At 38.4% G+C, this 286,385-nt stretch overlaps 1 protein-coding gene and 2 pseudogenes across 2 annotated transcripts; 1 reads left to right on the top strand and 2 right to left on the bottom strand.

Annotated features, from left to right (window-relative positions):
- Positions 1-82,109: 82,109 nt before the first annotated feature.
- Positions 82,110-82,977, bottom strand: LOC136311877 (ferritin light chain pseudogene; annotated as a pseudogene).
- Positions 82,978-111,916: 28,939 nt separating this feature from the next.
- On the top strand, positions 111,917-281,657 carry COL8A1 (collagen type VIII alpha 1 chain). Of its 2 annotated transcripts, none has more exons than XM_066241308.1 (4): positions 111,917-112,054; positions 219,767-219,883; positions 276,470-276,797; positions 279,726-281,657. In XM_066241308.1, exons 3-4 carry the CDS (start codon positions 276,473-276,475, stop codon positions 281,630-281,632), a joined length of 2,232 nt encoding a protein of 743 aa, XP_066097405.1. In that variant the 5' UTR covers positions 111,917-112,054; positions 219,767-219,883; positions 276,470-276,472; the 3' UTR covers positions 281,633-281,657. The 2 variants fall into 2 exon arrangements, with proteins under 2 accessions (XP_066097405.1, XP_066097404.1); XM_066241307.1 differs by having other exon boundaries at positions 279,723-281,657.
- On the bottom strand, positions 261,476-263,212 carry LOC136311651 (60 kDa heat shock protein, mitochondrial pseudogene; annotated as a pseudogene).
- Positions 281,658-286,385: the final 4,728 nt, after the last annotated feature.

The following is a 286,385-nucleotide window of genomic DNA, read 5'->3' as shown; positions in this document are numbered from 1 at the left end:
AAGATATTTCCAGCCTGACCTGTGGTGGCGCAGTGGATAAAGCGTCAACCTGGAACGCTGAGATCGCCTGTTCGATACCCTGGGCTTGCCTGGTCAAGGCACATATGGGAGTTGATGCTTCCTGCTCCTCCCCTTTCTCTCTCTCTCTCTCAAAATTGAATAAATAAAATAAAAAAAACGATATTTCCATATTGCTTCTTGATTGGCATCCTCACTTGCAATTTTCTTCACTTTTATCTGAGCATCATCAGCTGTGTGATTTATCCTTAGCCATCTTTTCACTGTAGAAGTAGGATACCATTCCTTTACCTACGGACAGAATGAACATTACTACCTGAACTTAGAATACACTATCGTGCACATGAATGTTAAAAAAGGGTAAGGAATGTAAATTTGTGATTTCCACATTGGGCAGCTGCCAAGGTGCCCACCTTAGAGAGAACCCTGACTAAAAGTGCCATTTTAAGGACTGATTCGCCAAACTCAACAAAAAATTAGGTATCAGTTCTTCTGAACTGGTGTGAACTGGCTGAATCCCACCACTGCCCTACTGATATCTTTTCTCTTACTATACACCTCCTGGTTTTTGATCATATCATTTTCAACACTCTCTTCATCCAATCTGCCTGTTCAGATTTCACCTATTCTCCTTCTCCCAGATCAAGAGTCACTGAGCAGGTATTAGAAGTAAGATATGTGTTTGATAGCATATGGGGGTGATAATGCAAGAGAAATGGATCAAACCTATATGGAACCCCTAGAACATACCAATCCCTGGGAAGAGTTTCAGATAATTAATTTCATACAATCCTTTGTCAAAAACTATCAGTGCTCTAGAGTCTAGACCCAAATGCCTGCTCTTATTCATTGGGTTTAGTCTCATTCAACACTGTCCTCTTTCTTCTTTACCTATTATGCTTTCACTAGATTTATTAATATTCAATGTTTCCTTGTTTGCCTTATATTTTTTTCTTCAAACACTCCTTATTTCTTATTGAATCCAAACTTTCTCCTGATAATTTCAAAGCCCTAAAAATACACTTACAATTAAAGATTTTCTAAACAAAATTATTGTCACATTAAAGGCTCTACAGACTTAGTTTTCTCACCAAACAGAAGGAGACATTTTCAGGATCATTTCTTTAGTCTTTCTTAAGTATTTAGTAATTAATTATGGGTTTTTTTGCAAGACAAAGAAATAAAAGGCATACAAATCAGAAAGCAAGAAGGAAAACTGTCACTATTTATAAGCAATATAATTTTATACATAGAAAATCTCAAAGAATCAACCAAAAAGCTGTTGGAATCAATTAGTGATTTCATTAAAGTTGCAACATATAAAATCAACATTTATAAATCAAAGACATCTCTATACACTAATAATGAAACATCTAAAAAAGAAATAAAGAAAACTAGCCCGTTCATAATATCATTAAAAAAAAAACAACAATAAAATACCTGGGAATAAATTTAACCAAGGAGGTAAAAGATTTGTACTAAGAAAACAACAAGAATTTGATGAAAGAAATTGAAGATACAAATGGAAAAGCCTGTGTTCATGATTTTAAAGAACTAATATTGTTAAAATGTCTATACTACTTAATGTAATGTACAGATTCCATGAAATCCCATCAAATTGCCAATGTCATTTTTCAAGAAATAGAAAACATTAATAGTAAAGTTTTTATGGAATCACCAAAGATCCAAAATAGCCAAAGCAATCCTGAGGAAAAAAGAACAAAGCCAGAAGTATTGTGCTTTCTGATTTCGAACTACACTACAAAGCTATAGTAATAAAAAGTATAAACTGGAATAAAAATAGACACATCCATTCAATAACAAAAAGGTCTGATTAAAAAAAATGGACAGAAAAAATAAAGACATTTTTCCAAAAACAGATATTCAACAGATACATGAAAAGATGTTCAACATTGGTAATCATCAGGGAAAGGCAAATCAAAACTATAATGAGCTATCAACTCATACCTGTTAGAATGGCTATTATCCAAAGATGAGAAATCACAAGTGTTGTCGAGGATGTGGAGAAAAGAAAGCACTTACGCGCTCTGTGGGAATATAAATTGACTCAAGCACTATGGAAAACAATATAGATGTTCCTCCAAACATTAAAAATAGATCTACCTTATCCTCCAGCAATTCTATTTCTGGCTATACACCCAAAGGAAATAAAAATAGAATATAGAAGAGATATAAATGCACTCCCATATTCACTGCAGCATTGTTCGCAATAGCCAAAATATGGAAACAACTTTTAAGCACCCATCAATGAATGAATGGATAAAGAAGATGTGGTATGTATATGATGGAATATTACTCAGCCATTAGTAAGGAGGACATCTTGCCGTTTGGGGAAATATGGATAGACCTTGAGCACATTATGCTAAGTGACATAATCAGACAGAGGAAGACAAATACTGTATAATATCACTTACAAGTGGAATCTAAATAAGCCAAACTCATAAAAAACAGAGATAAAAATGGTAGTTACCAGTGTAAGAGGATAAGATAGATGTTGTTTAAGGTACAAATTTACAATATGCAGTAAATAAGCCCTAGAATTCTAATGCAGAGAACAGTGAATATAGACAATATATATTACAATCATCAAACTTGCTAAGAGACTAAAATTTAATCACTCCAACAACTAAAAATAAAGAGTAATTATATAACATGATAGAGGCGATAATTATCACTAACATGGCAATCATATTACTATATATAAATGTATCAAATTAACATGTTTGATACCTTAAAATTTACATAATGTTATACATCAAATACATTTCAATTTTGAAAAATTCTCTTACAGTTTAGTGTAATTAATATGTTATGTCCTTGATTTCTTAGTTGATGACTCAGTAACCTTAATGAATTCAGGAAGAGAATATTAAGTTTCTAAGAGGTGAGGACACTCAAATCATGATATTATACTCCCCAGGCCATGATAATCATTATCAAGTCATTCAGAATCTAGACTTTTCCCTACTGGATAAATTGACAAACCACAAGGGACCCACCCATTCAAATGATGAATGAGACCCAAAAAATATTAAAATTAACACCAAAGATCATCTGGTGAGGGTCAAAGCTTATTGAATACAAATGTCTGCATTTTGGCTAAAGAAACTGGACTATTCAGAACTTTAAAAATGTGGTGAGTTAGGTCTTTAGAACATCGGTGTCTGTCAGAATTAGCTTCAAGGACTTGATTACAAAGTACTGCTAGAAATCAGAAACTGGTCTCTGGAGAATTATTAAATTCTGTTTATTCTAGAGTCACATGAAAGCACATTTCAATGGAAATAGAAATTAATGTTAGTAAAATCAGAGGCAAAGTTTGCTTTGAAGACCCTGGTGTGAACCGTGTGGGTCTGTGGGATTTCTGCAGGACATCAGCTTGTTGAGTTATATTGCCTCATTTTGGGCATTCTCATTATGTCCCCTTTACTTTTCTATCCTGGTAAAAGATAGTGATGAGACATTTTCCTTGTGAAAACTCCAAACTGATGAAATACAGAATTTTGCTGTGATTTTATGTCAATTCTCAGGTTGTTGCGCCATATGGAAGGTAAAGCTGATAAAAGTAAGCATTGGACTGGAAGCAAAAGTGAAAAGCAAAGTCATTTCCACACCCTCCACAGTCACAAGAAATGAAAGCAGCTGAAATGAGAAAAATTCTCCTTGCTTACCCTTCAGAGACAAAGTGGCAGGAAATTGTGAGATTCCTCTCAGAGCCCCACTTGTGAGGAAGCCCATTTAGCGAATGGTATGAGTTGTGGGAGCTGTTGTTATTGGTTTTCTTCCCTGGGAACACTGCACACTGGGGACTCAGCAGTACCACAAAACAGTTTTCTAAACCCTCAGACTTGTCAAGTGCAGACTGAGAACTACCCCTTATGGGTTTGCAAAAAGCTGTAACTATGCTTCTTGGCTCACTCGTTCTTGGCAATCTTGAAATGCTAGGAGAAAGCTTTTGAACCCACCAGTCAAGGCGCTCAGTGTTATGAACCACCATTAGCTCAGCCTCATAACATCTGTTCTGTGTTTTTGTTACATAGGGAACCTAAAACGCTCAGAACAAACGTGACAGGCCAGGAACTAAGCTATGGAGAGTCTTAAGGAGATAAGAACCCAAAATACAGCTTCTACCTTGCTATATACCAAAATTAGATCACATTTTTCATCCTTGACACCTTCTAAACACCAAAAGGAAAAAAAAAATAGATTCCAAAGAAATTGACTGTAACTGAAATACAAAGAAAATGATTTCCAAAAACATACTTCTTAGGGAGTTGGTGTTTATTATGGATAACATTTTAACACTACTCATAGATATGAGTCACCATGTCTATTTTAGAGGTAGGAAAAGTGAGGTATGTCACGTGTATAAGGACTCAGAACTGAAAAGTAGAAAAGCGGTGCCTTGAACCCATGGGAGTTGATTCTAGCACTTAGATTCTTAGCCACGAAAGCATGTTGCCTTTGTGCTTACTGAAGCATAGAGAGTCAAACAAGAAAATGAAAATCAGTTCAGACGTTCAAAAACCTCTTAATTTTTACATACTGGTAATTCTTCCTACAGGAATCTGTTAATACACAATTCCTCTTCTGCTCTCCATGAATGGGTTCCCAGAACCACTAAATGGGGTTGGAGGCATCTGTAAGTTCCTTCTCTGTTACAAACTTAGCATTGCTATACCACGGCGGGCAGCAGCGATGCTCACTGCACTTCCTGGCCCTGGGTGAGACTGAGAAGTAAGGAGTTACTAGGCAGCTAGTGCAATCATTCTCCCATTGATAAGAAGCTATGTGCATTAGAATGGTCTCTCTTAGGTTCACTGCTGTATCAATCAGGGTTTTCCAGAAAAACAGAACATATATATATATATATATATATATATATATATATATATATATATATATATATATATGAGAAATTGGCTCACAGAATTATGGGGGCTGAGAAGTCCCACAACTGGCCTTCTGTAACCTGGGCATACCGGGGAGTCAGGTGGTAAATTCCAGCATTATTATACCGTAGCTAAAACAAGCAGGCAGGAAGAAAAAGCTATGAATTTCTTCTTCCCCTGCCTTCTTGTTTTATTCAGGTTTTCAACAGATTGGAGGATGTCCACCCACATTGGGGAGGGCAAGCTACTTTACTGATTCCACTAATTCAAATGTTAATCTCATCCAGACACACCCAGAAATAATTTTTAATCTGGGCAATATGTGGTACAGACAAGGCGACACTTAAAAGTGCTGTGTCTGATATAGTGCTTGCCATATACCAGACATTTAGCCACTATTTGGTAAATGAATGAATTCAGTCATGTGTGTATGTGTCACCTAGATGCCATATATGATAACCTGTGACTATATTGTGCACAGATACTTTTGTTTTATTGTGGGAGGGTTTAAAATAATTGAGAGTTCACAGGAAACATGAACAATACACTTCGTAAAATGCTTTAGACAGGACTCTGAATACTATATTTTTATTGACTTACTTTTATTGCTTGATTTTAGAGACAGAGAAGAGGGGGAGAGAAAGAAGAGAGAAGCATTTATTTGTTGTTCCCCTTAGTTGTGCATTTGTCGATTGCTTGTAGTATGTGCCCTTGCTGGGGATCAAACCTACAACCTTAGCACTTCAGGATGATGCTATAACTGACCAGGTTAACTGGCCAGGGCCTGAACACTACATTTTTAAAGGAAGAAGGGATGTCAGTTTAACACTAACTGAAATAAGCCTGAGATAGTTGTAGATTTAATGAAAAATGGTAATATATAGTATAGATGGATATCTATTTCAAGCACTTTTAATAAATTAAGGGTTAAGAAATTAGAGGCTCTCTTTATAATTTATATCTCACAACTATTTACTAGAAATATTTTTTTAGATATCATTTTTATGATGCCATCTTCACTTCCAATAGCGTTTTTGAAAAATATTGTTGATTAAATAGGATAATGATCCCTATTGAAAACTACACCAAAATAGTTTAAAATATATCAGTTGTATTTTATCCAGAATAAAAAGAAATAAATTTACCTCATCCCTGGATGTGGTATTTGGCCCAAATTGCATTTTTGCAGCAGGGTGGAGTTTGAGATCAAAAAACCAGAAATATTATGCATTTAATGAAATCCAATCTTCTGGCAACTAGGCAAAGCCCTGCTTTGTCTTATTTCTGTGGAATTTTGGTCATATCCCAGATATCAAAGAATATTCTTTATTCCTACAGATCGATAGCCTCAGAAAAGATGTACACTGTGTCTACAATGCTTAACTTAAATGTCAATAGTGTTCTTTCATTTACTGAAATAAGAGTACATATGAATGAACCAACAGAACATTATACATTTAAATCTTTCTCTTTAAAAACGACCATAGATGTCTTTCCTGAAAAGAGAGAGAAAGTACTGTATTGTTTATCAAAACTAGAAAATCATTAACATCTTAAGAGCTAAAAGGAAACCTCAAAAATGATCTAGGCCTACCTTCTAGTGTCACATGCAAAGACACTGAGATACTAAAAGGTGTAATGATTTACCCATAATTTCCCAGCTACTGAAGGACAAAGTTGAGACTAAGACCCAGGTCTTATATTTATAGTCCAGACATTTACCACTGCCCCATGTCTAGTAGCAATGCTTCATTGTCCCACCTTCAGGAGATCTTGTTCAGTGGCTTAGTATACCTAGCTTCTAATGAGAGTTCTGGGATTGGCTTTCACTTAAAGGTAAAGTGCAGTGCCCTGGAAACCTGGCCCCAAGTGCCTGGGGTCTTTTTATGGCTATTGCCAGCACTAGAACCTAGACCTTGATGAGTGTTTTCTTACAATTTTAATATTCCCTTGTGATACCCTGGGTCAGACAAACATTATGACCATGTTTGTTTTGTGCTGTTATATAATAGAAAGAGTTTTCTGAGATACTTATCTAAAAGTACCTCTCAATTAAAATTATTAAAATTTTTGTGTTATTTTTTTTTTGAGTAGACAAATTCTCTCCACATTCCCCTTCATATATGTTTTTCACCTCTTTTTTTAAAAAAATAATATCCCAACTAATTTTAATGGAGCTTGTCAAATCTATGGTAGATCAGCACATAGGAGTGTCAAAAAGACAAAACAATGTTGTAACAAAGGCTTGAGTTGACTTCCATGGCCCACCTCATCCTGTGAACCGAATTGAACTACCAATCCCCAAGCCAAGAGGGTTGATCCTCCTGGTGTCAGGCCACCAGATAAGCTTTGTCTCCACTGATATCCCTGTCCATCTAGATTGTAGATGCCTGGTTTTCCTCAGTGATGGCCTGATACTGAGCATGTTCAAGTCCACGTACATCACCCCATGAGAATTCCCATATATAAAGTAAATTTCTTCTGGAATAAAGAATTGTGTCCATTTCCTTGATCTCCTAATTCTATAATATTCTGAAGAATAATTGATACTGAACAATTCATAACATATATGTGATAATAATGAAGAAAGGCCCCTAAGGGTTAGAAGCAAATCCTAACACTTTTTTATAATTGTTCATTTCCCAGAGCTCCCGGATGCACCATTTAGAGATGCAAGAAATTGAGCAGCAACTTTGGTTTTGTTTGAGCTCCAGGGGGTCCAATTTTGGGAACTGAGGACTAAGATTATCATACCAGCTTGGTTTCTTGCATGCTTTCATGCAACAAACTCTTTCACAGTCGAATGCATTTGATATCCACCAAGAGGACAAAACATCTGCTTTCTCTCAAAATCCCATGTAAATTTTGGATGTCAAGGGAAAAAATTCTTTGAAGCATGGAGCTATCAAGACCATTATTATAAATTCCTAGTTATACCTATTACATTTTAATAGAAATTCCAGTTTCATAAAATAAAAAATTATTGGTAAGAGAGACTGGAGTGACATTTATAACTCCTTAATGAAATGTTATATAGTTTTACACATTATAATTCAATAATAAGAGGAAAAGAAGCATTGCTTATTTTCTCAGAATTATTCAAAGTAGCATATTTTCTTAATAGAATTCTTAGAAGAAGCTACTAATTTCTACTTTTATGAAATGACCTTAGATGTAAACTATTTTATAAAGAAATTATTTAATTATAAGATTATTCCCATATTATTATAATTATTAAATATTAACATTAATGACACATAATTCTCCAGAACATTCTAGAAAAAAATTGAAAATTCATTCTTCATTTCCTATAGTCAGATCTTCATTCACTTTAGTTATTGTTCTCATAATTTTTAACGTACGATAATTATTGTGATTCTGGTTAATTTTGTACTTTGCTTCAAGCAAAATTTCACACAGTAACAATTCCCAAATCTTTTATAAACTAGTCATACATTTTAAAACTTCTGAACTCAGGCCAACTCAAAATAAAAGCCCAGATTATCTATGTCTGATGTGACTTTGAAGTTGAAAAGGAGGAATCATATTAATTGGGGTGGAAGAGTAGAGTTGGTCTTTATAAGTAATAGTCTAGAATTCTTCTTATTAAATACAATTATTACCATTTGTATAATGTGCCAAATCTTTTTTTTAATTTTCAAATTTTATTTAGAAAATTAAATTTAAGAAGGTGACATTGATCAATAAGAGTAGATAGGTTTTAAGTAAACATTTCCATAACATTTGAACTGTTTATTATGTTGTGTACCCATCGCTCAAAGTCAAATCATAGTCCATCACCATATATTTGTCCCTTTACTCCCTTCCCCTCCCCCTCTTCCACATATTCTTCCCCTTGGTAACCACTTCACTTTTATCTATGTTCATGAATCTCAGTTTTATATATCATCTATGTGTGAAATCATGCAGTTCTTAGATTTTTCTGATTTACTTATTTCACTCAGTATTATGTTTTCAAGATTCATCCATGTTGTAAATGGAACTATGTCATCTATTCTTATGGCTGAGTAGTATTTCATTGTATACAAGTACCACATCCTCTTTATCCAATCCTCTACTGAGAAACACTTTGGTTGTTTTCATGTCTTGGCCACTGCGAATAATACTGCAATGAACATGAGGGTGCATATGTCTTTATATACAAATGTTTTCAAGTTTTGGGGATAAATACCCAGTAGAGGGATTGCTGGGTCATATGGCAGTTTCTATTCTTAATATTTTGAGGAACCACCATATTTTCTTCCATACTGGCTGTACCAGTTTACAGTCCCACCAGCAGTGAATGACAGTTTCTTTTTCTCTACAGCTTCTCCAACACTTACCCATATTTCCCCATGTGTTGGGAAAGTGACCAAATGGAGGACACTCAGATAACTTTATAAGAGGAAAAGAGAATTTATTAAAATCTGGCGGAGCACGCGGGATAGTAGCTTCAAAGACACGTGCTCACCAAAATTAGATTTCTTACATCTTATATACCCTTTACAGAACACATGTTCACATACATGGGTCTCGTGATTTCTTTGTCTAGAAATACACACATCAATCACAATTTCAGGATGGGAAGAGGTTTAGGTGATGTCAGAGGATGTGTTTATAAATTGCCCATTAAGGTCATAAAAAGGGGGAGAGGTAGGGGCTATTCAGCTATCCCCCCCATTCTTTATTGCTTATCTTCCTCCTCAGTGAATGGGACAAGGAGTGGGGGTCTGATGTCTCCTTCCTCCTTCCTTTCAAACTTTCTAGTATGAAAACCTCTCCATTAGCAATATAATAGCCCTTCCTAAGCAAGACTACGATCTGTAACTTTACCAGCCATCTTTAGTTGGTGTTGCCTAGCCCACACTGTAAATTATACACAAGTATAAAAAATGTATTTAAGAAATTATTGGGCTCTGGCTGGATGGCTCTGTGGTAGAGCATCGGCCTGGCATGTGGGAGTCCCGGGTTCGATTCCCGCCAGGGCACACAGGAGAGGTGCCCATCTGCTTCTCCACCCTTCCCCTTCTCCTTCCTCTCTGTCTCTCTCTTCGCCTCCCGCAGCCGAGGCTCCACTGGAGCAAAAGATGACCTGGGCACTGGGGATGGCTCCTTGGCCTCTGCCCCAGGCGCTGGAGTGGCTCTGGTCGCAACAGAGCGACGCCCTGGATGGGCAGAGCATCGCCCCCTGGTGGGCATGCTGGGTGGATCCCAGTCGGGCGCATGTGGGAGTCTGTCTGACTGCCTCCCCATTTCCAACTTCAGAAAAAAACAAAAACAAAAACAAAAAAAGAAATTATTGGCTAACATCTTACTCCTTTTGCTTGCTTTGCCATCTACACCACAGGCATTCCAAAGCAGGGAATGAAGTACATTACAATAACAGTACAAGTCATAAAATTACAAAGGTGTCCTTTACAAAATCTCTCAACACTTGGCCTAAAACATAAAATGTCCTTGAAGACTCTTAGTTCAAGGGGGGGCAGCTTCTTATCTCAGTATAAGACATACCATTTTTCAAAAAATTTGGGGTCTAAAAACTGGTTGCGTCTTATACAACGGTTGTAATATTTTTACTTGTGTTTCCCGCTTTTTTGCACTTGTTTTTTCACTCATTGAAGTCAGTGATTCATCATCAGATACAGATGAGGACAAGCTAATGGAGTTTTGACAGTGATGTGGAGTTGCATGAATTTTATGATGAATAAAACTTGAGTTCAATTACTTCATGTAATACGTTTCTTTTTTCAAATTTTGGGCCCCAAAATTAAGATGCGTCTTATACATGGGATCATATTATACATGGGGAAATACATTATTACCTGTCTTGTTGATAGCCAATCTAACAGGCATGAGGTGATATCTCAGTGTAGTTTTGATTTGCATTTCTTGAATAACTAGTGAAAATGAGCATCTTTTCGTATATCTGTTGGCCATTTGTATGTCTTCTTGGGAGCATTGTCTGTTCAGGTCCTTTCCCCATTTTTTAATTGGATTGTTTGCTTGTTTGTTTTGAGTTTTGTAAGTTCTTTATATATTTTGGATATTCACCCCTTATCAGAGCTGTTGTTTGGAAATATCTACCATTTAGTTGGCTGCTTATTTGTTGTGTTGTCAGTTTCTTTTGCTGTGCAGAAGGCTTTTTGGTTTGATATACAGTGGTACCTTGAGGTATGAACAGACCAACATACAAATTTTAAGATATGACCTGTGACTCAGTCCGTATTTTTGTTCAAGATCTGAGTGAAATTCCGAGATGCGAGTCGTGATTCAGGAAGCTGCCGCTAGTTGACGCGTTGGTGCACAGGTCCAGTATCGGCAGTTTGATATATGAGTTGACTGACTTACGAGCTCAGTTACAGAATGAATTAAATTCGTATCTCAAGATACCACTGCAATCCTATTCACTTATTTTTGCATTACTCCCTTTGCCTTTGAATGTCAAATTCATAAATTGTTCTCTATGGCCAGGGTCAATAAGTTTAGTACCTATGTTTTCTTCTATGTAATTTATTGTTTCAGGGAGGCATATTCCATTGTTTGATAAAACTTAATTACAGGAGGTGGCTACTACATGAGATAATGGAAAACTAAATGGTCAATTTCATATAAAGAATTTCAAAAGAAGTACAAATGCCCCTGGACAAGAGAAAACATTTTGAATCTCTACTAATCAAGAAAATGTAGATCAAAACAACAGTGTATTATCTGTTTTTTCATTCATTATTTTTGGATGCAAGAATAATTAACATTACATTACATTAACAATATCTAGTTTAGGTGAAGATGCTGATAAATGGACTTCTCCCAGTGCTAGCGATTGTGGCTGACACTGGGTAAGACATTTTTAGGGAAAACTCAACATTTTTTATTTAGATAAATATTTGAGTTTTTTTATGAAAAGAAAAAATTTTAAATGAGAATATTTTTATAAATGTTTACTGCTCACAAAAACTAGGGGATATTTTGAAATGAATATAAAACAATTATAAAAAAGCATTTGATTTTTTTAAAAATCAAGAACATCAGAAAAGCAAATGACAAGTCAAAGAGAGTTGTTTGATTATGCAAATGAGGTGCAAAACTTAACTTTTATTTCATTGGTGAAAATGCACTATCCACAAGGCTGAAAATACTAGGGTATCTGCACATTCCCTGATCCCCTCATTTTTGTGGGCGGTATATTTTTCCTGTATTTCTCCATTCAAGGCCCAGAACCATGCATATGCTCCAGGGAGAGAGCCCCGTGCCCGTATCAGTATGCACCTGCATGCTGTGACTGCCTCTAAGGTTGTTTCTTTTCCACCTGCCATGCCTGAGTATTTCAAGGCCCATTCCTTGTTACTTAATCTCATTTCTTGTGACTTAACCTCTTTTCTGTCAAGCACCTGCTTGCTCCTCCTTTCCTTTGGCACTCGATAATCTCGTTTACAATGTCTACGAGATCCTTCTTCACCCACAAGCTTTCCTGGCCACCCCTGCTTTTAGATTCTGCAAACACTGGCGATCCAGACTTTGGGAGTTCCATGACCAGTAAACTAAAACAAATACAAAAAACAATGTGCAGAATTGGCAGAAGACTGCTGCCAAGTGTCGATTTTGCCAAGTAGGAAGTTAAACACAAGAAATGCCATCTATTATCACCATAATTTTATGAGAAAAAAAGCATTTTAACACTACAAAATAGGAAAAGGTCATAATCTCAGAAAAAGAAATATGATTCTCAAAGAACATCAACTACACAACTTTTGGGGAGAGATATGATGGGGGCAAGGGACTCATGATTAGCAGGAGCAGGCATATTAGGAAACAGCCCAGCCTATTTAGCATGGAAATGCTCTTGGAAGCCAAAGCAAAGCCACTTTTTATAGCCTACTCTGACACCTCCTCTCATATTTCAAGTTCATTTGATTGAGTTTTTCATGCTGCTTAAACTAAGAAGTCACATTAGCTGCTCTTCTAAGAAAATATCACACATCAACAGCTGCCCACAGGCCGCCCTGGAAATGTCCAGGAAAGTGAAGCTAACCCACACTGCAGTTTGCTGCCCTCATCTGAAGGCACTACTCCACAAACTCTGCTTTATATTCCACAGCCTGGGATACTTTAAGCTGCCCTCGAAGAGTCTTATAGAGTCCTTGTCATGCAGAGAATGTGCAGTTGTGGAGAAAGCAACCTAGCAGAAGGGCATGGTTGAAACTAGGTAGTGGCATCCCTACAGTGCTTATCTGTCCCTGGAAAGGTTTTCAGGGCAAGCACTGATACGGGCTCCAGTGTGCCACTGTAAAATCTGAAATGGATGTAGGACAGTTTTTAGCTCAATGTTATTTTTGAAATACAGTTCTTTTTTTAGATTTAATAAAATTTGTTTTAATATTCACTTTGATGACTCATCACAAATGTGTTTTAAAATCAAATGCTAAGTGGCTAAATAGCCGTTAAAAAAAAAAATTAAGTGCCTATGTTCCAACCATTTTGTTCTAGATGGCCAGCAGTAGAAACATCTTAACCTTCTCAGGCCTTGGAGCACCATCACATAGTTTTGATCTGGAAGCAGAAAAAAGAAAGAGAAAGAATTGGTCAGTTTCAGTCCACCCCGGGGGCATCCAGGATAGACAGATTGCATAGATGCCACACTTCCCCCTGTGCCAAGGAAATGTCAATGGTTGGTTTTTACAGTGCTATGGATTATGTGTTCTACTAACATTTGGTAGCAGAGGCACTGTTTTACACCCAAGTTTACTGCTAAATAACACAGGAGTTAGGAGGAAATGTAACGAGAAAGTTGAGAATGTTAAACGTGTAGTGCGGTCGGGACACAGACACCCACCTGCCCACATAACACATGACTTTGAAGTTTGTTTGTTTTTTTTAATTTATTTTTATATTAATTAAGAGGAGGGGGAGCAGAGAGACAAACTCCAGCATGTGCCCCCACCGGGATCCATCTAGCAAGCCCCCTACAGGGCCATACTTTGCCCATCTGGGGCATTGCTCCATTCCTGGACAACTGAGCTATTTTTAGCACTTGAGGTGAGGCCACAGAGCCATCCTCAGTGCTGGGGGCCAACTCACTGGAACCAATCAAGCCATGGCTGTGGGAGGAGAAAAGAGAGAGAGAGAGAGACAGAGACAGAGAGAGACTGAGAGAGAAGGGGGAGAGGTGGAGAAGCAGATGGTCACTTCTTCCATGTGCCCCAACCCAGAAATTGAACCAGCACATCCACATGCCTGATGCCACTCTACCACTGAACCCACTGGCCAGGGCCACTTTCAAGTTTCTTCTATCACTGTAAATGCAGTTGCCATTTCTATCACCATCATTAGTTAGAATAAAAATTCTTAAAATTTGCTGTACCATTATTCCAGGCTTAGGCTCAAATTTCCAAAATCCTAGTTGATTAAAAAGCATTACCATTTAAATTTTACCAACACTGATTTTACTGATTGCTGGTAAATGTTTATATGATAACCAAGACCTGATAACAGAGAGGCAGAAAAGCATAGTGAGCATAGCACTTGCATATGAGGGGTACTTGTCAGTAACTGAAGTATCTGTTTCCTCCTCAGTAAAGGAAAAAAGGTTAATTCATGGACTTCCAAATCTAACATTTTATGACTCTGGTTAGCAAACAACATTCTAGAAGGCATCTACTAAATAACATGTGGTTCAAACTCCTTCAAAGGATGATTTTTTAAAATATTTTTCTGAAGTGAAAGTGGGGAGACAGAGAATTAGACTCCCTCATGTGCCCAACTGAGATCCACCTGGCATGCCCAGGAGGAGGCAATGCTCTGCTCATCCCGGCCATTGCTCTATTGCAACTGGAGCCATTCTAGCGCCTGAGGCAGAGGCTATGGAACCATCCTCAGTGCATGGGCCAACGTTGCTCCAGTGGAGCCTTGGTTGTGGGAGGAGAAGAGAGAGATAGAGAGGAAGGAGAGGGAAAAAGGTGGAGAAGCAGATGGGCGCTTCTCCTGTGTGCCCTGGCTGGGAATCGAACCCCGGGACTTCAATGTGCAGGATCAACACTCTACTACTGAACCAACCATCCAAGGTCTCAAAGGATGATTATTAATTCTCAGTACAACAGGTGTAAGAATAATATTATTTTGTTATAACATTAATGAAATAGCATAAGAACTTAACTCTTGTTCATAGCAATTACCCTGTGATAAAACTGATTTCCTCATAGGTTGTTTCACTTAAAGTCACAGAACCCATTGACAGCATTAAGTGAGGACTTACTATAATCCATATTCTGTTTTTACCTTTTTGCTTTCTGTCTTTTATCATGTACTCATTTCTCATTGATACTGCTAATCAAAGAGGAAAGAAAGAACAGTTCTGTTAAGTCAAATTTGGTAAAATAAAATATTAAATTTCTGAGATTATTCAAAATATCTTTCGGCCCTGGCTGGTTGGCTCAGCGGTAGAGCATCGGCCTGGCGTGCGGGGGACCCGGGTTCGATTCCTGGCCAGGGCACATAGGAGAAGCGCCCATTTGCTTCTCCACCCCCACCCCCTCCTTCCTCTCTGTCTCGCTCTTCTCCTCCCACAGCCAAGGCTCCACTAGAGCAACGTTGGCCCATGCACTGAGGATGGTTCCATGGCCTCTGCCTCAGGCGCTAGAATGGCTCTGGTCCTGGCAGAGTGAGGCCCCGGAGGGGCAGAGCATCGCCCTGGTGGGCAGAGCGTCGCCCCTGGTGGGCATGCCGGGTGGATCCCGGTCGGGCGCATGCAGGAGTCTGTCTGACTGTCTCTCCCTGTTTCCAGCTTCAGAAAAATACAAAAAAAAAAAAAGAAAGAATGAAAAAGAAAAAACAAAATATCTTTCACGTACTTAAATTCTCAGAAATATTTTTCTTCAATGGCATTCAAAAGAAAGAGTTAGCTCTGCTTAACGTTAGCAAACCTAAGGATTCATTACAAAAACACCTCTGCAAGAAAATGTAGTGAACTTCTCTTGCTAGGGACCCCAACACAGCTGGCAATCTGGAAACTCGTGCTGTCTGTGATAAGAATGAAAGTAACCAATAGTCTTTCCTTAAAAAACAAACAAACAAACAAAAACACAGAAGCAATAACTTGCCAGTTTATAGCAAGCTCATCTCCTTTAGTTCAGAAGTATTTGTTTGCCAACTAAGTGTTACTTTTCACAAATGTAAAGTTAAATCAATAACTTTCTTGGCATTTAAGACACTATATGTAAAAAAGCCTGTGAAATGTGGAATTAACTTTTTATGTTTTGGAACTGGTACACCAACTTTAGAAAAATTAACCATTTGATGTGTGTTTTTGGCTGGCTCATTTAAATTCAGTTCCCAACCAAAACTCTTGATTTTACAATAAGGAACAGAAAGAAAAAGAGAGGATAATATATTCAGAACAGAACTGAATGATATTGGAATAGGGATTATATATATACACATTTATTTTTTTGTTATCTATTACTACATCATTACTATTATTGATATGTTACATTAGAGTTAGTTTATAAAGTGTTTTCACATTTTTTTCCCATTTTTACATGATTGCTTCAATCCTCATACAGATAAAACAGCAAGTATTCAGATATGTTAAGTAATTCACATCCATCATCACCATCACTACCACTACCAACATCAACACTTACTGTTTGTCAAACCCTACACTAAATGTTTTATGTGGATCATCTCATTTAATCCTCACAATGACCTTATACAATTAGTAGTAGTATCATCTCTGTTTTACAAATGAAAAAACATGGTTGATTAGGGCCTGGAATCTATGGCTTATGAGTAGGAGTTCAGTATTCCTTCCACATTGTTTCAATAATAGAATGAAAAAAAGAACAAAGAGAATGTTAAAGTTTCCAGTTCGTTTCATATCAGTTTCCTTCAGACAGAAATAAGACAAGAAAGGAACCATGAAAAGAAAGTTAAATTTGCAGCCTCTTCCCAAAATAAATACTTACAAAAATGCAGCAGGCAAAAAAAAACACAAAAAAAACATTTGCCGAATCTTCTAGAGCTTTTGTAAGTTGCAGCAAGGTTCGGCTATACTTGTAGCTAAATGCAAAATTCTACCTTTAAACCTGCTTCTGAACAAAAAACAAGCAAGAACACTTTAAGAAACCTGACAGTGTGAGGTGGCCTACTATGACTAATAAAACCTTTGGGTTTCTAAACCACCTTGGTTACAGATGGATTGGTCTTTTGCCATATCAGGGTCAATTACCACTGCGAGTACTTAATGACTGCCTGCTGCATTTTTTGGTGTTAGGGAAATAGAGGTGAACAGGAGACTTATTGTTCTTGTCCTTCCAGAACTTATTATGAACTGGAAGCAAAGGCAGATAAAGGAGGCTAATTATAATATGGTAAGTTCCGCAACAGAGAATTTATCCTGGTCTTAAGAATCAGAGGAAGCTTCTGGGAAAAAGTGACATTTAGATGAAAACTGAAGGAATGCCAGAAGTTAGTCTGATAAAGAGGTGGCATAAGGACTCAGGGAGGATAGAGTCTGAAGGGCAGAAATGGAGTCACTCGCAGACTTGGAAGGATGAGGATTCTATTATCCACTGCAAGGTGGAGGTTCAGAGAAGAGCAGGGGATATAGGAAGTACATCTTTAAAACAATTTCCTTAGAATACCCACACCCTGAAGAAACTAACCTGTAACTCTCTTACTCTGGAAGGAGGGTGAAGAAAACACAGACAGTTTCTCAGGTAATTATGATAGTGGTTTCATCCATGTCAGAAAAATAATCGGATATTCACTTAAAAGGACATGAGAGGTTCTGGCCAGTTGGCTCAGTGGATAGAGTGTCAGCCTGGCATATGGACATTCCCGGTTAATTCCCAGTCAGGGCGCACAAGAAAAACAACCATCTGCTTCTCTCTCCCATCTTTCCTTCTTCTCCTCCAACAGTCTGCAGTTCGACTGGTTAGCATATGGGCCCCAGGCACTGAAGATAGCTCAGTTGGTCCCAGGGTCAGCCTCAGGTGCTAAAAATAGCTTGATTGAGTCAAACATAGGCCCAAGACAGGAGTTGCAGGGTGAATCCTGGTCAGGGTGCATGTGGGAGTCTGTTTATCTCTCCTCTCTCTTAAAAAAATAGAAACAAAGAAAAGGAAGAAAGATCTTAACGAAATAAAACTATAGTTACAAAAATAGAAAATTTTAATATAATAAATACCTCCATTACCTGCATTAAGCTTGAAGAATTCACAACACATTAGTCCAGATTCATTCCTATTGCACTTGAGATTACAAGAGAAGACTAGACAGTGCAGTACATTTACTTCCCTATGTTCAGCTTAGGTCTGTTAAGCCTGTGGACAAGAATCAAAGGCATGAGAACCCTTGACTCATTTCCCTTACTTTGTACATCAGTTCCTTCATTCATTTGAATAATCACATAGGCACTACTATTGGATTTCTATAGATAACAACTGACAGTATAAAAAGGCAGTCCAAACAGTGGTAGGAAAATGATAGTTTTCCAGTCTTCAGGTGTTGAATATTCACTATTTGTTTTTTCCAGATACACACATCAATCTTTTCTACCCTTCTCTGTGGGCCAGAGGTTGACCTTCAGCAAGTAAGTCCCAAGGGCTTTGAACTGGATGTGATCAAAATGGGAAGCACCAACAGGAGTTCAGAAGATGGGAGACCAGTGAGTCAAGGTGTTTCACAATTCTTGGTTCATCTTTGTTAAACTTGCCTACAACCTTGAAAATAGCCCCTTCATTAATTGCTTTATTTTCCTTTATTATTAATTTTAATGGGGTGACATTGGTCAATCAGGGTACATAGGTTCAGAGAAAACATCTCCAGGTTATTTTGACATTTGATTATGTTGCATACCCATCACCCAAAGTCAAATTGTCTTCCATCACCTTCTAACTGGTTTACTTTGTGCCCCTCCCTATCCACACCCCCTCCCTCTCCTTCCTCACCACCCCACCCTCCCCTGTAACCACCACACTCTTGTCCCTGTCCCTGAATCTCATTAATTGCTCTTTAATGGTCATGTCTTGAATTGCCTAAATGGAATGTGCTATCTTTCTCCTCATTTCTCCCTAAATGGAAAAAGACAGGCTAGTCACACAGAAATACCACACAAGCTTAGGGCAAGCACGATTAACAAAGAAGAGATCTATATGTTAGGTAATGCATTAGAACAAGAAACCCATTTGAAAACATTTTGGGAAACATTCAACTATTTTCTTCTCATATCAAGAAGAATGGCCAGTTGGCTCAGCGATAGAGCGTCGGCCTGGCGTGTGGAAGTCCCGGGTTTGATTCCCAATCAGAGCACATAGGAGAAGGACCCATCTGCTTCTCCACCCTTCCTCCTCTCCTTTCTCTCTGTCTCTCTCCTCCACTCCCACAGCCAAGGCTCCACTGGAGCAAAGTTAGCTCAGGTGTTGAAGACGGCTCTATGGCCTCTACCTCAGGCTCTGGAATGGCTCCAGTTGAAACAGAGCAATAGCTCAGATGGGCAGAGAATCACTCCCTAGTGGGCATGCTGGGTTGATCCCGGTCAGGTGCATGCAGGCGTCAGTCTGACTTCTTCCCGGCTTCTAACTTTGGAAAAATAAAAAAATAAAAAATAAAAAAAGAGAGAGAGAGAGAAACAACACTGCACTGGAGGGGATGAGAAAAGAGACAGCCAGAACCATTTTAGACAGTGATTCAGGAAACCACCGAGGGATGGAACATCTGGAGGAACTATTTGGGAGGAGCTGATGATAAGTACACTGCACTTATCTGTAGCCTCCAAAAATAACAAAGCCTTTCAAGTACTTACCTACGCAAATATCCAGTGGCCATTTCTGTCTTCATCCAGACTAAGGTGAAGTGAGCCAGGATGACCTCAGAGGACTCACCCTAACCCTTCTTTCTAAAAATGAGTATAATAATACCTACAATTTGGCAGCAGTGTCATTATGTTACAGACCTCAGGATACTAATAAAAAAAGTAGAACTTCTTATCTCTACTACCATAGTGGTAAAGTTCTACTGGCTTCCTCTATGCATTAAAGAAATACAAAATTTAACTAAATGTCAAGTACTAACCAATAAGTGAATCTCTCTTTCATATGTTTATTAACTATCTCTGCTTCTCAGATGAAAATATATATAATATATACTGCTCACAGAATTTAGGGGATATTTCAAAATGAATATGAAGCGATAAAATATCCCCTAATTTTTGTAAGCAGTATATTATACTAGTCAAGGTAGAGTTGATCATTTTCATTTCTGTCATCTGCCTGTGTCACTCCTTAAATAACAATGACAGCTAAATTATTTTTTCTCAGCCCAAGAGTAATGTGTTAAGCTTCCTTTTTAATGACAACAATCTTTTTGTTGCCAAATGCTTCATGTCTTAAATAATGGCTTGAATCTTGGCTGCAATTATAAGATAAGCTTTTTCTCATAACCTTTTCACAATGGATTTTCATCGGCTTCTTTATAAAGGAAATTAAAATTTGCATTTAACTTCAAGCTCATGTATCTGAAATTGGACACACCATTGGCATGTTCAGTCATGGTATTTATAAAGGAATAAAATTTGGTTTATTAAGTAAAATAGGGTTTTGTTTAATATTTTATTTTTAAGGGAAAAGAGAAGTAAAATCTAATTGAAGTTAATAAAGAATCAAGAGAGGTTGAATGGCAGAGTGACTCAAAAGTGAAGACAAAATACTTCTGTAAATATAGTATTCTAACTTCTAAATATGTCCTAAAGAAAATCTGTTTACATTACAAAATTTCTCAGTAATATCTGAGGTGCAGACAATATGGCTATAAACAGGTTTGATGTATAAGAGAATATAAATTGCCAGACAATAAAGGCCACAATAGGTATGGATTTTAGAGAGTGAGTGGCCTCTCACTGTTTAAAATAGACAACACAACAATAGCTATGGTCTAATAAAAGCAAGATGTCCCCAGGAATTAACAAGAAACTCCTTTCACTCAAAGTTGTCAACTCATTTTTTCCAGAACCCAAGCTGGGACTTTGTATAACCTGAAAGTAAACATCCCTGACGCCAAGACTTGAGAAACACCAAACTCCAAACTTGTGGAGAGGTGTCCATTCCTGATCCTGGTTTCCAGCTCCCTGCTAGCCCAAATGTCTCCTTCTTTTAATGTTGAGTGAGTACTGCCAGCTTTGATGGTAGGTGGGATCTGCCCATATTACAGTCTCAAATAGGAGAAAACATTCAAAACTAAATGAGACAATGGCTAATTCAAAGGCAACATCTGTGGGAAATATGATTGCAAACTAGGAAAGCAAGTTGTCTATCAGGAGACAAGTGATTCATAAATGTTTCTGGCAGGGGCTCACACAGATGGAGTCGTGTACACATGCTATTTTCTCCCGCTAGGATTTGTGCCTAACAGAGTAAGTGATTGCAGACCTGAGCAAGTATGCATTGTGATCGAAAGCAAATGCAATAAAGTTTCTGATCAAAGCACCATTGAATCTCTTTCCTTATGATATCCACCACTTTGGCTCCTTCCCTTTAGCAGGCAACTTGGGGAGGTTCTTGACTGAAATGTTTGTTCATTTCAGTCCTGGATGGAGTTTCAACCCTGACAGGATACAGAGAAAAGAAAAATCTCATGTCTACTTCCCGGCAGCTCTAGAAAAAATGTCATTAGTCCTATTTCGGCCAAATGAAGCATTGGAGTTGGTCTCTAGTGTGAAGACGCCACACGCTCAGAATTTGAGAATGTTAAAATTGGGATTTAAAGCCTCACAGTCCAAACTTTTCTTTGTACAGACACTGAAACTCAAGGGAGTCAAAGTGACTTACCAAGTGTCTCATAACCAGACAATGACAAAACCAGAATTATAGAATTATATCCTAGATGCCAAGTTTAGTAAGCCTTTTTTCCCATAATGATGTATAATTTTTCATTTATTAAGTCATCTATTCATCATTTCTTCAATGCCCATCATATGGCAAGCAATGTTCTGAGTGCCGGGAAAAGAATGAGAAATAAGAAAGAGAAAATATTTTGCCTTAATCAGCGAGAAGTAGCAAAATTCAGATAAATAAAAGACAAATAAATAAATATATAGTACTATGTCATGTGGTAAATGCTTCAAAGAAAATAAAGGTCAAGGGACAGAGAGTGATGAGGGGCCGCTATTTAAGAAAAGGTAATCAGGGAAACTCTCTCTGAGGTGGTATTTAATCAAAGTCTAAAATAAATGAGGGTGCAAGCCATGCACATAGCTGAGGGAAGAACTTTTAGGTAGAGAGAACAGTGTGCAAGGCTGCTGGAATGAACTCAGTGAGTAGGGGACTGCATGGACTAAGTGAAGGGAGATGGTGGAGGTGAGGTTGGAGAGGCCACTAAAGGGCTTTCAGCGAGGGAATAACTTGATCTTCCTTAGATTTTTTTAACAGATTATTCTGGTATGTGAAAAATAGATCGAAGAGAGAGGAGAGAAAAAGAGAAGATAAAGCAGACAATAAGGGAATAACTCCCTAAAGCAGAATTTAAGTTTCTTGAGTGCAAAGATTTTTGTTTAGCTTGTTCCTTGGTGCAAAATCAGCAACAAGAATAGTGTTTAGCACACTGTTAAGGTCTTACTTAGAATATTTGATGAATGAATAAATGCTTGAGAGTTGAGACCAAGGGGAAACTTGAAAGTGGCTTGGGCTGGAGTAATAGTAGAGACAGTGAGAAATGGGTAGGTTTCAGTAATGTTTTTAACGTAGAAGTAACAAAAAACAGATTCAAGATTGGATATGTAAACTTAGTAAGAAAGAGTTCAAGAATGATTCCTAGAGTTTTTGGCATAAGCCCTTCGGATGAAAAGTGGTGATTTCTTAGGGCAAAATAGATTCAATGGAGAAAATCAAGAATTTTGTCAACCATGTTACACTTGAACTGTATATCAGTCTTTCAAATTGAAATATTAAATAAGCACTTAATAGAAGTGTCTGGAGTTCAGGGTAGAGTTCAAGGTTGAAGATATAAATGGATAGTGTTTAAAACCATTGAACACCAAAAAGTGCCCCAAAGAATAAGTGTAGATGAAAAATTATTGGGTCCAAGAAGCACTGAGGCATTCCAGTGTTTCCAGGTAGGTAGTAGAAAGAAAACCAGCAAAGAATTATTGCATAACATGAACTAATACAAGCTAAGAAGTTTGAGAAGAGAAAAACCAGAAGTTGAGATGTCCCAGAAGTGATGAAAGTGTGCTTCAAAAAGAAGGAGTGATGAACTATTTCAGTAAAGTCAAGGTAAGAACTGAGAATCAACCATTATACTGTATTTGGCTGCACTGGGATTTTTGGTGACACTGATAAGTGCAGTTTCAGTGGTGTAATGGGAACAAAACCCTCATTTGAGTGAGTTCAAAAGGAATAAGAATAGATTGTCATTCCAGAAAATTTACTATAAAATGGGTAAAGAAATAAGGAAGGATTTGGAAGAAGATGAAGGAATCAAAGGATGATTTGGGTTTATTCTACTTTGTTACAGGTTAGAGTCATTACAGCAAGCTTGTATGCTCGTGAGAAGATTCAGGAGAAATGGAGGAATTCATGAAGGACAGAAATGTGATGCCTACAAGAGAAAAGTGTGAGTTAGACAAAAGAAAATGGAACCAATGCACAAGTACAGGGCTTACCTATAGAACAGAGCATGCACAGTTGATCTGAAAGAGAGGAAAGAAAGAATACCCTGGTACAGTTATGATTTGCTGTAAGAAAAGAGGGGAAGTCTTGTTCTGATTACTTCTTTTTTGCCAGTGAAGTAACAAGGTCATCAGCTGAGAACATAGAAAAGGGAAGAGTGTCTGAAATTTTAAAAAAGAGGAAAAAGTGAAGAAACAGCTGTAGGAGACTGACTCCCAGAAGGACGCTCTAGTACAGGGGTCCTCAAACTACGGCCTCGGGCGGCATGCGGCCCCCTGAGGCCATTTATCCAGCCCCGCCGCACTTCCGGAAGGGGCACCTCTTTCATTGGCGGTCAGTGAGAGGAGCACAGGATGCGGATGCATCTGCATCCTGTGCTCCTGCAGTACTGTATGTGGCGGTGCCACAAAGCCCGGCATCGCTCACGTGCAGTACTACTTCCGGTGATGCAGGACACACGCGTCAGGGCTCTGGAAGCACGTCCTGTGAAGCACATCACCAGAAGCAGTGTGAAATAACAGCAGAAGTAGGAAGAAAGGCAAAGCACTATAACCATTGCTACACAGTTCAATGGCCCCATATTCCCCAAATGTACAACAACATAATGGCCCCTATAACCTCCCTTTGCCCAAAAGTCTCCCCCCACATTACTACACACCAGGTTTCCCCTATTATAAGACCCTGTCTTATATTAATTTTACCCCCAAAATATGGGGGCTGTCTTATTTTTAGTTCCCATTGAAATACTGGTCAGTTTGTTGATTTAAATTTACTTGTTCTTTATTTTAAATATTGTATTTGTTCCCGTTTTGTTTTTTTTTACTTTAAAATAAGGTATGTGCAGTGTGCATAGGGATTTGTTCATAGTTTCTTTTTATAGTCTGGCCCTCCAACGGTCTGAGGGACAGTGAACTGGCCCCCTGTGTAAAAAGTTTGGGGACCCCTGCTCTAGCAGCACCAGCATCAGGGAAAATCAGTTACCAAGTTGCCAAAAAATGAAGGTCTGTTGACAGCCAGGTGTGGATGACGAAAGAGGAAAGGGTGGCTCCAAGTAAGAAAGAGGCAGAGGAACAAGTGGCCGAGGGTGTTTTAGACAATGTTTACCTACCTCAAAAACTTGAAAGAGAACATCAAGATAGACGGTAGAATAGCTCCATGTTGCTCTTCAGTAAGATGCAAATATTAAAAACAGTAATAATTATTTCTCTGAAATCAGGAGAAAACCATTTGTCACCGACAAGCATTTGGTCTTTCATTTGATTAATTCATGATAACATAATATAGAGCCATGTTTTTAACCAGCAACCATGGGCAAGTATTATCAGATTTAATTGTATAGTAATACATCCTGTACAGAACATAAGATAAATAACTTGTTAAGTTGAAGCAATTCCTTAAGAATAATAATAGTAACAATAACAGAATTATATGTTCCTTCAAAGTGCTTAAGAGTGTAGAAACCGGAAAGAATTACTCATTTAATCTGAATTGTTCTATTATTTATTCTCCAATGACAGCTTTTATTTTTAGCTGCCTGCTTCTTTTTTTATGGAAGGTTTTAATTAATTCCTTTTACTGTTTTGTAAATCACTCTTCTAAGTACAGCTTTAGATAACACTGAGATTCAAATCTTTGAGTAGCTTGAAGGTTTCCTTTTTTCTTCAACACTTTTAAAGCACATAAATTCTAATGTGAGAGAGCCAAAAAAAGCAATATAAATAACTAAGCAATTGTGGACTTTCTTTCGGTTAAAAGGAACCACAACATTGTCATTTTTAAACTGGCTTCTCATACCACTTTTGAAGGGAAGAGATTAGAAAACAAACCACACACACACACACACGCACACACACTGTCTTAGTCCATTTGGGCTGCTATAACAAACATATCATAAACTGGGTAACTTATGCCCACTCTTATGATGCTCATTCAACATAGTTCTGGAAGTTTTAGCCAGAGCAATCAAGCAAGAGAAAGAAAGAAAAGGCAACCATATCAGGAAAGAAGAAGTAAAGGTATCACTTTTTGCAGATCCTGTATATAGAAAATCCCAAAGACTCCACCAAAAAAACTATTAAAAACAATAAAACAATACAGGTAAGTCTCAGGATACAAAATCAATATACACAAGTCTATTGCTTTTCTATATGCCAATGATGAAACTTTAGAAAATAAACCAAAAAAACAAAAACAAACAAACAAACAATTCCTTTACAATTGCAACAACAACAAAAAAAAACTAGAAATAAACTTAACACAGGATGTAAAGGATCTATATACTGCAAACTACAAAACATTATTGAAAGAAATTGAAAGACATAGGAAATGTAAAAATATTCTATGTTCATAGATTGGAAGAATCAACATCGTTAAAATGGCCATATTACCCAAAGCAATATGCAAATTTAATGCAATCCCCATCAAAATCCCAATGGCATTTTTTAAAGAAATAGAACAAAAAGTTACAAGGTTTGTATGGAACCATAAAAAAAAAAAAAAAAAAAAAAAAACAAATAGCCAAAGCAATTCTGAGGGGAAAAAATGAAGCCACAAGTGTCACACTACTTAACTTTAAGTAATACTATAGAGCCACAATAATCAAAACAGCATGGTATTGACGGAAAAGCAGACATACAGACTAATGGATTAGAATTGAAAGCCCAGAAATAAAACCACTTATATATAAACAAATCATCTTCAACAAGGAGCCAAAAACACACAATGGAGAAAAGAAAGCTTCTTCTGTAAATGGTGCTGGGACAATTGGAAAACCATATGCAAAACAATGAAACTTGATTACAGTTTTTCCCCCTGCACTAAAAGTAATTCAGACTGGATCAAAGACCTAAATATAAGATCTGAAACAATAAATCCCATATAAGAAAACATAGGTGCTAAACTCATGAACCTTGGCCATAAAGAATAATTTATAAATTTGACCCCAAAGGCAAGGAAAATAAAGACAAAAATAAATAAATGAGATGATATCAAACTAAAAAGCTTCTGCACAGCAAAAGAAACTGACAACAAAACAAATAGACAGCCAACTAAATGGGAGATGATATTTGCAAACAACAACTCCAGTAAGGGGTTAATATGCAAAATATATAAAGAACTCAGAACGCTAAGCAACAAACAAGCAAACAATCCAACTAAAAAATGGAGAAAGGATCTGCACAGACAATTCTCCCAAGAGGACATACAAATATACAACAAATATATGAAAAGATGCTCATCTTCACTAGTTATTCAAGAAATGCAAATCAAAACTACTATGAGATACCACCTCACATGTGTTAGATTTTCTATTATCAACAAGACAGGTAATAAAAAGTGTTGGAAAGGCTATGGAGAAAAAGGAACCCTCATCCACTCCTGGTGGGAATGTAAACTATTACAACCATTATGGAAGAAAGTATAGTGGTTCCTCAAGAAACTAAGACTAGAACTACCATATGACCCAGTAATCTCTCTACTGGGTATCCTACCTCAAAAACTTGAAAATATTGATATGTAAGGACACATGCATCCCCATGTTCATCGCAGCATTATTCACAGTGACCAAGACATGGAAAAAACCAGTGTCCCTTGATAGAGGATTGGATAAAGAAGACATGATACACATATACAATGGAATACTACTCAGCCATAAGAATTGTTGACATATTGCCATTTACAACGACATGGATGGACCTTGAGAACATTATACTGAATGAAATAAGTAAATTAGAAAAAGCTAAGAATTGTATGATTTCACACATAGGTGATTCATAAAACTGAGACTCATGGACATAGATAAAAGTGAAGTGGTTACCAGGGAGAGAGGAACGTGAGAGAGGGGGTTGTGAGGGAGGGGGAAGGGGAGATGGTGTAAAGAGGGACAAATATAATGTGATGAAAAATTATCTGACTTTGGGTGATGGGTATACAACATAATCAACAGTCCAAATGCTAAAGAGATATTTACCTAAAACTGATATATTCTTATTTATCAATGTCACCCTGTTAAATTTAATTTTCTAAATAAAACTTTTTAAAAATAATAAACAAATGAAATAATGGACTAAGTAGCTTAAACAACAAATATTTACAGTGGTCCCTCATCTAGTGTGGAGGTTAGGTTCCAGAACCCCCCGCAATAGGCAAAAATCCACAAAGCAGTGACTTTATAGTTATTTTATTATATTATATATAATATATATAATATATATATTTAAGGCTTTATTTAGAGTTAATATGCTTTTAATATGTTTTAATTAATATTTTTATTGTTTGCAATTTTTAGGCTAGAAAATAATTATTTTACTACAAAAATAATTAGAATATAATAAATATATAAAAATACCTATATACCACAAAATCTCACAATATAGCAAAAAATCCATGATACAAAATTAGATATATACAATTTAAAAATCCGTGATACAGTGAGACCGCAAAAAGTGAACCATGATATGGTGACAGACGACTATTTCTCACAGTCCTGGAGGCTGGGAAGTCCTACCTAGCTCAGGGTGCCAGCAAAGTCAAGTTCTGGTGTAAAATATTAACTTCTAGCTGAGTCCTCACAAGATTTAAGAAATGAGCAAGCTCTTGTGGCCTCGTTTATAAGGGCACTGATCCCACTCATGAAGGTCTTCACCCTCATGACTTATCACTAATCCTAATTACTTCCCAAAGGCTCCACTATCCAATATTATAACATTGGGGGTAGAGTATTAGAGCCTATCAATTTGAGGATACACAAACATTCAGTCCATGGCACACATTCATTTTGCAGCCTTATTTGAAACTCACATAAATTTAGGACAAGTCCTTGACTATAGTTTATATTTTGTTGCAAGGAAGTGTTCTCATAATTATTTTTATTCTGAATTAAAATGAGCTTTCAATTAGAGACATCTTGCACTGTCTTAGACCTTAGAATGTTTTTAAAGTGGTTCAATATATTCTAATCTAAAACTCTTTTCAGACTTTCAAAGAAACATCTCTCCTTTAAATTTCTTTTAGTTTTTTTGTTGATTCACATTTATATTGGGTTTCTGTAAGAACATCAATATACACACAAGATGGCATCTTCATGCACCCATTTGAATTTCTTTTGATGAAGTAGAAGCCCTTTTGTCCCACACAATCAAGACCACAGCTAGGTGACTAGTTTTTTGAATGAGCCAAATTCAAAAGGAAAAAAAAACATAAAAGGATGATTGTTCTGCAGTGTTCACTCCTGCTGTGATCAATGCCCTCTATGGGGCAGTAACCAAGTAAATTGCACAATTTGGGGGCTAACCAGGAATCTGAGAGAACTAAGGCTAGATAGGATAAATGCTTGGGCAGCCAACTGAGTTGCAGAAATGAGTTTGAACTGGGACAATTGTTCAATCTATGGTCATATACTATAATGTTAAAATCTCAGTCTCTAGAGTCAGGCCCATGCTCAAGTCCTACCCACACAATTTAGTGACTATTTAATCTTTAAAATGTTACTCAATTTTTCTGACCTTAACAATAAAATGGGGATAATAATGTGTAATAATGATGCTACCTCAGAGAATGTGAAGATCAAAAAAGATGATACATTTAAAGCAGTTAGCATATAAGGCATGTGTTATGCTTTTGTTGGTCCAATTTGTAAAGGAGAGAATGGACCTCAGTTAATACTCAAGACAGTTCTATGAGGTAGGCTGTATTATTACCATCTATGTTTTATAGACAAATAAATGGAAGTACAAAGAGTTTGAGTAACTTGCGTAAGGACAAACAGCTAATCAAAAGCAGAGACAAAAATCTAAACCCAGACAGTCCTTCTAACCACTACACAATACTGTTTCTTACAATTCTTTGTTCTGAAAGGTCTTTTGAAATGAAAGTTAAAGCTGTGATTAGAATCAGTCAATGGGTAGAAAAGAGGAGGACATAGCAACAATAATGCCAGGAAGCGAAGTCCACATTGGGTCCCAAACAAGCAGTACTTGCTGATGTGGGTGATGTGCTCATACAAAAATGGACATTAGATAGTAGGCCAACATCCGGGAAAGACTGGAAGAATCCTTAGGAGGACCAACCTGTATCTGCTGTCCAGTGATCTTAAAATGAAGCTTCAAAGCCGGGTAGAGACATGCAGGTAATGCTTCAACTACAGAATATAAGAGGAAAAACCTCCTTTTTACTGCCCCAAATCCTAAGTCTGAATAGTGGGGAAAGTGACTTGGTGCACATAAGACAGCTACAGGCCTTGAATAAAAGAGAAATCAAAGCAAGGACTGTCACCATTCATTTCAGGGTACCACCCAAAAGATGACAAGATTTGTTGAGACCTTCTCATCTTCAATAGGAGGTTTTATACTTTCTTTCCAATAATCAGCATGTGATGATGGTTACAGATGTAAGATAGTAGTGTGGGTATGCTTGGCTGAGTTTGCTTAACAGAAACATGACTCAGGGTTTCAAATGAGACGCAAAAGATCATGCTTTCCTGGAGATTCTTTTTCCTAACCCCCTGGTTACCTGCACCCTTTCACAACCTCCACCATCACCACCACCACCTTCTTAAATAGACACTAGTTTGAGATTGTGAAATTGTAACAAAACTTACTTTCACCATGGTTTGGACCTCTCAAAGAGTTATAACTAAACTTGCTTTTACCATAGTTTCTTCAGTGGGCTATTGGATATACGATAAAATAATCCCAGGATCAGGTTGTGCTGCGACCAGAGCGGGGAAGTGAAGACCTGAGTGGGGATGATGGAGGATGAAGGAAAACACAGAGACATAGACAGAGTTTGGGCCAGGTGGGACATTGTGCTCTGATGGAGACACGATGACCCCGAGCCTGGAAAACCCGTTTATTTTATATGCGTAAATAAAAGTGTATTGTGCTGGGGAGTGAAGGCAATGACCTCAAATCTAAAACTACTTGACACTCTGTCCTACAAATATATCAGGACATCCTGAGCCTGCGGTGGCACTGTGTGCTTGCTGCCTTGCTTTTGGCGTCAATGCCACAAACAGACTTCAAGTTGTTTCAAGGATGAGCAGGGCCCTTCCTCTGCTCTCAGCTGCACATAGGCCAGATGCATTCAGACGCAGTGGCTCTCTATAGGTTATATCTGGTTTCTCTCACTAGTATTGAGATGCTCCCTTGATTAACCGTAAAAGGATTAGAAAAACAGCAGCCAGTCAAACTTAACATCTTTACCCAGTTCAGATTTATACCTATGCTGTTCCTCTCTACTTCTAAATATTCTCCCTTCCTCTCTCCTCCAGTGTCTCTAGTTGGAACTCACCAAGACCACTAAGCCAAATACACACTTCTTTCTGTTCCCTGTAGGGCAACAGGTTTTGGGTAGTCAGCACCAAAACTAGGGACAGCTCCTTTCCTTGGGGCTTCCTAGCCCAGGTTCCCAGTTGTAGTTTCACTGCAGGTCTGTAATGGGTAGCTAGGAGGTTCTTAGATCTTCTACCCTCACTTGGGTCTTTAATATCAGAGTCTGGCTAAATCATTAAGTTTATCTGCCATAATATTTTCAAAGCTCTCAAGGGCTAGGGGTAGATAAATTGAGTCATTGGAGACTCACAGGAAACATATTTGATCCAGTCTTTAGTCAGAATTCATAAATCAAAGAGTTTTTTCACTGGCATTTGTTAATCTAATAAATCTCAGATAGATGCTTGGGTACACTCGGCATCACGGAGGGGTTGGGAGAAGAACAATGACCTCTGCATCAGTATTGGGTTGGGAGAAGAACAATGACCTCTGCGTCAGTATTTCAGAGTCCATGCTGGTCTGAGTTGACCTTGCTAGACTGGACTCCTAGAATACCTCATTGATTATAGGCCTCAACAAGTTCTGTGGATGCTTCCATACCCTTTGAAGAGGATAGGCTGGCTGCTCTAGCACTGTCTGGATAGAACTTAGAAGCCGGAGCTGCCAATTCTAAAGTTATCTGAGCACATGTCAGGACTTATCTCATGTTCTCTGGGATATTTTAGACAGTGTCTCGGATTCTCATCTCAGACTCTCATGTCCTCTGTGAGCAACCATTTGGATAGAGTTAGAATGTTACATTTGGAGGAATTAGTGTAGCCTGGAGAAAATTAGGGAGCCAATTAAGACTCTTCAGCTTCTAAAAGGTTCTCTGGTTGGGAATACTGGTTTCTCTAAGTATAATGCAAAGTACTGATTTGTTGCAAAAGAGTCACTAGATTCTCCTACCTACCTGTTCTAGCTCACAAAGAAATTAGATGTATCTTAATGGAATTCCAACCATATATTTCACCTTGGTTACCAGTGTAATAAAACACTTGAAGATTCCTTTCAAATTCTCATGTAATTATTCCACAAGTATCCAAGAGGTACCATTGTGACTCCAGGACATATTCAATTCTACCACCAAACTCTCCCACCTGTGTTTGACAGGAGAGCAGAGGAGAAACATATTCTAGAAAATGCCAGGATCAGCTTGTCAGTTACAGACATCCTAGTAGATGAAGAAAAGCTTCTTTTCTTCCAGGCACTTTTACTGAAGCATCATATCTATGGCTGGACAAGACACGACACATTCATATGTGAGTTCCCTTTGTGAAAGTCATGATTTTATTACAAAATAAGGACTATATAGCACACTGATTGTGATTCTAGATTTTTATCAAAAACCTTTTAGATGATTCCAGAAAGAATACTTAAGAAAAGAATTTTCTTCTGCAAGAAGTGTACTAATAATTTTAACATTTTTCATTTATCCAGAGACAACTCCCATATATGTCAAAATTACTTGAGGAAATTGTGTCTTTGAATGTTTATAACTCAGCTGGGTGCCAACATGAAACCTCCTGTAACCTCAGGCATAGTAAGGGAGAGAAAGGTCTAGTAGAGGTATGATCCACGTAAACTGACTGACTACAAAGTATTGGCTAGAACAGCTGACATATATATTTTGTAGTTAAAAGTGTGCAGATCTCAAGTGATATTCTGCCACACTTGACCTCTATTTGGAGTTACTATGAGCACTAAAAAGAAGAGATAAATGAATTCACAACTCAAGGAGAAAGGCAGAACTCCAATTTAATTTCTTATTTCATCCACAATCCAAAAATAAGCTTCCCAAATCTGACAGGGCTAAGAAATTTCCTGAAAATCACAAATGAATTTAGAGGCTCTGTTAGTTGGCTATTATTATAACAATGCTACATAACAATCATCCCAAAATCTCAGTTGCATAAAACAATAAGCACTTATTTAGTTCATATAATGGAGGCTGAAAAGAGGTTAGCTAATCCAGACTGTATTTAGCTGGACAGTTTTATTCCACGTGTCTCTCAAACTTTTCCTAAAACCAGCAGTAGTCTGGGAATATTCTTCTCACGAATGCAGCAGAAGCACAGAAAAGTAGGAAGATACGCACAGATTCATAAGGCCTAAACTTGAAACTGGCACACTGGACTAACACCTGAGGCTATCAGCCAATCTCAAGGTCAAGAGGCAGGGAGATTGACTGTCGGTTTTAATGGGAGAAACTGAACAGTCATATGGCAAAGAAGAGGAATACAGGGAAAATAATGTGATCTGCCACAAATGTGATCAACAAGCATACCAAACGACAAGTAGACCATGATGAGGCTGGTGCACAGATGTGAAGATGACCAGCAGGTCTGGGCTGCTTCTGCAAAATGCATTTTATTCATTTGATACCTGGCCTTTGTTACTATTCACTCCATGGCAAGAAGAATGAATATTGAATCAAATCTCCTCTAGTCAATACATATCTTCTGAAATAGCTCTAAAGAATGAAACCAGTGCTCATCTTTCTCCTTAAACATTATTCTTTAAATTCTAAGCATTTCTATAATATCTGTGAATAAGTAGAAACAGCCCAAATACCTTAGAAATCTCTTATTATCTGGACACGGAGTGGTGCTCACTAGTTATTGTACAATAATTACATGGCGAAGGAGTAAACAACCTCTCTGTCCTTGCCAAACTTTAACGATCTGACCATCTGGGTGTGGATAGAATGAACTTAAAAATGTCTCTTCAGAGATTTCCAAATGCATTAAATTCTCCAAAGGCTTGGCAGTAAGTTTAGAAAAAATTATGTCATGACAATCAAATGAGAAAGTTAGGTCTATCAGTTGGCTACTTAGAAATTATTATAAAATTAAAAGCAATTCAAGAGGGTCTTAGAATTTTGAATAGCACTCAAATCCATTTAAATTGCTTTTCTCAAGTATGATTCTATAGAATTATGAGGAATTAAGACAACTTGCCATTTATATGACTTTTGGATCATACCTTAAAGATTGTTCTATGTCTTCACAAACTTTCTTGTTTTTCTCTTTCATGTGTCTTGCCAGAGTATTTTATCTCAGAATATTTAACCAAGTGCGACTCAGCAACTGTTCTCAGTTATTATCTTCAGCAAGTGCATGCACATCTTTGAGACTTGTATTTTCCCTCCAGTGTTCTCCAAATCAAGTTATCCTAAAGAGATCAAAGAGGTCATTGCATTTGGAAGAGTAGGCATATATTTCAGATATAAGGAAAAATACAATGCATTATTATTTGGTTGCCTGGATTATCAAAGACTATTACTAGAAAAATGGATCTGCCTGTGTAACAGTCTCACAAAGACATGTAAATAAATACATCCAGACATTATTAAATTATTTTTTCACTGTATAATCTTCTTTATTTTTCTAAATAAGTCGTGCCATGTAACTTACAAGGAATGACTATTTCAAAATATTTTTTCTCTAATGAGGTGCTAACAAATGTACACTGGCTGGCCCTGAACAGTGGTCCCTCGTCTATCATGGGGGTTAGGTACCAAGACACCCCACGATAGGTGAAAATCTGGGAAGTAATGACCTTATATTTATTTTATTATTTATATATATTTTAAATCTTTATAAAAGCTTACTAATCTTTCCCACTTATTTTGCTTATTTTACTGCACAAATTAAAATAATAAATATATAAAAATACCTATATATACAAAATCCCATGATATAGCAAAAAATCTGCAATTCAAAATTAGATATATATCATTTTTTAAATTTTTTTTAAATTTTATTTAGACAACTAATTTTAATGAGGTGACATTGATTAATTAGGGTACATAGATTCAGAGGAAACATCCCCAGGTAATTTTGACATTTGATTATGTTGTATACCCATCATCCAAACTCAAATTGTCCTTTGTCATCTTTTATTTGTTTTTTTTTATGCTTCTCCACTCCCCCCACTCCCTCCATCTTTTCCCTTCACCTCCCCCGGGTAACCCCTGCACTCTTACCCATGTCCATGAGTCTCAATTCTGTGCCCCACCTATGTATGAAATCATACATTTCTTAGTTATTTCTGATATACTTATTTCACTCAGTACAATGTTATCAAGGTCGATCCATGATCGACCTTGCATAATGATACTATGTCATCATTTCTTATGGCTGAGTAGTATTCCATAGTATATATCAGGAGTCGGGAACCTATGGCTCGCGAGCCAGATGTGGCTCTTTTGATGGCTGCATCTGGCTCGCAGACAAATCTTTAATAAAAAATATAATAACATTAAAAATATAAAACATTCTCATGTATTATAATCCATTCATTTCCTATCGCTCATGTTCATGGTTGCGGGTGGCTAGAGCCAATCACAGCTGTCCTCTGGGACAACACCAAATTTTTATTGGATAATGCATAACGTTCACGGGTTGTTGTATGGCTCTCATGGAATTACATTTTAAAATATGTGGTGTTCATGGCTCTCTCAGCGAAAAAGGTTCCTGACCCCTGGTATATATGTACCACATCTTCTTTATCCAATCTTCTAATGAAGGGCTCTTTGGTTGTTTCCATGTCTTGGCCACTGTGAACAATGCTGCAAGGAACATGGGGCTGCATGTGTCTTTACGTACAAATGTTTTTGAGTTTTGGGGGTATATACCCAGTAGAGGGGTTGATAGGTCATATGGTAGTTCTACTCTTAATTTTTTGAGGAACCACCATACTTTCTTCCATAGTGGTTGTACTACTTTACATTCCCACCAACAGTGAATGAGGGTTTCTTTTCTCCACAGCCTCTCCAACACTTGTTCTTACCTGTCTTGTTGGTAATAGCTAATCTAACAGGTGTGACGTGGTATCTCATTGTAGTTTTGATTTTCATTTCTCTAGTAACTAATGAAGATGAGCATCTTTTCATATATCTATTGGCCATTTGTATTTCTTCCTTGGAGAAGTGTCTGCTCATGTCCTCTTCCCATTTTTTTATTGGATTGTTTGCTTGTTTGTTGTTGAGTTTTGTGAGTTCTTTGTATATTTTGGATATTAGGCCCTTATCTGTGCTGCTGTTTAAAAATATCATCTCCCATTAAGTTGGCTGTCTGTTTTGTTGTCAGTTTCTTTGCTGTGCAAAAGCTTCTTAGTCTGTTGTGGTCCCATTCATTTATCTTTGCCTTCACTTCCCTTGCCTTTGGAGTCAAATTCATAAAATGTTCTTTATGGCCAAGGTCCATGAGTTTAGTACCTATGTTTTCTTCTATGTAATTTATTGTTTCAGGTCTTTTATTTATATCTTCAATTGATTTTGAATTAATTTTGGTACAAGGAGACAAACTGTAGTCAAGTTTCATTATTTTGCATGGGTTTCCAGGTTTTCTCAGCACCATTTGTTGAAGAGGCTTTCTTTTCTCCATTGTGTGTTTTTGGCTCCTTTATCAAAGATGATTTTACCATATATATGTGCTTTTATTTCTGAGCTCTCTATTTTGTTCCACTGGTTTGAGTGTCTATTTTTCTGCCAATACCATGCTGTTTTGATTATCATGGCTCTATAATATAATTTGAAGTCAGGTATTGTAATGCCCCCAGCTTCATTCTTTTCCCTAAGGATTACTTTGGCTATTCGGGGTTTTTTATAGTTCCATATAAACCTGATGATTTTTTGTTCCATTTCTTTAAAAAATGACATTGGAATTTTTATGAGAATTCCTATAATTTGTATATTACTTTGGGCAAAAAGGTCGTTTTAACTATATTTATTCTTCCTATCCAGGAACAAGGAGTATTTTTCCATTTCATTGTTTCTTTTTTGATTTCCCTTAACAATGCTTTGTAGTTTTTATTATATAGTTCTTTTACATTCTTTGTTATGCTTATTCCTAGGTAGTTTTTGTTGTTGCAACCATAAAAGAGATTATTTTTTTTAGTTCATTTTCTGAAGTTCCATTGTTGGCATATAAGAAAGCAATAGACTTCTGCAAAAAGTGAAACCTTTACTTTTTTCCCCCAATATGAATGCCTTTTATTTCTTTCTCTTGTCTGATTGCTCTGGCTAGAACTTCCAGCACTACATTGAATAAGAATTGAGAGAGTGGGCAGCCTTCTCTTATTCTTGATTTTAGAGGAAAAGTTTTCAGGTTTTTTTGCCATTTAATACCATGTTAGCTGATGGTTTGTCATAAATGGCCTTTATTAGGTTGAGATATTTTCCTTCTATACCCATATTATTGAGTGTTTTAAACATATAATGATGTTGTATTTTATCAAATGCCTTTTCTGCATCTATTGATAGGGTCATATGGTTTTTGTTCTTCTTTTGATATATACTATATCAACAAACAAAACAGTTGATATAGTATATTATGTTAACTGTTTTACTTATATTGAACCATTCTTGTGATTCTGGAATGAATCCAACTTGATCATGAAGAATTTTTTTTAATGTGTTGTTGTATTTGATTTTCTAGAATTTTGTTTAGGATTTTAGCATCTGTATTCATTAGAAATATTGGTCTGTAGTTTTCCTTTTTTGTATTGTCCTTGCCAGGTTTTGGTATGAGGTTATGTTGACCTCATAAAATGTGTTTGGAAATATTGCTTCTTCTTTAATTTTTTGGAAGACTTTGAGTAGAATAGAAACTAAGTCTTCTTTGAATGTTTGGTAGAATTCACTAGTATAGCCATCTGGCCCTGAACTTTTATTTTTTGGGAGGTTTTTGGTAGTTTTTATATTTCCTCTCTGCTTATAGGTCTGTTCAGACTATCTACTTCTTTGTGACTCAGTCTAGGAAGATTGTATTGTTCTAAGAATTTATCCATTTCTTCTAGATTGTTAAATTTAGTGGCATATATTTTTTCATAGTATTCTATGATAATTCTTTGTTTATCTATGATATCTGTGGTGATTTCTCCTCTTTCATTTTGGATTTTGTTTATATAAGTCTTTTCTCTTTTTTCCTTAGTGAATCTTGCCAAGGATTTGTCAATTTTGTTAATCTTCTCAAAGAACCAGCTCCTTGTTTTATTGATTTTTCTATAGTTTTTTTGTTCTCTGTTTCATTTATTTCTGCTCTAATTTTTATTATTTTCTTTCTTCTCCTGGTTTTGGGTTGCTTTTGTTCTTCTTTTTCTAGTTCCTTAAGATGTGATGTTAAGTTGTTTACTTGGGCTCTCTCTTGTTTGCTCATATAAGCCTATAGTGATATGAACTTCCCTCTTATTACTGTTTTTGTTGCATCTCAGAGATTCTGATATGTCACATTGTCATTTTTGTTTGTCTGTATATATCTTTTGATCTCTGCTTTTCTTTCTTTTTTGACCCACTCATTTTTTAGAAGTATGTTGTTTAATTTCCACATTTTTGTGGGGTTTTTTTTACTTTTTTGCAGTTGAATCCTAGTTTCAAAGCTTTATGGTCAGAGAATATGCTTGGTATAATTTCAATCTTTCTGAATTTGCTGATGTTAGTTTTGTGGTCCAACATATGGTCCATTCTTGAGAATGTTACATGTACACTGAAGAAAAATGTATACTCTGACATTTTGGGGTGAAATGTCTTGTAGATGTTTATCATATCCAATTGTTCTAGTGTTTCATTTAAGGCCAACATTTCTTTATTGATTTTCTGTTTGAATGAACAATCTACAGCCATCAGAAGTGTGTTGAGGTCACCAAGTATAATTGTATTTTTGTCAGTTTTTATTTTTAGATCAGTTAGTAGATGTCTTATATACTTTGGTGCTCCTTGGTTTGGTGTATATATATTAAAAAATGTTATGTCTTCTTAATTCAATGATGTCTTTATCATTATAAAATGACCATCTTTGTCTCTGATTACCTTTGCTGTCTTATTGTCAGATATGAGTATGGCTACACCTGCTTTTCTTTGGGTATTATTTGCTTGGAGAATCATTTTCTAACCTTTTACTTTGAATTTGTTTTTATCCTTATAGCTTCGATGTGTTTCTTGAAGGCAGCATACAGTTGAATTTTCTTTTTTGATCCATTCTGCTACTGTGTGTCTTTTTATTGGCAAGTTCAATCCATTTACATTTAATATAATTATTGACGCTTGAGGGTTTCTGATTACCATTTTATATATTGCTTTCTGATAGCTTTGTATCTTGTTTGGTTCTTCTCTTTTGTCTTTCTGTCATGGATTTTTCAGGAGTGGTTATCATTAGGTAATAAAAAGGATGTATATCATATTCATTGTAATACATTATCTCATGAGTGGTTCTGCACTCCATCCTCCTTTGCTACTGTTAATCTTTGTCCTCTTTCCTTTTTTGTTTTTGTTTTTACAGATTAATCTTGTTTTTATTGTGATCTTGTTGGAGATTTTACTTGTGATTTTGTTTTGTTTTGTTCTTTGTATCTGGTCAGATAACCCTCTTTAGTATTTCCTGAAGTGGGAGTTTTCTGGTGATAAATTTCCTCATCTTTTCTATATTTGTGAATGTTCATATTTGAAGGATAGCTTTGATGGGTATAGTATTCTTGGATGGAAGTTCCTCTCTTTTAGTACTTTAAATATTGGGGTCCACTCTCTTCTAGATTGTTGAGTTTCTGCTGAGAAATCTGATGATAGCCTAGTGGGCCTTCCTTTATATGTTGTACGCTTCTCTTCCCTGGCTGCCTTGAGAATTTTTTCTTTGTCATTGGTTTGTGATAACTTCATTAAAATGTGCCTTGGAGTAGGTCTGTTTGGGTTAAGGTATCTCAGAGTTCTGTTTGCTTCTTGGATTCAAGGCTCTGATTCTTTACACAGGTTTGGGAGGTTCTCATTGATTATTTGTTTGAATATGTTCTCCATGCCATTTTCTGTCTCTTCTCCTTCTAATATACCCATTATTCTTCTGTTACTCTTTCTGATGGAATCAGACAATTCTGGAAGGGTTTTCTCTTTTTTTTTTAATTTGTGAGTTTCTATCCTCTTTTCTTTGTAGTATCTCTAGTTGCCCGTCATCTATGTCACTAATTCTCTCCTCTCCCTGGCCTGTTCTATTAGCTAAGCTTGTTACCTTGCTTTTCAGTTCAGTATTGAGTTTTTCATCTCTGTTTGGTTTTGTTTTATACTTTCAATTTCCTTGGTAAAGTATTCTTTTTGTTCATTAATTTGATTTTTGAGCTCTCTAAATTGCCTTTCTGTGCTTTCTTGTATTTCCCTGAGTATTTTTAGTACTTCAACATTTACTTTCCTGTCATTTACTCCAAGGTTTTCAAGCAACTAAATTTTTTTCTAGAGATTTTTCATCATCTATCTGAGCTATATATCTGTCTTTTGTATCCATAATATTTGATTTATTTTTCCTTAATGTCATTTGAGAGTGGTATTGCTAATAACACTAATAAGAGATAATTTAAAAAATAAAATAAAAATGAAAAGATACAGTGAAAAAAATGAAAATTTTATAATGATAAGTGGAACAAAAACTAAATAGAACAGGGAATAGGAACTGAGGGGAAATGACAAGAGAGATAAAAAATGAAGTAAAAAACAAGCAAAATGCCACGAAAATATGAATTCAAAATATAATAATTTGTTGATAAATGATGATTGAATAAGAGAAAAAGAGAAAGAAAAAATAAAAATAAAAAAATAAATAAAAAGTAAAGTTTTTTGAAATAAAACCCTCATAAAAAGCAAGAATAGAAAATGTAACAACTATAGATAATGAAGTTCTAAAGGAAAAGGAATGAATAAAAAGGATAGAAGATAAAATGACCAAAATGGAAAAAAAAGAAAAAAGTTATAATCATGTAATTTTTTCTGGTTTTGAGCAGTAGCTTCTTCATGTTCTCGGCAGGTGGCACTGTACTACAGGGTTTGCCCCTGTAGGGCTCTTGGGCAGAGGTTTGCTGTTCTTTTGCTGTGGCAATGACATAGACTAGGCCTCAATCCCATTGATAGGTGGGGCTTGTTAGGGCTTGGAGGCTCTGACAATGGTAGTCTCAGTTTTCTAGGTGCCTCTCCCCACATCTCTTCCACCTGAGCTAGCAGCCTGAGGACTTAGCTGTGAGGTTCTCCCCAGCCACTGCTTGCAGAGGCCTGTACCCACCCACTTAGGAGCACAGAGCCTATGATCTCAGTCAGTGCTAGGAATGCAGGAATGCACTTTAAAGCTTGTATCTGCCAGGAGGTGCCCTGCCCTGTCAGTCCTAGGCCCAGGGACTCTGGCCTTTGTGCTCATGCCCATCGCATGCTGGTGGGCTGGTGGTTGTGGAGCTGGGAATGCATAAAAACACTGGCAACAGCCCATGCAGTGCAGATTATCACTGATAATCTCGGGCTAAGTCCTCCAGCCCGTGCTCACACACTTGTGGCCACGCCAGTGGTGCCAGGTGGAGCCACTCGCACACAGCCCGTGATCGTGAATCTGGGAGTGCACAAAGCTGCTGGAGCCGGTGCCGCTACAGGGGCAACCAGCAATGGTAACTTTTGTCAGAGTTCTGCCACCCATGCTTGTCCCAGGTCTGTGATCTTAGGCAGAGCTAGCGTGAGTTTCCTTCTGCTTGATCATCCCCCTAACCCAGTTCCTTCCCTCTGCCTCTGACCCTCTGCTTCGCTTGGCTTCAGACAAAGCACCCCTTCCTTAGATCAGTGAAAAAAGTGAAATACCCCATTCCCTGTCTTACTTCCTTCAGGGTAGATTATATATTCAGCCACCTTTTTGCCCAATCATACCTTTGTGTGGTGTGTATATATTTGGAGTGCTCCTGAGATTTTTATTCTGTTTTTAGTTGTTGAATTTGTTGAAATTTCAAGGGGAGATATTGGGAGCACTCCTCATGGCGCCATTTCTCTGACATCACCTCATACGATTTAAAAATCCGCGATATAGTGAGACTGTGAAAAGTGAACCACGATATGGCAAGGGACGACTGTATAGGTAAATCGTGAGAGCCTTCAGATATTTTAATACTTGCTAAATTAAAGTGTTAGATCACCAGAAATTTCCACAGATAGGGCATTTGTGATTATGCTACCAGAAGTCAAAGTTATAGCATGAACTCATCACTTCATTTACACACTGCATAGATCAGAACTTTCAAACTTTATTGACCGTGACACACAGTAAAGCATAATTTAACATCACAACTCAGTACACACAGCCATCCTCAAGTATACACATATAACTGAAATAACAGTTTCAAGAAATAGTAAAGTGATACTTAGCTTCATTATATATGATGCATTCTGATATTTTGTTTCTCTTGTGGGGTTTTTTTTAAGTGAGAGGGGGGTAGATAGAGAAACAAAGTCCCGCATGCAATCTGACTGAGATCCACCCAGCAACCCCCATCTGGAGTTGATGCTCAAATCAACCAAGCTATTTTAACATTTGAGGCTGACCACTTCAAACACCCAAGCTATCCTCAGCGCTGGGGACCAACACTCAAACCAATCAAGCCACTGACTGCAGGAAGAGAAGAGGGAGAGAAGGAGAAGAGATAGGGGAAAGGAACATATAGTCCCTTCTCTTGTGTTCCCTGATGTGGAATCAAATGTGGGACACCCATATGCCTGGCTGATACTTTATCCACTGAACAAACCAAGTAGGGCCTATTATGTTTTCAAATGTTGATAACAAGGCACCAAATGTGATTTAACAACCTATTAATAGGTTGTAACACCTGTTTGAATTGTGGAGAAGTTGAGCCTTCATGGGCATCAGTTCGAGTTCAGATACCCTGGAAATCAGACGGCAAGCTAAAGCCTTAGTCCTTTGGGAGTTTTATCTCAGGAAAACAAGAGTGAGAATAAAAGGAAGTGAGTCAGGGGAAAAGGAAGAACACATATAAAGTGATGCATTATTGAGCTGACAACAGCTTCAAAGGAAAACATAGCTGGTTGCTTATCCACAAAGGAGGAACATCTCTAAAGTGTCCGTGCATGTCTGCATGGAACTATTACTTCTTAAAAGAACCCTTTTTTGAAGGTGGTAGAGAAAAGCAAGCTATTGCCTGTTAGCTCCTTCCCATGTGTAGTTTCTCAGTGATCAAAATTCGTTCCATTTCAACTTCCCCACATTTCTCTATTATGTCACCCAGTTTTCTGGGCAGAATCTCTTCCAATAGAACAAGGTCAGCCCATGTGCTAAGGTTGCTAAGGTATCTGCTCATGGAAGAGATGCCAACACCCGGACCTCATCATCCCTAAGGAAGCTCAAGACAACCTGAGATGAATAGATGGTCATAGCAGCCTGTGTTTAAGATCCTGGAGATAGCACAAGTTGTTGCTCATCTCTAGCTAGAATGAAACAAGCAACAAAGGCCCAGGAGCCATTTAGAGCTCAGAAATCTGGAGAAGTCACTAAAAGCAAGGTCACTCTATTGGGGGTAAAACAAATCTTGAGGTTGGACAGACCTAGGTTCATATCTTTCCATCTCCAGTTCTAAGTATGTGATATCTGTGTAAGTTGCTTTACCTCTTTAATAGATGGTATTAATACCCTTTCAAAGTGGGTATAAAAACTAGAGATAATTGTGATTTCCTCCAAAAAAAAAAAAAACTTTGACATCTTTTTTTATTAGATTTATTCCTAGATAGTTTCTATTTCTGGTGCTACTATAAATGTTATCTTTTTAATTTTTTCTTTTTGTTAATTAATGCAATTAAATTTATATATAGCAAAAATGTTAACTTGTAATTTTAATATTTTATTTACAGTTTTGTTCTCTATGGAAAAAATCATATCTCCTAATTATATTTTCTTTATTACTTTTCAATTCTAATGCCTTTTTTTTCCCAACTTTACTTCCTGTGCTAGCTAAAGCCTTCAGTACATACAACTTTGAATAGAATTGTAAAAATAGGCACACTTGTCTTAGTCTTAATAATGAAAAGAAAGCTTTCAGTGTTTCACCATTGAGTCTGGTATTCTTCTGTGGGCTTTTTTTAGTTACTCATTATCAGATTAACAAGCTCCCTTTTATTTCTAGTTTGCTGAGAGTTTTTTTTCATAAATGGATGTTGAGTTCTACCAAACTGTTTTCAGCATCTGTTGACACAGAATTTTTCCTTTGATCTGTTAGTGTAAATAATAACATTGATTTTTCTAGTGTTTTTTTTTAGCATTGCCTTTCTAAGATAGAAATTAAGTATGTTGAATTATATTTTAGACTTGTTAGATTGGCTTTGCTAATATTTATTTCTTATTCTATATTGCAGTGTAATTTATTTCTCTTTAAGATTTTATTTTATTGATTTGAGAGAGAAAGAAGAAGAAGAGAGAGAGAGAGGTGATGGGGAAGGGGCAGGAATCATCAATTTGTAATAAGTAGTTGCTTGTCACATGTGCCATGACCCATGACCAGACAAGCCTGGGGTCTCAAACCTGCCACTTCAGAAGTTGGAGGTCAATGCTTTATTCCAGGGGTCGGGAACCTATGGCTCGTGAGCCAGATGTGGCTCTTTTGATGGCTACATCTGGTTTGCAGACAAATCTTTAATAAAAAATAATAATAACATTAAAAATATAAAACATTCTCATGTATTACAATTCATTCACTTCCTACTGCTCATGTTCATGGTTGTGGGTGGCTGGAGCCAATCACAGCTGTTCTCTGGGACAACACCAAATTTTTATTGGATAATGCATAATGTACATGGGTTGTTGTGAGGTCAAGAAGTAAACTTCCCTCCTTTTAATCAAGTAGTCAGATAGCTAATTGCAGAAACCCTTTTGATGAAGAAGATGGCTAACAGGAGAAAAAATGAGGAGTATCGTACTTTTCAGCAGGAATAAACAGAGGAATTTGCCTTTGTGGAGAGAGCAGGTTCTGCAGTGTGTCTAATATGCAATGATAAAATTGCATCGATAAAACGGTCAAATATAAAGCAGCACTTCAACACACGCCATACTATATTTGCATCGAAATATCCAGTGGGAGACAGCAGGAAGAAAGCATGTCAAGAGCTACTGTGCAGAGTGCAAGCTAGTCAGCAGCAACTCTGTGTTTGGACCCAACAAGGTGACTGGAATTCAGCTAGCTTTGTTAGTGCTTTAGCAATTGTGAGAAACGGAAAGCCATTCACAGATGAAGAGTATGCCAAAACATCCATGCTTGATGTTGCCAATGAAATTTTTGACAACTTTTCAGATAAAGACAAGATAATCAAATGAATAAAAGACATGCTTCTGTTGGCAAGAACTGTTCATGATCGTACCATCATGATGGCAAATCAAATTGAGGCAACACAAGTGAAGGACATAAATGCAGCACCATTCTTTTCTCTCGCTTTGGATGAGTCAACAGATGTAAGCCATTTATCTCAGTTCAGTGTGATTTCAAGATATGCTGTCGCTGACACACTACATGAGGAAAGTCTTGCTGTTTTGCCTATGAAAGAGACAACAAGAGGGGAGGATTTATTCAAGTCGTTCACTGAGTTCGCTAAAAAAAAAAATCTACCAATGGATAAACTTATTTCAGTGTGTGCTGATGGTGCTCCGTGCATGGTGGGGAAAAACAGAAGATTCGTAGCGCTTCTTCACGAACATGAAAAGAGACCCATCCTAAGTTTTCACTGCATCCTACATCAGGAGGTGCTTTGTGCTCAGATGTGTGGCGAGCCGCTTGGTGAGGTTATGTCGCTGGTCATTCAGGTGACCAATTTTATTGTTGCCCGAGCTTTAAATGATCGCCAGTTTAAAACACTGCTGGATGAACTTGGGAATAATTATCCTGGTCTGCTTCTGAACAGCAATGTGCGTTGGTTGACAAGAGGGAAGGTGCTAGCCATTTCGTGGCTTGTGTGATTGAAACCCGGACTTTTCTTGAAATGAAAAACGTCAAGCATCCTGAGTTAGCTAACACTGAGTGGCTCCTGCAGTTCTACTATCTCATGGACAAGACTGAACATCTGAACCAGCTCAATGTGAAAATGCAAGGCACTGGAAATACAGTCTTATTCCTTCAACAAGCAGTGTTTGCATTTGAAAACAAGCTGGAACTCTTCATCTCCGACATTGAAACAGGTCATTTACTACACTTTGAAAAACTGGGAGAGTTTAAAGATGCATGCATAGCAAGTGACCCTGCTCAACATCTTGATCTCTAGCAGCTAGTAGTGGGCTTCACATCTAATCTCCTGCAGTCATTCAAAGCATGCTTTGGAGAATTTCATGAACACACTCATCTTTTTAAGTTCATTACTCATTTACACAAGTGTGCAGTGGACAGCAACAACCTGAGTTACATCCCTGGTGTCTCCATCAGAGATTTTGAGCTACAAGCTGCTGACCTGAAGGCCTCAGACATGTGGTGAATAAGTTCAAGTCACTGAATAAAGATTTGGAAAGACTTGCATGACAGCAAGCAGAGTTGGCGAGCAAACACAAGTGGGGAGAAATGAAAAAACTTCAACCCGCAGACCAGCTGATTGTCAAAACTTGAAACGCACTTCCCGTCACATACCACACACTGCAGCATGTGAGTATTGCTGTACTGACAATGTTGGCTCTATGTATGCATGTGAGCAGTCTTTCTCACATCTAAAGAACATTAAGACCAACTTACGATCACGTTTAACAGATGGAAGTCTCAATGCCTGCATGAAGCTTAACCTCACCATGTATCTATCAACCAGACCACAAAGCCATCAGCAAAACCATGGAGCACCAGAAGTTGCATTAATGGTAAGAGGTACTTTATTCATCATTGGTTAGCAACAGCATAACAACGTTATTAAAAAGAATTCAGAGACTTATTGTACTTTAAAAGTGTTGATCTTACATAAAATGCACACATTTACTTGTATTTAGTGTTAAACATATTGTATGGCTCTCACGGAATTACAGCCAAGAAGGTTCCCGACCCCTGCTTTATCCACTGTGCCACCACAGGTCAGACTGCAGTGTAGGTTATATCAGTGGTTTTCAACCTTTTTACACTTGGGGAACCAGTGAAATTGGAGAATTATTTCAGGGACTGCTAAGGCAGAAATCACCCTGTGCATAAGCAAATTTGACCAAGATCACTGAGTCTATAATCTTCATACATCAGGGTCATTAACTCTTTTGCAGACTGGTACAAAATTTTCAGTGAACTGGTTACAGACCTGCATTTGAAAAACACTGGTTTATATTATTCTTCACAGGTAAAAATAAACTCTCAATAACGAACTATTCAAAACAACATATAAATAAGGACAGCATTGAACTGGGGTTCAGTCTGTTTGTTTTAAACTTTCATAGGCCAAGTATCCAAGCCAGTGTTTCTGAATATTTTGGTTCACTGGAACCTTATCAGATTCTTTTTTTTTTTTCTATTACAGTTGACATTCAGTATTATACAGTTTCTGGTGTACAGCATAGTGGTTACTTATATAACTTACAAAGAGATCTCTCTCCCTGATAAATCTAGTATCCGCCTTGGCACCATACATAGTTATTACAATATTATTAACTATGTTCCCTATGCTGTGCATTACATCCCCTTGACTATTTTGTAACTGCCAAACTATGCTTCTTAATCCCTTCACCTTTTTCACACAGACACTCAACCCACCCCTTTTCTGACAAACATCAGTTGCTTGGTTAATAATTTATGATTGTTGTATCTATGCTCCTAAAGGAGATTCATTTGCAATGTTCCTTTCTTGCACCGTTCACAACAGGTTTTTAGTATCAAGGTTATATCAGCCTCATAAAAGTAGTTGGGAAGTATTTCCTCTTTTACTCTACAATGGAATAATTTTTGTAAAATTGAAAGTATCCATTCCTTCCATGTTTGGTTGAACTCCATGATAAAACCAACTAAGGTCTGGAGTTCTCTCTGAAAAAATCTTTCTTTAACTACCTGTCAATTTTGCTAAAGGTTGAATTATTTATGTGTTGTATTTCTTCTTAAATCAGTTTTGGTAAGTTACATTTTTCTAGGAATTTTCCCATTTTATGTAAATTTTCAAATTAATTAGCATGAAGTTGTCCCTATAATTATTTTATTATCAGCTTAATTTCTGGCAGTTATATTTCATTTATTACTCAATCTTTATATTTTTTAGTTGTGTCAGCTTTTTTCCTCTTGATCAATCTTGCCAAAGATTTGGTGATTTTGTTAGTCTTGCCAAACAACTGGATTTTATTTTTTTTTCTTCCTTTTTATTCAATACTTATTTCTTCTTATATTAATTTTGGTCCAGGTCTTCACTGTTTCCTTTCTTCTAGATTCTTTGGATTTATTTTGGTGTTATTTCTTATCTTCTTAAAATGAATGTATCACTCACTGATATTTATATTGTTTTTGTTTTGATATAATTATTGAAAGTTAAATTTTATTTTTATTATTTATCTTTATTTTATTTTTATTGAATTTATCAGCATGGCACTGGTTAACACAATGAGACAGGTTTCAGGTATAGAAGTCTACAACACATCATCTGTATACTGTATTGTATTTATATATTTCCACTCAAATCAAGCCTCTGTCTATCACCATTCATCCTCTCTATACCCTCCACTACCTCCTCCCCCACCACCCTGCAATCACCACACTGTTGTCCATGTCCATGAGGTTCTTCTCTTTTTTTTTCTTTTTTGCTCAATCCCTCCACTCACCCCTCCATCAAGCTCCCCACCACCAACAGCTGTCAGCCTGCTATCTATGAGTTAGTCTCTATTTTTCTTGTCCGTTCATTAGATTCCACATAAGAGTAAAAGCATATGGTATTTGTCTTTCTCTTGACTGTCTTATTTCTCTTGACCCTCTTATTTCTCTTGACTGTCTTATGCTCTCCAGGTCCATCCATTCTGTTGCAAAGGGTAAGATTTCCATCTTTTTTTACAGCCCAATAGTGTTCCATTGTGTAAATATACCACAGGTTTTTATCCACTCATCTACAGTGATGGACACTGGGCTGTTTCCAAATCTAGGTTATTCTAAATAACACTACAATGAACATAGGAGTGCACATATTCTTTCAAATTAGGTTTCTTTAAATGAATTTCCAGAAGTAGAATTGCTAGGTCATAAGGCAGTTCCATACTGTTATTCACAGTTGCTGTACCAATTTGCATTTCTGCTAATAGTGCACGAGTCCATTTTTCTCCACATCTTCACCAGCATTTATTTGCTAGGTTCTTGATGATAACCATTCTGACAGGTGTGAAGTGACACCTCATTGTGGTTTTAATTTGCATCTTTCTGATGATTAGTGATGTTGCACAACTTTTTATATGTCTATTGAGCCTCTGTATGTCTTCTTTGGAGAAGTGTTCAAGTCCTTTATAATTTTTTAATTGGATTGTTTGGTTTTTAGGTGTTAAGTTTTAAAATTCTTTATAAATTTTGGTTATTAATCTCTTATCAAATGTATCAGTGAATATGGTCTACCATTCAGTAGGTTGCCTTTTCATTTTGTTGATGGCTTCCTTTATTGTCCAAAAACTTTTTAGTTTGATATAGTCCCGCTTGTTTAGTTATTCTTTTGTTTCCTTTGCCCAAGGAGATATGTCAGAAAAAATATTGCTACAAAAAATGTCTGTGATATTACTGCCTATATCTTCTAGGATGGTTTCAAGTCTAACATTTACATTTTTAATTCATTTTCAGTTTATTCTTGTGTATGGTGTTAGAAGGTGATCTAGTTTCCTTTTCTTGCATGTACCTATCTAATATTCCCAACACCATTGGGAATAAACAAACTGTCATTACCCCTTTGTATATTTTTGCCTCCTTTCTTAAATATTAATAACTATAAAGGTGTGAATTTATTTCTGGGCTCTCTATTCTGTTCCATTGATGTACATGTTTGTTTTTTATGCCAGTACCATGCTGTTTTGATTACTATGGCCTTGTATTAGAGCAGGGGTCCCCAAACTTTTTTCACAGGGGGCCAGTTCACTGTGCCTCAGACCGTTGGAGGGCCGGACTATAAAAAAAACTATGAACAAATCCCTATGCACACTGCACATATCTTATTTTAAAATAAAAAGACAAAACTGAAATAAATACAATATTTAAAATAAAGAACAAGTAAATTTAAATCAACAAACTGACCAGTATTTCAATGGGAACTATGCTCCTCTTACTGACCACCAATGAAAGAGGTGCCCCTTCCAGAAGTGCGGTGGGGGCCGGATAAATGACCTCAGGGGGCCACATGCGGCCCGCGGGCCGTAGTTTGGGGACCCCTGTATTAGAGTTTGATTTCAGGTAGCATAAATCCTCCAGCTTTCTTGTTCTTTCTCAAGATCGCTGTTGCAATTCAAGGTCTCTGTGGTTCCATATAAATGCTTAAAATATTTGGACTAATTTTTTTAAATATGCCATTGATATCTTGATAGAAATTGTGTTGAACCTATAGATTCCTTTGAATAGTATGAACAGTTTAATGATATTAATATTTCTCATCCATGAATGTGGTATATCTTATTCATTTATTTATATCTTCTTCAATTTTTTTCTTCAGTGTCTTATAATTTTCCCAGTAAAGGACTTTTACATCCTTGGTTAAATTTAATTCAGTTATTTCTTTTTTGAAGCAATTCTGAATGGGATTGGTTTCTTAGTTTTCTTTTCTGATAGTTCATTATTGGTGTACAAAAATGCAACCAATGTCTGGACACTTAGTATGTATCCAGCTACTTTATGAAATTTATTTATTAATTCAAGTAGTTTTTTTGGTGGAATCTTTAAGCTTCTTTATATATAGTATCATGTCATCTTCAAATAATGGCAGTTTTACTTCTTCCATTACAATTTAGATGACTTTTACTTCTTCTTGTCTGATTGCTGTGGGTAGGACTTTCAGTACTATGTTAAATAAGAGTGATGAAAACAGACTTTCCTGTCTTCTCAATCTTAAGGAAAATGCTTGTAGTTTCTTTCCATTAAGTGTGATTTTGGCTGGGGATTTGTCATATATGTACTTTATTACATTAAGTTATATTTCCTCTAATCCCACTTTGCTAAGAGTTTTTATCATAAATGGATACTAGATTTTATCAAATATTTTTCTGCATCTATTGATATGATCATGTGACTTTTATCTTTCATTTTGTGTATGTGATGAATCACATTTATTGATTTGTGGAAATTGTACCATTTTTCTTCAACTAAATTCTTGATTCTTGCTCTCTCTCTTCTCTCTCTCATATCTCTATGATGCAGATGTTGTTACACTTTATGTTGCCCCCAAAATTCCTTAAACTTCATTCTTTTTAATTTTTTCTTTTTGCTGTTCTGATTGGGTATTTTTTTTCTACCTTGACTTCCAAATTGATGATTCGCTCCTCTGCTTCATCCAACCTTCTGTTTATTCCTTCCAGTTTATTTTTCATTTCAGATATTGTATTATTAATTTCTGCTGGCTTTTCTCTTTTGGTTTCTGAGTCCTTTTTCATGATGTTGAGCATCCTTATAACCATTACTTTGATGTCTATATCTGATAAATTGCTTGGCTCTATTCATTTAGTTCTTTTTCTGGAGATTTTTTCTGTTCTTTTATTTGAGGTCTGTTTCTTTTCCTCCCCATTTTGGCTATCTCTTTGCATTTATTTCTATGTATTATATAGATCTGCTCTGATTTCCAATCTTGGTGGGGTGGCCTTATGTAGTAGATGTCCTGTCAGGTCTAGTGGTACAATGTCTTTGGTCAGTTGAGCTGGGTGCTGCAGAAGCATCCCTTATGTGGGTTATGTGGGCCCTCCCATTGTAATTGAGGCATTTATTTTTTTAAGTGAGAAGAGGAAAGAGAGTAAGATGGACTCTCGCATGCACTCCCAACTGGGATCCACCCAGCAACCCTTGTCTGGGGCAGAGGTTTAAATCAACTGAGCTATTTTTAACACCTTAAATTAATACTCGGACAAACCAAGATACCCTCATTGCCTGGGGTCGATGCTTGAACCAACTGAGCCACTGGCTGTGAGAGGAGAAGGAGAGAAAGGGGAGAGAGGGAGGGAAACATATGGTAGCTTCTTTTGTGTGCCCTGACCAGAAATCGAACCCAGGACATCCATACACTGGGCTGATGATCTATCCACTGATCCAACTGGTCAGGGCATAATTGAGTCTTGCTTGTTATTACCTGAGATCTATTCTCAGGCTGGCTAACCGTGAGGTTCAACCTTAACCACAGCATGTGAGCTGTTGTGCAGGTGCCCACCAAATAAAGCAATATCTATCTCAGCAGGGGTTAATGCCTGCCAAGACCTCCCTTTGGATATGCTGCTTGTGAAGCTTATTGGATCTTGCTCTGATGATGTCTGAAGCTGGCCACGGGGTGTGTTGGTTCTGAGCCTCTTGAGAGGGGCTCTGGTCCAGGCCAGTATAAGATGTTTCCTGAGACTGGCCCATTGGCTATCTGTTTAGAGCTACAAGTGATCCACAGTTTGTGGCTGCCTCTGCTGGGCCTGGGTGCATGTGGGAAAGACCAATCTGCACATCAAGTCTGGCTTTTACTAATATAGGGCCCAGAAACAGGTCAGCAAAAGTCTGAAGTCACCTCTAGATCTGCTTCTGCCTGCCTATGCCTGCAGGCTGCCTGTTAGGCTCAGTCACTGAAAGAGCCTCTGGCTGTACTCCTCAGCAGAGCATACTCTCCACTGGCTGGGCAAGAGAGTCCAGAGGTTGGGACTATTGCTTTCCCACAGGCTGATGCCACAAAGTAGGAAGTTTTTCTCCCAAGAACTGTGGTGTCTGCAGTATGGGAGAATGACTCAGCATAAGTATCCTGGCAGCTGTACCTTCAACTATCTCCCCAGAACCACAAAACCCAGACTCTTCTCATGCAATTATAGTCTGCTCTGCTTTCCTTCTACCAGAGTCCAGGGCAAGTGGAGGTTGCCAACAAAATTTTGTGCATCACCTTTTAAAAGGGTGCTTCCATCTCTGTGGACTCCCATCTCTTTCTGCCAGACAGAAACCCCACTGCTTTTCACAAAAAAGATGTTAAGTGGGTACCTCTTCTAGGCTTTGGTGCTCTGAGCTGGGGAACCCAGCTTAGAGTTTAGACCCCACCTTTCTGTAGGGGAGCCCCTTCCCCCACAACTGAAAGCAGAGCCAAACTTTTTCATACCTTTGCCCTTCCTACCAGTCTTAATGTGGCTTCTTCTGTAAGTCCTTAGTGATAAGACTTTTCTTCAACTAGCCTTCAGTTGGTTATTCAGGATGATTGTTCTATAATTTAGTTGTAATTTCAATTTATTCCTGGGAGGAGGTGTGTGTACCTGCCACCTACTCTGCCACCATCTTTGATTGCCCAAAGCTAAAATATTTAATTATAGCTTTATCTGAAAACATTTCATAAGTTATGGTAATATTTTCACTACCATTCCAGTCTAAATATTTTTTTATTTATCATAATTTTTTGACTCATGATTTACTTAAAAATATATTTCTTAATTTCTGAATATATGGAGTTTCAATATATCTTTTGGTTACTGATATTTAAATTAACTGCACTGTGTTCAAAGAATGGTATAGGACTTTGAAAATTATTGAGACTTGCTATATGGTCAATGTTTTTTTGTTTGTTTGTTTGTTTTTCATTTTTCATTTTTCTGAAGCTGGAAACAGGGCGAGACAGTCAGACAGACTCCCGCATGTGCCCGACCGGGATCCACCCGGCATGCCCACCATGGGGCGACGCTCTGCCCACCAGGGGGCGATGCTCTGCCCATCCTGGGCGTCGCCATGTTGAGACCAGAGCCACTCTAGCGCCTGAGGCAGAGGCCACAGAGCCATCCCCAGCGCCTGGGCCATCTTTGCTCCAATGGAGCCTTGGCCGCGGGAGGGGAAGAGAGAGACAGAGAGGAAAGCGCTGCGGAGGGGTGGAGAAGCAAATGGGCGCTTCTCCTGTGTGCCCTGGCCGGGAATCGAACCCGGGTCCTCCGCACGCTAGGCCGACGCTCTACCGCTATATGGTCAATGTTTACAAATGTCCTTGGTGTTCTTGTACATAATCAGAGGTGGATTAAGGTCAGTTGAAGCCTCGGGAGCAGAAGAAAATATTGGGCCCCTTTAAAAAAGAGAGAGAGACAAGAAAAATAAAAATACATGTTAATCATATTTTTAAATAATAAAAAATATTATGTACTATTAATGTTAAATTTGCACATATGAAACCAAACTTGGTGTCATTAGAAAAGTGTGTAAAGTTGGGGTTTTGCAAGACCCTTCAGAAGTTGGGGCCCAGGGCGCATGCCTGGTGTGCCTGCCATTAAATCTACCCGTGTACATAATGCATATTCTTTTGTGGTGACATGATTTGGTACATGTTCACTAAGACATATATGCTAATTGTACTGTTTAATCTTCCTTTTTCTTTTTGAGATATGTAATTAAGTACCACAAATCTTAAATCATTATATTTTCCTGGTGAATTAAATATTCTATCACTAACAAATGGTTATCTAATTAGACTTTTTGAAAGGATATTTTTTCTGATATTAAAATAACTATAGCATCTATCTTTTGACAAGACTTGCCTGATACATTTTTTAGTCCTCCTTTCATTTTGTCAATAATTATATTCTAACTGAAGCATTTATTTCATTTACATTTTTTGAAATTATTGACATTTTTACTTGTATCTACTATAGCAGTTTTCAGTTAAAGAATTTGTTTGAATACTTGTTCTACCACATTGTCAGGAAAAGGTTATATTATTCATGTAAATTATTAGGCACAGACTATGGATTCAATAAACAATAGTTATTATTGCTGTTATAATTTTTTCTCCTAGTCAAAGCAGCATGTTTGCTCCCTTATTCCTTCATGCAATCATCATTCATATAAAAAGAAAATTTAAAAAAAAACAAAGACAAAGAGAGATATATATATTTAAATTAGTAAGGAACCAATTTTTCATTGGTTTTTCTATTAATAGAATGCGAAGGCTAAGTTCTGAATTCTAGTAATTTGAACCAGAAAAAACAAAAAGCCAAGGTCATCCATGTGTTCCAAGCCTTTCTAGCAATAAGACAGGAAAAGAGAACCAGCTCCCATTATTTTAGGTTCAAAAACAATACCCTTGATCATGCAAAACACAGTGTAGAGTTGGTAAAAACAAACAAACAAACAAACAAAAAAACAAGACAGATCAACTTATACAGCAAACTTTGCCAAAGAAGAAAATAAAAAGCTTGTTTTTCCACATAAGTCATAAATATCAATTGGTTAATATAAAATAAAATGGTGGGGGGAGGGTTGGGAGGTTTGTTTTGTTTTGTTTTGTTTTGTTTTGTTTATGGCTGCATCTGAGCAAAACCCCAGTGCACAGTGAGTGTTGCTGCCTCTGTCTGCAGGAATGGGAAAGGTTTGACACTATGATTTCAGAACTCTGAATCAGACAGGGTCATTGTAAGGATACATGAAAGTCGTCATAATCCTAGATCACAAAAGTAAATATGAACATGCTTAAATGCCAGTATCTCCTCACTATTATCTCTTGCCAAGTTTGTACTGACAAAACTAATAAAAGGAAAAGTGACATTTTTTCCACATTTATCTCATTGGTAAAATGTCAGCCACATGACTAGCTTTTGAACTGTCAAGATAATGGCAACATTTAACGCTTTTCAAGGGAAGATGTCATAGAAAGACCCAAACTGTTACTTAATATTGTTACCCCTTTTCAGATGTGAAGCTATGATTCCAAGGACAGCAGTATTTCAAGAATGGCACATCTGTTAAAACAAAATCGATCATGATAGAATTGTTCTTTTATTTGTTTGTTTGGCTTTTTCCAGATATGTGATATGGATCAAAGTTACTCTCACAGCTCTGAAATGCAAAACAGTCATTAGCCATCCTATGGAAGGATATCAAAATTTCAGAGTACTTGGATATTGCCTCACAAGTACAGGACTCATAAGGAAAGTCGAGCTTAGGGTCATTTAAGGTGCATCTCTCCGTTCCCAACTAAGAGAGAGGCAGTAAAAGCAGGGGAAGTAAGCCAGTCAGGAGATAGTTTGGAATTAATGCAAAGACTACAAAAAACAGGGTTTTTTGCAAGTCCCCAGAACAAGTCCTGGGAGAGGAATTGGTAACTAGGACTGGTAGAGATCAAAGGAATGAAGACACCTGCCTGGTTTATAGGGAAACATTATCCTAGAGTATCAAAATGCACAGGCAAGGCCAGGACACTCTGCATAATCAAAAACAGTCACAGATGTCAAAGAGCTGCAGCAAATTGGACACTAAATACGAGTTATCAAAGGAAACACGTAGTTAAACATAATCACATTAAAAATTTTGAGAAATGGATAAAAGGTAATTGCTGAGTTTGATTTCTAAATCTGCTCCAGGCCTATGCTGATGATTGTGGCATTTGAATCATGAATTATTAAGTATCTTAGTTTCAGACCAAAATAAGAATCCTTGTAGAGACTAAGCAGCTCTGTGTTTTAAGAGGGAGATACCTTAAACATTTAAAGCAGTGGTAGTCAACCTGGTCCCTACCGCCCACTAGTGGGCGTTCCAGATTTCATGGTGGGCAGTAGCGGAGCAACCAAAGTATAAATAAAAAGATAGATTTAACTATAGTAAGTTGTTTTATAAAGATTTATTCTGCCAAACAGTGAAAATCCGACAAAAAGTACTTGGTAAGTAATTATTATTATATGCTTAACTTGCTGTAACTCTGCTTTATAAATTTTATAAAGTAAAGTTACTTTCCTACTTTATAAATCACATTACTGTGGAACCGGTGGGCATTTAGAAAATTTTACTACTAACAGAGATACAAAAATGAGCGGTAGGTATAAAAAGGTTGACTACACCTGATTTAAAGGATATTTTCATCTTCACCTATAATATAAATATATATATATATATCATATAAAGCCTTCTAGGAGATCCTTATACAATCACTTATTTTTAGTATTTATGCAGTGTTTGTGTCCATGTAGCTCTAGACATTTGGACACAAGGCAAGATGCTCCAAAAATATTACTGAATGAAAAGGTATCTAGCTCATGTATTAGTTTTCTATTGCTGCCATAACAAACAACCACAAACATAGTGTCTTAAAACAATTGCCACTTAATGAATCACAGTTTGTTTTTTTTTGTTTGTTTGTTTTGTTTTGTTTTGTTTTGTTTTTCATTTTTCTGAAGCTGGAAACAGGGAGAGACAGTCAGACAGACTCCCGCATGCGCCCGACCGGGATCCACCCGGCACGCCCACCAGGGGCGATGCTCTGCCCACCAGGGGGCGATGCTCTGCCCCTCCGGGGCATCGCCATGTTGCGACCAGAGCCACTCTAGCGCCTGGGGCAGAGGCCACAGAGCCATCCCCAGCGCCCGGGCCATCTTTGCTCCAATGGAGCCTTGGCTGCGGGAGGGGAAGAGAGAGACAGAGAGGAAAGCGCGGCAGAGGGGTGGAGAAGCAAATGGGCGCCTCTCCTGTGTGCCCTGGCCGGAAATCGAACCCGGGTCCTCCGCACGCTAGGCCGACGCTCTACTGCTGAGCCAACCGGCCAGGGCTGAATCACAGTTTTGTGGGTCAGAAATTCAGGCACAACTTTTCTCCAGGTAACTCCGCTCAGGGATCACAAGGCAAAAAACTAAGCTGTTAGCCCTGCTGGGATCTTACCTGGAAGCTCTGGGGAAGATTCCACGATGAGGTAGAATGCAGTTCTCTTGTGGGACTGAGAGCCCCATTCCCTTGACACAGGGCCCCTTCATCTTTAAGCCAACAATAAGACCTCAAATCTCTGACTTCCCTTTCTGCTACCAGCCAGAGAAAAATCTCTGTTTTCTAGTATTTGTGTGATAATATTAGGTCTCCCTAATCTCCCTATTATGAGGTCAGCTGGTTAGTAACCTTAACTACAATCTTCAAAGTCCCTTGTGCCACGTAACTTAATACATTCACCGGAGTAACATAAGGACGTCAAAATCCACCTACCCCAGATCATTTAATTGCAAGTGATACAAATCTGCCTAAAATAGTGTAAATTATGAAGTACGTTATTGGCCAACTGGGAAAGCAAGGAGTGATGCTGCCTCTATCATTCCGTGCCTAAAGATATCAGATCTGAGACCCCGTTGCCTATCTCTGTCCCCACTGGATACATCCTCATTCTCTCCTATTGCAAACTGATTTTCTTCCATTCTAATTTCGTGTGTTCCCAAATTAGTGGCCTACAGAAAAGGGGAACTTTTTTGTTCCGTCTAATCAGAATCTTTCTCTCTGGATTTTAGATTTAAGGAAAGTGTTTTTCTCCAGGGCACTCTATTCTCACTATTTTTTCTCCAAGGCACTCTGGGTCTTGACCTTTTCTGAGTCTTACCTTCTTGCCTTCCTTTAGTAGATCCTATGGGATCCTACTCATATCCTCTTTATCGGCCATTGTGTGTACTGTTCCTAGCAGCTTATATGTACTTGCAACTTATGTCAGAGCAATGCCCTTGGTGGACAAGGACAACTCACCACAGATGCCTATGAGGTTTCATTACCCCCTCCCATCCCAAAGTAGCTAATGACTATCTGATAGGAAGGTACAGAGGTCCAGCATCCTTCCTTTAAGATACAGACTTCCAAACTAAAAGTGAATTTTACCTAAAATCACATCTTTGCTTAACACCTCAACTTTACCTATACTGCTTCTTTCACTGCCTTACAAGTTTTTCCAAAGAGCAAACCAAAACCCCAATAAACCACGGGCATGTCAATTTCTATCTCAGGCTCTGCTTTTATAAAGCTTACCTCAGGCACTTTCTTTTAACTCTGCTATTGCCTCATGTCCCAGCCAAAGTCCCATTTTTGTTCAACTCAGCCAAAGTTCATTTCTGTAGAACTCTAACTATACTCAGAGAACAGAGGGAAGAAGAGTGTGCTCCATGATGTCGATTCTGCTAGGGTCACATAGAGTGAAGAAATAGGTTGTGGTGGGGCAAATAATTATTTTTTGAGTGTCTTCAATCCCTGACTAGTTTGTATGATCCAAGAGAGAAAGAACCATGTGCTGGTCACCTTTATATCTTCCATAGCATGTAGCTCAACACCTTGTACAAAGCAGATGCTTAATAAATATGAATGGATCAATTCCACAGAGGTAAATTCCCAAAAGCAATTACAATCTAACAAAAGACAAGATGGAAACAGACAAATTGAAAATTAATTTACCTGGTAAATTACATTTATTTTATTCAGTGATCACTCAAGGAATGAACTATAGCCCCGTTTTACAGGTGAGCCTTAGACCACTAGAGAATAGCCCAGAACAGCCTAGCTAGTAAGCATTGAACAAGAACATCTGACCCAAATTCTATATTTTTTGTTTTACTAAAACACAACCTCACTGGCTAAGGGGAGGGTTAGTCTCCTTCCCCACTTGGTCTTATGCTGGGTTTTCTTGGCCTCTGAGATTAAAAAGAGTGACTGAACTGTGATGGTAAGAAAGTGTGTGTTCTGCTGGCTCTCCATCTCTTTCAAAATGGTTAGTAAGTAATCTCTGTGTGAAATAATGCCACAGAGAGCACATGAAGATGTGTGAAAAACAGTGGGGGACGGAGCATGTCAGGGGGCTCTCAGTGTCAGGTTTTATTGTTACTCTCCTCGAATTCCTGGCATCTATTGTTTCAGCTGCTGAGGATTTTGAGTTTCTTCCTCAAGAAAAAAGCAATACAATCCAATTTCTCTTCAATTATATAGTTTCACTCATAGCCTTTAAAATATAATTAATTGGTGTGGTGTGTGGCCACTTCCAAACCAGGAGCCAAAACTTTTACTTTACCCATTAGGAAAATATCTCCCACCCAGAGAGAGAGAGCTCTCCTCGTTTGCTCTCAATGCCAAAACACAGAGCATGAACAGGTCATCTATCTCAAATATATAGGTATTACATGGGCCTTATGTCTGATCTTTGAGGTCCAAGAAAACACAGAATCTCATCTGAGTAACTCTTGAAAAATCCTCTGCAAATCTGTTTAAAATTGTCTGCTGGCTGGAAGTTTCTTCACATTCACACTGATGGTGTCTGATTTTCCATTCCTTTCTTCAAGATGATTTTTATACCTGGGGCCATTGATTTCAAGTTATTTTATTCTAGGGATGTTAGGCTTCATACCAGCTGGAAAAACAGGAAAACCTTTCCTGGGCTCTAGGCTTCCTCTGCCCACTCATCACCGCTTAGGGCTCAACAGGAGTCGCTCTGATCTTGCCCGGCGATGTTCTCATGTTAGCCAGAAGAGTCTTCCAGGTGGAATCCAAACATACACCAATGACACAATCATCTGCCCTGTTACACTTGCCCTTCGACTAAGAACTTAAAAGCACCTTTCCAAGAACCAAGAAATGAAATCTCCCTCCATAGACAGTATTTTGTGGCCAGTACTGTTATAAGCAAAATGATTCAAGTAACACATCTACCTACATTGTGATTTAAGGATCAGAGAGGTTAAAGAAGACATCCTTAATTATCCAAGGGTTTAGCAGTCAAGGATGGAGTTTCTTGTCCATACTTCTTTCCTTGGGTCTTAGCATGGCTGTTAACAAACACCATTTCCTTTGAAGGAGCTTGTGCTTCTTAAATCAAACCAATTATTTTTGGTGTCAGATTCCAAATCCAGGAGCACTTTACCACCCCTTTTGTCTTTCATCTTTCCTATTTAAAAGATTACTATTTAATATTTTTAACTAAAATAGCATCACATGCTCATATATTTCTTGGAGAAAAGGTGTAGGGATTGAGGAAAGGAGAACTACAATCCATTAGTGGTCTCAACAGGAAAGATAATTCAGAGGAAAGGTATGTTCCAGGGTCATGATTCACAAATGTACGGATTTAGGGGAGCACAATAACCTGAAGATGGTGACAGCTAAGGTCTTGCCACGAGAAAGCCTAAAGAGAAAGGGGAAGAAGAAGTACTTATCAGAATCTAAAGGAAAGAGAGTTGAGAGTTGGATGGAGTCTGCAGTCTTATGAAGCGACCTTTGGTAGAGAGACACAGCCAGGTCTCACAGGGAGGGGGCCAAAGAAATACATCTCTGAACTCACCATTGTCCCCCTCCCACGGCTTCCTGCAAAGGCTTCCTTTTAGACAAACTTAAAAGAAAGCCTGCGGACCTCGAGAGCGAGCCCTGATGATGTAATCCATACAGGTCAGCTTCTCAGGACCAATCATTTTGCTGGGTTCTTGTGATGTTTAGAAGTAATAATAAGAACCACATATTGTATTACTGATATGTGCCAGGCACCAGTATTTTATTTCTTCTAATCTCTTTACCACCCTCTATTGCGGGTATTTTATCTCTATCTTACAAACATAGAAACTGAGGTTCAGAGGTTTTCAATAACTTGCCCAGTGTGATCACACAACTCTTAAGTGCCCCATCCTGGTTTTGAACTCCATTCTGTCTATCACCAGAGTTCTTTTTAGTATGTCCCACTGCATATAAAGTGTTCATTATTGTGAGGATCAGTAAAAGATAGCTTGGCACGTAATATAATTAATGATGATAAAAATAAAAAAACTGCCTTTTCTTATTCAATTACTGTGTGCTCTGTATTGTGTCCTTCACTTACATTGTATCAGTTAATCTTCACAACCACCAATAGATCTCATCCAAGAAGATCTACTGTCTGGAGAGATGAACAAGTTTTGGCCAAGGACTATGAGGTGGCCATGAGAACATGCCTCTTGGATCTCCCTTTGCAGGGAATGTGACTAAGAGCCCCAGGGTTTCACTCTGAAATCTCATCACTGCCCTGCTGCTCCCAACCAATGGCTGAATTCAACAGGGACACACTGAGGAAGGCTCTTTCCTAGGAGATGTGGAATTTCTTTGACAAGCAATTTTAGCTTGAACACTCCTAGTGGCTTTACCAAACTTTTCTTAGGGCTGCACTTTAGTCTAAGATGTTTCCAAGCAAGCTCCTTCCTTCCCTACCCCCATCTACTCCCACCTTTCTTTCCTCCCTTCCTCCCTCCCTCCCTCCCTCCCTCCCTCCCTCCCTCCCTTCCTCCCTTCATCCCTCCCTCCATCCCTCCCTCCCTCCCTCCTCCCTCCCTCTCTCCTTCCTTCCTTCCCTCCTTTCCTTCCTTCCTTCCTTCCTTCCTTCCTTCCTTCCTTCCTTCCTTCCTTCCTTCCTTCCTTCCTTCTTTCCCTCCCCCTATATCCCCATTTGGGGTACATTCTGCATTGTAGTCTAAGGTCTCTCCTAGTCTTTCTCAGCTTTCTCCCTATTTTTGCTCAGAGACATTTCCCTAAATTTTTTTGTTTTGCAAGTTTAATTCTGTCTTAGTGTCTACTTTTTGGCAGTCTGCTTCTTAGCAGACTTTAACACAGACCATAGCAGTCTCACTGAAATTGTAGTTTTAAATATAGCATTTTACAGATGATTACTGGGTATCTGTTGAATATCTGTTATGTACAGAGTTGTATAAAAGATAAAAAGAAAAATAAATCAAGTACTTATCCACAAGTAGTTTACAATCTAGCAACACATTTGGTATGTACAAAGATATGCTTTAGCTGGTTACCTGATATGCCAGAAGAGAGACCATACTGGGCGGTCAGATTCCATTCTTTTGTGTTTTATGTTAATATCAGTGGGAATTCCATGCATGTTCCCTGGCAATGTGTTTCTTTGAAAATTTGGTTCTAAATCCAATATCAAACTGTGTTTTTTTTGAATCATAAGTGGAAATGGCTTGGCAGGAAAAAAAATTGAACCAGCTGTCTTTGTCCAACTGTTTAAAATATGTATTTTCCAAGTATCCCATTCTTTCCACTGTGTGTGTTTTTTTAAATAAAGACCCCACAAAATATGTTTGCACTCATGAAGTCCTCCTCTCTTCTAGGGCAAATTAAAGTGGCAAAAAATCACTTGTATAAAGCATTCTTTTTACTTATATAACAGACTACGATGTATATCAAATCCTACCACCTCCCAAAAAAAGAAGAAAATTTTGCTGAAATTTTTTTGCATAGATATTTTTGTTTCCTTATAATGTATTTTGGGATGTATGTGATGTACACAAAAAGACAAAGAGAGAGAAAGGTAATTCTAGTTGCCTTTGTTGTTGGCTTTGAAACATATTTTGTAGGAGTCAAAGAAGTACGAAACAAAAGAATTAAATTTTCTATCATTTTCTTGCTTGAGAGAAGTCATAGGCTTTTTTTTAAAACCTACTGAATCTAATGCAAAATAATAATGAATGTCAACTGCAATTGAAAAATAAAAGATAAAAGAAAAGTAAAAACTCTAACACTTAAAAAAAGAAAAAACACCTAATGTCTTAAAAAATATAAAAGCCGGCCCTGGCCGGTTGGCTCAGCGGTAGAGCGTCGGCCTAGCGTGCGGAGGACCCGGGTTCGATTCCCGGCCAGGGCACATAGGAGAAGCGCCCATTTGCTTCTCCACCCCTCCGCCGCGCCTTCCTCTCTGTCTCTCTCTTCCCCTCCCGCAGCCAAGGCTCCATTGGAGCAAAGATGGCCCGGGCGCTGGGGATGGCTCTGTGGCCTCTGCCCCAGGCGCTAGAGTGGCTCTGGTCGCAACATGGCGACACCCAGGAGGGTCGCAACATGGCGACGCCCAGGATGGGCAGAGCATCGCCCCCTGGTGGGCAGAGCGTCGCCCCCTGGTGGGCGTGCCGGGTGGATCCCGGTCGGGCGCATGCGGGAGTCTGTCTGACTGTCTCTCCGTTTCCAGCTTCAGAAAAATGCAAAAAATAAAATAAAAAAAATAAAAAATAAAAGCCATCATTTTAACATTCATGGAGTTCTGTAACAACTAATTAATCATGCTGGAAGCAGAATGAAGTGTCAAGACATCCATCATTTTTATAACTTGTAGTTATGTTGTTAGTTATTTAGCAATTTAAGTGATTTCACTCCTTTGATAGTTACTGAAAAAGAAAAAAAAAAAACAACTTAAACTATTGCCTGAAGGGAATAGAGAGCCTCTAAAGATTTAAGATGTCTTCTCATCTGCCAGCAAAAAAACAGCCTATAAAATGTAAGTGAAAGGTCAACTTTTTTTTTTTTTTTGAGAGAGAGAGAGAGAGAGAAGAAGAGTGACAGATTCCCACATCCATCCCAGTCTGGATCTTCAGCACCCGAGGCTAGCTCTGACCAATCATGCCACTGGCTGCTGAAGGGGAAGAGAGAGATCAGGGGGAGGGGAAAAGGCACAGATGGTCGCCTCTGTGGCTTCTCACGTGTGCCCTGAGAGGGTATCGAGCCCAGAATGTCTGGATGCCAGCCATGCTCTATCCTGCCAATGAGCCAGGGCCTCCATTAACTTCTCTAGTCTCTAAATCAGGGGTCCCCAAACTACAGCTGCCTGAGGCCATTTATCCGGCCCCCCGCCACACTTCCGGAAGGGGCAGCTCTTTCATTGGTGGTCAGTGAGAGGCAAAGCGCAGCGTTGCTCAGGTACAGTACTACTTCCGGTGACGCAGGACACACGCTTCACGGCTCCGGAAGTGCCTCATATCACTTGTACGGCTAGCAGTGACAAATATGGAACTGAACATTGACCATCTCATTAGCCAAAAGCAGGCCCATAGTTCCCATTGAAATACTGGTCAGTTTGTTGATTTAAATTTACTTGTTCTTTATTTTAAATATTGTATTTGTTCCCGTTTTGTTTTTTTTACTTTAAAATAAGATATGTACAGTGCGCATAGGGATTTGTTCATAGTTTTTTTTGATAGTCTGGCCCTCCAACAGTCTGAGGGACAATGAACTGGCCCCCTGTGTAAAAAGTTTGAGGACCCCTGCTCTAAATTATGTGATCAGATGTCTTCAACTATTCTACTAGCCAATTCTGAGAAGCACAAAATGAGTTCTGACTAGCACCCAATGAAACATGGATCCCAAGCTGTTTTCTCCTCAGCAGTGACCCCAAGTGAGGTCTCCTCCAGCTCAACCCCTCAGAGGCCTCAGTCAGCTGCCTGGCATTCAGGACACCTGTTCAGTTGAGTGGCAGCATCCTCTTTACCTTACATTTTAGACACCCCAAATAATTACTCTTGTCTGAAAATCATCTTGACAGAAGAATAATAAGCAAGTGTCCAAAACTCAGTGAAATGAGTCAAATCTCTTGTCAAACTCATCAACTTTATAAAGAGGCTCAAGAAAAGCCTCTTTATAGAACCTTGCTTTCCTTTTGTGTGGTCTGTAAAATTTCGGTCTTGCTATGTAATTTAGCCACAATTTGTTTTAGATGTGTTATGCTAATCTTCCTTTAATGTAGCTCCTTTAGGATAAGAATAAGTATGTACCCTCTCTCTCCCTAACCACCCCACCCACCAAAGTTCACAAAGTAGACCAAGAAATAGGTAATGAAAATTGAATGTCCTGGAAAAAATAAATCAATTACTTTTGCTTTTACGTGTATTTTAACTATCTGGACTACTGATGGGTGATCAAATTATTAAAAAAGAAGAATTTCAAATATTCATAAAGATCTTTTCTGTAAAATAATAACATATACAGACATTTGTAAATAGAACAATAATTTGTCTTGAATTTCTGTGACCAAAACTACTTATGTGACCACAGAATTGATAACTGGTTACTTTTGTAATCTGAAATCCTCTTTAATTTTATTCTTTTTCCTGGTCCCCTTGCTTTCATTACGTCTCTCTGGGAAATTTCCCTTTCAGATTGGGTCAAAGGGCTGTAGATTTCCTTTTTACTGTGAGTCAGCCTATTGGAGGAAAATGCTAACTGACTAGTAAGGATGGAGATAAAACTCCTCTGGGAAATAATTAAGCTTCAAGAGTTATTCTCCAAGGTTATAGGGAATGGTTTTCGAATTGTGGTCAATGTAAGGAATCAGGATTATAAGAAAGTTAAAACATTCCAAAGCTGAGGCAGCATTGATCAAAAGATGTAAGGAGCCTTCTGGGAATCAATTCTGACTCCACAAGCAGCATTTGCCAATCTATCCATTTTGTTTCATGCTCAGGATTTTTGGGGAGGAGTTGATAAGTGAAGAGCAGGGCAGGAAGAGAGAAAGTGCTTAAGAAAATGTGTCATGCCAAAGGTTTTTCTCTTCCATATCTGTTCCCTTAATTGAGCAACAAACCATAATCTTTAATAAAGACAAATACAATAGGGCCATTTTTACCTGAAAAGAATTGTACTCTGTAACTGAAAGCTACCATATGCTTTTCCAAATACATCTGGATTATTGGAAGATTTTTCAAATTCTTAAGACAAAAGCAGAAGTGGCCACATCATTAGGCAGCACTAAGGAGAATTTTGAGCATCTGGATATGTCAGTAATTAAGATGGCCCATGGTGCTTCAGGATGTTATTAAGCACAGACCAAAAAAAGAAGTGAATTCTATGCAGATATATCCCCTGACTTATTTCACTTGTATCTTTCGGAGGCTGAGCACTAAACTTAGAGTCCCCAAAACTGTAATTGTTACTATCTTGTAACTTTGGACAAGTGATTTAGTCTCTCTGAACCTCAATTATTCTACCTATAAAATTGGAATAATTAAACAAAAGAGGTTCTGTAAGGCTCAAAAGGGGAAATAAATGTGAAAGCATTTTGTAAATTACAAATCGCTGTGCAACAGATTGTGTTAAATGGATTAGTTATTGGTGGGGGTCCTAGGATGATCTTTGCTTGAGTTCCACTACCATACAATATTCAAGTGATCCTAAGCTGACCACCATCCAGTCCTCGAGCAGACCTCTCCTCACCTGAATCCAGGAATGAATTGAAGCCAAATCAAATCTATGTTCCCTTGTTCCTGACAGATCTCCTGGTAATTAGCATTCCAGAGTTGTTTTCAATGATAAAAACTAAAAAAAAGAAATCAGAATTGTTTTAGGTCTTTAAAAGCTGTAAAGAATTGTTGTTTCATGTAATATCTTATTAAATTACTTTTGGAGAGCCCAAATGAAATTATATACATTTATATATTCTACAGAATGTATATTAATACAAGGTAGGAAAAATATAGGTTGACAGCTGTCTGTATGGAAAATAATATATACAATAATGAACAAATAATTCTAGATGAATACACTCTTGTGTTTTGCGAATTCACAACTGTAAACCTACTTTTGCCCCACCTTGTACTTATTTTTTTGCTCAAGTTCTAGCAAACTGTTGTGAGAAGTATTTCTCTGCTCCTTGGATTTCAGTAAAGATGTTTTATTCTTCCTATTAAATAATTTCGGATGATGGTCCATGCCAGTAGTGTGTATTATACATCCTGCCAGTCGATAGCTGCAATGGAATTCATCCAGACTCTCATTTTTACATAAATGGATTTAAAACACGCTTTCTACATTACCTCCTAATCTCATGCTGCCCAGCAAAATACACACGATTCAATATAATGCGAATAATATTATGATGCGAAAAAGTTACCAAGGAGTCAAAATGGTGTTTAAAGACTTACTATAAAATCCATATGCTCACTCTGAAAATGTTCCAAATAAGCACTAGAAACTGACAGTTTAATGTGGTACTGAAAAGGTCAGATCAAGAAGCAGGGAGGCTCGTGAAACAGAAGCACATGCAAAAGATACAGCCAAAGGAGTATCACGACCCCTGTAAAGAATGCAATATAACACGAGGCCCACATTTCTAGCCCCGCACTTAATATACTTCAGTTCACAGAACAGACAAAAGATCCTTTTTAGAAACATTGGAAAAGCAGAGCGCTGTTAAGTATTGTGTGTTTGTGCTAATCCAGATCAACGGAATACTTAGCCACAAAATACCTTCCTTAGAATTAATTAATAAATGCGAACACCTAGATTTTCCATCTGTCCGTATACACTAAGATTTTCCACAAACATCTGCCGTTTAATTCAGTTGTCTGATGAGAATTCTCCATGTGCATGATAGTTGATGTTTGTATATGGTTTGTTGCTGGCTGTCTTCAAATAATGTTTCAGACATGATTATTGGTTTACACATTCCCATAGTGCTTTTTCAGGGTGAATCGCTTAAATAATTTTTACTTACTTAAGTGTGGCTTCAAATGTCCATCTTTTTAGTGGAATCTTGAAGGATTTGACAGGGCCTTATTTAAATGTATGGCCTATTACAGCGGTTCTCAACCCGCGGGTCGCGACCCCGGCGGGGGGTCGAATGACCAAAACACAGGGGTCGCCTAAAGCCATTGGAAAATACATATTTTATTTAAAAATGTATTGTATAATAAATATGTATTTTCCGATGGCTTTAGACGACCCCTGTGTTTTGGTCGTTCAACCCCCGCCGGGGTCGCGACCCACAGGTTGAGAACCGCTGGCCTATTATAATATCATTCTTATAGTTTACCACATTCCTATATTCCAGATGGAGAAATTGAGGCACAGAGCAGAGACTCTGATTCAGATAATTCAGTGACAGAGTACAGCAAAAGAATTTATGCTTTCAAATTCTTTTCATTATAATAGTTTTCTGGAGCTGCTTTAGAAAACTCTCCTCCGGGCATGCTCAGAACTCTGACAAACTGCCTTTAAAAACAAGACATTGACTTCTGGAACTCCTTCTAATTGACATGAGTGAAATCAAAAGCCACTAGGACCAAATAACTTTGGCTCAGGCTGCATGACAATTCTGGACAGTAAAATTCTGAAATCCAAACATGCGTTTGTTTAGCAGAAAATAATAAAAAGCTTCAACATGTCTCTCGATCCAACATAAATCAAAACAAACAATAATAGTCATATGAGGTGCTTCCAAACTGACCTGGACAAAGCACATCCCTAAGCTGAACTGCAACATCATTGAGGAGAAACCTTCTTCTTGGAATTGGACTGTGAACCCCAGGGTAACATGTGTTTCCCTCTTCTAGTTTCCCCACCAGGGTAGGTAGCCCCCTGACATCTGCACCAGGTCTAATGCGAAGTTGCAGCCAACACCCGATCAGCATTTAAATGAGGGTAAGAGTCACCAAGGTATTTAATCAGATATTTTCTGTAATACAGAAAAGTGTAAGAAAAACAAAAAGAGAACATAGAAATCGTAGGCAGAAGGCTACATCAGGATTCCCCTACCCTAGAATGAGAGAAGTTGGAACAGTGACAGGAAAAGATTAAATTTTGAGGATTCTTTGGTTTATGGCTACTGTTCAGCATCCCTATATTTTGATTCAAAATTATTTATAATTCTTACAGCAACATTTGGTAGCAATGTGCACTCAGGAATAGGTATTTTTTTTTATTCCAAAATTTAGAGATTATTTCTGCCTCAAAGAGTATTCTGTAAAATGAGAATTAGTGAAAAACAGAAGTAACGCTGCCACAGCAATCACTTGCAGGTAAGCAAAAATAAGAGCAGCAAAATAATAATAAGTAAAATAAGAGCAAAGCTGTTTGTTACAGGTGAAGTTTTCTGTTTACTTTGTAATGTATTTCATGACAGATTCTTCAGTTGAGGAGTCATCTTGAAAATGTTTTTAATAGAAAAATGTGTTTTGAATCATTCAAGAATTATAGCAAATTAAATTATGCTAAATCAAATTTTTATAATTTTATATAGCTCCTAGACCTATTTGTGAATTGAGAGCCATTCAAAGAAATTGTCTGTTCACATATATATTAGTATTCCATCTGTTACAAATTCATGACTTTTTGAAGGAAACTGTCCACAACAATCATAAAGTTATAAACCGGATAAGTTAAAGGGCTTGGGAGACTAACTACCTATTGGAATCCTTTCAACAGAACACGAGGCTGGGTTAATAAGCTTAATCCTAACCTTCAACAAGACACTTTTAAATAGAAAATAGATGTATTTGTGAGTTGTTCTTTCATTAAAGGCCTATTTTAATCCTTTCTCACTAACTCCAAAAGAGAAAAAATAAGATCAAATTTGACATCTTGTTACTTCCCAAATATAAGAAGCTATGAAAAGATGTTCAACATCACTAATTGTCAGAGAAATGCAAATTAAAACCACAATAATATATCACCTCACACCTGTCAGAATGACTATCATCAATAAATCAAGGAACAACAAGTGTTGACAAAGATGTGGCAGAATGAGAACCCTTGTGTACTGTTGGTAGGTGTGCAGATTGGTGCAACCACTATGGAAAGAAGTATGGCATATCCTCAAAAAACTAAAAATAGACCTGCCGTATGACCTAGTAATACCACTTCTGGGTCTTTATCCATAGAAACCTGGAACACTGATTCAAGAGAATATATGCATCCCTATGTTCATTTCAGTGTTATTTACAATAACCAAGGTTTAGAAGCAGCCCAAGTGCCCATCAGTAGTTGAATGAATAAAAAGCTGTGGAATATTTACACAGTGGAATACTAGTTGACTGTAAAGAGGAAGGAAATCTTACCATTTGCAACAGCATAGATGGTCTCAGTTATATTCCTAAAGCACAATCTTTTCTCATTTGGGGAAGCCTATCAGCCTATGTGAAGTCATAATCTAATTTGGATTATAGTGGATTATTTATGGATCTTGCAACAAATTAGGAAGCCCTGATTATCTAGGATTATGTTTGTTAGTTTTTAAAAGCTCCCATTGCATTTATTTGTTTTTGTATCCTCCACTTAGAAAAATTAGGTACTAAAATAACATCGTGCCTGGCATATAGTAGGTGCTCAAAAAATATATCTACACAATACCATGGAAATTTAAGGGGCTATTGTAAAGCTAACCCATCTTTTTAAAAGGCTGTGCTGTATTCCACAGCATGAGAAACCCACTTTTTCCAATCATATCTCTGAATATTATATAATTTGTTTTCAGTTTTTTGGTCACTATAAACAAAGCTGCAATAAACAGTTTTCTACACTAAATTCTGCTACAACTTGAAAATTACCTGGCTATGTAAAATTGTGCAATAAAAAGTACAGGGCTTCGGGAAGTATGTGGTAAGAGGCATAACATACAAAAACCTCTTAAAAAAGGGTAACATATTGAAAAAATATATAGGAACCTTAAAAATGGTAGTACAATATTACAACATGATAAATGGTTGAGAAATACAAAAATTTCTATAATAACCATGGCACTCGACCTTGAAAAAGACCTGAAATTTGCTTGAGGAAGTTGGTATCAGAAAAGCTGTTGCTTGTGAGTTATTGTGGAGCGGTGAAAGAAGGGTTATCTGAAATCAAATGGAAAGTTATATAACACCAGATGTGGCTGGGTGTGGCTCCTAACACACACAGTGAACTGAGGTAGCTGGAGATGTATGAGGTGTCTGTGTTCCGTGTTTTCCCAGGCAGCTTGGTTCAGCTGGGTGCAGTTTCCTGCCATCCCTTAGTATTTTTTGCAAAGGAAATTACACATAAGCCAAAGTGAAATTCATGTTATTCTCAAAGCGTTCCCCTAATATATCAGTTGCATTGGAACAAATTCACATTTTCAAAGTAAAGCATTAAAGCAGAAGCGACGGCATCTGTATCTTAAGGTGCCAGGGCTTTCATTCCTATGGGTTAGATTTCCAGGCTAGAGAATGATGGGTTAAAGAAGTTGTGATTGTGATGTGTGTGTGTGTGTGTGTGTGTTTAGATATTGCCAAATTGCATCCCAGCCAGTTTTAATAATTTTAATGTGTTTTCTAATTTCACATCCACAGAGAAAACAATTCAGTCTCACAACCTACATACACCACATCTCCCCGCCCCGTTTGAGCTAACAAATGTGACACTGGGTAAGATTCCCCAGAAGGGATCCTGGACCCTGCTTTTTATCAGCCAAAGCACCCAAATGGTTAACTTAAAGGAACAGGCTCTTCCTGGGACAATTAGGAAAGAGAGTGACTCCTATATAACTGCCTTTCACCTCTGTCTACACAGCTCAAGACCAGAAATAGAAGATTCCTCAGACCCCAAGTTACTTAAAAATATTTTTGATCATATTACACACACAAAAAAATTCTTTTTGGTCAGGGTTTAAATGTTTAAAGAAGAGAAGAAAAATATTTACTTATGACTCCACCCGGTGGAGATAACCATTTTAATATATTCGTAAATTCTATGTCTACGTGTTTTGACAGCATATATTAATTTTATCTTTACCATTTTCATGTCATAATTATTATTAAGGTGCTTCATATTAACACTATTTACCTGCATAATACTCTATTTACAATATACCATAATTTACCTACACATTTTATTGTTAGAAACTTGATGGTTTTCAAATGTATTATAAGTATCTCTTCGATTACTATTTTTGTGCATAAATAATATACATTCATATATTATACATATATCATATACATACACGCACATTAAATATATAATTATTTCTTTAGAATAGTCTCAAAGAAAGAAAATTTCTGGATCAACATAAAAATATGTTTAAGACTACTGACCTCTTCTGTAAAATTCCTTTTCAAAAAAGTTACACAAATTTACAGCTCTACATATCGAGCCATAACCAGATTTTAATATTATCTTTTGTAAACCTATATAATTTAATGTTTAAAATACATTTCCTTTTAATTTTCATTTCTATTACTTGTAAAATGAATATTTTATGACTTTGAATGGCCACCATTTTTCTTCAACTGAAAACTTTCCGGTTCTATCTCATGCCTTCTAATTTGTTGAGATACAGTCTTAACATATTCATTGTATTAATCCTTTGTGTGCTTACTGGAAACATTTTAACTGTTTATTTTTCATTTTTATATCTTTGTGAAGCTTTTGTATATTATAGAACTTTTACTAAATTTTAAAAGCTTTATCTGGATTTAAAGTTTAAATCTTTAAACTTAGACATCTCAACTTGTTTGCAATTTGAGAATTTCTCGTTAATTTTTCAATTTATTTACAGTAAATTCACTCTTGATGATTTACATTTCTATGGTATTGAAAAAATGAAGTTCTATAATACCACTACAGTCATGAGAGAAAACAGTTCAATCACAGCAAAAAATCCCTCATTCTTCCTCCGAATAGTCAACCTCTATCCCTGAGCCCTAATTTCTGGCAACTACTAACCTGTTTTTCATGCATATAGTGACGCTTTTCCCAAAATGTATGATGGAATCATACAACATGTAACCTTTGGGGACTGGCTGCTTTCTCTTAGTAAGTTAGAGATTTAGTCTTGTTGTTGTGTGACTTCATTTTATTCTGGCTGAGTCTATCGAGTTTGTTTATCCATGAACTAGAAGAAGGATAGCTCAGTCGTTTCCAGTTTGGGCAAATATGAATGAAGCTACTATAAACAATTCTGTCCAGATTTTTGTGTGAATAAAAGTTTCATTTCTCTTGGATAAATACCTAGAAGGATTTTTGGATCAAATGGTAAGTTTGTTTTAACTTTATAAAAAAAAAAAACAACTGTAAGACTGGTTTGTTTGTTTTTCAAGTAACTATAGATTTTTGTATATCTACCAGCAGTTCTCCAAAAGTTACAGTTGCTCTTATCCTGGTCAGCATCTAGTATTGTCAGTTACTGTTTTTAGCCACTTCAATAGATATGAAATAGACTTGCATTTTCGTTTTAATTTGCATCTCCCTGATGACTAATGAAGTCCAGCATCTTCTCATGTGCCTATTTACGTACGATCCGTGTATCTTCTTTAGAGAAGGGTGTGCTCAGAGGTTGTTGTTGCTATGGTTACTTTCAGTACCCCTCAGCCTTCAAATACTCTAGCAATACCTAGAGTTCAGTGGGTGAACAGGTTTCATGGAGGGGTACTAATCCACCCTCAACATCTAATCCACCCCGAGCTTTAGGTCTTCCCTTTGCACTAAACTAACCTCACAGAAGGTATGGTTCCAGATTCTTGCAACTCTCCCAAGGATTTTCTGCTGGTATTGGATGCTCCTATCCACTGTGCCACCGCCTGCTCAGTTTGTGCTTCATTCTTTTATATATATAATTTTATTTTTTTAATGGGGTGACATCAATAAATCAGTATACATATATTCAAAGATAACAAGTCCAGGTTATCTTGTCGTTCAATTATGTTGCATAACCATCACCCAAAGTCAGATTGTCCTCTGTCACCTTCTATCTAGTTTTCTTTGTGCCCCTCCCCCTCCCCCTTTCCCTCTCCTTTTCCCCCCTCCCCCCCCATAACCACCACACTCTTATCAATGTCTCTTAGTTTCACTTTTATGTCCCACCTACGGATGGAATAATGCAGTTCCTGGTTTTTTCTGATTTACTTATTTCGCTTCGTATCATGTTATCAAGATCCCACCATTTTGCTGTAAATGATCCGATGTCATCATTTCTTATGGCTGAGTAGTATTCCATAGTGTATATGTGCCACATCTTCTTTATCCAGTCATCTATTGACGGGCTTTTTGGTTGTTTCCATGTCCTGGCCACTATGAACAATGCTGCAATAAACATGGGGCTGCATGTGTCTTTACGTATCAATGTTTCTGAGTTTTTGGGGTATATACCCAGTAGAGGGATTGCTGGGTCATAAGGTAGTTCTATTTTCAGTTTTTTAAGGAACCACCATACTTTCTTCCATAATGGTTGTACTACTTTACATTCCCACCAACAGTGTATGAGGGTTCCTTTTTCTCCACAGACTTCTCCAACATTTGCTATTACCTGTCTTGCTAATAATAGCTATTTGAACAGGTGTGAGGTGGTATCTCATTGCAGTTTTGATTTGCATTTCTCTAATAGCTAAAGAAGATGAGCATCTTTTCATATATCTGTTGGCCATTTGTATTTCTTCCTGGGAGAAATGTCTGTTCATATCCTCTTCCCATTTTTTTATTGGATTGTTTGTTTGTTTGTTGTTGAGTTTTATGAGTTCTTTGTATATTTTGGATATTAGGCCCTTATCTGAGCTGTTGTTTGAAAATATCATTTCCCATTTAGTTGGCTTTCTGTTTATTTTGTTATCAGTTTCTCTTGCTGAGCAAATACTTCTTAGTCTGATGTAGTCCCATTCATTAATTTTTGCCTTCACTTCTCTTGCCTGTGGAGTCAAATTCATAAAATGTTCTTTAAAACCCAGGTCCATGAGTTGAGTACCTATGTCTTCTTCTATGTACTTAATTGTTTCAGGTCTTATGTTTAGATCTTTGATCCATTTTGAGTTAATTTTAGTACAGGGGGACAAACTGTAGTCCAGTTTCATTCTTTTGCATGTGGCTTTCCAGTTTTCCCATGTGCTTCATTCTTAATGGTAGAAGTTTCCTTCACATTGGAGGGGAGTCCTGTTCCCCTCATTAAATTGTTAGACCACTGAATCTCCAGAATCTATTTCTTATCATGTATCTTACCAAGTTCTCTAATAAACAATACTTACTTATTTGTCGGGTCCAATTAACATGGTATCATCTATAGATCAGTGCGATGTTTTATGGCACATCCAGGTGATATGGGTGCTAATGGACCATATTATAATAGAAGGCTATCTGTGGCCCTGGGGTAAGGACACAACTGTGTGTTGTTGTTTATCTTATGTGAATGAGACATGCTTCATGATCCTTCTTAACAGGTATGGAAAATAATGCATTTTTCAGATCAGTGATTGCATGCTTTGTGCCTCCACTGTCCCCAGGAGAGTCTTGACAATTACATTTTTGCTTTATTTAATGTGGTTCATCATTTCTCCCAAGCTTCCAAAGGCCATCATAAAAGTCAACATAAGGTAGAAGAAGAAGTTATGTTATAATATGAATGGACAAAAATTATATCTCTTAGCCACTAATAAATAAAAACAGGGAGGGATCAAACAAACTATCATTAAGAAAGAAACCTTCTCATAGTACAAGATGTGTTCCCTCAGGGGCACAACCTCCCCACCTCTGAATCTGTCTCTACATTTAAGTTGGTGCGCTGGTCTCTACAGAGTTTTATCAGCCCACTTTCCACACTACCGTTCACTGTGTTCAGCCTCAAGGGCAGGGACAGCTCTCAGTTTCCAAAATTGATATTGTTTTGTGCAATTTGCACACCAACTACGATTCAGCCAGTTCTCTGCTTTACCTGGGAAAAACTAATAAAGAGAAAAGATTTAGGGAGGGGTCTGGTTTCAGGTTCCACATGTAAGAAGCTCAGAAGTTGGGACTCTATCTTAGAAGTAAAAAAGCTGAACAGGCTGAAAAATCAACAACTCGTCTTGTGTCTATAATAAGCAAGGATGCCAGACAAACCACTGCCTCCAAGATCAGAGAGACAGACAGGTGAATACAAGGAGTCATGGCTTCCTGGAGGACAGCCTCACCTTGGGAACCAAGGGCCAGGCAAGGACACCTAGAATTGTAAGTGACAAATTACTGAAAGCCCAGCCTGGACACATTTGAAAGTTGAAAACTCTAAGGCAATCCAATCACAGGAATACGCCACAGTACTGTGAGGTGTGTCTCCAGGATCTCGACCAAATTCCCTCAGAAAGAGCAGAGAAAAGCCCCCTCCTCTTCTGGCAAAAGGAGGGGAAAATGAACTATTAATATTTTGAAATATACAGGAATACTCAGTTCTTCTTAAAAAGGTCTGGCTTCAGGGGAAGCTAATTAAGTTGAGCCCAAACTGCTAGATATTGTTAAAGCCTAACTGACCCGCAGGAAGGGAAAAACTTAACTCCGGCCAGCTCTAACCTTCCACATGGAAGAGGCTACATAGCCAGCTCCAGCCAGCTCTAGCCATACAGTTCCACCTAAAAGGGGAGAAAAAACCCAGAGACAGACTTGTGAAGTCCAAAGGCACAGCCTCACTAAAAGACAGACCTAGTCAGAGGACTAGAGGATGCTTATTCGCCCTCCATGCCACACCATCGCATTACTAAAGGCCTGTCTCCAACAGCTCCTTTTACATGGAACATCATATCCAACTATCAAAAAACAATTACAAGGCATACCAAAAGGCAAAAAAAAAAAAAAACCCACAAAAAAGCAATCTGAAAAGACAGACAAAGCATCAGAATTAGACATAGCAGCTATATGGGAATTATCAGACTTGGAATTTCAAACTATTATTTAAATGCTATGGACTTTAATGGATCAAGTAGACAGCATGCAAGGACAGACAGGTAATGTAAGCAGGGAGTAGAAACCCAAAGGAAATACTAGAAATACAAAACACTCAGCAGAGAAGAAGAATGCCTTTGATAGATTAGTAGACTGGACACAGCTGAGGAAAGAATCACTGGGCTTGAGGATATGTCAATAGAAACCTCCAAAAATGAAAAGCAAAGAGAACAAAAACTTTAAAGAAACAGAACATCCAATGACAATAGGGTGATTACAAAAGGTGTAACATACTATATGTGTAAGAGGGAGACCAGAAGGAAAAGAGAGGAAGGAAGAGAAGAAATATTTTAAAGAACCATGACTGAGGCCCTGGCCAGTTGGCTCAGCGGTAGAGCGTCGGCCTGGTGTGCGGGGGACCCGGGTTTGATTCCCGGCCAGGGCACACAGGAGAGGCGCCCATTTGCTTCTCCACCCCCTCCCCCTCCTTCCTCTCTGTCTCTCTCTTCCCCTCCCGCAGCTGAGGCTCCATTGGAGCAAAGATGGCCTGGGCGCTGGGGATGGCTCCTTGGCCTCTGCCCCAGGTGCTAGAGTGGCTCTGGTCGCGGCAGAGCGACGCCCTGGAGGGACAGAGCATCGCCCCCTGGTGGGCAGAGCATCGCCCCTGGTGGGCGTGCTGGGTGGATCCCGGTCGGGCGCATGCGGGAGTCTGTCTGACTGTCTCTCCCCGTTTCCAGCTTCAGAAAAAAAAAAAAATACAAAAAAAAAAGAACCATGACTGAGAGTTCCTCAAAATTAATGTCAGACACCAACCCACAGATCCAGAAAGCTCAGAGAATGCCAGGAAGGATTAATACCAAAGAGAAGAGATTGACATTATTTGAGTTCTCCCTCCAATCTGATGGAGAGATAATCAGCATAGGATATCATAGGCAAGAACATTTCAAAAATTAAATTCAGTTTCTTATGTGCTTCTCACCAGTCTTCTAGGTCAGTCTTCTCATTTAATCTAGTGAATAAACTGTTCTAGTCACAGACTCTGAGCCCCACTAATCCTGCTCCATCTGTTCGCCATGCCAAAAAAAAAAAAAATTCTTAACCCCATTAAGGTTAGAAATGGCATCATTTTAAATGAAGTCAAATGGTGGTTTCTGAACTTCATTAAAGTCATAGGGAAATTATGTTGCTATATAAAAAATATATAGAAGCTATTATACTATAAATATAAATATTTTACTAACCCACCCAAGGCCAACTTTCGACCCAGATGAGAACTGGCAATATGGCTTAGCATAGTCTTTAGATTTAAATAAACCTAAGTTCAAGTACTGGCTCTGCTACCTATTTGTTTTCATGGGCAAATTATTTAATTTGCCTAAGCTTCAATTGCCTCTTACACGAAATAGATATATTAATGATTCCTATTTCATTGAGTTGAAATAATGGTATTTCTCAATAGCGTAAGCAAATCACTTTGGAACTGGCACTGAAAAAGTCCTTAGTTAATAATACTCACTAATACATATTTTATTAATGTCCCAATTATTATTATTTGCATTAATTTTAGTTACTGTGTAAGCAGTCTCCTTTCTCGGTGATCTCAGGTTGTGTCAGACACAACCTAACAGAAGCGAAAGTCCATTTTTTAGTGTTTTAAATTGTGGCCCTCCAGAGGACCAGGAACCCAACTGTGCTTGTTTAATGTGGTTTGTTCTGCACCATATGCGTGTGGGCTTTTAATAAATGCTATTTGATGATGATGATGAGTTCCTGGAGACAGAGCTGTGTTCAGCAGAGTCACTACATTATGCTTGGCCTCACTTTCTGCTACTCAACTCCAGGAATGCTCTTGTGAGCAGTACAGAAACTTCTGAAATTTCCATTTGAGGTGAAGTACCACTGCCAGCAAGCCTCATGAAGGGAGTCATTAACCCTCTTTTTTTTTCTCGTGGCTTCTTCCAAACTGACCCTCAGAAGGGTTCTCTCAGCAGGCTTCCCTGGGGTTCTCTGCAGTCCCGTGCATTCCACAGCAGCTCTATCTGCCCTGCTTCCCAAAATTAAGGGGCTAACTAACAGCTGCTGAGTTCAGTGGGCCTACACCCAAGGTCCAAGCTATGGAGAACAGTTTATTACAACTCCACCAAAAGGAAAAACAAACCCAACCAAGGCCTCGGTCTTCGGTCCCTAATAGATACAAAATGAGCTTACAGCTCCAGGGACTCAAACAGGGTTTAAGCTTTTTGAAATGTTTGCATTAAAAACAGTGATATGTTAAAACACCAAGCCTGCAAACTAAGATCAAAAGCAAAGACTTTTCTTCCCATAGCTTCCTTTAAAGTGACTGGGAGCCTGACCTGTGGTGGTGCAGTGGATAAAGCATCGACCTGGAATGCTGAGGTCACCAGTTCAAAACCCTGCCCTTGCCTGGTCAAGGCACATATGGGAGTTGATGCTTCCTGCTCCTCCCCTTCTCTCTCTTTCTCTCTCTCTCTCTCTCTCTCTCTCTCTCTCAACTCTCTCCTCTCTAAAATGAATAAATAAATACAAAAAAAAATTTTTTAAAAAATAAAAAATAAAGTGACTGGGAAGTGTGAGGGGGCATGTCAGCCACTGGGATCAGGCCACTTCAAAGAACACAAGCTCTCTTTCACGGGTCATTCGCTTTCCAATCCACGTGGGCCTTTGGACTGAGTTTTGTATTAGTAAGTTGTCCTCACTACTACCAAACTGTATTTACCAATTGTATTTGAACTAAAAATGTCTTTCATTTCAGATGTGCCCCCTTATTTTTAGAAAATAAAGAATTTCTTCTCAGGTGAAATGTCATCTTTCTTCCCTATGAAACGTCTACTTTTCTGCCTAAGAGTTGCAGTTACAAAGGGTCTAGTGACCCCTGGCATAAACTTTACAAGGAAGATGCTTGGACAGAGTGCTGTAAATGAACAATGCTTCCTTTCAACGACCTGGGTTCTCCAAACACAGAGATAGCTGTGATGCTTTGCCAGATCAAGAGAGAGCCTGTGCTTAACAGCAGTGACCTGGGCTTGCAGTACATTGTGAGCTTTGCAGACAGTCGGTCTGCCTAGGCAGGCATAGACTTGGTTTCCAAGGTTCATTGAGACTATTGCCTGGAACAGCAGGGAAGAGTGCAAAGAGTTTCGAGAGAGCAGAAGGACATCAAATCACATCTGGGGGCAGAGACATTGTGTGTCTCCTTGGAAAACAACAACATGACTATGAGTTCAATATTGCAAAAGTCACAGACATAAGAAATTTTGCCTTACTGCACCTACGTTTAAATGTTTGCCATTTTACTCCAAGCCACTCTTTGATCCTTAATCAAATTTTACAGCCACTTGATCAATCATTTCATCAAGTTTTAAATTCATCCACAGAGATTTTGCAACAATATTCCAAAGATTTTTTTTTTTTTTTTGCATTGTGGACAAGTCTGTTGTTACTGGCAATGTGTGTAGGAACCAGTCCTCGTGACCTCTCTTTGAACCCACCAAAAAGTCAAAATTTGCAATTTCTTGTTCAGTGTAAAGCTAAGCTTTGACCTTGAGGACTTTGTTGTGGTGGCTTTCCCCAGGAAATCAAAGAGACTGGTCATTTCCCAAGTCCCGAACAGCAGTTCTGTTACGAAAATCTCTCAGGGGCCTCTGAGTAAGCATCTTTCAACTTAATGGTTCAAGTACAAGTTTTCATTAGTGTACAGAAGCTATAATCTAAATCTCAAGTCTTTCAAGAGGTGACAGAAAGACAAAAGGAAGAAAAAAAATAAAGCCATTTCTCAGCAAAGAAGAAGTGAGATCATATAAAATCTAATAGGAGGGGGTCTGTTTGTGCTGCGACCATATCAATTTTTCCATCTTTTTTGGAATGTCTCATTTCTTTTGTCTGGTCCCTTCCATTGTTCTTGCTGGCTCTTCTCAAGTAGAGAACAAATACTTTCCTTGCCAATTACAATTGAATCTCTTACACCTCTGCTGGGAACTTTCTGTAGATTGGACTTTATTCCAATTTACTTGGATGCCCTTCCTGTTGGCTTTATTTTCCTTATGTCTCACTTATCAGCCCTCCCTAAGAAGTTAGGGGCAGCTAATCTATAACTCACTCAGATGTTGATGTAACTTCTGTCACCAGCAGTTCTACTTGTCAAAAGCAGTTGTGTGTGCTATCAGATATCTAGAGCCCAGCGGATTATCTTTATGATAAACTTTAGGGAGATGCTCAATTTGTAGATTTATCACCCAAATCCTTCTCATCTTGTTTATCCAACCCAAGGGACCATTTTCTTCTCTTAGAACCACACAGCTTTGTGAGGGCCAGGGTTATTCTGTATTTATTGAATGAACACCCACTATTTGCCAAAACTTTATGTGAGAAACAAAATAGAAATCATTAACAGAGCCGAAAAGAATCCCGCAGCTTTAGTCTAAAAGTGTCATGTCTCAGTCAAAGAAATTGAGATCCACAGATGTAATTTCTTCCAGTCATCTTACAATAGACTTGTGTGACTAGAACAAGAAAACAGTTATTTTCACAACTGCTGGGCTTTTATACATTCCTGGCGCTTCTAATTCATTTGCAATTACAACTCAAATTCCATAACATCATGACACAAAAACATTTCCATACAAATTTACACAATCCCCTCTAGTTAAAAAATATTATGCTGTGTAGAAAATTCTCTTTGATGCTTTATCTTCTTAAGGCTTTCCACAAAAGCAAATTTTTAATAGAAAGCTAATAAATTATTTTAGTTTTTTTCATTGTTCAAATTCTCAACGACCTCACAGGTCCTGAGAAAATCTTCCCTAGCAACAGTCCTACAAGATTCATAAAGCAACACGCAGTCTGCAGTGATCTCAGTGAATTCAGAGCAGCATGTGGCCGGAGGCCTGTGAGCAGGAAGCCTCAGATCGTATGTAAGAGTTGAAAGATGGTAACTCTTATTTTGAGCAGTGACAATCATGGTAAATTAAGCTGAGTAAATCATGCAGCTTCTCCAAATCTTTCATGCATGCTAATCCATTCACTATTAAACACATGTGTCTCAAATCTGGTCCAGAATCCCTCCAAAGTACATGTGTGTTTATACATACAACTTTCACTCAGTGAGACTTTATGGGATAACTATAGTGTACAGAAGAGAGGGAGTTAGAGAAAAAAATAAATGGCATAGTTCCTTGTAGTAGATTCTCAGCCCTTAAATGCACCTGCCTTCATCTAGGTGTATCATCTCTTGACATGGACTAGATACATCCCAAGGGTGCTGGGAAGGTAGATATGAAGAGCATCACCTACTTCAAATTTTTCTCTCTATACTTATTCTATACTCGAGTTCATTTTTGCTGCTGGTGTGAAACTTCACTTCTTCAGATCTTTTTTTTTTTTTTTTTTGCTGCAAAAAGCTTTATTTCAATTTGGTCCAATGCATGGGAGAGGGCTGCAGGGAGGTTAAAAGGATGCGGAATGGTTACAGGGAGAGGCTCAAACCAATGCCAGACACATTGCAGAGGGGAATGCAGAGGGGCCCCTGAAAGGCTTCTGGGCTCTAAGGCTCCTAGTCGTGCTTGAGGGTGAGCCTTTCAAAGAAATACTCGCCCTCCCCAGCCTGGGGTTCAGCCAGTCTGCGGAGGTTGGTCAGGTGGTCGCCCATCTTCTTGATGATTTTCACCTCCTCATCCAGGAAGTGGTCCTCCAGGAAGTCACAGAGATGAGGGTCTGTACGGGTAGAACCCAGGGCATGCAGGTCCAGAAGGGCCTGATTCAGGCTCTTCTCCAAGGCCATGGCAGCTTCCATGGCATCCTGAGTTCTACCCCAATCATCTCGGGAAGGCTTCTGCACATCTTGGAAGAGAATGCGGCCACCGCGCTGGTTTTGCAGTTTTAAGAGACGCTCAGCGCCCTCCCGCTTCTCCTTTGCCAACTTGCGGAAGAAGTGGCTCACACCCTCCAGAGCCACATCCTCACTACCGAAATAGAAGCCCAGAGAGAGGCAGTTGTAGGAGGCCCACAGATGCAGGTTGATCAGGCGGTTGACGGCAGCCTCCACGTCCGGGGAATAATTCTGACGAACTTGGGAGCTCATGGTTACCACGCAGTAAGGAGTTAAGGTCAAAAACGGTGTGGGCTGGTCTCTGGAGGCTGAGGTGGTTCAGAAGGTAGTGACTGGAAAAGAGATTGGAAGGTGGTCAAAGGCTGGAAGAAAGGATGTCCAAGGGTCTGCTCCGTCCAAACACTGTTGAAGCAAGAGACAGATCCGCGGACTGTGGTGGGTACTGTCACTTCTTCAGATATTTTGAATCAGATCCTTTACCTCTTCATCATACCCTTCGTTTGGATTACCAATGCTATATTGTCTAATCCTGCCTGGACCCTTCAGGGTCTTTCAGTTTCCTTGTCTGGGTTCCTTGTCCTTGCAGCCTCAATTCTTACTGACTTTAACCCAAGACACCTCTTTGATCCCTCCTTGCTCTCTCTCTGGATTTGACCTATGATGCTTTTGTTATGGTCATTGCTAGCACCATTCTGACTCTCCAGTATCTTCTATTCCTGGTGTTTGAGAAAGAAATCTGTTGACAAACAGAGGAAGGACATATGAGTCATGTTTTAAAGACCATCCGGCTGGGGATAAAACGTTCTGAGGCACCAGCATGATCTAAATCATTCATTAGGATTTAGGGTAGCTATGAATTGAGCAGAACCTGCTTAACTCAGACTTTCAAATAATTTAAATTTTTTTTAACATGCTCAACCTTTTATCAGGAAAATTAAAAGGCATTAAAACAAACTAACATAGGGAAATTGATCTAATTTTTTTTCCTAAATGTCTGTCCTGGGGTCAGTATACATTCAAAATGATCTCTTACGCTCTATATAGTAAATTCCAAAAGCTGACACAATGAACCTGGAGCAATAATAGTCTTTTATTCATGGTTTAAGATTAAAATTGCCTATGATTTTGTACAGACTAAAATAGAAGCAGACAGTGATATCTGTTGAAATAATTTTCGATAAAAGAAGTTTGATTCTTTAATTTTTCAGCAAAGCCTAATTAATTATATATTAACTTCTAATATTTAAGTTTTAAAAATAGAAATCCATTATATCCCGACTTGTTAGATGATTTTTGTATGCCTGAGAACAGAGTGTCAGTTCCCTAAAAATATGCCTGCAATGAGATAGCAGAACTAATCCTGCATCTGCCAGTAAATATACTTAATCAAGTAATTTAAAGTCTTTAAGCTTTAGGTCTCTTATGTATAAAATAAGGTGTAAGATGTTCAACTAAATTACTTTTAAAGTCCCTTCCAACTCTGAAGTAATTTGATTATGTGGGATTCTATAGCACTATTTGTCTATGATCCCAATATTAATCCTGTCCTCTGGTAATAACAGGAAAAAAAAAAAAGCACAAAATAAAAGCCTCGTACGATGTCTCCAGTGTGCTCAAAGCCTGTAATTCTCATTGACTCTAAAAGGAGTTTTGCAGATGTGGAAGGAAGAACATAAATAGTGTGCTTCTGTGAAGTGAAGCTCAATGGACCAGCCAGCCGCACCAAGAGTGACTTCACTTGAACTGTGCTTTGGTACCTAGTACTCAAAACAGCTGTGCCACAATCCCTGATGCAGTTTTATTTGCAACAAGAAAGCATGAGGAGACACAAGGAAAACTACCTTCAGGAGGTTAGAGATTGAAACATAACACAGCTAACCTGCAAGTCATTGATAACTAGAGGAAATTTCTCAAACAAATATTTTCTAGGCTTTTCTGGTGTTTTTTTTTTTTTACTGTACTTTGAACCAATATCTACTTGAGCATCTACTATGTAGCAGATTCTAGAGGGATAGAAGGCATAGCTCTTAACAACAACTCTGTAGGGGATATAAGACATACACAGATAGAAACAGCATATTACTGTTTGCTTTGTCCCACAAGTTATTGATAGAACATTCTCTAAGCACTCCAAATAGGTTTTTGGCTAATTGACATCGAGTCTTTGTGACATACATCACATAGACATAACTGATACACACACACACACACACACACACACATTTGTTGTAAGCCAAGAAGTATGACCATGGTAAATAAATATTTTAGGAAAACATTAGTGAACTGGATAAACTTGGTGAAAATTCAGTGAGTCATGTCATGATAACCCTAAAGACCTTATTTTATCTCATAAATAAAAGTGTTGGCATTGGTTGTTCTAGCAGAGGTTAGTAAACCTGTTCAAAGGAAGCAGATATTTCATACGTGTAGCCTTTATTAAATGATTTTGGGAACACTGGAATCAAAATGGATGACTTGACCCCAACACACTGCTCCTCGGAATTCCTGGCCAACTTGTTTAAAACTTCAAATATTACAATTCCTAATTTTCACTGTATTTTTGTCTAACTAGTTTTTAATGGAATATTCATTATCCTTGGTGGAAATGGTATATTTAAAAGAAAATACAGAATAACCTGAATTTCTCTACACAGACAGTTTAAACTTCCTTATAAGATTGGCCACAAGCATATAACTCAATTCTCAAAAAAAATGTGTTACAATGTCGGGAAAGGAATAAAAAGGTGTCGATTTTAGAAGGACAACAGTAACAGGAAAGAAAACAACAGTATAAGAGATTTCAACAACTTTTTGAAATGCTAATGGAGCAACAGTAACCAGCTTAACTGGTGGAGGAGTAGCAACTAAACTAACGACAAATGCCTGACCTGTGGTGGCGCAGTGGATAAAGCGTCGATCTGGAAATGCTGAGGTCGCCGGTTCGAAACCCTGGGCTTGCCTGGTCAAGGCACATATGGGAGTCGATGCTTCCAGCTCCTCCCCACCTTCTCTCTGTGTCTCTCTCCCTCTCTGTCTCTCTTTCTCCTTTCTCTCTCTCCTCTCTAAAATGAATAAATAAATAAAAAAAATAAACTAACGACAAGTATGCTTTGGAGAGATCACAAGTTCACGTCTAGATCACTACAATAAAATGAGTATGGCCATAAAGTGAGTCATAACCTTTTTTGCTGTTGGAGGGTCTTACCTTCAATTTGTAAAAAGTAAAACATTTGCAGAGCACAATAAAACAAGCTGCGCCTGTGTAATCTGAAGTGCCTGAAAAAGAGGGTCTTAAGTCAGGCTCTTTAGAAGCAGAGGCTGAAGTAAGGATTCTGGCGTGAATGACTTATTAATGACATGCTCTCAGGAGAAACTAGAAAGGATACCAGGAAATCAGGCCAGAGCAGAAAGAAAGGCTAAGCAAACGTGATTTTGGAGGAAGTCTAGCTTCAGTCTGATCCCACAGAGGGTTCTGGAGGATAAAAGGTACCCCATTGGGCCAGAAGGAGGCTGGACTGCTATGCACCTGTATCAGTTACTCCACGACCACGTGGCAGCCAGGCAGAAGGATAAAAGTTTAATTCCCCACGTATCTTTGGCCAAAGAGACTTCCCTCAGCCAAGGACCATCTTTGAAAAAGTGTGGGTTGGTGTATGTCATTAGCAGACAACATTTACAACAGCTGGGGGCTGATGTACATCACTATTGAAGGGAATTGGGGCAAAATACCATCAGCATCTTTTATCCCTTGTCCAGTTCAGCCCACTTGCTTCTCACATTAAGTTTACTCCAGCTAGTCCCTGCTTCTCCAGTATTTTAGTTGGTTTCAATTTTCAGTAAAACTTAGAGGAAGAGAGGTAATGAGATGAGCTATTGTCTCTGCTGAAGTTGGTTCCAAGACCATAACTGATATACCTCTCCCTTCTCTTCTGTCTTTTCTAGATTTCCCTCCTATTCCACTAACAATTTTGATGATCTATGTGACACTTCTCCAATGGGATGACTCAGACCCTTATCCTTGAGTAATCTAAGCCCCTGATTATCAAGGCTTTATTCCCTCACTTGCCAATTGATGGTTAAAATTGAGCATGGGAATACCAAGAGATGCCCCAGTGGATCATCTGAGTGCCAGACATATTCCACCCTGCCCAATTATATAGTAGCAACTTTACCATCTCAATGATGATTACAATTACCCCTGCTAACATGGTATTCCTTCTTTTGTCTATTGGTCTCTTCAAATGGGGAAATACCAAAATGCCAGGTGGCCACTGCAATTTTAATTTACATTAGACTCTTACATTCTTAGATAGGAGATTTCCCCTTCTAGGAACCAGGATCTCTAGACCATAGAATAGAGAGTTGCGTAGTGATGGTGAGTTGGGTCATCCTTACTTACATCCTTTAGTTCTCAGATGCATGTAGTCTACATGCTAACAGCAATGCAACATACCCAAATCATTGATCTAGAGCAGTGGTTCTCAACCTTTCTAATGCCGTGACCCCGCAATACAGTTCCTCATGTTGCAGTGACCCCAAACCAAAAAATAATTTTGGTGGCTACTTCATAACTGTAATTTTGCTACAGTTATGATTCGGAATGTAAATACCTGATATGCATTATGTATTTTCCGATGGCTTTAGGTGACCCCACCGGGGTCTCCACCCAAAGGTTGAGAACCACTGATCTAGAGGAAATACTAGATCCTGAAAGGTAGTACCTATGTGTCAACAGGTCCCTCAATTGCACCATCAAGGTCATTTCAATGTTCTATCAAGCCAATAGCTTCCAGACAGCATTGCAGATTTAAGCAATTAACAAGCTAACACCTTCTGAAGCTGGGGAATACCAACACCAACCTGTTAAAGGGAATCTGGGTGACATCTACAGTACTTGCTACAGAAAAATCAACAAGAATTGAAAACTGAACTGATGTTCCTTATGTTTTCTTTATATCAAATTATTGAATAAAAATAAAAAATGATGTTATCAATACCTTTTACATAAAGCCCTCTTCCATCAATAGCTGTTTCTCTGTTATTCTCACTTTGTTAACCATTGCTCGTTAGGTGGCAATAGTATCTTCCCTTTTCAATGCTAGTGTATGAACATTCCAAAACCATCATGACGATTGACCATCACTAAAAATACAATCAGCTCTCAATTTTGATAGTGGATTTTCCAGAAACTTGGTTTTGGTTTTTGCACTCTCCTGATACTTACATTTGGGACATTTCATTTCTTGTTAGAATCTTCATCAAGGGTGTTCAGTAGAATATTCTTGGGCAAATCACAAAATCTCAATATTGGAAGTAATCTCCAAAGTTATCTATATCAACTCCCACCCAGTGCTGGAATCTCTTATAGCTTATCCTTGGCAAACAGTCACCCAAGCCGGACTCTGCTTGAACATTTTGAATAAAACAGAGCCAATGCTCAGTTACTCCAATAATAAAATTTAAGTTCCCTTGGATGAGCTCTTTTCCACATTAACAGTTCAAATAGAAATTCTGAAAGATAACTGAAAACAATATTTAAACTTTGATTAAGGAGTGTTAGTATGTATTTCAGTTATTACACACAGAATATTCTTCAGACAAAAAATAAATTCTTTAAAAACATTATGTTATAAATACCTAAACCCCAGAATTGCCCTTGAGTCATAAAGAGTAGGAAGAAAAGAGGGAACTAAAAAATAAATCCATTTATACTATAAACTAAATTGTATTTCCTCATCCCAAGTTCATATATTGAAACCTTAACTCTCAACATGACTGTATTCAAAGACAAAATTTTTAGGAGGTAATTAAGATTAAATGAGGTCAGGGGGAGGGTTTCTAAAATTAGTGCCTTACCACTCTGCCAAGACTGGGAGGTCTAGCAGATTTACTTAATACATAGAAATAGAGAAGCAGCTAAAATGAGGAGACAAGGAAACATTTCTCAAATTAAAGAACAGGAAAAAACTCCAGGGGGAAAAAAAACTAAACTAAATGGAGGCAAGCAATCTACCAGACACAGAGTTCAAAACACTGGTTACAAGGATGCTCAACCAACTTATGGGAAGAATAAATCAACTCAGTGTGAACTTCAACAAAAAGACAGTCATCATAAAAATGAACATAGAAACCATGAAAAAGAACCATTCAGAAATGAAGACTATAATAACTGCAATGAAGGATACACTAGAAGAAATTAATAGCAGATTAAGTAAAAGAGAGGACTGAATTGGTTATTTGGAAAACAAGGTACCAGAAAATACCTATCAGAACAGCAAAAAGAGAATTTTTTTTTAAATGAGGATAGTTTAAGGGACCTATAAGGCAACATTTGCGTCATAGGGGTGCCAGGAGGAGAAGGGAGAGAGCAAGAAATTGAAAAATTATTTGAAGAAATAACTGAAAACTTCCCTAACTTGGAAAAAAAATAGACACACAGTCCAAGAAGTACAGGGAGTACCAAACCAGATGAACCCAAAGAGGCCCATACTGAGCACATCATAATTAAAATGGCAAAGTTTAAAGACAAAGAGAGAATCCTAAAAGTAGCAAAAGAAAAGCAGTTAGTTCTCTACAAGGGAGCTCTTGTAAAACTGTCAACTAATTTCTCAACAGAAACATTGCAGGCCAGATAGGACTGGCACAAAAAAAATTCAAAGTGTTGAACAGTAAGGAGTTACACTCAAGACTACTCTATCCAGCAAGGCTATCATTTAGATAAGGGGTAGTCAACTTTTTTATACCTACCGCCCACTTTTGTATCTCTGTTAGTAGTAAAATTTTCTAACCGCTCACCAGTTCCACAGTAATGGTGATTTATAAAGTAGGGAACTAACTTTACTTTATAAAATTTATAAAGCAGAGTTACAGCAAGTTAAAGCATATAATAATAATTACTTACCAAGTACTTTATGTTGGATTTTCACTGTTTTGCAGAATAAATCTTTATAAAACAACTTACTATAGTTAAATCTATCTTTTTATTTATACTTTGGTTGCTCCGCTACCGCCCACCATGAAAGCTGGAACGCCCACTAGTGGGCGGTAGGGACCAGGTTGACTACCACTGATGTAGATACAAAAGGGAGATACAACAAGAGCTTCTCAGACAAGAAAAGCTAAAAGAGTTAAACACCTCCAAACCAGTATTACAAGAATGTTAAAGGAATTTAAGAAGAAGGAAAAAAAATAAACATGAATAATAAAACTACAATAACTACATACCTATCAAAATCACTTTAAATGTAAACGAATTAAGCCTGACCTGTGATGGCACAGTGGATTAAGTGTCGACCTGGAATGCTGAGGTTGCCAGTTCAAAAGCCTGGGCTTGCCTGGTCAAGGCACATATGGGAGTTGATGCTTCCTGCTCCTCCCCCTCTTCTTTCTCTCTCTCTCTCCTCTCTCTCTAAAAATGAATAAATAAAATCTAAAAAACAAATTATAAATGTAAATGGATTAAATGTTCCAATCATAAGTCAGAGGGCAACTGCATAGATAAGAAAATGAAACCCAAGTAACCATTGATAAAAGATTGGATAAGGAAGATGTGGTACATAAACACAATAGACTATTACTCAGCCATAAAAAGAATGAAATCTTAACATTTATGACAACATTGATGAACCTAGAGAGTATTATGCTAAGTGAAATAAGTCAGACAAAGAAAGACACATACTATATGATTTTACTTTATATTGAATCTAAAAAACAAAATAAATCGACAAACAAAACAGAAGCAAACACATAAATACACAGAACAAACTAATGGTTGTCAGAGAAGAGAGGGGTTGAGTGAAAAAGGTGAAGGGATTAAGAAGTACAAACTGGGCCCTGGCTGGGTGGCTCAGCAACTAGAATGTTGTTCCGATACACCAAGGTAGCAGGTTCAATCCTTAGGGAACATATGAGAAGCAAACAACAAGTGCACAATTAAATAGAACAACTAAGTGGAATGAGTTGACCCTTCTTTCTCTCTCTTTCTCTCTCTCTCTCTCTCTCTCTCTCTTTCTCTCTCTCTCTCTTCCTTTTTCTCTCTCAAATCAATGAGACAAATAATTTTTTTAAAAAGTATAAATTGGCAGTTAGAAAACAGTTAGGGGTATATGAAGTACAGCATAGGGAATATGGTCAATTTTATTGTAATAATTATATATGGTGTCAAGAGATTATTAGACTTGTTGGGATGATCTCTTCATAAGTTATAGAAATGTGTAACCACTATGCTGTACACTGACACTAATATAATATTGAATATCAGCTGTAATCGCAAAATAAAAACATTTTTAAATAAATAAATAAATATGGAAAGAAGGCATAGGGAAGTTGAATTAATAAGAAATGAAGAGCAATACATATGCTGTCTAAAAGAGACCCATTGAAGGTCAAAAGACACATACAGACTGAAAGTAAAAAAAATAGAAAATGATATTTCATTCAGATGGAAACAAATAAAAAAGCTGGGGTAACAATACTCATATAAGACAAAATAGAGTTTAAAACAAAGTGTATAACAAAAGACAAAAGACACTACATAGTAATAAAGGGAGCAATCCAACACGAGGTTATAATGTTAAAAACATTTACATACCCAACACAGGAGCACCTAAATTTATAAAGCAAATATTGATGGACATAAAAGGAAAGACCAACAGTAAAAATGTAATTGTAAGGAACTTTAACACTCCATTGACATCTATGAATAGATTATCCAGACAGAAAATCAACAAGGAAACAGCGCCTTAAATGACACATTAGACCAGATGGATTTAGTTGATATTTTGGACATTTCATCCAAAAGCACAGAATTTACATTCGTTTCAGATTCAAAAGCACACATGGAACATTTTCCAGGATAGACCACATGTTAGGACACAAAACAAGTTTCAATAAATTTAATAAGATTGAAATCATATCAAGCATCTTCCCCAATTACAATGGTATGAAACTAGGAATCAATTACCAGAAAAAGAAACTGAAAAACACACAAACACATAAAAGCTAAAAAAACATGCAACTAAACAATGAATGGGTTAAACAATGAGATCAAGGAAGAAATAAAAAGATACCTTGAGACAAATGAAAAAAACAAACAAACAAACACAATGACCCAAAACCTATGGGACCCAGAAAAAGCAGTTCCAAAAGATTAATGCAGTAATACAGACTTACAAGAAACAAGAGAAATCTCAAATAAACAATCAAAGTTACACCTAAAGGAACTAAAGTAAGAACAACAAACAAAACCCAAGGAAGAAAATAATAAAGATCAGAGCAGAAAATAGAAACAGAATTTAAGAAAACAATAAAAAAGATCAATGAAAGAGCTGATTCTTTGAAAAGATAAAAAATATATGTACTGATCTAATTCATCAAGAAATAAAGAAAGAGTACCCAAATGAATAAAGTCAGAAATAAAAGAGGGAAAATGACAAAATGACACCACAGAAACACAAATGATTGTAAGAAAATACTATGAACAATTATATATGCCATCAAAGTAGAGACTCTGGAAGAAGTGGATAATTCCTAGAAACATATAATCTTCCAAGACTAAATCAGGGAAAAACAGAAAATCTTAATAGACTTATTATAACCAATGAAATCAAAGCAGTAATAAAAAAAAACTCACAACAAACAAAGTTCAAGAGCAGACAAGACTCTAAGTTAGTTTTTCTTTTTCTTTTTCCAAGTGAGAGAAGGGGAGATAAAAACTCTTGCATGCTCCTCAACTGGGATCCTCCTGGTGACACCCATCTGGGGCTGATGCCCTGCTCATCTGGGGCTGTGCTCACAACCGAGTTATTTTTAGTGTCTGAGACTGAAGCTCCACCAAGCCCTCCTCAGTGCCCAGGGCTTATAGTGCTTGAATCAATTGAGCCATGGCTGCAAGAGGGGAAGAGAGAGAAAGAAGGGGGAGAGATGGATAAACAGATGGCTGCTTCTCCTGTGTGCCTTGACCAGGAATCAAACCAAGACCTCCATATGCCTGGCTGATGCTCTACCATTGAGCTAACCGACCAGGGCCTCCAAGTTCATTCTTCAAGGCTAGTATTACCCTCATTCCAAAACCTGGCAAAGACATTACAAAAAAAAAAAAAAAAAAAAAAAGACAGAAAATTACAAGCCAATATTCCTGATGAATATAAATACAAAATCCTCAACAAAACACTATCAAGCTGAACTTAGCAATACATTAAGAAGATCATACACAATGATCAAGTGGAGTTTATTTATGGGATGCAATGTTGGTTCAATAGCCAAAAATAAATTAATATGATACATCATGTAAACCAAATGAAGGATAAAAATCATATGATCATATCAATAGATGCAGAAAAAACATTTAATAATATCCAGCACTGCATTATAATAAAAAATATCAGCAAAGTGGGAAAAGATAGAATACCCCTTAACATAATAAAAACCATATATGATAAACCCATAGCCAACATCATACTCAATGGTGAAAAGCTAAAAGCACTTTCCTTTAGATCAGGAACAAGACAAGGATGTCCACTTTTATTAACTTTATTCAACATAATATTGGAAGTCTTATCCACAGAATTAAACTTAAAAAAAAATAAAAGGCATTCAAATTGGAAAGGAAGAAGTAAAACTCATTATTCGCAGATAATATGATACTGTATATAGAGAACTCTAAAAATTCCCCCAATATCTATTAAAATTGATAAATTAATTCAGAAAAGTAGAAAGATACAAAATTAATATTCAGAATTAGTTGTATTTTCATATGCCAATAACAAACTATCAGAAAGAAAAATTAAGAAAACAATCCCATTTAAAATTGCTTAAAAAAAAAAGCACCCTGGTAATATTTTTAACCAAGATGAAAGACCTGTACTCAAAAAGTTATAACACACTGAGGAAAGAAAATGAAGAAGATACAAAAAAATAGAAGCATGTCCTATGCATATACTGTGGATAGAAAAAATAAACATCATTAAATGTCCATACTACCTTAAGCAATCTATAGATGCAATGCAATCCTACCAAAACACCAATGGCATTTTTCAAAGGACTGGGCAAATAATCTAAAAATGTATAATGAAACCATAAAAACCCTAAGAACAACAGAAATCTTGAGAAAGAAGTACAGAGTTGGAGGTATCATGCTACCTAATATCAAACTATATTACAAAGCTATAATAGTCAAAATAACATGCTATTGTCATAAAAACAAATAACTGGAACAGAGTATAGATCCCAGAAATAAACCCATCCTATATGATCAACTAATCTATGACAAAGGAGGTGCAAGGGTACACAAGGGAAAAGACAGTCTATTCAATGAAATGTGTTGGGAAAACTGGACACATACATGTAAAAAATGAAACTAAACCACCTTCTTATGCCATATACAAGAATAAAACCAACGCTAATTAAAAACTTAGATGTAATATTCAAAACCATAAAACTCCTAGAAGAAAACAGATGCAGCAAACTCTCTGACACTGCTTTTAGTAATTTTTTTCTTATATAAGTCCTTGGATGAGAGAACCAAAAGAAAAATATATACAAATGGGACTACATCAAACTAAAAAATTTTTACACAGCTGGGGAAACCATCACAAAACAAAAAGTCAAACTATTAATTGGGGGAAGATATTTGCCAATGGTATATCCAATAAGGGGTTAATATCCAAAATTTATAAAGAACTCATACAACTTAACACCAAAAATAAATAAAGAATTCAGTTAAAATACAGCAGAGGATCTGAATAGATATTTCTCCAGAGAAGACATACAGGTGACCATCAGACATATGAAAATATCTCAACAGAGAAATGCCAATTTAAACCACAATGATATATCACCTCACACCTGTCAGAATGACTATCATCAATAAATTAAGACACAAGTTTTGGTGAGAATGCGGAGAAAAGAGAACCATCATGTGTTGTTGGTAGGAACACAAATTGGTGCAGCCAATTTAGAAAATGGTATACCGGTAGATGTCCCTCCAAAACATTGCAACTAGAACTATCTTATAGCTAAGCAATTGCACTTCTGGTAATTTATGTAAAGAAATCCAAACACTGGGTTTGAAAAGATATATGCATCTGTCTTCACTGCAGCATTATTTACAGTAGGTAAGATATGTATCCACAGACAAATTGATAAAGAAGTTTAGTACATATCTACCATGGAATATTACTCGGCCATAAAAAAATAAAATCTTACCATTTGCGATAGCACGGATGGACCTAGAGGATAGTGTGCTAAGTGAAATAAGTCAAACAGAGAAAAACAAGTATTATATGATTTCAGTGATCCGTAGAATCTAAAGAACAAACAAACAAAAGAGAAACACACTCCTAGATACAGAGAACAAAGTGATGGTTGCCGAATGGGAGTGGGGTTGGGGGACTGGATGAAAAGGGAAAGGGATTAAGAAGTACAAATGGCCAGTCATAAAATAGTCCTAGGGATGTAAAATACAACATAGGGAACATAGTCAATAATATTATAACTGTATATGGTCCCAGGTGGGTAATATACTTATCAGGAACATTACTTTATAAATTATAGAAATGTCTAACCACTATGCTGTACACCTGAAACTAACATAACATAATGTTGGATGTCAACTGTAATTGGGGGGAAAAAAAAGAGTAGTGTCATTATAAGAAGAGTCTGTCTCTCTCTCTCTTTCTCCCACTTCTATTGCTGCCCCTTCCCCCATGAGGAGACAGCAAGAAGGTGGCCATCTGCAAGCCAGAAAGAGGGTCCTGACCAGAACCTGACAATGCTAACACCTTGATGTCTGACTTCCAGCCTCCAGAAATGTGTGGAAATAAACGTCTGTTCTTAAAACCACCATGTCTATGATATCTGGTTACGGTAGCCCTGCTTGACTAATACAATTAGTCTTAGGAAGACTTTTTTGAGTCTATCAAGGAATTTGGGGGCTCAATATACTTTCTTACATACCGGAAGTCAACTTAAAAGATGCTACAGACTCATTTTTATAGAGACCACTCAGTCTTAATTTGTTGGTTTTCATTTTAAAGAGAGCAAAGAGGATGTGGAAGAGAATGGAAATTCATTAAGGGGGAGACTGAATGCCTAGATCCTGGGCTTGGACTGGCAAGATCATTTCACATGACTGATGCTCAATTGCTCATCCATAAAATGAAGGCTTAATATTTTAAAAGATCCCAAAGCCACCCTCCATCAACAGACTCTCTACATCTTTAAATCTAAAAAGTCTTTTAAAACATTAGAGAAAAAAAACAGATTTGTCATCAATTGGGTTGAATGTGTAATAATTTTACAGGTAAGAAGTGATAACTGCTTGCTTACAAAGAGCATTATAGACTCTCCATAAAGAAGTTGAATTTTTCCTATTAAGGATTGAAGTATCCTAACAGTGAAGACTATATTTTTATTATTTGAGACTCAAGTTTGAAAGAAAAATTTATAGCTGAGGACTTCAAAATGTAATGTGAAATTTTCCTTTCCATCTCAGATGATTCATTCATTCCACGTCACCACAAACTCAGATACAAAGACAAGTAACCCTGGGCTCCACCCCTGGATGTGAGGAATTGTGGGGCTGCACTGCTTGATCTGCAATATCACATCTCCATTTAATACAACAAAATGGACACACTGAAAGTGAACGATGGCCTAAATTCAGGAATTTTTAATGTGGGAAGCCACATCAGATGGTCTCAGGGACAGCAAGCCACTTCCCGTGTGGGAGCATCCATAGTATTTGACTCTCTTCCCTCTGACTATATCCTGTTATATTGTAATATCCACTTAAACTCTCTAGAGATCAAGGTGCATTATGCAGAGAAATCAAGCCCTGCTTATTTATGTTTCTCTGGAGCTGGTGCTCAATAACACAGCTCAGGAAATGAGAAAAATTAACCTATTTAAATAGATTGAGGAGGCTACTTGTCCAATGTCTCACAGACAGGTGTGGCAAAGCCAAAGCAGGCCCCAGATCTCAGACTCATGCAGTTCAGTGGTTCAGTGTTCTCATCTTCAGTAACTTGCAGGTAAGGAGCTAAGGAGCTAGTCCTTCACTTAAACCCCACTTCTGTGTCCACTGAAAGCCTAGCAGTATAAAAAAAAAAGCAAAATTTAAAACTAGAAGAGATGGTGTAAAAGGAAAGACTAATTTAAATACACACTTTTCCAAAAAAGAATACAAAAAGCTAATAAGCATATGAAAATATGTTTAACATCATTAGTCATCATGGAAGTGCAAATCAAAACCACGTTGAGATATCAGTTTACATCTAATAAGACTGCTATAATCAAAAAGACTGAAAATAAGGTAATAATTAAAGAATTAAAAAGTAACAAGTATTGACAAGGACTTCTAGAAACTGAAATACTTGAACATTGCTGTGGAAATGTAAAATACTGCCACTTTGGAAAACAGTGCAGCAGTTTCTTAAACACTGAACACAGAGTTCCAATATGAACCCGAAATTTCACTCCTAAGTATACCCAAAAGAAATAAAAACAGCCTGACCAGGCAGTGGCACAGTGGGTAAAGCATTGGACAGGGATGCAAAAGACCCAGGTTTGAAACCCCGAGGTTGCCAACTTGACTGCAGGCTCATCTGGTTTGAGCAAGGCTCACAAGCTTGAGGCCAAGGTCGCTGGCTTGAACCCAAGGTTGCTTGAACCCAAGGTCACTGACTTGAGCAAGGGGTCACTCACTCTGCTGTAGCCCCTGGTCAAGGAACATATGAGAAAGCAATCAATGAACAACTAAGGTGCTGCAACAAAGAATTGATGCTTCTCATGTCTCTCCCTTCCTGTCTATCTGTCCCTCTCTCTGTCTCTCTCTCTGTCTCTGTCACACACACATAAAAGAAATAAATAAAAACATGACTGCACAATATTTATACATCAATGTTTATAGAGGCATTATTCACAATATACAGATAATGGAAACAATACAAATGTCCATTAACTGACAAATGGGTAACAAAAATGTGGTATATCCATGCAAGGGAATATTATTTGGCAACAAAAAGATAGTAAGAAGTACAGATACATACTTCAACATGGATGAACCTTGAAAACATTAAGTGAAATGATCTGGACAAAAAAGGCCACATTTTGTATGATTTGATTTATATGAAATGGATTATTATAATAAAAGTAGATTAGTGGTTACCAGGGTCTAACAGAAGGACAGTTTGGGAAGTAACTGCTAATAGATATGGGGGTTTTTTCTGGAGGTAATGAAATGTTATGGAATTAAATAGTGGTGTAGCTTGCAAAACTTTGTGAATATAATAACAATCATTGAACTGTACACTTTAAGAGAATGAATTTTATAGTGTGTGAATTATACCACAATAAAAATACCAAAAAAGTCACCCTGAATGGATGGCTTGGTTGGTGGGAGCATTGTCATGAAGCATCGATCCTAGGTCAGGTCACATACGGGAACAGATTGGTGTTTCTGTCTCTCTCTTTCTCTCTTGCTGAAATAAATACATTTTTAAAAATTTAGGAAAACACCCCAAAAAAAGAAAGAGAGAGAGAAAAAAGAAAGGAAAATAAATAAACTGGCCAAACTTAGGCAAAGCAAATGTCTTCATAAACTTTTTATAATGGTGCAATGTAGAACATGGCACAAAACAAAATAACTATTAACACCTGTTGTGTCTCATGAGGGAGACTAAAGAAAACCAGGGTTTATTTAGAGCCTGGTTGTACCAAGTCTTCAGAATAAGTACATTTCCTGTTTTCTCATTAATCTATTGAGGAATTTCTTAATCACTTTGTAAATGAGGAAACCAAGTTTCAGAGAGGTTGAGTCATTTTCCAAGATTACACAGTAATGTTACCAGACCTAGAATTCTTGTTCAGATGTGCCTAATTCCAAAGCATGTACTTTCCACTCTAGCACAGCATCACCTCTGATAGATTTCAAATTGCATAAAATTCAGTTTCTTGCAAGTTCCTCCAGAAGTTGTGAAGTAAACTAGAGCAAACTTATCTTCAAAAGCCTATACAAATGTCAGACAAAACTGATAAGCCCAACGCACTCCCTTATTTGTCCCAACACCTGCTTCACAACTGCCAAAGTTGAAGAGAAGAACTTACCCCAGAGCCCCGCCTATGCCTACTGAACACGGTATTGTTGCAGGATGTCTAGTTTATCATCATAGTTTCCAAGCACTTAACTATACTTTGAAGTCAGTAGAAGTTCAGTACACGATTATGGTAATTGAGTGAACAAACATTTTTTTCCCTTAAAGTTTTTATAAGCCATTGAAGATATAAGCTGAAGACACTGTGAAATAACCACTTGACTATTTTATGACCAGATGCACCACAAGAAACCTCGTTTTCAAAAGAGTGTCGCTGTGGACAGACTTGGTAGATCTGAGGCTATTCCCCAATCCTGCTGTAGAGGGTTGTAGACTGACGCCAGTGGCCATCTTCCACATAAATAATAGGCATATACTCCATAGTCCTCTTGATAGGACCATGTGGCTTGTTCTAGATAATGGATTGAAAGTCAAAGGGACAGATATTATCCTTGAACATAACTGTTGATCTCATGGACAGATCTTTTCCACTGGATGGTGGCCAGCAACATCTGAGATGGTAGCAGCCACTCCATCAGACACATGAGAAATACGGTGCAGAACTTTCAGCTGACCCATGTGGATATTTCCTAAGTCAACTAAAATTTTGAGGTTTTTTGTTGTTCGTGGTGTTATTGTTTTGTTGTGTGTATGAGTGTGTGAGTGTGTGTGTGTGTATGTGTGGTTTTTACAGCATGACCTGATTCTTCTCTAAAGTCAAGATTATGTGTGAAAATAGTGAGAACTGCAATTTAACCAGAGCTGCTTTTTGACTATGAAAAACTGGAGGAGATAGGATCAGCTAGTTTGGGGTTAAATAACAAAGCCTTGAAATTTAATCCAGTGGGGAAGGCATATAAATAGAGGAAAGTACTAGAGGAGGGGGAAATAATAGTGTTAATCCCAGAGAAACTATTGGCAGAAAAGAAACTTAAAAGTAGAGGAGTACACAGTTAGTCCAGATATCAATGGCTGGATGATATCTTCAATTTGAGATCCAAGAAGGGTTGAGGTTAGATAACTGAGGTCAATATAGAGAGGCCACTAGACAGGAGATGCCAAAAGTCAATCTGAGAAGTACAAAAGCCCGCTGCTGGGAAGGGGGCTGTATTAGTTTTCTATTGCTGCCATGTCAAGTTACCACAAATTCAGTGGTTTAAAACAACACACATTTATTATCTTATAGTTCTGTAAATCAAAAGTCTAATCTGGATCTCACTGTCTGAAATCATGGTATCACCAGGTCTGAATTCCTCTGTAGAGGCTCTAGGGGAGATTTATTTCCTTGCTTTTCACAGCTTCTAGAGTTTGCCTCTATTTTTTGGCACTTGGCCTCTCCCTGACCCTTTTTCTTTTATTAGATCTCTTTCTCTGAACAGAGCTAGAAAGGCTCTGTACTTAAGGATTTATGATTAGGTTGGGCCCATCCAGACAATCCAAGATAAACCCAATCTCAATATATTTAACATAATCACATCTGCAAAATCCCTGGTATCACATAAGGTGACACACTCTCAGGATCTGGGAATTAGAACATGGCCATCTTTGGGTGGCCATTATTCTGCCTATCCTAGTAGCCAAGTAGTAAGAATGAGGAATAGTCAAGGTATCAAGAAACAGTGTGGTATTAGGTAGAAGAATGGCTTCATTTTAAGGTTCTCTGTGCACAGTGGGTCTTGTTCTAAGGCCCCTAAAGAGCAAATTCAGTGAACTAACTGAGAAGTAATAGGGCTGTACTTTGCTAATGATAGGAATGATGTATTGCAGACAGTCCATGATGCCCTGAGATTAGCCCTTTGCATGTACAAAGTGGAGAGTTATTGAACTTTTGCATGTACAAAGTTCAATAAATACAAGCTGAATGAATAAAATGGTGAATAAAATGTTGAACAAATAAATAAAACTTGACAACAGTCTGGATACATAAGTCAGAAGAGAGAAAAGGATGAAAGAAATGGACACTCAATAAAGCAGCTAGGAGAGGTGTGAGGTCAGACACTGAAAAAAACATGAAAAGAGGTTACCTAAAATTTCTTCCTATAACTGTGATCTGAAAATTTCATTGTTTTTCAGAATTTAATTTATTTTACACAACTGAAGGAGTAAATATACTGGTAAATAGATGTACACTAAAGAAAAGTAGGAAAAGATATTAATCATATGTTTAGAAAAGGATTATTGGGAAAATGTTTTTCAGGAAACCAAAAACTAGACATTATCGGAGAACTACTAATTAGGAAAGTAGGATCATTTTTAAAGGAGTTTTTATCTTTAAAACAATCTAAAGAGATGGGACCATATATTAATTATGAAATAATATTTGTGACTGTGCCTTAGATCTCTGTAGTGGAGGTATGCGGCATCTCGATCCATTGACTCAGTAAGATGTAGTGAAAACTGAAAACTATAATAAATCATAACCCCTGTGGGCAACACCCGATTAAATTTCTTTCTGGCTTTTGCGCAATGGTGGCAATGGCTGTAATCCAGAACATAAACAAAAGCTCATATGGAAGCAACAAACACATTTTTTTAAAAAAACATATTACTCCCCAGTCCAAAGAACTTTTTCTCTAAGACTCTGTCTGTGACTTATTTATATTACCAAGTAACTCTACCCAGTGAATATAAAGCTCAGATAACTACAAAAAGACAGCATTTACATAGTCTAATGATTCCCATATATGGATGACAGATGTGCAGGCCAAGAAGTTTAGCAATTCTTTTTTGGAAATTGACTTAATAAGATGGTGACAAGTGAAGTGTATACACGGTCAGTCCCAAGAGAACCTAGACATTTCTATTCTCATCTCTGGAAAATCAAGCCATTCAATCTCCATTAACAATGTGCTTTAAAGTAACATGTAAATTATGGGCAAACTGGCGTAAGTTGAATTTGCTAAAAAAAGGTTCCCATGGTATAAACAGAAACCAAAACTATCACCACTACTAATGCAATATAATAGCTCATGAGAATGACATAAGTCATAAAACCCTTATTTCTTGAACCTTACCCAAGGACTTGACAAACTAATAAACTTGGACCAGGAAGAAACAATGCAGCCTGCCACTTGAATTATGAGTTAATTATTCTACTAATGTAGATATTTTCAAGTTAAACTTTAAATTTATGCCGGGCTTCCCTGCCACCCAGTCCATTCTTGTTGACATGCATCTCTGTAGGGGAGTGCTGCTTACCACGGAGCACTGCTTACACAGGAGATAAAACAAGATTTGAAATTGCCATTGAATCTTTCTGCTTTTTGTCAGTATCTAAAGGGGTTTGCATAATTGGCAGTTTTATTAAGGTAGTGAAGAAGAACTGATCCCGTACTATGGAAAAGTTAACAAGTGTATGCCAGTATACAATACGTATAAGATGCAAACATGAGTGTATATCTGAAGTTTACCATCAATATGTCTAGCCTTTAATAAGGACAACTAGAGTCAGTCATAACTCTCTACACACTCTTGTTTTTCTTCTGTTTGTATTTCCAAAACCGTCAGTTTTTATACAGACACAACTTGGGTATAAGGCATTGTATCTGATCCTGAACAGTGTTCTTCCCATGCCACGTGGCTAGATGCAATCCCAGTACCCACCCGCCTGAAACTCTATGATAATGAATTCATCACTGAAAATATAATAAAAACAAAAGCTCCAGAAAGGATGCAAAATACATACTGGATAAAATTAATATGAAAACTAAGAGGATGAAGAAATTAGAAAATGAAAGAAATAAGGATAGGAAAAATAAGATGAAACCAAGATAGAGTGACATGGACTCATTCTCTAAAATCCAATGGGACTCAAACTGTAAGTAACAACCTGTAATAATTTCATAGGATCTGGCCACTTTTTCAATTTAAGTCTCACTTTTTAATAGGACATCACCCCAAACCCATTCCTTTACATAGTGAGCTAAAGCCTCGTTTAACCATATGTCAATAGCTGCGGTGGTTTTAAGATTATTTTGAAAATGACTTGCCTATTTCCTTTTGCAGAGAGTGAAACTCCAAGAGTGTAACTTTCCTCCTAGGAAAACAGGTAGGCTGCTAGAGGTGAAGATATCTGGTATTGACACACTGTGTGTGCTCACAAGACAGTGGTGGGTCTAAGTAGAAATGACAAGGAACCACCACCCTATGTCCACATTTAAGAAATAAATTCATAAAAAAATATGAAATCCAAGGTATGCAGAACTCCAAATTTTCCTCTTGTTGTCATGGAGGCTAAGAATATCTCGTAGAATATTTTTCCTTTCAAGGAATTATATGGAAAATAAATACCATAAGATAGTATCCAGCTATCACAGAGGGCCGAAAAATAAGTAGCTCCAGTTCCAGAGTGCTTTCAGCATTAGGTATAGTCTATCATTCATTTATTTCCTCAGTCAAAAGTCTTAGTGTGTGATGGCATCTACCATAAGAATGTATTTGGGCCCTTTTTATTCCAAGGCAATATTAAAACACATCTGCTCAAATAACCCTTACACCTTAACTGATTCACTAGATAGGAAAGCTCAGCTTACAGGCCAACATGCAGACTGACCCTCCTGATCTACAACCATAAAACATAACTCCTATCATTGTGTTTTCCTCCTTACAGGCACAGGGAAGGACCAGGCTTTGTGTGAGCATGTTTCTTGATGTCATCCTAACTTACACCTCACATCCTGTGTAACCACTTCAAGACTCCCCATGATGATGAGCAAGGACCTTTTCTCCATTTCTACAGGTCTCAGTACTTGCTTCAACCATAGAATTTACCATGTTGAATGAAAAGTATCTATGTATCATTCTTTGTCCCCTAAAAGACTGTTTAAATTCCTCAAAAATGGGAACCAAACTATAATAGTCTTTGAACCCAGTTTCTGTGAGCCTGCCAGAAACATATTAGCAACTCTAAATGGTTTTTTGAGCTGAACAAGGCAAAAAGGACTAGGAATAAAAAAAAGTATTATAGGATTTAATGATTTCATTTCAAAAAATGTTTACATCCACAAATATATATTGACTACCTACTTAATCTATGGTAGGTCTAGTGTCAGCAAAAGGGGTCAGGCCTTCAAGGAAAGAGCAGTGAAGATGAGGAGAAAAGAGGTGAGTATGTTTATAAAACAACAGAGAGTGAAATAATGTCATAGGAGAAGTACCGATTTCCCTAGGAGATTCAAAAAGATCGGAAAACATTTCCAGAAGAAGGTGGTATTGAAGAAATAAAGGATTTGAGCACATGTCCACAGGTGGAACGGGTGTGGGAAGTCCATCCACCACCACATAGTAGATGAAAAGTTGAGCGCACAGACATTATGAAAAACAAATTGTTTTCCCTGACTAAAGCATTGGGTATGTAAATGACATTAGAAATAAAAACCAGGCTGCAATTTTGGGAAGGAGTCTTGAATGTCAGAATATCAACTCAGATTTTTCTACAAATAGTGTGATGTCACCAAAGATGTTTAAACAAAGGGTTTAGGGTGGTTGCTGTGAGGGCAACATGCAAAGTGATTTGGGGACAGGACAAATATGCTTAAAAATAGATGCCAGTCTAAGGCCAGAACACTTGTTAGATCTCTCATCTCAGATAAACAATTTTGTCTGTAAAGATGAAGTTCTTCATGAAAATCTTAAGTTGTATAAGCTATATTTCTGAGCAGAAAATATGAGATTTAAAATTGAACATGAGGTTAATATTAATAAGAATATAAGAAAGTAAGCCACAATTAGAAAGAATGAAAATTAAAGCAGAATTAAGAATTATTCAGCTTATCCAAATTATATAAAGAACTCACAAAGCTCAGCAAGAAACTTTTAAACAATCGAATTAAAAAATGAGAGGCCCTGCACAGACACTTCTCCCATGAAGATGGACAAACAACAAATAGATATATGAAAAGATGCTCATCTTTGCTAGCTATTCAAGAAATTCAAATCAAAACTACAATGAGATACTACTTCATACCTGCTATCAACAAGACAGTTAATAAATGTAGGAGAGGCTGTGGAGAAAAAGGAACTCTCACTCACTGCTGTTAGGAACGTAAACTGGTACAGTCATTATGGAGGACAGTATGGTGGTTCCTCAAAAATTTAAGAATAGAGGCCCTGGCCAGTTGGCTCAGCCGTAGAGCTTCGGCCTGGCATGCGGGGGACCCGGGTTCGATTCCCGGCCAGGGCACATAGGAGAAGCGCCCATTTGCTTCTCCACCCCTCCCCTTCTTTCCTCTCTGTCTCTCTCTTCCCCTCCCGCAGCCAAGGCTCCATTGGAGCAAAGATGGCCCGGACGCTGGGGATGGCTCCTTGGCCTCTGCCCCAGGCGCTAGAGTGGCTCTGGTTGCGGCAGAGTGACGCCCCGGAGGGGCAGAGCATCGCCCCCTGGTGGGCAGAGCGTAGCCCCTGGTGGGCGTGCCGGGTGGATCCTGGTCGGGCGCATGCGGGAGTCTGTCTGACTGTCTCTCCCCGTTTCCAGCTTCAGAAAAATACAAAAAAAAATAAATTTAAGAATAGAATTACCATATGATCTAGCAATCCCTTTATTGGGTATTCACCCAAAAAAACCCTGAAAACATTGATATTCAAAGACCCGTGCACCCCCATGTTCACTGCAGCATTATTTACAGTGGCCAAGACACAGAAACAACTGAAGTGTCCCTTGATAGAGGGTCAGATAAGAAGATGTGGTACATATCTATATATACAATGGAATACTACTCAACCGTAAGAAATAATGATATATTGCCATTTATAACAACACGGATGGAACTTGAGACTGTTATACTAAATGAAATCAGTTCATCAGAAAAAGCTAAGAACTGTATGATTTCATACATAGGTGGAATATAGAACTGAGACTCATGGACATAGATAAAAGTAAAGTGGTTTCCAGGGGAATGGAAGGGGAGAAGGGAGTAAAAAGGGACAAATATACAGTGATGGAAAATGATTTGACTTTGGGTGATGAGAATACAACACAATCAACAGTTCAAATGCTACAGAGCTGTTTACCTGAAACTTATGTACTCTTATTGATCAATGCCACCTCATTAAATTTAATTTCTAAATAAAAAAAGAACTATTCAGAAAGCAAAACTAAAATCAAGAGAATTTCCATATTGATAGAGTCTAAGATAGCATAAAGTAAAGGTGAATTGTATTTCTCTAGAACTCTGAAAGGCCTTCACTTTGCCACTCCTGAATAAGAAAAAAAAAAATCCTTCATCTATATTTCTCCCTCTCCATTGCACTACCTACATGAAAGAATTCCTACAATGAAATTTTTTAAGGTATATAGACGAAGAATGAAATGACCTTAGGTGTCATTGGTATGGGGAGGCTGAGAACTGGTAAAAGGTTCAAAGACCCTAATAAAAGTTTAATAGTTTGGGGAGCTACAATAATTTAATCTAAAAAGTGCAGTGGTTACCAGGGGGAAGGGAAAGGTGGACAGGGAGGAGGGTTAGGGGAAAGGGAGAGCCTTAAAGAGAAACAAATTAAAGGGTGACAGAGATTATTTGACTTTGGGTGATGGGTATACAGCATAATCAACTATCCAAATGATGTGGAGATGTTTTCTCTAAATCTCTGTTGACCAATATCACCCTGGTAAATTTAACTGTCTAATAAAAAAATAATAATATAAGAATTTAGTCTATATCAAAAGGGGCAACCAAATTTTCCTAATTAAAATATAAAGAGGTGAGGCACTAGAGGGATGAAAAAATTTACAGTGGAAGTAAAGTAGAAAACTTCTGAGGACATCAAATCAACTAATTTGGACATTAAGAAAATCTGGCAAAAATAGAATTTTCAGAAACCAGGGATTTGGGTGGTGTGGTTCCATTTCTATCAATTGAAAGGAAAATTACTACTTGATTCAGAAGAAGAAAGCATAAAGGCTTCAAGGTTTAGAGGCTGATGGCTATATCTGGAAGACTTCTGTCAAGTTCTGAGATGTAGAGAGACAACAGTGACAGTTAAGTGACAATGGTACATTCCACCTTTTGAAATTCTGTATGCAGAATTACAGGTAAGGTTTAATGTTGGGTTGGAATCCCCTTGTAGCAAACACTGGACTAATGCAGCGATTCTCAACTGGTGTGCTGCAAGAATTTTTAAAACGTGATACGTGACTATTTAGTCAGGGTATTCCTTTAGATAGTCAAATAAAAAAAATGACAAGAGCCAATAAAACAATAGCTATCTGATGTGAATGAATTAAAATTATATATTTTTTGTCAGATTGGCAAAAATATATATATTTTGGTGTGTTAGGGAATTTTGGTAATTAGTTCATGTGAGCCATGAGTTGAAAATAACTGGACTAATACGATGCCTAAAACTGAGCGCAAGTATCATTGAATGTTGAGTTGACTTCACGGGGATGTTGATGAAAGGAAAGGCCCACTGTTGAATAGAGCAGGCATCTGAATGAAAGGTGTTAAAAAAAAAAAACTTTAGTAGAAAGTGTCTGGTTAAACCTTCTTGTTTTACATATAAATACTGAATCCAAAAAGTATAAAACTTCTGCCCCAAGTTTTCATGGGTAGTTACTGGTCCAGCTGGGACTAAACCCCAAACCCCAGATTTCCTGACTCTCCATCCAGTGCTCTTTATAAAGCCAGCAGTAGCTACGAGGCAGTCGTCTGCAGGATCACCTGAGTCAGTCAGCTCTCTACCATCTGGACTAACAGGAAAACAGTGACTCACAGAAGCCAATGTTCCTTTGGAATGCAGGAGAGGTGTGCCTTTCTTCTGTACTGTGAACCTTTTCAACTTCTGTAAATAAAACCCTGTTTTAAATGTCCAAGAAGAGTTGGCAATTGTTAGTGCCTGCAGGCCAACGTCATATTTGATGATACTTAGCACAAGCTTAAGTTGAATGACTGATGGGTCAGTCATTTGATAGATGTAGAGAGAATTTCTGTACTTCGAAGTTCAAATAGTCAGTGCTTTTTTTTTTCTTAGACCAAAAACCATGTTCATTTGCATTCTGAAGCGCTTAGGAGTGGCAGGAAGAATAGGAGACTGAAATTTGCCAAGAGTAACACATATAAAGTAATTTGAAAGTTGGCTGTTTGAAAATGTGAAGGTAAGGCTTTCAAAGCCAGATTCCATTGTTTTCTAATCCAGGAACCTTTGAAAACTCAAGAATCTCATACATTAGACCTATTATATGAAAATAGATACATTTTGATCACTTGAAAGCTCTAACAGGTGAAGAAGAGACTGGTTTCTCTGACACACAGAGCAGACACAACTCTTCACATTAATTCCATCTGTCATCCTGGCCATACTCTGGGAGAGTCCTGCCTTCCCCTCCTTACAACCACACAGGGCATTATAGAAACACTGTGCTACAGACATCTTTATTTCTGCCACCTCACCCAAGCCTCTAAGTCTGCAGGGCTTAGTTTTCTCTGTTTCTAAGTATGCTAATGGTCTTAAACATACTCTCAAGCATTTACCTACAAGACTGCTATAAAGACTCTATTCAAAGAAAAGTGAAATCTTAATAATATGTCATTTCCATCATGCCATTCTACTGCCCTGAAAGTCTTCAATGACTTTTCACTGCCAGTTTAGACTACTGAGGTGATATTTAAGTCCTTCCACAGGCTAACCCCACCCCTCCTTTCCTGTTTCTTAGCCTCATTGTTCTGCTACTTAGGCCCTTTCCTCGGTCATGCTGGCTAATTCACCACTCTGCAAATATTTATGTGTCTTTCCCAGTTGAACACATTCCCTCCCTTGCCCTACTGTTCATCAACTATCTATGCAAATGCTACTTTCCATGGCTCAACTCCAATGACACCTCCTCTCTGAAGTCTCTTTGCTACCCAACTTCTAGGATTTCATGTTTTTTCCCTCCATGAGTACAAATCTACATTCTTGTTTTCCTCTGCTTTAAATGTCCCACACTGCCTAGAGTCCATTCTTAATAACTTTTTAATTCATTAACTTTAATTAAGCCAAAAAATGTTTCTATTTTCAAAGGTCTTTAAAATAAGGTAATCCTCTGTAGCTGTTATTATATCCACATAACGGAAACTGCAGAGTATCTAGTATGTTGTCATTGGATTCCTTTCTTTCCACAGAAGACCAAACTAGGTCATTTCAAACCTCAGTCACCTTCAGAGTGATTCTAGAAGGGCACACTAAGAGTCAGCAAACAGATCACATTCCTAGATTCCTGACTTGTTGTCCAGATCTGCTACTGATTTAGATTCAAGCAAGTGTGAACTGGAGAAATGAACTAATCATTAGTACCATCCAAACAAAAATGAAAAGGGCTCTTTCGTTAAACTGGCTGGATATTAGGGTTTGAAAAGAGGAAGTGAAGGAGGAAAAAGGAGAAGAAAAATACAGCTGTTAATTGCCTTTTTTTCTAATGTGTTTTCTTGCCTTTTCTGCTTCTATTTTTGACAACTATGTGATGGAACTAGAATGTTTGGGGGCATTAAATCAGGATTGAAAAAAATGATTTGCTGTAATCTGATGAGAATATTTACTAACATGTTTATTAGTCAGATGCTCCTCTAACTGGTTTTCCCAAAACACATTTCCTTGTTAAGTTTAAAAAGTCGTACCCTGCCTATAAAATTACATTGGATTTCAGGGGTCAATCCCAGAATAGTCAACGCAGTCCTATTTCTAGGTCCAGTAACATGGGTTATTCATTTCATAAATTTCATTTATGGAGTTGGCCACATCCTCAAAAGACAAACATACTATTTGGAAATAGTAAAACTGAGTTATGGAGGGTAAGAAGAGAGTAAGATCAAATAGCAAATAGGCAAGAAAACGAATATGAAAGATCTAGCTTTTGAAGCATTCATTAATTCTTTGATTCATACATTAAACTAATAAATACTGACCATCTCTATGAGTCTGTGCTCAGTAGAGTCATTTATTCAATCAGAACATACATATTGTGTACATTTCTGCTAGCTAGTTAATCATTAGATACAACTTCATATCCCAAAAAGTTACTGAATATAAGGTGACTATGAGGCACAGAAATAGATAAATGTAAAGAGAAATAATCAATGTCAAAAACTCATAGCATTAAATAATTGTTCTACTGTCAAATTTGTTTATGATAAAGATCTTAAAGTTTTCTTCTCATATATTATTACTCTTCCTTCATATTCCAGGTACATGGGATCTTACTTGTTGATTCCCAGATTGAGAATAAGCTTAGTTATAAAGGAAGCAATTGAAGCTTCGGTCTTTACAGGTAGACAGATCGGAATATGAATATATAAGAAACTAAGTCCAGTGTAAACTTAGCACATATGGCAGTTAGTATTATCCAAATGCCATTATTGAGTAGTTTTATAATAGATTTCTTTAAAACCCTTTTTTATAGCTCTGAACTTCTATATAACAATGGTTCTTATAAGGAAGAGGGAATTTTGACCTCCAGAAAAGTTTGGCTAAGTGTAAGAACATTTTTGATCTCCACAACTTGGGTGAGAAATAGGGGGTTGAGGAGTGCTACTGGCATCTGGTGGGTAGAAGTCAGAGGTGCTGCTCAACATTCTACAAGGCACAGGCAAGATCCCCACAACAAAGAAGTATCTGGCCCAGGATATCACTACTACCCACTAAAAGAAAACCTTGTTCTTGGCCATCATTTTTTCATCCTCTTGGAGCCTAGTAACCTTAAAAGACATCAGGAAAGCCCGACCTGTGGTGGTGCAGTGGATAGCGAGTCAACCTGGAATGTTGAGGTCACCAGTTCAAATCCCTGGACTTGCCTGGTCAAGGCACATACAACAAGCAACCAATGAACAACTAGAGTGAAACAACTACATCTTGTTTCCTGCCCCCTCCTTTCTCTGTAAAATCAGAAAATCTTAAAAAGAAAAAATAAAGATATCAGGATCTAACTTGAACCACACTAAGTGTTCTATATGGCCACCAGGTGCACAGAAGTCACAAGCGTTGCACACTCACTAGCTGTGGCTTCCCTTCTTGTTAGTTTTAGCTAATTGCTTAACCCACTGAGATTACCTTATTTTAAAAAAATCTACACAATGACGGATCATACTTACCTCATAAGGTTGTGGTGAACACTGAATCGAGTTATGAATAGTTATATATAAATATATTCAGTAAAAGTTCCCTTATTTTTCCCAGCCCGTCCACCCATTCCCCTGCCCTTCCCTTACCCGTCCCAGTACCCCCATCCCAAAGGCTCAGGTTTTCTCTTTTAAAAATACTTTAATTCCTTTGGTGGCAAAAATCAAGCTTGGGCTGGGAAGTGAGTCACCTCTCAGAAGCTAAAGGAGCTTGTTTTTCTTTCTCTGAATGCATTTGTTAAGAATTTCTGCCTGATCCTTCAGCCGCTTGTTGGTTCAATCCTCTCTTAATGTTTAAGCCACAGAGAGAGCCAGCTATGGCACCAAGAAGTTTTCCAATTGTTAGGAATGAGAGTTTTTTAAATACCGAAAATAACCAGAGGGCAGAGAGCCCTGAAATCCTGTTACATAAGCAGATGTTGGAGGACTGGTTCTGACGTTCTGACGTGCCTTTCTCCACAAGCCAATCTCATCTGATCCTCCCCAACCTCTGCTGGATTTACCTTAATGCTGCAGAAGTCTCCAGAGGGGCCTCTGGATGCTGCACTACCTGCAGCAGGAGAGCTTTCTTGTAAAATAAACACGCCAGGAGTGACGGGAGAGGGGGCTGGGTTTTGCCAGCGGGCGTTAGGTGACTGGGGCTGGGGGCGCAGGCGGCGGCCGCGCGCGAGGCAGGTCCGCCCACGCTCCTGCCCGCTCTGCGCTCGCCCCGCGCTCGGGCTTTGCTCCTCCGACGCCCAGCTCCCCCCCCCCCCTTCATTGCCTGGCTTAAGAACCCTTCAGTTTTCCTGAACCGTTATGTCTCTTTTCAAATTCACAGAAAACACCTTTAGTGATAACATCACCCACAACACGCCCCTCCCGCCGCCCCACCAAAAATGCCATACAAATTGGAAAAATAATTCAATTCCCATTTCCTTCCAGATCTTGCGTGTTTGGATGTCTCTGTCTCCTATTCATTTTCTCTACAACCTTTTTCCCCCATGTGGTCCACATCCCTTTCTCTATTTCTCTTCGTTCTTTCTTTTTCCTTCTCCTTCTTCCCTCCTCTCCCAACTCCACTCTTCTCTCCGCTCCTACCCCCACTCCCCCACCCGCGTCTCTCCTCCCTCTCTCGGGCCGCTTGCTCTGCCCTCTCCGCCCCTCCCCAGAGAAGCGTGTCCAGCTCCTCTCGGGGCTGCCCGCCCGCCACTCCTTCCCTGCCCACCTACTATGAGGAGCGACTCCTCCCACCTGCCAATAAAAGCCAAGTGCATGTTACCAGCACCGGATCAGAGCACTTTCCCGGTCCTCTCCTGTGGGAGCCCCCGAGCCTCTCTCCTGGATCTTACGTGCTCAAGGTAAGATAGCACTTCTGCAGGCATCTGACCTACTAGGGGTTGCTGCTGGGAATGTCTCCTCTGGTCCGCATGCTTACTATTTTGTGAGAGCTGATGCTATGGATGCCAGATCAGCTGCTCCTTTAAGTAGCAACTGGTTTGAAAACAAACTTCTGTTTGACCGGTAAAATAAAAGTTCATTTTGAGCAGAAGCAAAGCATAAATATTGCATAATCTTTTTTTTTCTCTTTTTAAATCACTTTTTCGCTGGTGCTGTCTATTGCTGAGGTTAAAATGTATCTATTTTGGGTGTTTTACTGACTTTTTTTTTCAAGTGTAAATATCTCACATAACAGTGGGGGCAAGGAAAACTTTGTCCCATTGTCAGAAATGTACTTTAGAAGAACACAATTAGTTTCCTAAAAATAGCACAGTCAAAAGGTCTGCTAACAATTTTCTGATGTTTTCCAAACCCCCAAGACAGCTTCTGTGAGTCCTTTAAAAATATCTTTCCAGGTTTGAATACTTGGAAAAAATGATGATGTGAACGAATGCCCTTTCCACAGGGACGGTAATCAGGTGGCTGGTAGATAGGAAAGAACAAATTCAAGTTTACAAGCCGTGGCAGAATGTGTGCTCACAAAGCTATCTTTCTAAGACATCCTCAAGTAAGAATTGGATTGGAAGTAAGAAAGTGTGTAAAAGGACTTCATGAATTTCTATACACACACCTAAACACAAAGTGTTTCAATATGTTTCACAGTAGAGAAAAATGCAGGCCAGATTATACAGCACTTCTGTGTATACCAGAGACTTGCAAAGAAAAATCAGCTGGAAGGCTTTGGAGGTTTGAACCCTGCTTGCCACCCTCTTTTCCCTCATCTGGTAATTTAGAATCAACCTGATTGGCAACCGGATTCTCACAGAGATATCCGATGGTTAAGCTACCCTCATTTTTTAAAGATTGATATCTTCTTATTTCTGAGGTCTGAGAATGAGCACCGTGCACCTGTGGAAGGGAAAACATACTCCACAGCTACTTCTGTAAAACCAGACACAACACTAGGTCCATGAAGTTAGCCATCAAACTCTGTGGGCCATGTGGGATGGAACTCTCTCATGTGGGAGAAAAACCCTCTTCCAAAGTTTCCTCTGGGGAATTGCACAAGACCACTTAAAGAAGGCGACTCAAAGCTGGCAGTCAGGAAACCAAACCACTATTTCAGTTCTTAAGGTTCTTAAAGAAAGAGGAAAAGTTTCACTGCTGGGTTTTTGTTTGTTTGTTTATATTGTTTAACTTGAAAAGGAAAAACTCATAAAAGTTGTAAAAAAAAAACCGCTCCACTATTAAAGAAAATAGAATCATTTAAAGTGTAACTGAGGGTCTTCCAAACTTATTCTCCTTCTGGTTTGCATATCAAAAGAAATAATAAAGATATTTTTAAATTATGTTTGGCATGGAGAGGATTCAATGCTATTATTCAAATGAAAGAGTTATATGTAAAGCTTTCTGTCATGTGAAATTTTGTTTCATTGGAAAAAATTATTGCAAGGAGTGTGGTTTTCCTTTAAGAAAATGATATAAAATTACTATTGGCCAAGATAATATATGTGACCTGGGCATATTAAAATAGCTTTTATCTTGAGCCACGGTGCAGACAGCTTGCTTCATAGCCGATGTAAGTGGGTGATCAACCGTGACAAGAGCACAGGTATGGGACAAGGCCAAACCAAGTGTGTGGTATGTCCAAGTTCATTCTTCTTTTTATGGTAGTGCCGGACTCACGCCCATCATCACAAGGGTGAAAATACACTGCTTCATTCAGCAGGGCCCCCAGAGGGAGGTTATCTTTTCTGGAAGGAAAAAAAAAAAGTGTTCCCAGTGTAAAAGAGCTCCCTGTTGTTCCTACATTTGGAGATGCGGAGTGTTCTCCCGGGGTTCTGGGGTTCGCTTCTGCTTTCCCTGGCAGCTGGTCCGCTCCACCAGCTAGGAACCATTTAACAGTAACTGCCATCAAGTTCAACACCCTGAATAACAGGGTGAGATCATCCTAGGTTGCTCATGATCTAACTTACCAGACACTTAAAGTGATTTTTTTTTCATGGGGTATGCATCAGGCAAGATGATAGTTCCCTCAAACTTTTAGAAAAATCAGTGACAAGATTTCATATAGTTACCCCAGTGTCTCTCCCTTTGGAAAGGATCTGGATACATAACATGATTCTCCTTTTTATTCCATTGTGTGGCTGCTCCTAGATTGGGTTCGTTGTCATAACTGTACATTATTCCAGCAGCCTTGGAAATACTCCTCTAATGTTTCTCAAAAAAGAAAAGGTGAGTGGTCACTGGATTCACTGGAGACAGAAGGAGGGTACCCTACTAACCTTAAGGATCTGCTACAGCTAGGGAAAGACACGTTTTAGACTTTCTGCTATTCCCAAAGGCACAGAACAATATTCTTTTCATCGTCAGAGAATATTTCCCACTGTATTTCCATCTGTGAGTCAAAATCAATGAGAGAATGGGAGTAAGTAGAAAACTGAAATGGAAGCTGGGAGGAATCGCTCCTAGGAAGTGCCCTATGAGAATAAAAAGATCAGAATGTCTGTAGAATATGAGGAGATGAGGAAGACTGAAAATTCATAAATGCTTTTCTTTTTCTTAAATCAGTGAGAATATTTTTATACTGTGCCCATCTCTAACAGGAGAGAACAGCTCAGTTCTAAAGACCGAAACGATGGCAGGTCTGCCCAACATTGTTTTAATGTTACAATTTTAAAAGTCATATAATGGGCCTGACCTGTGGTGGCACAGTGCATAGAGTGTCGACCTGGAATGCTGACGTGGTCTTTTCAAAATCCCTGGCAACAAGACACATATGAGAAGCAATCAGTGAACAACTAAAGTGAAGCAACTATGATCTCGCTCACTCCCTCTCTCTCTCCTTCCCTCTCTCTCTAAAATCAATAAATAAAATTTTTAAAAGCTATAGCATGGGTATAAAAACCTTTAGAACATATATTTAACTGATGGGTGATTTATGTCAATAAAATCAAACGTAACTCTCCCAAAGGAGAGTAGTACTGGGTAATTCTTTGAAAGTTAGAAATAGCAATTTCCTTTTTCTTATCCCTGATCATTCACTTTGGTATGGCACTTTGCAGAATGATTAAGACGCAGCCATATTTTTCAAACTTTGGTCCTCCAGTCACTCTGAGAAGTAGGTCCTTATCCATGCCTAAGCTTTTTGTTCCAACATATTCATATGCATAATTTAAAGGTACAGATCTTGAGACTAGAGTGCAATCTTCTCTTTGGAGAGGTACACTGAGTGTACCAACATTGAATGTTCCAACTATTGAGTGTAAAGAAAAACAAAAGGAGAAGAGAGAAGGAGTTGAAGGGGAACATGAATGCCCTTTGGAATTTAGAGACTCTTTCTCTGTAGCTTTGTGTGAAAAGGACCCCTTACTAACTCGAGAGCATCCAGAAATTTTTTTTAAAGGACCAGCTCAGAAATTGTTATAAAATGGTGAGGATAAGAAGGAAAAGGTCATCCAATTACCTGAAAGTCATTAACAGCAGTTTACACACCACAGTATGAAATTAAAGCTTTTACTAAACTTCCTTTCTCTGGAGAGACCAGTAGTAAAGAGTGGGAGAATTAAGCACATTTCAGCACCAACAGAGCCAGTACACTAATCTGATGTTCCACTGTCGCTTTGGTAACTATATTTGCTGCATGAAGAAGGAGGTTCTTTACAGTCTTTCTTCAAGCAAACAGGTTTGCTGGGAGAGGGTTAAGGGAGTCACACAAGGTGGGAATGTCTATAATCTGGGGGCCCTGTGTATGCAAATCCAGAAATTGAAATTGCATGGGATCAAACTGAAGTGACTAAAACAAAAGTGTTCCCCAAAACTGATCATAGACTAATCAGTTAAATAATTGTGAACTCTAACTATCCCTTTTTTCTTTCACTGATAGGAATCTCTTCTCAATTCTTATAGAACAAATTTCTGGAGTACCACTCATACTTGTGGCTTTTCCAATTACTAGAAGTCTCATACTTTTTGTAAACAGGATGTAAATTTTTACTCCAACATATAAAAAGGCTTTACAGTTACTAAATCTTAATTCATATACCCAGAAGAAAAATAATTTAAAATGCCTCTTGCCTCAAACAGACTCTTTGAAATAAAGTTTCTAAGCAATTTTATTTACCTAGTCCCTATTCTAACTTCTCGGGGATTAAAAAACTTATTTAGAAAATTGAAGACTATAAATGTTGGAAGAATCCTTGGAGCTCATTTTAACTGAAGTTAATTTTACAGATGAGAAAAGGTCAGAGAAGTTAATGTCTTACCCAACCAAGTAGCAGGACCATGGCTGGAGCTCATGTAGTGCTCTTGTCTTGAATGACGGATCTTCCCCACACAGTGTGTGTCAAAGATGTCTCTGACTATCCTGAGAATTCTATTGGAACTTTACAGGCTTCTTAGAAGCCATAACCTGGTAGAGGTGTTTGGGCTGCAGCTGTACCTCTGCTATAGAATGTCTAGAAACATTGATCAAATCCTTATGAAGAGTGAAATCACTAATTGTTATCTTCGCAGGGACTTTCTGTTGTTCTCCATTCCAGAACCTGATATTTAGTAGTTTCTTGGTAGATCTGTGTTGAGTGGGTGAAGGAATGGAAAATATACATATATGTAATATCTATTTTTCTTAACTTGGTCCAGAAAAAAAATCCTTATAAAGAGTCTATAGGGACTTGACTGACATTTAAATCTCAAGTATATCAAATTTAAGATTCCTCTATGCTTTAGGAAAATAGAAGCGTTCTTTAGCTTTATTAATGGATTAATGGCTAGGCCATTTTCCTGCCTGCAAAGTATTTTCATTAGTCCTCCCACATTTACCTGAATACTAGAAATTATGTTATTTGTTACAGAAGGCTTAAATCTAGTTCCAATATTTATGTAACAGAATGAATGTATTATTTTGTGATGAAAGTATAATCTCCTTCTCCCACCCAATAAATATCTGTATCATCCCAAATCTTAATAAGAAAAAGGGAAAAATATGTATAATGGACAGTCAGGGGGTGCTGTAACAAAGAGGAGGGGCCATGATGGCACTAAGAGTGTAAAGACAGGATGGTGCAGATGAGAAGATTTATTCCCCGGAAACAGAAGAGCAGAAAACTCCAGAGAGTTTTGAGAGGCTGGAGCAGAGAGGTTTAATATGACTGTCTGTCTGAACCAAGACCCTATCAAATGTTTGATTGTTGAGATCCTCCTATTTGGGTCAGGCTTCTTTTGGTACAAGACCATTTGAGGACTGGCTCATACGGCTGAAAGTTTTATAAGGATTATATTTATCAAAACTCTTCTTAACCCTCAACTGGACTTCAGTTAGGAAAAGAAACCTCGTTTGACCTCATTTCGATTTGACTCTAACCCAGCATGCTAACTCTATGTCATCAAAATGTTCTCTGCTAAGATCACAATACAATTTTTGGTAGTATATAAGGTTTCTCCAACCCAGAAAATGATGAAGGTGGAAAGAGTATTTGTGTAGCATCTCTAGAAACAATTTATCCTAAATAAGTGGACAGATGTTATCCCCAAACGCATCTTCACTTTCCCTTAAAGCATGCTTGACAATTGTTTCCATATCTTTGAAATAATAATTGGGTTTCTGAAACTGATTTATTGTATGTTAAAACTTGCATAGTCTATGACTAAGCATTATGTTTAAACATCCTTTTAAATAAGTTTTTCTTGAAGACTGCCTCTCTTAAGCTCTGTTTATATCACAAGATATTTAGGCATTGGCATCATTTGATGTGCTGAGATTAAAGAGAATTAATCACTTTGTGTGCTACTTTTCCAACTCTAACTGAACAGGCCTGGGTGTGGGTGTCAGCTGTTGGCTTCTCCAGGAAATAAAATGGGTCCAGACTCTTGGGGAGCTTCTCCCCTCTGTTAGCTAGACAAAACAGCTGTTTTTCTGAAAGTCTGAGCTAGTGGCCTCCATAATTAAGCTTCATGTATTAGGGCAACTATGCCTCGTATATGCAGAAATTTTGCTACCCAGAAGCAGAGTGGCTGAGCCCTAATTGCCTTCAGTGCAACAGGAGGACAACAAATCTAAAGAGCTTGTTGAAGAGCGTTGTCCTGGAGTAGCTGGAAGGCATTTGGGTTACTATCATCCCATTCAGTATGTTGCTCTAACTATCACCATGTGCACTCTAAACATAAACCTACACTTGCCTCATAAATTCAAAGTGATGACTCTATTATTAGATTTCTTTAAAGAGCTTTACATAGCAACTGTCCATTCTTAATTATCAGGTCTCATGGTGTTCATCAGTGCTATAAATTCAGACAATCAACCTCAGGTTAAAAGGCAGACATAAGATAAGGCCAAGAAGTACATGAAGGGGGGAGATGCTAGGTGGAGCTAAAGATTTATTGCTTAGATGTCCAAGATTGTTGAGGTTGGAAGAATGAGGGGAGAAAAGGAATCTGCAGCAAAAAAATATGCTATTTGATCCATAATTCCTAATTAAACAACATGTCTAGGACCTCTTCCAGCTCCCAATATATTCCAACTTCCTGCTGTTCCAATGAGTGAGGAGAAGGAAGGAAGTTTTTGATCAGTAGTGGAATCAAGGAACTGAACGTCTCAGTAAAAAACTGACTTATTCCCAGAGGGGCCCTTTAGATTTGAATTTTTCTAATAAAGGCAGAGTAATTTGTCATTTTGCCACCAGTGGCTAAAATGCATCATAGGACTATATCACGTTGTTGGTTTCCTATAAAAAAACAACAACAACAAACTAACAAAAAATAATTCCAATTTAAGCCTCTCAGAATAAATCACCTACATTTTAGTAATGCCAGAAAGTTCCAGTCTTCTAGAAGTTTATTAGAAAGAAAATCAAAGGAATCTTAAAAAATGTTATTTCCAAGGCTCCCACCAGCCTACAGTAAATGCTCAAAACTAAATGCTCAATTCAGCAGCAGGGCCTGGAAGCTAAGGGGTCAACCAGAGAAAAACACAGAGATTTCAGGGCTCTCATGAGTTTAAAAAAGTTCTGGGGCGCTGTTATGACTAGAGCCTTCTGTCAACAGGAGTAGGGGAAGGGAGCTGGAAGAAAGGAGGAAGCAGAAATGGGCCAAGAAGGTTTTTCCAACCAAGATGGCCCAGAACCTGCACTGCTAGTTCTGGGTCTCTCCAGGGAGTAGCCAGAGCCCTGCCTAGACCAAAGTGAATACCTTTCCATTGACCATGTCCATTGCATAGCTGTGTGGGAATGGCTTGTTAAGACTGGAGATACTTGCCTAATTCAAAATCCTTTGGGGGAATAGAAATCAATTAAGACCATTAAGAAAAAAAAATCCCTCACACATCACAGAAAGGCTGCTTGCTTTATAAAAATTGTGACATTCACAGGAAAACAAAGCAATCTTCTTTCTCTCTACGGCTATTTCTGATGTCAGGAGAGATGACGCTATGAAGTTGGTATGCATGTGGCCTGAAAATCCTTGTTCCAGAAAATCTGCAGTGTTTTAATTTCAAAAACACCTTGACTATTTTGGGGGGCTTTGGGCAAATCATTGATCATCTCTGTGCCTTAATTTATTTATCTTACATAGCAGAATAATTCTTAAATAACCACTCTCTTTACCATTTAGAGACACTTGAGGTCTTGCCAAGTACTTTACAGAATGATGCTACTTATACATATGTTATTACTGTTACTTAGTATAGCAAGTGGAGTATACTCGTAACACCTACGAATGGCTCAAGGGAATAAAATTTCAAATAAGCACATGACCTTCCAAGACATAGCAAAAACATTTTTGTGTTTTAGAATACAGAGGACAATTCCATTTCTCTCAAAGGGTCAGACAAGGTCAAAAGTAACTAGAAAAGGGGAAAGAAAGAAAAATTATGACTTGAGAGTCTCGAAAGGCCTATATGTTCACCAGTCCATTTCCAACACCAGTCAAGATAAATTCCTCACACACACAAAAATGTTTTGCAATTTAAAAAATTTTATTTTAACTGGAGAAAGATTAAAATTTTAATAATGATTGTTATATTGTGCAAAATCTCTAGGTGCCGGTGTTCAACATTTTCCAAAGTGTGTTTCAAAACAGGAACACTTAGGACATTGATATATGCTGGAAAAGGATGTGTGATTAAATAAACTTTAGAAATGCTCAATGAAGCAATATGATCAATTTTATTCACTGCAAGACTTCACAAAGGCCATAATATACTATGTATATTTTCATTCTTCAAAAAAGTTACAATTAATAGTGGGCCCTTCATTTATTCAATGACACATCTTTTCAGCCTGAGAGTATCTTTTTGGTGACTGGTAGTCTATGGAACAGTTTGGGATGAGTTTAGGAATCACTATCCTGCTTTTTTCCTTCAAGATCTACTAAAACATGGTACTTTCAGTGTTGCTAAGTCTTATGTAATCCACATGGACTGTCAGTGTAGATCGTGTGTGTGTAAAACAATAAAATAAGAAACCCAGTCTGATTTCCAAATCCAGATAAAAAGGAAAGAAGCAGATGAATATATCTTGGGCCAGAAACTCAGTTTTTTGTAGTAGTAATAATAATAATAGCAGAAATGCCAGAATAATGTAAGTATTTTACAATTCTGGATGGATGGATGGATGGATGGATGGATGGATGGATGGCAGATAGAAAGAAAAGAGGCAGGGACAGAAGGAGGGGTTGAGGGAGAGAAGGGGAGAGGAATGGAGACAGGGCGGGAGGGAGATCAGAAAGTCAAACAAATTAAAATGATCCCTTATTTCCCTCTTTTTTTCCACTGTCTGGATATTGTGTTATAAACAGAGAAATGGCCAACACTGAGCAGTAAGTCCTGTAAACAAGGAACCTAGATAATTCCATGACTTAGCTCAACATTCTTTGATCTGATAATCCTGTTTCACCTTATAACCACCATTAATAGAGATCATTAGCCAAACATCTTCTTTAAGCATTTACTTCCTCACCCTCGATAGGCAGCTACTTTCTATAATAGAAAAACAAAGTGATATTTTAGTATATCTTGCTACATTTAGGGATTATTTAGTTAATCTAGAACACTCAGACCTCCCACCCCTATCAAGTTTCTTATTTCTGTTGGGGCCCTGCTCTTGGAATTCTCTTTCCCCCTCACAAAGATAAGACTTGGAGGCTAATATCCCAAAAGCAGCAGAGTAAAACACCCTCTCCTTTAAGAAAATAAGTAGCTCATAGTCATCCAAAAAAAACTCGAAGTCATCATTACTAGTTATAATAATAGATATTATTTATTGAGTGTCTAACAAGACCAGACTTTGTGCTGGTCTCATTATCTCTATTCCTTATATTAACAAAACAGGAGATGGTATTATCATTCCTATTGTAAAGGTGAGGAAAACCGAACCTGTACTTAGTCAAGCCACTTGCCCAGGGTCACACAGCTAGGAAGAGACAGAGCCAGTATTCCCATTAAAGTCACACTCCAAACTCTGTAGTCTCCTGGCTCCTCCATGCTGCCTGTCATGATGTCTTGTCCTATCATAAATGGGAGAAAAAACATCAACTCTCTGTGACAATACCTCTGACTCATAAAATGAGAGAATTCCAGTGGCTCTGTTCCTAGACACTGCCGACTGGCTCTGTTTCTTGTTTAATGCTGTGTTTTTAATTTCTTTTTCTTTCTTGTATTTTTTTCCTAAAAGCATGCTGTCATTTCAGAGCCAAAAAAGTAAGGCTATGCAACTAGGAAAAAAAAAAAAAAAGACTATCATTTCTCCCTAGGGTAATTTGTAAGGGCTAAGGTTTCTCTATAAATTCCCCCCTAGTTGTTTGGCATCAATCTGATCAAGAGAGTGACAACCTAGCCTGCCTCTCCTAGGGCAGTAGAAATCCCCATGATTATATGAGAAACCAGCTAGAACAAAGGTACTGTGGCACATTAAAAACACTTGAATCTGGCTCATCAGAGCATTCTTTTTGGTCTTACGCTTACTACAATCCATTGCCAGATGGTGAGTGTCAAGACAACTTAAATGATTCCCCTAGGCCATGTGAGTCACCTAGACAAATGTTTACATTGTCTACACCTACTGCTTAACCTGCCGTGAGGGTTCACATAGAAATAAGTATACCTTGAGTCCTTCTTTCATGCTATGCCAAAGACAAAAGAGGGAACAAAGTCTAGCTCTTTCTATAGGGTCACATTCTGCTCAACATTTTTACTTTTGTGCTTGATCTTCCTTCTCTGCAGGTAACATTTCCTACTTAATCTACTAAATTAATGTGTAATCCTCAGAAATTTAGAACGAGTGTCCTCACTCGAGAAGACCTGACGACAACTGCATTGTATACCTTCTCCCCACTCTCCTAGCCCAGCCTCTGTCACAGCGACAGTCGCCCTGTAATGGCCTTGGCTTGTTTTATGTACAAGGCTGTGAGCTCCTTGCACAAGGATTTAGGTTTTATCTCTGGATCCTCAGACTTAGCAAATAACGGGAGCTTAATAAATATGAAAATGAGGAAAGAACTAAGAGGGATGGGAGACTAAAATGCAGTGATGGTGAAGAGGAAGGCTATAAATATGCTTTTCTCTATCTTCTTATGTTGTTCCAAGACACAGCTTGACCTAAGTTCGTTCATGTGAATGCACACACACACGTACAGTGTTAGTAGGATCAACTCTGAAGCTAACGATGGGGTACAGCATTGCTCCCATTGGTAAACTAATATTAAATATTGGCCTTCTATATACCAAATGACAGAAAGAAAAATTATTTGCTGGGTGGTGCCACAGTCCCAGTACTATGAGTACTCTGCTCAAAAATACCTGGTGGAATCCTGAACTGTAGAACTAACAGCTTAGCTCGATAGTCATGTTCCTCACCCTGCACCCCAATCCACCTTTTCATCTTTATCCCTTTCTAGTCTGTAACAGGAATTTGCCCTAAGCCACACAGGCTATTATCCCCCCCCCCAAACACTGCTTTTTCTTTTCTCCACTGAATAGCCTCCCTTGTCCTTCCCACCTGTCAAAATAGCCATAAATTCAAGGTCCTATTAAAGTCTTCTAAAATATTGCATCCTGCATTGATCTTCTCCTTTTCCTATTCTCAATTGACAAGCAGTTACTGTGAATTTCAGTTATGCATTGCCTGTACACTATATTGAAGAAATCAGGACTATGTCCTAGAACTTTCTGCAGTGGTGGAAATGTTCCAAATCTGAGCTGTCTGGTATGACAGCCACCAGCCACATATGGCTCCTGAGCACTTGAAATGTGGCTAATAGGACTGACATACTGAATATTTAAATTTTATTTTACTATTATCTCTTCACTTTTGAAACTAAGTAGCCACAGGATTGGACAGCAAAAATATTTAAATTTTTGTGTGCTGTGCCTTGTATCCCTTGATGAAAATATATACTATTGGAAAAAGTTGAATAACATGCTTTTTTTTGTATCCACAGTAAATGCCAAGACCACAGTAGTGTTCAATGCATTGCTTGACTACTGGATCTGCCTCTAATTGTTATATTATCTTTAAAAAGTCTCTCCTTCATAAATAATAAAATAAAACTGCACAGGTGGTATCAACTTTTTATTTCAATGAAACTCACTCAGAATGGCACGATATCACTACTTAGATCCTTTATCACTATACAAACAAAATGAAATGAAAAATGATTTGAACTGAGCCTCTGAAAGTTCCATTATTATCACCTCTTCTTTTTCCTTTTGGAGGATAAACATGTTTTAAATACGTGCTGAGATATAGAATTACTTCAGTTTTCAATATGACCTTCTCTACCAAGAAAGATTGAACCCAGGTATCTGAAATAAGTTCTCTCTTGCTGAAACCCCATCACTTTCTAAAGGAAGTTAGCTCTTTATCAGAGATTTTCCTAGAGCATTTTTGCTCCTCTTTCTGGTGAACAACCTGAGGCATTTTGAAGAAGGCTAAATCCCCTACCAGCAGGTCAGGGGAGGTAACATGACTTTGGAATGAATTTGACCATCACGATGTGCCCCTGGCGCTTGCTGGCTTACCAACGGTCCTTCAAGAATCATCATGCCAGCAGTCTAACCATGCATTAAAATCCTGTGCCTGGCAAAGCCAAAGCAAAGTGATCAAACTGTCTGGCTGCAGATTGGATTCTGACTTATTAATAAGCCTTCAGAAAATAAACCAGAGTAAGTCTCTAACAGCAACAGTTTACAGGAGATGTTTAATGATTTCAGAGTTGACCACACCACATGCCTTCCCCCTGACTCAGTGAAGAGCGAAGGATAGAGACTCTCAAGAAGCCAGGGCAATCAGCTGTATCTTTTCCATTCACAGCTAAGTTTATTTGGAGTGACTGGAAAAACCTTCAATGAAAACTTTTTAAAAATAATAAAAGAATTTACTCTGTTATCATGAGCCAGACAACATCAAGAAATAATTATGGGTCTGAATTTTACCCTGCCTTGTAAAATATTTACAAATTGCAGCACAAACCAAGGTCTAGAGTAAATGGTAAAGATAGCAATAACATGTCACTTGTAAATTTTTTATATTTAGCCATAAAAGAATCACCATGTGTTTAAATCACATTTGAATACATATGAATAAAATTCTCATCTGTAGACATGAGCCAGTGACTAAAGAAAGAATTTGTGACTTATTTTGTTTTTATGAACCTTATTTTTATGAAATAAAATTTTCTATCACCACATCAGCAAAAGAGTATTTGTAAGTATCTTAATTTGGAAACTTTTAAACATGAAGACAGAGATGATGACAATAAGTAACTTTGTAGAGAAATTTACAGTTTCTGGCATATTTCATATACATTCCTTCATTTGAATTAGATAAAGAGGAGTTTATATACATTTTATACCTGAGGCAATAGAGGCTTATAAAGATTAAGTAAATTTCACAGCATCATTTAGTGAGTGTTGGAGATAGAATATGAGCCTGGATCACCCCATTCCTGAAGTCCTCTTCTTTCTATGAATTCAAGCTGAGCCTAAATAGTATCACTTCCATGAAGGTCCAGAACATCCTAGCAGCATAAATGAGAAACTACAGCAAAGGAAAATAGAATAAGCCATAAGGGTTACTTAGCAAACCAGATTCAAAGGTTACTTAGCAAACGTGATTAAAAATGTTCTTTTCAAGAGAATAGAACCCAAATTCTCACCAATAATAGCAGGTTTACTCTGTGCCAAGCAGGATGCCAAAAGCTCTTTTGTCAATTACTGCATTTTATCCTGATCACTTCCTAAGAAACACAAAACTGTATGAGAGGTTAAGTAACTTTCTAAAAGTCAGAAGCTATAAGCCAGGGGTCGGGAACTTTTTTGGCTGAGAGAGCCATGAATGCCACATATTTTAAAATGTAATTCCATGAGAGCCATACAACAATCTGTGTACGTTACACATTATCCAATAAAAATTTGGTGTTGTCCCGGAGGACAGCTGTGATTGGCTCCAGCCACCCGCAACCTTGAACATGAGCGGTAGGAAATGAATGGATTGTAATACATGAAAATGTTTTATATTCTTAACGTTATTATTTTTTTTTATTCAAGATTTGTCTGCTAGCCAGATGCAGTCATCAAAAGAGCCACATCTGGCTCGCGAGCCATAGGTTCCCGACCCTTGATATAAGCAATGGCATCAGAACATAAAAATCAATTGATCAAATTCCTGTGCTCTCCTCTTTAACTGCTTCATCATTGACCTTTTATCCCAAAAAGTCATTCACAACATCCTACTAATAATCTGTAGACAAACCGATTTGCAGTGGTGGAAGGACCAGCAACAAAAGAAACGCCACTGCTAAGCAGCAAGAGTCGTTTTGTAGATTGTCTTCTGTATAGTGTATGATTTTAAAGAACCCCAAATCCATTTTAAACCAGCCTGCATTTGTAAAGGATATTTTTAAATCTCCCTTTTAGCTAATGCCAAAATACATTTATAGGGAAAATAACAAAAAAACATCTGAGAAGCCAGGGTAGTGTCATGAGTAAAGGCGTTGAATTTAACATAAATCATGGAACCTGCTCCTGCCTCTGCCACCTGGCAGTGCAGCTACACCAGTCAAGGCAGTGGTCTCACTGAATCTTGGTTTCCTCAGCTCTAAAATAATTCTACCACTCAGGAGTGTCATGAATGTCCATTAAGATAATATGGAGAAAATACCTGGAATGCTGAAGGTGCTCAGTAAAAGTTATTTGATAATAGTAACCACTGATCTTTGAACATATGTTTAAGTGCCATTTTAGCGGGCATATGGGTGAGTAGAAGCTTCAAGTGAGGCTTTCTACATACCTCAAATAAGGGCACTAAGGATCTCTTTGCCTTGTGGTTTATTTTATGAGCTCAACTCCTGCTCCAGGGTGCTGCTTGCTATTAGCTTGTCATGGTAGCAATGTGGGCTATTTATGCATTAATTTAGATTTCTGGTCTTTTAAAGTTTGGGTCTTTGTTTATTTGTTTGAGAGGGAAAGAAGGTTTATTTTCTTGGTTTTGGTTTCATTGTTGTTATTTGTTTGCTTGAACTAAATGGCACCACTTCAATCTCCCTGGCGGTTCCTAAAAGGAAGAAGTGTTCACGTTTTGCACACCCCTTCCCAGTCCCAGGCCACCTCCCTCCCTTCACCATGGCAGCACACATCATGGAAAGCAGCTCTGTCATCATCAGGAAAAAGATGGCTGTCTTGGGTGTTCCAACTAAGCTCTTAGTTCCTCCATGAGCTTTTGGACTTTTATGCTGCTGCGCCCTAGATCACTCCCACTGAGACTGCTGGCATCCTAGATGCATCCTGGCCCTTGCATTTTGATGCAGTAATAGACCTTAAGCCATGTACATACACCCACAACATTGTGTCGGCACACCAGAGGCCTACTTTGCATACATTTTATTTTCCAGTTCAGAAATCCCTAACATTTTTTTATCCTATACCTTACTTATCAAGAAATATTTCAACTCAGGCTTCCTCAAAAAGAAAGATGGTTCTAAGAAGCCCAATGTTAGAATAAAAAAAAATTGCAAGCTACAATAAAGGCATTTTAGTTCACACCGACAAAGGAAGAAAGTGCATAAGCAGTTTAAGAGATTTTCTTCCTCAAGTTCAATTACTCTAGTTTTTGTTTTTGTTTTTGTTTTTGTTTAGGACTCTGATCTTAGCTTCACTTGTTCATTCATTCATTCAACAAATACGTAGCTATTTGGCTATACCATGCTAGATACCATCAAGGACTGTTTCACCTGCTCTCATGATTTGATACCAGGAAAGAAACCACTCGGTGCATAAATACACAGGGAATGTGAGAACTCCTTTTCTTCTTTTTATTCAAAGGGGAGACCATTTTTAGTGCACTTCTCATGCTAATAAAGATATGGTGAGCCTTCCCTGGGGTCAGTGTCCTCTCACAACATGTCCATCTCCCCCAGCAGAAGACTCTCTCACTCACTGACAGTCAAGGATAATGAATTCAAGCTCTGTTCCACTCCCAGGGTGCCAAAAAATTAGGCATATTTTCAGACATTCAACACATACATATAAAAATATACAAAACAGTAAACTATCTTTTATCTGATATTCTTCAACTAAAATTGTTATGAAATCTTCCTAATTTTGTTGTCAACAAGGTACAATGACTGCCGATGGTGCCAAGGAGAGCCCTGAGCCTCTGAGAGATCCTGAGGTTCCGTCTGGAGCAGTCAAGGCTCTTTTATACTTTCAATAATTGCTCGTTGGGTGAATGCTATCATACTCATTGGGGGGGGAAAAATTAAATTATTCCAAATGGTGTGTTAGAATTGAAACATATTTAAGATAACTTTTCATTTATCTGCAATTCCAATTTCTGAAAACTTCTACCCTGTCAAACACAAATGAGGACAGAAGTAAGTCGGAGGGATTCAGGGAATAAGAGAGTGGTTCTTAAGGTTCAGATTCACAAGCAATCACATGAAGTCCTCACCTCAAGCCTGTTTACGCCTGCTTTACCAATAATTTGAACACACATGGTTCTCTGAGTCCCCTGCTTGACCAATAATTTGAACACACATGGTTCTCTGAGTCCCGAGAACATTATAGGTTTGAGTCCCTAGTTAGAGAAGGAAAAGGAGCTGTAACCAGTAGCTGCACTGAGAGCAGGGAGGCGTAGACGTGTGGACGCCTCACCACACAGGGGCAGGACAAACGCTATGAAAAGGTAAGGATTTCAAAAGCATAAAGACTTTTATTGAGGAGACGAATAATCATCTAGCCTTAGGAAGTTCCCGAGGGAGTCACAGAATTACAGCTGAATATCAATATTAACGTATTTAGTAACATCTTTGGAGAATTAAGAAAATTGTAGAACTTAAATATCATATCAAAGCAAGCATATTTTGATCCTTTATGCACGTACAGTACCAGATGCTGGGAAATTTTTAACTATCCAAAATGTCTCATTCTGTAAAAGGTTAGGGAAAGTTGAGAATAATCATTCTAATAAGTATGAGTGTGTATGTTCACACACACACCACACACACACACACACACACATGCACAAATATACACAGCTTACCCTTGAACAATGCAGAGGTTAGGGGTGCCAACCCCCTGCACAATATAAAACTTTTGACTCTCTAAAGTTGTCCCTCGGTACCCATGGAGTATTGACCCCACAACCCCCCCCTCCCCCAGTTATCAAACTCTACAGATGCCCAAGTCCCTGATGGTGTAGAACAGTTCAGAGTTGGCCCTTTGCATCACCGACTCCCAATCACTGATGGAAAAAGTACAGAGGGTGGGGGGTTATGTATAAGTGGACCCACACAGTTCAAAGCTATGTTGTTCAAGAGTCAACTGTATATATAAATTACATGATGTAGAATTTCTGTTACGCTAGAAAACCTCATCTCCCTAACATACAGTATAATGGATTATTACCATTTGAGTTGTCAGCTTCCAATAAAAGCATGATCAAAGGGATACCTGGAGTCGAAAACCTTGAGTTTATGCTTTCTTTTTAAATAAAAAGAAATTAAATAATGCATGTGAGAGCAGGGATATTAGCTCACTGCTCAGTGACTCAATTTATCTATTTGTACAATAAAAAAAAAAATGAAAGCTTACCTCACAAGGGCATGGGGGACTTTGTTCCTGTTTCAAAACTTGTATATACTTCATATAAATCTCAATAATAGCCTGGTTTGGGGTTATTACTTTTTAAGCAAACATCCCTCAAGGAAAAGATGCAAAGGCAACTAGTCTTTCTTTCCCTGCTTTTTGTACTACAGTCTTTTCTTTCCAAAGAACACCACAAAGAAAGAGCCAAACACACTGACTCACGTCTTTTTCTAATAGTGTTGTGGTCAATTTGCTCCCACAGAAAAAAGTAGTAGTGAAGCTTTGAACTCTGAGTTTTGGAAGGCCAAGAGTGGAAAAACGTTTTTGAAAAAAAAAAAAAAAAAGAAAAAAGAAAGAATGGCACATTCCAAATCTGTCCAAATCTGCCCGGCGTTCTGCATTTGTGAGAAATGTCTGCTTCAGCCGGCGGTGCTCCCTGAAGCCCTTTCCTGTTAGAACCTCCAGACAAAGAAGGGGCTGAACTTTGACTCTCAATGAGTTTGTGAGTTAGTTTTTGTTTGTTTGTTTCTTTTTGTTTGTTTTTTAGGCCTTAAGATGGTTTCTTGGTTTTACTTGCTCTTAGGACAAATAGCAAAATGGTGTAGTTTTGTGTCTAGAAAAGCTGGCTCCATCCTTCTTTGGGAGGAAAAGGTCTAACGCGGTTCATAAAGTTGATCAAATGTCATGCTTTTTGTTGTCTTAGATGTTGCTTCTTTACAGTCTGTCATAGTCTAATATAGTTATACAACTTTATAGTGTACAAAAGACCTCCATGCACGTTTGTTTGTAAGACCGAGTTTCCCTGACTTCTTAGTGTTCAGTAGTTGTTTCTTGTTTTAAATGTTAAAGACAGTCCTGAAAAAAATAGGTTTGGTACATTTCTCAATAGCTAGTGTCATTCTTTGATAAGATTGAGTCCCTGGCTTATCCTACATATCACCCAGTTGAAGAACTTCTCAGTGCGAAACTCTCATCACCTAAAGTGCTCTAGGGACATCTTGAGTGTCACTCTTTTCTCTCTGGCAGGAAATTTCTATAAAACCATCCTCAACTTACTGTTCATCTTACCTGCAGTCTATTCATTCTATCCTATGCTCCTTTCCTCCTGTTACAGGAGAAGAGATATTTCTCTTCCTAACATATTTTCCCTCACATATGTTCTGGGTGCTTTTCATCCCACCCTTCCCACCTTCTAGAACCTTCTAGAACTTAACTGAATTATTTGCACCATCGGCCAATTACAGCTCCAGCCTTCTCTCTCAACACAGACTGGATTGTGGCTTGACCATGTTTAAAATTTTTCAGAGATATTTTCTAGCACTCAAATTAAAGCTCATACTCCATCATAGGATTTACAGGGCCTGGTCTGGGACTGCCCATCTCTTTCCAGATCCATTCTTTGCCATGCCACCTCCTGTCACCAACCCCACTCTCCACTACAGTCACAGTTTTCTCTCCGAAAGTACTCTACCTTTTATCATTAAGGGCTTTCATTTACACACCTCTCTCCTTCTGCCTGGAACATTCTGCCTTCTCATGATCTCCCAACTCCTTAAACATACCCAGAATCCTCCCTTGACCTTCTGGATTGAATCACATTGCCCCATATCCCTCTATGGCATCTAATACTCTCCCTGTAGCTGTTTTAATTAACTGACTCTCTCTTCTGCTGGTCTGGAGGTCCCACGATGACCCAAACTGAGTCTGTCTTACAAAGCAATGTGTCCCCACCACAGAGCCTGAAACCAAGTGCAGGTACTCAATTCTGGTTGAATGAAAGAATAAATAAAGGGTGCATAAATAATAATCAGAAAAACACAGAGAGAACAAGGCAACAGATTCAAGGATTGACCAGGGTTCTAGAAAAAGTCCAAAATCAAAAGTCTTTGGCAACCAACAGCGTAAGACAGGCTCTTAATCACAGCAAGCAAAAACTGGTCCTTCCCACACCCAGCCAGTCCCCCTCATCCTCATCCTGGGCCAAGCTTCCCAGAGTGTGCCACTGTGGTCCAAAGACTATCTGCATTGTGATTCCCCAATCTCAGCTAGCCCTAATAAATTAGAATACCACGGTTAAAATCTGGCCAGAAATCTGCTCTTTTAACCAGCATCCCAGGTGATATTTATGCATGTTAAGGTCCTAGGCTGAAATTGAGGACAATTACAATATCTGGTTAAATAAAGAGAACAACAGTAGGAAGCAAATATGCTCCCCTGGTGGTGGCTGCCTTAGCACAGTGAGCCCCCAGTTACTCTACATATGATATATGACTCATGGATAATGGGCATAGCTGACTCATGGTTGGCCTTTAGAAGTTCCAACCAAGGTCAGGTGTATAGGAGTACAGAGTACTTTCATGGCACTTTAGTAAAAACTCTCACTTAACTTTTCACTGTGGCTTACCTTCTCCCCTTTGGGGCATGGCCAGTAAAATCCATCTATGCATTCTGTCTGGACAGATGAACATCTAACCAGCATTTAATAAAACAATATTTTCTTGTCCAGGACCTGGACAGAAAGGCTAATAGTAACTATGAAAAATTTATTGTAAGCTATTACTTCTCTGAAGAAAACAAACAAAAAAAATGTCCTCTTTAGCCCCCCGAGCCTGTGGTTTTAAAGCCCTTTCCAATTTTGCATTATTGTAAACAATAATAATAATAATAATTAAGTATAGCTGTCCTAAAAAATATCTAGAAAGTTATATCTGAGGAAAAGAGGTTCACCTCGAACCAACATTTCCTATTTTGATCTTATGTTCCAAGAAGTCTCATTTTTTCCTTTGGGTTTTACATATAGTTTTGTCATTTATGCTCATGCCTGTAATCTTTCATGCTCATAACAAGTCACTGGCTTTTGTTACTCCTCTCATATTTATAGCTTAAATTACACTGTACCTTCCTCCCAAGACTCTGTTCTATCATTGGCCATTGGATGTCAGTGCACACTGCATCTTAAGTCCCCAATAAACCAGAATGTATGTGATGTGGGCAGAAAAAAAAACAATACATCTGACTTTCCCAAAGTCATTTGAATCAAATGTTTTAAGTGTAATTGAAAACATATTTTTATAAGCAAATAGAGCCAATAAACTAAAAAAGCTATATGGAAGCACCAAGCCCTACTTCTATGGTTTTTAATAAACTGAAATAGAGGACGTTAGGAAATGGGAAACATTTGTATTCCAACCCAGAATTATATAGGACAATAAGTGTTCATCCCTAAGCATAGTTTGTCCTTCACAAGTTCTTTGTGCAGAAAGTCCTAGTAGGGAAAGAAGAGGGAATATATAAGGACACTGTGGCTTTACATAACCTCCCTAACCTTAGTTTGGGGACCTCATGAACCTTCACACAGGTGAAACCACATTGTCTTTGTCCCCTTCTGGTCCCAAGAGTTAAAGACATGATTATCCTCCTATAATTATTTTTTAAAATATAACTACAATATATCCTTGTGGGCCAGGTCCTCTTCTCAGTTGCCATGGAAGAACTCCCACAAAATCTGTGAGACACTGTTGCCCATCATCCCAATGCTAGACATTTCAGTTGCCTTGGCTTTTCTAGCCCCTGAAACTGGAGGTTGATGGTGGCGCAGAGGGGCTGGAAATGAGGAGAATTGTGGGCTGACAGATTGAATCTTTGGCATAAACTGAATCATTCTGGCATACTGGCTTCTCCTATAATTTCTCTAGCTATGAATTGGAGTGGATTTATTTATTCAATTTATAAAATGGCACCATTCATTAAAATAAATCACTTGAGGTAAAGGAACTAATTATAGAGCTTTTAGTAAAAATGTAAAAGCTTTTTACCCAGAGGCTGGGGCAGAACCAATATCTGAGTTACAGGTTTTACTGTATGTATGTGTTAAAGGTCCAGGGAACATGATTTGACCAACATTCATTTAATAGCTAACTATGATGTAACAGGCTTTTACTGTTTAAAGAACAGAGTGGCTGTGTATAAAAAATATCCTTTTCAACATCTATGTCAATATTCATAATATATCTCTTATGCAACACTGACAAGAGAATGGGATGGGAGAATGGTCATATACTATTGGTAAGAATCTAAATTGGTATAACTTTTGGAAGTTTAACCAGGAATTCCACCCCAAGATTCTATCCTACAAAAATATAAATATTAAAATTTTTGTGTTAGGATATAAGAATAATGATGTTCATAAAATAACACAATCAATACAGTAAAAAAGGCAACCTATGGAATTGGAGAAAATATTTGCAAATCAAATATCTGATAAGAGGTTAATATTCAGAGAAGTTCTACAGCTCAACAAAAAAGTAAACAACCTAATTTTTAAAATGGGCAAAGGTCTTGAATAGACATTTCTCCAAAGAAGATATGAAAATGGCCAACAAGTACATGAAAAGATGGTTAATATAACTAACTATTAAGGAAATGCAAGTCAAAACCACAGAATAACAAATGTAGGCAAAAAAAGAAAATGGTGCAATTGGAACCCTGTGCACTGTTGACAGGAATGTAGAATGGTATGCCCACTAAGGAAAACAGTATGGCATTTCCTCAAAAAACTTAAAATAGAATTACTGTGTGACCCAGAAATTGTACTACTGTGTATATATCCAAGAAAATTGAAAGCATAATCTCAAAAATATATTTATACACCTCTGGTCATAGCAGCACTATTCACAATAACCAAAAAGTAGAAGCAACCCAACTGCCATTGATACATGAATGAATGGATAAATAAAATCTGGTCTAACATATAATGGGTTATTACTCAACATTTAAACCAAATATAATTCTGACACATGTTAAAACATGCATGAAAACTTGAGGGCATAAAATTAAATGAAGCAAGCCAGTCACAAAAGGACAAATATTATATGATTTCACTGACATGAAGTACTAAGAATAGCCAAATTCACAGAGTCAAAAAGTAGAATGGTGGTTGACCAAAGCTGAGGGGAGGAGGAAATGGAAAGTTGTTTAATAGGTAGAGAATGACAATTTTGCAAGATGAAAATAAAATTCTGGGTATTTCACAACAATATGAATGTAGTTAACACACCTGAACTGTACACTTAAAAATGCTTAAGAAGGTAAATTTTATATTATGTGTTTTACCACATTAAAAAAAAACACAAATAATAGTGCTAATTGCAATAATAGTGAAAACATGCAAATTCCTTAAATGGGAAATGGCCATTGAATAGAATTCCATGCAACCATTGAAAAAAAAAAAGTTTACAGTATATGCATGTATTAAATTAAAAGGATGTAGAGGATTATTAGTCTGAATTTTAAAGGCAATTTTCAGAACATCATGCTTAAAACGATTGTATTATTAGTTCTCTAGGGCTACCATATAACAAAATACCACAAGTTAGGGAACTTAGAACAATGGAAATTTATTGTTTCACAATTCTGGCAGCCAGAAGACCACAGGCCAAGATGTCAGAAGAGTTAGTTCTTTTGGAGGACGGAGAGGAAGAATATGTTTCCTACTTCTCTCCCAACTTCTGATGGTTTACTGGCAATTTTTATTATTCCTTGGCTTGTAGTTGAGGCATCACCCCAGTCTCTCCCTTTATCTTCACGTAGTGTTCTCCTTATGTGCATGTTTATCTCTGTGTCTAAATTTCCTCTTTTTATAAGGATACCAGTCATAGTGGATTAGATTCCCACCCTTCTTCAGTATGACTTCATCTTAATGGATTACATCTGCAGCAACCTTATCCAAATAAGGTCACATCCTCAGGTATGGGGAGTTGGAAATTTAACATCATAATTTTGAGGGGAAAGAACTCAACCTATAATAATGATCTCATTTTTTTCTAATTAAAAAAGCTATATACATGTATATATAGTGGGTATGTGCACTTATGACTATATAAAAAAACTGAATGGTACACATCAAACTGTTCATTGGAATTATTAGCCCCTGGGCAATGATGCAGAGTGAGGAGGGTAGGTGGTTAGTACTTACGCTTTTCATCTCCACACTTTCACTGAAAAATGTTCAACAAACATGTATAGCTACTGCAGATTTTAAAAAGCAACTGAAAAGCTTTTACGGTGTTTTACAGGTATCTATCAAGGTATTATAGATAGTAGGCTGCATTGGAGAGAAATGGGAACAAAAATAATTAAGTCAGGGGTACCCAAACTTTTTACACAGGGGGCCAGTTCACTGTCCCTCAGACTGTTGGAGGGCCAGACTATAAAAAAAAAACTATGAACAAATCCCTTTGCACACTGCACATATCTTATTTTAAAGTAAAAAAAATAAAAATGGGAACAAATACAATATTTAAAATAAAGAACAAGTAAATTTAAATCAACAAACTGACCAGTATTTCAATGGGAACTATGGGCCTGCTTTTGGCTAATGAGCTGGTCAATGTCCGGTTCCGTATTTGTCACTGCTAGCCGTAACAAGTGATATGACGCGCTTCCAGAGCCGTGAAGCGTGCGTCCCGCGTCACCAGAAGTAGTCCTGTACGTGAGGGACGCCGCGCTTTGCGGTGGTCTCACTGACCACCAATGAAAGAGGTGCCCCTTCTGGAATGCGGCGGGGGCTGGATAAATGGCCTCAGGGGGCCACATGTGGCCCGCAGGCCATAGTTTGGGGACCCCTGAATTAAGTGATCCAAATTGTTGCACTACTTTTCAGATCTCAATGTACAAAATAGTAATATTTTATATGCCCCCCTTCCAGAAAAGGCCCTGTGAGTTGGTGTAGAGTGGAAGTAGCACTGCAGTTGGGAGACCAAAGATCCAGATGGCGCTCCATTTCTAGCACCAGCTGGCCATGTCGTCAGGTTTTTAACCTCACTGGCATTTGCGTTATTACCTATAAATAGTTCTATAAGTTTCAGATATGCAGTGCCTTGGTGTGTGTTTGTTCATATCTGGCTCATACATGTGTGTCCTACCTCACAAGACAATTTGAACCTAAAAGTAGCCCACCATCACTTCTCTTAGCCAAAAATCTGAACACAGAGGTCACTGACCTGACTTGTATGCTTGAAGGACAGCAAATAGGTGTTATATGATCAGACAACCCAATTCTGCCATTGCAAAGTGTCTCTGCCACCCTTCACTATTGCGTTGGGAAGGATAGTTTCTACTGAAGAACCATACAACAAAAATGGCTGAACCCCACAAACCTGTGTCACTCCTCCAGAGCTTCTGTGTCCATCCAATCAAAAAATAATTAAGTACCCACTATGAGTCAGGACTGCACCAAGCCCTCAGGGTTCATTGATCAGCAAAATAAACGAGGTCTCTATTCATTTGAAGGAGGTCAGGAAAACTTGTAACTACATGACAAAGTGAAATATCACATGAAGGAATTAGGGTGTTTGGGGAAACCCAGCTCTCTGAGTTAGGGCTCCCTCGCTCAGACTTAAATGTTTCCCAAAGGCTTCCCTTCACAGCATTGCGTCAACTCAGCTTTGAACTCATAAATTATGTCATTTTTCCTACTACCCATTGGCTTTCCAAGAAGTCTTTCAGTTGCAGCTGTGCCTGCTGGAGAGGGACAAGACTTGGCCAAGAAGTAACCAAGCCCTTACGGTTCAGCTAAAACACAAAGAAGAAAAATAATGTTATCTCTGACTGGGAGACATTTTTCAAATTTCTGGATGGTACCATGTTTTCACTCTAGGTAAGAGAATCCTCTCTGCCAAGTCCAGGTGTGAAAGGATTTCAGCATTTGATTACAAGTGCTGAGAACAATGAGGATACTTTCCATTCCTCCTCAGAGTCAGCATCAACAATAGGCCACTTGTCACTTTTACTAACCACTACATCAAACACAATGTGTCCCTTTGAAAGTCTTTCAAGTGTATGTCTACTGCTCCCAAAAATTAGGGGATATTTCAAAATGAATAGGAAGCTATAAAATATCCCCTAATTTTTGTGAGCAGTATATATCAGCTCCATTAAGCACAGCGCATGTCAAGGTGACAGGGCTCACATACCTTTCCTGTTGTCTCTAAGTCCCCTCAGAATTCCTGTTTCCTGTCCCCATAATGTTTCTTAATAATTGCCTGCAGAGCTCAAGCAAATACACAGTTATTTTATTTTAAAAGAATTCTAATCAAAGGGGTGGTGGTGGTGGTACTTTATTTTGTCTTCTCACTGCAAAAAGCCATATAAGTTTACCAAATCCCAATGTAAGCTGTATAACTTCTTTGACCTTTAAATCTTATTTTCCAGTAATGCCAACTGTAATTGTTTCTCTGTAATTGACTTCTGAAATCATGAAAGATCTACACTAAAGGAAACAAGCTTGGTAAGAAAGGAATGGAGATGGTGAGATTATTTTCCTCACAGAAAGGGATACACCTGGATTTCTTATTAAAGCCAGGTCTCTTTGGAATTTGTAAAAATCTAGAGTTCTTTTTAGAATTTCCCTATACATCTCAGAAAAGACAATTAGTTTGCTGTTGTTGTTTTTTTCCTAGTCCTGCTAATTCTGTAAATTCCTCTACCACAATTTTCTGCTTAATATGGACATCTCATCACAATTCATTGATTTGGAGGCTCAAAAATAAATAAATAAAGCCTAACAACAACAAAAAGCTTACTCCTAGGTACCAAATATTCATAGAGTATAGCAGCAACCTCAGTGCTGGTCTATCCATGGGATCCAAGTAGAATCCTATTCCATTGAATGTATAAATACATTCTTCACCACAGTAAGGAAGCGGTTATGTGGAATTCAGTGTGCAATCATACTGTTGTCTGTTTGTTGCCTTTCTCCCACTTGAATGTAGCTCTAAAAATCAGGGGCTTAGTTTTGTTCCCTGCTTGCTGAATCTCCAAAGCCTGGAACAGTGCCAGGCACAATGTAACCCTTCACTTCTATTTGTTGAATAAATAAATGAATGTAGCAACATGGTTATTTTTCTGCCATGGCAATTTGCAGGTTGGTTTGAATCATCTTTGACTCTCCTTTAATGACATCTTGAATAGATTCTGAAACTTCCTGGTCATGTTTAAGAATTAAAGGCTGAATCCAGTTTAAAACTTCAGCCTCAAATCTAATGCAAATCTTCCTGTCTCCAGCTGTTCTTTTACTCCTCCTCTCAGCTCAGCTTCCTGTTGTGGATGCTGGCTTGCCCTGGCTCTGGTTTAAAGACATCTTTTCTCACTCCCTCTCTATGGAGACCTTGCTCCTCATTGGAGTGAAAGAATGGACCGACTGTGCTTGCTTTAGCTGAAGTGCCTTTTCCGTCGACAGAAGCATCTTCCCTGAGGGCTGTTCCATGCTCCCAGAAGCTCCTTGGTATTACCATTTCTCAGATTGGAAAGTCAGGCAGCAGGTGCCAGGTTCCCTTATTGCCAGGCATCTTCAACTTTTATAAGAGGGTTTCTTAGAGCCCCCTACATTTTTCACTTCAGCCACTAACTTGGCTTTGGGGCATGGAAAGGACCCACCATTTCCCTCCCCACAGAAAAAACTTGCTCACCAAGCACACCAACCCTTCCTCTCTCCCCATCTTCTTTTACTTTCCCAGAGAGAAGGGAGTGGAGGGAGCATTGGAGAAGAAGAAACATCAAGTGTGGTTGCCACACACGGCTGGTACGCCTGGGGTGTCAGTTAAACCACACTGAAGTGTCAAGAACAATTGATGAATTATTTCTACCTTACCACCTTTCTGGGCTCCTTCATGTCAATCTCAGTGCAACAAGACAAGTCCCATTCGCATCCTGTTATTCGTGCTACAGAAAAGACAGTCTGTGCTTTACATTCACATCTCTCTCGGGACCTGGCATAGTGCCTTCTCCTGTAAGCAGTGATGGAGATACTCAATACACATTTCTTAAGTCTTGCATACAGGATTAGGTGCTTAAGATGTTAGCCAGAAATTCTAGATATCAAACTGAAACCTGCTGAAAGAAGTGTATAGGTATTATCTCATTGTAGGTGACGTCAGGGAGACTTCAAACCCATGCAGAAATCTCATAAGGTTCAGCGATGGGTTCTAATGCTCCAATCATAAAATAAATAAATAAATAAAAATAAAAAAATTTTAAAAAATTCCTGCGAGAAGAGAACAGGGACAACATTTTTTTAAATGAAATGCATGGGGGTTGGAGATTAAAAACAGAAACATTTGATTATGAGACAGTCTTTTACCTTAATTGCTGAAAGCTTTTTGGGGGTCAAAATCTCTCAGGAGCTCCTGGAATCTAATGTCACTAGAATCCCAAATTGGCAACCTATTGCCGTGATTCACAGATGTTTAAGAGTTCTCCTGCTTGAGATCCGAATCTACCTGTGGGCCTGTCGCCGGGTTTCCACTCTGCCACACTCATAAATAAGTGGGGCAGCCCCTGTGGATTTGCTTTCACGTTCACAGTTTCACCAACTTGTTTCAGAGCTTAAATGAACTCATCATATATGTCCCTCTGTAACACACGCATTCAAGCAACAAAAATTCAGATTAGTGTGAAAAGTTACCGGGGGGAGACAGCATTAATCTAATTTTATTGTTTTCGACTTTTCATTAAAACTTGTATCACACCCTTATTTATACCAATTTCTGTACTTTCTTGCTCTCTTGGTAATAGAAGGCAGCATCTTCTTTTCTCAAACAAATGCTATGGCTATTAAATAGAAAAATTGTGGTTAGACAAAACTTTGAATTTATGAAAGCAATCCCCCTTTGTTCCAGCTAAGTTCTGCAATTAACTACACATCCCTGGCAAGTCTTAACATCAAGTCTTCCTTTTCTTCATCTGGCAATTAAAGGTCAGGCTGATTTATTGTCCATTTATTGTTTATTCTGTACCAGGTTGTATAGAGAACATTTGCCATATGTTATTTTACTTTACATTTACAATAACTATATGAAAGAATTCATAATACGAATTTTGTAGATAAAGAAACAGATTTAGGAAGGTTAAATAACCTATGGCTTGACCAATCAATTATAGAACTTCAATTTAAACCTTCATTTATATAGTTCTAAAACCCTAGGTCTAATTACTACAGTATGCTATCACTTAAATGAATTCTGAGCTCCTTAAACTATTTCTTTAGGTTCCATATTCTGAGCCATGGAACTATTTTATTTCATTGCAAGAGCCATCATTTGGGTAAATTATTGTTGGTTGTATACAAAATAAATATAGTATACCTTAATATTCTGTAACTATGTTGTGTTGTGGATGGTGGAGTAAAAAGAAAAAAGCAGGAAGCTTTAACTTTTTTTACTTTTTCTTTCAAAAATATGCTACCTAAATAAATGTTTTCTTTTTATTTTATTTTTTTAAATGAGAGGAGGGATGATAGAAAGACAGACTCCCGCATGCTCCCCACCAAGATCTACCCAGCAAACCCCATCTGGGGTCGATGCTCAGATCAACTAAGCTATCATCAGTGCCTGAGGCCAAAACATGACCAACAGAGCTACCTTCAGCACCCAGGGCCAATGCTTGAACCAATCAAGCCACTGCCTGAGAGGGAAGACAGAGAAAAGAGGGAGAGGAATGGGAAGAGAAGCAGATGGTTGCTTCTCATGTGTGCCCTGACAGGCGATCAAACCAATCAAACACTGGGACATCCACACACCAAGTGAGCACTCTATCCACTGAGCAAACCGGCCAGGGCTTTTCTTCTTATTTTAAAGATTCTCCAAATAGAGATTATACATCCTCCCTCAGAAGATCATCTATTCACCTATTGTTTACTATTGACATATGTTTTTCCTCTATCTGATGTACCTTTCTCTTATTCTAATTTACTAGTACAGGTACTTGAGAATGAATTTGATCATTGTTCCCAATCTCTTTCTTATGATGGGAAATAATAAAACAGGATATACAAAAATATTATATTGAGACAGCACAAGGAATCAACTCTTTCTTGCAATCAGTGTTTCAAGGTTTGTCTATACAGGTTAAAAATAGAGGGAAAGGAAAGATGAGATGACAGATGAGAAGCCCAAGTCTTACCTAAAATGAAGTTTTCAGCATCTACTCTTCTTTTAAACAAGAAAACATCAATGTCATCTATGCCTGGGTTTTTTTGGCCCTGGAGAAATAACACTTAAAAGGAAGAGGGTGGGGAGGAAGGAAAGGTAGCTCCAACAGATAGATAACTGATTTCATCAAGAATTACCCAGTGTGCTTAATCAGAAATATTTTCTCCATATGTGCTGGCCCAGAAAATGAAAAATGTCTTACCCAATTAGTCTTTGAAAGAGTGAATCATAATTTTCCTATCAGTTAAATGCGCAGTGAAAGGGAAGAAACATTTGAAAAGACAATACAGCAGAATTTTTTAAAAATTAGAAATGAATGAGAATTGGTAGACCTCTTTTCTTTTTTCACTTTGGCAAAGCTATTTTAAATAGCATTTTTTTAAAAAAAAAATTAGTCTGGGTAAAACAAAACAAATGTTTCCTGTCAGCATGGAAAAAGAAATTCCTCTCTAAAATTGTGTTATCTGGTTTTTAGTGCACTTAATTAAGAAAGCTGTTAAATGTCATGCTGCATGTCATCAAATGTCCTTTTTAAAAATGATTTTAATGTTTATGAGTTTATTCCAGTTTTTGTGTTCTCATTATTTAATCTTGTAGAACTTTTTAAAAAATAGTCATCATTTCTAAAATTAAAAGATATACTATTTTGCCATAACTACTTTTTACACATCAGAGTAAAAATGACAACAGATCAGAGAAATACACTGAAGATAAGTTATCTTCTAAAATATATTACACATCATTAATATCATTAATGCCTCACACGTATCATTAATAATTCTAAAAAGAAAAACAGATATGGAAATTGCTTCAGTTGAGTTGAGCTATATTAATTAAGTCTAATTTTTCACATAAGAAAAGCTAAGACTCAGAACTTGAATGAAACAGAGGTCATAAAGTTGGCGTCAGAAAGCTGAGTGGCTTTCTACAAAGCTAGTGAGTTTGCTTTACTATCACACTGTTAAAAAAAAATATATTAGGCGGCTACTATGTTCCAGGCATTTGGTTCTGATGATATAAAAGTGAATAAAGCAGGATGTCTAGCCTAAGAAGTTTATAATCCAGTGAAAGAGTAAAATAAATAAATTGATAAGTAAATTGTTGTGTGACAAATGACTCACAAAGTTAGTACCTTAAAACAATATACATATATCCTGGCCTGTAGTGATGCAGTGGATAGAGTGTCAACCTGGAATGCTGAGGTGGCCGGTTCAAAACCCTGGGTTTGCTCAGTCAAGGGACATACAATCAATAAGCAAGCAATGAACAACTGAAGTGAAGCTACAATGAGTTGATACTTCTCACTCCACCCTTCTTCTTCAAGTAAAATTAATAAATAAAATATTTAAAAATAAAATACAATATACATTTATCATCCCACAGTTTCATGGATAAGACATCAGGCATGGTCTAGGTGAGTCCTCTGCTTCAGGGGCTGTCACAAGGTTGCAATCAATGTGTCAGCCAGCATTGAGATCTCATCCAAAAGTTCAAGTGGAGGATTCACTTTCAAGCTCCTGTGGTAGTTGGCCTCAGTTCCTTGTGGCCTGTTAGGCTGTGGACCTCAGTTTCTTGCTGTCATCTAAAGATCATTCTCAATACCTCACTATATGGGCCTCCCTCCAACGTGATGCTTCTTTTATCCAAGTGTGCAAGTCAAAGCAGCAACAGAAAGACTCTTAACAAGATAAAGGCAGAGATAATTGGGGGATCACTGTAAAGTTTATCTGCCACCTAATTTTATAGTAAAACACGATAATTGCTATGGGAAAAGAAAGGCACAGGGGCAGCGGGCACACAGGCAATAGGCTCTAAATCAGACTAAGGAGGCAGGCTTTAATTTGAGTTGAATTTTTAAAGGATGAGGAGTCATTAGATGAATAAAGAAAGGTTGTTGCAAGCAGGAGCAGGGTCTTTAAATGCAGAGGAACATTAAAATGCACAACAGTGCTAACATCTTTCTAAACTAGTTGTAAAGGCACACTATTAGATGATTTGGAAGAACACTTTTTACTTTTGGGTCAGCAAATTTTAGAATTGAAGACAACGGATGGAGAAACTAAGACTGAGAAACATTAAGCCTAGCACATGGTAGCTGTTCACTAAATGTTGATGAATGAATGAAATGCACTAGAAATGAGATTCCACTCTCAGAGCACGCAGTAACCATATAAATCAACCTCCGTCTCTTTAAGAAAGATAAAGAGATAAAATTACAAGTGTTGGGAGATAGAGGAAAGGTATGTTTTATAGTAAGAAGAATTCCATAAATAGCCAGAACCTGATGGAAAAGAACCAGAGCGTTTTTATTTCAATTCTAATATCTACTCACAGAAGTAAAGATAAGACATAAAATTATTATGGTGTGATTGATAAGGCCTTTGAGCAGAAGGGCACTTCATAGACACATAGGGTAATAGTACAATTTTTACAACTTGTCTGTCACTAATTCTCTACAAATCTGTAACAGAACCAAAATCCTTGAGGAAAAAGATCTTTAAGCACTATAGAGCATGAACCACTGGGAAGGAAGATGATGTCAAAGGAATAGGAGTTGATTTTTAAATATGAATAAAAGGTAATAACTAAGATACATGTGATAACAAGATACATGTGAAAACAAAACATTCTTTGAGAGTTTGCAGAAATGATAACTCTTCAGATGTTTTGAGGTTCAGAAACATTTTTTTAAACATTTTTGAGGCGAGGATAGTCTTAAGGTAGAAAATTTAAAGTTCTTGATTATGTATACCAACTATTGAGAGAAATATTCAATTATCTAGACTAACTATCCCAAAACTACTACAAAAATAAAAAAAGACTTTGGGAACTTTAGTTCTCAACTATTCACTTGATTTGTCTTCTATAGAGCACTTTGAAGTATACAGAGTTATCCACACTAGAGCCTGAGAGTTTTTAAAGAGAAAAGACACAATAACCTAAAACTGCTGAAAACTATTACACTCCACACAAAACGAATCCTTTTGGCGGCTACGCAGCTCAGGCAGAAAAACCTAATTACAATTTGCACATTTTCAGAAGAGCTATTGAAAAGAGAGGTAGAAAACATTCTAATTTTCAGTATGAATTAGGGAATATTTTATAGCTTCATATTCATTTTGAAATATTCCCTAATTTTTATGAGCAGTATAAATGTCTTACATGTAAATGACATCACTTCTTTTATGTAAAAATAACTATTACTGGCCCTAGCCGGTTAGCTCAATTGATTAAGAGCATGGTCTGGGCCTGACCAGATGGTGATGCAGTGGGTAGAGTGTCAGACTGGGATGCCAAGGGCCCAGGTTCGAGACCCCGAGGTTGTCAGCTTGAGCGTGGACTCATCCGGTTTGAGCAAAAGCTCACCAGCTTAGACCCAAGGTCGCTAGCTTGAGCAAGGGGTTACTCGGTCTGCTTGTAGCCCCATGGTCAAGGCACATATGAGAAAGCAATCAATGAACAACTAAGGTGTTGCAATGCACAATGAAAAACTAATGATTGATGCTTCTCATCTCTCCGTTCCTGTCTGTCTGCTCTCTCTCTGTCTCTGTAAAAAAAAAAAAAAAAAAAGAGCGTGGTCTGGTGCCTGACCAAGCAGTGATGCAGTGGATAGAATGTCAGACTGGGATGCAGAGGACTCAGGTTCGAAACCTTAAGGTCACTGGCTTGAGAGCAGGCTCATCTGGTTTGAGCATGGGCTCACCAGCTAGAGCGCAGGGTCGCTATCTTCAGCATGGGATCATAGACATGACCCCATGGTGGCTGGCTTGAAACCCAAGGTCACTGGCTTCAGTCCAAGGTCTCTGGCTTGATCAGGGGGTCGCTTGCTCTGCTGTAACCCCTGAGCCAAAGCATATATGAAAAAACAACCAATGAACAACTAAAGATACTAAAGAGTCGCAAGGAAGAACTGATGCTTCTATCTCTCTCCCTTTCTGCTTGTCTATCCCTCTCTCTGACTCTCTCTGTATCTGTCACACACAAAAAAAAAAAAAAAAGAAAAGAAAAGAAAATAGCGTGAGTATGGTCTGGCAATGACATGGTTGCAGGTACGATCCCCGGTCAGTGCACACACAAAAAACAATCAATTCAACATACAACTGAGTGGAACAACAAAATGAATGCTTCCCTCTCCCCTCCTCTCTCTGTCTCTTTCTCTTCCCCATTACCCACTCTTCCTTCCTCCCTCAGTCCCTACAAAAAGAAAAAAGAAGCAAAATAAACCCTGGCCAGATAGTTCAGTTGGTTGGAGCATCATCCCAGAACAGGAGGTTGCCGGTTCAACGCCCTGGTCAGCATATTCCTGTCCCTCTCTCCCTGCCTCTCTCAAAAACAAACAACAAACAAACAAATAATACTACTACTGATTCATAAGGAAGATTTTGGTGCTTCTATTAGATGTATATTAGAACTACTCATCCTTATAAGGTGTTCTTAACTTCGCTTAGATTTTTTCATTTCTTTTTCTCTTTGGATCACATTCTGAGTGCTTTTCTTATGCCTTCAGTTTATCTAGTTGTTTATTTAGCTCATCTCTTGAGTTTTTAAAATTTTTAACAGTATAGTTTTTAATAAACATTTCATTTCTATCATTTATATTTGATTTTTAAATTTACCTCTTTTTCCAGTATTTCCTCCTTTTTTATATAAATTTACTTACTCTATTATCACCAATTATTCTTAATATACTTATTTTTTAATTATCTTTTAGATAATTTTATATCAATAGTTTAACTTACCTAATAGAATTCTTCCACTAGCTGAATCAATTCTCTCTTAAACATTGAGTTATTGCTTATCCTTCCTTTTTCATTTCTGTCCGTGAGCTCATCTTTGGAGAGAGCTGCCTCCTACCTCCATACCGATCATAGCCTGAGCTGTGGAGATTCCTTCTGGAGTAGTTTTCATTGTCCTCTGCTGGAGCTCAACAAGTTTCACCAGTTCTAGACCAGATTTACCTTAAACTCAGGTTATGTTTCTGTTCTTGGAGTATTTGTATTCTGGGCCCACAAACAACTTAGATTTAGACTTCCAGTTTCCATAAGTCTTTCTATCCATGGGCCAATGACCTTTTCTCAGCCTACATCAGGAGTCCCCAAAGTATGGCCCACAGGCCGCATGCGGCCCCCTGAGGCCATTTATCCGGCCCCGCCGCACTTCCAGAAGGGGCACCTCTTTCATTGGTGGTCAGCGAGAGGAGCATAGTTCCCATTGAAATACTGGTCAGTTTGTTGATTTAAATTTACTTGTTCTTTATTTTAAATATTGTATTTGTTCCCATTTTGTTTTTTTTACTTTAAAATAAGATATGTGCAGTGTGCATAGGGATTTGTTCACAGTTTTTTTTTTATAGTCTGGCCCTCCAACGGTCTGAGGGACAGTGAACTGGCCCCCTGTGAAATAGTTTGGGGACCCCTGGCCTACATCCTTATACTATAGTATACCCCAGGCCTGTCTCTGAACCAGAGTTTTCTAGCTTCCTTTATGAACTGGACAGACTATTTCCAGATAGATTTTCCCACTGTATAAAGAACTTTAAACATTGGGTTCTAAAGCATATACCCAATGCTAATTACCTTGGCCTGCTTGGAATCAACCACTACTCACTGAAATGACTTAAACTCTCTTCATTTCCTGCTACTTTGAGATTTCCCTTTCTAGTTTTGAGCTCAGCTTTGTAGCTGATGTTTTTGAATTTGCATTATAGCTGATATTACTATTTATTTTCAGTTAAAAGATATGTCTCCTTAATCAACCAACCTTTCCAGAAATCAATTTTGTCACTGAAAAATAATTGATTTGGGAATTTTTGTATCTAGATACCTTATTGAAGTAGTGTTTTAAAAGTAAGCATAGATTCACTTCTTTTGAATGATCAAACACTTATTTCTGTTGACTCTTTTATTTTTGTAAATATTTCAACATTTAAGAAACCCTTTCTAGTGAAAAATGATATAAAATTCTAAGTCCATCAGAATTACTATATATTGGCTCTGGTCAGTGGCTCAGTGGATGAAGCATCAGCCTGGCATGTGGACATCCCTGGTTTGATTCTCAGTCAGAGCACACAATAGAAGTGACCATTTGCTTTTCCCCTGCTCCCCTCCTCCTTCTCTTCCTCTTTTCTTCCTGTAGCCAGTGGCTTGGTTGGTCCAAGTGTCAGCCTCAGGTGCTAAAAATAGCTTGGTATTCAAGCATCACCCTGCATGGAGTTGCCAGGTAGATCCCAGTTGAGGCCCACTTGGGAGTCTGCCTCACTATCTACCGTCCTTGCACCTAAAAAAAATATTACTACATATTGATGAAAGGGCAACACATAATTTAGTATCACTTACTTTGGCACCAAAATATGAAGGAGAAAGGCTGGGTTGCCTATCTTGATTAAGGGTAAAAGTCCTTGAATTTTCTACCAAGAGGAATCTGAGTGGATTTTCAGACTTAAATATTAGAAATATCCTCCTTCCACTCAAAATCTATGTGAAACTACAACCCATAGGTGTTTTTTTTTACATATTTTCCAATGGATTTTCTGAAAATGTGAAGTTATTAATTCATTTTTCCTGCTGCAAATCATTTTATATCTCTTTATATATTAAAATGGGGTCTTTTTTGCCTTTGGTGTAAATAATAAGTTTATTATTCACTGCATTAAATATTTTCTTTATGATTGGTCCTTAACATTATATGAAAGTAAATTTTGAGAAACAGTATTTTTCCTCAAGATATTTTTTGTTACTTTTTATTATTATTTTATTTTCCTGAATTTGTTTCACTTTGATTCTGAGAAAATTACTAGTTTGGAGATTTTTTGTAATGTTTATTGTATTGATTTAGATAGAAAGGAAGGGGGAGAGGGAGAGATACAGGAACACCGATCTGCTCCTATATATGCCCTGACCAATGATGGAACCAGCAACCTCTGCACTTTGGTATAATGCCCTAACCAACTGAGCTAGGGAATATTTCTTAAATCTCATTTTATGTGTCATTTTTAAAAAAGTAGTAAAGTATAGCTGTTAAGATTTCCAGTTCTAGAGTCACACTGCCTGGGTTTAAATCCAACCTCCACCACTTATAACTAATTATGTAACCACTGGCAAGTTTTTTTTTAAATCTCTTTGTACCTCAGTTTCCCCATATGGATAGTAGGAATGATTTGAAGATAATAGTGCTTACCACATAGGATTGGTATAAGAACTCAATTAATTAATATATATAAAACATGTAGAACAGCCTTCCATATATATTTCTTATCATTGTATTTCGAATTTCCATGAGGCTTTTGCACAGGCATCTCTAAGAGAATGATCCTAGTCATCACCAAGCCTAATTATTTCATGGTTTTATGGGAAAATCTCAAGGCACAATATCTTGAGGCATATAGAAAAAATTCTATGCTATCGTTTTTCATGACCTCTTGCTTTTTTATTCATGAGTGGATGCCTTAAAGGTAATCCAAATAACCCATTTTTAAAATTAAAACCCTTTGTTGAGGCTGTCTATAGGAAATCTCTTAGAAATAGATGGAGTTGAGGCAAAAGAAGAACCCTTCAGCCTTGCGGCCAGAGAGGGCCCTCACCTCCCCTGCTAGTCCTGGGGGCCAAGATAAACATGTTTGGCAAGGAGTGCCTTGCTCACCCCACCCTGTCAATTTGGAGGTAAAAGTTTTGGACTGTGGTATGGCTACTCCACCCTACTTCTGTTCCATTTTTAATATACCTTTGTGATAAAAGGTATTGTATCCATTTTTTAAAAAGCCTTGAAGGTGTGGCTGACAAGAAGGAAAGCAATATCCTGCCACTTCCTCAGACATAAAAGGGCCTCCAGTCCCAGCTCAGGGCTCACCCTCCCATTCTGGCTCTACAGCTCAGGCTCCACAAAGCAAAAGTAAAAACATTCACAACCCCACCACCTGGGAAAATGCCATTAATTGTCCCAAGCCATGTATACATGCTCTTGCAAATACTCGGATATATGATTGAGCTTGAAATGGCCAGTCCCAGAAGGAATATCAGTGCACCTTGCTTCCCTAAATAAATGCAGTCGCTGAAACTGCATTACAATCAAATGTTTGCAAGATGAATCAATCACTTCTTAAGTGCACTGGAAACTTGTTGCTTAATAAGTACTGCAGAGGGTTATTTATTGAATAACAAAATTCCTTTATAAAGTAATAATGACCCTTTAGTTTTGTTTTGGGGTTTTTTTATGTATATTAAGAATTTTGCAATAAAGTTTTCTTTAAAGCAAAACACACCTGTAGCATTAGTTTTTCCACTATAGATGTTTCATCTTTGGGTGCTCAGTTTTTTGGGAGAGAGTATTATGGCACCAAACTCAATGACCTCTACATCCCCTTCCATCTCAAAATGTACTATCTTACTAAGGCAATCCTGGAATAAGTAGAGAAATGCCCCTTGTTTGAGTATTCTTTCTGAATTTCATCATCCCATTCATAGTCTGAGGTATTATGCTTTCACTATCAGTTTCCCAAATGCCTTGACTTGACTCTTCACAATGGGGCTGGCCTGACAACCTGGTGGACACGGCACTGACGGCTAGAGCCATACTACACTAACGTTTTAAAGCTCCTTTCCTTTCTATGGCTACCTTTTCTGCTTTGTTTTTAATGCAGAGAAAACTCATTACTGATCAGGAGTGCCTCTATCAACTTCATACATTAGGGCCATCTTTCTGGATGTTCCCTGGACCACAGGGACCACAGCATTTTATTATTTGCTATAAACACCAGAGATGTGCAAAGAGAAAATCATATTAACTCTACTTCACATACTGGAAAGAGTTACCACAAGTTAGTTTACTCACCCAAGTCACCTGCCAGTAACTGATGAAACTGAAGTTGCTCAATTTTATGACAGAATTACAAGGTTACACTGTGTGAAGTTGAAATGTCTGACCAGGTGTATTTTAGTTAGTAACTTTTCATAACTTTCCTTTATCATACCCACTGACCACCACACTCTTCATCTAAGGAGTTCATGTTTTCACCAACTCACTCTTGGAATAATTTCAGAAAAGACAGCTGAAAGGTGATATTTCAAACATTACTGAGATATTGGTAGTGCACCAAGCCTCAAGATACAAATGTAACTAACATTTTTTACTTCCTCTATGGTTGAAGAATTTAGTGTAAACATTTGAAATCATTCACAGACATCAAAAGAAGTGTATGATTCAATCAGTATTGGTTCATCTGACTTATTGGCATAAATAAATGTGATAATATAAAATGGCTTTGCAAAATTCAAAGAACTGAGAATTACACTTAACATTACAGTAGGAATAGTAGCTGACATTAAAAAGGTCATTATAAGATACTATGAAACACTTTATGCCTGTAAATATGAGAGTTTTCTGAAATTATACCAAATTTACCCAGAAAAAAATAGAAGGTCTGAATGGTTTAATATTATTAAAGAAAGAAACTGAGCTATTTTTATAAAACTTCCACAAAGAAAACTCCATCTCCAGATAACTTCACCAGTGAATTATTCCCGAGTTTAAAGAATAGATTATGCCAAAGTAACACAAACACTTTCAGAAAACAGGGGAAAAAGGATAAGGAACACTTTCCTCTTGTTTATCATCCCAGAATACCTGACAAGGATGTTATCAGAGAGAAAAATAGCAAACACATAGATGTGAAAATCATAAACAGTGTCAGCATGACCAAGTAAGTTTTATTTCAGAAATGGGAAGGAGTCACAGGATTCAAAACCAACCAATCTAATTCACCACATTATCAGAAAAAAAAGAGAGAGAGAGAGAGAATTAGGTAATAAATTTAATAGATTCAGAAAAAAACATTTGGTAAAATTTATCACCCACCGATAATAAAAGACCTTAGCCAAACAAAGAAACTCCTTTAATCTAATGATATACATTACCTTTACCTTTGACCTTGGAACTAAACCACGTTGCTCACTCTCATCATTTTTGTTCAAAATTATACTGAAGGTCCTAGTCAATGTAGTAAGGCAAGAAACAGAAACAAGAGGCATGAGCATTGGGAAGGAAAAAATAAAATTTTATTAATTATTAGAATTAATAAATGCATATCAAGCCTATTGGATACAAAGTCTAATATTTGAAAAGCAATTAACTTCTATATACAAACATTAAACAAAGGGGAAATAAAATTTTTAAAAGATACCATTTAAAATAGCATTATAAACATCAGTTTAGCAGGTATGTGCAAAACAAACATCAAGAAATAACTTTTAAGAGTAAAAATCTGCTTAAAAATAGATTAAAATCCATGTAAACATAAAATTTTTAATAATAATTTTCTAAAACCAAAACACAAATCTTTCTTTTTTCTCTCTTTTGGTAGTTGCTACATTTCTTAAAAGCAAGATATCACAGCTATTTGAAAATTCACCAGTGCTTCCCTAATAACGTCAGAAAATAGAAACTGGCAGCAAGAAACTTTCCATGGAAGCTATTGTTTTTTAGCTGGTTTTTTATCTTAGAGAGAGAATACCAAAAGAGAATAAATTAATACATGATTGTCAGTGGTCTTTCTGGCTCTCTTAAAAGCATAATTCTCCATATAATCATATAGCTTCTTCATGAGGAACACCTTATAGTGTATCACATGAAAATATACAAGGTGTATAAAGAAGCAATTTTGAACTAATAAATTCTGAATACTGTACAGTCGTTCCTTGGTGTGCAAGGGGCGATTGGTTCCCAAACCCCTGTGGTTACCAAAATCCATGGATGCTTAAGTTCTTTATATAAAATAGTGTAGCATTTGCATATAACCTCCTAGACACATCTTTCTGTATATTTAAAATTACCTCTAGATTACTTATAATACCTAATACAATGTAAATGCCATGTAAATAGTTTTTATACTATACTGTTTAGAAAATAATGACAAGGGGAAAAAAGACTGTATATGTTGAGTACAGATGCAATTATCATAGGCCTAACTACATAGTATATGTCAGCAACAGCATAACATTTTTCCCCCAAATATTTTCTATTCCCAGTTGGTTGAATCTGTGAATGTGGAACCCATGGATTCGGTTAGCCAACTGTACCATCTCAGGCAAGGTCTAGAGTAGGGGTCTCAAACTCAACTCAGCATGTGGGCCGCAGAGCAAGATCACAGCTGTTCGGCGGGCCGCACTAGGTCTACAAAAGGCAACTGTTACGCAACACTTTTCTCACTGCAGTTGAAAACAAAAAAAATCAGTACAACAAGCACAATCGTACATGCAGCTTACTCAGTGTCACAAAACGACCAGAAACTGTAGTTCGCATCACAACTGCTGTTAACTAAGCTAGGATGCTAGAGAAATGCTAGAGAAATGAAAAATACAAGTAGGCCCCTAGGCTTACTTAATTTTATCCAAAATATTTTGAACTTCGTGGATTAGTCTGCAGGCCACACAAAATTGTTCGGCAGGCCGCATGTGGCCCGCAGGCCGCGAGTTTGAGACCCCTGGTCTAGAGAATTCAAATATTATGTGACTTTATATGAATTTGCTAGACACCAGAAACAACTAACTACAAGTCTTTCTTTGTACTTTTTCATGCAGTTTCCCACTCAGAACAGCTCCAGCTGTCTGTGGGAAGGTTCTTTAAGAAAAAGAGCTGGGATTTGGCCATTTAAAGACAGACTACAAATTAATTACCCAGAATGTGCTGGCAGACAGACATGAACTTAAGGACATGGGACAATCTGAACCGGTTGCCAATGGTTTGTGAAAGTTCTGAGGAAAGGAAAATTAAAAAAAAAAAACAAAAAAAAACCTTGCTGGCATAATGTACATTAGACAACATGAGCACATTCCAGTCAATCCACCTTGTAGACGTGATTTCACTGGTCTCCCCAATATCCCTATAAAGAAAGGAGGGGGGCCCTGGCTAGTTGGCTTAGCGGTAGAGCGTCGGCCTGACGTGTGGGGGACCCGGGTTCAATTCCCGGCCAGGGCACATAGGAGAAGCGCCCATTTGCTTCTCCACCCCCCCCTTCTCTCTGTCTCTCTCTTCCCCTCCCGCAGCCAAGGCTCCATTGGAGCAAAGATGGCCCGGGTGCTGGGGATGGCTCCTTGGCCTCTGCCCCAGGCGCTAGAGTGGCTCTGGTCTCAGCAGAGCGACGCCCCGGAGGGGCAGAGCATCGCCCCCTGGTGGGCAGAGCGTCACCCCTGGTGGGCGTGCCGTGTGGATCCCAGTCGGGCACATGCGGGAGTCTGACTGTCTCTCCCTGTTTCCAGCTTCAGAAAAAATACAAAAAAAGAAAAAAGAAAGGAGGGGGACAAGTATGACTCTGCCCTTTAGGCCTTCATTCTCACGTGTGGCTAGGAGTGGGTCCATCTTCTTTGCTTTCTGACCCCTCAACATGTGGATGAATAAGTTTGTCTTTCCTGCTTGAGGCCACACAGTTCCCAAAACCACTTGTCTGCAATACTGAGCACTCAGTCACTGGCCAGTGATAATTCTCAAGCAACAGCTGGTTTGTTTTTCTACCATGCTGACTTATACGCACTATACCATGGAACTAAGTATCTGAAATGAAGTTTTCCCATTGGTCTAAAGGGGCATTTTTTATTGAATTTATTGGGATGACACTGGTTAACAAAATTATACAGGTTTCAGGTACACAATTTTACAATACATAGTCTGTATGCTGTGTTGGGAATGGCCTAGAGAGGTCTTTTAAGAAAGAAAAGACAATGGTGAATATGGAAGGAGAGGCATTTTACACTTTTGTACTAAAAGGATGTATTGATAGCACTTTTCTCAGCTAGAGGACAAGATATGAAAACCAGAAAAACTAAGCACATTGGGCATTTTGTAACCGGATCTCTATATTTATGTTGTTGCTGTTTTCTGCGACCGTATTGTCTCGTAAGACTTATTACACTCTTTCTTTGTGTGTGATTTAAAAATACATCCGTGGCAGAATTATTCAAATTCTCCATCAAAATTATTAGTAATTATAATGCTGAGAAGCAGTGATTGGAAGAGAGAACAAATATAATAAAAATTTATTGCATAGTACTTTTCACATTAGGAAATACAAGACAGTTTATTTAAAAACCAAATTGTTAGCAGTTACGTTTAATTCTCTTAAAGACATGTTTTAATTCTTTTCTTGCACTACAAATAAAAATGCACCAAATACTGAAAAAGTAAAAAGTTCAGAATATAATTCTTCATATGAATGTTGACACACATACTCACTCTATCTGCATATGGCCATTTTTTTATGGATATAGAACACAGCAGCTTCCAGTAGTCAACTAAGATGAGCACCATATGTGACATAATAATCCATTATTTCACTAAAGCTTTCAGAGCTTAAGAAAATAGCCTGAGGAATAAGACTGCTCCTTTCTGAGACAAGGTTGCAATCTTCTAAGTCCAAGGCATATTTGAAAATAGACAGACATTAGGTAATTATAAAATCCAAGGGAGATCAATTTAAGAATACAGAATAACATTACTACCAACTGCCCTTTTCTGTGTTCAATCCAGATGAAAACTAGACACATAGAAAGTGACATTTATATAATAGCAAAGAAAAGGAGAAAGAGAAGGAGCAACCTTCCCACCTATGTTTTCTTTATAGGATTTTATTACTATCTGCTCTCTCTAATGCCCAGAAAATGGAAAAAAAATATATCTGTTTAATATGTTATGGAAAATCTCCCTCTATATTTCTATAACATAGTTTCAATTCGCAGTTAGGCAATTTTTCTTCATATATCAATAGTAGTCTATTAGTTTATTGAAATCAATAACATGAAAGGCAGTTCCTATAATCAAATAAAGAGCTTTGAAGTGGAAATCAAAATACTTCACTCTCACTAAGTTGATATATAATCTTGATCAAGTCATTTAAGCTTTCTAAGCCTTGCTTGCCCATCTGTCAAATAAGAGAGATACAACCATTTCTTTCCACAGGTCTTTCCAGAATTTCTTTGTTCTTTTTGCAAGTTGATTTATGTTTATAGGAAAGGTCCAATCTGTTTCTGGCATGGCAATGGCCAAGTCAAAATCTCCATTTAGGATAGTAAGAAATATGGGTCACCATGATTACAAGATGAATTACTGTGGCTAGAGATATATAAATAATGATTAGGTGATATTTTTATTTTATTTTATTTTTTATTTATTTTAGAGAGAGACAGGAAGGGAGAGAGAGATGAGAAACATTAACACATAGTTACTTCACTTTAGTGGTTTATTCATTGCTTCTCATACATGCCTTGACTGGGGAGCTCAAACTAAGCCAGTGACCCCTTGCCAGTGACCTTGAACTCAAGCTAGTGACCTTTGGGCTTCAAGCCAGCAACGTTTGGGCTCAAGCTAGCAACCTTGGGATCATGTTGATGATCCCACACCCAAGCCAGCAAGCCTGTGCTCAAGCTGGCAAGCTCACACCCAAGCCAGTGAGCCCACATTCAAGCCAGTGAGCCTGTGCTCCAGCCAGCGACCTCGAGTTTTGAACCTCAGCATCCAGGCCAACACTTAATCCACTGGACTACCACCACCCATCAGGCTAGGGTATATTTTTAATATCCAGAGAAACTTTCAACCCTGAGTTACATCATTAGCAACTGTTACTTCACCTATCCCTGGCTGAAATTTCCCAGTAACATTAAGTCAGCAATTGTAGATTCTATTTTGCAAGAAAAATCTTCTGTTTTTCACACCAATGGCCTTGATCTTTAAGGGTCTGAAGAAGAATGAAAGATTAGAGGAAGGAAAAACAAAAGATTTGTGTAGAAAGAGTTTCTGATTAGGAAGTATATTTAGTCTAGAATTAAAAGTCTGAAGTGTTGCTGGTTTAATAAAAGTCATCAAGAATATGAAAAACCAGACCTGCTATATATTTCCTCAGAGCTATAATTCAAGGAAACCACCTTTGATTACAGCAGAAGGAGGTGGTGCTTTGAGCTAGACCCAAAGAATTTTCTGGTTGGGTCTCTGAAACAATTCATTCACTAAGGGAGATTGTTACTACTTCTCAAGAATATCTTGAGACTTGGGACAAATATGACACAAATAATCGTTCATGTATATTAAGTTCTGTAGTCAGGCTCTTCACTAATTACATTACATTTATTATCTCCTTTCATCAGCACAACATCCTTATGAGAGAAATATAATTGTTATTCTTATTTTATAGGTAAAAAAAAAAAAAGACTGAGGTTTGTTAATAGCTAGCAAGCAGAGGAGCTGGGATTTGAACACAGAAAATTGGACTCCAGAGCCAGCCCTTCTCACCACTGGGCTCTTCTGCTTTTCTGCAGAGGGTTGATTCTCACCTAGTTAGTGGCAACTTTATTTCAACTAGAAAGGAAAGCTATTGAATTTGACCAAGTGTAAGTAGACCTTTTATACAGAGAAATATAAACTGACAGTCTTCATTTCCACCAACTTCAAAATCACTGGAAGTGGTTTAAGTGGCATGAGGTTGTGTAAATACCACAGAACATGTCAGAACTTTCTAGCTCTGTGACCTCATGTATGTCTGTTAAACTCTCTGATGCTCTGTTTCTCCTTTCACCTGGTGAACCCTATTTGTTAAACACCTATGTCCATCATATATTCAATGGTGAATATAATGAGGAAAATGAGAGAAAGAATTACTATCCCATGGTGTTGTTTTGTCTACCATTCAGTCAGCCTGAGTTCCTATCCCAATTTTGCTTCCGCGCAAAGGGACTTCAATTCCAGAAGGAAGAATTTTCTGACATTGTGTTGTGAAATGCACTTGTAAGTACAGAAAGGAAGAATAGAGAATTGTTACTTCTGAATGAAAGATGCTTTTTCCAGGGAAAAGTCCCAAGAGGAAAAGCACTGGCAAGAATGATACTCACTTTCTCTCATACAATTTTTTCATACTTCTATTACAATGCTTATCATATTTTAATTATTTTTACATATCTTTCTCCTCCATGAGACTCTGGATTCTAAAAGACAAAGTTTTTTTTTTTCTTTGCTCTTTTCTGTATTTACCAAAATAGTACTGAGCCAGGGCCTGGCTCATTGGTGGAATGAACGAATAAATAAATAATAAATGAATTAAGGCTCCTGATTGGAAAAAGCGCAATAAATTCACAAGAGAGAAAATATAGATTGCAAGTTATTTCACATATTAAGATTGATAGGCCATTCATGGAAAACGGAAATCGTTTTTCTTACTTTATTTAGATGTCGGAACTGCTCTAACTAGGCACAATATGTAAGCATCTTTCATCATAGTTTAAAACATCCAGATCTCCTTCCTCAGCAACCCTTGAGGGACAGGATAAATCCTAGTTGTGAAAGGGAGTGGGTGGTCCTGCTGGGAAACAGGTGGATGTGACCACATGATTCTTTCCAGCCCGAGCTTCAGTTGACTCAGTGATTCCAAGTGAACCCTTGGGAATCTTTCCAGTCAAATGATTCTTTCCACTTCCCCTGACTGTGCCTTGAACAACCTCATTTAAAAAAAAAAAAAAAAAAAAAGAGTCCAGATATTTAAGTCAATATTGTCGAATGGAAAACATTGTTTTTACAACAGCAGATTCTTTAAGCCAAGCTGAAGTGCTGTAAATGTGGGCTGGTAGAGACTCTAACTTTACCTCTATATGACCAAAACAATCAGCTGAAATACTGAATATTTTATGAAACCAAGTTTGGGGATGAAGACCTGAAATGAGCTATTTTTTTTTTTACTAAATAAACTGTTCAGAACAGTCAAACAGATGCAGGTGCTAGGAACCTACCTTGTTGTCATCAGGTCTAAAATACAGTGTCCCGCGTTCACTTAGGCTTTCCAGCAGCGGGTGACTCAAGCCGTCACTACTAGGAGCACACGTCTGTAGTATGGCTTTATAAGAAGGGCTCTCTTCTCAAGTTTAATCACTGCGTACTGGGTACCTCCTGGGTGCTTGGATTGTACTAGACATTTTATATACATTCTCTATAATCCTAAAAACAATCCTAGAAAGCTTAGGTCATTATTCCATTTTATATCTGTAGGAATAGATTTTTAGAGAAGTTATCTAAATTATCCAAAAGTGCCCAACTACTAAGAGACAGGATTCTCTTCTTTTGCCTTCCTAATGTAGAAGAGTTGTACCTTTGGATCATTTATGAGCACTGGAGCCCAAAAGCTATGAAAAGATAGATCAATAGGCATAAAGCATTATTGAATGAGTAGCTACTATTCTTTATATTATAGAGCTTGTCCTTTGGTTGAAGCTAGTTGTACCTCATTTTCCTACTGAAATAGAGTGTTGTCAAATCTCAATAACCTATTTCCCATTGCTATTTGCAATTTGTCAGGGCTATTTTAAAGACATTTCTTAAGGTAGAGTAGCGTATTTTCTTTATAAAGTCTGGGTTTGGCACCTTGTAGAATAATTTTCTAAATGAGAATGGTGCTTCCATTACCTAATTGCAAAAAGTTGCCAACATTTTTAAAGGCTCTGGGAAGGGAAATCAGTGCAAGACGTCAAGTGGACCTCAAGGTCTCACTCTTAAAAGAAATGGAAATCATTTTAGACTGGATTGTCATCCTATTTGTTGGTGTGACTATTGCTGGAAAGGGAGAATAAAAAGTAATACTATTCTCCTCACGTTTTCAGTGATACTTACGATGAAGAATGCTATTCACAAAAAAATATTTCTAAGTACTTTGAAAATTTTACCACTTCTAAAAAATTTAATATAGTATTTTAATGCCTCACTCTAAGGAATAAGTAAATTCTTAACGTTATAAGATGTTATAAAAATTATGTCAAACTAAGATGAAAACTCACACAGTAAGAAGACATATGTCGAGTAATGCAAAATACAGCATTCAAAGCTGACTAGAAGGGATAATGCTTTATACCATCTTACTATTGTCAAAAGTAGTGAGAAGAAGGAATAAGAATCTGTATATCCTTGGTGTGACCAAAATATGAATCTCTTCAAAATGCCACACACTTCAGCCTTTTATTTTGAATTTTATCTTGTATATGTCAGTATGAAATAATGTTATACTAGTAAAATTCTATTGGATAAATAACATTAGCATGCTATCCTTTCCATTCTTGCTAACCTTTCTTTCTTAAGTTTCCTCATGAAATTGAAAATTTGCCAAATAAAATTGTGTCAATGTGGAGAAATAAATATCTCTTGCTATATCCTATGTTGATGCACATTTTTCTCCTCTTTTCTCTGTTATCAAATTTTAGAGTCTTTTAAATATTTTTTCTATATTGCTTTCCCATTTATAATTCTTCTTCTGATGGCTTTCCACACAGAGTAAAAAGATTTTTCTTCTAATCCAAACATGTAGAATTTACTTCTGGATACTTAAGCCTATGGCCTGGCCTTGTTGATTTTGTTTATTTAAGTCTATAGTATGGTAATGAATAGAATAAAGTTCTCTATAAGCATGCTAATTCATCCATCATGGCAGTTTTCTGTGATTAAAAATTATGGATACAATAGTTAGTCCTTCTTACTCATGTGAAGTGTTCAGCTCAGGACTTGGAAACCTTTTCAACTATACAAGGGTTTTTATTTTTGTCCTTTTTTGTTTTTAAAATTACATAAAATAATTTTATTTCTAAATTTCTTAATAGTACATTTATTTTTCATCAAGTACTGGAACAGAAAGCTCCCAAGCTCATTTTGAAAATTTCACAACCTCAGCTTTTTAGAACTAACCCTGTAGTCCTAAATTAATTCTAAAGTTTCCCAGACAAGGCAAAATAAATTTTGTCGAAGACTTACAACCAATTTTTAATAGAATTTACCGCAGTAACATGTACTATATTAATGACACAGTTTATTGAATTTAGCCTTTTATAACTATAAAAATGAAGAAAATAATGTAGTAGCTAATCGTTTTGATTCTTGTTTGTTTATTTACTAGATTTCAGAAAATATAGACCCAGAAAAGGGTCCACAAAGTAAGGACCAGAGAATCCTAGGGAGAGGGCTATGCCAAAGCTAGAAGCCAGAAAAATACCTTCCTTCCCCATTAGAAAATGGGGACTAAAAGAATCTAATGTCTAACAGCAAAAAGGCAGTGGAGGCAGGTGGGACTCAAATTTTATTTCCTTGACTTGGCAATTACTGGTCATGCTGCTGTGAGGTGGCTCCATTGCATTTGCACAGGAGGAGAATTGTAAATAGGAAAACAATCTCGTGGGAGAAGAGTGAAGGTTCAAGAGATCTCCCAAAGCCCAGAGGCAGAGAAAGTGTCTTAGGAGCAGAATATTAGGGGTTAGATGATTGGGCCACATAGTGGGGCACTCCTGCCATAAATGTTTAATGTGATCACCACGATGACCTTGGCTGAGCTCCATGTCCCTCTCTGAAAGTCCAAATGCAATGAATGAAGCCACCTCACAGCAGGCTGCCCAGTAATTGCCAAGTCAGAAATAAAATTTGAGCCCCATCTGCCTCCACTGCCTTTTTGCCATTAGACATTACTTTTATAATCCCCATTTCCTAATTTGTAAAATATTGTTAATAACAATGTGCTAAGAATTATAAGACAATAGAGATAAATAGAATTCGTGGGCAATCGGGCACTATGCGAATGTTAGTTACCTTTATCTGTTCACGTGTGTATACATGCACATGCATTGTAGACTGCATTCTTCACAAAAGGAGAGGGATAGATGAAGCAATTGCATTCCATGTGCTAAGTTGGATGTAGAGAGCTGTATCTGGGTAAGAGGCTGTAGCTGTGCACACAAGCATACAAATGAATATATACACTAGGTGTTGTCAGTTGTAAGACTTCATGCCTCACTCTGGACACTAGCTAATTGTTCATAAACACACTTGATATGGACCACAAAATAATCTGATACCATCTTTATTCAGGGTCCAATAAAAAGCAGCATTTTAATGAGGATTTGGTGAGAAATTTATAATTATCTCTTTTTTTAAGTGACAAGAGGGGAAAGAGTGAGACAGACTTCACATGTGTCCCAACCTAGATCCACCTGACAACCCCTGTCTGGGGCTGATGCTTGAATCAACTGAGCTATTTTTAGCACCTGGTACCAATGCTGGGAACAACTGGGCTATCCATAGCACCCGGCTGGCATTCAAACCAATCAACCCACTGGCTGAGGGAGGGGAAGAAGGAGAGAGAGTGGAAACCCAGGATCAAACCCGAGAATCAAACCTAAGATGTCTATACACCAGGACAATGCTCTAACCATTGAGCAGAATGACTAGGGCCTATAATAATCTAATAATAACAACTCAATATAGTTGTGGTAAGAATTAATGAAACCATTTAAGTGAGAGCGTAACAAAAGTTTGTTATTTGGCGAGTTCAGCAAATGATTGTATGGCTACTGTTACAATAGTTCCTTGTATTCTACATCTTACAACACACTTGATGAATTCTTTTACCCACAAATTACCTATAAAAGAATGCAGTACAGAGAAAGTTAGCTTAGGTAAGACTCTATCAATCAATTGTTAAAAACCCTCACCACTTTTTCACCAGCATGATCATAAATGCCTATACAAAGCCCCAAAATGCCTTTTATACCATTAGAGAAAAAAAATCATTCCAAATACCTTTTGGGTTAACTGTATTTTGTGTTCTACAATCTACTTATGCTGTATGTGAAAATACATATCTATTCTCAAATCATGCCAGTGGTAGTATATTAGTTTCCCATTGTGCTATAACAAAGTACTACAGATTTGGCTGCATGAAACAACACAAATTTAATATCTTACAGTTGTGGCGGTCAGAAGTCCAAAGAAGTCTTATGGGGTTAAAATCAAAGTGTCGATGGGATAATGAGATAACCTTCCTTCTTAAGTCTCCAGGGAAAAATCCATTTTCTTATTTTTTCCATCTTCTAGAGGCTGCCTGTTTTCTTTGGCTCATGGCCCCTTCCTCCATTTTCAAAGTACATTTCTCCAATCTATTTTTATCGCCACATCTCCTTTTCTGATTTTGATCCTCCTGCCTTCCTCTTTATTAAGACTCTTGTGATTATATTGGGCCCACCCAAATAATTCAGGATACTCTCCCCATCTCAACATCCTTAATTACATGTGCAAAGTTTATTTTACCATATAAAATAATATATTCACAGGTTCTAGAGATTAAGGCACGCACACTGGGAAGTCCGTTATTCAGCATACCACAGATAAGTTACAGTGTTATCATGACTTTTTCTCTGAAGAAAAATAATGCATTAGAAGCATAAAAATTTCATTTAAATATGGCCAACGAGCTGATGTGATTGAGTTTAGCAATTATCATATCTAATTCTTCTTTTCTAAGACACTCTGTCGCAAGGTTTCTCACCCTTGCCACTATTGACAATTTGAGCCAGGTATTTCTTTGTTGGGGTGGGAGATGTACTGTGAACTGTGGGAATTACAGAAACATCCTTGGCCTTTACCCATTGGATGCCAATAGCGCTGCTCCCACAGTTTTGACAACCAAAAACATGTCTATCTTTAACCCAATGTCCCCTGAGTAGAAAAAAAAAATCACCCTAAGCGGAGAAACAATGATCTAACAGAAAAGGAGCCAAATTGTTATAATGTCCTCTTTAAAGGTCCTAACTTATAAAAAACAAAGATCTGGTGGCATTGATTGATGGCTAATTTTAAAAGGGGAAATGTGAGCCATTTATCTCAGCATTGTAATCTAAATATATTATTCTCGTTTGCTCAAAAGACAAGAAACTCAGAGTTGAGTCTTATGCATTGGCACTTAACTCATCTATGTGACTTGAATAAGTATGGGTCATGTGTGAGGCTTCCAATTCTTTGAGCATCCGGATGATAGCGGTGCCTTACAAAGGAACATCTTGCAAAAGCTGTGAGCTTTTCGGCAGCACGAACCATGTCTCATTATCCTTGTTCCCACAGACCATAATCTCCTCAACCTAAATTCAGCAACCCTTCCATTGTACTATGATGGTTCTCAGACACAGGGGTGATGGTGTTTCTGAAAAGACTCAGGTCAAGTCCTAGAACTCACTTCTTCTCTAACTCCTTGGCATTGATTCCAAAGCTTTAGTCATTTGCACACCTCTTTTATAATTTCTTTTTGCCATTATTTACTTGGTACTTGTCTTTAAATTAACTTACTTTTTTAAAACATAAATACTACTTTCACATTAATACACATGATATCATGTGTTTCAGAATGCTATTATAATTTTTCTAAACTGCCTTAAATACATAACTAAAAAATGTTCCATGCTTGTCCGTGTATCATTTAAACTTATCTCACCATTAGATGCACATACAACACTTAAAGAAATGTCTCCATGCAGCTGACCAATGTCAGAAAACCTGTTTATTTTTAATTCTAAAAATGCTTTTCCCATACATTCTAGCTCCTTACAGATGAGGAAGATCAGAGTATAATAGATCAAACTGCTCAGAGAGAGATGCTAGACACTCTCACAGCCAGGGAGAAAATCTCAGGCTACTGTCTACACATCTTTTCCTAAAATATTTTCCTTTTCATTAAAAAATATATATTTATAAACTGTATGCTCTTTAAAAACTGAATTACCAGGTAGCTTGTACTGATATATTTAACCTAGACATTAGTCAGATAACCACAGAAAAAGCAAACTAAAAATTGGGGGGAAATAATCCAGACCAGCATTTCTCAAAGCGTATCCCACAGAAGAGAATCTTAATAAACATTTCATAGAAAAAAAAATGGGGCCCTGGCCAGCTGGCTCAGTGGTAGAGCGTCGGCCTGGCATGCGGGGGACCCGGGTTCGATTCCCGGCCAGGGCACATAGGAGAAGCGCCCATTTGCTTCTCCACCACCCCCCTCCTTCCTCCCTGTCTCTCTCTTCCCCTCCCGCAGCCAAGGCTCCATTGGAGCAAAGATGGCCCGGGCGCTGGGGATGGCTCCTTGGCCTCTGCCCCAGGCGCTAGAGTGGCTCTGGTCTCGGCAGAGCGATGCCCGGAGGGGCAGAGCATCGCCCCCTGGTGGGCAGAGCTTCGCCCCTGGTGGGCGTGCCGGGTGGATCCCGGTCTGGCACATGCGGGAGTCTGTCTGACTGTCTCTCCCCGTTTCCAGCTTCAGAAAAATACCAAAAAAAAAAAAAATGGAATTTGGGGGAAATCTATGGTCAAACCATTTGAAAAATGCTTTCAAACAAAATTAAAAGATTTTTTATTGAAGGACTTCTCAGAGACTTTAATATTTTACTGTGCTTTGTGAAACTTGAGGGATATATATCATATTAAGCAAGCAATCTTCAAAATATTTATTAACAAAAGCTTTTTCTAAGAGCATCTCATGAAACTACTGTTCTAAGGAACTTATTTTGGGAAATGCTAATCTGTCTTGATCAGAGAAAATTTTCTTCAGGCTAAAGAGAACAAACTCTAGGGTAATGGATGTTTTTAAGTGCACGCTATCTTATTTTTTAAAAAGTACCCAGAGGTACAGACTCTTTCTTGGATTAACTTTGTTCATCACTACCTTGTATCCCCAGGGACTCAAAAATATTATTAGATGTGAATGATAATTGAACATAAAAGACAATGTGGAAATGATTTTACTGACTATCACATGGTTTATACTGGCTACTTCTTTGCTTTGAAAAGTAATTAACTCCTTTTTATCTTAACTCCTAAAACTCCAGAAAATGTGGGCCCTGATACCTAAAAACAATCATTGATAAAGCTAAGATCACCTGACAAGTGTTTTAACAACTGTTAAAATTCATTGAATCAGCAAAAGGATATTTTCCTTAATGGACTCTACTCCCTCTCCATACACAGTGTATCAACATGCAAGAGTTATTCTAAATGAAAATTAAATCCATGAACTGAAGATTAGTTCATTTGTCAAATTTAACTTTTCTAGCAACTACCACATAGGATTTGAGATGACATTGTAAAAGTGAATGAGATAGTGTGGCCAAAATACTGAACCTAGAATGAGTGACTTCTTAGAAATGTGAAGCCACAAAATATCAAACAAGATAGTTAACATTGGAATGTGAGAGATGTAGTAAGTGACATGATCATCAAATGATGGTCATAATACCAGGATCATTTGTATGGGGTGCACTGCTTGACTGTTGTGTGAGCAACAGTCAATCTCTTTGCCTTTTGAGGACCCACTTTTCTCTGTTGAGTGAGATGTTTGGGGAACAAATCATAGCACCTTGCTACTCACGGTGCATGTACCAAGAACATCAGCATCACTTGGGACCTTGTTAGAAATGTGGAAATTCAGACCTCACCACAAACTAACTAGGTCATAATATGCATTTTAACAAGACCCCCAGATAAGTTAATACACTGCTTTTCTATCTCTGTTCTTGGCACCTCACACCAACCCTTTCCTGCAGTCCTCACCACCATCCAACCACCCTCATGGATGAGGGACCTAGGGGCAGAATTAACAATAAGGAGTAATTCTTTTAAAAGCTCTAGTAATCCAAGCCTTCTCTTTTTAAAGATAAGGAAATTGAGGCCTAGAGAGGCAAAGCAGACTTTCTGAAACCACACAGCTAAATAGTAGCAGAACACAGATTTTGTTATTAGTTTTTCCAGTGCCGTTGATTGTACTGTTTCACAAGAATGTTACCAACAGGGTGGGATGGAATTGCCAAGTGTTAATGTTACAACAGATGAATAGCAATGTTTTTCTTCTCTTGGAAAAGTCCTTTTTTTTTAAAGTTTAAAAATGACTGCTATTTAATAAAATTGTGTTATTTCTGGAGATAGTTAGAGAAGAATCAAGTCACAAGCTGTCTCATTCCTCTTCCAGGTGGTAGGAAAGCCTCTTTGTCCTCAAGCCAGACGCTTACTCTCCCCTTCCCTCCTCCTCTCAACACCCACCCCACCTCGACCCCCCGCCCCTGCAGACACACGCAACACGCCACTGCAACGTGTGATTCAGTTATGAATAGTGACACAAACCACATGGGTCCGCCATCCAGGGTTTTAATCAATAACCCCTTCGGCAACCCATCATTTTGCCTAAAAGAACTGAAACTTTCTGTAGCTTGAAGAAAAAAAAAAACACATACCACCAATAGCCACAATGAAATTGATGGATATGTAGGTTGAGAGAATACTATTAGGGTCACATTTAAACAAATTTCACTAATTCAATATTGAGTATAATGGACACGTTTATGTTACCCCAGTGACAAGTGTCCCTTTTCACCTTTGGGCAATTTTTTTTTCTGTTTTATTCACACTACACTCTTCACTATTCAAATTGAATGGTGACGTATAAACAAGGGCAATTAGTACTACCGAATTCAAGAAGAGTAATACAACCATAGTAATGAACAATTAAGGGTATTGAATTTGACCTTTGTAAGTCAGATACTCTTCAGTTTGCCTCAAGACTACTCTGTGTTTCTCCTGGAATAAAGTACAATATTTAAAACAAAGAAAATATAACTGCATGGTACCATGTTTACTCTTTTAAAGAAGACTTTACTTTTCCTTCTCCTTCATAGCGTTAACATCTGAGAATTGTCAAACAAAATTTGTCAAACCAAAAAGTTAATCTCAGTATTTCTTTCATACTTGATAAATCTATGCCTTTCTCACTAGGTCTTCAACTCTTTTTCTTATACAAAATTTTAAGACTTGATAGGTCAGCCGTCTTCAGTGTAACCAGATTAGGTGATGTACAACGTTTAGACAAATAATAAAAATATTTAGCATGTGGATAGGAATTAAAGAACAAATTAAAATTCTTACTTCCTCTTCTTAAGAAACTATTGGCAGCAGTAAAAACTGCAGTGCCTCCTTATAAAAGACAGATATTTGGAAATATAATTAACATTCTTTCCAACTAAATTATATCTTTTCAATAATAATTGTTAGGGGTACACATCTAAAACCACGATCCATTTAAGTAATAAGTAAATTTTCATACCAAGATTTTGTAACAGTCTATTTCATAGAACTATCAGAGACACATATGTTATTATAAATTTTCTGGTAGCCATATTTAAAAAAATAAAGTGAAACAGGTAAAATTTATTAATATATTTTATTTAACACAATATGTCTGAAATCTTATCACTTCAACATGTAATCAAAATAAAAATTACTAAAAAAAAGTACTGATGAGGTATTTTACATTGATCATAGTAGTTTCTTCATAGAATATTAAACATAAAAGTTTAGGAGGAGAAAATAGTTAAAATTTAGGCAGAATTAAGCAATTGAAAAAGCCATTCTCAGTAATAAAACCAGCATAAGCCCTAAGTCAATTGAATTGTAATGGCTTCTTTTCTGTATAGATAAATCTCTAAACTAAAGGTTTTTCTCATCACTAATACTTATTCCATGAGTATGATTTACAGTTAGTGGTCAAGTTTCTTCATAAAAAATTAAAAATAAAATAATTTTAAATCATAAGACCAGCTATATGTTCTCTCTCTCCCTTCCTCCTTCTCTGTGTCTCTATGTGTGTGTCACACACACACACACACATTTGTTCTCATCTTAACACTACTAAAATTTGTTATTATTTTATTTATTTGTTTGTTTCCCTTGTTTTCCCACATGTATCTCATATACCTGTGATGGCAGGAACCATATGTCATGTTCATTATTATATCCAGAGTACATGAACTCCTGCATGGTACATAGAATCATTCAATGTTTGTTTAAAGAATTAGTAAACAGCCTGACCAGGTGGTGGCACAGTGGATGGAGAATCAGACTGGGATGCCGAAGACTCAGATTTGAAACCCAGAGGTCGCCAGCTTTAGTGCAGGCTCATGTGGTTTGAGCAAGGCTCACCAACTTGAGCCCAAGGTCGCTGGCTTGAGCAAGGGGTCACTCACACTGCTGGAGCCCCCTGGTCAAGGCACATATGAGAAAGCAATTGATGAACAAGTAAGGTGCGACAAGGAAGAACTGATGCTTCTCATCTCTCTCCCTTCCTGTCTGTCTGTCCCTATCTGTCTCTCTCTCTCTGTCTGTCTCTGTCTCACACACACACACACACACACACACAAGAATAAACAAATTGAGCTAGTTCTGTATAAAGGTAAAGTTATTTTTCACTAATAACACATACTAGAATTCTAAATATTGGTTATCCTATCATCTGAATTGAACAAAGCAGAGAGAGTAGACATATCAAAAGTTTTAACTTCTGTAGAACATTCCTGGATGTTTAAGAACAACTTCTTCCTCCAAATGTGAAGATTAACAAGATTTGGAGCTTGTCTGTGTTCCAACCCCAGGGCCAGGAAGGACATTCTAAGAATACCTACCACAAGAAACCTGGACCAAGGAGTAAGATTCTGAGAGCTGGGATATTTTCACACAGAGCAGCCAACAGCAGCTCAGTCGGGGAGAGACTTTGAAACAGGGTTAAAGAAGGAAACCAAAACAGACTGAGTGAATGTCCAAATATCCATCTGAGCAGAAGGCAGGGTAGCCAAAGGGTTTTAGAGGTCTGTTTTCAGGGTGCCTGCGGTTCACAGACTATACCTGCCAAGGCTTCTCTGCACAGACACCAAGCAGCCTTTCATCAGGCACCAGGGTCACTTGGTTACTGTATCATCACAACAGAAACTAAAACCAGCCACGCTCATACTTGATCCTGAGTACCAGACCTGGAGGTGGTAACCAAGGTAGAACTAGGGGTGTACATTTTGGAGTCCATGTGACAGGGATAGGCATCATTGATTCAGATCTGTTTTGTCATTCTTTCACCATCTTTCTTTCAAGTTCATTCTTGAGTTGTTGTTTTTTTCATTTAAAAATTTATTATGTAATAATTTAGTCAGTTGTCTATAATTATTGTATGAAATATACAAAAATGTAAAACCAACACAAAAACCTGATTGCCTATCTGAGGCGTGAAATATTTCCTGGTAACAACACGAGATAAAAGGAGTAGCTGCTATAAAGAAAACTTGGGGATGATTAGATCTGCTAAGAAACTTTATAGGTTTATGACTCAGAATTAATTTGGTCAGATTAGGAAGTTAAAAGAAAAACAACCAAATTGTTTAAAATGCTGGCATTCCCTGAAGAGATCGTGGAAGCTGAGATAAAAAGCATGTTTTAGGGAGTTGACTGAAAATGCTCTGGCACAAGAGAGGTGGTTTGAGAATCTTTCAGCACCTTGGAGCGACTTTAGCTGCAAAGCACACAGTTCCAACAATAAGGGCTATAAATTCTCACTGACAACAGATAGTCAAAGGAAACTTGAGATACGCAACAGTTGTGCAGCTGCTTCCATCTGGAAGGCCAGTTTTTTGTGACAATTTGAGAATACATGTCTGTGTATTTCTTCTTCACTTTTTAATACATAGCCCTCTTCATACCACATTCTCACACACACACACACACACACACACACACACACACACGTCTGCTACCTAGCCAGCTCTGGTAACTGTAAGGTAAATGGCAGAGTTGATGACAAGGAGAGTGTAGAGTAAAACCTTTGACAGTCATTTATTCAAGAAGTAATTTCCCTGGCCGGTTGGCTCAGCAGTAGAGCGTCGGCCTGGCGTGCAGGGGACCCGGGTTCGATTCCCGGCCAGGGCACATAGGAGAAGCGCCCATTTGCTTCTCCACCCCCAACCCCTCCTTCCTCTCTGTCTCTCTCTTCCCCTCCTGCAGCCAAGGCTCCATTGGAGCAAAGATGGCCCGGGCGCTGGGGATGGCTCCTTGGCCTCTGCCCCAGGCGCTAGAGTGGCTCTGGTCACGTCAGAGCGATGCCCCGGAGGGGCAGAGCATCACCCCCTGGTGGGCAGAGCTTCGCCCCTGGTGGGCGGGCGTGCCGGGTGGATCCCAGTCGGGCGCATGCGGGAGTCTGTCTGACTGTTTCTCCCCGTTTCCAGCTTCAGAAAAATACAAAAAAAAACAAAACAAAGAAGTAATTTGATAAGATCTTCCTCTGTCATCTGTAGGCCACTCTGTTATGAAGGATGCCACAGCAACGTAAGATGGGAGCGCTGCCCTTAGAGGAACTTAGAGGTACAGAGAGAAAATGCAGACAATTAGAAGGTGAAGCACTCCATTCAAACCAAATACAATAGTAGCCCCCAGACCCCATCACGTCACTCTGTTTTATTTTTTTTATAGCACAGACGCTATTTGAAATTGTTATTGTTTATGATGTGTTTCTCCTGCTAGAATATAGGCTGCATGGGAAGAGGGACTTAGTCTGTGCCAGTGCCTACAACAGAATGGTAGTTGAATGAGTATATTAAAAATGAATTTGGCCTGACCTGTGGTGGCGCAGTGGATAAAGCATTGACCTGGAAATGCTGAGGTCGCCGGTTTGAAACCCTGGGCTTGCCTGGTCAAGGCACATATGGGAGTTGATGCTTCCAGCTCCTCCCCCCTTCTCTCTCTCTCTCTGTCTCTCCTCTCTCTCTCTCTCTCTCTCTCTCTCTCTCATCTCTAAAAAATGAATAAATAAAATAAATAAATAAATTTTTTAAAAAATGAATTAACTTGATCACATACAGCTGTATATCATTAAGTACCTGACGAGTGATACAGATAATAATTCGGAGGAAGAGTAGAGTGAGGTTGTATTGTCAAGGAAAGTTTCGTCAAAGACAGGGAAGCCATCAAATTTGAATAGATGGAGAAGGACCATTGCCCAAATGAGGGAGGATGTGAAACTCAGAACTCTAACTGGTAGAACAGCTAGAGACTAGGTCCTGAATTTCTCCATGTGGTAAACGTCCAATACTAAAGCCTCCCCATAGCACACCTCTCTCTTCACTAAAAATGCCATTCTTTCTGTCACGTGTGCTCACAACATTACAGTCTCCTGTGCCCCTCTCTCATCTTTACCCTCTCCTCCATTCACACCACCACCATCTGGACCAAGCCCTCCCTCCAATCTGTCTTTCGAGGCCTGACTTCTTGTCCCAGTCTGTCTCTAGGCTCCTTTGTGACACTGGAAAGAGATCACAAATCTCTGTAGGCCTTAGTCTTTTCATCTGTGCCATGAAGAACCAGGATGGAGTAGTCATCTCTACCGCCCCTTCCTGCTCTCACCTCATAGGGTTCTTTGATACCCCTGTCCTCAGCAAAACCTAGCACTGTGCTTCGGACAGAGACAATACTCAAAAGTTATTCTATTGTAATATAATTGAGCAGTACCTTTTGGATAATAGCACTTAAAAAATTATCTGAGAGCTTTTAAATCCCAGACCTTTTAAAGTATTTCTTTCCTAGGCTTTAGTTTACTTTCTCAAATATACTTTCACTCTGAGCACAGGGCTTTCTCCATTCTAAACAAATCTCTCTCTCTCTCAGTCTTTCACATAAACATACACACATTCTTTCATACTCCTTTTAAGTATAGATTAAAAAGTGCAGATTAAACTGAGTGCTCATTTTTAGTATAGGGTATAACCGATACTGAGTCATGTTATAATGTGTGTGTTGAAATGAATAATTGTTGATGAAATAGATGAATAAATGTTAGATCAATGCCTCCCAAATATTAATGTGCATATTAACCATCTGGGGTTGTCACGAAAGACAGATTCTGATACACTTAGTCTGGGGTGAGGCCTGAAACACATTTCTAACAAGCTCCCAAGGGCCATAGATGTTGTGGCTCTAAGAACCAAGGTGCTGACAATAAGGTGGGAGGGCACAGGGAAACTCAGAGACCATCATCTCAGACACCCCCACTTTCACAGGTGAGGAAAGTTGAACCCAGGATTAGTAAACTAGTGTTCTCCAGGACCCACAGTCATGGGCAGAAATGGGCCGAGCACAGAACCACAGACCTCCCTGCGCAGCATGGTGGCCTGCCAACACCACGCGGCCCTGCAGAGCGCAGCCGGGCACCCTGACTGTCATCTGGCCCAGGCAGTGCGAGAGGTCACGCTTCTGGAAGAGCACTGTTTCTCGCCACCATCCACTGAAGGATGACATACGTCCTCGGGTCTCATGTCCTTCACTGACTAGCCTTAACCTTCGGTCTTCTGACCGACCGAAGACCATTAGGAGGGATGGTCTTCATTCTGCCAAATCAGTTTGGGTGCCTTTCTCCATTTTTACCACAGCTTCACTTTGAGAGAAAATATGACTATTTTCCAACTTTTTTCGACCAGCTGATTATGAAATCTGAGAAGCTCAGACTCAGTCACACTTCCAATACCAAGGCACACTCTGAGACACAGACACACAGGCCCACCCACCCCCAGCATTGTGTGTGCTGGGCATCTGGAGCACATTACGTTTACTTGATGAAAGTTCTCATTTACAGACATGTCAGCTGTGTGACTCACGTTTAGAAGGTGCTAGTAGTTCCTCAGACATAGGACTCTACCCTTCTCATAGCTCAGGCGTCCCCAAACTACGGCCTACAGGCCGCATGCGGCCCCTTGAGGCCATTTATCCAGCCCCCGCCACACTTCCGGAAGGGGCACCTCTTTCATTGGTGGTCAGTGAAAGGAGCACAGTTCCCATTGAAATACTGGTCAGTTTGTTGATTTAAATTTACTTGTTCTTTATTTTAAATATTGTATTTGTTCCCGTTTTGTTTTGTTTTTTTACTTTAAAATAAGATATGTGCAGTGTGCATAGGGATTTGTTCGTAGTTTTTTTTAATAGTCCAGCCCTCCAACGGTCTGAGGGACAGTGAACTGGTCCCCTCTGTAAAAAGTTTGGGGATCCCTGTCATAGCTCCATGATTTTACATCCGATTCCTAGGTTCAGAAGGAACTTGCTTATGACAAAAAAAAAAAGGCAAAACAAGGAATATTCAGCAACAGCATAGATTTCTCTTCCTCTGATAAGCATGTAAAACCATGCCAAGGCCCGGGCTGAAGAGACTGGGAAACTGAGCGCTCCTTTTCAGTGTATGTTGTTAACCAAAACACCAGCCTTGAATTCATTTGGTTTCAATTTACCTTTCACAAAACACATATACACTGAAAGAGCTTGTGCTTGAATCTTCCTTTCTGCTTGCAAATTTCACCCCATTGAAAACATCAAGGGAGAAAAATAATGGGACTGACCAGAGCCAAACACAATATGGGTGGACATAGTAGAAATTTCTTTTTGAAAGTTTACCCCGGACCTTCACGGGTGATATTTTTCTTTGACAGAAAAAAAAGAAGCATTTTCTTGGGCCATAGAGTGTTTCAGTGTCAACAGGATACAACACATACCTGAGAGAATCTTCATTTTTCTCAGCTTTTGGGATACAGAACTCAAGAACCCTCTGTGGTACAAAAAAAAGGAAATTAGGCACATTGAGGAAGCAGAAGCTTCACAAAGTGAGACACATTATCATCCTACTTTTGTCCTCTTGAAAGTAGAAGCTTAATGATTGTTCTTGAATTGCCAGATATTTTCTCAGTCTGCTTCTGAATCCCACGGTACTGCAACCTGTGGTATTTATGAAGACTTGTGCTCCCCCTCTGCCCCTCCTTCAAAAGAAGTGTCAACCATCAACTTCCACTTCATGATGAAACTCTAGAAATCATTCATTTTAGATCTGGAAGATCATATCCCATGCAGGTATAACTGAGGCCCTTTTAGGTAAAATAACAATTTTTAAATTCAAAGCAAGGCGGGGCTTCTAACTTACAATTCCACACTCTTTTCACTGCACCAGTTTTACATGAAAGAACGAAAGCATTGAGGGGAAAGCACCATTACTGTTCTCTGCCCTTTCATACTTCTGTTGTTCAGAAGGAGTGAGCCTGTGAGTAAAGAATGAGGTTATCTAAGCCAATAGCTATGCATGGGTCAAAGAAGTCTTTCCCTTAATGTCATTTCAAGTCTCTGTCTGCCTCCCCAGCCCTACCACATGTCAACAGCTTTCACCATTAGGGATTCTGAGCTTCACATTAAGCATTACTCTATCCCTAGTGTCCAGGCTTAAAATTCAAACATCCTGAGATGATACTAAGTCACTAAGCACTAATTCTGAATTTGTTTATAAGACTACTTCTCTCCATGTTGGGAGACAGAAGGCCTTGATCTAAGTGACGTAAAGCTGAGAAAAGAGAACAACTAATGTGCCACAATGAAGAATTGGTGCTTCTCATCTCCCTTCCGATCTGTCCCTCTCTCTGTCTTTCTATCTGTCCCTGTTTCCCTCACTTAAAAAGAATCTCAGAAAAGAGATAAAAGTACAGAAAGGAAAGATGAAGTATGAAAAAATTAACCTGCTTCCATCTTGCGTATGCCAGGCCTTAACCATGTTATAAACATCACTGACATGCCATAATATACAATGAGCAAAATCCACGTAGAGTTTAGTTGCCTCTAGTAACTGTAGCTAAGGAATGACTAGTGTTCAAAGAGAAAATAAAGATCAAGTATACAAAGATTCCAACTGAATCAAGAATTTTTTGGCTACTAACGTTACAGAGACAATCCAGAGGAGATTGCAATTCATGTAAGATAATAATGAAGATAAAGATGTTGATAATGACAAGGACAGTTAATATTAGGTATGCCCGATACTTTAGTTAGTGCATTCATTCATTCATTCATTCATTCGACAAATCCTCATTTAATTCTGCTTCCTAAGTGTAAGGCACCATTTTAGATGCTGGAAATTCAGTGGTGACATGGTAAAAAAGGAAAAGAAAAAAAGAAAAAGAAATAGAGAGGGAAAGGAAGGAAGGAAGGAAGGAAGGAAGGAAGGAAGGAAGGAAGGAAGGAAGGAAGGAAGGAAGGAAGGAAGGAAAAGGAAGAGAAAGAAAGAAAGAAAGAAAGAAAGAAAGAAAGAAAGAAAGAAAGAAAGAAAGAAAGAAAGAAAGAAAGAGGTCTTGCTCTCAAGAAGCTTGCAGTCTAGTGGGAAGGCAAAGAGCAAGCCAACAAGTAGATGCATAACATGTCAGATGATGTAAAGTAATATGGAGAGAAAGGACAGGAAAGGGAAGAAACAAATGTTGTCAGGTGGAGTTTCTTTTTAATAGACATGGTCAAAGAAGGCCTTCAGTGTAAAGGTCACATTTGAGCAAAGGCCAGTGCAGATTTCTAAGGAAAAGTGTTTCCAGCAAAGGGAACAGCAGGTGCAAATGTCCTAAACATGCAGTATGCTTGGTGTGTTTGAAGGACATGAAGAAATCCAGTGAGACCAGAATTTGATAAGCAAAGAGAAGAATGGCAGAAGCTGAAGTCAGACCAATCCATGCAGATACAAGGCCTTGGCTTTCACACTAATGGAGATAGGGATTCAATGGGAGTGTTCAGTAGAAGAGTGTGATAGGATCTGACTCATACTTTAAAAGAATTATTGCAGCTGCTGTTTAGATCAGACTTTTAAGAGGCAAAGACAGATGCTGATATTAACTTACTTAAGAATCATGAGTTATGAAATTTTTACTCTTTCCCATTTTGCACTTGACAAAACTGAAACAGAAAAGCCACACAGATGGTAAATAGCAGAACCATGATAAGAGCCCAGGCTGTCTGGCTTCAGAGGTCACTAGACCACTTCTCAAGAAAGACGTCAAAGGCTGAGGCAAGGAAAATGTATGTAAGCTTCCTTGATGGAGACTACTAGGGGTAGTACTAATGGTGGGAAGAAGCATAATATTCTTTCATTCTACTTTCATTATTTCATGCCATATTGCACTTCATAGATAATGAGTCAGAAATACCTGGCTTTGTCATGATTTTTTTTAAAAGTCTATTACAGGGCCTGACCTGTGGTGGCGCAGTGGGATAAAGCGTCGACCTGGAACACTGAGGTTGCCGGTTCGAAACCTTGGGCTTGCCCGGTCAAGGCACATATGGGAGTTGATGCTTCCGGCTCCTCCCTCCCCTTCTCTCTCTCTCTCTCCTCTCTCTCTAAAAATTAATAAATAAAATATAAAAAAAAAGTCTATTACAAGTCAGAAATATAAGAGTTATTAGCAGAAACTAATAATAACTTTATAGCAGGTACTGCTGACTACAACACTGGAAGGGGACCTAACACATTTCTTTGCCTGCACAATGCAAAATTGAGAGGATCATGGAAAGGACTGAGATTCCCTTTCAGTGATTGCTCTGTTGATATCACATGTCAGTGATTCTCAACCCTCCTTCCCAGTCACCTTGGTTTTCTCCAATGGTTTTAAACTCACAAAGTATATATTATAATCATGTTGATTCTCCCCTGCAGTTCTTTTTTAATTAACATATAATTGACATATACTATTATATTAGTTTTGAGTGTCTAATGTAGTGATATGACATTTATATACCTTATAATTCAATCACCATGGTAAGTCTAGTACCCATTTGCCACTAGACACAGTAATTACAATAATATATATGACTCCAATTTTTTTAAAAAAATTAGACACCTGGTTGCCAAAAATTAGACACTTAGTACCTTCTTTGTACTCAAAGAAACATAACTAAAATTATCTTCTTTTATGACATGCCAGAGTTTTAGAACTCTCAAAATTAGAATTTGTAATGTCAGTAAAAAGCCATCTTTTCTACATAAATAATACATAATGTGTTATATAAATAATTAAGTAAAAATGTAGTGACATATACATAAGTGATTATGTAATGAAAATTATAAGTCAACCATGGGGTTTTTCTCATTCATTTTTTTAGAGACCATCAAGTCCGTTGAATGACTCCTACTGGATAACCAAAACCCACTTTGGCTAATGAGAATCTCAGTGCCTGAACACTTTACAGGAAATACAAAAGAAGTACTAGACATAGGGTTTTTCTACAATCAAGGAATTTTCAACCTTGTCAAAAACAAGACTTGTATATCTTGTATTAAAAGGGGAGGGGTGCAAAGATAGAGATTAATAACAGTGCTGAATACGCAGGACACCTGGTCGTACTCTGTGAGTAGTCTTGGGCTCAGATTCCTGGTAGCAGTGATCCTGTCTCTGTGCTCTCTCCCTCCTGCCAATTTTTTTTTCATTTTTTTCTCCAAGCCCTTCAGACTCTGAACAACTTTGGTTATTTCACTTTATATTATTACATTTCCATACTACCCATTAGAATCTTGTAAAGTACATACATACACCTCTAGGAGGATGAAGGGGCTTTCTTCCTCTTACCTAGATGGAGGCTCCTAATTTGATAGAACAAGAGTTTTGATTGATTTGAGGAAAGAAAGGCTGAGCCAGGCAATTTTGAACATGTATCCCATAAATGAGGTGGCAATACAAGGCAAGGTACCCAACAGGTGTCTTAGAACACCATGAAGGTCCTAGATGTTCAGGAATTTGGGAAAGAAGATATTCAAAGGTGGAAGAGTTGCCCAGCAAGGACTATAGAAGGGTATTATCTTTCAGATTTGACAGACAGGACTTTAGGTCCAGGAAATAGGTGACAACTTTATGCTCTGCCCTTCTAGCCTACATGTATATTTTATTTCTGGCCTCCACAAGACAAGCTATTGGTAAAGTTATTCGATTCCAAACCCTATTTTCCCATTAGAATTTCCAAGTAGTTCTGATGTACTGATTCATGACGAGAGTTTATTTATCCATTTAACAAATTTCTGGAGCCTCTGTTATGAATTAAGAGGGCCTCTGAGGACCAGCCTGGAGCCCAAACGCCATTGTTTCTATAGGCAACCTATGTTCTGAGTTCCTGACTACTGACTTACGCTGTTGGGAACTCTTCCCGGTAGTAAATAGTAGTAAATAATACATTCTTTGTCTTCTTTCTCTATTAGAATTTGCATGCTTTCTTCTTAATTTAAGGACAGCATGAAAGTCCAGAAGAAGGGACTGTACAATACTTGATTTTATTTATTTCTTTTCCTTTTGTCGTATTTTAATTATTTACCTGTTGGGAAAAGCTCATGCAACAGCATTTTTATGAAGGTCCCCAAAGAGATATCTATCATAGCAGTGGTTGAGAAAACTGCAATACAAGGCAGATTACTTGACTTACGTAACAGTCTGTACATAAAAAAAAATGCTTTATGTTTCAAAAACTGGAAGAAGTTAGAAGCTCACTTTCTTTTTAAGAAGCAGGGAGACTTTGTTCAATTAGGGGGATGAATAAATTCCTCCCCCAAGATACGATCTTTGGGGTAGTATAATGAACAAAGTAAAAGATGAATAATTATTCATTTATTCAACTTACTCAATTTTAACATCTACCCAGCATAGAACAAATATTATGATAAACAATATACATATATTAAAATGTCAATATAAAGCTCTGGCCACTTGGCTCAGCGGTCGAGCATTGGCCCAGCATGTGGAAGTCCTGGGTTCGATTCTTGGTCAAGGCACACAGGAGAAGCAACCATCTGCTTCTTCACTCCTCCCCCATCTCTCTCTCTCTCTCTCTCTCTCTCTCTCTCTCTCTCCCCCCCCCAACTCCCACACACAGCCATGGCTCATTTGAGCAAGTTGGTCCCTGGTGCTGAGAATGGCACCGTGGCCTCACCTCAGGCACTAAAATAACTCAGTTGCCAAACAACGGAGCAACAGCCCTAGATGGGCAGAGCACTGCTCCATAGGGGCTTGCCGGGTGGACCCCAGTCAGGGTGCATGCGGGAGTCTCTCTCTGCCTTTCTGCCTCTCACTTAATAATAAAAAAATAAATAAAATTCCAATATATATTTTTCAACTCACATTATGTTTTTGCATGTTTTTCTATTCTGTGTCTTCATAAACATCTTAGGCATGTTAGGAGAAAGTCCAAATTGTATGGTCCTTAATCATAACTGCAGTGAACTGAGTGACAGGTAAATATATTACTATTAAGTCAGGAAAAATATGTAGCCTGTGTATACACTTCAGAAAAGCAAAGGGCAACATAGTCTTGTCCTCCTTACAACCCTACCCCACCCCCCAAACCCCACAGGTTTGTGTTTGTGCTTGCCCTCCTCAGTCCTGGAAAAGTAGTGACAGTGTGAACTCTTGATGGTTGAAAAGGATGTTAATCTCCACTTTAGGTCTTCTATTTTCCTCACCTAATCTTATTTGAAAGAGCAGAGGAATTTTTCTCTGTGAAAACCAAATTTGTTTCAAGAGTAGTTTTGTTTTGTTTCTTTATTTTTCTCCTTACCTAGAACCAAGCTAAAGAGGGTTGGAAGTTCAGAGTCAGTTTCTAAAACATAAGATGCTCAACCAATACCTGATATGATTATTCTCCCAAGAAAAAATGGAGAAAAACTGCTGAAACTTGGATAGAATTCCAGGGTTAGAATTCCAAAATTCTAAACACATTTTCAGACTGATGGTCTTATGTTCTTACCAAATGTCTTTTATATTTAACCGTGATAGACAGTTCTGACTTCTTGGCTGATTAGGGCTGGTAAGTCTGGAGTTTCACAGCTGGCTTCTCTATACAACATAGGTTACATCAGTTGAGTCATCTTAATGTGCATATTTTTGTCATTTTCAAATAATTTATTCAGATATGACGTTTACACATCTGCAGTAAACTTCGCTGTTCGTGAGTAATAATGAGTTTTCTTGGAATCACTGAAAAGGAAATATTCTCATATACAATATTAAGGAAGAGAGCTAAATGTAAGTAAGAAAGCCGTCAGCGTCTGCATCTATATTTTTATATTATTATTATTACTCAGTGAGAGGAGGAAGCAGAGACAGACTCCTGCATGCACCCTGACCAGGATCCACCAGGAAAGACCACTAGGGGACAATGCTCTGCCCATCTGGGGCATTGCTCCATTGCTCGGCAACCAAGCTCTTCTTATCACCTGAGGCAGGCCATGGAGCCATACTCAATGCCCAAGGCCATGCTTTAATCAAGCCATGGCTGCAGGAGGGGCAGAGAGATAGAGAAGAGAGAGGGAGAGGGATGGAGAAGCAGATGGGCTCTTCTCCTGTATGCCCTGACTGAAAATTGAACACGAGACATCCACATGCTAGACTGACGCTTTACTACTGAACCAACTGGCCAGGACCTGCATAGATCTTACTGAGTGATCAATGCCTTGGAATGATTTATACAATATGTGTTTTTTTAAAGCCTTAATTTTACAGTTCCAAAAGGATTTGTGTCAACTTATAATGATGCACACAATGCAGCAAGATAAAATAGATTGAAAACAAGTGAAGAAGTTGAGTCAAAGAGGAACTTAGGGTAGAAAAGTGAAATAAAGTACAGAGAAAAGGGATACACAGAACACCCATCATGATGTGTACAGTTACCAGAGGCAGGCCACAGGTAGGCCCTGATAATGTGGAAAGTGAAACATGATTAGTTATAAACACACAAACACCAAATTAACCCTCTGCTCACACCATTGCTGAACTGAGGGGCAGAGCTCTGCTGGTCTGAAGTGAAGGGTTGCAGTGCAGCAGTTGGAGCAGAAAAACTGGGCCTCAAGCCCTGAGATGACATTTGATGTTAGTTTAGTTTCACATCCAACTGGAGAGCACTTTCTTTTTGTATTAGTAGTAAAACCAAAGAGCTTCAAATCCTCAACAAGTTGAACATTATCCTTCTTGCTCCAGCCTATAAGGACCCAAGGTCCCTCAGGGAAGGTAAATGCATCACTACCTCCCCGAAAGGCTGGCGAGTGTGTCCAAGAAGAGATCCCTGGGTTGTCCTTTGCTTCCATTTTATTTTGGTCCTGATCCCTTAGGCAGAGATATAAGACAGTCAGAGGATCTACATGGTTGACCCAAGTCCTGCCTAACTGGAGCAATGTTCCCAGAGAAGATTGGAGAAAGTACCATCAACTAAGAAAAACATAAAATACATTAAAATAGATAAATAAATTACTTAAAAGCCTGACATTCACCTATACTAATTGAATACAATAATAGCATATACTAAGCAGTTACTATATGCAGATACTGCTCTAAGAGCTTTATATTTTATTTATTTAATTCTCCCAACACCCCTCCCAGGTACTATTACATGTTTTGCAAGTGTAGAAACTGAGACACAGAGAAGTTAGCGATCTCTCCAAATTACATAGCTAGTAGGTGATACAGTCAGGATTTGAACACTAAGGGTCTCGTTCCAGAGCTGCACTCCCATCTATACACTCCAACATCCCACCTCACCCTTCACCCTGTAACACACACTCCTGCGTGCACCCTTTCAGACTTTTCTTACCTCAGGTTAGCCTAATTTCCCCTCTGATTAAAAATATATATGTGGCTTGACCGGGCAGTGGCGCAGTGGATAGAGCGTTGGACTGGGATGCGGAAGACCCAGGTTCGAGACCCCGAGGTCACCAGCTTGAGCGATGGCTCATCTGGTTTGAGCCAAAAGCTCACTAGCTTGAGCCCAAGGTCACTGGCTCAAGCAAGGGGTTACTCAGTCTGCTGGAGGCCTACTGTCAAGGCACATATGGGAAAGGAATCAATGAACAATTAAGGTGTTGCAACGTGCAACGAAAAACTAATGATTGATGCTTCTCATTTCTCTCCATTCCTGTCTGTCTGTCCCTGTCTATCCCTCTCTCTGACTCTCTCTCTGTCTCTGTAAAATAAATAAATAAATAATTTAAAATATATATATATTAAAAATATATATATGTGTGTAGGCCTGATCTATGGTGTCACAGTGGATAAAGCGTCAACCTGGTCATGGGTTTGAAATCCTGGGCTTGCCTGGTCAAGGCACATATGGAAATTAATGCTTCCTGCTCCTCCTCCCTTCTCTCTCTCTTTCTTCTCTCTAAAATGAATAAATAATAATAATAAAATTATATGTAAAGGAAAACCCTGGAGTGCTGCCCAGATGGCATCCCCAAGTTTCTTCTCAAAGACATGGCTGCTGGTAATACATGGTGAACAGTCATCTGAGGAAGCACTGAGCAAATTCTATCCTAGAACTAGAAACTAAAGAAGATGCCAGAGGCCTCGAGACAGTCTGTGGTCAGACACATAACTCAGGAGTAGCTGCCCTAATTCTTCATTTCTCTTTCACCACTAGGTCTTCATTCCTCTTTGCCCCACATCAAACACTCAGATTTGCACTTCTCTCACTTGCCCATTGATTTGTTCTGCCAGAAAATCACCAGCCTGAATTATTCTGATGGTAAAACCTTCCGCCTGAGGCGAGAGCCCACTTCCTTCATCCCTCTTTGATCTCTGCAGAATTTTTCTCTTTTGGACAAACCATACTGGCAAGCACACCAAACTCCTTCTACATACTTGAGATTTCACAGTGGCTTTTCTGGAACTTGCTGTGTTTTACATGTTAGCCGATCTCTGCTAGAGAGAGCTCCACAAAGACCTGTTGACACCTCACGGCAGAATCTCACAAGTGTTCTAGGAAGAGATCATTTTCTAATTATACCACCAAATTCTACTTATGAAGGCATTTTCCAACCACTCTGTCTCCAATGGTGGGGATAGTCTGAGGGTGAAATTAGACCCAGGGCACATACTTTCCTTTCCTTTCTCTATTTAATTTTTTTTTCTTTTTGGTATTGACAAGTATCGCCTGGAAAACTGGGCATTGCTTTCCAAATGCTCACCTGACAATGCAAACCTAATGAACTATCATTTTACTCAGACTGACACCTAGAATCAATGGAACTAGGACACTAACTCTGGACCGATTGGGTTTGGGGCCCCCAAAGGAAGGTTGCCCATTATTATGTGACTCTTGCTCCATCTCTAACACACTTCTTTCTACTCTTGTCTGCCCAGACAGCTCCTCCTGTAACCACCATTTAGAAAGGCAGTGCTTTCTCATCCATTAGACTTTGGTTGAACTTCAATTCTCAAGGCAGCCTATCCTGACCAGCGTTCCCAAAGTGTGGCCTGTGAACTACATGCATCAGAATGAGCAGGGCCCAGAAAAATGAATTTTAACAAACTCCCAAGAGAGTCAGGTGTACATGAAAGTTTGAGAACCTCTGTTCTATACTCTAGAGCAGTGGTAGTCAACCTGGTCCCTACCACCCACTAGTGGGCGTTCCAGCTTTCATGGTGGGCGGTAGCGAAGCAACCAAAGTATATAAATAAAGAGATAGATTTAACTATAAGTAAGTTGTTTTATAAAGATTTATTCTGCCAAACTTAGCGAAAATCTGACATAAAGTGCTTGATAAGTAATTATTATTATATGCTTTAACTTGCTGTAACTCTGCTTTATAAATTTTATAAAGTAAATTTATTTCCCTACTTTATAAATCACCATTACTGTGGAACCAGTGGGCGGTTAGAAAAGTTTACTACTAACAGAGATACAAAAGTGGGCGGTAGGTATAAAAAGGTTGACTACCCCTGCTCTAGAGTTACTTCCCCTGCTCTTCCCAGCCATTGTTTACTCCTTACCATACTGGTAACTGACTTTAATGTCTGTCTTGTTCATCAGATCTTAAGCTCCATAAGGTCAAGGGCATAATTAAGTTTTAAGACCTTGAAACTTTCTAGCTTATAGTAGGTGCTCAATAAATATCTAGTGAGCTGAATTAAAGCAAATCAATTTTTCAGAACTTTTTTTAAAAAATCCTCAATTTCAAGAATTAATCTAATTCCATTTTCAACAGAAAGTGATGAAGCAATTAAAACAAGCTTATGTGAAGAATTTAGTCAAAACCCACAGATTGTGTATGTGTCTTTCCACATTGAATCTGACTTCACATCCATTCTCTTTGACCTGTGTGATCACCATCAATGTTCTGAATATCAGCAGATGATTGTCGATCATTAAAAATTATTTCCCAGAATATGAGTCTTTTATTGTAATGTTATATAAAAGATTTTCGAGAACAAAACTTAAAACATAAAGAATTTTTATAAAAATTTAGTTAAAGAAAGACAATGAGCCCTGGCTGATTGGCTCAGTGGTAGAGTGTTGGCCCAGCGTGTGGATGTCCTGGGTTTGATTCCTAGTCAGGTCACACAGAAGAAGCACCCATCTGCTTCTCCACCCCTCTCCACCCCTCCCCCTCTTGCTTCTCTCTCTCTCTCTCTTCTCCTTGCCTCCTGCAGCCATGACTCAATCGGAGTGAGTTCGCCCCAGGCACTGAGAATGGCTCCATGGCCTCTTCCTCAGATGCTAAATAACAGCTCCAGTTGCAATGGAGCAAAAGCCCCAGGTGGGCAGAGCATCGCCCCCTAGTGGGCTTGCCAGGTGGCTCTCAGCCAGGCGCACGCAGGAATCTGTCTCCACCTCCTCTCCTCTCACTGAATTAAAAAAAAAAAAAGACAATGATATATAAGGATATCCCCTTAATACACACCCAACTTCTTTCTCATGTGAGATGAAAGCCTGGCTATTTGATACACAAAAAGTCATCTCCCAGAAACAAACTTCTGCTTTATATGAATTTTTTTCTCTTCTTTTCCAAGTGAGAGGAGGGGAGATAGAGAGACAGACTCCCTCATGCTCCTCAACCAGGATTCACCCAGCAAACCCTCTCTGGGGCCTACATCTGCCTATATGGAGCTATGCTCCTAACTGAGCTATTTTTAGAGCCTGAAGTAGAAGCTCCAGAAAGCCATCCTCAGTGCCCAGCTGATGCACTAGAACCAACTGAGCCATAGTTGCAGGAGGGGAAGAGAGAGAGGAAGGGAGAGAAGTGAGAGGGGGAGGGGTGGAGAAGCAGATGGTTGTTTCTCCTGTGTGCCCTGACTGGGAATCAAATGCAGGACATCCACACACCAGGCTGACTCTCTACCACTGAGCCAACTGGCCAGAGACCTGGTTTATATGTTAAACTAGAAAAAGATAACCTAAAAATCTTGGAGCAAAACACTGTCATCTATGGAACAGGGACATTTCCCAGACTTCAACTAAGCTACTCCCAAATACTATCTGTCCTTATCCCACCCAAAAGGAAAGTCGCATCCACAGGGAAAGAGTGACAGAAACCACATGTAAAGTACATATAAATACATGTAAAACAAACCAACTTTGTTATCTCTATGTATTCTCTAAGCACCAATAGGAGGATTTAATACAGAAAAGTAATAAAATTATAACTATTTTAAGGAATGCCAGTTATGTCTGAATAAAAGGGACATTGTTAAAATAAGTTAAGCTTCCAGTACCCCGTAAATAAAATTTGAGAAAACACTAAATGAACTGAAGCTAAGGAAATGCAAGCATACAGAAGTTTTCACTGACTTTCCAAGACTTTGATCCACTTGTTCAGCTACTGTCAGTCTTATTAACTTTTAATAATAATGTTTATTAGAGGCACAGGCTTGGTAGAATTTGTGCCAGTCACAAATATTATTATTATTATTATTCCCGTTTTTATAGGTGAAATGATAAAATAGAGGCATCTAGTAACTAGCCCCCAGTCACATAAGTAGTTAAGTCAACATCCTGGCTATGTGAGTCAAGAGCCCTGTGCTGCCTGCACTGTTAAGAATCTGGAAACTTCTGCTGTGAGGTCATAATTTCTTGATGAACTGGGTGAATGTGAGGTAGGAAAAAAATAGCATATTATGTAATTTCTGACCCCATTCCAGGACCATATTTATAGGAGATAAAATTTACCATTTTGGAACTCTACCTGGGAAACAAGAGGCAAATCTGTCTTCAAACCAAAAATGGCGGGGAGGAAGATCCTGAAAAGGTTTGGCTATCCTGGGCACTTTATTGTGACATTTCCAAGACTATTTCCTAAACGTTTTCTTCCAATGGCAAAGCTTGGCAGTGATTGGGCACAGCTTTTTCACTTCATTATCACACATGAAATCACTTCTTTTTCTTATTTAGGAGTTAAGAGGGCAATTTCAGAGCCTTCTGATTTTGACAAACCAAAAGAGAATAAAATATGACAGTTAATGGAGATGAATTATACTCTGAAAACACAAGGTGAGTCACTTTAACAGAAACAAGCATACGTTTTGCTTTTTTATTTTTTAAATTAAATTTATTGGGTGACATTCATTAATAGGGTTATATAGGCTTCAGGTATACATTTCCATGATACATAACCTGTATGCTGCTTTGTGTACCCACCACTCAAAGTCAAATCATCTTCTGTCACCAAATATTTTGGCCTCCTTTACCCCTTACTACCTCCCTCTCCTTTCCCACTAGTAACCACCATATTGTTGTCTATGTCAATGAGTTTCAGTTTTGTATCTTCCATATGACTGAAATCGTATGATTCTTAGCTTTTTCTGACTGACTTATTTCACTTAACACAATATTCTCAAGGGCCCTCCTTGTTGTTGCTAACAGCAGTAGTTCATGTTTTCTTTTGGCTGAGTAGTCTTCCATTAAATATATGTACCACATCTTCTTTATCCATTCCTCCATCAATGGACACTTTGATTGTTTCCATGACTTGGACACTGTGATTAATGCTGCAATGAACATAGAGGTGCATATATCTTTGCAAGTAAATGTTTTAAAATTTTTAAAGTAGATACCCAGAAGAGGGATTACTTGGTCATATGGTAACTCTATTCTAAATATTTTGAGGAACTCCATACAGTTTTACATAGTGGCTATACCATTTTACATTCCCATCAGCAGTGAATGAGGGTTCCTTTTCCTCCACAGCCTCTCCAACACCTGTCATTACTTGTCATGTTGATAATAGCTATTCTTAACAGATGTGAGGCGATACCTCATTGTAGTTTTGATTTGCATTTCTCTAGTAGTAAGGTTGAGCATCTTTCAGATATCTGTTGGCCATTTGTATGTCTTTTTAGGAGATGTATGTGTTTAAGTCCTTTGCCCATTTTTTAATTAAATTGATTGTTTGGTGCTGAGTTGTATGAGTTTATATATTTTAGATATTAACCTTTTGTTGGAGCTGTTGTTTACAAACATTTTTTTCCATTCAGTAGGTTGCCTTTTGCTTTGTTGGTGGCTTCTTTTGCTTCACAGAAGCTTTTTAGTTTGATATGGACCCATTCATTTATTTTTGACTTTACTTCCCTTGCCTTTAGAGTCAAATTCATAAAATGTTCTCTATGACCAAGGTCCATAAGTTTAGAACCTAACTTTTCTTCTGTGTACTTTATTGTATCAGTTCATATATTTAGATCTTTAATCCACTTTAAATTAATTTTTGTACATATAGACAAAATGTAGTCTAGTTGCATTTTTATGCATGTGGCTTTCACATTTTTCCAAAACCATTTATTACCTCCAATTCTTCATTGTATGTTTTGGGCTTTTTGTCAAAGATTATTTGCTCATACATATGTGGGTTTATTTCTGGTCTCTGAATTCTGTTCCATTGGTCTGCATGTCTTTTTTTCTGCCAATACCATGCTGTTTTCATTATTGTTGCTCTGTAATATAATTTGAAGTCTAATAGTGTGATACCCCTGGATCAATTCTTTTTTCTTAGGATTGCTTTGGCTATTCAGGGTCTTGTGTAGTTCTATACAAATCTGATGATTTTGTGTATGGTTTCTTAAAAAAAGTCTTTGAGATTTTGATGAAGAATGCATTAAATTTGTATATTGCTTTGGGTAATATGCACATTTTAATTACATTAATTTTTTCAATTCATAAACATGGAATATCTTTACATTTCATTATGTCTTTTTTATTTTATTTTTTATTTATTTATGTTTTACAGAGACAGAGAGTGAGTCAGAGAGAGGGATAGACAGGGACAGACAGGAACAGAGAGAGATGAGAAGCATCAATCATTAGTTTTTCATTGTGCGTTGCAACACCTTAGTTGTTCATTGATTGCTCTCTCACATGTGCCTTGACGGCGGGCCTTCAGTAGACCGAGTAACCCCTTGCTGGAGCCAGTGACCCTGGGTTCAAGCTGGTGGGCTTTTTCCTCAAACCAGATGAGCCTGCACTCAAGCTGGCAACCTCGGGGTCCTCTGCATCGCAGTCCGACGCTCTATCCACTGTGCCACTGCCTGGTCAGGCTCATTATGTCTTTTTAAATCTCTTTAATAATGTTTTGTAGTTTACAATATACATATATAGTTCCTTTATATTCTTTGTTAACTTTATTCCTAAGTATTTTTTTTTTGCAATTACAAAAGGAATTTTTTTATTTCTTCTTTAAAAATTTCATTGTTAATTTTTAGGAATGCAGTGAATTTTGTATCCTGCAAATTTACTGCATTTGTTTATTGTTTTCAATAGATTTTGGTGAGACTAGGCATCCTTGTTTTATTCCTGATCTTAGAAGAAATGCTTTCAGTTTTTCACCACTGACTATATTAGCTAAGGGTCTCAACATATGATATTTTGAGTTCACAATGCTCACTCACAGAAAAACTTAAAAAAAGCTGAAACCTGAGTGTTTCGGCTTATGCTACTAGCATCATACTTATGGACTACATGGGTGAACTAGTTTGATTGTATGCAGCAGAAGAATATGCAGTACAGTATGGTATATTTATGTTCTTTTCCTTTTTCTGTGGCTTAGTTGTGTTTTTTATGTTCTAGATTATGATTTTACAACTGTGTCAGGATAAGTAAGTGACTTCAGCTAGGATGTGTGTGTATCGTAGGAACAGAACTGTGTCATAACCCGAGGACCCCCTGTATTGTTGTATTTAATTTGCTAGTACTGTGATTAGGATTTTTATGTCTGCATTAACCAGAGAAACTGAGATGTAATTTTCTTTTTGGGGGTTTATCATTGGCAGGTTTTGGTATCAGGGTTACGTTGGACTCATAACATGTATTAGGAAGTATTACCTCTTATTTAATTTTTTTGGAAGAGTTTGAGACAGATTGGTTTCAGATTTTCTTTGAATGTTTGGTAGAATTCACTAATGAAGCCATCTGGTTCTGAACTTTATATTTTGGGATGCTCTTGATGGTTGTGTCAATTTTCTCACTGTTGATTTGTGTGTTTAGATTTTTCAATTCTTTAAAATTCAGTCGAGGAAAGTTATATATTTCTAGGAACTTATCCAGTGGTGGGATTCGGCCAGTTCACACCTGTTAGTCCGAACTGATACCTAATTTTTTTAGTTTGGTGAACCAGTTGTTAAAATGACACTTGTAATCGGTGTTCTCTCTAAGGTGGGCACCTGGGAAGCAGCCCAGTGTGGAAATCACAAAACTACATTTCTTATTCTTTCTTAACGTTTAACTGCACAACCACATATTCTAAGCACCTGTAGTAATATTTATTCCTTCCATAAGTGGAAAAAGAATTTCAAGTGAGGACACCAATCAAGAAGCAATATGGAAATATCTTAACAGTTTTATTGTCTTTTGTTAGGTATTATATAATATTTTTCATTAATACTTTAAAGCTCTTTCTTCTAGTTTTATGTACTTCTTTTATTGTTCTTATTTAAGTATTAAATGCATTAAGTAATAAACTACCTCTCGGTATATCAATTTTTATACTTAAAACAGTCATTAGGACAGAGAATTATTTGAATCCCACCACTGAACTTATTATTTCTTCTACCTTATTGAATTTAGTGGCATATGGTCTTTCATAGTATTCTACTATTATTCTTTATATTTGTATAATATCTATAGTAACTTCTCTTCTTTTATTTCTGATCTTTCTTATGTGAGTCTTTTTTCTTATTTTCTTAGTGAGTCTAACCAGGGGTTGACGATTGTATTAATCTTTTCAAATAACAGCATTTTGTTGTATTAATTTTTATATAGTCTTTTTGTTCACTATTTTGTTCAATTCTGCTCTGATTTTTATTTTTTCCTTTCTTTTGCTGACTTTATGGTGCTTATGTTTGTTTGTTTTTTCTAGTTCTTTCAGATGCAGTGGTAGGGTGTTTACTTGAGATTTTTCTTACTCCTTGAGGTAGACCTGTAATGATATAAATTTTCCTCTTGTTACTGCTTTTGCTGCATCCTATAAATTTTGATATTTCATATTGTTTTTCTCATTTGTCTCTATAGATCTTTTGATCTCACTTTATATTTCTTCTTTTACACTGTCACTTTTTGTAATATGTTTTTTAATGTCCACATATTTGTGGGCTTCTTTACTTCCTTTTTGCAGTTGATTTTTAATTTCCAAACATTGTGGTCAGAGAATATGTTTGGTATGATTTCAACCTTCTTAAATTTGTTGAGGCTAGTTTGTTATTTCAATATATGGTCTATCTTTGAGAATTTCTATGTTCACTGGAGAAGAATGTATAATCTTATATTTTTCAATGAAAGGCTCTGTAAATGTCAATTATGTCCATTTGGTCTAATGTGTCATTTAAGGCCAATACTTCTTTATTAATTTTCTATTTGGATGATCTGTCTAGAGATGTCAGTGTAGTATTTAGATCCCCTACTATAATTGTGTTTTTTAAATGTTTTGCTCTTTAATTCTGTTAGAAGTTTCTTTATATATTTCAGTGCTCCCTGATTGGATGCATATATATATAAAGAAGTATCATGTCTTCTTGATGTGTCCCCCTTGTCATTATTAAAATGTTCATTTTTGTCTCTTATTACCTTTGTTATCTTGAAATCTTTTTTCAGATGTATGGTTACACCTGCTTTTCTGTGGATCCTATTTGCTTGGAGAATAATTTTCCATTTTTTCACTTTGGGGGTCTGTCTTTGTCTTTACAGCTTAGGTGTGTTTCCTAAAGGCAGCATATGGTTGGATTTTGTTTTTTTATCCAATCTGCTACTCTGTTGCCTTTTTATTGGTGAATTTAGTTCATTTACATTTAGGATTATTATTGATATATAAGCATTTCTAATAGCCATTTTGTCTTTTGTTTTCTGGTAGCTCCATGCCTCCATTGATTCTTTTCCTTTGTGTTTCTTTCTGTTGTTTCTGTTTTGTGCTATTCCATATATTTTCCCTCTGTTTTCTCTTTTTTTTTTTAAGTTATGCATTTCAGTTTGGGTGTTGTCTGTATAGTTACCATTAAATTTATAAAAAGAAAGTTTTGTATTTACAGTAGTCTTTTTTCTTTTGAATGTACTTAATCTCCATCATCCTTTGCAAATTTAGGCCTTTACGACTTTCTCCTTTTTTATCACAAATTATCCTGACTTATACTGTGTGTTTATTGGTGATCTTACTCCTAGCTTTGTGACCATTTGTACTTTGTTTCAACTTGAATAACTCCCTTGACTATTTCCTGCAGTGGAGGTCTCCTGATGATAATTCCCTCAGCTTCTGTATGTCTGGAAAAAATCTTTATTTCTCCTGCATACCTAAAGAATAACTTTGCTGAATATATCATTATTGGCTGGAAATATCTCTCAATAGTTTGAAATTGTGGTTCCACTCTTTCTAGCTTATAGAGTTTCTGCTGAGAAGTCCAATGATAACTTAATGGGCTTTCCTTTATAGATTACTTTCTTTTTTCACTGGCTGCCTCAAGAATTCTTTTTTTTTTTTATTGTATTTATTTTTAATGGGGTGACATCAGTAAATCAAGATACATATATTCAAAGATAATATGTCCAGGTTATCTTAAAGTTCAATTATGTTGCATACCCATCACCCAAAGTCAGATTGTCCTGTCACCCTCTATCTAGTTCTCTTTGTGCCCCTCCCCCTCCCCCTTCCCTCTCCCTCTCCCCCCACCCCCCGTAACCACCACACTCTTATCAATGTCTCTTGGTCTCACTTTTATGTCCCATCTACGTATGGAAAAATGCAGTTCCTGGTTTTTTCTGATTTACTTATTTTACTCCGTATAATGTTGTCAAGATCCCACCATTTTGCTATAAATGATCCGATGTCATCATTTCTTATGGCTGAGTAGTATTCCATAGTGTATATGTGCCACATCTTCTTTATAGAAGAATTCTTTATTTATCATTAATGTTTGACATTTTTAAAACAATGTGCCTTGGAGAAAGCATTTTTGAAATGAGGTAGTTAGGTGTTCTGTTTACATTTTTGATTCTAGGATCTAGCTTTTTTCACTGATTGGGGAGTTCTCATCAACTATTTGTTTGAAAATTCTCTTTGTTCCCTTCTCCCTCTTTTTACTTTGGAATGCCTGTTATTGCTAAATTACTCTTTCCGATAGAGTCATTTCATTCTCATAGCATTCTTTTCTTTTTTCTGCTCAAGTCTCACTCTTCCCTCTGCATCATTTCTAGATTTCTATCTTTGATACCACTAATTTTTTTTTCTCCATTTGGTCATCCTTATTTCCTATTATCACTAGTTCATTCTTTATCCTTTTTATTGAGTTCCTTGATCTTCAGTATTTCTATTTGGCTCTTTTTAAAAGTTTTCATCTCTTTGGTAAAGTATTCATTTCCTTGTTGGTTTTATTTCTGAGCTCATTAAACTGCTTATCTGTGTTTTCTTGCATCTTATTGTGTTTTCTCAGAACTAAAGTCTTGACTTCTGTCATTTAAATTACATATTTCCATGTCTTTAAGTTTTTTTTCTGAAGATTTTTCATTTTATTTCTGAGCTGCCTCATTGTTTTGGTTACTCATGGTATTTGATGGATTTCTTCTCTGTGTGGGCATCTGTGTATTAGTGACACTACTCTAGCAGAGAGATAAGAAGTCTTTCTATAGCTTTCCAATAAGTGGGGCTGAATCACAAGTTTTTAGCTCTCTTGAAATTCTCCTGCTTTTTTAGGTCTCTGCCAAGTGGTGGAAAATGGCCTGTGTTCCCTGGATGGTGGATGCCTCCCTTTGGTGTAGTTTCCAGATCCCAGGGGACCAACCTCAAAGGTGGAAACACAGTAGATAATGGGGCTCCAAATTCATGAAATCTTAGTGCTGTCTTCTGTAGCCAGATGCTTTCAGCAATGCAGCCACAATGAGCTAGGATAAGCTGGGAGAATATGGCCAACACATTTGCTGCTTTGCCCTCCCAGCAATGGCAAACAGCAGACCTCCACTGTGTCTCTCTTATGCCTCCACCCAACCTTGGGATTAGTTGCAGAGCATGCCCTGTGCTCAGGGAAAAAGTTGTTTCTGTAGTAACAGTACTCAGATTTGCATATAATGTGCTCTGCAACCCAACATAAAGGATGATGGGTGGTGATCTCTGGTAGGTTGACAGAAGGTGGCCAGGTTCCATGGCTTTTTTTTCTCTGTCTGAAATGCTAATTATTAGACAACTGTGGCCACACTTTGTGCTTTATTTCTACCTACATCACTGAGCTCAGCCACAGCTCAAACTGCCCACTCCTACAGGAATGCTCACTAAATTCTTTGCTCCTTTCAGCTGAAGGAAGTAACAGCCACAATTTGACTCCTCCCCTCTCCTAGTTGAACTCCACAGTAAGCTTTCAGCTGCAGAGCTGCATCCATGGCTCAGCTCTTCTCCCTTCTCACTTCCTGGGTTCACTTCTATTGCCCACCCTCAGATGTTTCAATGTATTGATCTCTAAGATGTGTTTGTGCATTGAGGAGGGATTCCTTTGTCAAATTATAGCTGTTCAAATTGTTGAAACTTCAAAGGGAGAGACCAAGGAGATCTCTCTTGCTGCCATTCCTCTGGCATCACTTCTCTACTTGTTTTTTTTTTTCTTTTTCACACTTGGAAAAACACTTTCCCTTCTTTTTTCAAAACCCTTTCCTTCTTTTCTTTATTTTTTTCAAAACTCCTGGGATTTTTTTTCACATCTGCAAAACCAATGTCAGTTCCAGGTTCCTATTCTGGTGTTGAACCAATCTGGCTTCCAGGCTCAGAAAAGGAAGCCAGTTCTCACCAGACAAACAAATGAGGGTGATGTAATACTTGGGGGGTGGGGCCATAATTGATAAATGACAGAGGATTTCAGGCCTGTCTGACAAACTCGACCATGTCATAGCTTAGAGGCAATTGGTGGGGTCAGGAAAAATCAGATAAATTTTGCTTTGAGAGTAGAAGAAGATATAATATAAGGAGATATATAATTAAGTATGATTATTTTTAACAACATTTTTTAGGGAAAAAAATCAGCAAAGTAAGGACAATATTTTCTACCTATCAACCTCCCTAATGATGATTTTATTTCTCCAAACTAAGGCTGGTTTTTTAAAAAACTCATTTTAATGCTATCAATAAATAGAAGTAATACTCTCAGTTTGTGACTGTTCTTTCCACTCATAAAAATACTTGAGTCTGTCAGGTTTTTGTTGACCTCTATTAAATTCAGGTAAACTTGGAAGTGAACAAAACAGAAAATCTGTACTCTTTGGAAAGGGACAAAGTTATACTCTGGAATGAGAAATTTTAAAAGGATAGGAGTGAATGCACTTAGGATCATTTGGGGCAGAAACCAAAATCAAATCTTATTTTCCCCACTAAACACCATGAAGAAAAACTAAGTTATTTGTAACTATTCTAGTGTTAATTTCCTTGAGAAAAGATTCCAAACAATTCCTGGAAATTCTACCTCTCTAAGAAGATGGCATTTTTGTGAATTGAGGGTAAAGGCATGAGCAACATATGGAGTACATTTCCCCTTAAAACACTGATCTGTTTAAAATTGAGAGGGAAACTGCTTGGCAAAGTGTCCTGGCCAAGCCAATGGCAAAAGTCATTTCCGTTTATCCTGATTCCTTTCCATGGTCCACCTCCCAGCCCACCGGACATCCAGGCCCATGATTTATAAGCCCTGAATTGAAAAGCATGCAGCTAGAGATACCTAGAGAACTCTGCTCTTTCGGCATGTGAAACACAGAACTGCCTTTTACCTATGTCTGCAAAAATGACATAAGGGGGAAAAAAATCTAAAGATTTCCCAGAAACAAGGGGGGTTTCAAAGAGCATTAGAGTATCTGTTTTTTGAAAGGTTGCCTAGCCTGAGAAGGATCTTACAGAACTGGGAATCAAGCATGTGACCTTTTCAAAGGTAAAGTGACTTCCCAGCCTGGTTTGCCAAAGTCTTTCTTGGTTTTAGAACTCAAGGTCCAGCATCCCTGGCAACCCTTCAGTCCAGGAAAACTGAGATAGTTGGTCCCCCTATTTGGCTACTTTAGATGACTTTGTGGCCCAAATGTTGAGAAAGAAGAGTCCTAGCAATATTAAGAACAACATGTCCACCCTGAGAAAGAAGAAAATTGAAATAAACACTGATAATAGCAGCTAACATTCACAGAGTCCCTGTTTTGTGCCAAGCTCCTCCTATGGGTTTTGTGAACACTAAGTTTGTCCTGATTATGGTTTTGAGAGGTAGTTTTTATTACTGTCCCATTTTACAGATAAGGAAACTGAGAAACAGAGAAATTCAGATTACTTGAGCAGATTCACACAAACAGTAAGGACAAAGCCAGAATGAGTATCATGAAGTACTACGTTGAACTTACCCAAGAGTGAATCCTTTTACTCTTTACCACTCAACTTTTTCTCATGCCCCATGTACAGCCTATCTAAACTTTAAGATTGAATTAGAACAGGACATATTCCTTCTTTTTTTGCTGTCCCAGGAACTTACTAGATGCCAGATGCTCCCTGAAGGAACAGACTAAAGAAAAGAGAAACCAGTAAAGCTAATGCTTGTTAAATGGCAATTGGTTTAGCACCTCCTAAAACAGAATCCACAAGCTGCTATAGAATAAAGCTGTAAACTCTTATTCAAGGTTACTTGAATCCTGCATCAGTTAAGACCTTTAGTGTTTTCTCTCTAAAGCGTAATTTCAGTCATTGATCCTAGGCACTGGGCAAACTCTTGTGAGCTAAGCACCCTTCCAGACTGCTTCCTGGAGCCTTGTTTAATCTCTCTCCCAAGGTGCAGGGTTATTGGTCAAATAAAGCCACTACTGTAATTGCCTGGCTTACCATTTAAGAGTATTACAGGCTCTGGGAGTGGATTTGTGAAGAAAATACAATTAAGAGAAATGTTAACAGTGTTCTATTGAAATGCAGAGTGTATAGTTGTACAGGAGGAGAAAACTTGCCCCAGACTGGCCACTAGAGGGTTCATTTTATGGAGAAAAGGCTATGTTACTTAATCTGGTTTCCTGTATAAAAATAGAATGCTGAGAGCTTATGGCTTTAATGAAAGGGGAGAAGAAAAAGGCAGTCTGGATGTATCTACAGGTTAACACTTAAAATAAAGCAAATGGAAAACACAGCCAACTGGAAGGCTAACCGTTGACACACATGGATGACAAATTGAGACTTTCATCTTTTAAATGGCAGTCCCTGACATATCTCTCCCTGGACATGTCTAAAAGCACATGTATTTATGACTAGTGGGCCAGAGACCACCACCACACAATTGTGGCTGTAATGCAAGTAGCTCTATCATTTTTTATAGTTTTTTTTGTTTGTTTTTTGTTTTTTGTATCTAGGCCATCTGTTTTCGACTTAGTGTTCTACTGGACTTCCTAAAAACTGAGCCACCTCATAGTCATGACATTCAATTTCCCCCAAGGGCACCCTCCACTATGAAAGTAAACTGTACGCATTAGGACCAGCTGGCTAGAAGGAAGCAGTTGCTAAAACCAGTCCCATAAAGTTTCCAGATTCTCAAGGAAACAAATGACTCATGGAGCTCTCAATGTAGGGTTCTAGTGCTTCCCAAAATGTCAACAGACATAATGATGAAATGGAATCCATCAAAACTGACCTTTGTTCTGGGGCTATTACAACTTAAATACACTTCTGTGTCCTACTGACCACCTGTGAGAGCTCCCTTTATGTTTTTTGGCAGTAGTCCCTAGGATCTGTTTCCATTTATCTATATCATTAATCTCTCCATCTGTCTATCCATTCATTCATTCAGCAAATATTTGAAGCATGCTTTTAGACTCTGGTAGCACAGCAAAGAATAAGATAGACAAAAGTCTTTCTCTAAAGGAGCTCACAGTTTAGTGGAGAGGCAAATATATACAAGAAAATAAATAAATAACTAAAATATTTTCAGATGAAAAGTGTCATAAAGAATAAATAGGGAATGATATAGAGACAGTTTGAGAGGAAAAGAGACTTTCCATGGAGAAGACCCTTCTGAGGAAATGCCATTTGGGCTCAGAACCGAATCATTTAAAATTTTTAAATAAGAAGTTTCAGGCCAGAGGAATTGTAAATTTCAAGTCCTTGGGCACAGCAGTAAGCTTGGTGTGTTACAGGAAGAAAAGGGTCATTGTAGTTATAGGAAAATGGGCACTGTTGAGTCAGATATAAGGTGGAATTTTAAGTTCATCTAGGACTTTTTAGCTAAGGGAATTTGATTGCTAAGTGCATCAAAAAGCCAATGGAAGGTTTGGGATAGCAGGGGGACATGATCTGGTTTATAATTTGAATGGATCTTTATGACTGCTGAATGGAGAATGACATGGCAGATGAAAGAGGGGCACGAGAGTGGTCACAGGAAGAACATTTAAGAGACTATAAATGTTAAATGAAAAATGATAGTGGCTTGGAGAGTGAGAAGTGCATCTATTATTAATGATGTATTTTAAAGATAAAGCTTAGAATGTTTAGACACGGGACAGGGGAGGAAGAAGAGAATCAAGAATGACTCTAAAGTATTGGGCATATGTCATTGGGTAGGTGGTAGTGCCATGTCCTGACATAGGCTCCCTGTGAATAATCCTCATCTAGGTAGGTCAAATGAGTTCTGTTAACTGTTTTTCTTTTTACTTCATGTTTTCTTGAGATGCAAGAGGCTATTTATGCTTTCAGTACTTGGCGTCTGTAATGACAGCCTTCTAGTGCCACCCTTTTCTGCATGTATCTCAGAACAGGCAAAAATTTGTTGAAGTCAGAGCTACATAAACTGTCAGCGAAGAGAAAATAATTCTCCTTAGAATTTGAGAAAAATGGGAGAATAAACAAAGACATGCATTCTGCTTTTGCAGTCTTCCTTTTCTTCTTGAAAGGAGCAACTTGAGTGAGTCATTACTAAAGGGGGATGTTAAAAGTAGTGTTAGGGTGGAGACGTGAAATGTTTACTCTCTAGACCAATCTGCAAAGATTAGTGGACTCCTGGAGACTGCTTCTCTGAACGGTCTATTGTATTTCTACATTTCATAGAGTCTATGAGAGAGAATTAAAAGGTTTTACACATTCACTCTGGGCACTTCTCAGATTGCCTTTATTAAAATAAGTATACTTTACACTACTCTAACCCCTTTCATTAAAGGTGAAAGGGGCTGCAATTAGCAAACTGCTTGAATCTAAATTAAATCCTGCTGTGCTCCATCTCAGTTTACCATACTCTGGCACACATAGGTTGGTAATTATAGCACCAGAAGTAACCTAGCATAGAGTAGGGTAATAATTTTTTTTTAGTAGACTTATTAGCTACAGCCGACTGGTGCGTGAATATATGCAGAAGATTTCTCTGAGTATTATAATTCTCACTTTGGTTGGGAAGCACCCTGTTTATCTGAATTCCATCAGCCTGTGAAAGTTCATCCATCGAACTGATGTCTTGAATAAGTACCATGGAGTTACACTGGAAATTATTACTTTTAAGACAAACATTCTGTCAGAACGATTAGAACCAAAATGCAAATTCATTGACTCCCTGAAAATAACACATAGATCCATTTGCTAATACTGACAGTGGAATTTTTCTATGCACACTGTAAAATGTACCACAAAAAGAAAGCTTATTAAAAATGAGAATTTCAATTAAAACACCTGGTCAACAATGCTGGAAAAAATAGAAACCCAGACAGAAAATGTAGTAGGTGGCCTTCCTGTCAGATCAGATAATTCGTCTCACTTCTCTTCAGAAGATCTCATAATGGCACAAGGCACAATTGTAGTCAATCCTCAGTGTTTCTTTGCTTGACATTTGAACTTAGGGGGTAGGGGGAAGTATTCTCTTAACACTTGGTGCTGAATTTCTGACCTTAAATCTCTTTGTTTGCTCCTTTTTTGTCTGAATCCTCATGACTACAGATGCCATTATTAGTCATAAGATTGTTCAGTCCCTTTTAAATTCCAGCCATGGCATTTGACTTTCTGGACTAAATGTAATAAGGAATTTTTACAAAAATCCTAATTATTTCTAAGGGGTCTAATTCTTCTTTCTTATGTGCTTTCTTATATGCTTCCAATTTTCCCAGCTTCATATGAATAGGACCTATGTTAAGATTTAGCAATATATGCTCTTGAATCCTTTAATGAGCCAGGATTTTCTCAGTTAAAAAAAAAAAAGAGTGTAGTTTTATTTGTGGCCAGCCCTGGAATTGAGTCTCAGCATTGCTACTGGTGAGTTAGGTGACTGGGAAAGTTATTAAACTCTGTGTTTTGTGCAATAAGTAGAAGATAATATTTAGTAAAGTGTTGTTATATAAATGACACATATTACATGTAAATTCCTGGTGCAAAGTAAACATTCAGTAAATGGCATATATTATTTATTATAATGATCATCAACATCACTCCATTAATTGACTGAGTGCTGTTTTCCATTTTAGCCTCTAGCTGGCAAGACTTATTTTAGCTGAAAATCTTTGATCTTAGGATTTGACTGTTCATGGTCACATAAAGGTATAACACATCCAACATACTACATTGAACAACCCATTTAAGAAAAATTCAGTCTCTTAGTTGAGTTTAGTCTGAAAATCCATTCTAGTACATCAATTATAAAAGATGACATGGGTAAAAAAATGAAGAAGTAATCATAAAGTCATAGGTCTTAGAGCTCAAAGTTTCATTAGAAATTAAGTAGTTCAGGCCCTGGCCAGTTGGCTCAGTGGTAGAGTGTCAGCCCAGCCTGTGGATGTCCTGGGTTCAATTCCCAACCAGGGCACACAGGAGAAGCACTGATCTGCTTCTCCACTCCTCTCCCTCTTGCTTCTCTCTCTCTCTCTCTCTCTCTCTCTCTCTCTCTCTCTCTCTCTTCCTCCCCTTCTGCAGCCATGGCTCAATTAGGGAAAGTTGGCCCAAGTGCTGAGGAAGACCCCATGGCCTCCTCCTCAGGCACTAAAAATGGCTCCAGTTGCAACAAAGCAAGGGCCCAAGATGGGCATAGCATCACCTCCTTGTAGGCTTGCCGGGTGGATCCCTGTCTGGGCACATGCAAGAGTCTGCCTCTGCCTCCCTTCCTCTCACTAAAAGAAAGAAAGAAAGAAAGAAAGAAAGAAAGAAAGAAAGAAAGAAAGAAAGAAAGAAAGAAAGAAAGAAAGAAAGAAAGGGAGAGAGAAAGAAAAGGAGGGAGAGAGGGAGGGAGGGAGGGAAGGAGGAAGGAAGGAAGGAAGAAAAGGAGGAAAGAAGGATGAAAGGAAGAAAAGGAAGGAAAGAAGGAAGGAAGGAAGGAAGGAAGGAAGGAAGGAAGGAAGGAAGGAAGGAAGGAAGGAAGGAAGGAGGGAAGGAAGGAAGGAAGGAAGAAGGAAAGGAAATAAAAATTAAATAGTTCAACTCTTATTATTTACAAATGTGAAAACTGAGGCCCAACTAAGATAAGTAACTTTCACAAAGTTATGCAACTTAGTGAAGAGCTAACGTTAGAAGAAGATCAAGTCTTAATTAGATTCATAACTTAAAACCTCTTCTACTCCAGTGATGGTTCTGATGCTTTTAACTAATGATGATCTTTCAGAGAGCTTGACTTGCCCAGTATTACAAACCAGTGACAAATTGGAGCTAGATTATTTGTTGTAAATAGAATTGCCCAATTTTGATACTCCCTAGGGGCCCGTCTCACTCTCGGTTTTTTATTACTGTTCTGCTTGTTATTCTAGCTATCCTTCACTACATGGATACGTACTGTTCATCAATTTTCAACACGTTTATTTTTTTCTAGCCAGACAGACTAGCGTCTTCATGATCTCACAGACTTTTATTCCACTGCCAGATCTTTCCCCATATTCACAATAATCTCCCTTTTCCTCTTCATTTACCCAATTTCTATTCACTATGTAAGACCCAGTTTCCCATCTCTGCTATGTTATCTTCCCTCACTTCTCTGGCTTTCATAAATCTCCCTTTCTTCTGAAATCCTACAGTCCACAAAGCTAGTATACACAACTGATAACACAATTATCTACTGTATATGAAGTTTTCTCCATTTCTTGTGTACATCTTATCTTCCCAGTTAGACTTATGGCCGCTTGAAGACCATTACCATGACTCAGGATTATCTAATTTTAGTGGAGCAGAATACTCTGATGAATGAGCTCATAGTAGGTATTCAATTAATACTCAGGGAACTGTGAGTAAGGGGCAGAGAGGAGAACAAACATTTTCTTACTTCTTTAATTATTCTTGATTAACTTGTGAGAATACACAAAAACAAATGCAAAATATTAAAGCTGGCAATTTTGATTGAGGTTTTGTACTAATATGAATCAATTTTTAAAAAAGTCAAGGAAGGAAAGCAGATAGGCTTCTTCTAATCCCATCCTTCAATCTTTCCTTTATAATTTAGAGAAAATTGAAACTGCAATGTGACTGGACTGCAGTTGTTTCTAAATGAGTTTCTACTTCTGCAGTGTTCATTTGTGGCACTAAGTCCTGTCCTTGGAAGTAAACATTTTTTTATAAATAGGAAAAAGTTTAAGTCCATGTGATGAAAAGTGAGTAATATGGAACACTGTGTGAGCCATAAATCAATAGCATACTTACTTGCAGAATGCCACACCTTTGTTATATAAATATGATGTATAATTGGCACATCTTAAGAAACTTTCTTATTCCAGATTCTTTTTATTTAGCATGTATTTATTAAGTGCCTTGTGACAATCATAATGATGGTACTAGAGTATTAAATATTAAAAAATATAATAAAAATGTTAAGAACCCAAGTTCAAGTGTCAAACAGTCTGGGTTTGAATTCTGGGTTCATTGAAGAGTGAAAATTGGTGGATAACTTAAGATAAACAGAAACTATCGTACTGGAAGAAAGCAATAATTTGAACAACTTCTGATGAAAGTGAAAGAAGAAAATATCAAATCAGGGTTATATTTAAAGATCAAGAACACAAAAATCATGACTACTGAATAAATACACAACTTTGACATAAGCAATGAACATATCAAAATTGTGGTGGAACCAATCAGGCAACAATTGAGAGAGCATCAACCTGGAATGCTGAAGTCCCAGGTTCAAAACCCCAAGATTGCTGGCTTGGCACAGGCTCATTCGACTTGAATGCAGGCTAGCCAGCTCAAGCACAGGGTTACTGACTTGAGCACGGAGTCACTGGCTTGAGCAAAGGATCACTGACTTGGCTTAAACCCCCTAGTCAAGGCACATAATAGGAACAATCAATGAACAACTAGTGATGCAACTACAGATTGATCCTTTTCATCTCTCTCCCTCTCTTTCTCTCAAGCTCACTAAAATATATATAAATCATTAAAGATTTTTGCTTGCCTTGGTTCAGTCATCAATTCAAATGGATACTGCAGCCAATAAATCAACGGAAGGCTGAGACTCAGAAGGGCAGTGATGGAAGAATTAGGAAAGATAATCGAGAGCAAAGATGTGTCATTAAAGACCAAGGATAAGATCGTCAAACCTTCATATTCCCAATTACTATGTATGGATGTGAAAATTAGACAGTGAGGAAGACTAATAAGAAAAAAAATGATTCATTTGAACTATGGTGTTGAGGAGAGTTCCATGGACCACCAGAAAGATGAACAAGTGTGTCCTTGAGCAAATTAAGCCTGAAACATCACTGGCGGCAAAAATGACAAAACTGAAGCTATTCTACTTCATGCACCTCATGAGAAGTACGTTTCTTTGGAAAAGACAGTAATGCTGGGGAAAATAGAAGACAGCAGGAAAAGAAGAAGACCAAATGTAAAATGGGTTGACTTCATTAAAAAAAGCCATAGGTATGAGTTTACAGGAGCTGAGCAGGGCTGTTGAGGACAGACTTTAATGGACACCATTCATTCATAGGGTCACCAGATATTGGAGCTGATTCAATGGCATGTATCTCACACGACTTCTTAATTGTGTGGACGATTTATTTACTTAACATTTCTTACTTTCCTTACTTATTAAGTATGAGTAATGACAGTACTAAACTCAGAGATTTGTTTGAAGGATTAAAATTAATACGTAAAAAGAACATTGTGAAGAACACATTGTAAGCGCTCAGCAAATAACTATTTATCATTACTATTATTATTATTATTTACAATATGTCAGGCACTGAACTGAACAAATTATAAATATTTTAGCAGATACAAACTTTGTAAAAATTTATGACTATGTTCATTGATATGTTTCAAACACCAAGAGGAGTTCCTAGACTACAGTGAACAGTGAGTAAATAATTGCTGAATGGACCAATGGTTCCATTTATTCCTCACGACAGCCTTACAGTGTCGCAGGCCCTCAAGCCTACAGTAGGAAGCAAGAGGGCATCCTAATCTTCAGGTCTGATAAGGAGGAAAGGGGGACATGAAGAGAAGGCAGACAAGTCAACAGGCAATTCTTATACAGAGAGATTGTTCTGATAAGGTGGTACAGGGCATTTGGGAGAAGGTGTGAAGGACTACTAATCCAAAATCAAGGGAACAGACAAAGCTATCCCTGTTCCATTTAAGCTTAAACATGAAAGATCTATTAACCTGGCAAATTAGAAGTAAGAGTATATGGCAAGTTCAGAGGGTTAGAGAGTACGTTCACTTCTTTAACTGGATGTAGTTTCATATAAATGAAATGAGGAGAGAGCGATGAAAGGAAGCTTCAGAAGTCAATGGGTGCAGTACCAGGGATGTGATGCGATCCTAATAGCAAGGGGGCATTAAAAAGGGCTGTAGCGCTTCGTCAGTCTCACTGGGTTCTCAGAGTTCTCACATTCGCTTTCAGCTAGATTAACTTTGACATGTGTTTGCCTATTTGCACATTTGTGAGTCCACATTGCTAGAATTATATCTAATTACTTCTGGTTTTCAGGTCCAGGCCTATCTTTGACCTGCTTTATGAAAGTGGTCTCTAAGATGCAAGCTATTTTCAACCTTATGGACCCAAAGCCTATTAGGAAACAGTTCTTGTTGAGATTAGATCCAATTAGATCTATCACCTTTATCATAAAACTTCTCATTTGGCTACCTCTCCAATACCATATTCAACCAGTTCATCTCTCTCTCTGCTAAGGTTATTGCACAAGAAGCAAAGTAACTTTTTGTACATGGCCAACCCAGCTTCAGCTTGAATATATCTTTTATAGCATTTTTAAAATATTAAATGGCAAGTGAATTTTTAGGGAAAGAGGTAAGTGGCAAGAGGTAAAACATAAAAGCTCCGGAATTCTATAGACCTTCCATTTAACATGTTCTTGATACTAATTTTTACTGTGCATGTATACAGTATTATTCTGGATGGCTTCCTATATGACCCCCCAGCTAACCTGAAGTTTTCTTTCTTGGAATTCAACATGATAATATTACATAAGGATAATAATAATGTAGACTTTTGATAGGGCATGTCAAGGGATTTATATTCACTAAAAAAGCAGCCTTTCATACAAATATATCATGTAAGTTGGCCTAATGCCTGAGAGAACCTAAATTAAAACAATCTTTTCCATCACTGTGAGCCATATATAAACTGGTTTATCTCTGCAGAATGAGCTACTTAGTGTCTTAGTTTATCAGGAAAATGAAAGAATAAGCCGTGTGTTCAAAACCTGCAGCCTAGTACTGGACTATCAGCTAAAAAAAAAAAAAAAAAAAATCTGTGTTTTTGAAATTAAACTGGAAGGAAAAATCCACTTAAGTTGAGACCTTAGAAAAGTGGTGAAGAGTTTCTGAGAACCAAGTCAAATGGGAGAGTGACCTTCTCAATGATTCTCTTAGTCCCACCTTCCCTTTGCTGCGTTGTTTGCGATTCCAGTGTGCTGAGAGGGATGGAGGAAAAGAGGCAGTGAGCAAGGGGCAGCAGAGGAGTGGAGAACTGGAAGAAATAAAAGGGATGAAAGATGAGAGGTGTGGCAGAGAGCATTCTCGAAAACTACTCAGACTTTCAAAAGTAGTACTAAGGATAGGAGAGCGCAAGCACGCCATGCCACTAACTTCAACACCAAAGCCAAGAGGCACACCTACTACCTAAGGGTTACTCAGGGACATGTAGTGTGAGCTATGTAGTGCAAGATGGAACAAAAACATGAAAAGAATCATTGGAAGTGTTAGCAGATTGCTAAACAGGCCATTCAGCCAGCCAGTGAGTCCAGAGCACTTGCTTTGTGCTCAGCTGGTACAAAAGCCACCATGGTGGCCTGGAGGCTGCTGGACTGAGAGAGAGAGGAAGATAGGGGGGCAAGGTAATGTGCACAGGAGGTCAAAGGAAATACACTGCTCACAAAAATTAGGGCATATTTCAAAATGCATATAAAGTGATAAAAAAAAGAAGCATTTGATTTTTTTAATTAAACAAAACATCAGAAAAGCAAACGACAAATCAAAGAAAGTTATTTGATTATGCAAATGAGATGCAAAACCAACTTTTATTTCATTGGTGAAAATGCACTCTACGAAAGGCTAAAAGTACTGGAGTATCTGCATGTTCCCTGATCCACTAATTTTTGTGAGGAGTAGCTGAAATCCCAGGTAGATGTATTGTTGCTGCAGAAAAGAAATGGCTGGCGCCCTTTATAGAAAAAGACCATAATAGAAGAAGAATGGCTCGAGTTGTACACTTATTCATCTTATTTTGCTATCTGGAGTATGATTAAATTTGGACTTCCCTTGTTTAATTAGCCATTAGGTTTGATGAAGAACATTTTTCAAGTCAAGCAAAAAATGACTTAAAAGTAAGGTGTGTCTGCAAGAGAAGGGGCAAGAGCAGGCTGGGCTGATGCACAAAAAGTAAAAGAGTGCAAAAAAATATCCATCTTTATCATAGAATCCCTGAGAATATTTCAGCAGACACTTATTTTAAGTGAGGGAGGTGATATGGCTAACCTTGGTGTGCTTTGTGATGCTTAATTCAAAGTTCAGCAAAAGTTTAAAATGAAATGAAATGAAAATTGATCACTTAATAAAAGAATCACTGGAGAAAGTGTTCCACCTCAAAAATAATTCTGCCATAGACTTTTTTTTTAAGTGCCCTACTTTTGAAAATTCTTTCAATACTAAAATTTTTTAAATTTCATATTTCTTAAGTGTTTGAAATAAGGAGTCATTTTCTAAAGCAAACTCTATGTGTCATCATATTCTGAAAATGCTCATTTTGTTAGAATAGACTTTAAAAGTCCCAGGGCACGAAAGACAGGAAACATATTCATGTGGAGAGAGGAAATGGGAGAATTACAGCCTCCTTCCCAGTGGGCTAACAGCTATGTAATAAAAATAATCATATATGATATCTGTGGCCTTGTAAAAACAATGAGGTAATAATAAACTGAAAAAAATCATTTAACATATTCAAAACACACACACCCTTAGCATTAATGTACTGTATCATATAAACAGGAATAGCTACCTGAGAAAACAATATTGAAATATGTAAGTTAAAACTCAATTTAATATTTTTAAAAATAGAGTTTAGAGGTTCTTGATTGAGAAATCAGTGATAAGATGATACACATTGACCTTTCTGGGAAAAATATAATGTAGTTAGAAAATAGCTGTTCTTTTTGACCCAATGACCACTTAGAACATACTCATAGAATTGCTGGCCCTTAAGGTGGAAAAATCCTTAAAAATCACTTTGTCCAATTTCTCATTTTATAGTTGCAAAAAAAACAAGGCATTCCTCCCACCGTGATACCTCGGGGTGAACTGCTCTCCCATTCCCTCCGCCGTGATACCTAGAGGTGAACTGCTCACCCAAGGTATTAAGAGATGGGTGTGGTCACTGATATATTAAGACTGCCATCTCACCCATGCTAAGAGAGCAGATGATGTAAATTCCAATGTTCTTTTAGATTGTTATGACCTAATGGATAAGAAGAACTGATTAGAACTAGAAAAATAGAATATATTGATATGTCAATGTTTATAGAATGAACCTCATGTAATCAATTATAGAAACTCTCAATTTTAAGAAATCTGCTCAGATTACCTTAGTTTGAGAAAAAGCCAAAGACCAAGGTAAACCCTGGCCAGATATGAGCATCATCCTGATATGCAAAGGTTGCCAGTTTGATCTCCGATCTAGGCACATACAGAAACAGATCGATATTTCTGTTTGTCTGTCTTTCTCCCTTTTTTATCTCTAAAATCATTGAATATTTTTTAATTAAGAAAGACAAGAAAAAGCCAGAGGTCAAAGTAAAAAAATATATATAAATAGATGTCATCTGAAATTGAAGTCTTATGTGTCTAGCAAAGAAGCCTTAAAGTGTGTTGAACAGCTAGCTGTATTTAGAGAAATGGCTATTGAGGTTAGTACTCTCCTCTCTAATGAGGGAGGGGGAAGAGGAAATGAATTTAAATCTCAACCAAAGGAATTTAAGTTAGATGGAAAGATCTTATTGGCAGTGAAGGTTTTATAAACCCTGGTAAAGATTCCTGATGAGGTTTTCAAATTTCCTATCTGGATATATTTAATAGATGAGAGATACCTATCAGTCCAAAGTGATTGAGGTAGAGATCTGCCTGGAATTTGCTTTCAGCTGAATTCTGCAAATACAGATTAACCCCTGACAATGTTCAGATGTCAAAGATTACAGTAAGTGCTACACAATGGCCAAAAAATGGTGCCTAAGGAAGAAAGAAAGAAAGAAGAAAGAAAGAAAGAAAGAAAGAAAGAAAGAAAGAAAGAAAGAAAGAAAGAAAGAAAGAAAGAAAGAAAGAAAGAAAGAGGAAGGAAGGAAGGAAGGAAGGAAGGAAGGAAGGAAGGAAGGAAGGAAGGAAGGAAGGAAGGAAGGAAGGAAGGAAGGGAGGGAAAGAGGGAAAGAAGGAGGAAGGGAGGGAGGGAAGGAGGGAGAAGGGGAGGGAGGGAAAGAGGAAGGAAGGAAGGAAGGAAGGAAGGAAGGAAGGAAGGAAGGAAGGAAGGAAGGAAGGAAGGAAGGAAGGGAGGGAGGAAAGAAGGAAAGAAAAAGAAAGAGAAATACTCAAAGTAATCACTTCCTTGGAAAATCAATTGTCATGTGCTAGTTGCTTGTAAGTGGAATGTACAATTATAGTACATTCTGGTTTTTATTTTCTTTTTAGCCTAGTTTCCAGTGGAAAGAAGGCTTATGAAATCTCTCTGGCAGACTATCCCTTGATTAATACTTTAAATTTTTTTTTCTTCTTTAAGCTGGTTACAACTGAATCTAGGCTTTAGTAGCATTAGTAGCAGTATATATACCCTCAGAGGAGATACCTGCAGAAGTAAAAGTCTCCCCCAAACCCATTCCAAAGGAAAACTTTTTCCCTCTTAATTTAAATAAGCAGAATGGATTCGGCCAGGTGGTTCAGTTGGTTGGAGCATCGTCCTGATACACAAAGTTTGCAGATTCGATTCCCAGGCAGGGCACATACAAGAGTTAACTAATTCATAAGTAAGTGCAACAACAAATCCATGTTTCTCTCTCTCTCTCTCTCTCTTTCTCTCTCAAATCAATAAATAATTGTTAAAAAGTTAAATAAGCAGTATGATTTCACCACCACCATCACCCTCTCCTTCCTTATCCTCACGCAGAATCCAGCAAGTTCCCTTCAACTTACAAAATTTCCTTCTATTTCCAGCATACAAGCAACACTTGTACTCACAGTTTATACCAAAATTCTCTAATTTGTTGTACTTCTCTGTTTATACAGCTGTATGTCTGTTTGCCCCGTTGTGTGCACCATGTCTATTGTCTGGTTTTTATTGCGAACTCCTGGAGGCGAGGAATGGAATCTGTTTAACTTGCCACGCATAGTACTGTGCATGTACACGCAGTTGGACACCGCATGACTTTTCTTGACAGTGATGGTTTTTGGCATGACTAGGTGCTCAAAAAAGCAAAAACAAGACAAAAAAAACTCTGTGGATTAATCAAAACTAGAAAGAAGACAGAGTTTGTAGCATCTCTTTCATCCCTATGTCACACACCAAAGTCATAATGGGTGTCAGGGACCATTGGAAACTGAGCAGTATGGACAGGGTACAATCAACAACTGGAAAACCTAATAGACCAGGACCTGAAACTCACAGAAAACAAGACTGCACTTAATTTGAGAGCTTGTCCTACACCATGGTGTGCCTTTCTTGCTTGTGTAAATGCAGTCTTGTTGCAGCTCTCAGCCCAGAGCACCATCTGTTAGTACCTATTGCTATGAAAGGTTCTTATATTTCAGACATTCCATAAATGACTATCAACTTCACAATATCTTGGTCTTCTCATTTCTTTACGTTTATGGCCCAGAAAGAACAAGGTTTATTTTCATCAGAATTAATATTTCTTCCTTCCCACCAATCTCCACACATCCTCCCTCAAACCTTCCTTTAACCAGCCTTTCTCACTGACCTAAGAGGTCAGAGATGAGTTGATCCACATTTCTCAGTCAGGTTAAACATTTTCAGTATCTGTCCATTCTTAAGCCTTCAAAGTTACAACAAAAGACAAAGTGATGGATGAAAAACTCTTCCCTCAGGGTAAGCACAGGAAATAACATTCTGTTTCATTAAACAAATATTTTCTAGACACCAATTATGAGCCACTCACTGTGTGCTGTGGAGACAGAGGAAAGCAAAACATAGACTGTATTTTCTTTTTTTTATTAAGTGAGAGGTGGAGAGGCAGAGAGACAGACTCCTGCATGCACCCCAACTGGGATCCACCTGCCAAGCCCCCTATTGTGCAATGCTCTGAACATCTGCTCCATTGCTCAGCCACTGAGCTATTTTTAGTGCCTAAGGCTAGGCCATGGAGCCATCCTCAGTGCACAGGGCCAACTTTGCTCAAACCATTCAAGCCATGGCTGCAGGAAAGAAAAAGAGAAAGCGAGAGAAGAAGGAGGGAAGGTGGAGAAGCAGATGGTCTCTTCTCCTGTGTGCCCTGATCAGGAATCGAACCTGGAAATTCCACACACTGGGCCAATGCTCTACTGCTGAGCTGACTGGCCAGGACCTAGATTGTATTTTCAAAATGTGTGTGTATGTGATTAGTTAACTTAAAGTTTTATTAAACTATTAAATATAAATAAGAAAATTGTTTTATTGTAGAATCATGGTGGAGATTGAATGATATAAATATATCACTTAATATATTTAGCATAGAGCCTGCCATTTAAGATATTTCCACTAACTAGTAACTACTAATATTACTACTGAGTTATGGCTTAATTTAGACTAACATGTTTTTTCAGAGGAGAGGGCTTTCTGTGGAAAACAAATTTGACCTTGATTATAGGCAATATATTTTGTTATGGACGTAGGTGGAACTATCACATTCAACTGCAAAAAAACTATCGTCTAGAACATTTTTCCACCAAAATTGGAACTGATCTTCATTCTGTGTCTCAAGAGAGTCTGGTTCTCATCCTGCTCTTCCTATGAAGGTTTTGAAGTGTTCCAGAAACTCGATCATATCCCCGACAAAAACAACACATTTTTTTTCTCCTTCCTGCTTTCTTCTACCACAGTCTGTATCATAGTTATTAAACAAGACAAGTGACTACAAAAATACACTTGAAGATTTTCACATTTATCTCAAAGGTACATGAAATTATTTCAGGGCATCATTTTATTAGTTAACATTACTGAATTGGTATCACCAATTAGTCTACAGCAAGAGTAAATTAACTTTTAATTGGAAGAAAAGCTAAGTCAAATTCCACTCACCCAAGGCTTCTTTTTTTAAAGTTTTTCAAAACAGATTGCTTTACAAGTCATCCTAGATGAGGTATAATGTTTGATTAATCAATCAGTTCATTGTATGGATGAATATATGAAAAGGTTGTATCACAAATGACAAGACAATTGAACAAGAATATCACAATAGACTTATCTAAACAAAGGAGCCCACTTATTTGCACTTTTTAGTTCAGTTTAAGCATAGATCTATAATGTCAAATATCTTGGTAACTGAAAGTAGCTGCGTATTAAGATTCTCTTTGAATACTTACCTTACAAAAATATGGTCTTAAACTTTTTCCTGAACTCTATGATTTAGAAAATCTCTGGCCAAACCTGGAATCATCATTAGATTTTTCAGTATTTTATCCTGTCTGAAGGTTCATCCAGTGGTTTCATTTGAAAGGGGTTATAATTTAACCATTTCTATTTTTTCAGCAAGGATAAGGGACTTCTGGAAAGCACTTGATATATTTCCATTTATTACAAAAGTGTCAGAAGGAAGCACCTGAAATATGTATCTCATAGACCATTTCCTATCAAATATTGCCACTTTAGTTGTATTGTAAGGGCCTAATTTTAGATTCCAACCTGTGAAGTTATTGCTCTCCAGTTCTCTGAACTAAAGTCACTATCTCTCAAATTTATTCATGTATTAAAGTGTTAATTCAATTCTCTATTTCACTTTTATTATTCCAAACTAATAGAATCCAAAGATTTCAGATATACTGTAGATATTTAGATCTTTTCAATCCTTTTACTACCACAACATTTAGACTCAGTTTCTTTGAACTCTGTGATCATTGAATACTGTAATGAAACCATAACGTAGGTTTTATAAAAAAGGAAAACTAATGTTTACCTAATCATATGTACTTAAAAGAAGACCAGTGGTTGATTCAGCAATCCAGACCTCCAATGGTGGCTTAATACAACCTTAAATTTTTTTTCTTCTTTTTTCTGATTGGTCAGGATTATTTGTTAGTTTAGAATTGATCCTGTTTTCATATCATTGGAATTCTCAATTCTAGAATTTTACTGAGACTCTGCAACCTTAAGTTTTTGTTACAAGTCAGCTGAGTAATTAAGGAGTTCTTTTGGATAGGTGGAGAAAGGGAAATAGACCCTCCCACCCCTTCCTCCAGCTCTCCAAACATTGTTAATGCAATGAAACCAAATCAGATGTACTACTCCATAAGACAATAAGATTAGTTTCCAGGAACCTTAAGGTGCCTCACCCAATTATCTTTTTCTAAGTCGTAGAATTTCTAAACAACCCAGATGCACAGTTCTTATGGAAATCTTGTACCCATTATAATGATGTTGCTGATCAATGGTTATTTGTTGTGCTTCAGACAACGTCCATGAATCAGTGAAGTGAAATATAGTGTCCCTTGAAAACCCTGAAACTAATTCTGGGATAATGTCAATTAGGCAGTTCCTTTGTTTTGCGACCTTGTGTGAAAGAATGGAGTCTGTCTTCTCATTGCCTTAACTCATTTGTGGTTGTAAAAATTAAATGAGAATATATAGATAACACACTCAGCAAGGAGACTGGCCCAAAGGATGTGTTTAATAAATGTGTATATCCTTTCCCTTCAAGAATCATAAAAATGTGGTCAGCCTGCTTTGCAGAGGAAATTCAAAAGTAGTGGAATAGACTATGTTGAAATATACATTAAAACTTGTACCTGAGTGTTTGAATGTTATATAATTTCTGAAGTAGTACGGTATGTCTATAAATAGCAATCCAGATTTTTCACATAGATTTTTTTTTTTTTTTGTATTTTTCTGAAGCTGGAAACGGGGAGGCAGTCAGACAGACTCCCGCATGCGCCCAACTGGGATCCACGCGGCACGCCCACCAGGGGGCGATGCTCTGCCCATCAGGGGCGGCGCTCCATTGTGACCAGAGCCACTCTAGCGCCTGAGGCAGAGGCCATGGAGCCATCCCCAGCACCCAGGCCATCTTTGCTCCAATGGAGCCTCGGCTGCAGGAGGAGAAGAGAGAGACAGAGAGGAAGGAAAGGGGGAGGGGTGGAGAAGCAGATGGGCGCTTGTCCTGTGTGCCCTGGCTGGAAATTAAACCCGGGACTTCCGCATGCCAGGCCAATGCTCTACCACTGAGCCAACCGGCCAGGGCCTCACATAGACTTTATAGAAATAGATTTCTTACTATAGAGTCTTATGATCATAACAGGCCATTGAAACCCAAACACTAAGGTTTCTGTATCTCAGAGTAAATGGCACTAAGAGTAACAGTTTTGTTTTGTTTTTTGTTTTTCTTATTGAGATATAATTGACATATAACATATTAGTTTTAGGTGTATAACATATTAAATCTATATTTGTATATATTATATGTGTATGAAATGATCACCACAATAAGTCTAGTTATCACTCATCACCAAACATAGTTAAAAAACTTTTCTTGTGATGAGAATTTTTAATATCTCTTTTAGTAACTTTCAAATATATAATACACAATTCTTAATTATAGTCACTATACTATATATTACAAAAAGGAACAGCTTTAACTCTCATCCACCCAATAAGGTAATTAGACAACTCCTCATTCTAGAAACTTGTATTAAGCCAGCCTCAAAAAATGAAATCTTGTTTTCAACACTTTCATTGTTGAAAGGGGATTTTCTTATCTAGTAAGTAGATCACATATTCAACAGGAATAAAAATATAAATGGGAGGTGCACATTCTTCATTTCAAAGCAAGGGGCCTGTTGAGGTGTTGTATAGCTTTAAAAGTATCTGATCTGACAGAGGAGCTCGCATCATACCCTTGAAATAATTTCATGCTGTTGTGATTTTGTTCATGGGTTTTTCTTTTTTACAAAATTGAAGCAATGTACATAACTGTAATCAGAACCATCGAAGCTTTTAAAAAATCCCATATAATTCACAATATCTGTTTTTCTTAAGTGATGCCAAATGCTGTTTTTTTCCTATACAGCTAAGTTCTGTGTTTCAGAAGTACAAAAGGTTTTTGCAAGGTATTCAGCAAATATTTACAGAACACCTACTGTGTGCCAATCTCATTTCTGGTTGCAAGGGATGTTACAATAAACAAAATAAACAAGTTCCCTGCTCTCAAAGAAGGGTGGGAAAGAGGAAGGGTTGGTTAAGGCAGACTATAAATGAATATAATGTATCATTAAATAAGGAAGATATAACTTTCTACAGAATTAAAGAGAATTAGAGAGACATGAAGATGAGTGGTTGACTTTAGATGGATGGTCATGAGAAACGTCTCTGAAGTAGTGATATTCAAGTTGAAATTAAAATGGTGAAGGGCCCCACAGAACAGCAAAGGCCTGAAGGTGGAGACTAGCATGGTATTTTTTGTAAGGAGGAGGCCACTGTGGCCAGAAAATAGAGGGCAAGGGGGGGAAAGGGGGCAAAATTGTAAGCAAAATGAAATCACATGAGGCATGGAAGCCAAAACAACAAGTTTCTGTTTGTAGTCCAGGGAGCTATTGGATGCAAAGGGTGGGCATCTTAAGCAGGAGAATGGCATGATCTGATTAACTTTTTCAAAGTTTATCACATATGCTGATAGAGAGTGAAATAAGAGTATATGCATTTTTATGCAATTAGAATGATTGAAGAATTGTAAACAAGAAACTTAACTCATAGTTTTGTTTTGTTTTGTTTTTTGTATTTTTCTGAAGCTGGAAACGGGGAGAGACAGTCAGACAGACTCCCGCATGCGCCTGACCGGGATCCACCTGGCACGCCCACCAGGGGCGACGCTCTGCCCACCAGGGGGCGATGCTCTGCCCATCCGGGGCGTCGCTCTGTTGCCACCAGAGCCACTCTAGCGCCTGGGGCAGAGGCCAAGGAGCCATCCCCAGCGCCCGGGCCATCTTTGCTCCAATGGAGCCTTGGCTGCAGGAGGGGAAGAGAGAGACAGAGAGGAAGGAGGGGGAGGGGGTGGAGAAGCAAATGGGCGCTTCTCCTATGTGCCCTGGCTGGGAATCGAACCCGGGTCCCCCGCACGCCAGGCCGACACTCTACCGCTGAGCCAACCTGCCAGGGCCCATAGTTTTGTTTTTAATATCTCTCTGACTATGGTGTAGAGCCCAGACTATGGTGAAAAGGTTATATAGAGCCAGAGTAGAAGAAACTTCAGTGAATTTGGAAAGGAATGTGAATTTGGAAATGGAGCAAAGATGGTATCCTTTGTTTGTAAGAAAAGAGATAGTACTTATTGAAAAACTATTATGCTTTTTTTTTTTTTTTTTTTTTTTTGCATTTTTCTGAAGCTGGAAACAGGGAGAGACAGTCAGACAGACTCCCGCATGCACCGGACCGGGATCCACCCGGCACGCCCACCATGGGGCCACGCTCTGCCCACCAGGGGGCGATGCTCTGCCCATCCTGGGCGTCGCCATGTTGCGACCAGAGCCAATCCAGCGCCTGAGGCAGAGGCCACAGAGCCATCCCCAGTGCCCGGGCCATCCTTGCTCCAATGGAGCCTTGGCTGCGGGAGGGGAAGAGAGAGACAGAGAGGAAGGCGCGGTGGAGGGGTGGAGAAGCAAATGGGCGCTTCTCCTGTGTGCCCTGGCCAGGAATCAAACCCGGGTCCTCCGCAGGCTAGGCCGACGCTCTACCGCTGAGCCAACCGGCCAGGGCTTATTATGCTTTTTTATATATAATTTCATTTAATTATCACTATGCCCAATGAATAGGTATTTAACTCCATTTTTTTTTTATATTAAAACTGGAGCTCAGAAAGATAAATCAAATTTGCAAATATCTGGCAAAAGTAAGTAGCCAATCCAGGATTCAGAGCCTAGTCTATGTGAACATGAAGTCACAGTTTTTTTCTATTCTAATAATGTAGTGTTCCCAGGTCAGCATTAGCAAATAAAATACCTTTTAAATTTTATTCTAAATAACAAAATAATACTCTGTAATATGACGTACATAATTTATTTAATTGTATTAGCATATAAATTATTTTCATATTTTTGCTCCTAGAACATGAACTATAATAAACCTTTTCTATTTTGCCTCATTTCTGGTTACTTCCTTACCTAAATTTCTAGATTTCTAGCAAAGTCAAAGAATATGATAATTTTTAAAGCTCTAGATATACAGTATTGTTATTTTCCAAAAGTTTGTGCCATTTATACTCTCACTTAACTGAAACCAACATTAAATATTATTTTTATCTTTGCCAATTTGATAACCAGTTTTAACCATTTGTTTAATTCACATTTTCTTCACTTACTAATAAGATTGAACTTTTTTTTACATGTTTATTGGCTTTTTAATTTTTCTTTTGTGAATTTTATGTTCATTTAATTGACAATTTTCTTATACAGTATTAGTAGTTAGTTCTTAGTTTTTGTAAGAGCTCTTTATATAAGAAGGATAGTAAGACTGTCTTTGTCAATTTTAGCAAATAAATTCTCAGAGCGTCTTTTACCTTCAATTTGTATATTTTTTATTGTGAAAATATCACACATACAAGAGGCTATACTGCAATTTTCTACATCTGTATAACATCACACATCAATATTTAGTGACTGAATGCACCAAACATCTTATTTTGTCTTAAAGTTTTATGGGTCTTGTCTGGGAGTTCTTCTGCTATTAGAGATTACTTACCTGGCAAACTGGCTGATCTAAAGGGCCGCTGATCTAATGGTTTTATTCGTGTTTAGTGCACAGGCAGGGATAGAAGGAAAGCTGGCATCACCAACTGGAGCATCTACGGATGGAGACCCCTGCACAGTGGACTCAGGAGATTCAGACCTCTAACTTGGAAGCTCAGAGCTCCAAAGGACAGCATTCCACTACATAATGTAGCACTTTTGTGGTCATTTATGACCCAGCATCAGAAGCTACCTAGTGCCACCTCTACTATGCTCTGTTGGTCAAAGCAGTCACAAGACTTGCCAGATTAAATGAGAAGAAACACAGAAGGAGATCTAAGAATTTATGGCCTTGTCTTAAAATCTCCAAAAGTTATAATTATTAAAAATAGATTTTATTTATTGATTTGAGAGAGAGAAGAGAGGGAGAGAAGGGGGAAATAGCATCAACTCATAAGAGTTGCTTCTCATATGTGCCTTGACCAGGCAAGTTTGGGTTTCAAACCAGCCACCTCAGCATTTCAGGTTGAAGCTTTATCCACTGTGTCACCACAGGACAAGCTCCATAGAATATAATTTTTTTTTAAAGAATAAAGGAAACTCTCCTTCACCTTTTAATTTTGTTTATAATGTTTTTTATATGGAACTGGTTTTAATATATTTATATAAACAAAGTGTCACTTTGTTATCCTCTAGTTTCTTTCATTGTTTTGTAGTTAGCTTTTAAAAATTATTTTCAAAACGTCCGTCTAGAAAATCAAGGATATTATCAATTAATGTATTTGGGGACACAACTTTATGGCTTTTAGATACTTTAAGTATTATGTACTGTGGTTTCATTCATTTAGTTTAATTTTTAATACTTTCACCCTTAAATTTCCTTTAGTGACACATTTGAAAATTCATCTAAAAATGCAGATTGAACCATACATTGAATTAAGCGTCTGCTCTTTGAAGGAAAACTAGAAATCTGACTTAATAGTTCTTGCTCAGTACTTTGTCACATTCTGGCTTATTCTTCCAACAATAACTGAAACACAGTAAGCTACATATTTCCTGTGTAACTAATAGCTCCCCTCAGGTCTTGCAATGGCGCTTGAAAATTGAATAATTTGATTCATTTCATGAGTGGTGATTGTAGCACTCGTGCTTACAATGTTTTAAATGGCAAAGTAAAAAAAAAGTGTCATTAAATAACAGCAAAAAATATCTTTTAGTTAGTAATTATTTTAAAGTACATTCTACTGGCTTATAGAGAGGAAAAAATCCCTTATAAATATATGTGGTAAACATTCAATAAATGCTAACCAGTGATGCTCATCTTATGTTCTAAAAATGGTAATTGAGGTTTTTTAGTTTTGTTTTGTTTTTTCTGCTTCTACTATCGCATTTCAGAAACTGCTTTTTTCATTTTTCTGGGTGTAGAACTGTAAAAGCTGTGCAGAAAGGAGTAAATTGAGTAAGATGTGTGACACACGCCTAATAAAGATCCTCAGAATTTCTATTTATCTTGTGTATCTTTCTCTTGTTTTCACCCTATCCAAGGTAAAAAAAAAAAATTAATTTTGGAAGAAGACATCAAGGGGAAAAATTTTTTATGATCTAGTGCAGTTAATCATCATGAGGTCTGGAACTGTATCTTTATTTTTCCCCCAAACATTTTATCTCCAAAATTAAGCATTGTGCCTTGTACATAGTAGTCCTCAATGAATATTTATTGAAAAGATGATTTGGGGGGAAGTTAAAGTATTTTTCAGCCTGTTCTTGCTATCTAGTCTGAATCTAGAGTTTTTTTTTCATGGAGGCAGCTATGTTCGTGGAGTATCTCCTCCATATCTGCCAGTCATACCTTATGAGAAATGGACTGGAAAAGTCAAGCCCTTGAGTCCATTTACCGTCATTGCACTTTATTACTAGAGATAAATTGAGATCTGACGGTTTTCCAGAAACAAAGGGTTCTCAAATAATCTATGGCTAACCCAAATTTTATTTATGTCTGAATATGTGCAAGTTGAGCCAAAGTTCAGAACTCTACTCTTTTTTTTGCCTTTCAGGCCTATGCACAAGTTATGAGAACTCCTTCTGGATGGTCACATACCAGAGCCGGGGCCTTGTGTTTTGGGGGCATGCATGTTTTTTTTAAATATTAGGCAACTAAAAAACATTCAAATATACTTTATTTCATGTTGAATACTGACTACAGGACAACACTAAGAAACTGTACATTTCAACTGGGTATTTAAATTCAAATTAATTAAAATGAAATAAAACTAAAAATTCAGCTCCACATTTGTTCTGGTCACATTTCAAGTGCTCAGTTAGTGCATGTTGAACAGTGCAGATACATAACATATCCATTGTCACTGGATATTTTATTGACTAGCACTGCTTTAGAGTATACCACTTCTATCACATTGCAGAAAGTCTAAACTGGATACCCAATTATGCAATCATTTCCTAATTAATCAATCTTAGCTCAAATCATTTTGTTTATCTAAATCTCTGAAGTTGTTCCTATTTAAATCTTTAGAACCATAAATGTAGATACTTCTTAAACAAATCTCTATAAAGTATAACAAAACAAAATAAAGTGTCTGTTATCCAAAACACAGAGTTAAATTTCTGAAACTCAGTTAAAGTGGGATTAAATTCCATATGATTTGTATCATAAAAAGTCTAAATTATAGATGATTCATAAAGTATCTTCAACTAAATTGCATGAAAAGCTCAAACACAAACCTAACAGTGTTGCCAAATTAAAGCCCTATCAGACCTGATTTAATAAATAACTAAGAATAATTTCTAGCTCAAACTCTATTCTATCAGAATGGGTGGGAAAGGTGTTGCTGGAAGAGTTCACTTTTCTAAATTAAATCTAAATTTCCCCCTTAGGTATAACTTCCTCATGAATTCACTGCTTTTGTAGCAACTGCCCAAATCCTTTCTAAATTATCTTAAATCTGTATCAATGGGAACTATTTTAGTGAGAACTTAACACATAATATAACCATGAAAGGCAATAAAGTTATATAATAAATTGTTTATTTGGACAGAAACTATATATAGTATATGTGTAAAAATAAATAAGTATGCATTTGCATGTATAGAAATACACAAAAAGTATTCTCTTTCCTTATTAACACAAAAAGATCTCTAATATCTTCTAAATGTGCATTTAAATTTTGGCGAATGCTAGCATTTTTTATTGAAGTGTGTATTTATACATTCCTATTATGTAATTTCTCCTATGATCCAAAAACAATACACTTTGATAATTCAGCTTCTTGTTGTCCTTCCAATTGAGTAAAAGCAGCAATTTTCAACCTTTTTCATCTCATGGCTCACATAAACTAATTACCAAAATTCTGTGACACACCAAAGAAATATATTTTTGCCGATCCAACAAAACAAATAGATATAATTTTGATTCACTCATACAGGACGGCTATTGTAATGTTAGCTGTTGTCATTTTTTCTTACTTGACCATCTAAGGGAAAAGAGATCAGTGTCCCCTTTTAAATAATCAGGTATTGTATGTTTTAAAATTTCTGGAGGACACACTGGTTGAAAATAACAAGAGTAAAAGTATCCTCCTTTTTTCTACTTCAGACGCTGTTCTGGAAGCACAACAGCATCCGGTGAAGAGACAGAAACCAGCCCCAGGCTGCCACAAGAAGGCACAAGCGAGGACACTGGTCCTGATTCTGCAGGCAGCCACGTCTAAATGTAAGTGCGAGAAGCGATGGACGGCAGCGCAGTGGCCTGGCCACCAGTGGTCCACAGGGGAAGTGGCGGCAGAAGTCACCGCGGGGCGGGGCGGGGCGGGGCGCTGAGGGACTGTTGGCAGACACCGGGGTAACCAGTCTCCCTGCCTGTCCTGTCGCCTATCGCCAGCCCCACTGCTGCAGAAGCCTTGAGGCCATTGCCACTAATGCCAGGTTTTTATATCCCCAACAGTAAGATACATGTGCAGAGTGTGATTCTAGCTGTTGTGTTGTGTTTTTTTTAAGTCCGGGCATGTTGAATAGAGTCTTAAAATAATCATTTCCATAGGCCCTGACTAGGTTACCCAAGTGTTCACCAGATGCTAGCAGCTAGGTTTTGCAGAGGAAAATTGCTAACTTCAGCTGCTTTTCACGATTCAGCAGAGGGTTTTAAGTAATAAAAGATCTGGAGATTTGTAAAATAAATAATTCCAGTGCAAATGGGAGAATTAAAATAATCTTATCATCTCCCTTTCATATCTATATGTGTTTTTCTACCATTATCTAATTTCTCTTAATTGGGTCAGGTTTCTTTTTTTTTTTTTTCCTGGCTGGTATTTTATTGCTTTAAGTTATGAGATGTAATGAGGAAATGATTCTTTTCAGATGATCGAAGTGGCATGTACTAAATTTTCCTAAAGACAATCTAGGAAATATGAAACAGAGTATGATATTGAATGGCTTTATCCACATATGATATTGCATATATTGACAATGAAAAATAATAACAATATACCAGAATCTCTTTTATCCCTTGATATCTCAGTAGAAGCAATTAAAATATATTATATGAAGTACATCATTAACTTTTTAACTTTGATGAGAAAAAAAATACCATCCATTTCTGATGGGTGGACATTATCTCATAGTACCCGCAGCCATCGTGTGCCTGTTACTATCGCCTGGTTTTAAGAGTGCCTTTTGGACACACAACTTAATATTTCCTAATATTTTATAGTACAGTGACTTTTTAGAGTCTACTTCATCTTCTTCAGTAATTTAAAGAATGAATAATTAAGGTTCTTCAGGTTTCCATGTACTTGCTGGAGGTGCCCCTTGAACAAGAAAGTGAAGCCCTACACTTAAGGCCATGTGACCATAATCCAGTTCAGAATAAATCCGTTCTGAGTTCCTGGAGAAATTCAAGGATGTTCATCAATCTTCTAAAGTATCACATTTTTACTGTAGGTACCACTAATTATTTTGGCTGGATTTCATCAAGGCCAGATGTTAAACAAGTGAAATGTTTATAATGCAAAACCATTGAATAAAAAAAATACATGCTCATTTAAACAACTGGTTGTAAGACTCAAACCTATCACATATTTTGGAGAAGGTGATGAAAGAGTCATGACTCTGGTTACAGTTACAATGTCAGGGTAAGGCTCTGAACTCAATCCAGGGAAACTTTATAATTCTTGCAACCAATGGCAGGCTCAGCTGCTGCATTTTTTTGTAACAAAATCTTGCTGCCATTGATGGGCTCACCCAGTAAAAAATTACAATAACAATGTTAAACTAAATCATAAAAATGTAGAACATGGTTGGTTATTATAAGGCAGAGAAGAGAAATTACCTGTAAAGTTATGGTGAAAATATCAAAAAATACATTTATTAGACTTCAAAAAAATTAAGCCTTGTTTTTGAACAGGGGTGCAAAAGCAGTAAAATAGAAAGGTTTCTCAATACACTATTTCACTCAATGATCAACAGCAATTAAAATAAAAATTGCATTTATTCAACATGGTCAATTCAGGCAGGCCCAAATCATATATATGATAGTTTTCTAATAAATATAACAAGTTGATAGTCATTTTTAGGAAAGAATATTGACTGAAAATGAATGAAGAGCTTCTTTAATGTATAGTCTTCTTGTCAGTGAAAATAAAACTCGCTTATGCTTAATTTCACATAGTATAAAACTCGATGAAGAAATTCATTTGAAATAAATGTAGGAAATGGCCCAAAAATTTAAATATGAAAACCATGATAGAATTACAATTAGGGAAAATGGAAATAGATTGTGATAACTCATCCTCTGTGTGTCCTTCAAAAGTAAAGAATGTGACATTTTAGTATAATCTAGAATTTCATTTCTGATCCTTTTACTTTCTGAAAATATGGATTCCTGAATCATGTGCCATATACATTTTGGTAGGCATAGTCTATATATTCCTTAAGTTAAATAACATATCTCTAAATGACAACTTTTATAGGAATAAATATGATTAAAACATTTAATGTGCCTTATACACAGTAAGCACAAATAAATACGGACTGAACTGAATTATTCTCACTTTCTGTTCAGAGATTAATGTGTCTTTTGGGTTCACACTAGAGAAGTGGTGTCTTACCCATGGGAATTAATGAACTACATTTGTAACCAGAAATAATCCATGGACAATCTGTTGAATTGATTCATACCTGTTTTGTTAACCAAACCCGCTACGGAGGGGTTTTCTTATGGTTGTATCATATTTTGGAGATAGAGTGGGGAAACTGCAGTTTACTTTAGAAGTATTTTGAAACTTTGAAGAACATAAGGTTTTATGTTATATGACAGCAATAAAGTTCAGTCCTTAATAGTTATAATTCTGATGTATAGATATATAAATAGCCAGTATGTATAATTTTCCTGCAGAGCATTATGACAGTGGCCAAGAAGACCCTAACAATTCAATATGTAATTTACTTCTTACTGCCATTCTCTTCCTTCCTCATTTTTTTAAAAATAAAATAAATTCGGGTTTGAGGAGAGAGGTTGTATTTTGTTTTGGGGGAGAGGGTTGGTTTGTTTTTGTTTTTGAAGCCAGCTTGGTATGAACAGCCTTTAGTTGAAGCAGATGGTTGGGAGTCAGAAACCCCTGATTCGGTCCTTAATTCTCCTACCAACTTGGAATGTGGCCTTAGGCAAGTCATGAGAACAAATATGCAATAAAAGGAGTAATAATGCCTTACATGTGTATGGTGTTTTGTGATCTAACAGAGCACTTTCACAGGTGATATCTTATTTAAACTTTCCCAGAACCTCTTCTAGGAGTATGGCAGTTATTAACAAGCTCCATTATAGAGAGTAGGAATTTGAGACCCAGAGAAACTAAATCAGTTATTCATAGCCATAGCAATATCAAATGTCACAGCCAGGGACATCATACACTACAATTCCAAGTTAGTCTTTGTCTTTTTTTCTTACCACACTGCTGCCCTCTGGTGCCTTTGTAGTGGAGTGGACTAGAGCTGTGCTGTCCAATATGGTAGCCATGAGTCAAACGTGGTGATTGAGCCCTGGAACTGTGTGTGACTAGCTGCAACTGAGATGTATTATGAGTGTAAAATCCATGCAGGATCTGAGACTTTGAATGAAAAAATGTAAAATATCTCATTAATACTTTTTATGTTGTTTGTACATTAACATGACATTACTTTAGATATCTTGAGTTAAATAAAATATATTATTAAAATTAACCTCACCTGTTTCTTTTAACTTTTTAAATGTGGCTACTAGAAACTATGAAGTCATATATGTGGCTCATATTGTTTCTATTGAACAGCACTGAGCTGGACAATTCCATTGTTCAGAGGCCACAGTATGGTTTTCATAGAACAAGACTTATCTTGATGTGGTTGATACAAATTTCCAATGACTGTCAAACGTAGAGCCATGTAAATTAGCAGTAATGATTTGATCATTTTCACACATCTTCCACATGTAGGGGAAATGTCAGACTTCATTAATCAACGCTTCAAATTTCTCATTTATTAAAAGGATTCATATTATATAATACTTACTGAATGCTTGAAAGGCTTAGAGGAAAAGCACCATGGGAAAAAACTATAAATTATATATATGGCTGGGTAGCACACTTCATTTTAAAATATGTTCTCATTAAACATTATGAATGACTGAGACATTAGACTATTAGGAGATATAGGCTATGTAAAATAATAATTATATATCAATTTATTACAAAATATAGTAAATTTTATTTCTCCATCAACTATATAAACACTTTATATATTATTCCTAAAAAAAGTAGTTTATTTCCATTTTGGAAAATCTAAATGAAAATCGTCAAGAAAAATGGTTTTGTTTAAGGAGAAAAAAAAGTAGTAACAAATAGCCCACATCACTGAAAGCTAACATCTATTTAGCATTTACTATTTGTACTCAAGGATTATACTAAGAGGTAGACCAAGTTATCTCATTTAAGGACTTAGCAACAAGGAGCCGAACAGAAGCTTTTAACCATTATTGCCTTTTACATCAATGTTATTTGAAATCACAACGCAACCTATGACAACAGTAATAGAATATTTGGGATTGTCCCATTTCATTCATTTCAACTCCATAAGTATTCACCTAGAAAATACAATGGACCACCAGTTCTAGACACTGAAGGAATATTAGACAATAAGACCAACATTCTACCCTATAAGAATGAATATGGTCATGACAATACTATATGAAGGAGGAGTTACTTTTCACTTTTTAAAGGGTTCTTTTATGTTACAATAGAATTCTTTAAAACATCATTCCTCAGTATGTTAAAACTTACCTAATGTTTATAAAGCAAAGGTCTCATTTTATATATATATGTTTACATATATGTATATATATAAATATATATATATATATGGTATGAATTTCAGAGGTTTCCTTTCCTCTATATATTATACCCACTTGGAGGAAAGTGGGCTGAAATTACCTTAAATCTTTTCTGCAAAAAGGAGAAATGAAAACAAACAAAAAGGAGACGTATATTAAAATGGCACTGAAAATTACAAAATAGTGGAAACAAAAGTTTTGTAAACTTTTGTACAATAATAACATGTTATTTTTGAAAGTAAAGGTTATAATTTGTATATATAAGCTAACAATATGTTAATTTTTAAAAGACTTCAGAGCCCTGGCCGGTTGACTTGGTAGAGCGTATGGAAATCCTTGATTGGATACCCTGTTAGGGCATAAAGTAGAGGCAACTATCTGCTTCTCCACATCTCCCCCTCCCCTTATCTCTCTGTCTTTCTCTTCCTCTCCTGCATCATGGCTTAAGTGGCTCAAGCAAATTGGCCCTGGGCACTGAGGATGGCTCCATGGCCTCACCTCAGGTGCTAAAATAGCTCTATTGCCAAGCAACAGAGCAGCAGCCCCAGATGAGCAAAGCATAGCCTGGTAGGGAGCTTGCTGTGTGGATCTTGGTTGGGACACATGAGGAAGTCTGCCTCCCCACCTCTCACTTAATAGTAATAATAATAATAATAAACTTCAAAATATAATGTATAACTTGATGCTAATTTTTTTTGACAGAGAGACAGAGAGAGGGACAGATAGGGTCAGACAGACAGGAAGGGAGAGAGATGAGAAGCACCAATTCTTCGTTGCAGCTCCTTGTCTCCTTAGTTGTTCACTGATTGCTTTCTCATATGTGCCTTGACTAGGGGACTATAGCAGAGCAAGTGGCCCCTTGCTCAAGCCAGTGACCTTGGGCTTCAAGTCAGCAACCTTTGGCTCAAGCCAGCAACCATGGGGTCATATATATGATCCATTGCTCAAGCCAATAACTTCATGCTCAAGCTGGTGAGCCCATGCTCAAGCTAGATGAGCCCACAATCAAGCAGGTGAACTCAGGATTTTAAACCTGGGTCCTACATGTCCCAGTCCGATGCTCTATCCACTCCGTGGCCACCTGGTCAGGCAATGCCAATTTCTTAATGTTTATGCTTACCTAGAAAGAAGTAAAAAGAGAAATATTAACAATAGCCAATTCTGGATGGCAGAATTATAGATATTTCTATATCATTATTTATACTTTTCTGTAATAATTCCAGAATAAACATGCATTGCTTACAGAATAAGTAAATAGAAAAATTATTCTAATCAACCACAAAATTGATTTCAAATGAGACAGGCAAAAATTATCTAGGGGAAATAAAATGCAAATTTTGTGTTCAATCATAAAATTTTTAAATAATATGTTTTATAGATTCTCTTTCCAGGAGTTAATGCCTTTCCTTTGATTCAAGATAAAGTAATCTGTATACTATTCAAGTTCTCTAGATAAGAAAGGTGAAAATTGGGCCCTGGCCAGTTGGCTCAGTGGTAGAGCGTCGGCCTGGCGTGCAGGAGTCCCGGGTTCGATTCCCGGCCAGGGCACACAGGAGAAGCGCCCATCTGTTTCTCCACCCCTCCCCTCTCCTTCCTCTCTGTCTCTCTCTTCCCCTCCCGCAGCCAAGGCTCCATTGGAGCAAAGTTGGCTAGGGCACTGAGGATGGCTCTGTGGCCTCTGCCTCAGGCGCTAGAATGGCTCTGATTGTGGCAGAGCGACGCCCCAAGATGGGTGGAATATTGCCCCCTGGTGGGTATGCCGGGTGGATCCCGGTCAGGCGCATGCGGGAGTCTGTCTGCCTCCCCGTTTCCAACTTCGGAAAAATACCCAAAAAAAAAGGTGAAAATTGGATTGGGTTTCCTAGGTTTTCTTGAGAAAGCAGTCTGCCCTCAGCTGCAAACATGAATGTAAAGATCAAGGTTGTAAAATGAGCTCTTAAAACTCAAGGTTATAATTGCAGCAATAAGAAAAGCAGAGCATTATGTAAATCTGGTCATCAATCATATCTAATGGCATCTGCTTAAAACTGGCTTTAGTGTTAGCCACTGAACTGTGTAAACTATCATGCAGGAATATATCATATAATCACACCTTTGAACTGGATAAGGTCTTAGTGATCCTAAAAAAGTAAATTATAGAGCTGTTTCAGCCATCACATTTTAAAATGCTTGGAGAAATATTTGGTCTGATAACTTCTTTTATGGAAACAACACACTAAAATTTTACTGCAAAGGCAGCTCAGATAAGTTATATGTGCCATTTAGTTATTAAATCATAAATTCACAGACTGTTAGAGCTGAAAGGAGCCTTCTAGACTATATCATCCAACACCAATATTTTCAGATGAGGAAACTAAGGAACAGAAAAGTTATTTTCTCAGGAAAAAGTAAAATCACTAAAAAATATCCCAAAGAATCCAGTAATTTCTGGAACCTTACCTAGGAAGGGCTAGGTATTTGAAATCCTACAGAACTTTAGAATTTTAATTTTAATTTGTTTGTGAATACTCCTGTGCAAGAACAAAATATGCTAATACTGACTGATAGTCTTACATGAAGAGCACATTTATAGTAAATGCATATAAAATAAAAATAAAAAATTTAACAAAGCCAATGATTTCAGACCAGATCACTCATTCATTACTCAATTTCCTTTCTTCAGTGAACCGAATAATTGAAAGGAGCTTTCTTTGCCACTTTTCAGACCCAATCATCTATTTTTGTGAGAAATGGCTACTTCCACAGTTGCTGATAGACTAATGAATAGTTGGACATTCATTCCTTGAGTTCAAAAAGAAACTATGTCAAAATCCTTCTGATTTATGCCTGACCAGGCAGTGGCACAGTGGATGGAGCATCAGACTGGGATGCAGAGGACCCAGGTTCGAGACCCCAAGGTCACCAGCTTGAGCGCAGGCTCATCTCTGGTTTGGGCAAGAGCCCATCAACTTGAACCCAAGGTCGCTGCCTCCAGCAAGGGGTTACTTGGTCTGCTGAAGGCCCGCGGTCAAGGCACATATGAGAAAGCAATCAATGAGCAACTAAGGTGTTGCAACGTGCAATGAAAAACTAATGATTGATGCTTCTCATCTCTCTCTGTCCCTGTCTATCCCTCTCTCTGATTCACTCTCTGTCTCTGTAAAAAAAAAAAAAAAAAATCCTTCTGATTTTATGTAGTTATGGAAAATGTGCTTACAATAAAATTATGTGTCTTAAAAACATATTCCTCTTCCCCCCAAAATACGAAGCTCAGTGTTTGTCTAAGAAATGGAAACAGTAACACTTAATTTTAAGGAAAATAAAACAGTACATGCATTTCAATTGTCATTTATGAAATAAGCATAAGAGCAGTCTAAAAGTTATTGATAGAGTAAATCAACTAATAATAGATGCAAAATAGTACAGTGCGTGGCACATAGTTAATATTCAATATGTGTCAGATATTACTATATTATTAGTAATATTATTATTATTTATAATACAATAACATCTCCACATACACCCTATCCCTCATCAAACCAAACTTGCAATTACTCACAGTTTCATAGTCCCATGCTGATCCTTCTTTATATTTCTGAATGTCCTTTCCTGGTGAACTCCTACCCATCACTCAAAGTTTAACTTTGAAGTGTTCTCATCTTTTCTGTCTTCCCTAAACCCTATGCCTGACTTAGTGCACTTGCCCATTTCCCTGGGGATCCTATACATATGCCTCTCCTAGGAATTGAGAACATAACTACTTTAACTTGATTCCCCTCACTTCCAGAGCGTGTGCGCGCGCACACACACACACACACACACAAACTAAAAATGCATCATACTCAGTGCATCGCACACACATTTTTATGTCCATTAGAGAAGTGTCTATTGATACGAATGAACCAACACCTGTATAAATAAATAAGTGGGTTTTTCTTTATGAATAAGGATCAAGCTAGATGTGTATACCTAGTGGCCTATGTTTTGACGGGAGAAAGGTATGCAGGGGTACAGTGGAGAAAACCTGAAGGATACAATGGAGCAGTCTCGGGGCTGGTTCTGCCACAAGCCCAACCCTGTGTCTTCAGTGAGCTCTTTAACTCTAGACCAGTGGTCCCCAACCTTTTTTGGGCCACGGACCAGTTAAAATATTTTCACTGACTGGCCTTTAGGGTGGGACGGATAAATGTATCATGTGACCGAGACAAGCGTCAAGAGTGAGTCTTAGACATGTAACAGAGGGAATCTGGTAATTTTTAAAAAATAAAACATCGTTCAGACTTAAATATAAATAAAACAGAAATAATGTAAGTTATTTATTCTTTCTCTGCGGACCAGAACCAAATGGCCCACGGACCGCTATTTGTCCGTGGCACAGGAGTTGGGGACCACTGCTCTAGACTGTTTCCTGCTCAACACATGAGTAGGTTAGGCAAAATACTCGCTGAGGACCCACCCAGCATCTACATTTATATGATGCTAAACATTGGTTCATCTCAGTGGCTCTCAAACTTTAGCTGACATCACAGTCATCAAGAGGGCTGCTTGTTAAACACTGATTCCAGGTCAGCAGGTCAGAGAAGGGGCCCAGGAATTCACATTTTTGACAAGTTCCCCAAGTGTACTGAGGCGGGGATGGAGGGGTACTTTAAGAACCACAGGTTAATCTTCTCTAACAGGGGATTGTGACAGCACTACTGATATTCAAATTCACAATAGGAAGCAGGCAGGTAAACACCAGGCTTCTGTGGGACCGCCATTAGGAGAATTGGGTGCATGTGAGTGAGGCCCAAGGGCAGCCACAGCAGGCAAACTTTGCTGATCTGCTGATCCTTACAGTTTTGTTAAAGGCCCCCCTCGTGAGGAAGGGCCAGCCTGAGTTCACAACGCTCGTCTAAAACCTGTGGCAGCTGAAGTTGCAATGTATCACTATTGCCATCTATTGACAACTTTGAGTTACTGCATCTCCAGACTACGAGATGATGCTTTCGTTTGGAAATCTTTTTTTTTTTTTTTTACCAAACTATGTTCAAGACGAGAACTCTTGAGACAAGCTCTAATGTACTCTAGCCTTATATACATTAATATCTAAGTACTACAAAAATAAACAAATATCCAGTATACTACTTTCTGTGTGCTGGGCACTGTTCTAACACTTTAATAATGTTCGTATTCACAGCAACTCAAAGAGATAGAATTATTATCCCCATTTTATAGACACAAAATATAACTATCAAGGTACAAAGAAACTAAGAAAGATGCCAGGGGTTGTCCAGCCAGAAAACTGGTAGAGCTGGGATCGAACCCGGACAGTTCCTGGAGGGATATTACTCTAGCCAGCCTCTTTTATATCAGCAATCTAAAATAGTTACTGAAACAATTGGTACCCATAAACAGTCATCAGTTCCCAGAATGGGTCGGAAAAGTTTTATGAAATACAAACTGAAGCAATTATTTTTTTCTGATTCTTCCAAATGAAATCAGCCCACCGTGCAATAACTAAAGAGATATTTCTACCTACACAAAGACCATAATGAAATAAAAATAACACCAGCTTGGAATCAGCTTCCACCTTGCTAGGCAACCTTGGACAAGTTGCTGAAATTCTCTGGGCTCTACTTCTTCATCCATAAAGTAAAAAACAAATAAAAATGTAGTTTACATGGTTTTGGAGTTTCTTAAAGCCAGATTAAATTTTAGCGTAACTGCCTAAGTTATCCTGTGAATGTGATCATACAGCAAATAATGGGCAGTAACCAGATTGCTTTTTCTCAAATTGTGCTACAATGTGGGAAAGAAGCTAAGACAGCAGTTTTTCTACTTTATTTAATTTTAAATCATTTTTTATTTTTCAATTGCAGTTGACATACAGTATTAAATTAGTTTCAGGTGAACACCTAAGTGATTAGACATTATATTAATATAACTTACTAAGTGATCATCCTGATAAATCTCTGACCCATCTGACACCATACATAGAATATTATTGACTATATTCTTATGCTGTACTTTATATTCCCATGACTATTTTGTGACAACCAAGTTGAACTTCTTAAGCCCTTCACTTTTTTCACCCAGTCCCTCCCAACGCCCTCCCATCTGTCAATCACCAAAATGTTCTCTATTATCTATGAGGCTATTTCTGTTTTGTTTGTTCCTTTAGTTTATTTTTGAGATTCAATTATTGATAGATATTATTGTCATTTTATTGTCCATATTTTTTATCTTCTTTTTTTCTTTTTCTTAAAGAAGACCCTTTAACATTTCATATAATATTGATTTGGTGGTGATAAACTCCTTTAGCTTTTTCTTGTCTGGGAAACTCTTTATCTGTCCTTTGATGCTAAGTTATAGCTTTGCTGGGTAGAGTAATCTTGATCATAGGTCCTCACTTTTCATGACTTTGAATATTTCTTGCCAATCCCATCTGGCCCGAAGAGTCTCTGCTGAGAAATCAGCTGACAGTCTTACGGGAGTTCCCTTGTAGGTAACTGCTTTTCTCTTACTGTTTTTATTCTTTGTCTTTAACCTTTGGCATTTTAATAATGATGGATGTGTCTTGTGTGGGCCTCTTTGGGTTCATCTTGTTTGAGACTCTGCACATCCTGGAATTTTATGTCTATTTTCTTCACCAGGTCAGGGAAGTTTTCTATCAGTATTTTTTCAAGTTCATTTTCAATGTCTTGCTCTCTCTCTCATCTGCTGGCACCTCCATGATGCAAGTGTTGCTACACTTAAAGTTATCCCAGAGGCTCCTTATACTATCCTCATTTTTTTGGACTTATTTTTTTCTTTTTGCTGTTTTAACTGAGTGTTTTCCACCTATTCATCTTCCAAATTCCTGATTTGATCCTCTGCTTCACCTGATCTACTGTTGATAACCTGTAATGTAGTCTTCATTTCAGTTAATATTGTCTTCATTTATGATTGGGTTTTTTTTATGTTTTCTATTTTCATTTTTTGTTTGTTTGTTTGTTTGTTTCCTAGCTCTTTATTAAAGTTCCCACTGAAATCATTGAGCATCCTTCTAACCAGTGTTTTGATATCTGCATCTGATAGATTGCTTAACCAGATTGAAAACTTAATCTCCATTTGGTTTCGTTTTTTCTGGAGTTTTGTTCTGTTCTTTTATTTATGACATGTCTCTTTGTCTTCTCATTTTAGCAGCCTCCCTGTATTAGTTTCTTATTAGATAGAGCTGTTATATCTCCCAGGATGGGTAGAATAGCCTTATATAGTAGGTGTTCTGTAGGGTCCAGTGGCACAGCCTCTCTGATAACCCAAGTTGGGGATTCCAGGTATGACCCCATGGTGGCTGTGTGCAGCCTCTTGTTGTAGTTGAGCCTTGACTGATGTTGTCATATCAATGGGAGGGATTTACCAGGCTGATTGGCTACAAGGACTGGCTGCAACCACCAATCACTGTGGAGGATCAGCTGTGCAAAGTCTCACCCTAGAAAGCAGGACTTACTTTGGTAGGGTTCTGGCACTCACTGAGTTTGCCCCTTGAGTGTGTCGTTTGTGGAGGTGCTTGGGTGGTGCTTGCATATGATCTGAAGGTGTCCACCAGGCTCACTGGCTCTGAGGCTTCCCAGGAATTGCAAACCAAGGTCAACCACTGCCTGTGTTCTTCCCAGGGCCACCTAGCATGAGCTACAAAGCAGTCTACAGATGGCTGCTACTTACACTAGTCTTGGAGTTGCCCAGGAGAGGCCAATCTGTGAACTAAGGCTGGTTACTGATATTGCCTGGCCTGCTGCCACTTATCAAGAGGTACAGGGCACACTGAGACCAGATGCTGCTTGTTTGAAAGATTTTAAGAAAGCCTGAAGCATGAGCCGAGACAGGCCATTTATACGGAAAAGCCAATGGAAGCAGTTTGGATGGGTCCACAAGTTGAGTGGGTCTAGGTCTCAGGGAATCAACTGTGTGGGGTGAACAGTGTGAGCTCGGTTGACGGAGACTTACATATGGCACCAGCCTTCCTGCTTTGTGGAAAAGGGTCTCAGAAAAGGAGCAATGGTCTCTGCCAACGCTTTTCTCTGGCAGAAAGCTGCTCCCCAGTTCTCACTTTGATGCCTCCCTATGTATCCATAGTTCCTTCCAAGCTGCTGCCTAGTGCTGGAGCCCAGAGGTAGTGAGTCTGAGTAAGTAGCCATGCAGGCCCTTTAAGAGAAACTGCCTAGGACTCAGAAGCCAGAGTGTCTTCCTTAGTTACAATCCCATTGGTTTTTGCAGCCAGAAGTTTTGTGGATTTCTCTTCCTGGCACTGGAACTCTGGGATTGGGGGGCCTGGTGTGGGACTAGGACTCCTTGCTCCTCAGGGAGAACCTCTACAGCTGAGATATCCCTCCTGATTTTTATCCACCACATGTGGGTGTGGGACCAGCCTGTTCCACATCTCTGCTCCTCCTACCAGTCTCGGTGTGGCTTCTTCTTTAAATTCCTAGCTGTAGGACTTCCATTCAGCTAGATTTCAGGTGGTTCTGAATTATGGTTGTTCTCTAGTTTACTTATAATTCTGATGTGGTTGTGGAAGAATGCCAGTACCGCATTTACCTACGCTGCCACCCTGACCAGAAGCAGGACAGCAGATTTCATATCCTGGTCTATTGCCCAGAAGTGCTAGCAGTAAAGAATAACACTCACGGAGTTTGCAAAGTAGTAAAGAGCTCAGCCAGGGAGGTCTGTGTTTCACTTCTCTTCCTGGATGCTGCACTTGGTCTGTGCACCTGAGTTCTCTGTATGCCTGCCTGTTCTGCTCCCAAAGGTCGCAAAAAAGGACTCCTGGAAAAAAAAAGTCACATTTTTGCTGGAGGATTGTGGTCCAACCTCCACTCACTCCAGACTTTTTTTTATCCAACATTCCTTATATTTAAAAAACCTGGTGTCTGCCCTGCCTGGATAGCTTGGTTGGTTGGTTAGAGGATCATCCTGAAAGTGCAGAAGTTGTCGGTTTGATCCCTGGTCAGGGCACATACAGGAACAGCTAGATGTTCCTCTCTCTCTCTCTCTCTCTCTCTCTCTCTCTCTCTCTCTCCCTCCCTCTCTTTATTCATATATCTCCCTTCATCTATCACTGAAACCAATAAATAAAAAATTTCTTTAAAAACCTGGTCCCTGCTAATCCTTTTAGCTCCTTATCTAAGATTTCTTAGTTACCAAACCATCTCTTACAACAGTAAACCAAACACTGCAGGATGGTTGTCAAACCACAGTACTAAAGGTTTCTTTGCTCTTGTGTTTGTATAACATGCTAAGATCTGCTGGCATAAAGACTTACGATAATGAAGGAAAAGAAACACATAGACAGAGCTAGAGAAATAAAGGATAATCATTAAAATATAGTAGAGTAAAATATTAGTTTCTTACTTTAATCAATTATTTTGTTATGCCAAGTACTTCCATATATTTCATTATCACAGCAAATCCAAAAATAAGCTACATGAGTTTTAGTAACAACCTTGGTTTGGGAAATGAAGAAAATTGAGGCACAGAAATTTTAAATAGCTTTAAAAACTATATGTGAATGGTTGAAGGTACATATATCCTGATTATTAGGTCTATGCTTGCCCCACAGTTACAATTTATTTTAACAATAAAAGCCTGACATCAGATGACTGTCTTCTCATATTTGAGTTAGAAAGAAGTTTCTTACACAAGTAAAAAATTAATTCAACCTTAAAGATAGCAAAAAAACTCTATTTATTCACTCAATAAATATGTGTTGAGAATCTTCTATGTGCCTGGCACTGTTTTAGGTTAGGGAATTTAAGTGAATGAAGCCAAAAGTGACATTCCACCTTCAGAGCTTATGTTCTATCTAGTTGTAGATAATTCAGTACCCAAGGAAACAAATAAATAAGCAATAGGATGTTTTGTAATGAAGAAAAACCAAATAAGGTAAAGGAATAGAGAGTGATGGGGGTGGTGGGTTGAGGGCACTGCTTTAAACTGGATAATCAGGGCAAGTGTCTCTGAAGAGATAACTTTTAATCAGAGCTCTAACACAGGCCAGGTGTTACAGAGATCTAAACTTGATGTAAGCAGAAGGAGCCACAAATGGAAGTCCCAGGATTGGGAGCTGGATGGACTTGGTCCAGAGTAACAAGAAGTCTGCTGGCCAGAACACAAGACTTAGGAGCTGTCGAGAAGAGGGTAGAGCCAGGCCATGCAGAACTTGTAGGTTGTGGTAGGGAGACACAGAAAGGTTTTGAACAGGATAGTAGCAAGCCCTGGTCTGCATTTTTAAATTGTCACTCTGCTGTCTCTGAGAAGGTTAGCCTGAGGCAAGAATAAAGGAAGGGAGTCCAGTTAAGAGGCTATTATAGGGGGCCCTGGCTGGTTTGCTTAGTGGTAAAGCTTTTGCCCATTGTGTGGATGTCCTAGGTTCAATTCCCAGTCAGGGCACACAGGAGAAGTGACTGTCTGCTTCTCCAGCCCTCCCTTTTCCTCTTCTCTCTCTCTCTTTCTCACTTCCACTCCTGCAGCCATGGCTCAATTGACTCAAGTGCATCACCCTGGGTGCTGAGGATGATTCTGTGGTACCTCCTGCCTCAGGTGCTAAAAATAGCTTGGTTGCAAGCATGGCCCCAGATGGGGGTTTACTGGTGGATTATAGGTATATGTGGGAGTCTATCTCTCTAACACCCCTGCTTTCACTTGGAAAATAAGAGGGGGAGGCTATTACATTGGTCTACACAAAACTTGATGGTACCTTAGTAATAGTGCCTTGGGATACATTTTCATGGAGAGGTCTTAAAATTTGCTAATGGGTTGGATATGTGAGAAAATTGATATCAAGAGTCTTTTCTAGGTATATAAAACAGTCAAATTCATTCATAGAAGCAGAAATAGAATGGTGGTTGCCAGGAATTGTGAGGGGGAAGTGAGAAGTTGCTGTTCAGTGGTATAAAGTGTCAGTTATAAAATAGTATAAAGTGTTAAGTTGTAGAGGTCTACTGTAAGACATCATGTTTATTGTTAATAATACTGTACTATATCCTTAAAATTTTAAGAAGGTGGATCTCATCTTACCTGTTCTTACCACAAAAAGAAAAAAGAAAAGAAATAAAAGAAGACTGCTGCTACAATGTCATTTAACCATAATTTTCTTCAAAAGTTAAATTTAAAATGTTATTATGCATGTATCAAAATAAATATTAATTATGATAGGACTACATAAAGTCTCAGAATCTTGATGCAAAAATAATTTTTTAAAGAACGTCTTTTAGTCTCTGAACCCAAGCAACTGAATATATATTAATATCATTTTCCAAAATAAGGAAGCCTGGAGTAGAATTAAGTTTTTTAGAATTAGGAGAAATTTGTAACCCTTTATATGTACTAGTTATTTTGATTTCAGAATTAATTTTTTAAGTGGAAAGAATTTTTAATTAAAGAATCTTTAAGATATGTCATGACCTTTTTAGGATGAGCTATGTTTAACAACAACACTGTTTGGGCAACACATAGAATCCCACTCTAAGGTAGAATCCTGCACTAGACAGTAAGCCTGATCTGTTGTAATGTTTCTAAATGTTCTTTTCTAAAATAGTTTCAAAGACTCGTTGACAGCCCTGGCTGGTTGGCTAATAGATAAGAGCATTGGTCCAGCATGCAGATGTCCCAGATTCAATACCCAGTAGGGCACACGTGAGAAGCAACCATCTGCTTCTCTTCTCCTCACTCTCTCCTTTCTCTCTCTCTCTCTTCCCCTCTTACAGCCAATGGCTCAATTAGTTCTAGGGTTGGCCACAGTCATTGGATAGCTCATTTGGTCTGAGCATGTCAGCTTCAGGCGCTGAGGATAGCTCAGTTGATTTGAGCATTGGCCCCAGACACGGGTTGCCGGGTGGATCCCAGTAGGGGAGTCTGTCTATCTCCTCTCCTTTCACTTAAAAAAAAAAAGAATTATAAAATCATACCTTCCGTTTAGAACATGTTTATAAATATCAATAATGGAAGCTTAGCTCTTCACTCTTTCAAGAAGTACAAGGTAAAAGTCCACAGTTCAGTTTAAAGGAATGTTAAATATCAGCATGAGATTTATACTCTTGAGAAAGAAATGTTACAGTGGAAACTGAGAAGAAATGTGCTGGGTTTGTGAGCCAGCGGCTCTTTTATGGGAAGCAGAGCTTTGAATTTTTAGGCAGCTCTTTTGTACTGAGACTGGCCTCAAAGCTTTGGGGACAGTGCCCTCACAGCACCCACATGTAATCTATAAAAGCAGGAAAGCACTTTGGGGTACAAAGACTCAGCCAAAATCACTGGTAAAGCCGAGATAGAGCCAAAATTAAGTAAAGAGTAGTATAAGAATGCACACAGAAATTAACTAATATGCAGAGAAAACTGAAGGGACACCATATTCCAATGAAATGTAGTTCCTTTTTCAGGTCCCTGCTTTTACAGAGTGTGGCTCCTTTTCAACATTTTAGGTTGTCTGATGGATACCAATTAGCTACGATCACTTTTATAGATGAAGAATCAATAAAACTCTGTGGGCATACAAACTCTATGAAGACCTTTCCGTGCTCTTTATTGCTGTGTCCCCAGTTAGAACTGTTTCCGGCACACACTTAGCACTCAGCAAATCTTTGTTGAATGAATGAATAAGAAAAAGCTTGACTAAACTGCTAAATCTAAGGAAAGAAAGAATTATTTGTTCTTCTATTTGATTTTATGCAAAAAGCCATGTTGTCAGGTGAAACCTAATAAGAATTACAAGAGGAATTTTTCTCCGCAGGGAGCAGTGCTGGTCTAGACACTTCTCTGGTGTCATAGTTGAGTTCTCTTGCCCTACCTATTTATATGGTTCATTGACACTGGCTGAGCATGAGCAAACCTTTATCTTGGGTTCTACCAGCTTTCACATGGTCTACAGTTCTCACCCATTCGTCATACTCTTTTCTGATGGGACATTACTAACCTGTGTTTAAAAACAAACACTGACGCCTGACCTGTGGTGGCGCAGTGGATAAAGCGTCGACCTGGAAATGCTGAGGTCCCCGGTTTGAAACCCTGGGCTTGCCTGGTCAAGACACATATGGGAGTTGATGCTTCCAGCTCCTCCCCCTTCTCTCTCTCTGTCTCTTTCTCCTCTCTAAAAATGAATAAATAAAATAAAGTAAAATTTAAAAACAAACACTGAATAGTTAACAGACTAGCAGCCCAAAAAGTTGGTTCCTTTTGACCACCTACTCAATTCTAAGATTCTAAAATCTATGCCTAAAAAAAATAATAATAAAATAAAATCCATGCCTAAGATTCCAATATGCCTTAAACTTACATTAGTTCATTCACCCTTACCAGTTCTGCCTCATGCTCAGACTCCGCTTTGTTCTCACAAGCATCATGCTATCTGGCTATAGCTAGTGAGTAGCTATGGATGGAAACTAGTAAAGAGACAAAAATAAGAAATGAAGAAGGCGTTTTTAAAAAGAGAGAGATGAAAAAGTAATTGGATGGGATAGCATCTTTCAGGAAAGTATTTGATGGGAAAACAGAAGTGTCACCCTTCAGCATAGGCTGGCCTGGAATCTAGTCTGCATTTCAGATGCTATTATCACTCAGCCTAGAGTAGATCAGCATGAGTGTGTTCTTGTATCCAGTGTTCTTTGAGATCCTTGAATCATTAGAAGTGTATTTGAAAGTGAAAATGAATAGATTACGTTCTAGTGGAAAGCCAAGGAGAGATAATAAAATAAAATTTTCTCATCTTCCTTTTTTGGTGACATTGCACTTTAAAAATAGGTATGGAGAGGAGCCCAAGGGAGGAGCTTCATTTAGGCCAATCTACTTACAAACAGAATTTCTTTCAGGATACAAGAGCTTTTGACAAACGTTGGTTGGCACATTCTTTCTAAAAGGTAAAAGCCTTTTTTTCTTTGGCAGGTTTTAAATGACACTTAAGAGTGTCAGGCAAACCTTCCAAACCATAGCCAAGAGTAGGTTAATCCAAAACACACAATATCTCTAGCCAGCTCAAATTCAACGAGAAAATTAGGCCTAAGGATTACAGGATGTTAATTGTGAAACACAGTTGCATGATAATTACGGCTCCAGAAACTGGGCAGTGCTACTCCTGAGTATTAGGAAGTGTTTTTGGCAGTGGGGCAGTTGCTTGTACAGTTGTCCCTTGAACAATGTGGGTTTGAACTGTACTAGTCCACTTATAGATGCAGATTTTTTTCAAGAAATACACAGTTGGCCCTCCATACCCCAGATTCAACCAATCATGGACTGAAAACACTATTTTCTGTTCGTGGTTGGAAATCTGTGGCTGTGAAGGGCCAACTGTATACATTGTTCTATGCCGTTTATTTTAAGGAACTTGATCATCCATGGACTTTGGTACCTGCAGGGGACCCTGGAACCAATCAATCCCCTGTGGTAGTGAAGGACAACATAAGTTTTGGGGGAGTTAGAAGTTATGTGGGAGTTTTCGACTGTGCATATGTCAGTGTTGCTAACCCCTGTGTTGTTCAAGGATCAACGGCACTTGGTGTTGTAACACGTACCTTATTGAAAAGAACTACAGCTAAGTCACAATCTATCCAGTAGGATCGTGGTTCTCAATCTTTAGTGGGCCTAAGAATAAACTGGAACAGGCTTGTAGAAAATAGGAATTTCTGGTCCCCCAACCCTAGCTAGTCAGACTTTTGGGGGCAGGAAACCAGGAGCAAGGAAGACCAATGAGTAGTAAGATGCAAACGGTCTGTACACCACACACTGAGAATCCCTGCACCGTGTTTGGAGTGAGTTACTAAAGTTAGGACTCTCTATGCATCTCATGCACTGAGACCAGAACCTAGTGGATCCTCGGTGAATATTTAATGAATGAAAAGCAGTCAGCATTTATGGATGCCAGGCACTGTTCTAAGCACTCTACATATTTTAACTCATTTAATCTTCACAATAAAGGATTATTAATAACTGTGACACTTGCTAGGAACTCTGCCTGCTCTGTGTCACCTGACTGGGTTCTTTGTTACATTCAGTTGCTACCTTCTAGGGAAGATCTGTCCCTACTGCCTATATAAAGTAGCATCAATACTATTCCCATTCTATCACAAGATCCTGATCCTTTTCTTATGACCCCTGCCTCTATCTAAAATTATCTGCTTTGGTGTATTATCTAGTGCGCTCCAAAAAAGATGTAAGTTCCGTGAGTTGTGAATCTTATAGGCTTTTTTTGTCACTGTATCTCCAATGCCTGACTTACAGTAGACACACAAAGAAATATTTTTTAAATGAATGCAGTTAACAAATGCATAAGAAATGTAAAATTTAGAAGTTATGTTTGTTATATATATTTTTTGTTCTCTCAGAACTTCTAAAAAAAGCTTTATAAGTGTAAAAAAAAAAGACTTCTAACCCTCAAATAAATTCCAATCCACTCTGTCCCAAACCACAGCACAGACATGAGGAAAGGAGAGAACTAAGTAAGGGTTAAAACAAAAAGTCTAGGTATATTTTTTTGCTCTATGGCTTTCATATTTTGTTTGACATGAACTCTTAGGATATCAGACACACCCATGTTCAAACATAAGTAAGAAACCCATTCCAAGATCAAATGTACATGATTTTTAGATTAGCTAATGTTTTCATTAGTCACACAATAACTTTGCTTTACTAGTTCAGAAAGCTGCATCTACATGACATCAAAAGAGTAGTTAAATCAGTGAACGTCAAGTCAATTATTTCAACAGTAAAAAGAACAGATAGAACAACTTATTCAAAATAGTGATTATGTCAGAATCATTGATCATTTTGCCCTATGACAACAAAATCAAAATTAGGAGCTGCCTGTAGACTCAGGAGAGAGAAAGAAACTCATTTTAATTGGGATACACCATGGCTCAAAACCATGGTTCCCTGGAAAGGAGTCACTTGCTAGTTGACATTATATCAGTGCTAATCATACCCCTGCAAAATCCTGACCATGGTGGGTTGCTCTCCTCCTCTTTGTTTATGGTTTTGTGTCTCAGGTAAACGAGAGTTAGGGCCAATGAACTGCTGCTGAATGAAACTTTTTGTTCCAAGTATTTTTTACCATTTCCACTAAAATGCCAGACAGTGGACATTGTCAGTGATGTTGTTGGATAGAATATACTCAAAATCAACTAGAGACATTTTGAAAAACGCTTTCTTTCTTTTATTTTGAGAATATCTCTTTGCTGTGACCAGGCAGGGAGTTAGCCGGACCTAGGTTGGCTTCTCAGACAATGAGGATAGATCTTGGGAAAATTTTTCATTTTTGAGGAATTGCTGATCCTCTATCTCAGTGGTCCCCAATCCCCGGGCCATGGACTGGTACCGGTCTGTGGGCCATTTAGTACCGGTCCACAGAGAAAGAATAAATAACTTACATTATTTCTGTTTTATTTATATTTAAGTCTGAATGATGTTTTATTTTTTTAAAAAATGACCAGATTCCCTCTGTTACATCTGTCTAAAACTCACTCTTGACGCTTGTCTCAGTCACGTGATACATTTATTAGTCCCACCCTAAAGGCCAGTTCGTGAAAATATTTCCTGACATTAAACCAGTCCGTGGCCCAAAAAAGGTTGGGGACCACTGCTCTATCGCATTCATTTCAGCCAGTTGTTGAGGCTTAGTACAAAACTTGAAAGTACTAAAGTAGGTGTAGAAAGTGGGTGGAGGAAGGCATAGAACCAAGAGGGAGGTCTGTTCTTACTACAGAAAGGCGAGAAAGATCCTTTGTAAGACCTTCACCTAGGAAGAATTTTGCTGCCACCCACTCCCCACCCCCACATACACACTGAGAAAGATTTAATCAGAATATTTTAAGATAGAGAGGAATTTCCAAGTGTGATCTAGTTAAGAACAAAGCCAGGTTTAGCACATTTTGTTTTCCATTTTGTGAGTAAAACCTGATTTGGATTACAAATGTCTCTGAGGTTCATGCATAGAGCCGGGAGATTCTGTCATTTCCTTATCAGAAGCAACAGGAGAAATTCCAAATATGAAGAATCACAGAGATTTATTGCCTCAATTCCCAGCCTGACACTTGGCTCAGCACAGAAGGTAAGTAGCCAAAAAGAAGTCCTTTCCCAAGGTATGAAAAGAGCTGGCTGCTTGTGAAGTTCAGACTTGGGAGTGACATAGATCGAGGTTTGGGCTCTTACACAGCCAGCAAAACCCAGTCTGTTTGAAGTTGGATCAATTGATTTCTTGAACATTTCAAATAAGCAACGCTTTGCAGGAAATGGAAGCCAGATGCATTTTTAAATCAGGAGTTCCTTGGAAGACAGGGAGAAAATAATCAAACAACATCCTCTAGTTCCATTTTGGCCCTCCTTCTAGACTCACTCTCCAGAACTGCATCTCGGACATGTATGCAAAGACAAGGATTGAATGAACTTGGGGAAGGGTACATGTAGAAAGACATGAAAACAACAATGTCAATGTATTTAATCATTTAAATGTGTTTAAAGAATAATTTAGATTTCAATAAATTATATTTAAATAATAATTAAATATATTTAAATAATTCTATTTGAATAATAATTTTAAATTGCTTTAAATAATTTAGTTTAAATAAAAAAGAAACTGTATGTGTCTGATATAAATCTATACCAATTTCTGAAATATTACACTATTTGGAAGAGGCTCCCAAACATTCTGAAAGCCTCTGACACACACCAGGTATTGTGTTAGCCATTTTTACAATACCTCTTTGAGATAGGTTGTTATTATACTCATGGACACCTGAGGAAACTGAGACTTGTGCAGATTCAGTGATTTGCCAGAAGCCAACATGGGATTGGCTGTTCCAAGGAGTGTCCCATTGATCCTCAGTATTGAAATCCAAATGTAAAGAATTTGATTTCTAAGACTGAGTTTTTTTTTTACACTAACTATTCCTACTTCTCACTTCTTCACATGTGCTACAAAAATAAACTGGCAGCTGTATTGAAGCCGGGGTTAGAAGGTCAGGAGTTGTTGGCACTTGCACGCGTGCCATGAGCACCACCTCCACATGAAGGAGATACATGCAACTTTCCCCCAGGAACTCTGTGGAGAGAAGGAAGAGGTGCTTCCCTCTCTCCAACAAGCTGTGGCTTCAGACATTTTCAGAAAAGATAAGAAATATGAAAAGAAGAAAACAATACCCCGTCACACCTATCTGCTACCTTGTTAACACTTTATTCTTCGTATTTGTCACTTTCATAGGAGATGAACTATTTCTTTCCCTCTTAACTTCACATATGATTCCCAGGAGCCCCGAATTTTCCGGGAATTTTTATTAAGAATTTCAGATATACCAGCAATTTTCAGATACCAAGCTTGGCTGACATCAAATATTTATACATACCATGTTTGGTACAAACAACAGCTGGGGATTTTCCCTCCGCTTTTTCTTCTAATGAAATACTCCCATTATTGGTTTTTATTTATTCATTGTGATCGTATTTCCCTTTGCAGAAATCTCGCTTGCTAGATAAAGAAAGAATAAAAATGGTAATGGATAGTCATCGCTGGTATTTTGTCAGTTCTTTTCAGCTCTTGCTTTTGAACTGTTTTTTGTGCACATCTCTGTCTGCAAAGAAAATCATGGACATTTGAGCATGGGATCTTCTTCACGCACGTCTGTGTTACTCAAGCCCACCCTTAACGTTTGTGATGTTTTGGGCAAGAGTACAAATGAGGCTCACATATCCAGTATGTAAATATTTAAAAGTAATGAATCAAGCTAACAAACTGTCAATTTATATATGTTTCATCCCTCTGGCTTGACAAATATATATTCATAAGAACCTGAGAGGCCACATTCAAATGTAGACTTCTCACAGACTCCTTGAAGTGCTATACCAGAATGTAGAGGCTCGGGGAGAAAAGCTCACCCCCAGTTCATTAGTTCCTACATCCAACTCAGCAATGAACCATGGTAGGGTTTACAATAATGAATGGGAACACCCCATCTGCACAGCCAACTCCATCTACAACCCCTAACAAGCAGCTGCTCCTTAGTTCCATGTTGGGCCCAGAGGTGCTGATGCCAGGGGGACCGGTCCAATTCAGGCAGCTAAACCCTGAGAAAAAAAACCTCTGCAGTCACCAGAGAGAGCTCTACATCCTCTGGGTGGAGAATTCTAGGGTCTCGCCTATCCAGAGCATGGTCTGGAAAAGGGTGGGTTCTGGACAGCACACTCCCTTGGCTCCTCACCCATGGCAGTTAGAACACACACAGCTGTAGGAAGGTCAGAGGAGAGGCCCTCTTGGCCCCATCGGAGTGGTACTTGGAGTTGGTGTCCCATTGGTTATAGTGACTGAGGGAGCATTAACCTTATTTACCGGACACTTCAACCACAGCTTCCAGGTAGCCGTGAAGAGTAAGTACCACAGAAGATTTAGCTCTTCTTTTTTAAGCATTTGGAATTGTTTATTCTCATTGGGTTTTTAATTAAATTTATTGAGATAACTCTGGTAAACAAAAATTTTTAAATGCTAATTAACCACCCTTGGATTGTAAACAGATGAATTTAGTACTTAAATTTTAAACACTTCCTAAAGTGTCCATGGAAGCAATGACAGCAAGTGATCTTCCTGCCCCTCACTATGTGGGGAATGGGGGTTATGTAGGGCCTTTCAGTTGTTATCACCACATAATTAATGGGGAGTTAGTGAAATGGAGCCAGCGTTGCTGGGTACACTACAAGACATCTCTTACAAAAAAAAAAAAGAATTATATTGAGTCCCCACACAATTTCAAATTACCTGCCAGATATTATAGAATGTGAATATTTTATTTATACATACCTGAGGCCAAACCTTGTCTCTGCTTTACATGACAACATAAAGTATTTCTGCCACCATTTCAGTGAACGCTTAATTTTTCAGCAACACAAGTAGCATGTGAGTGCAGGGGCAACACTTGTTTTGTTCAAATCTTTATCAAGAATCACTTAGCCTGACCAGGCGGTGGCGCAGTGGATAGAGCGTCGGACTGGGATGCGAAAGAATCACTTATAATTACAGAAAATAATGTCCCCAGTGGCAGTGTTACTCTTAGTAGTTGAAGCATCAATATAACACACTCTATCCATCTTCATCTATGTCTGTTGCAATCACAGTAATATTAAACATTAGTGAAAATATCTATTTTATTACGCCTTTTAATGTAATTTGTACATACTCTCTTATGATATCAAATGCTTTTAGTTGTCAAAAAAGGAATAAAAAAGAAAAAGAAGATTCCAAATTAGAGGCTCACGATGCATAGTTCGTATAGGGCAAGGCGTTTGTACCCCAGTATCACTGAGGAAAATGCAATTTGCCCTTTGAATTTCAAGTGTGGTCATCTGATTTCCTGCTCCAGTTTCCATGGTCCAAAGCCAGTGAAGAAACAGAATCTGTTAAATATTTGAAAGGAGACATCATTAACAATGAATTATTATTTAACATGGAAATAACTTAAAATAAAAAAGGGAGTAGGAGTGCAGGAACATATTTCATTGTCATAAATCTCTTCAGATGAGACAACCAGGAGGCAGAGACATGTGTTCTCAGAGCTGGGAGGCAGGGAGAGACGGGTGGGTTCCCTGGGGCTACATTTGTTCCAGCTGAAGTAAGCGGTGCTTCTGCTGCTTGTCTCATCCCTTGGACCCGCTCCTGTCTCTATCAGTGATGATGATGATAATAACAGCTAATACTTCCATCGGCCTCGGTGCTACGCCTCATCCTAAGGACTTTACCTGTATTTACTGTTCTCGTTGTACGAAGAAGGATAGTGAAGCATAAAAAGAATTTTGTAAAAAATGTGAACTTTACCAAGGTGTCACGTAGGGAATAAGTGTCAGAGCTGGGATGTGACCCTAAGCCACGGGTCACTAGCGTCTGTGCACTCAGCAATGTAGTTACTGCTTCTACCACCCAGGCACCGGCCAGCTTAGCCCTGGCCACCCTCCGTTCCATCCAACTTTCCCAAGTAAGCATGCATTTGCCGCTAATACCAGTTGTTGGTTTAACCTGGAAGACTAGTTGTCTGTTTGGCTGGCCTGGAACTTCTTCTTCCTGTGCGGTGAGAACAGCTTCCCCTTTGGCACACCTAACGGCCTTCACTGACCAAAGGCCAGAGGGGCCATAGCAGCCCTGAATTCTCTCAGTACCTAAGTGGACTTTTTAAAGAGGAGCTCTGTGTTGATAATTTATTTTCTTATCTTTAAAGTTTATAAAGATTGAGAATTTTGTCTTATTTTTCTTTTTTTTCGATTCCCTTTTGAGTTCTTTACCTATAAGATGTGTTCAGAAAATTTTAAATAAATGGTGTTTTGCTATATTCTTTAATAACCCTGAGTTTTCATCTGGCAGCCCGATGAATATGAAGAGCAGAATAGCATTTATAAAAAAAAAAAGAAATGTCAAATTCAGTCATTATGGGTGGGCATGAATGTGGAAAGTGTATGTATATGCTGAACTCTAGTCAATACTCAAAGTTCTTATTCAATGAAGTGAGAGCGTGTAGTAATTGAGTGCCTAAATCCTGGAAGCAGTCTCTCTGAGTTCAAATTCTAGTCTTTCTATTTACTGGCTGTGGGACATTCAACATGTTTTAAACTCTCTGTGACTTAGCTTCCTCATAGGTAAGCAGGAATTATTATACTAATAGCTTCCCTTTTAAAGGGATTTTTCTGAAGCTTAAATGACAAAAGATAGTTAAATGAAGTAATCAATAAAAAGCGCTGTCAACATTGCCTGGCAAATAGTACGTACTCTGTGAATGTTAGCTGTCATGCCAAACCATCCCATAATTTAGGTATACATATAGTATCATTCAGCACATAAAATAGTTATATTTTTAAGGGAATTGATAAAGTAGTTAACCTTATATTTTCTTTGTAGTTATTAACAGAACAGTGATTATTAATAATAATAGTTAACAGGATACAACCAGGAAAAACAGAATACATACCTACTGCAATAACTACCAAATATAGGCAATGAGATCAGTTACGTCATGAAAATATTGCTTATCGAAACTTGGTCTTGGATACCATGGATACAGCTGACTCAATCTCCTGTATCCCCTGAGCAGGCCTAGCCCCTCTGAGACTACAAAGAGAAGATGTCAATCTCAGTTCCAGTCCGCTCCTCCAAATCACACCAACAAACACCTATCCCCAGACCAACATCTCATACATTCAGCAAAGGATATCTGACGGGACAAGCAATACAACAAACATGTATTTCTTGGTTTACACTCTCCAGAGTCAAGTCATAGGAAATCACAGTGGGGCTGCAATATTCAAAACGTTCCAAAGCATACACACTAGTTTAAAATCCTTTCTGGAGCCCAAACTGCTTTCTTTGTGATCTCAGCATTTGCTGTACAAGCCCTTCTCAAACTCCTCCCCATGCTACTCTTCAAGGTGGAGCATGGAGCACTCATTGTACTACATGAAATTACTGTTTACCTCATTGACAGGTGGTTTTCTCATTATAATTCATTAGCATAAGCAAAGGCCCCTGCTGGCAAGGTAACCAGAGAAATGTTTATTTGGTCCTTGAAATCCTTTTGGTCATATCCATGTTCTTGGCTTTCTATCTAAGTATGTTAGAATTTCAGAGTTCCTTTCTATTTCTTTTGTATATTTCTCCATACAGTCACATTGGCCTGTTCCAGTTTTCCTAAATTTATTAATGTCTAATTTTATTAGACATTTATTAGTGGATATTAGTGGGTATCTTCATGACCTTTCTCTTCTCCAACACGTCAGATTTCTCTTCGACGCTTACTCAAATGCATCAAAATTACATCTTTAATTCGGGGAAAGTGTTTCAAATATCATTTAATGCAAGCATTTGTATATCAAAAACCCAGGGCAGATTATCTCTTTTAAGGATGGTTTTGTGTATGGATGTTCCTAAAGTACAAGAATTGGTTGGTAAACGATATATTAACATTCTATTAAGTTCTCTAACTACAGTAATAGCAAGAATGCAAAGCTATATCATGTTTGTCATAATGGCTATTTTATTTTCTGCTGGTTGCCAGGTTGGTATCAGAAATTTGTTATCACATATGATCCCAATAAGGATTATGATTCCCATTTCCCAGGTTAAGAAATAGAGGTTCCCAAAGTTACACAGTTGATAAGGGGCAGAGCCAGGATCCACATGCAGGTAGCTCAAACTCTCTAGTCTAGTCCATAGGCTCTAACTGTTTTACAGGCTACCTCTCAGCTCCCTGTGCCCAATCACTGCAGCGCACTCAGGAAGGAAGAACTGAAACTCAGACAACTCACCAGATCCATGCATTCAAGTTTGGGAAGCAAACTAACACTAGGGTTACCTGGCAAATGAAAACTAAATTTATATTCCTTGTTCACTGTATAGTCCTGCAGTAATACTTCATTTTACCCAAGTGTTTCCTTGAGGGAAAAGGTAGTGCTACTAAAAATAATGTTCACCATAATAACTGAACTCGACATTTGGAAACTAGTGCTACTGATAGTTAAAGAGGACATTCTCTAAGGAAGGGAGACTTCCTTGTGATATCACATTGCCCATTTGTGTAAAACATTAACTCCTTTGGCTTCTTCAAATGTGTGTGTGTGTGTGTGTGTGTGCGCGCGCGCGCATTGGCTCAACAATAGTAAGTGTAGCAGTGTGATACCATCAAAGAGATGGTACCTTCTCCAAGCCTTACATAAGCCATGGTTCATGTTTTTCCTGTGGGTTTTATCTTATAGTACAGAAGCTGACACCATGTATAATACAACCCCATTCATTGTCTCTAGAGATTTCTTTCTCTGATGATTTGGGATCTTACCTATTTTACCACAGTTTATTAATCCTGGAGCTCCTTAGACACAAGGTTTTCATTTAATATTTAACTTTGGCACAGAGACATTTTTGAGTTTCTCCAGCCCCAAACTTGGAAAAGAGCTAAGGAAAGGTAGCCAGGAGAACTCTACAACAATATTTTTTAAAACCTTCTTATGTCCAGATTTAAAAATACATATATTTATCTTTTCTTCAGGAACAGCAATAACTCTGAGCTGACACGATTTTTAATAATGCGCTTGGTAACAGCTGGTGGACCCAATGGTTTTTGGAAAAAGAGAGAGAGAGAGAGAGAGAGAAACCTCAAATACCTCCCATTTACCCTTGAGGACCTGGCTCAGTTCTTGAGAGGATTAGGAGCATTTCTTTCATAAAGTCACATTTCATTAGGGGGAACATTTTGCTCCAACCCAAATATATTGTATCCCATCGTCACTTTTCACATTTCAGTTGATTATCAAAATGCAGATCAACACATAACGCATCCTGCCACTGGGCCTCGTGCAGACAAAAAATAGAAGTGTGCTATATCACAAAAGACAAAGCAGGCGTCCCAAAATCAAGGAATAAGAAATAAAGATAATATGAATGATAAGAATAGGACATAGTTCTCAGAATGAATTAGCATGGAAATCTACACTAGAAGAATGATTTCTAGTCCCAGGATCTTGATTGAAAGGCATACTGCCCCGTCCTTCTTTGAATTGTGGTACAGTGGAAACTCATACGCACAAAACTAAAATTTGATTGTGATTATTATTATTATTAACTATTTCAAGTAGTTGAAATTTTTACTTTTTTCAAACGAAAGGAAAAAAAATAATTGGTGACATTAAGTAAATTAGTAACAAAGGTATAAGAGCAAAATAAAAGTTCCTTATATAGGCAATATGTCCTGTTTCTGGACATGGAGACGCCACAGACTCAAACTCTAGAGAGCGAAACAGCTCCAAAAGAGACGCTTCCACCCCCCACAACAGTCCTCACAGTCAAGGACCAAGCCACCTAGTCAGGTTCTACATGCTCTAAAATAACCACATGAGACTCATAGCTTGTAATCAGCTGTGGGCTGAATGGAACCTTCTGATGATATACAGTTTTACACCAAGGACTGGCATTTATGAACCACTGGCTACCAGGCACTGTTCAAAGCACTCTATATAGGAAAATTTCATTTACTCCTCCTCACAACACCCAGGTGTAATATGTATTCCTAGTTATCACTATTTTTTAAGAGGTGAAGAGTGTTAGGTGTAGAGAGGTAAGTCACCTGCGTAGGTCACACAAGCTGTGAGTGGCAGAGGCATTGTTTAAACCTAAGTATCTGGTTTAAAGCCCAACCTGTAACCGCCCTGCTATGCTGTGTCTCACGCTCACCATCCTCAGCCCACCGATCAGGCTTCCCAGCAAACTGCCTTCAGAATTGATACAAGAGGCTGGCGTGGCCCTGGCTGGCTGCAGTCCTCAGCCCACGGGCCATACCCTCCTCAGGGCCCTGCATCTGTCACCTATTCTCCCACCGGAGGTGTCACGCCCTCAGAAACTCAAATGGCCCAGCCCTCCATTCCAACTTGTACCCTCTCATGAGATAACAACCTAAATTAGGAAAATAGCTAAAAGTTCATCTTATCAAAATTAGCAACACTAATTTCAATGACTTGGTAAGATAGAATATTGGCCTTTCAGAAGAGAGTTTTAGTAACCAAAGTGAAGTACCCAGGAGAGGATTTTGTTGTTGTTTGGTTGTTTTGTGGTGCCTATGGTTTAAAGAGCACAGCATTTGGAGTCAGAAAGACATTGAAATCCTAGTTCTAAAAAAAAAAAAAAAATCCTAGTTCTGCCGATTGGGCAAGTAACTCAAAATTCCAAGTCTCTGGCTCCTCGTCTACTTAAAAAAAAATTGCAATAACCCTTCATAGTAATGTTGTCTCAATTAAATGAGATGATCTATGTCTAGCACATAACACTGTCTAGAATGAGAGGCATTCAGTTCGTGTCAGTCCTCATTCCCCTCTTTCAGTACTTTCCGGAGCAATAGAATCATGGAGCTGACCCCTGGCATGTACTGCCATTATTTTACCAGGGACCCTGGATTGACAAGGCTCTTGTTGTTGTAAGGTTAGACATTCTGCTATCTGCTTGTTAGGCAGCGTGCACTCTATTCACGTGCTCGCCGGAAAGGAGAACAATTCAGCAGAGACATTAGAAGGCAGGAGAGACTGCAGCTTTACTAGAGACCAATGTTCATGATGTTGGCATTATGATGAATTATCAATATATGCCAAAAGGGAATAGCCTGTTTTTTTTAAAAGAGACTCATCAACATTGCCTACAAACATTAATTCACTCAACAACATGTGTTCACCAACTCCTATGTGCCAAATGTTATGTAAGCCCTAGGGAATACAAAATTAAAAGTAGACAATGAACTGACATGTGCTACCTGATAGCAGAGGTAACAATATAGAGAATAGCAAAAAAAAAGTCTTTTCCCCTGGGGGTGGGCACGTGCAAGCACACACGCTCCTAAGACAGAATCAAACTCAGAGAAAAGTCAAACATCCGTGGTGATACCCATTCAATTATTCATTCTCCAAATTTTTATTGAGCACGTACTCTGTGCCAATGAGACAGGCCAGATGCCTTCTCTCACAGTTTACAGACATAGCGGAGGAGAGAGACAAGGAATAAATTAAATAAACAGGATAGTTACAGCTATTGAGAAATACTATAAATGAGACAATGTGATAGAAATGACTAAATTGAGCAATGTCTCAGCCAGCGTGGTGAGAAAAGGCTTCTCTGAAAGGATGGTTTTCAGCAGAAACCGTGCTTGTCATATAAAAAGGAGCCATTAGTGTGCAGAGTTGGAAAAAAACAATTAGGGCAGAAGGAATAGCATGTGCAAAGGCCCCCGGCAGGAGCAAATTGATGAATTCAAAGAAAAGAGAAAGTCAGTGTGTCTGGCCTTTAATTAATGGGGGGGGGGGGACAGGCAGAGACCAATGAGCTAGGAATCTCTAAGCCATGAAGGGAAGAGTTCTCAGTAGAAAGTGCTATGCTCTGATTTACATTTTTTGAAATGATAAAGAATATTTATAAAAATCACACTTTTAACAAAATTAAATGGCTTCAGAAGAACAATTATTTTATCACGTTATCTATATAGTGATTATCAATTTCCAAATGTTTATAACATAAAATATACTAATTCTAACTAGAAATCTATGTAGTTTCAGCATCACTAGGTTAAATGTTAAGATTCAGAAGTTATTTGGGGACATTCAATGACTCAGGAGTCCATAATGAGCATCATTATCCAGGTAGGCAAAAAAAAGGTATCCTTATAATAAGTCTGACCAAACAGATGCCAGCCAAAGTCAACTCCATCTGAAATGAATACTTTTCCAGCCTACTATGCATTCTACAAAATGAGCCTGTTTGTGTTGGAACCTTTCCAGCTCATTAAGCTGGGCTTGTGATTTATGTTAATTCCGCACAACTAAGAGTGAGCCAGAGCTTCCTCTGTGGTTTCCATTCATGGAAATCTCAGCTTGCTAACTGTGAAGGTGCTAATGGACCCAAAGTGTGGCACCTGGCAGGTGCTCAAGGAATCTCAGCCTGTCCCCCTGTCATGATGCAATGCCCATCTGGTGTGATATGAGAGTAATCAAGAGGTTTCCTTCCCCCAGAGATCCTCCAGACTCCTCACAATCTCCTTGTGGTGATGATGAAACACTATTAAAAGACAAATGTTTTGCCTGACTGGTCATGGCACAGTGGATAGATTGTCAACAGGGGACACTGAGGTCCCAGGTTTGAAACCCCAAGGTCTTTAGCTTGAGTGTGGGCTCATCCAGCTTGAGCACAGGCTCACCAGCTGGAGCGGGGGGTTCACCAGTTTGAGCATGGGATCATCGATGGCATCCCATGTTGGTTGGCTTGAGCTCAAAGGTTGCTGGCTTGAAGTCCAAGGTCACTGGCTTGAACCCAAGGTTGCTGGCTTGAGCCTAAGGTTGCTGGCTTGAACAAAGGGTCACTGGCCTGGCTGGAACCCCCTCGGGGTTCAAGGCATGTATGAGAAGTAATCAATGAACAACCAAAAGTGCCACAACTATGAGTTGACGCTTCTCATCTCTCTCCCTGACTCTCTCTCTCAAAAAAAAAAAAGTGTTTTTCTGGAGGAGGAACCCAGTGAAACTACTGTCACTCGTAAATACTTCCCAGTGGTTTCTTAGATCACCTGGCTGTTGTCTAGCCGAGTTCACGTGCTAGACTTACATATTATCAGCATACATTCTTAAGTCAGGAGAGAAGTTTACAAAATCCAAAATGTGCCTTTAAAAAGAGCAGCTTGATAAATAAACTGTGGTACATCCAGACATCCAGACAATGGAATATTTTTCAGCACTAGAAATAAATGGGCTAAGAAGCCATGAAAAGACATGGAGGAAACATAAATGCATATGAGTGAAAGAAGTCAATCTTAAAAGGCTACATACTGTATAATTCCAACTATATGTATGACATTCTGGGGTCGGGGGGGAACTATGGAGACAGTAAAAAGATCAATAGCTGCCAGGAGGAGGGAGGTCTGAACAGGCAAAGCACAGAGGACTTTTACAGACTAAAACTATTCTTCAAGGTACTACACTGGTGGATACATATGACTATACATTTGTCATAAACCATTGTATTTAAACCACCAAGGATGAACCCTAATGTAACATGGACTTTGGATGACAATAATGTGTCTATGTAGGTTCACCATTAGGGATGAACCCTAATGTAAACTATAGACTTTGGATGACAATAATGTGTCTATGTAGGTTCAAACAAATGTGTCACTCTGGTGTGAGACATTGGTAATGAGGAAGGTCGTTTTGTTCAATTTTTCTGTAAGCATAAAATTGCTCTAAAAAATAAAGTTGGAATAAATTGGAATTAGATAGATAGATAGATAGATAGATAGATAGAGAGATAGAGAGATATAGATATAGATATAGTTTTTCTTTTTTTGTATTTTTCCCAAGTTAAAAGTGGGGAGGCAGTCAGACAGACTCCTGTATGCACCCAACAGGGATCCACCTAGCATGCCCACCAGGGGGTGATGCTCTGCCCATCTAGGGCATTGCTCCATTGCAGCTGGAGCCATTCTAGAACCTGAGGAGGAGGCCATAGAGCCGTCCTCAGAGCCCAGGCCAACTTTGCTCCAATGGAGCTTTGGTTGTGGAAGGGAAAGAGAGAGATAGAGAGGAAGGAGAGCGGGAAGGGTGGAGAAGCAGATGGGCGCTTCTCCTGTGTGTCCTGACTGGGAATCACACCTGGGACTTCCACACGCCAGGCCAACACTCTACCACTGAGCCAACCAGCCAAGGCCTGAATTAGAATTTTTTTCAAGTGAAGGGGAAGGTTTACATGGAGGTTCTCAATGAACAATTCTAGGCAGCAGGATAGGAATGTCAAAAGCATCCTGCGGTCCCAGGGAAAGAGAAGGAACTGTGAATACACCCCTCATGACTTCTCATGGGCATCTGCTCTGTGAGGGGCAAGTCTTAGAGAGTAGAAATGTGGCCATCCTTCCTGGCAATATTTGTACTGATGGAAGCAAAGAACCCAAATATAACAATGATCTTAGGGGTACAGTTAAACTTAGTTGAACTGGCTTATTAAGGCATAGATGCCGTGGGTTCTTCTAGTGGCTTTAACCCAGTGTGGCTAAGGCCTCTGGAAACAGATTATCAGATCTGAATCCTGCTATGCTACCTGCTAGCTGTGTGATGAGCTGGAGCAAGTTATTTAACCTCTTTGGGCCTGTCCAACCCAAGTTCTATATCCCCCTCATTTCTACACATGCACAATCTGTTCAGGCTTTCAAACTTTTTCTTGTTCACAGTAAGTTCATTAAAGTGTTGCTGGCAGCATACTCGTAAACTCCATGCCATTTCTGTATTCCAAGTTCACCATGATTATCCTTGCCCTGTGGTTTCCATTTGATGCCATGGATAGGAAGGAAATTCTTAAATTGTGTTTCAAAGAAACTTTGCTGTGTCTTGAATTGGATTGAAAGCACTTTTGCCACATGGAGAACTATATTTTTAATTTGTGATGCTATTCTACGGGGCCCACTATTTCTGAGTTTAATATGTTTCCCACTCTTGGAGAGACTCTATTGAAAACTGATGAATTTTCTTTTTGGTCGTTAGTAAAAAAAAAAGAAAAAAGAAAAAATGTTTTTAAAGTCTAAACTCTTTTGGCCCTCATTTCCTTGCTGCAAAATAAATATAAAAGCATCTTCCTCCTAGAGTTGTTGGGATTGTATTAAATGAGATAATTGATGTAAAGCACCTAGCACAGAGTCTGGCACTTAGTAAATATTTATTCAAAGTTTGTTACTCTTAATATTATTACTAATAGAATCTAGCAGTACTTAAAACATTCTAAGCCCTCATGAAATATGTGTTCAATGAATTAATAATAACAGGACTTCAATAAAACCCTGGCAATGCCAGGGTCAGAGACAATAGGTAATGCCTGGCTTTCACATCAAAGTGAGCAGGCTCTTCCAGATGTTAAGGGCAGTGGGCAGTGGAGGTCAGGAGTCCGTCAAACTGTCCTCTAACAAGATTCCACTGCTCTTTAGTACATTTCCATTCCAATTGTTATTTACATCTATATGTCTCATGACTCTGACAGAACACTAAATACGTTAAAATTCAGGCTGTTATAACTTCTATTCACATAAGATTTTTAATTTGAGGATCTGTGTTTTAAAGTAACTTTGTAGCAACTTGAGCTATTTGAAGGAGAAGGAAGCCTCATGTAAATTGCAATACAAAACGACATTTTATGTGTTTACTCTCAAAGATCCTTTAACAGATAATGGAAAATCCCATTTTTTCTACCCAATCAGAACTCAGAATCAAGCAAATAGCCAACCTTCGTGTCTCTTTACCACTGCATCCACACTGATAACTATACAGATAGATGGAGAGAGAAATGATAGATTGGAAAATGAACAGGTAGGTGGGTAGATGATAAGCATATAGGAAAAGGAATTTTCAGTAATGTTATCATTTGATTTTGGTAAAAACTAGAACAAGTGGAGTTCAGCAGTCAGAATCTGAATCTCATGCGGTTCCTTTAAAAAAAGAATACAGACTATCTTTGTATGCTGATAATATGTAAGTCTAGTAATTTTTAGCCTGCCTCAGATTTCTTATGGATAACTCATATTTTTTTTAATGTGCTTCTGTATAAGGCCAGATGCTAATAAAGATAGTTCAAGAGTTATTTACGTTTGCTATGCAACGTCTTCTATTTGCATTCCTTGCAAGTCTTGTTGAGACTGATATTAAAATAAGTTTGTTTTTTATGGATACACATCAAGGACTAGAAGGCAGAAGAAGCTTAATAACACACTGGAAGATGGAGGGAAGCCAGAGTGGGATTGTAAAAATGCTGGCAATTATCCTCCAAGTGAGTTGGTCAGCCCAACACACATAAACAGGAATTGAATGTTTCCCTGTGACTAATTTCACAGAGATGGAAACTGACGCAGAGAAGGAGTCTGAGTAGTCAGTGCTAGCCAACCCCTCTAGACTGTGAGTCATTCCAGGACAGGGACCTCATTCTCCACTCATTATTGTGTCTACGGCACCTGGCACTTGCTAAGTACTAAACAATGTTGAATGGATAGATCAATGAATTAATGAGTGAGAGCATTTCTCTGAGTTCTTTTATATCTTAGAACTCCAGTCTCAAGTAGAGCCCTGGAGTAAGATCTGGAGGTTGTTCTGCCTATAAAGGCAAATGGCCAAGCAGTGTTTTCTAAGGAAAATTTACATAGAAAGAATCAGTAGTTGGTGTGAGGGTCCCCAGTTGTCCTTGGCACACTCCAGGCTAGGGTCATGCACAGAGATGGAGCAGGCCTGGAAGTCAGAATCCAGGAGGGGGAGCTTGCCCCTTGGCCTGTGAGGCATTTAAACCGTGCGATTAGGGAAGCACCAGCCATTCCCTGGAGGGATCAGAGGCTAAGATAAAATAGCACAAGCACATGGCAGATCTTTGGCTTCAGCCCTCCCCTGGCCACTAAGTCGTGGCTGAGGGAAGGGCCAGCTCCTCTCCTATATGGAAGATGGGGTCTAACCCTTGCAAATGACCAGGATTCTCATCTTAAGTGCAAATTTAAGGTGTGCCATAACCACTTTCCATGGAGGTTCACTGGAACGCAACTCCTTTCCTGAGAGTCCAGCCTACAGGGGACGTCTTGTTGAAGACGTTAACTCCTGTTTCTCAGTGGGGAAGCAAATTAATCATGCCATCACGACAAGATCTTCTCTCCAGAAGCTGTTAGAGGTGCATCAGGACCAGGATCGGCTTCTTGCTTCCATCTCAGGTCTCTGACTTCCTAAGATACCTGTTGCTTTGCACCTCCATGTGGTTGTCTAACCACTCCCAGCCAGGGCGACTCACTCAGCGCCCTTCGACTGCCCTTGACACCATTCTTCTAAATTCTCTGAGACCCAATTCCTTAGTCCCTGTTTCCCATTATAGATCAATCATCTGTCAAAGGAAGGAAGGAAGGAAGGAAGGAAGGAAGGAAGGAAGGAAGGAAGGAAGGAAGGAAGGAAGGAAGGAAGGAAGGAAGGAAGGAAGGAAGGAAAAGAGAGAAAGAAAAAGAAATTTTAGGCACTTAGCAGATTTACTCTGGTCCTCAGTAGGGATGGGTACTTTTAATGCCACATTATTATACCACATTGATATTTTTTCCTTGCTTATAAGAAGTCTTCCTTTGAGTCCAGGGAAAAGGAAAAATTATTTGATTCATTTCCTCTCTGGCCTTTGAAGACAGTTTTTATTAGGGCTCAGATTACAAATGGGCTACTGAAGTTGCAAACACCAGGTAGGAATCAGAAATCTAAAAAAGAACAAAGGAATTAGGGATGGAGTTGGGAAAAGACAAGGCAAAGAGAAGAAATAGATACCAGAGAAGAAGGAGGAAACATACCCAGTTCAAGGAAGAAAGTGGGATCAGTTTCCTTGTGTCATTCTCATACGTTTGCCTTTGCCTTGGATTGCCATTGAGGCAGAAATGACACCTCAGTGGTTTGTGAATACTCAATAGTTTCTAGGGTGGTGATTCAAAACATGCTTGTTGAGTGGGATAAATAGGAAAACTAAAGTGGTATATGGTAATGAACTTGGTGAAATGGGTCATGGTGACACTACTCTGACTGTCTATGCATGCCATCTGGTTAGCTTCATTTTTTAAAAAGAAAGAGGAAAAATAGATGAAAATAGTTCATTCTAATGGTAATTTCCATGACAGTAAGTGAAACCCCTTTTCTCTGGGGGATTCCCTCTCCCCCCCAATTCTGTTATTCTTATAGGAGATAAGCCAGAAGTATGATTCAAAATCCAGATTCTGTTATTCTTATAGGAGAGAAGCCAGAAGCATAGTGTACGGCCAGTAGTCACGGCCGTGGCAGCCAGGCAGGTGCAGGTTCCGATTAGATTCGGACAGACGGTAAAGAAACAGCAGAGCCAAAAACTGGAGGCCTATTCCTTTTATTCTAGCCTCGCACCCAGACAGTGAGTAAACACAAACACACAGGCCCCAAAACCCACTCATTCAGCACTCACAAACCTACTGACACATTTCCCTAGAATCAAACGCCCCCACCAGTCTTACTCACTTCTGCTTCCCCAAATGCACAACTTTTTCCTCCTCATCTCTACACAAACTGGCTTCTCCTTCAGCACTCTGCCATCTTGGCTGCCTTCTTTGCAAAAATGTGGCCTCTTTCTTCTCCTTTCTCCTTCTTCTTAAAACACTTTGCCATGAAAACCCCTCCTCCGGCACACATTACCATAACAAAGCCCTTTCCCAATCAGGAAGGTAATTAGCAGTTTCACCTGAGAGCGGCCATTCACATGGGCAGCGACCATTTTTAACAATAAAAGTGACCAACTCAGAAAATACAAATTTTACACTCATTTGCCCAACACCTAGCGACGCTGAGTGGCTTACCCAAGGCCACAGAAGCAAGTGCCAAGCTCAGGACAGACGCTCCTGTTTTCCAATACTCAAGACTATGACTGTGAGAAGAGAAAACTGAACCTCATCGGATGTTCTGTTCTAGGGCAGACACAGATGAAATATAAGATCCAAATGAATTAATAAAATGCAAAATGTTGGGGAAATAAAAATAAATTGTAGACTACACAAAGTTGAACCGGTTGCAGGACAACCAATCTTGAATCTGTTTGCTATTAGGGTGGAGAACAAATTTTTGTTCTGCGCCTCTAGATTTCAGATACGCTTTCTATTTGTTATTTATAAATTTCAATATTTAAAGAACTACAAGGCTAGTTCACACAGGCTGAACTGGGCCTCTGTAGAATGTAAAAAATTTTCCCAATGGGAGGAAAATTACTGAAAAATGCTAAGTTTATTTTCTGACCATATTTCGTAGACAATTTTTTTCATTGTTCACAAAGCTCTCTTGGAGTGTAGCTAAGAGTTTCTGAGGAGTGGTAAGTTTAAAGGAAAGGAGAGGAAAATTTCAGTAAGAACCCCCCACCACTTTATTCTGAAACAGAACCATCAAAGGGTAGCTAACAGAAATATACTTAAGATGCATTCATTTGTCCCCAGGAGGGCTCTCCAAGAGTTTTATTGCTACATAAGAGAAAGTCATAAACCAGTTGTAAGAGAAAGCAAAAATAGTGATAATAATAATGTCTGGGGGGTTGCCTTGTGTTAGAAAGTGAGCAGGTGGTCGATACGTGTCCTTGGCTGGTTTCCATAGCAAGGAGACAGAAATTCACAGCAAAGATGTGACTTACAAAACAGGCAATCACAAGAGAAAAAATCATGGAACTTTTCAAAGTGCTGTTGATGAGTTTACATGAATATGAAATAGTAAAATGCTCATCTCTCCTCCTCTTCTCATCACCCATCCAGTTTCATGTTAATTCTTAACCTCCACAACCTATTGCCTAACTCCTTCCAGTCTCTAAAATGATTAAAACAGGAGGGAAAAAAAGTTTAGTCTGGAGAGAGCCAAAGACAGTGAGTTTTTAGACAGAAAGTAATATTAGCGATCATTTAGTCCAATCCACTGGGCTTTACAAACAGGAACTGGAATCTCAGAGATTACTTTTATAAAGGAACAGAACGTCAGAGTTTTCACTTGAGATCTAAAGTCCTAAACTGAATGGTAAGACTGGACTGAGAAAAATGCCTCCATGATCCCATCAGTCCTCTCAAGCCAAGCCTAGAAAAGCCATTTGGAGTAGCCATACAGAAACCTTAAAACACCCTACGATAAATGACAATTATCACCAATCTCAAGATTATTTTACTTTTAACCAACCCTTCCCTATTCTTTAAAAAAAATTTTTTTAAATAATAAAAAAAGAACACTGTTTTTTCATCCTTAAGGAAGAATGGCTATTATGTAGGATTTTCCATTCTTGTGAGCCAGCAACAGACACTGGGACACAAAATCAAGAGAATGAGAATGAAAATAGTAGACAGAGAGTAACGTTGATTCAGTGTTTGGAAAACGTGACGCTCTCTCTCTGCCTTCACACTTTCCATCATCTTATTTTAACATTCAGATAATCAGGGAGGGGACGGGATGGAGACGGGGTGCCACTCATATATTTGTTCAACAGCATTTATGAAGCCTACTTTGTGCACAGTTAGGAGCTAGGTGCAAAGAGAATTCTGAAAGATGAAGGACTGATCCTAGTCCTTCAGATAATTGAGAGAACCCTTGTATGGAGTTTCCTGCCTGACAACCAGCTCCTAAAATGTATCACCAAAAATTCGTGTTATGGTGATTGTCCAGCAGAGGAAGGAGGGATGTGGACCATATAACTTGCCATTCATCTAAATTACCTAAGAACAGACACTGGCAGCCAAAACAGTTTATGTGGTATTTTGGGTGCGCGGTTACTATGTTGAACTAACTATTTACAAAAGCAGCACACACTGAATTGTGTCAGTTTTTTTCGGATACAAAACTCAATGTAGTTTTGAATTATGCAAGGGTCTGCGATAGAAGGGGACAAGGGGACTTGAATCTTTCAAACACAAGTCTTAGGACATGGTAAATACTAAATAGGTGCTAACTATAGCAATATTATTAATTATTATTATTATTATTATTAGTCAAGTCTACAAAAATAGTACAGAAAGGTCAAGCTTCTAAAAAAAAAAAAAAGAAAGCGATTATAAACTGATTACTTTTCTGACCTAAAAGTTTACAGCTATTATTACTTGTGAATTTTACTTCCTTTAGCAGGAAAATATAACCAAAGTTCTGCAGCCTCTCCCACAAGGCCAACCCTCTGCTATCACCTCCTGGAGGAAATGTCTTTGGTTCTCTGAATTTCAAAGCCAAAGCTCTTTCCAGTCAAAACAAAAACAGGCCACTGAGTGGTTGGTTCTCTGAAAGAAGGGAAGCCAGAAGCTTGCGTATGATAAGCAGGTGGGACTCGCTGCACAGGGAGACTAGACGTGGGAACGCAGACACAGTCCTTGTTACCCACTTGTTACAAACTAACTTTATCTCACCTGTCTTTGAAATTTCAACCAAAGAGATAATTGGGCAACTTAGTTTTCACAATAGGTCTGGAGCAGAGGGAAGACAAAAATGATTACTTTTTTTTTTAATTTGGAACAAATTTTTATTACACAAAGGTCACATAATTGGATATGTCTCTACTTTGTACACTATTATTCTTACTCTCCACAGAAAGGCTGCTTCTTAACCTCTCATCGGGTGATGGCAAGCACTAAAATCCTGATTTTAACAGAATCGTAGTAAAAATGCCTCAGTGATTTAAGTCGAAAGCAGCACATTGGTACATGGCTCTTGCACTTAGTTATCAGGAATGTACAAATGTATTTTTATTCAAAAATACAAAATAAATTATCTGTAGGCATGGACAATGACAGCAGTAAACCATTGTATGTTGTCAACAGAAACCAGTAACTGATTGTTATTTGTGATTTTCTTGCATTAGCCAGCCTTTTCTCCAGTCATTTCCTTCACTGATTTCTCTGAAGTTATAGGTGAGGAACACTGCCTCGAGCTTCCTCTCACAGTTCTCATTACTAATGATAAAGCACTACTCTGAGGTTAGAACATGCCTCCTCCCATTCCTCCCACCCCGCCCATTGCAGGCTCTTTCTCCTCCTTAGGGATTTCTGTGACTACACATTCTGCTGTTAACAGCGAGGCCACTCCAGCAGCATCCAATAAAGCAGTTCTTACAACCTTAGTTGGATCAATGATTCCTTTTTCCATCATACTCACAAAATCTCCAAGCATAGCATCATAGCCAACTTCTGAGGAACTCTGCAGAACTTTCTCAACTATCAACGATCCCTCGGCACCTGCATTCTTAACAATAGTCATTGCAGGAATTTTGAGTGCTTTTTTAATAATTCCTATATTAATTTTTTTGATCTTCATTAGTTGGAGTTAATTAATCCAAGGCTGGAATGCACCAAAGCAGGGCACAAACCCCTCCCAGAACAATGCCTTCCTCAACAGCCACTCTTGTAGCATTGAGGACACCTGTTACTCTGTCTTTCTTTTCATTGACTTCAACATCGCTTGCCCCACCAACCTGCAGCACAGCTACTCCATCTGAGAGTTTTGCCAGACGCTCATTTAGTTTTTCCATTTCATATTCACTAGTGGGGATATCTAACTGCTTGATGATTTCTTGAATACGTTTTTCAATTCGAGCCTTGTCACCTTTTCCTTTCAGGAGCATGGTATCATCTTTGGTCACAATGACCTCTCCAACTTTTCCTAAGTCGTGAAGCTAAACATCTTCAATTCTTCTGCACCACCAATAGCAATAGCCATGTTTTTAAGCTGGTCCTTTCTATTATCACCAAAACCTGGAGCTTTGACTGCTACAACTTGCAGACCAACTTTTAGCCTATTCAAAATAAATGTCCCTAGAGCTTCTCCATCAACATCTTCAGCAATTATGACCAAGGGCTTACGGTGAGCATCGGCAATTTCAAGAGCAGGTACAATGGACTGAACACTAGAAATTTTCTTTTCACTCAATAGAGCATAGGCATCTTGGAATTCACATTTTTTACCTTTTGCAGTATTAATAAAATATGGAGAAATATAACCTCGATCAAACTTCATGCCCTCAATAATTTCTAATTCATCATTCAGTGTTTTTCCATCCTTTACTGTAATGATGCCCTTTCTTCCAACCTTTTTCATCGCATCAGAAATGATGTTGCCAATTTCTTTGTCTCCATTTGCAGAAATTGTAGCAACCTGAGCTGCTTCTTCAGGGGTTGTCACAGGTTTAGACTGCTTCTTAAGTTCAGATATTACAGCATCAACAGCTAACATCACACCTCTTCTGATTTCCACTGGATTAGCACCTTTACTGATCTTTTCAAAGCCCTCCTTAGCAACAGAGAACGCCAGTACAGTGGCAGTGGTGGTACCATCCCCAGCCTCTTCATTTGTGTTATTGGCAACATCTTGCACAAGTTTAACGCCAATATTTTTATATTTATCTTTTAAGTCAATGGACTTTGCAACGGTCACACCATCTTTTGTTACTTTGGGACCTTCCCAGCTCTGTTGAATAATCACTGTTCTTCCGTTTGTCCCCATAGTAACAGCCACAGCATCAGCTAAAAGATCTACACCTTGAAGCATTAAGGCTCAGGCATCTGCACAAATTTTACATCTTTGGCATCAGCCCGAGTGAGGTGAGGAGCCAGTGCCCTGGACACTGGCCTAATCTGGGGAAGGATTCTCTGTAATCGAAGCATTTCTGCGGGGCAGCGGCTGGGCATGCGAGCGGCAAGGAAGGCCAATGGCAGCAAGTGAGGGCAAATGATTACCTTTTAATTCTTCAAAAACAGGACTGCAAGAAAGTAAAAGGTTGTGGAACATGTGCTCATAATCCCCTCTAGTGCTACTTGTCCTCTTCCTCATCATCGTCCTGGTCTTTGTTCTTCTCCTCCTCCTTAAATAGTAGCTAACACTTACAGAGTGCTTATAATATCTAGGCACTTTTCTAAGCATTTTACTTGTATTAATTCCCTTAATCTCAACAACCTCACAACACAGGTAATGTTATCATCAGCCCCAATTTCTCGTGAGGAAATGGAGGCACAGAGAGGTTAAGTCAGGGGTCCCCAAACTAAGGCCTGCGGGCCACATGTGGCCCCCTAAGGCCATTTATCCACCCCCCGCCGCACTTCTGGAAGGGGCACCTCTTTTATTGGTGGTCAGTGAGAGGAGCACAGGATGCATCCACATTCTGTGCTCCTGGAGTACTGTATGTGGGCGCCGCAAAGCGCGGAGTCGCTCACGTACAGTGCTACTTCCGGTGATGCGGGACGCACGTGTCACAGCTCCGGAAGTACTTCATATCTCTTGTTACGGCTAGCAGTGACAAATATGAAACCGGACATTGACCATCTCATTAGCCTAAAGCAGGCCCACAGTTCCCATTGAAATACTGGTCAGTTTGTTGATTTACATTTACTTGTTCTTTATTTTAAATAATGTATTTGTTCCCGTTTTGTTTTTTTACTTTAAAATAAGATATGTGCAGTGTGCATAGGGATTTGTTCATAGTTTTTTTTTATAGTCTGGCCCTCCAATGGTCGGACAGTGAACTGGCCCCCTGTGTAAAAAGTTTGGGGACCCCTGGGTTAAGTAGTTTGTTTAAGATCACATAGCTAGTAAGTGATAGAATTAGGATTTAATTCAAGCAGATTAGCTCAGAGTTGCTGCTCTGAACCATTTGCTATAGCTTCTTTTTAAACTGTTTTGGCTGCCAGTGTCTGTTTTTAGATAATTTTGATGAACAGCAAGATAATTATCCACATCCCTTCTTTCTCGGCTGGACAATTCCCATTTATTCCTCAACCGCTTGTTCTAACACTGTCCTTCAATGATCTGTGTCCAACCAACCCTGCCACCTACCTTCCCATCTGCCCATCCAGGTTAAAGTACTATTTTGTCTTCCTTGAAAGTGTGTCCTAGTTTCACTTTCACTTATTTTTATATATCTCCAGCTACTAACATAGTATTGCCAAAACATTCAATATAAGGTTGTTGAATTTAGTAATTAAACTAACCAACTGACAGGTGGAAAGAAACAAGACCAGGAGGTAGAAATTTGAGCAAATAAAGGCATGGAATCCCCCATACAGCGCTTTAGAACACAAACGATGTTAGAAACCATCTGCTACAAAGGTCTTCAGCAGCTTACAGGCTACTCCTTGCCCACAAAGGTGATTAACAAAAAACAAAAATAAAACCACCTACCAGATAGTGTTGAAAAAAATGAATTAAAATTTCCAAATGAAGAGACAAAATGCCCTGATTTTGTGGCTTTTCTTGAAAAAATTGAAAGACCTGTCCAAACAAGGCATGCAAAGGAGCAGCCCAACAGCTGCCCCATGGGACAGGGCCAAGGCTCCGTAGACGCCCGCAGACCTGGCCAGCCAACTCCCCTCTCTCCCTCATCTCCCTGTTTCTTCCAGGTCATTGGCCTCACCTTCCCCATCTAAGTCATTCCCCTCACTTTATAGTGTAAGAAGAAGAGATCCTGGAAGGTACACAAAGGCTTCACACGTCGAAGTGACTACATCGCAAGTTTCTCATCTGCAATTCAGTTTCCTATGTACACTCTAAGTTGTAAGAAATAACCTTTGCAAAGCACGTTTGTCAATGGAATTGCACGTTTGGGGGAATTCTTTGTTCATTGTAGTGAGTTTTCTCGTTAAAAAAAAAGAAAAGAAAAGAAAGAAAGAGTCTTCCACACATTCCCAGCCTCCTTAACTTAGACAGCCTCAAGAACTGGCATTTATTACATAATTCATTGTCCTTTCCTTTCTCCAACTTCCATTTTCTCTGAAAAATGTTCAGTAAATTAACTGTGAAAACCTTATGATTTTTCCTCCCAGACAGCACATCCATCTCTCTCTCCCTCAAAATAAATTCCACCCCTTAAAGAAATGGAACTTCCAATACTAAGATAGCTGTGGTTTGGTTGCTTTCAATGCTTTGCCCGTGTTCAAAGGACAGGATGTTACCACGTGGGTTAATTATCGAGATGGAGCTGTGGTTGAAAAGTGGTGGGTTTTAGGCTGCCCTCTTTGTGGCTGGCAATTTATCACAGAGTGGTGTTTTAGGCTTAGCCCCAGCTTGAGAACTGAAATTTTGTAATTTAAATTTATTTTTTGGGAACAGCCCTGTAGAATGATCTTGCTACTACTGAACTGTGCAACAGAGAAAGAATAAATTCACATTTTTACTGACCAAAATTTTCAAGATTTTTAAAGTTCTTTTATAATTCCAGTATTTCCAGGGCTAAATATTGCAACTTCAGTAGAATTGCTGTTCTGACTGGAAATAATTCTAAGTGTATTGGGGGGGGATAATTTTGGAAGAAATTTATTATTTATATTTATAAGTTATGTTGCTTTGATTTCATATTTTGCCCATGTGTGATAGGAACTTTAGGGATTGACTTTTAATATCAAATCATTCCAGTTTATGTGGCTCAAAGTAATCTTAGCTAAATAAAACTTCAACAATTGAATCCCCAGAATAACCAGCTCAAAAGTGAAAAAAACTTCAACAATTGTCTATCTCATGCCCTCTACCTCTCACCTTTAAATTCATGAAGACACGCCTGACCAGGCAGTGGCACAGTGGATAGTTAATCAGACTGGGACGCAGAAGACCCAGGTTCAAAACCCTGAGGTCGTCAGCTTCAGTGCAGGCTCATCTGGCTTGAGCACAGGCTCACCAGCTTGAGTGCAGGGTTGCTGGCTTGAGCAAGGGGTCACTCCCTCTGCTATAGCCCCCCGGTCAAGCACATATGAGAAAAGCAATCACTGAGCAACTAAGGAGCTGCAATGAAGAATTGATGCTTCTCTTCTCTCCCTTTCTGTCTGTCTGTTTCTATCTGTCCCTTTCTCTGACTCTCTCTCTGTCTCTGTCAAAAATAAATATTAAAAAATAAATAAAAAAAACTCACAAAGACACATATGCACCCACATAGTAATTTAATTAATGAATAATTTAGCATTATGGAGAGAGTGGAAAATGCTAACATTTGTTCCTTGGTTCAGGGAATTTTTGTTTGTTTCACAGTTTCCTATAAAAATACCAAAATGAATAGTCTACTTCCATAATAGCCCACTAATAAAATGAGAAAGCTAGCACGGGAAGTTGGCTTGCTCACTTAATCTTCTGAATATACTGATGGAGTAAATATTAAGTACCAAGCAGACTGGAGCAGAGAAAATAACTCTTTTATGTTTTCAGTCCTTCTTTGACAATATCCCAGAAAAGCATTACAAGAAACATCCATGGTTGTAAAGGGAAATTGAGCCACTGTACTTAATATTTAATTTGCAAAACTTTCACCAGAAAATTTTTTTCATATAGTTGGTATGGTCTACATTACATCCTCATGACTCATTTATTTTGTAACTGAAAGTTTGTACCTATTTATCCCCTTTACCCATTTTTCCTACTCCCTATCACACCTCTAACTCTGACACCTGGTCTCTGTATCTATTAATCTAGTTGTTTTTTTGAGGGGGGAGGGGAGTGGAATGGGAGTCTGTTTTGTTTTTTTAGATTCTACAAATAAGTGAGATCAGATGGTATTTGTCTTTTTCAGTCTGACTTATTTCACTTGTTATAATGCCCTCAAGGTCCATCCATTTTGACACAAATGGCAAGATCTTGTTTTCATGGTTGAATATAGGTATTGATCGACTTACGACCTATGCAACTTACGACCATTTGACTTTACAACCACAATCACTAGCCACAACTGCTCCACGTCTGGCAGCGCAAGCGTTGCCCAGCTGGGCATACGATAGTGTGGACCAGCTTCCGGCAGCACTACCATCTCCACATGCACCATTTCAACTGGTATCCCAGACTCGGTACAGCAATTTGTGTTTTGTGTCTTGGATATTTTTCATCAAATCCCTCCCAAGATGACTACCAAGAGGAAATTGTCTTTGTCTTTGACTTAAAGATTTTTATAACATCATTTCACAGTACTGTACATGTAGCTTTCTCAATTTATGACCAAATCGTGTTACGACCGGTCTGTCGGAACCAATCATGGTCGTAAGTCGAGCACTAGCTGTAGTATTCCATGAATATATGTCACCTTTTTTTATCATTTCATTCATCAGTTGTTTCCATGTCTTGGCTATTGTAAACAATGCTGCAGTGAACATGGGGGTACAGCTATCTTTTAGAATTGTTTTTTTCTTTTTCTTTTCTTTCTTTTTTTAGGTGAGAGGAGGGAAAATAGTGAGGCAGACTCCCACATGTGCCTAGACTAGGATCCACCTAGCAACCCCATCTTAGGCCAATGATAGAATACCAAGCTATTTTTAGCACCTAACGCTGATGCACTCCAACAGAGCTATCCTCAGCACCCAGGGCCATGCTCAAATGAATCAAGCCTTGGGAGGGGAAGAGGAAGAGAAGCGGGGGAAGCAGATGGTCACTTCTTCTGTGTGCCCTCACTGGGAACCGAACCCAGGACATCCATACTCCAGGCAAACACTCTATCCACTGAGCCATTGGTCAGGACAATTCTTTTTTTCTTTCTTTTTTTTTTTTTTTTTTTTTTTTTGAGAGAGAGAGAGACAGGAAGGGAAAGAGATGAGAAGTGTCAACTCATAGTTGTATCACTTTAGTTGTTCATTGGTTGTTTTTCATATGTGCGTTGACCAGGAAGGGAAACTCAAGCCAAGACAATGATCCCTTGCTCAAGCCAAAAACCTTGGGCTTCAATCCAGTGACCTTTGGGATTATGTTGATGATCCCGTGCTCAAGCCAGAGACCTTGAGGTTTCAAACCAGAGACCTTAACGTCCCAGGTCAAGGCTCTGTCCACTGCGCCACCACTGGTCATACAGTCCTTTCTTTTTCTTCTGCTAAATACTCAGATGAGGGATTGCTGGATCATATGGTAGTCCTATTTTTAATTTTTTGAGGAGCCATCATTCTTTTTTCCATAGTGGTACCCGCTTACTCCACATTCATAATAGGAAGAAACACCACTATCTCATGTGAGCTTCACCTCATATCTCAACCTTTCTTGACTACGATGCTGAACACAGTGAAACATCGAGAAGGCACACAGAATTACAGAACAGGAGAAAAGCAGGAGCCTCTAACATGACATTCTTCCTCAGGAAAGGGTCTGTCAGCAGTCATCTTCCCCTCCTAGTCCCTTTTCCCACATCTTGTGTCTGCCCTTGAACCCCCAACTCTTATTACTTAACTTGATTTAAACTTTCCGGTTTCCATGACCTCAGACTTCTCAGGAATAAGCATAATTATATCACTTTATTTTTTTCAGTTCATTCATATTATTTACAAAGGACTACTTCAGTAACTACCAAGTTTGCACAAAGCATGTGACAAAGACAGTGATTGCTTAATCTTGTTTGGTTGAAATTCACTTGCAATCTCATTGTTCTGAACAACAGTATGGGCTGAGATAAAAGTGCTTGTGGTGAGGAAATGTTCCATGAAATTTATAATTTATATAACATATTATAATTGTAACATATACATTATTATCGTTTGCGCTAGATAACTGTTTTTACAATATCCAGTTCAATAGAGAGCATAAGACGAAATTTCCTTATACATGTCTCTTCCTTTGCAGAGGCCTGAAAACACCTTTATTTTATATTGTGTTGTTTACACAAATTGTACTTGCACATAGGAGACCGAAAGATGCTCATATGAATGGCAGAGTGCTGTCCAGTCCTTTTCAGCTCACACCAGGAAGGAATTTACCTGCCTTACACATCACCAGGCCTATGGAATAGGGGGACTATACTCTGGGGAAGCCCTCATCATCACCCACTGTGCTACAGAGCTGCCTCCAGACATTGGATCTTCACTTTTTCTTACAAAGTGAACACTGTAGCTCCTGAAACATGACTATGTCACATCTATTCATTACCTAATTCCCCTTCCCAAGATGCATGCTTTGTATTCATTTGTCCTTCCTCTGACAAGAGGCATACATCAGTATTTGTAGAATGAGTCTGGGGAAAGTTTTGAGCCTACACATTTTAGGAAGTTTTTTATCATTTGTAGACTTTTCCTTTTTAATTTCTGAGTAAACTTTAATTTTTATTCAATTGTTGAGTATAGTTAAAATTTTATATTTTTTTATCCCTGAACTTTTTCCTCTTATTTAGGTTCTTCTTTTGTTTTCTGGTCAAGGAAAGTGAAATATTTAAAAGTAACTGGAAGTGTGAGATTGATCTAACTTTAGGATATGCAAAAAGCTTTAACATGTTAACGTGTGCATTCATGAAATCATTTGTCTATGAAGTATGGATGTGTTATTTATGTTCACGGCTACCATAAAATTTCAGAACTAGCCAGGTGCCTGTTATGCAAATGAGAGAACTAATGCCCAGTCAGGATAGGTGACTTCATTAAATCAGACTAGAATGTAATGTTCTACACTCTGAGAACAATGATATTTTATATTATAGAAAGAAGAAAAAAAAATTTCATTTTAGCACTTTCTCTTTTAGGAGCTCTCTCAAGGGTTTTATGAACTATTTAGAAGCTGACATGATTCCAGTTAGAGAAACAAAAGGAGTTAATTGCAGACTTCAAATATGTGAACTACTACTTTAAGAAAAATACTCTCCAGATGTTTCCCACCTCCTTTGAGAATGAAAAGAGGAAATGAGCTTAAAGTTCAGCAAGAAAGATTCAGATTAGATATTAGGAAATGTAGGTCTGTGAAATCCTGCAATTGGTTACTGGGGAATGTTGTCGAATCACCACCTCTAGAGAACTTTTGGAATGTAGTGGTTGGCCATTCATTTCAGAGAGTTATGTGGGTGGTCCATTTCTAGAGCTGGAGGCACAACCAAACTGACATCTCAAGTTCTGTACCTCTTGTGAAGACATGCTCTGCCTATAGCTAGTAGATGCAGTAGTTGTCTGTGCTTAATTACAGCAAAATTCAGGATTCATCAGTGAAGCATATATTTCAAGCTCTATTTTATTTGTATCAGTCCTGATAGGTGTAAATAGGCAGATTGACTAAACTAATGGATGCTTATTGGATGGTTTTGTGCACTGCCTTCATTGTATTGAGTGACTAAATCTGCAAGTTTTATTTCTTTGGGCTCTATTTCAACATGGCCACCTTGCCAGCAGCTTTCTGATTTCATGAACACCTTCCAAGCTCTGTCCCTGGTCCAAAAAAAGCAAAAAAAAACAACAACAAGGGGTCCATCCTATATGACAGAGAAAGTCTTCATTTCATCCAACAAGATGAACTTGAAATGTCAGTCTTGAATTTTGGTGAAATAATTAAGTATTTAGATATTGAATAGGGGGGAGAGATTATTTGAAAGCGTTTAATGTTTTTCTTTTAATAAAAGGCCTAATAAGTGGATATAGGAATAATTATATAACATACTTGAAGTATACTCATTGTGCTGACATAAAGTTAGTGTTCAGAAACCTAGTTAATATCATTATAACTTTGATATTCACTGCCCCTCCTCCGCTACCCACCCACCGGTTCTGGCCATCTCGTCCGTATACAGTCACTAATTTTGACCGATGCCCGTCTTGAACAGCATCGATCACTCTCCTGCTTATCCACCCAAAATTCCTTCCACAAACAAAGTTTTTGATGGTTTCTTCAGAAGGATGAAGAGCGTCTTTACCTCTGCGGAGACTAAGGAGGGGCTATACAATACAGATCCTATAACACACATAAAAAGCCCATCTGAATGAGTTTTTCCTTTCCCGACAGCTCCGCCACTGGAAATTCTATCTTTGTCTCTCCCGACTCCACTCATAACTAATCTCCTCCAGAAACCCCCAAGAGGGCGAACTGCTTTCCCCTCTATTATTTATAGTTGCTTCTATCTTCCTTTAAAAACAAGGAGCTAGCCCATCCAAACACAGAAGCTCAGTTTCTCCAATAAAATGGATTTCATCTCAGCAAACGCTGACCACCACGTCCTCCTTATCTCCCGCGCTGTTTTTCTGTATATCATTGACACAGCACATATTTATGTTTTTATTTTTTGTGTCCTCATCAAAGTATAATTCTCAAAATATTAAAAACAGAATTCTTATTCATAAGTGAAGACATCAAAGTTTTTTAACATGACAAAGCCAATTTGAAATAAACATTAAAAACTTTGAATAGAAAGGACGCTGAGAAATGCCATCAGGAGAGCACTTCCTCTGAGAGGCATGGGAAAGCCAAGGACACTTCCGGTGAGTGGGGGAAGGGGGACCTGCCTGGCTTTGTTAGGTGTGATAGATCTGGGGTCTTGAGAAACAGCAAACCTTGTGCAAGGGGGCAAGGGGGAGGCACCCAGGGTGACTCCCCAGGAACCACAGTGAGGAGCTTGAGCACACCGCATACAACATGGATACACATGCACACACACGCGCTTACACGGACATGCTGTGTTAGCCCCACGGGAAAGGGGAAGTTGGATTCAGGGCAAAGTCTGAAACTTTAAATACGTACGCATTCTTTTGGACAGCAAGCTAAAATTTCATGAGGACAAATGTACAAATAAAATGCTGAGGAGTGTCTAAAATAATATATATCGTATTATTCTGTCACATACATTATAGGTCACATAAGGAAACTGAAATTCCCTGCGACCCTGCCCAAATACAGAAAGCACTCAGGGCTGTTCAAAATGATTAGGATTGGCGACTCTGACACCAGAAAGAATAACTGCCTTCGTTCTGCTGTTCTTTTCTTTATTTCTTTCCTTTATTTTTTTTTTTTTTGCCATTTTTAATATGTACATTTTAAATGGCCATTTTTTTGTTTGTTATTTTTTTTTAATTCATGTTAGGTTTATGATTATTGTAGTTAACATCACATTTACTTTGGCTTAGTATCCTTCTTTGAAAATCTTTCACATTTCAGTTGGTTTTGACTTGTCACACTCCATAAATAATAACTTAAATTTGAATAGTGCTTTTCAGCTCACAAAAAAAAAATCATGTTATTGTTTATGCCTTCAAATGGCTCTGTGGAAGTGGCAAAGATTATAATTTCCATTTTATAGGTAAGGTAACTGAGACTGAAGATAAAGCGGTTGCTCAAGGTCACAGACATGGAGAATCACAGAGCTACAACTCAACTCCAAGTCTTTTGGCTTCTTGGATGCTTTTCCTGTGTGACAGTACACTTGTGGTTAAGCCAATTTGGCTGGCAAGAGCCAGTGTCCACACACGTTATATATGTTTATGTATTAATATATTCAGACACATTATCAAATAGAAATACAAAAAACATTTACTAGAATTCAAAATATCATTGTGTTCTGTACCTTCAGAAAAAAGGAAAAAAGAGGAAAGAAAAACCACTCCCACCATTTCTTCCCAGCAGATACTCTGAGACTCCTTCTTCCTGCAGAGGGTTTGTGTAGTGTTACACAAATCTGGTGTTCTTTTAAGTGATCTGACTTTGACCACCAACAGTATCTTCAGGGACAAGAAGGAAATTAGTAAGGGTAAGAGTCAAGCAGTAAATTCTAACCAGGGCCTCTGCATAAACATTCAAGGTAAAACGGAATGAAGTTTACTTAAGTACAAAGTCAGAGAAACGCTGCAGATGGCAGACTGAAGGAGGTGGTTTGGGAGGCCAAGGCTGTGAGAGGAAATAATGGTAGTCAAGCAGGATCCCACTGGGCCTTTGGTATGCAACTGGGGTTCTTCCAGGCACCTAGCCTTCTGGTTTTCCAGTGTTCCATTAGATTGTCCTACTTTAAAGATTACTAATGGAAGGGTGAAGGTGCAAGCATACTAGCTTATTAAAGACATCACCACGAGTTTAGGATTTAATAATTAAATTAATTCATTCCAAAGGTAGACTTAAGTCCCAGTTTATACATTACCAGGTATTCCCACATATTTCTGGAATGGATGAACACTTTCAGCTCTCTAGTGACTCTGCCTTAAACATTGAATGTTAGAGCCAGGTGAGACTTTAAAGAGCAATCAAGTCTTATTTCTAACAAATGAAGGAGTTGAAGGGATCTGTTCATATATACAAAACCGAAATGAGAACGTCTGAGGTTCTGGTCTTCAGAGGGAAAAAGGTAAGGAATAGTGGTGTGTGTAGTATGCTGCAATTTGTCTCTTAAAGAGGCATGCATTGTTAGTCCATATTTATAAAGTATATCTAAAAAAATGTGAAGAAGAATGGGGAAAATTGTAGCCTAACCAGGAGGTGGCACAGTGGACAGAACATCAGCCTGGGACTCTGAGGACCGAGGTTTGAAACCCAGAGTTTGCCAGCTTGAGCGCGGGCTCATCTGGCTTGAGCATGGGGGGTGCTGGCTTGAGTGTGGGATCATAGACATGACCCCATGGTCACTGGCTTGAGCAAGGGGTCACTGGCTCAGCTGGAGACCCCCCCCCCGGTCAAGGCACATATGAGAAAGCAGTCAATGAAAACTGAGGTGCCACAACTATGAGTTGAGGCTTCTCATCTCTCTCCCTTCCTGTCTGTCTGTTCCTGTATATCCTTCTAAATAAAGAAAAAAGAAAAGAAAAATGGGAAGAATTGTTGATTCAAAGGAAAGGGATTTTAATGCTTGGCCTGGTAGCTCAATTGGTTAGAGCGCTGTCCAGATATTGCCATGGTTGCTGGTTTGATCCCCAGTCAGGGCCCATACAAAAATCAACCAATGAATGTGTAAATAAGTGGAAAAACAAATCGATCTCTTTCTCTTTCTTTTTCTCAATGCCTCCTTTCTTCTCTCTCTAAAATTAATCAATAAATTAAAAAATATTTTTTAAAGGGAAGGGATTTTAGATACTAAAGAAAGGAGTGGTAGGGAAATACACTTTTTTTTCTGGATATTCTTTGCTACTCATTAATAATTTACAGATACATCTGTCACTCCTACTGTAAGTTCCTTGAAGGCAGGGCTCATTGACCATATCAGATTGTTCTCTGTAGCCCCTAGATGCATATAGTATTGTTTCTGGTAAGTACTCAATACATTATTAGATTTACAAGTACTCAACATATTATTAAATTCTATTGTTAAATACTAACAAGCAGATGTTCTTTTTTCACCTGAAATGAATTTGATTATTATTCAGAATATATCAGTCATAATTTTTTGGCTTTACTCAAGTGGTTTACGACAATCATTCTTAGAAGGACAGAAAATAACAGCCTTCTATCTTCTTCTATTTTATCAGTACATAAATTATTTAGAGCACACTTGAAATAAACCACTCTTGAGACTATTTCTGATTTATTAAATAAAGTTTTATAAGTACTTTGCTGACAGATGTTTCTTCATTTCCCCCTACTTAGTATATTTAGAAAAACTGTAAAGCAGCAAATTTTGTGGTAGGTATTCTTTAATTAAATATTTTCTTAGGTGTTTTTTATTAAATGATTCTTCTGTAGCCTGCTCTCACTCTTGGCATTACTTTTGAATAAGATATTGTAAAGTCAACCCACATTTTCTAAGAAGTGGAAAATTAAGCTCCAGAATTAACTAAGGAAGCAGTAAAGAAAACAAATGTTCAGGAGAATGGAAATTAAATTATTTATAGAGAGTTTACTTGTTTTCCAGAAGGTACATTAAAAATCTGTCTCTCTCTGTAACACATACAGAGCTCTCTCCAGCATTATGATGACAGTCCACTTAGGATTCAGAATTTCATTATGTCCATTAATAAGGTGTGAGAGCAAAGTAAGTATCCGGCGTTAGCTGAATGGACTTCAATATGTACCCCACATGCCCTCTAGTGGGCATTTGTGAACACTGCAGTTCCCTGGTCTTTTGGGTCTTCAGCCTTGGGCATTTCCAGAGTTCTTTTAAGCTAGTTTCTATAAACAGATACGTAAGCCCCATTTATATTTATTCTGTCAACTGCTAATTTGCAAAGGGTGTTGTTAAAGGGATTAGAAACAGTTTATTCTTATGAGTACTTAAACATCTCTATAATATTTATACAACTAATTTGCTTTGTAAATTCCTTTCTTTCATAATAGTACAAAGATAAACTTTAATGGACTCCAGATCCAATTAGCCAAATTCTAAATGAATGACTTCACAGTATTTAAATAAAAGAATCCTTGTATGTGCATAATTATGTTAGTGGTTTTTATGACATTTTCGAACTCTCACATGAATAACCTTTTCTACACTTCAGACTTCTGCAGTTCTTGTTGTTGTTTTCTCGTCAACATTTATATTTATTTGTGACCACACCAAAGCAGCCAAAGGGAACCTGGCAGATGAGAAATCTCAGCCTCTGGCGTAGAGCCTGTAAATTATCAGCCGTTTCCATTTAGAATAGAACTTTGGCACTAACAGAGCCTCTCTTGCCACCAAGTTTGCCTCCTTTTTGGAGAATCTATCTGTTGTGATTAAGCTGAGTGCAAATGTGTGACATCCAAAACCATCGTGTTTTAAAGAAAGTAAACCTGTATTTCTCTCTTTAATAAAAGATTCCGAATTTAAGGATCAGTATGAGGCCTCCGTGTTCAACCAGGGCTGAGGCGTCTTCTAGCATGTTGCCCCTCAGAGCACAGCTTTCATCTCATGGTCCAAAGGGTCTAGTCTGCTGCTAGGCAACATACTCACCTTCCAGCCGGCAGGAAGGATGAAGAGGAAGAACATGCCCATTGCCCTTTAGGATCCTTCTTGGAAGTTGTGTCTGTCAAAGTTACATCCAATTGGCCGGAACTTGATCACATGGCCATACCTCACTGAAAAGGTCTTTGTTCAGCTGAAAATGAAGGGCTGCAATAATATGGAAGAAGACAGAATTGACATTCAGGGACAATTAGCAGTCTCTCCTATAACCTATGGTCCCACCAATTGCCTTCATCTGACAAGCCCTGGCCACTTTCCTGGTTTTTGTTTGATTTTTCTTTGTTTTCTATGGCAAGGTAACATCTTTCTTTCCATTTGTCTTACACTCATGAAGTTCTGATTATTAAAGACTGTGCTTTCTTTTCTTTTTTTCTTCCGATCACTTGGCCTGCAGGTGTCACCATTTGGTGTTTTCCTTCCTTCTGCAGGTGATGGCTGTGCCAGCCGCCCCTCTGCAGCTGCTGGGAGTGCTGCTCACCATTTCCCTGGGCTCCGTCAGGCTCATTCAGGCTGGCGCCTACTATGGGATCAAGCCGCTGCCTCAAATGCCTCCTCAGATGCCACCGCAAATTCCACAGTACCAGCCCCTGGGCCAGCAAGTACCTCACATGCCTTTGAGCAAAGATGGCCTTACCATGGGCAAGGAGCTGCCCCACATGCAGTATGGCAAAGAATATCCACATCTACCCCAATATATGAAGGAAATGCAGCCGATGCCAAGGATGGGCAAAGAAGCGGCTCCCAAGAAGGGCAAAGGTAACGTCACACTCCTGTGCTGTTTGTTCTAGAACATCAGCCCTCCCCAACCCTGAACTGTGAGGCTGGCCAGGGGCTCGGCGGTGGAGAGGGGGGGCTAAAGTTTAGAACTTTTTATTTTAGAGTGTATTACTAATGTTCACTAAATGCCTACTGTGTTCTAAACTCTATCCTTGAGAAATTCAAGTCTTAAAGATACGGAGAAACTTACCAATGTTGTGCTTTATTTTAAGAGCATCAAATGACAGAAAACTTATTTAATAATAAATTGTTTCTGTCTTCATTCAGTACATATTTATTCGAACATTTGGTGATTATTTAATGAGCATCTATTTTTGTGCCAGGCTCTGGATTACATGTTAGAGGACAAAGCAGTAGTAAAAAAAAAAAAAAAAAAAAAAAAAAAAACCAGAAAGGTGACCGTTAGCATTCTGAATTAGGACAGCAGTGCTGTCCTAATTAAATTTTTTAAAAAATCATATGAAAGCATATTGTGAACTAGGTGTTAGACAAATGCAAGTGCTCTAATTAAGTTATTACACGTCAATCAATAACTAGAGTGACAGAAGGAGACTATGGAGTATAGACCACATTTAAAGAGAATACCTGAAAATCTCTCCCATTGCTTTCTTGACATGTGTATTAGTTAGTCAACACCTACAGAACGTGTACCATTGTGAGCGACACATTCTTACAAATTCAGTTGGTTTATTTGGAGTGCTAGGAAACCTAGCTTTAGTAGGGAAGGAACTGCATCAGAGTAGCAACTCCTTTCGAGGGACTGAAGGCCAGTTCACTGGTCCCTGCAAAACCAAGAAGCCGTACCTCCAGAAACTACTGGCTTTGGCTGGCGGTATGAAGTCTTGATGCCTGGAGTCTAGAAATGAGGGAAATCTATTCATTTAACCTCTCTGAAACTACTTTCCTTCATTTGTAATGTAAGATTGTTGGAGAATGAACAACATAAGGTGAATAAGTAAAAGTGTTACGTTAACACTACAGCACCGTAAGAACTTTGAGTTGGTTACACAGCAAACCCAGGCACTGCGCTAGACAGACACCAGGGATTCCTGATGAATAAGTCGTGAGCCTTCCCCAGATGCATCCCGTATATGGCAGCTACACACAATTCACTGCTTGGAAACAACACACCAAGACTTTCAGGGATCATTTCTATAGTTCACTAGAAATAACATGTCCTAACAGTATTCTAATAATACCTATTCGCATAAAAGAAGTACTCCCTATTTTCTCCTCTTTAGGAGCTAATATTCCACTATGGAGACTGTCTCAGCCATTCGTTTTCCTTCCTTTCTTAAATGTCCTGTCTGGCTTTTGGCACTTTCTGAACTAACTCAGATGGCTGCCAGATTTTAATCAGGGAATTTGGAAAGAATAGGAGTTCTGTGGTTCTGTTTTGTTCCCTGACAGTAGTTCAGTGAAAAATACAACGGTCAGAATTAAGATGTGACCACTGGTTGAAATAAGAAATTGGGACCATAAATCTCATTTATGTTACCCATTACTCCTAGTAGCATGGGATCCAGAATTATGTTTCTCTGCAAGGCAGAGCAGAATCATTTATAATATAATAACATACGCTTTGTATTTTGATAACAATTCAAGAAAGCAGAACACATTTCCCACCCATTGTCTAATCCTGTGGCGTGAGTGTGTCGTTCTCACCGCACAGAGGGGCTAGCAGAACACATTTCCCACCCATTATCTAATCCTGTGGTGTGAGTATATTATTCTCACCACACAGATGGGCTAGCAGAACACATTTCCCACCCATTGTCTAATCCTGTGGCGTGAGTGTGTCGTTCTCACCGCACAGAGGGGCTAGCAGAACACATTTCCCACCCACTGTCTAATCCTGTGGCATGAGTGTGTCATTCTCACCGCACAGAGGGGCTAGCAGAAACGCCGGCGGCTGGCGTGGCCCGGGGAAGGCTGCATTTCCCGGCCAGGAAGAAAAGCTGAGCTGCTCGCTCCTAGTCCCAGCTCTGTTCCGTAGCCTCGCTGCCTGTCATCCTAAAATCCCAAAATATTTTATTCACTTATCTTTTTAAAAAACCAAACCTGCAAATGAGAAATAACATATTAAAGAACGAATATCTGAGGCTTAGGAAATCTACAGCATGTTGAAGAAAATAAGCAGATTTCTTTGACTCTAGAGGACAGATGTAGATGATGTTATTAAACTACGACCAAAATTAAATGCTTCAGTCCTTCTCTTAGTTCACATAATGACTGTCATTATCCACATCATTCTGTATTTTTGCACAAGAGGAAAATTTTTTGCCATAAATCATTATATTAAAAAGTAAAGGACATGGAAAATACAATATAACAATAATTAGTAAAAACAAAAAAAAGTAGAAAAAATAAAAATGGAAAATGACTCCAGCATTGTTTAAAAGACATACATACACACACACACACACACACACACACACCACTAGAACATGGGATAGAAATATATATGTGTGTGTCAATTGATTATCCCTGAGTAGTGGGCTTATAAGCAATTTCGATTTTTCTTTATCCTTTTTTAAAATTTCTAAATTATCTATAGTGAACACCAAATTTTGTACTTGGAAAATGTTTATTATTTTTTGGCCTTTTCACTTAACCAATGCTAATAAAAGTAGTTGAAGATATCAGTTCTCAAAACACTCTCTCAAATATGTCAAAGAAACTATCATCTTGATTATCCTTTTAAGTACTGATGAGAACATACAGCTCTGGAAGATGAGGGTATTATCCCTAGTCTTTCTTCTCAATTAGTAACAGGCCAACAGGCCAGAACTAAATAATCATTGTCATGATTTCTTTTAAGTGAAGGATAACCAATACCATTCTCTCTCTCTCTCCCTCCCTCTCTCCCTCCCTCTCTCTCTCTCTCTTTCTCCTCTTTCCCAGTAGAAGCACCAGTCGCCAGTTTGCGAGGGGAACAAGGTCCCCGCGGAGAGCCTGGCCCACGAGGACCCCCCGGGCCCCCCGGTTTACCAGGTCACGGGATACCCGGAGTCAAAGGAAAGCCCGGGCCCCAGGGCTACCCAGGAGTCGGCAAGCCGGGCATGCCTGGAATGCCGGGAAAGCCAGGAGGCATGGGCATGCCAGGGGCAAAAGGTGAAATTGGACCCAAAGGGGAGGTTGGACCCATGGGGATCCCAGGGCCACAGGGACCTCCAGGGCCTCATGGACTTCCTGGCATTGGGAAGCCAGGTGGGCCTGGGTTACCTGGGCAACCAGGGGCAAAGGGTGAGAGAGGACCCAAGGGACCACCAGGACCTCCCGGCCTACAGGGTCCTAAAGGAGAGAAGGGCTTTGGGATGCCAGGTCTGCCGGGCCTGAAGGGTCCTCCCGGGATGCATGGCCCTCCCGGCCCCGTTGGACTTCCAGGAATAGGCAAACCAGGGGTGACAGGCTTCCCTGGGCCCCAGGGCCCCCTGGGCAAGCCAGGTCCTCCGGGTGAGCCCGGCCCACAAGGCCCTATTGGGATACCAGGGGTTCAAGGACCTCCCGGGATGCCTGGGGTTGGAAAACCAGGCCAGGACGGGATCCCCGGCCAGCCGGGGTTTCCAGGGGGCAAAGGGGAGCAAGGGCTGCCGGGGCTGCCGGGGCCCCCAGGCCTCCCAGGCATCGGGAAACCAGGCTTCCCAGGACCCAAAGGCGACAAGGGTATGGGGGGTGTTCCTGGCGCTCTGGGGCCAAGAGGGGAGAAAGGACCCATAGGCGCCCCTGGAATGGGGGGTCCCCCGGGAGAGCCGGGCCTGCCGGGAATCCCAGGGCCTATGGGCCCTCCGGGTGCCATCGGCTTCCCCGGACCCAAAGGCGAAGGCGGGATGGCAGGGCCGCACGGGCCGCCGGGCCCCAAGGGGGAGCCGGGGCTTCAGGGCTTCCCCGGAAAGCCGGGTTTCCTGGGCGAAGTGGGGCCCCCCGGCATCAGGGGGCTGCCAGGCCCCATCGGGCCCAAGGGGGAAGCGGGCCACAAAGGTTTGCCAGGGCTCCCCGGGGCGCCTGGGCTGCTGGGACCCAAGGGAGAGCCGGGAATCCCGGGGGATCAGGGTCTGCAGGGCCCCCCAGGCATCCCCGGGATCGCAGGCCCCAGTGGCCCCATCGGACCACCGGGCATTCCAGGCGCCAAAGGGGAACCGGGCCTCCCAGGGCCCCCCGGGTTCCCTGGGGTGGGGAAGCCCGGAGTAGCAGGACTGCACGGCCCCCCGGGGAAGCCGGGTGCCCTGGGTCCGCAAGGCCAGCCTGGCCTCCCAGGACCCCCGGGGCCTCCAGGGCCCCCGGGTCCCCCCGCTGTGATGCCCCCGACACCGCCCCCCCATGGAGAGTATCTGCCAGACATGGGGCTGGGGATCGATGGAGTGAAACCCCCCCACGCCTACGGGGCTAAAAAAGGCAAGAACGGCGGACCCGCCTACGAGATGCCGGCGTTCACCGCCGAGCTGACCGCGCCCTTCCCCCCCGTGGGCGCCCCGGTGAAGTTTGACAAACTGCTCTACAACGGCAGACAGAACTACAACCCGCAGACGGGCGTCTTCACCTGCGAGGTCCCGGGCGTCTACTACTTCGCGTACCACGTTCACTGCAAGGGGGGCAACGTGTGGGTTGCTCTGTTCAAGAACAACGAGCCCATGATGTACACGTACGACGAGTACAAGAAGGGCTTCCTGGACCAGGCGTCCGGGAGCGCGGTGCTGCTGCTCAGGCCCGGAGACCGTGTGTTCCTCCAGATGCCCTCGGAACAGGCCGCCGGACTCTATGCCGGGCAGTACGTCCACTCCTCCTTTTCAGGATATTTATTGTATCCCATGTAAAAAAGAAAAGAAAAGAAAAGAAAAAGAGAGAGAGGTTTACTAGAAGAAAAGAAAATGGTGCACCAAAAAAAAATTCAAATGAAAACCGTAATTGCTTCAAAACATTTATATAGTTGGAAAGTTATATTTAAGTGAAAAATTTGAACCATCATGTACAAATAAAAGCCAAGATGCACGCTTAATGTTCCGCACAGCATCTTGTCATGAGAAATGATGGGGCAGATTTATGTATCGAGTACTGATACTTGTGTTTACCCACTGGAATCATATTAGCTGTTGTATGTTATGTGCTTCCATGATAACCTGCTTATTCAGATCAGTCAAAATATTTCAGTATGAAAGATCGTAGCTAATGAAAGTCACTCACTCGTATTGTTTACTTTGAAATATTTATAAATATGACATAGAGAAAGGTCAATCATAACAATTACATACTGTTCTTACCTGCATAATTTTTCTCTGTATTTGTGCAGATGTTTTGTCATGGAATGTGGAGGAGGAGTTCTGTAATGTCGCTGCCCAGGTGGGAAGGGGGAGGAGAGAAGGTCACGGTAGGGCTTTAGTTGCAAGGGCTATTTCTCTCTAGAGGCCGTGTCCTTTAGCAAGAGGAATCCTACTCAGAACTGTGGGTCTAATGTCTCTAGAAGAAGCAATCAACCATTCTGCAATTACCCAGTGATCACTCTGTGCCCGGCACTGGGTGAGACACTTTAGTGGGGCTTAAGACAGCGCTACACAAGCAGCTAACGATGAGATGGGAGGTATGAGCAGTAATTAACTCATTTATTCCTCGAGGGTTCTTTGTGGGGTTTTTTCCCCCTGCTTCTTTTTTCTTGTTTCTTCCCTCTGTGTAACTGTCACTTTAGCCCAACTAATATAAACACCTGAAAGTCATAAGAAAAAATAAATAACCCCCTTCCCCAATAAGTCTCCACTGTTGTGGAATTCTAATCAACAGGAGTTAGTAATCGTGTTTACGTACATATAAAATCCCTTCCTTTGCCTACGCACACAAATGTAGGAGATATCAATAATTTTAATATGTGTCATCTGAGGTCCCAAAGTCAAATTCCAAAATCCAAGTCATCTTTTTTTTTTTTTTTTTTTTTTGGAGGGGGTATGTAGATTTCCAGAATTACATAGGAAAGTAATCTTTTTGAAAAGTTCATTTCTGAAGTTTTCAATGTAAAAGTAGACGTACTACTTCCTGGTGTAGGTACTAAAATGATAGGAAAAGACTGTTATTTAGAAGCAATTGGTGTAAGAGCTTCTGGAATGTCAAAGGGCAGCGATAGCCCAGGCTTTTCACGTCATCCCATACTCAGCACAAGGCAAGAGTCAAGAAAAGTTTAAGGGGGGAAATAAATGTTGTTCCAGGTTTTCACGTAGGAGCATACTAACTCCTGGCATTCAAACCTGGTCTCAAAACACACGCAAAGCGCTTTGGCCCAGCTGTGAAACTACTACTGTCACTAAGCCTCTGGGGGAGACACTCTGGGGCTACATGGTGGCACGTGTAGTTTTCCCTCAGAATTAAGATCGGGGAGTTAAGGAGATAGTTACAAAAAAAGAAACAACACAAATAAACACGACATGGTATAAACGCACATAGAAATGTGTCTATGTCAAATCCGAATCATTTCAACCATCGAGGAAATTCTCCTCAACCTAATATCTGTCTTTCCCTTACATGGTAGTGAGCAATATTTCTTCTCAATTTCTTGAAAAGAGAAGTGAGTTCATTACCATGGGATTTCTCATTCACCGCTAATTGTATGACAAATTTTCCCATCACAAGGCTCTCCACCTTCATGTTCAAAGCAGTAGCATTTAGAAGGCCAGACACCCTGTGGGTTGGTCTCCAGGATACTAGTTTGGGGCTGATTATGGGGCCAGTGTGGATCCACAGGGCTCCTGCTGAACAGCTGCATTGAAATGGCTTGGGAGTGAGTCAGATCAGCTGATTTGTAAAACTGTATTTATCTGTACATGTATGGGCTTTTTATTTCCATCATCTAAGAGAGAAAGTACCTATTTAGTTAAAACCAAATTTCACTTTTCAAAATACCTTGCAACTTATTTATTGGTTGTCACTCAATTGCCTATGCATGTGTGTGTGTCTGTGTGTGTGTGTGCGTGTGTGCGTGTGTGTTATCAGGCATGTGCTTCTAACTTTTCGATGGGGGAGGAGCAAAACCTATGCCAGATACTGTATATTCTACAATGGTGCTAATCTCAGAGCAAGTGAATTACTCCATTTAATTTAAAAAAGAGTTTTAAATAATTATCTATGTGTCTGTGTTTCTCTTTTGAGCGTTGCACATCCTGTTAACACATTAGTGTAAAACCGGAAGAAACAACCACATGTTCTAAAGTCTGGGGATAGTGTTATAATCCCTATTTAATTCAAAATGAACTAGAACTTTTCCATGTAAAAAGGACCCAACTGGCCTTATTGTTATTTAAATACAGAGTTTTAAGCAGTATGAATTCCCAAAAGAGGAAAAGAAATGTTTGCAATGGGTGACTGTTCTCAAATATTTTACAGAATACCATGAGTGGTGAACAGACTGGTAACTTTTCCGAGTTTCCATAATAGATTTGAGACTTGTCAATAGCGAATCATTTTTGTATTTAAATTTTTGTACTGATTTGAAAAAAAAAAAGTCTTATTAAATATCTTTAAAAATATGTTTCTCATCTTGTTTGTATTACTCAGCAGTGTTTGAACCTCATAATATCTTTATCCCCCAATGTATTAATTAGCTGCTAAGACAGAGACCTAAAGGAATCATTGCTTACACAAGACAGTTATTTCTCTCTGACATAACAGCGTGGGGCATAGGCAGCCTAGGATTCATGTGGTAGCTCCAGTTAGGGGCCCAATTTCCTTCTGTCGTAGTTTCCCCTCTTTACCCATAGTTTCACTTTCCATGTTTTCAATTACCTCTGGTCAACTACGGTCTGAAAATATTAAATGGAAAATTCAATAATAAACAATTCATAAGTTTTAAATCGCATGCCAATCTGAGAAGCATGATGAAATCTCATGCCAGTCTCCTGTCCCACCAAGGATGTGAATCATCTCTTTGTCCAAAGTATCCACACTGTATATGGTACTTACCCCTTAGTCACTGAGTAGCCACCTTGGTTATCAGATTAGTTATGAGAGAGAGAGAGAGAGAGAGAGAGAGAGAGAGAGAGAAACTACATTTACATAACTTCTATTACAGTAAATTATCACTGTTCATTTTTATTAGTAGTGTTTGTTGTTAATCTCTTACTGTGCCTAATTGATCAACTTTATCATAGGTATGTATGTATGTATAGGAAAAAACTTAGGATATATAGGGTTCAATAATATCTGCAGTTCCGGGTGTCCACCGGTGGTCTTGAAATGTATCACCACAGACAAGGGAGGGGGGGTGCCTACTCTATCTTGTTGTTCTTTCACCCCAAAGGTGTTATCCACATCTACACGGTCCAGGCTAGCTAACCATCACAGCCATATTCCAGCCAACAGGAAGGTAAAAAGAATTAGGAAGAGGAGAGCATGTTTCTTTAAAGGACTCAACCTAGCAGTTGCTTAGATCACTCCCTCTCACATCTGATTGCTTGAATTTAGTCACATTGACACAGATTGTGAGGCAGTGTGGGAGAATGAATATTTATGGAGTTTAATCACATGTCCCCCTAGAAATCAGGGGTTCTACTAGTTTGGTAGAAGGAAGAAGAGATATTAGGGGACAATTACCTACTGGATCTGTCACATCTATCATAAAAGAAAAAACTACCAGAGACCTCTCTTCTCCCACAATCTGGAAATATTCTACTTCGTTTTGTCTCACTAGAGCCACATATCCTGAGGGGAAATGGTGGTGAGTGGAGCTACAGAGAAAAAACAAACCTGTTTCAAGATCCTAAGGGTCTTCTAGGGAAAGCGGTCAGAGGGAAAGGAGAAGAGAAGATGGGATCAGAGAAGGGAAAGAGATTAATTTAAGTATATAAATATATACATAACACAGCATTATAGAGAACAGGACAGCAAATCCTGGAGGGAAGGGGGGGAAGGCATTGGGGGGAGGGGCATGGAGGGGCCGAGGGGGAAGAAGGGGGTGGGGGGGAGATATATTCGGTGAGACATTTGAATCTATGTAAACATAAATTAAAATCATAAATAAAAAAGACAGATCCTAAAGGTCTTAATAAGTATCACTTATATAGAAAGAATTCTTTTGTGATGACTTGTCAAACTCAGAATGATCATAACTTATCATGTCTAGTATACTAAAAAGGGTTTATTCAAATCATTCAACAAGCAAGTATGTAGCTCCAATCTGTGGCTAGTTAACTCAATTGTTTAAAGTACCATCTACCTGGAAGCAAAAACCACAGCTTCCATTTCCATACAGTCCAATTAGTTCTATTTCATTCTATAACCAAATTTCATAATATGGAACAGTCACCTTGTATGTACATAGTGTTGGTCACAGAAATAAACGGAAGGGTAGATACAGGTGACAAAGGCAGGAAAAAAATAAAAGGCTGGAATTCAGAATGTTGGACAAGCAAGGTAAATCCATCATTATAATGGGTCTATAGTAACCAATTATGTTAAAACACAAATTAGCTCCTACTTCAAGCTTGACATTACTAACGCAAAGTGAGGAATACAAAAGCAACATAAAACATGACTCTTCTCTTTAAAAAAAAAAAAAGATATCTTCTGTTTGGAGGATATCAAGATGTTTGT

The sequence above is a fragment of the Saccopteryx bilineata genome, chromosome 8 (assembly GCF_036850765.1).
Source record: "Saccopteryx bilineata isolate mSacBil1 chromosome 8, mSacBil1_pri_phased_curated, whole genome shotgun sequence".
In the NCBI taxonomy this organism is placed as follows: Eukaryota; Metazoa; Chordata; class Mammalia; order Chiroptera; family Emballonuridae; genus Saccopteryx; species Saccopteryx bilineata.
The sequence above is the reverse complement of the archived record's forward strand: the minus strand, read 5'-3'. Positions and strand labels throughout refer to the sequence as shown.

Excerpts from the sequence above, each read along its gene's own strand:
- COL8A1 (XM_066241307.1), top strand. The coding sequence starts at position 276,473 with ATGGCTGTGCCAGCCGCCCCTCTGCAGCTGCTGGGAGTGCTGCTCACC. Across the intron at positions 276,798-279,722 it reads GGCTCCCAAGAAGGGCAAAG|TAGAAGCACCAGTCGCCAGT; the intron begins GTAACGTCACAC and ends CCTCTTTCCCAG.